General features: G+C 41.4%; 2 protein-coding genes across 7 annotated transcripts; one reads left to right on the top strand and one right to left on the bottom strand.

The window, feature by feature from the left end:
• The first annotated feature begins 60,906 nt into the window (after positions 1-60,906).
• On the top strand, positions 60,907-207,721 carry LOC122562589 (phospholipid-transporting ATPase ABCA1-like). Of its 3 annotated transcripts, XM_087996335.1 has the most exons (51): positions 60,958-61,059; positions 62,012-62,089; positions 82,193-82,314; positions 91,931-92,024; positions 97,631-97,772; positions 99,790-99,908; positions 122,583-122,704; positions 124,857-125,048; positions 127,623-127,712; positions 135,205-135,445; positions 136,786-136,925; positions 138,299-138,415; positions 144,652-144,849; positions 145,741-145,946; positions 146,082-146,258; positions 146,961-147,183; positions 148,523-148,744; positions 149,835-150,039; positions 151,904-152,017; positions 154,340-154,511; positions 155,517-155,648; positions 157,316-157,455; positions 162,669-162,806; positions 164,541-164,761; positions 165,358-165,430; positions 165,929-166,131; positions 167,336-167,384; positions 168,972-169,085; positions 169,923-170,071; positions 171,175-171,299; positions 172,475-172,573; positions 175,604-175,793; positions 177,991-178,085; positions 178,269-178,301; positions 179,905-180,010; positions 181,566-181,640; positions 181,778-181,947; positions 183,797-183,974; positions 186,297-186,412; positions 187,374-187,518; positions 189,704-189,827; positions 191,131-191,260; positions 191,817-191,937; positions 192,047-192,109; positions 193,129-193,235; positions 196,053-196,194; positions 197,879-198,013; positions 200,365-200,468; positions 202,577-202,669; positions 205,963-206,206; positions 206,681-207,721. In XM_087996335.1, exons 3-51 carry the CDS (start codon positions 82,246-82,248, stop codon positions 206,819-206,821), a joined length of 6,798 nt encoding a protein of 2,265 aa, XP_087852461.1. In that variant the 5' UTR covers positions 60,958-61,059; positions 62,012-62,089; positions 82,193-82,245; the 3' UTR covers positions 206,822-207,721. The 3 variants fall into 3 exon arrangements, with proteins under 3 accessions (XP_087852458.1, XP_087852461.1, XP_043571502.2); XM_087996332.1 differs by lacking the exon at positions 62,012-62,089 and having other exon boundaries at positions 60,907-61,059; XM_043715567.2 differs by lacking the exons at positions 60,958-61,059; positions 62,012-62,089; positions 82,193-82,314; positions 91,931-92,024 and having other exon boundaries at positions 97,631-97,732.
• Positions 207,722-221,744: 14,023 nt separating this feature from the next.
• Positions 221,745-243,141, bottom strand: nipsnap3a (nipsnap homolog 3A (C. elegans)). 4 transcript variants are annotated; one of them, XM_043715579.2, is made up of 8 exons: positions 242,847-243,139; positions 242,518-242,616; positions 232,983-233,190; positions 232,080-232,238; positions 228,703-228,852; positions 228,494-228,538; positions 224,726-224,812; positions 221,745-222,004 (listed from the first exon to the last, which is right to left on the bottom strand). In XM_043715579.2, exons 1-8 carry the CDS (start codon positions 242,928-242,930, stop codon positions 221,928-221,930), a joined length of 909 nt encoding a protein of 302 aa, XP_043571514.2. In that variant the 5' UTR covers positions 242,931-243,139; the 3' UTR covers positions 221,745-221,927. The 4 variants fall into 4 exon arrangements, with proteins under 4 accessions (XP_043571514.2, XP_087852448.1, XP_043571523.2 ...); XM_087996322.1 differs by lacking the exon at positions 242,518-242,616 and having other exon boundaries at positions 242,847-243,141; XM_043715588.2 differs by lacking the exon at positions 228,494-228,538 and having other exon boundaries at positions 242,847-243,137.
• Positions 243,142-288,358: the final 45,217 nt, after the last annotated feature.

Genomic DNA, 288,358 nt, shown 5'->3' with positions numbered 1-288,358 from the left:
ATTTGGCCTACTGTACATGTATTGGTTCTTTTAACCATAATTTCCCCATTGATTTGCAAACGTCCCTCATTTAAATATTTATTCAACTCCTTTTCGAAATGGCTTCCACCATCCTCTCAGACCGTGCATTCCCAGTCATAACAACACACTGGGTAAAAACCAGATTTCTCCTCATCCACCTTCTGGTTCTTCTCCCAACTGAAACTTCATAGCTGACCTTGGAGAAACCTCATTATTGGAACTACTCACAGCTGGGAGTGTCAGGATTTCATTGGTCAGTTAAGTGTTTGCTTTTAAGACTTATAAAACTGATAAAGCTTGATCTAAAATTTTCTGTAAATCCTTAGTAGTGAGTAGGAGTTTTAAAAAATGCTTTACTGAGATCTGTCTGTTGATTAATAATTTTTAATATAAAAAAAGGTATTAAGTTATCCTAGAGCAGTGTTTATGACTATGACTCTATGTACATTAAAGTGCAGAGTTGGTGCAGAGATGGGCTTCAGTTGAGTGAGGTGCTCTTCCTGTGAGATGTGGGTGATTAGGGAAAACTTCAAAGTTACTGATAATTATGTCTGCAGGAAATGTGTTTGGTTGTAAATCCTATCAGATCACTTGGATCATTTGGACTGGCAGTTAGAGACAATGAGGAATTTACAGAAACCAGGGGTGTGATGGATGGACATTTCAGGAAGGTTGGAAAAACTGCAGATACAGTCAGGTAGATGGTTTACCACCAGGAAAGATCAGAGAGGAGGGCAGGTAAAGCAGGAATCTCCTGTGGCCATCCTCACCTCAAATAAACATACTGTTTTGGAAAATGTAGGGGATGATGGAGTCTCAGGGGAATGTAGCACTGACAGTCAGGTTTCTGGTATTGAGATTGGCTCCACTGTAATGAAGAGTACGTCAGGTTTCAAGTGATAGGGGTCTTTCTAGTCAGAGTCACAGACAGATGTTCCTGCAGCCTATAACGAAACATCAGAACGGTGTGTTGCCTCCCTGATGCCAGAGTCAAGAGGGTGTAGAATATTCTCAATGGGCAGAGTGACCAGCAGGAGGTCAATGTACATGTTGGTACCAATGAAATAGGAAGAGAAAGCAATGAGGTTCTGAGGAGAGAATGTAGGAAACTAGGTAGGAGGTGAGAAAGTAGGTCCTCAAGGACAGCAATATCTGGATTACTCCCAGTGTCACATGCTAGTGAGAGTAGGAATAGAAAGATACAGCGGATGAATGTGTGGCTGAGGAGCTGATGTAGGGGGCAGGAATTCATAGTTTTGGATCATTGGAATCTCTTCTGAGAAAAAAGTGACTCGTATAAAGATGGTTTGCACCTGAATTGGAAGGGGACCATTATCCAGACAGGGATGTTTGCTAGTCTTTGAACTGGTGAGGGGCAGGGGCTGTTTGGGAGGAGTAGTGGGGTTCTAAAGAGTTAGTGAGAAGAAAGATATCTGCTGCCGGTACAGTTGAGAAGAGGAAGAAGTCAAATAGTCAACGCAGGCAAGAGCAATGCGGGGAACAAGGTAAGATGATAAATTAAACTGTGTTTTCTTCAATGCAAGAGGCCTGACAGGTAAGACAGATGAACTCAGGGCATGTTTGGGAACATAGCTATCATAGTAATTACAGAGGCATGGCTCAGAGATGGACAGGACTGGCAGCTTAATGTTTCAGAGTATAAATGCTATAGGACGGATAGAAAGGGGCTGAGAGAGGGGGGAGTGGCATTTCAGATTATGGATAAAATTACAGTTGTACTTAGGTAGGATATTCCTGGAAGTACATCCAGTGAAGTTATTTGGATGGAACTGAGAAATAAGAAAGAGATGATTACATAATTGGGATTGTACTATAGGTTCCTCAGTAGATTGTGGGAAATTGAGAAGCAAGTTTGTAAGGAGATCTCAGATACCTGTAAGAATGAGAGTGTTGCAATGGTAGGGGATTTTAACTTTCCAAACATGGACTGGGACTATCATAGTGTTAGGGGCTTGGATGCAGAGGAATTAGTTTTCTTATTCAGTATGTGGATGAACCTACTAGAGAAGGAGCAAAACTTGACTTTCTCTTGGGAAATAAGACAGGGCAAGTGACTGAGGTGACAGTGGGGGAGCACTTTGGGACCATTGATCATAGTTCTATTAATTTTAAAACAGTGATGGAAAAGGATAGATCAGATCTAAAAGTTAAAGTTCTAAATTAGAGGAAGGTCAATTTTGACAGTATTTGGCAAAAACTTTCAAAATTTGATTGGGAGAGGCTAAATTCACAGGTAAAGAGATGATTGGAAAGTGGAAGGCATTCAAATGAGATTATGAGGGTTCGGTGGCATAATATTCCTGTTAATGTGAAAACCAAGGCTGCTAGGTGTAGGGAATGCTGGATGACTAGAGAAATTGAGGCTTTGGTCAAGAAAAAGAAGGAGACATATGTTAGGTATAGACAACTGGGATTGAGTGAATCCCTTGGAGTATAAGGGCAGAGGGAGTGTACTTAAGAGGGAAATCAGGAGGGCGAAAAGACGACATGAGATTTCTTGGACAAATATGGTTAAGGAGTCTCCAAAGAGATCCAACAAGTACACTAAGGCCAAAAGAGTAACTAGGGAGAGAATGTGGGCCCCTTAAAGATCAACAAGGGCATCTATATGTACAACCTCAGGGGATGCTAAACAAGTACTTTGCATCAGTATTTACTGTGGGGAAGGATATGGAAGCTGGAGAACTTGGAGAAATAAACAATGATACCTTGAAAAATGTCCATTTTACAGAAGAGGAGGTGCTGGATGTCTTAAAATGCATAAAAGTGGATAAATACACAGGACCTAATCAGGTATATCCAAGAACTTGGTGGGAAGCTAGGGAAGAGATTGCTGGGCCCCTAACTGAGATATTTGTATCATTGATAGCTATGGGTGAGATGCTGGAAGGCTGGAGGGTAGCTAACATGGTGCCATTATTTAAGAAAGGCGATAAGGAAATCCTAGAGAACTATAGACTGGTGAGTCTGACACCAGTAATGGACTAGTTGTTGGAGGGGATTCTGAGGGAATGATTCAGAATAGTTGACATGGCTTTGTGTGTGAGAAATCATGTCTCATTAACTTACTGAGTTTTTTGAAGAGGTGAGAAAGAAGATTAATGAAGGCAGAGTTGTGGACATTATCCATATGGAATAAAAACCAAAAGAATTGGGGATGTTGTAAATCAGAAACAAAAACAGAAATTAGCGGGTTTTGAGGTCTGGCAGCACCTGTGAAGAGAAATCAGATTTAGCATTTTGAATGAAGTGACACTTCCTCAGAACTGGACCCAAAACATTCTGCAGATGCTGCCAGACCGCTGAGCTTTTCCAGCAATTTCTGTTTTGTTGCCAGATGTACATCAGCAAGGCATTCGGCAGGTTCTGTAAAGTAGATTGGTTACCATAGTTAGATCACATGAGTACAGTGAGAGCTAGCCATTTGGATACAAAATTGGCTTGAAGGTAGGAGACAGAGAGTGTTGGTAGAGGGTTGTTTTTCAGACTGGAGGATTGTGACCAATGGTGTGTCACAAGGATCAGTACTGGGTCCACTGCTTTCTTTCATTTATATAAATTATCTGGATGTGAATATAGGAGGTATGGTTAGTAAGTTTGGAGATAACATGAAAATTGGAGGTATAGTGGACAGCGAAGAAGGTTACCTCAGAGTACAATAGGACCTTGATCAGATGGGCTGATAGGCTGAGGAGTAGCAGATGGAGATTGATTTAGGTAAACGTGAAGTATTGCATTTTGAAAAGGCAACTCAGGGCATGACTTATATACATAATGGTAAGGTCATGAGGAGTGTTGCCAAGCCAAGAGACATTGGAGTGCAGGTGCATAGTTCCTTGAAGGTGGAGTCACAGTTAGACAGGATAGTGAAGACTTTTAGTATATTCGCTTTTATTGGTCAGTGCATTGAGTATAGGAGTTGGGATGGGTGTCATGTTGCAGCTGCACAGGAAATTGGTTAGGCCACTTTTGGAATACTGCATTCAATTCTGGTCTCCCTGCTATAGGAAGGATGCTGTGAAACTTGAAAAGGTGCAGAAAAGATTTACAAGGATGTTGCCAGGTTTGGAAGATTTAGGCTTTAGGGTGGCAGTGGCGGGGGGGGAGGGAGGTTGAATACATTAGGGCTGTTTTCCCTGGAGCAGCAAACTCTGAGGGATAACCTTACAGAGATTTATAAAATCTTGAAGGGCACAGATAGGATGAAGTTAAAAATCACACAACACCAGGTTATATACCAACAGGTTTATTTGGAAGCACTACCTTTAGGACTGCTGCTCCTTAATCAGGAAGCTCTGGAACAGGATCTGCAGGCAGTCAATCCATGTATGGTTTAAAAAAATCCTATTTTGGAAATAGAACCAGTCTTACTCAAGATTGGGAAATCTTCCTGCAGATCTTGTTCCACAGCCACCTGATGAAGGCGCAGCATTTCAAAAACTAGTGAAGATGAAACTTAACTTTCGATATTACAAGCAGACAATTACTGGGATTTGAACCCAGGCTCTCCTGTTTACTAGGCAAGCACTTTAACCATATAAGCCATGGCACCACAGCCCAAGCCAATGCTTCCAAATAAACCTGTTGGACTATAACCTGGTGCTATGTGATTTTTTTAACTTTGTCCACTGCAGTCTAACACCAGCTCCTCCATATCACAGATAGAATGAGCAGCCAAGGTCTTTTTTTCAGGCTAGTGGAGTCCAAAACTAGAGGGCATTGTTTTAAGGTGAGAGTGGAAAGATTTTAAAAACAGCTAAGGGACAACTTTTTCACACGGAGGATGGTGCATGAATGGAATGAACTGCCAGAGACTGGTACAATTTGCAACATTTAAAAGGCATCTGGATGGGTAAATGAACAGAAGGGTGAGACGGATATGGGCCAGATCCTGGCAAATGCAACTAGATTAATTTAGGATATTTGATCAGCATGGATGAGATAGACCAAAGGTCTGTTTCCATACTGTACAACCCCATGACTCTATAATTAACTTAAATCTTTGCTTTCTGGTTCTCAGCCCTTTTGATATGGCATACCAAATGCCTCTGTTAAAGAGATCCCCAAGTGATTCAGCTTTTACTTGTTATTTGGATAAGGAGCTTTGAAAGTTGGGGGATACTTCTCTGTTTTACACTTCACCCAAGAAGCATCTGCTGCTTTAAGACATATTGCAACTCTCATCAAGTATGATTTTGAAAAGCACCTGATTCTATCCCAAAATGCGAAACCTACAACCACTGGGTTGTCGAGACTTTTGTTCTCTGTTTCCAATATTTATTATAATTAATAACCATAATGGTTTCAAGGAAATGAAATGCACAATTATGTTCACACTGCTGGGTTTGACAAACATGTAGAGCCTCTAAGGTTTGCTATGATGTAACTGCGACCTCAGTAATCATGTTTCAGTCAATCCAGGAGCTGTTCCAGGCAGTCACTCTTGCTGCTGGCTCAACATGTATATATTCTCAATTCAGACCATTTATGATGTACTCGGAGTTACGCCTGAACATGTATGAAGAACCAAAATATGGCAATATATACACTTAATTTTCTCTTGTCCCAGTTGCTGAAAATGTGGTTGGAGGGTTCCCAGGGATGAACTCAGATTTCTCCAGTTTCCTCATTTCCCCTCTCCCCACCTTGTCTCAGTCAAATCCCTCGAACTCAGCACCGCCTTCCTAACCTGCAATCTTCTTCCTGACCTCTCCGCCCCCACCCCACTCCGGCCTATCACCCTCACCTTGACCTCCCTCCACCTATCGCAATTCCAACGCCCCTCCCCCAATTCCCTCCTCCCTACCTTTTATCTTAACCTGCTGGACACACTTTCCTCATTCCTGAAGAAGGGCTTATGCCCGAAACGTCGATTCTCCTGTTCCCTGGATGCTGCCTGACCTGCTGCGCTTTTCCAGCAACACATTTTCAGCTCTGATCTCCAGCATCTGCAGTCCTCACTTTCTCCTTTTTCTTGTCCCAGTTGCTCAGGGGAGTACGTATGCTCTTAATCTTTACTTTTTGCAGATTCCAGCACAACACTAGCAGTTGACTGACTCCCTGTGTGCTTCCAATCTTTTCAGTTTTTGTTTCTTATAATTGATATTAATCATGAGCTAAAGTGACAGGTTATAAATCAGTTTTGCAGCTGTGGCTATGTTTAAGTGTGGCATCCAAATAGGGTGTCTTTTTTGCCAAAGTAAACATTACTTCCAAATCAGGATACACTTGCCTTTGCTTGCTCATGGTACTGTCAAGACTTAACTGATTGCAGGGCTCACTTATGAGTGGCTATTATTGCAGTAACAAGGTGTGCAACTAAACGCTATGTGATGTTTAAGCATTTTAAACAGATGCTGTTCTGTTTGATAAAGAGCTGTGGTTTCTCACATGACAACAAATGCATCTTTACAGGTTTCCAACAGCAACAACAAAGTTCTATCCTGTTGAGGCATGTGCTGCTACATAACATGTTGGGATCAGTGGTTCCTCGTGAAGAGAGCAGTGCGCACCATTAGCATCAGGCAGCGCACCGATTGTGTTCGACCAGCCCTTACTAGTTACAATCCTCAGGACGTGTCCACTGCAAGATGTGATTCTGCTATTGGAAATCGTTTATTAAATAATCCACACTGTGCTTGGAAATACGGAAGAAAATACAAAGGTTTTTAGTCAGCTTGCAGTGCGAAGCTCGCTGTTCTGAAGAGGAGTGATATCAGATTCAAAACGCTTTTCTCTCTCCAAATGCTTCCAGACTTGCTGAGTTTCTCTAGCATTCTCTCTGTTTGTTTCAGATTTCCAGCATCAGCAGTATTTTGCTTGTATTGGCAGTGTGATGTATTTGTGCAAAGTTAAAAAGACAACCATCACAATCTCTCTCCAATGGCTCACCACAGCAGATTGAGCGAAAATGAGGACTGCAGATGCTGGAGATCAGAGTTGAAAAGTGTGGTGCTGGAAAAGCACGCAGGTCAGGCAGCATCTGAGGAGCAGGAGAGTCGATGTTTCGGGCAAAAGTCCTTCTTCAGGAATGTGGGGGAGGGGGGAAGGGGGCTGAGAGGTAAATAGGAGGGTGGGTTGGGCAAGTTAGCAATTTTACTTCCCGTGATCAACAATGCCCTCCAGTGCATCTCCTCCAATGCCTGCACCTCTGCCCTCGAACCCCACCCCTCCAACTGCCACATGGATACAGACGTCCTGGTCCTCACCTTCCATCCCACTAATCTCTGGATACAGCACATTATCATCCACCATTTCCGCCACCTACCATCAGACGCCATTACCACAGATATATTTTCCTCCCCACCCCGATCTGCATTCTGCAGAGACCATTTCTTACCCTTGTTAGGACCACTTCCCCTAACACGCCACCCACCACTCCCAGCACCTTCCATTGCCATCACAAGAGGTGTAAAATCTGTACCCACACCTCCCCCCTCACCTCCATCCAAGGTCCCAAAGGATATTTCCACATCCAGCAGAGATTTTCCTGCACATTCAAACACTTCATCTACTGTGTCCGTTGCTGTTGATGTGGTCTCCTCTGCACTGGGGAGACAGGACGCCAACTCACAGAACATTTCAGACAACATCTCTGGAACACATGCACCAAGCAATAGCATCACCGTGTGGCCAACCACTTCATCTCCCCCTCCCATTCCACCAAGGACATGCAAGACCTGGGTCACCTCCACCACCAAATCTAATCCACCCAGCAACTGGAAGAAACATGCCTCATCTTCTGCATTGGGACCCTTCAACTGCACAGCATCAATGTCAACTTCACCAGTTTCCTAACCTCCTGACACCCCCACCTTAACCTAGATCCAACCCTCCCACTTAGCACTGCCTGCTTGAACTGACCTACTTGTCCATCTTCCTTCTCACATAACCGCTCCACACACTGCTCTGACCTATCACCATCAGCCTCCACCTCCATCTACATATCACCTACCGAGCTACCTTCTTCTCATTCCAAACCCCCACCCCACCCTCCAATTTATCTCACAGCCCCCTTCCTCCACCTCCAACATTCCTGATTGAAGAGCTTATGCCTGAAATGCCGACTCTGCTGCTCCTTAGAAGCTGCCAGACCAGCTGCACTTTTCCAGCATCGCACTTTTCGAGTCTCCACAGCAGACCAGCGCAGGAGGCCTCCAAGTGGTCTGACCACTGGCTGCCATCACACACCGCACTGGCCTAATGTTACGGCCACACTCTGTACTAGCCTGTCACCATGACACTCTGCACTGAGCTGTTACCGCCATGCTCCGCACTGGCCGGTTACCACCACACTCCGCACTGGTTTGATACCACCACAATCCACACTGGCCTGTTATCACCACACTCCGTACGGGCCTGTTACCACCACGCTCCACACTGGGCTGTTACCACCAGGCTCCAAACTGGCCTGTTCCCACGACGCTCCACACTGGCCTGTTACCACCACTTTCCACATTGGGCTGTTACCACCACGCTACATAGTGGCCTCTTACCACTACACTCCACACTGGCCTGTTCCCACCACGCTCCACACTGGCCTGTTACCACCACTTTCCACATTGGGCTGTTACCACCACGCTACATAGTGGCCTCTTACCACTACACTCCACACTGGCCTGATACCACCAGGCTCCACACTGGCCTGTTACCATCACGCTCCACACTGGCCTGTTCCCACTACGCTGCACACTGGCCTGTTCCCACTACGCTCCACACTGGCCTGTTCCCACCATGCTCCACACTGGCCTGTTACCACCACACTCGGCACTGGCCTGTTACCATCACGCTCCACACTGGCCTGTTCCCTCCACGCTGCACACTGGCCTGTTACCACCACGCTCCACACTGGGCTATTACCACCATGCTCCACATTGGCCTGTTACGATCACGCTCCACACTGGGCTGTTACCACCACTTTCCACATTGGGCTGTTACCACAACGCTTCATAGTGGCCTCTTACCACTACACTCCACGCTGGCTTGTTACCACCACGTTCCATACTGGCCTGTTCCCTCCACACTCCACACTGGCCTGTTACCATCATGCTACATAGTGGCCTGTTCCCACTACGCTCCACACTGGCCTGTTACCACCACATTCCGCACTGGCCTGTTACCACTACGCTCCACACTGGCCTGTTCCCACTACGCTCCACACTGGCCTGTTCCCACTATGCTCCACACTAGTCTGTTCCCACCACGCTCCACACTGGCCTGTTCCCACCATGCTCCGAACCGGCATGTTACGACCACACTCCGCACTGGCCTGTTACCATCACACTCCACACTGGTCTGTTACCATCACCCTCCACACTGGGCTGTTACCACCACGCTCCACACTGAGCTGTTCCCACTACGCTCCTTACTGGCCTGTTCCCACCACTTTCCACATTGGGCTGTTACACCACGCTACATAGTGGCCTCATACACTCCACTCCAAACTGGCCTGTTCCCACGACGCTCCACACTGGCCTGTTACCACCACTTTCCACATTGGGCTGTTACCACCACGCTACATAGTGGCCTCTTACCACTACACTCCACACTGGCCTGATACCACCACGCTCCACACTGGCCTGTTCCCACCAGGCTCCACACTGGCCTGTTACCATCACGCTCCACACTGACCTGTTCCCACTACGCTGCACACTGGCCTGTTCCCACTACGCTCCACACTGGCCTGTTCCCACCATGCTCCACACTGGCCTGTTACCACCACACTCCGCACTGGCCTGTTACCATCACGCTGCACACTGGCCTGTTACCACCACGCTCCACACTGGGCTATTACCACCATGCTCCACATTGGCCTGTTACGATCACGCTCCACACTGGGCTGTTACCACCACTTTCCACATTGGGCTGTTACCACAACGCTTCATAGTGGCCTCTTACCACTACACTCCACGCTGGCTTGTTACCACCACGTTCCATACTGGCCTGTTCCCTCCACACTCCACACTGGCCTGTTACCACCATGCTACATAGTGGCCTGTTCCCACTACGCTCCACACTGGCCTGTTACCACCACATTCCGCACTGGCCTGTTACCACTACGCTCCACACTGGCCTGTTACCACTACGCTCCACACTGGCCTGTTCCCACTATGCTCCACACTAGTCTGTTCCCACCACGCTCCACACTGGCCTGTTCCCACCATGCTCCGAACTGGCATGTTACGACCACACTCCGCACTGGCCTGTTACCATCACACTTCACACTGGTCTGTTACCATCACCCTCCACACTGGGCTGTTACCACCATGCTCCACACTGGCCTGTTCCCACTACGCTCCACACTGAGCTGTTCCCACTACGCTCCTTACTGGCCTGTTCCCACCACTTTCCACATTGGGCTGTTACACCACGCTACATAGTGGCCTCATACACTCCACTCCACACTGGCCTGTTCCCACTACGCTCCACACTGACCTGTTCCCACTACGCTCCTTACTGGCCTGTTCCCACCACTTTCCACATTGGGCTGTTACACCACGCTACATAGTGGCCTCATACACTCCACTCCACACTGGCCTGTTCCCACTACGCTCCACACTGACCTGTTCCCACCACGTTCCACACTGGCCTGTTACCATCACACTCCACACTGGGCTATTACCATCAAGCTCTACACTGACCTGTTACCACCACACTCCACACTGGCCTGTTCCCACTACGCTCCTTACTGGCCTGTTCCCACCACTCTCCATATTGGGCTGTTACTCCACGCTACATAGTGGCCTCTTACACTCCACTCCACACTGGCCTGTTACCACCACGTTCCACACTGGGCTGTTACCACTACGCTCCACACTGGCCTGTTCCGACCACAATCAACACTGGCCTGTTCCCATTACGCTCCGCTCTGGCCTGTTACCACCACACTCCGCACTAGCCTGTTACCACCATGGTACATAGTGGCCTCTTACCACTACACTCCACACTGGCCTGTTATCACCATGTTCCACACTGGCCTGTTACTACCATGCACCACACTGGTCTGTTACTACCATGCTACGCACTGGCCTGTTACCACCACACTCCACACAGGCCTGTTACCATCACGCTCCACACTGGGCTGTTTCCACTACTCTCCACACTGGCCTGTTCCCACCATGCTCCACACTGGCCTGTTCCCACTATGCTCCACACTGGCCTGTTACCATCACGCTCCACACTGGCCTGTTCCCACCACACTCCACACTGGCCTGTTACCACCACGCTCCACACTGGCCTGTTACCACTGTGCTCCACACTGGCCTGTAACCACCACGCTCCACGCTGGCCTATTACCACTACGCTCCACATTGGGTTCTAACCACCATGCTCCACACCGGGCTTATACCACCACGATCCACCCTGGCCAGTTACCACCACGATCCACACTGGCCTGTTACCATTATGTTCCACACTGGCCTGTTACCACCATGCTCTGCACTGGCCTGTAACCACCACACTCCACACTGGCCGATTACCACCACGCTCCACATTGGGTTCTAACCACCATGCTCCACACCGGGCTTGTACCACCACGATCCACCCTGGCCAGTTACCACAACGCTCCACACTGAGCTGTTACCACCCCATTCCGCACTGGCTTGTTACCACCACACTCCACATTAGGCTGTTACCACCATACCCCACACTGGCCTATTACCACCACACACACACTGGCCTTTTTCCACCACGTTCCACCCTGGCCTATTACCACTACGCTCCACACTGGCCTGTCACCACTATGCTCCACACTTGCCTGTTCCCATCATGCTCCACGCTGGGCTGTTACCACCATACTCTGCCCTGGCCTGTTACCACCACACTCCGCACTGGCCTGTTACCACCACACTCCACACTGGCCTGTTCCCACTACGCTCCGCTCTGGCCTGTTCACACCACACTCCACACTGGCCTGTTACCACCACGTTCCACACTGGGCTGTTTCCACTACTCTCTACACTGGCCTGTTCCCACTACGCTCCGCTCTGGCCTGTTACCACCACACTCCGCTCTGGCCTGTTACCACCACGCTCCACACTGGCCTGTTATCACCACGTTCCACACTGGTCTGTTACCACCATGCTCCGCACTGGCCTGTTACCACCACACTCCACACTGGCCTGTTACCATCACGCTACACACTGGCCTGTTCCCACTATGCTCCACATTGGCCTGTTCCCACTTTGCTCCACACTGTCCTGTTCCCATCACGGTCCACAATGGCCTGTTACCACCACGCTCCACACTGGCCTGTTACCACCATACTCTGCACTGGCCTGTAACCACCACGCTCCACACTGGCCTATTACCACTACGCTCCACATTGCGTTCTAACCACCATGCTCCACACCGGGGTTGTACCACCACGATCCACCCTGGCCAGTTACCACAACGCTCCACACTGAGCTGTTACCACCCCATTCCGCACTGGCTTGTTACCACCACACTCCACATTAGGCTGTTACCACCATACTCCACACTGGCCTGTCACCACTATGCTCCACACTTGCCAGTTCCCATCATGCTCCACGCTGGGCTGTTACCACCATACTCTGCCCTGGCCTATTACCACCTCACTCCACACTGGCCTGTTATCACCACACTCCACACTGGCCTATTACCACCACTCCACTCTGGCCTGTTACCACCACGCTACACACTGGCCTGTTACCATCTCGCTCCGCATTGGCCTGTTACCATCACACTTCACACTGGGCTGTTACCATTATGCTCTACACTGACCTGTTCCCACCACTTTCCACACTGGCCTGTTACACCACGCTACATAGTGGTCTCTTACACTCCACTCCACACTGGCCTGTTACCACCACACTCCACACTGGCCTGTTCCCAGTACGCTCCGCTCTGGCCTGTTCACACCACACTCCACACTGGCCTGTTCCCACTACGCTCCGCTCTGGCCTGTTACCACCACACTCCGCTCTGGCCTGTTACCACCACGCTCCACACTGGCCTGTTATCACCACGTTCCACACTGGCCTGTTACTACCATGCACCACACTGGTCTGTTACCACCATGCTCCGCACTGGCCTGTTACCATCACGCTACACACAGGCCTGTTCCCACTATGCTCCACATTGGCCTGTTACCACCATACTCTGCACTGGCCTGTAACCACCACGCTCCACACTGGCCTATTACCACTACGCTCCACATTGCGTTCTAACCACCATGCTCCACACCGGGCTTATACCACCACGATCCACCCTGGCCAGTTACCACCACGCTCCACACTGGTCGGTTACCACTACGCTCCACACTGGCCTGTTACCACCATGCTCTGCACTGGCCTGTAAACACCACGCTTAACACTGGCCTATAACCACCGCGCTCCACATTGGGTTCTAACCACCATGCTCCACACCGGGCTTGTACCACCACGATCCACCCTGCCAGTTACCACTACGCTCCACACTGAGCTGTTACCACCCCATTCCACACTGGCTTGTTACCACCACACTCCACATTAGGCTGTTACCACCACACTCCACATTAGGCTGTTACCATCATACTCCACACTGGCCTGTTACCACCACACACACACTGGCCTGTTTCCACCACGTTCCACCCTGGCCTGTTACCACTACGCTCCACACTGGCCTGTTACCACTATGCTCCACACTGGCCTGTCACCACTACGCTCCACACTGGCCTGTTACCACTACGCTCCACACAGGCCTGTTCCCATCACGCTCCACGCTGGGCTGTTACCACCATGCTCCGCACTGGCCTGTTACCACCACACTCCGAACTGGCCTGTTACCACCACACTCCACACTGGCTTGTTACCACCATTCTCCGCACTGGCCTGTTACAACCACACTCCGTACTGGCCTGTTACCACCACACTCCACACTGGCTTGTTACCACCACGTTCCACATTAGGCTGTTACCACCATATTCCACACTGGCCTGTTACCACCACACACACACTGGCCTGTTTCCACCACGTTCCACCCTGGCCTATTACCACTACGCTCCACACTGGCCTGTCACCACTATGCTCCACACTTGCCTGTTCCCATCACGCTCCACGCTGGGCTGTTACCACCATGCTCCGCACTGGCCTGTTACCACCACACTTCGCACTGGCCTGTTACCACCACACTCCACACCACGCTCGACGCTGGCCTGTTACCACCAAGCTCCACACTGGACTGTTACCACCACGCCACGTACTGAGCTGTTACCACCACACTCCACACTGGCCTGTTACCATCACGCTCCGCACTGGCCTGTTACCATCACGCTCCACACTGGCCTATTACCATCATGCTCCACACTGGGCTGTTACCACCATGCTCCATACTGGCCTATTACCACCTCACTCCACACTGGCCTGTTACCACCACACTCCACACTGGCCTATTACCACCATGCTCCACACTGGCCTGTTACCACCACTCCACACTGGCCTGTTACCACCACTCTACAGACTGGCCTGTTACCATCTCGCTCCGCATTGGCCTGTTACCATCACACTCCACACTGGGCTGTTACCATTATGCTCTACACTGACCTGTTACCACCACACTCCACACTGGCCTGTTCCCACTACGCTCCTTACTGGCCAGTTCCCACCACTTTCCACATTGGGCTGTTACTCCACGCTACATAGTGGCCTCTTACACTCCACTCCACACTGGCCTGTTACCACCACGTTCCACACTGGGCTGTTACCACCACGTTCCACACTGGCCTGTTACCACTACGCTCCACACTGGCCTGTTCTGACCACGCTCAACACTAGCCTGTTCCCACTACGCTCCGCTCTGGCCTGTTACCACCACACTCCGCACTGGCCTGTTACCACCACGTTCCACACTGGCCTGTTACCACCACGCTACATAGTGGCCTCTTACCACTACACTCCACACTGGCCTGTTATCAGCACGTTCCACATTGGCCTGTTACTACCATGCTCCGCACTGGCCTGTTACCATCACGCTCCACACTGGGCTGTTTCCACTACTCTCCACACTGGCCTGTTCCCACCACGCTCCACACTGGCCTGTTCCCACTATGCTCCACATTGGCTTGTTCCCACTTTGCTCCACACTGTCCTGTTCCCATCACGCTCCACAATGGACTGTTCCCACCACACTCCACACTGGCCTGTTACCATCACGCTCCACACTGGCCTGTTCCCACCACATTCCACACTGGCCTGTTACCACTACGCTCCACACTGGCCTGTTACCACCATGCTCTGCACTGGCCTGTAACCACCACGCTCCACACTGGCCTATTACCACTACGCTCCACATTGCGTTCTAACCACCATGCTCCACACCGGGCTTATACCACCACGATCCACCCTGGCCAGTTGCCATCACGCTCCACACTGGCCTGTTACCATTATGCTCCACACGGCCTGTTACCACCATGCTCCGCACTGGCCTGTAACCACCATGCTTAACACTGGCCTATTACCACCACACTCCACATTGGGTTCTAACCACCATGCTCCACACCGGGCTTGTACCACCACGATCCACCCTGGCCAGTTACCACTACGCTCCACACTGAGCTGTTACCACCCCATTCCACACTGGCTTGTTACCACCACACTCCACATTAGGCTGTTACCATCATACTCCACACTGGTCTGTTACCACCACACACACACTGGCCTGTTTCCACCACGTTCCACCCTGGCCTGTTACCACTACGCTCCACACTGGCCTGTCACCACTACGCTCCACACTTGCCTGTTTCCATCACGCTCCACGCTCGGCTGTTACCACCATGCTCCGCACTGGCCTGTTACCACCACACTTCGCACTGGCCTGTTACCACCACACTCCACACCACGCTCGACGCTGGCCTGTTACCACCAAGCTCCACACTGGACTGTTACCACCACGCCACATACTGGGCTGTTACCACCATGCTCCACACTGGGCTGTTACCACCACACTCCACACTGGCCTGTTACCATCACGCTCCGCACTGGCCTGTTACCATCACGCTCCACACTGGGCTGTTACCATCGTGCTCCATACTGGCCTATTACCACCATGCTCCACACTGGCCTGTTACCACCACTCCACACTGGCCTGTTACCACCATGCTACACACTGGCCTGTTACCATCACGCTCTGCATTGGCCTGTTACCATCACACTCCACACTGGGCTGTTACCATTATGCTCTACACTGACCTGTTCCCACCATGCTCCACACTGGCCTGTTACCACTACGCTCCTTACTGACCTGTTCCCATCATGCTCCATACTGGCCTGTTACCACTACACTCCACACTGGCCTATTACCACCATGCTACACAGTGGCCTGTTACTACCATGCACCACATGGTCTGTTACCACCATGCTCCGCACTGGCCTGTTACCACCACACTCCACACTGGCCTGTTACCATCACGCTCCACACTGGCCTGTTACTACCATGCACCACATGGTCTGTTACCACCATGCTCCGCACTGGCCTGTTACCACCACACTCCACACTGGCCTGTTACCATCACGCTCCACACTGGCCTGTTCCCACTATGCTCCACACTGGCCTGTTACCATCACGCTCCACACTGGCCTGTTACCATTATGCTCCACACTGGCCTGTTACCATCATGCTCCCCACAGGCCTGTTCCCACCACACTCCACACTGGCCTGTTACCACTACGCTCCACACTGGCCTGTTACCACCATGCTCTGCACTGGCCTGTAACCACCATGCTCCACACTGGCCTATTACCACTACGCTCCACATTGGGTTCTAACCACCATGCTCCATACCGGGCTTATACCACCACGATCCACCCTGGCCAGTTACCACCACGCTCCACACTCGCCTGTTACCATTATGCTCCACACTGGCCTGTTACTACCATGCTCCGCACTGGCCTGTAACCACCACGCTCCACACTGGCCTATTACCACCACGCTCCACACTGGCCTATTACCACCATGCTCCACACCGGGCTTGTACCACCACAATCCACCCTGGCCAGTTACCACTACGCTCCACACTGAGCTGTTACCACCCCATTCCACACTGGCTTGTTACCACCACACTCCACATTAGGCTGTTACCACCATACTCCACACTGGCTTGTCACCACCACACTCCACATTAGACTGTTACCACCATACTCCACACTGGCCTGTTACCACCACGCTACACACTGGCCTGTTACCACCATGCTCCACACTGAGCTGTTACCACCACACTCCACACTGGCCTGTTACTACCACTCCACACTGGCCTGTTACCACCACACTCCACACTGGCCTATTACCACCATGCTCCACACTGGCCTGTTACCACCACACTCCACACTGGCCTATTACCACCATGCTCCACACTGGCCTGTTACCACCACACTCCACACAGGTCTATTACCACCACGCTATACACTGGCCTGTTACCATCACACTCCACACTGGCCTGTTACCATCATGCTCCACACTGGCCTGTTACTACCACACTCCACACTGGCCTATTACTACCACGCTCCACACTGGCCTGTTACCACCATACACCGCACTGGTCTATTACCACCACGCTACACACTGGCCTGTTCCCACACGCTCCAAACTGGCCTGTTCCCATCACGCTCCACACTGGCCTGTTACCATCATGCTCCTCTCTGAGCTATTATCACCATGCTCCACAGTGACCTTTTACCCTCACGCTCAGCGCTGGCCAGTTAGCACCACACTCCGCACTGGCCTGTTACCACCACACTCCACATTGGCCTGTTACTGCCACACTCCACATTGGCCTGTTACCACCATACTCCACACTGGCCTGTTACTACCATGCTCCACGCTGGCCTTTTAGCCTCACGCTCAGCACTGGCCAGTTAGCACCACGGTCCGCATTGGCCTGTTACCACCACACTCCATACTGGCCTATTACCACCTCACTCCGCACTGGCCTGTTACCATCACGCTCCACACTGGGCTGTTACCACCATGATCCATACTGGCCTATTACCACCTCAGTGCACACTGGCCTGTTACCACCACACTCCACACTGAGCTGTTACCATTATGCTCCACACTGGCCTGTTACCACCACTCCACACTGGCCTGTTATCACCACGCTCCACACTGGCCTGTTCCCATCATGCTCCACACTGGCCTGTTACCACCACACTCCACACTGGCCTATTACCACCATGCTCCACACTAGCCTGTTACCACCACTCCACACTGGCCTGTTACCACCACGCTACACACTGGCCTCTTACTACCGTGCACCACACTGGTCTGTTAACAACCATGCTCCGTACTGGCCTGTTACCAACACGCTCCACACTGGGCTGTTTCCACCACTCTCCACATTGGCCTGTTCCCACCACGCTCCACACTGACCTTTTACCCTCACGCTCAGCGCTGGCCAGTTAGCACCATGCTCCGCACTGGCCTGTTACCACCACACTCCACACCACGCTCGACTATGGCCTGTTACCACCAAGCTCCACACTGGACTGTTACCACCACGCTACGTACTGGGCTGTTACCATCACGCTCCGCATTGGCCTGTTACTATCACACTCCACACTGGGCTGTTACCATTATGCTCTACACTGACCTGTTCCCACCATGCTCCACACTGGCCTGTTACCATCATGTTCTGCACTGGCCTGTTACCATCACGCTCCACACTGGCCTGTTACCATCACGCTCCATACTGGCCTATTACCACCTCACTCCACACTGGCCTGTTACCACCACACTCCACACTGGCCTATTACCACCATGCTCCACATTGGCCTGTTACCACCACTCCACACTGGCCTGTTACCATCATGCTCCGCATTGGCCTGTTACTATCACACTCCACACTGGGCTGTTACCATTATGCACTACACTGACCTGTTCCCACCATGCTCCACACTAGCCTGTTAGCACCACACTCCACACTGGCCTATTACCACCACGCTCCACACTGGCCTGTTACCACCACACTCCACACTGGTCTATTACCACCATGCTACACACTGGCCTGTTCCCACACGCTCCACACTGGCCTGTTTCCATCACGCTCCACACTGGCCTGTTACCATCATGCTCCTCTCTGGGCTATTACCACCATGCTCCACACTGGCCTATTACCACCATGCTCCACACTGACCTTTTACCCTCACGCTCAGAGCTGGCCAGTTAGCTCCACGCTCTGCACTGGCCTGTTACCACCACACTCCACATTGGCCTGTTACTGCCACACTCCACATTGGCCTGTTACCACCATGCTCCACACTGGCCTGTTACTACCATGCTCCATGCTGGCCTTTTAGCCTCACGCTCAGCACTGGCCAGTTAGCACCACGGTCCGCACTGGCCTGTTACCACCACACTCCACACTGGCCTATTACCACCTCACTCCGCACTGGCCTGTTACCACCACACTCCACACTGGGCTATTACTAGCATGCTCCACACTGGCCTGTTACCATCACGTTCCGCACTGGCCTGTTACCATTACGCTCCACACTGGGCAGTTACCACCATGCTCCACTCTGGCCTATTGCCACCTCACTCCACACTGGCCTGTTACCACCACACTCCACACTGGTCTGTTACCACCACTCCACACTGGCCTGTTACCACCACGCTACACACTGGGCTGTTACCATTATGCTCTATACTGACCTGTTCCCACCATGCTCCACACTGGCCTGTTACCATCACGCTCCGCATTGGCCTGTTACCATCACACTCCACACTGGGCTGTTACCATTATGCTCTATACTGACCTGTTCCCACCATGCTCCACACTGGCCTGTTACCACTACGCTCCACACTGGCCTGTTCCCATCATGCTCCACACTGGCCTGTTACCACCACACTCCACACTGGCCTATTACCACCACGCTCCACACTGGCCTGTTACCACCATGCTACATAGTGGCCTCTTACTACTACACTCCACACTGGCCTATTATCACCACGTTCCGCACTGGCCTGTTACTACCATGCACCACACTGGTCTATTACCACCATGCTCCGCACTGGCCTGTTACCACCACACTCCACACTGGCCTGTTACCATCACGCTCCACACTGGGCTGTTTCCACTACTCTCCACACTGGCCTGTTCCCACCACGCTCCACACTGACCTTTTACCCTCATGCTCAGCGCTGGCCAGTTACCACCATGCTCCGCACTGGCCAGTTACGACCGCACTCCGCACTGGCCTGTTACCACCACACTCCACACCACACTCGCGCTGGCCTGTTACCACCACACTCCACACTGGACTGTTACCACCACGCCATGCTTCACACTGAGCTGTTACCACCACACTCCGCACTGGCATGTTAGCATCACGCTCCACACTGGGTTGTTACCACCATGCTCCATATTGGCCTATTACCACCTCACTCCACACTGGCCTGTTACCACCACACTCCACACTGGCCTATTACCACCACGCTCCACACTGGCCTGTTACCACCACACTCCACACTGGCCTATTACCACCACGCTCCACACTGGCCTGTTACCACCACTCCACACTGGCCTGTTACCACCACGCTACACACTGGCCTGTTACCATCACGCTCCGAATTGGCCTGTTACCATCACTCCACACTGGGCTGTTACCATTATGCTCTACACTGACCTGTTCCCACCATGCTCCACACTGACCTGTTACCACTACGCTCCACACTGGCCTGTTCCCATCATGTTCCACACTGGCCTGTTAGCACCACACTCCACACTGGCCTATTACCACCACGCTCCACACTGGCCTGTTACCACCACACTCCACACTGGTCTATTACCACCACGCTACACACTGGCCTGTTCCCACATGCTCCACACTGGCCTGTTCCCATCACGCTCCACACTGGCCTGTTACCATCATGCTCCTCTCTGGGCTATTACCACCATGCTCCACACTGGCCTATTACCACCATGCTCCACACTGACCTTTTACCCTCACGCTCAGCGCTGGCCAGTTAGCACCACACTCCGCACTGGCCTGTTACCACCACACTCCACATTGGCCTGTTACTGCCACACTCCACATTGGCCTGTTACCACCATGCTCCACACTGGCCTGTTACTACCATGCTCCACGCTGGCCTTTTAGCCTCACGCTCAGCACTGGCCAGTTAGCACCACGGTCCACACTGGCCTGTTACCACCACACTCCACACTGGGCTATTACTAGCATGCTCCACACTGGCCTGTTCCCATCATGCTCCACACTGGCCTGTTACCATCACACTCCACACTGGCCTATTATCACCACACTCCACACTGTCCTGTTACCACCTCACTCCACGCTGGTCTATTACCACCACGCTACACACTGGTCTGTTGCCAACATGCTCCACACTGGCCTGTTACCATCATGCTCCACACCGGCCTGTTCCATTCACGCTCCACACTGGCCTGTTACCATCATGCTCCACACTGGCCTGTTCCATTCACGCTCCACACTGGCCTGTTACCACCACTCCACACTGGCCTGTTACCACCACTCCACACTGGCCTGTTACCACCACACTCCACACTTGCCTGTTACCACCACACTCCGCATTTGCCTGCTACCACCACACTCCACACTGACCTGTTCCCATCACACTCCACACTGACCTGTTACCACGACGCTCCACACTGGCCTGTTACCAGCAAGCTCCACTGTTGCCTGTTACCACCATGGTCCACGCTAACCTGTTACCACCAAGCTCCGCACTGGGCCGCTGGTGGCTGGCATCCTTGCTTCACGCGCTGGACTGCGGCCCTTGCTTTGGAGGCTGAGGGAATGGAAGGAGGGAGGAAAGGAGGGAGAGAATAAGAAAACACCAGGAGTTGATTTCCTGGGCTTCTGCTCCCAATTTCTTCTTTGATTGTGTCATCTCAAAATCATGGCATCTCTCCTCATACATTCCTCCACCTGTAACTCCGCCAGTGCTATCACCCTGTACACTCTCTCAGTCCTACTATTCCAGTTGGTTTTGATTTGATTTATTATTGACACATACTGAGATACAGTGAAAAGTACTATTTTGTATCTAATCAGATAAATCATAGCATACATAAATGCATCAGGATAATCAAACAGAATGCAAAATATTGTATTACAGCTACAGAGAAGGTGCAGACAGAAATCAACTCTAATATAGGAGGGATACATTCCTAAGTACGATAACAGCAGGGAGGAAGCTATTCTTAAATCTGTTATGTTTTTTTTTAAAATCTGTATCCCCTGCCCACTGGAAGAGAGTAGGAGAGAGTTTAATCAGGGTGAGAGGGGTTTTTGATGATGATGGCTGATTGTCTGAAGATGTGGGACGTGTAGACAGATCAATGGAAGGAAGGTTGGCTTCATGATGGACTGGGCTGTGTTCACAACTCTCTGTAATTTCTTGCAGTCCTGGGCAGAGCAATTGTCATATCAAACTGTGATGCATCCAGATAGGATGCTTTCTACAGTATAACTCTAAAAAAAAATCATTGTGGACATGTTGAATTTTCTTCGCCTTCTGATGAATTAGAAGCATTAGTGTGCTCTCTTGTGGGTGGCATGGTGGCACAGCGGTTAGCACTGCTGCCTCACAGCGCCAGAGACCCGGGTTCATTTCCTGCCTCAGGCGATTGACTGTGTGGAGTTTGCACATTCTCCCCGTGTCTGCGTGGGTTTCCTCCGGGTGCTCCGGTTTCCTCCCACTGTCCAAAGATGTGCAGGGTCAGGTGAATTGGCCATTCTAAATTGCCCGTAGTGTTAGGTAAGGGGTAGATGTAGGGGTATGGGTGGGTTGCGCTTCGGCGGGGCGGTGTGGACTTGTTGGGCTGAAGGGCCTGTTTCCACACTGTAAGTAATCTAATCTAATCTCTTGACTGTAGTGTTGATGTGGATGGACCAGGATGGATTGTTGGTGATATTTACTCCTATTACGCAATTTCCAGAAACATTGTTCAGTAAAGCTGTCCTTTTCGAGTAAGAGCTTGTTGTTTGGAAGAGTTGTTTGGCCACAGCACATGCTCCTTTAGTATACCAGCTTCCTGCCTGCTTCTGAGCACAAAGGTAGTAGTTCGAACAGATGGTCAGCAATGAGGGACTTGCTCAGTTCTGCACTACAATTAGGTTTTACAAACACCAAGTTTGCGCGTTCAAAAAAATGGATTATGTTAATTTTTACTCCCTTGTCTTACTGACGTTGTAACAGTTTCAACATTTCAAAAAGGAACCTTGTAATTATCTCGAATTCATGGTTGACAACTTGTAAATGCAAGTCTTCCATGAATTGCAGATGACACCAAAATTGATTGTATAATGGACAGTGAAGAAAGTTATTCAAGAGTACAATGGGGTCTTGATCAGTTGGCCCAATGGACTGAGGAGTTAGAGGTGGCATTTAGTTTTGATAAATGCTAAGTGTTGCATTTTCATAGGTAGGACTCACACAATTAATGTTAGGGCAGTGGGGAGTGTTGTTGAACAGAGAGCCGAGGATGCAGGTATTACTTCCTTGAAAGTAGTATCATAGGTAGGCAGGCTGGTGAAGAAGGCTTTTGGCACACTCGCCTTCATCAGTCAGAGTACTGAGTATAGAAGTTAGGACGTCATGTTGCAGTTGTACAGGACATTAGTGAGGCCTTTGGGGTCCTGTTACAGTTCTGGTTGCCCTGCCATGGGAAGGATATTATTAAACTGAAAAAGTGCAGAAAGGATTTACAAAGGATTTTACTGAGGTTGGAAGTTTTGAGTTATAAGGAGAGGCTGGATAGGCTGAGACATTTTTCCCTTGTAGTGAAGGAAGTTGAGGAGTGACACTCTAGAGGTTTATAAAATCTTGAGGGGCTTATGCCTGAAGAAGGGCTTATGCCCGAAACGTCGATTCTCCTGTTCCCTGGATGCTGCCTGACCTGCTGCGCTTTTCCAGCAACACATTTTCAGCTCTGATCTCCAGCATCTGCAGACCTCACTTTCTCCTCAAAATCTTGAGGGGCATGGATAAGGTGCATGGCAAATGTATTTTCCTCATGGTAGGGGAGTTCAAAAAGGGCATAATTTTAAGATGAGAGGGGCAAGATTTAAAAGGCACCCAGAGGATGGTGCATGTATGGAATGAACTGCCAGAGGAAGTGGTAGATGTGGGTTCAATTGCAACATTTAAAATACATTTGGACAGGTAAATGAATTGAAATGGTTTAGAGGGATATGGGCCAAAGAGAGAAATGTTGGACTAGTTTAGTTTGAGAAACCTGGTCAGTGTGGATGAATGGAATTGAACGATCTGTTTCCGTGCTGTTTGATTCTATGACTCTATATGTAATAGGTTGTCAGGATGATAAATATATTGGAGGAGAACTTGCAGGTGGTGGTGTTCCCATGTATCTGCTGCCTTTGCCCTTCTAGATGGGAGTGGCCATTGATTTGGAAGGTACTGCCTAAGGAGCTTTGGTGAATTTTTGCAGTGCAACTTGTAGATAGTACACCATGCTGCCACTGAATGCCAATGGTGGACGGAATGGATTTTTGTAGATGTGGTGCCAATCAAGATGGCTGCTTTATCCTGGATGGTGTCAAGCTTTTTGCGTGTTGTTGGGACTGCACCCATACAGGCAACTAAGGGGGATTTCATCACACTCCTGACTTTTGACTTGTAGATGATGAACAGGCTTTGGGGAATCAAAGGGTGAGTTACTCACCGCAGTATTCCTAGCCTCTGACTTGCTCTTGTAGCTGTTGTGTTTATGTAATGGGTCCAGTTGAGTTTCTGGTCAATGATAACACCAAGGAAGTTGATAGTGGGAGATTCAATGTTGGTATCACCATCGAATGTCAAGAATTAGATTGTCTCTTAATGGATATGGCCATTGCCTGACATTTTGTGTCATGGAAATGTTGTTTGCCACTTGGTCAACCAAGCCTGGATATTGTCCAGATCTTGTTGCATTTAAACATGGACAGCTTCAATGTCTGAGAAGTCCAGAACAATGTTGAACATTGTGCAATCAGCAAACAGCTCCATTTCTCAGCTTTTGATGCAAGGAAAACCATTGATAAAGCAACTAAAGATAGCTAGGCCTTGAACACTACCCTAAGGAACTCCTGTAGAGATGTCCCAGAGCTGAGATGACTGACCTCCAATAATTATCTTCCTGTGTGCTAAATACGACTCCAAATAGCAGAGAGTTTGCCTGCTGAGTCCCATTGATTCCAGTTTTGCTAAGGCTCCTTGATGCCACACTTGGAGAATGCAGCCTTGATGTCAAGGGCTGTCAAGCTTAGCTCACCTACAGAATTCTGCTCTTTTGTCCATGTTTGACCCAAGGCTATAATGAAGACAGGAGCTGAGTGGACCTGGCGGAACCCAAGCTGGGTGTCACTGAGCAGGCCATTGCTGAGCAGGTGCTGCTTCATAGCACTGTTAATGACATCTTCCATCACTTTATTGTTTATCAAGAGTAACCTGATGGGCCAGAAATTAGCTATGTTGGATTTGTCCTGCTTTTTGTGTAGAAAACATACTTGGCAATTTTCCACATGGCAGGTAGATGCCAGTGCTGCAACTGTAGTGGAAGAGTTTAGCTTGGGGAGCAGCAAGTTCTCGAGCACAAGGCTTCACAGCTATTGCCAGAATGTTGTCAGGACCCACAGCATTTTCAGCATCATGTGCCTTCAACCGTTTCTTGATATGATGTGGAATGAATCAAATTGGCTGAAGACTGATATCTGTGATGCTGAGGAGGTTGAAATGAATTATCCACTCGCACTCTGGTTGAAGATTGCTGTTAATGCTTCAGCCTTCTCATTTGCACTATGTTTGGCTCTTCCATCACTGAGGTTGGGGATATTTGTGGAGCCAACTCCCCCAGTGAGTTGTTCAATTATCCATTACCATTCATGACTGGATGTTCCAGGACTGCAGAACTTAGATCTGATCAATTCCTTGTGGGATTGCTTAACCTTATCGATCGCTTGCTGCTTACACTGTTTGGCATGCAAGTAGTCCTCTTTGGTAGCTTCATCATGTTGTCACCTCATTTTAGGGATCCCTGGTATTGCTCCTGACACAGCTTCCTGCTCTCTCCATTGAAGCAGAGTTGGTCCCCTACCTTGATGGCTGAGTGTAGGATGTGCAGGCCCCAAGGTTGCAGATTTTGCTAGAGTACAATTCTGCAGCTTTGGTGACCCACAGTGCCTCATCGATGTCAACTCTTGAAGTCTGTCCCATTTAGCATAGTGATTGTGCCAGACAACACAATGGAAACAGTATTCTCACAATGAAAGCCAGGACTTTGCAGTAGTCACTCTTACTGATACTGTCAAGGACAGATGCATCTGCAGCCAGCAGATTGATAAGGATAAGGTCAAGTATGTTTCTCCCTCTTGTTGGTTCCCTCACTACCTGCTGCAGACTTGTCTAGCAGCTATGTCCTTTAGGATTCAACCAGTTGTGCTGCTGCACTTTTAGTAATGAACATTGAAAGTCCCCACCCATAGTACATTTTTCATCCTTTTCATTCTTCATCACACTCAGTGCTTTCTCTCGAGTTGTTCAACATTAAGGAGTACAGCATGGTGTATAGTAATCAGCAGGATATTTCTTGCCCATGTTTAACCTGAAGCCATGAAACTTCATGGGGTCCAGAGTCAATATTGAGGAATCCCAGGGAAACTCCCTCCCCACTAAATACCACTGTGCCATCACTCATCATTTCTCTCGTGTATGTCCTCCTGGTGGGACAGGACATACCAAGACATGGTGCTGGTGGTATCTGGGACATTGTTTAGAAGATATGTTTGCATGAGTGTGACTGTCATATTTTACTAGTTTGTGAGGTTGTTCTGCCAATTTTGTCACTAGCCTCCAGATGTTAGTAAGGAGGACTTTCGAAGAGTTAACAGGACTGTTTTTGCTGTGGTCTTTTCTGGTGCCTTGGTTGATGCTGGGTGTTCTGTCCAGTTTCATTTCTTTCTTGAGACTTCGTGGTAATTAGAGTCATAAAGTCATAGAGATGTACAGCACAGAAACAGACCCTGTGCTCCAACTCGTCCATGCTGACCAGGTACCCTAACCTAATCTAGTCCCATTTTCCAGCACTTGGCCCATAGCCCTCTATACCTTTCCTATTCATATACCCATCCAGATGCTTTTAAAATGTTGTAATTGTACCAGCCTCCAATACTTCCTCTGGCAGCTCATTCCATGCATACACCCTGTGTGAAAAGGTTGCCCCTTAGATCCCTTTAAAATGTTTCTGCTCTCACCCTAAACATATGCCCTCTAGTTCCCCCACGCTAAAGGGCTGAGAGTGGCAGATGGAGTTAATTTAGATTAATGTGACACAGCCCCCTGCTCTCTCTCCACTGAAGCAGAGTTGGTCCCCCAGCTTGATGGTTGAATATAGGATGCCATTTTTTAGGGCAGCTAAGAGTCAACCACATTTCTGTAGGCCTGGAGTCACATATAAATCAGACAAGGTGAGGATGGTCGATTCCCTCCCCTGATGAGATTTTCTGACAATTGACAATGGTTTCATGGTCACCAGTGGGTTCTTATTTCCATCTTTTTAAAATTGAATTCAAATTCCAACATCTGTTGTGGCAGGTTTCAAATCCAAGTCCCCAGAACATTAACTGATTTTCTTTAATAATAGTCTGGTGATAATACCACTAGGTCATCAAATGCATCTCAATGGGATTGGCCAGCGATCATGTGTTTCATGCATAAATAGGATCTCAGTTGAACAGCAGCCAAAGCAGACCAGTTGGTAATGTGAATGATGTTAATGAAGTGTAAAGTTTTTGTTTGTAACTGAATCAGCGAGATCGTGTTCAGCTTGGCTGAAACACTTTCGCCCTGGTATGTGCTTAAATGAATCCAGAGAACAAAGGAACTGGAGTCACATTTGATCACCGTAAGATTGGGTGAGAGGAAAATTTTCCCGCTCTAGGAGGTGTTTCAGTAACATACTACGTATTTGCATGGATTTTATGTTCACCATGCATCCCATGTTGCAATACTTGAACACGGTCAGTCCAACACAAACTTATTATGTGCAAATTTCTTCTGACTAATTTGGCTCAGAATTCAAATATAGCATTTATTTTAAAAGAAGGAGAAAGCCAGCCATTTAAAATGCAGAGGATGGGACCTCCCTTCTCATTATAGAAAATATATCGGAACCCAGGCGTCATAATGTCAGTATTCTGTATTTAAAACCTTTGTGTAGAATTTACATTTACGGCAATAAAATCTGTAAACTGAAGACTCAAATTGTAAACTGAAATTCTCACTGACCTCACCCAGCATAATTCCTCCATTATACCTTGAAATACTGTTTTGTCTCATCATACACAGTCCCTCATCATGTAATTATAGTCTGATTGATCTGAGCATTCAAATTGATTTTGTCCTGCAATGAGACTGCGCTGATCCCTGGCAACACAATTTCCCAATTGTGCAACTAAACTGTAGTTGACCACATTGACATTGATCCCTCAGGAAATAAGATGCTTTGATTGACCAGAATCAATCACAGTTAAGGTTGAATCTTACATTTTACTGGCTAAGTGCAAGTTACATTGAGTTTTTGGGAGAGATTCTCAGTTTGAAGTTCAGTGAGATTTTTTGCCATTATCTGACCAAATATGGCTCATTAACAACTTAACCCATCCCTATGGCATCCCTCCAGTTGAATCTATCTCTGTCTTACCCCATATGCTACTGCAGAATAACTAGCATAAGGCGTTCAACAAGGTTCCACATGGGAGACTGATTAGCAAGGTTAGATCTCATGGAATACGGGGAGAACTAGCCATTTGGATACAGAACTGGCTCAAAGACAGAGGGTGGTGGTTGTTTTTCAGGCTGGAGGCCTGTGACCAGTGGAGTGCCACAGGAATCGGTGCTGGGTCCTCAACTTTTTGTCATTTACATGAATGATTTTGATGCGAGCATAAGAGGTACAGTTAGTAAGTTTGCAGATGACACCAAAATTGGAGGTGTAGTGAACAGCGAAGAGGGTTACCTCAGATTACAACAGGATCTGGACCAGATGAGCCAATGAGCTGAGAAGTGGCAGATGGAGTTTAATTCAGATAAATAGAGGTGCTGCATTTTGCGAAAACAAATCTTAGCAGGACTTATACACTTAATGGTAAGGTCCTAGGGAGTGTTGCTGAAGAAAGAGACCTTGGAGTGCAGGTTCATAGCTCCTTGAAAGTAGAGTTGCAGGTAGATAGGATAGTGAAGAAAGTGTTTGGTTTGCTTTCTTTTATTGGTCAGAATATTGAGTACAGGAGTTGGGAGGTCGTGTTGCGGCTGTACAGGACATTGGTTAGACCACTGTTGGAATATTGTGTGCAATTCTGGTCTCCTTCCTATTGGAAAGATGTGAAACTTGCAATGTTTCAGAAAAGATTTACAAGGATGTTGCCAGGGTTGGAGGATTTGAGCGACAGGGAGAGGCTGAACTGGCTGGGGCTGTTTTCCTTGGATCGTTGGAGGCAGAGGGGTGACCTTATAGAGGTTTATAAAATTATGAGGGGCATGGATAGGATAAATAGGCAAAGTTTTTTTCCCTGGGGTCGGGGAGTCCAGAACTAGAAGGCATAGAGTCATAGAGATGTACAGCATGGAAACAGACCCTTCAGTCCAACCCGTCCATGCTGACCAGATATCCCAACCCAATCTAGTCCCACCTGCCAGCATCCAGCCCATATCCCTCCAAACCCTTCCTATTCATATACCCATCCAAATGCCTCTTAAATATTGCAATTGTACCAGCCTCCACTACTTCCTCTGGCAGCTCATTCCATACACATAGGACTGGGTTGGACTAGAGGTGGGACTAGATTGAGTTGGGATATCTGGTCGGCATGGACGGGTTGGACTGAAGGGTCTGTTTCCATGCTGAACACCTCTATGACTCTAAGTTGACATACCAACTTTCCTTGTATCTGCGCCATTTTTAAAAGGTCATTTTGTATCCAGGAGAGCATTGACAATCCATTCTTACCCCTCACTGGCAGAGCAGCCACCAAGCCATGCTGCTCATGACACATACTTGACATGGTTAATACTCCCTCGCACATGCAATCTAATACCTTTGTTGCTGTTTAACCACCAGGCTATAGTGTTTACATATCCTTAGCTGTATTGCACCAAAACATTTTCTCTACGTCATCAATACTCTGCCCCAACTCCCTCTGGAGACCCACAGCTTATTATTGTCCAGCAGGAACAACCCGTACAGGCAAACAATCAGACAATTCCAAACATGGTCTTTCATTTACAGCCAGCAAAAGTGAACACAAAGAACACCAACAGATGCTGACATTACCCCCACTATGCAAACCAAATGCTGGCACCATGATTAATTACTATTTTGCATTCCATAATGGTCTGCTGCATTCAACTCTCATCTACTTGAAGCGGGTGTCATCAGGTCCTGTCTGGTTTGTGGTGCCTGATAGAGCTAAGCTCTGTCATGCACAAGGAGAACTTTCTGTTCACCAGTGTCCTTATCCTCTTTGGAAGATTACTCCCATTCCTCTGACTCCTAAGCATCTCTGATAGTGACTTGTTTCTTGTTCCAATCATGCAGAGCGCAGCATGCCAGAAGGATGCAGTGCACTTTGTTTGGACTATACTGGAGAATCCCCCATACTGGTCTAAACAATAGAATCACATCTTCAAAAGCACTACCGTCTACGCCACCACAGCTCTGTTTGCAGCAAGAGGACCAAGTTGGTGAAGGTTTACATTGGAAAATGCCTGCCCCCACTTCCCATTCCAGATCCACCTCAACCATTCCACTTTCCATTACATTCATTAGAGTTCATCATCATATTTGCATTACTTATGATGCATCGATGTTCTACTCATCCTGCAGCTCCGCATTAAAGTTTCACAAGTGATGAGGCACTTTTGATCAGTACTTGCCTCCTTGAATCATTGCTGCATAATTGGGATGGCAATTTATGATTTGCATGCACCAATGTCATGGTGTATTCCACCTTTAACCAACAATCACATTCACACTGCATGAGTTGTAACTGAACGAAGGAATGCTTGCAAATGAAATGTAAATAGAGTTTGCAAAGCTGTGCTTCATGTATTTGCTCCTTCAATATCCAGCAGATGTGGATCCCAATTGGCTTTTGCAAATCAAGATGGCACATACTCCACCCACCCTGAGAGTTGTTCCAACCATCTCTCAATTTCATTACATATCTAAAGAACAGCAAGTGACAGTAGGGAATGTAGATCATGGTGGACACTGTCAGCACATGCTCTGCTTGGTTATTGTGTACCGCCCAAGAACCTCAATGTTCCTTTCACCTCACTCTACCCTGACAACACAATTCTCCCCATTTCCTTAAGGGGAAACTCACTGTATTAAATTATCCCTCCAATTGTCCTCACTGCTCTTGAACCCTGAAATTACATATTACAGGTAATGATGCCCTCCCTGTTTATCTGTACTCCCCTTGGGGGCCACACTGATGATCACTGTCAATGAACCCTCCACCTTTTTTAAAAAGATCATTCATAGGATGTGGACCAGCATTTATTACCCATCCCTAATTGCCCAGAGGGCAGTTAAGTGTCAATCACATTGTTGTGGGTCTGGAGTCACATGCAGGCCAGACCAAGTAGAGAGGGTAGTTTCCTTCATGAAGGGACATTAGTGAACCAAATGAGTTTTTCCTGATAATCAACAATGGTTTCATGGTCATCATTTGACTCCTAATTCTAGATAGCTACTGAATTCAAATTCCACCATCTGCTTTGGCAGGATTCAAATTCTCATCCCAAGAACAATATCAAGGTCTCTGGATTAATAGTCTGGTGATAATACCAGAGCTGAAAATGTGTTGCTGGAGAAGCGCAGCAGGTCAGGCAGCATCCAGGGAACAGGAGAATCGGTGTTTCGGGCATAAGCCCTTCTTCAGGAATGATACCAGCAAGCCATCACCTCCCCTAAAGCCTACCATGCCTTTTGATGCTGTTCTGCAAACCCCTCATAAAGAACTTGAGATCCCTCCCATCACTTTGCCAGAAATGTCTATGCTACCCCAATAGCACCCATCTCACCCAATTCTAGCTGCAACTTACCACTCACTCAACTTAAAAAAACAGTGATTGTCAGGATATCCCAGAATGAACTGGTATTTTGGTTCTGGCAGTATCTTTAAACACTAGTGCGTGTCTGAAGAAGCACTGTCAGTCTGGAGGTGCCCTACGTTGTCCTTGACATTTACTCTAGACATGACACATAGGGGGAGTTTAGAGCTTTGCTTTAAGGGCAGAAACCTGGAGGTTCTGGAGAACTGAGTAGCGCAGAGGGTGGCATGTCCTGTTCTCTAGGACCGGCTGAATGTTGCCAATTGGGTCAGTGCCATCTTTGCCATCTTAACCTAGAAAGAAAGTCAATGACTCTCTCCACTCTTCCAGTATAAGTTCCATCATCTTTCTCTGATATCTAACACTTGCTCTATCTCTACTACTGAATCCATCTCACCAAGGCTTATGGTCTATTGATCTCACTGTTGCCTGCAACATCTTCCCCGTTCACTCTCACTTATCCCAGTATCAACAACACTAACCCTGCATGTCCTCTGCTCTGTCTCTTCAGTCGTTTAGGATAACTCCACGCCTGAACTAAAAGTAGAAGCTGTGTCACCCACTTTCAACTTCCTTATTACCTGTCCTTCTCTCATTCCAGGAGGAAAACAATTTATAATAAGGAAGAAAGTATCAAGACGAGTGCCAGGATGTCTGACATTCAGTTCCCCACCCCTTATATGGAAAATATCCTGTCACTGATCTCCCCAAGCAGCTGACCAACAATGTCCAAGCTGCTGCACTGGTATCAGATGCTTCCCTGATTGTGTCAGGACCCCTTGAGTGAAGGCTCTCTCCTGTGAATTGATTGAGACATTCCATAAGACCATCAGACGAAAAGACATAGGAGTGAAATTCGGCCATTCAGCCCATCGAGTCTGCATCGCCATTCAATCATGGCTGATAAGTTTCTCAATTCCATTTTCCCGATTTCTCCCTGTAATCCTTGATACCCTTGACAATCAAGAACCTATCTATCCCAGTCTTAAATGCATTCAATGATCTGTGGTAGTGAATTCCATACTCTCACCACTTTCTGCCTGAAGAAGTTTCTCCTTCTCTCTGTTCTAAAAGATCTTCCCTTTATTCTAAGGCTGTGCCTTCAGGTCCTTGTCTCTCTTATCAATGGAAACATCGTCCCAAAATCTACTCTGTCCAGGCCATTTGGTATTCTGTAATTTTCAATTAGATCCCCCATTTTCCTTCTAAACTCCATCAAGTATATCCCAGACTCTTTAAACGTTCCTCATATGTTAAGCTTTTCATTCCTGGGACCATTCTTGTGAATCTTCTCTGAACCCGCTCCAGGCCAGTACATCCTTCCTGAGATATAGGGCCCTAAAACGGCACACAGTAGTCCAAATGTGGATTGATCAGAGCCTTACAGAGCCTCAGAATAACATCCCTACTTTTATATTCAAGTCTTCTCAAAGTAAATGCCTTCATTGCATTTACCTTCTTAACTACTGACTTAACCCACAAGTTTACCTTGAGAGAATCCCAAGTCAAGAACTCCCACGTCTCTTTGCACTTCAGACTTCTGAAATTTCTCCCCATTTAGAAAATAGTCCATGCCTCTATTCTTCCTACCAAAGTGCACAACCTCATACTTTCCCATATTGTACTCCATCTGCCACTTCTTTGCCCATTCTCCTAACCTGTCCAAATCCTTCTGCAGCCTCCCCATCTCCTCAATACTATCTGACCCTCTACCTATTTTTGTATCATCTGCAAACTTAGCCAGAATGCCATCAGTTCCTTTATCTAGATCTTTAATGTATAAAGTGAAAAGTTGTGATCCCAACACTGAGCCTTGTGGAACATCACTTGCCACCAGCTGCCTTCTAAGAAGGACCCTTTTATCCCCACTCTCTGCTTTCTGCCAGACAGCCAAGCTTCTATCCATGCCTCTAACACCATAGGCCCTTATTTTCCTCAGTAGACTCCTGTGCGGCACCTTGTCAAAGGCCTTCTTGAAGTCCAGGTTGATAACATCCATTGGCTCTCCTTGGTCTAACCTGCTCATTACTTCCTGAAAGAATTTTAGCAGATTTGTCAGGCATGACCTCCCTTTGATGAAACCATGCTGACTTTACCCTATTTTACCATACACTCCCAATTATTCAGAAACCTTAACCTTCATGATGGATCCAGGATCCTACCCATGATCAAGGTCAGGCTAATCAGCCTGTAAATTTCCATCTTTTGCCTTACTCCCTTCTTAACAGGTGTATTACGTTAGCGATTTTCCAGTCGTCTGGGATCTTCCCTGATTTTAGTGATTCCTAAAAGATCACCACTAACACCTCCACTATCTATTCAGCTATCTCCCTTAGAACTCTGGGGTGTAGTCTAGGTGATTTATCCACTTTTAGGCTACTCAGTTTTTCTAGCACCTTCTCCTTGGTGATGGCTACCATACTTAGCTCTGCCCCCTCTCTTGAATCTTTGGGATATTACTCATGTCTTCCATCGTGAATAATTGTGAAGTAATTATTCAGTTCCTCCATAATTTCCTTGTTCCCCACTACTATCTCTCCAGCGGCATTTTCCAGTGGCCCACTTTTGCCTCTCTTTTGCACTTTATATATCTAAAGAAACTCTTAGTCTCCCTTTATATTAGTGGCTAGCTTATCCTCATATTTAATCTTCCCCCTCCTTACTTTTTTTTGTTGCCCTCTGTTGGTCGTTGTAAGCTTCCCAAACCTTTGGTTTCCCACTGCCCTTTGCCATGTTATATGCATGCAGACAACCATGACAAGCTTCCTGTCTTTCCACTAAACACATGTCAATATCTCAGAACTGTGAGTCTCGTATCTCTGTCTGAACGGCAAGGTGAAAAGGAGCAAGACAAGATAAAACTGGGATGCTTTGAGCATCAAGGCACACTCAGACTGAGTGAGTGGAAGAGAACAAGCAAAGAGTCTTGAGAAGCAGCTAGTTTGCTTCTTGAGGTATGTGCATGCCTCTGAGCACATAATGAGAGTAGATGTTCCACTATGATGTGTAGGAGCATATTGTGTCTGATCGGCGATATGCCATGAGAGTTCCTAAAGGCTGGCAAATGTTGGATGTCAACGTCTCGTGTATGTGTGTATGTGTGTGTGTGTACGTGTGTGTGCCTGTGCCCATAGCGTTATTTTTCATTCACATTTGTGATGTGGGCATCACTGGCCTGGAAGAAATTGCATAAATTGCATTTATTGCCTCTCCTTAGGTTCCCTTGAGAAAGTAGTGGTGCTGAACTGCCTACTTGAACCACTGCTGTCCATGAGCTGTAGGGAGAGCCACAATCTTATTAGGGAAGGAATTCCAGGGAATTCCAGGGAAGGAATGGTAATATATTTCAATTCAGGATGGTGAGTGGCTTACAGGGAAACTTGAAGGTGGTGGTGTATCTGCTACCCTTCTCCTTCTAGATGGAAGTGGTCCTAGGTTTGGAGGGTGGTGTCTAAGGATCTTTGGTGAATTTCTGCAGTGCATTGTGTAGATAATACACACTATTTATCCTGAATGTCAGTGGTGGATGTGCTGCCAATAAAGCGGCTGCTTTGTCCTGGAGGATATCAAAGTTGGACTATTGTTGGAGTTGCACTTATCCAGACAAGTGAAGAGTAATCCATCACACTCCTGGCTTATGTTTTATCAATAATGTACAGGCTTTGGGAGGAAAGTTACTCGCCGCAGTACTCTTAGTCTTGGACCTGCTCTTGTAGCTATTGTGTTTATGTGATGCATCGACTTGAGTTTCTAGTCAATAGTAACCCCAGGATGCTGTTAGTGGGAGATTCAGACATGGCAATACCATTGAATGTCAAGGGGCAGTGGTTAGATTATGTCGTATTGGAGGTGGTTATTGCCTGGCATTTGTGTCGCATAAATGCTGTTTGCCTCTTATCAGCCCAAGTCTGAATATTGTCCAAGCCTTGGGGCATTTGAACATGAACAGCTTCAGTATCTGAGAAGTTGAAAATAGTGTTGAACATTGTGCAATCATCTACAAACTTTCCCATTTCTGACCTTATGGTGGAGGGAAGGTCATTGATGAAGCAGCTGAAGTTGTTTGGTCAAGGGACATAACCCTGAGGAACTCCTGCAGTGATGTCCTAGAGCTGAGGTAATTGGCCTCAACAACAACAACTATCATCCTTTGTGCCAAGTATGGCTCCAGCCAACAGAGAGTTTGGCCCTGATAGGCATTGATTCCAGATTTGCTAGTATACCTTAATGCCTCACTGGCTCATTGCAGTCTTATGTCAAGGGCCGTCACTCTCACAGGATTCCTATAGTGTGGAAACAGTCCATTTGACCCAACAAGTCCACACTGACCTTCCGAAGAGTATCCCACCCAGACCCATTCCTTTTTTTTTACTCTACTTTTTCTATGACTAATGCACCTAACCTACACATCCCTGAACACAATGGGTAATTTAGCTTGGCCAATGCACCTAATCTGCATATCTTTGGACTGTGGGAGGAAACCAGAGCACCCAGAGGAAACCCACGCAGATACAGGGAGAATGTGCAAATTCTAGACAGACAGTCATCCGGGTCCCTGGTGCTGTGATGCAGCAGTGCTAACCACTGAGCCAATGTGCTGCCTGAAACTCACCTCTGGAATTCAACTCAGTTTTCCATGTTTCAATAAAGGTTGTAATGAGGTCAGGAGCTGAATAACCCTTGTGGGACGTGAACAGGGCATCACTGACCAGATTGTTGCTAAGCAGGTGTTGCTGACTGATAGCACAGTAGATGACACCTTCCATTACTTTACTGATGATTGAAAGTAGACTGTAGAGTTGGCAATTGGCCACGTTGGATTTGTCCTGCTTTCTGTGTACAGGACATACCTGGGCTATTTTCCATCTTGTTGGGTGGATGCCAGTACTGAAGCTGCACTGGAGCAGCTTGGCAAAGGGTGTTTGGCACACCAAGCTGCTGGTGCCTGCTGTCCAAAATGGAGGTCTTTTGGAGCGAGCAGTCAGTTAAAATCACCAGATACCTGCTCTGACTTCCATGTAGAGAATTCTTAGAATCTTGATTTTTTTCAGAGTGGGTGGTAGAATGGGAAATTGATTACTACTGCAGTGAGATGTGCAGTTGAGCAAGGTCATTAACAAGCAATAGTATCTCTTAATAGTCAAATCATGCTTGCCTAGTGAGAATCTTACTTTGATGTCTAGACCTTAGTTCAAAGTTGCAGACCAATGTTCCCAATTAGGACAGGCCTTGCTGGACTTGATTGAGTGATTTTTCCTGCCATATCCCACATTGTTTGGACACCAAGAAATATTTGCATAAATAAAGGGCAAGCCAATCTTTACCCACCAATGCTTCTGACATTAATAAACCTATTCTATCCCAAAGGCAGGAGCCAGTTTGATCTAGACAAAAGCATTGTTGTCAAGTGTTTGCCAAATTATTTGCCAGTTACATAGGACTGTAACAGGTTTGATTAGATTGGAAGATTGATGATTAAAATTTCTGGTGCTTCACATTGTTACTCAGGTGGGTTAGCTCTTATTTTGTTTGTGGGATGGCGTGTCTGAAATACAAAACCAGAACCAGTACAAAAAGTTACATTTCTCTGTCATGTGTGCATGTGGTCTGTTTTGTTACGATCTGAGCTCCAAACGTAGGTCATCAGCAGCTAATCTACATGGTGTTTCAACCATGTAAATACAATTTTTGCTGATGTCTTGCATAAGAATAGGGGAAATGTGATTTCTTGCAACTGGGAGCATTGAGGAGGTTTGGAGATGGTTATTAACGTATACTTGGTACATCTGACTGCACTTGTTGTCATTGACTTATACTTACACCTGAAGAATTTATTTTTTGGATACTCATCAATACAGATTTCTGATTTTTAAATGGGCTTTTTCTGCCACGTCAATCACCACAACCTCCCAGTGTCGCCCAAATCCATGCCACAGTTCTAAATAAATGGAAATCATTGGACGATGAATTTCCCCAGGAGTTCTCCAAATCCGTTGCTGTAACTTCAACAGAAAATTTATGGGAACCAACTGGAAATAGGATAGACACCATTTTTCCTTAAACCAACTCTTAATATGGTTAAGGAACTTGTTAATCAACAACACAATGGGTTATCAAATAGATTTAGCAAGCCATAAAATTTCATTTCCTGACCCTTCTTTATTTGTACAATGCTACTTAACCCTGTTGCACTCTTCACAATAGTGTATTATTTATTTGAATGACATTTATGTCAATGTTTTACTTTTTAAACAACTTCAAGCAGCAGGAACATTGCGTAGCCTTTTAAAACTCTAATATTTCATAACATTGGTCAATTTTATATACCAAAAGAAACAATCTAACCCACAATTTAATTCTACCAGTATATTACAGTTGATTGATGCATATGAAGGTGTGACTATGTTTTATAGTTTAATATCTGCCATAGAGGTTGGTCATTTGCTACACAATATGATCAACTGGCTCCAAATCTACACTTGCAGACAGTTTAATGTATGAAAGCATTGAAGGCAATTAGGTTTTAGTTTGAGTGTTCATAACTTATGAATTCCTGATCATTGATGTTGTCAATCTTTTAGTCTGAAAATGAGAGATAAAAATAAGTTATTTTATATTGTACCTTCTTTTACAATATTTGATACCTATTATTTTGTCACACCTTTCCTTTGTTAGAAGACTCACAGGCGGTCTGTTCCCAAATTCCATTGCTCCTCTTCCTGCTGTGAGAAGATACATGACAGATGTTTGCGAAGGATCATTATTTGATTTTCCTATCTCAAATTTGCAAGAAATATCAAAGGACGAATTCTGCAACTGGTGCTTCGAGGGAAGGTCAATGCTTGCACATGGTGCAAGTTGAAAATCTGCTCCTCATTGTGAAATGGCATTACAATCTGAACATTTTCAAACTTCTTTTCTCTCACTAGTCTCTCAAAATGGGGAGGACATTTGCCATCAAGTGCAGGAACCTGCACAGGGGTCTTGCAACAGCAGGGGGGCTGTTTCCTTGCTGGCAACACAGTTCGAGTTGACCAGAACACTCTCCCACTCTTTCTGCCTGCCATAGTCATATCAGCAGTATTTTCATGCTGATAAGCAATTTGTTTGGCCACATCATGAATGCAGTTCATGTGGCCAGCAAATCCTGAAGTATGACTATGAAGCTTCCCTCTCAGATGTTGGGATGCTCTTGGACTGTAACATGAGACCACCCCTGTTTTGAAGTAAATAATCATGCTTTCCTCATAAATTATTTTTTTCATCTTTCCCAATGGAAACTGAGTACATTTTGGTGCAAGATAAATCAAAAACCTTTGAACATATAGGATGACAATTATGATCAAATTCACTTTGGTCAAAGAAGGTAACTAATCCTCAAGTAATGATGCAAAATAAAGAATGCACCATGTTTTCCCATATTAATAGACAAGTTTTCTTGAATTATACAAGAAGACTTCTAGGTTCCTCCTCTGTTTAAAATGTTTGAAAGACTTACTTAATAACCTAGCTGCCAGTGTAATGTTGTATTTTTTTAAAAAAACTCACTCCCAATTTGTGTCCCAGTGCATGTGTTATCTCCGCCTGAAATAACTCCTCAGAGGCCTGTATCCTATCACCAAGGCCACCCTTTATTTACACATGGAAAGTCCTTGTCACTGCTTCAGTTCCCTCAGAGCCAACTCTCAGTGTGTTAGAATGTCTGATACTCTTCTTTTGATCTGTGATCCAGGACTCCCTGATAGGACCAGATTAATAGCCCCAATCAGGGAACTCATATTCTATGAGGTCCACTTGGCTGACCTCATTACAATGGCTACATCGAGGACATAGTCTGGTTCTTTTTCTTGTGGCGCCTTCTGAGGCATTCTAGCACGAGGTTAGGTTCTTCTGACTCTGTGTTGAATACAGGCAGTGTGCAAAGCATAGGAGCTCGTGTCCCATGCCTGGAGCATCTCGGGAGAAATTCACTCTCTTCTTCTGGCGGCAAAGGAGGTGATGCAGTGAAACCTGCAATGTTCAGAGGTCTCTTTAATCCGTGATGGAGAGGGAGAACCCACAGGTTTTGACAGCCTCTCCATCTGTTCTGAGGAGCAGAGCATGTTTTGCTCCTGCACCATTTGCGAGTTTGCATCTATCATATAGTCCACATGCTTGTTCAGAATCATCACTCTTACCCGAACTTTATATGACACTGATCCTGACCTCTTAACCATGCAGGACCATTTCTGTGGTTCTTACACCATACTTGATCTCTTGTAGTAAACTGTCTCTCTCACTTTGCAGAGCCTGGTGTCCGGCACTAGCATTTCCGATGCCATTTCACCCTTTCCCCCCAGCTCTGGGAAGGTCAGATTTAATGTAATATGGAGCCCCATTAGCAGCACTGTTGGAACCATCCATGTAGTCACGTGATAGTCCTATGATCAAATTGGAACCAGGACAGTTTGATATCTAGTGAAGCTGTAAGCTGTTTCTTTAAGCCTGCCTTCAAAGTGTGGACTGCTGTTTCTGTCAGGCCATTGGATGATGGAAGGCATGGAGCTGTCTTTATATGTTGAATACCATTTGACTTTAGGAAATATTCAAATTCCATGCTGCTAATCAATGGCCTGTTATCTGTAACCAACATTTATGGGAGTCTGTGTATTGCACAGATATAAGCAGTTTTTCTATTGTGGTTTCTGAATTAACTCTTTGCATGTCCAATCAGGTCGAGTGGACATCTACAATGACTAAGAGCATTGAGATCATGAAAGGGCCTACATAGCTGATGTGTTACTGAGTTCAGAGTTTACCTGGCCAATCCCACGATTGTGGGAGAGCAGCTGGCAATACGTTTTGTCCTTGTTGGCACTCAGGGCACTGGCCCACTAATGTGGATATGTCTGCATCCAAATCTGGCCACCAAACATAACATCTTGGCAACGTCTTCATTTTGGAGACATTTGGGTGACTCTGGTGGAGTTTAGCTACTATCCGATAATGATCTTTGGTCAGCCCAATCACACTTTCTCCCCATAATAATATGGTGCCTGAAATAACTCCACAGTGGTCGGTATCCTGTCACCAAGTCATCTTTATTTAAATGTGGAAAGTACTTGACACTGATCCAACTCCCTCAGAGTCAGCTCTCACAGTGAACAGAATGTCTGACACTCCTCTTTTTTATTTGTCAGCCAGAGCTCCCTGATTGGACCAGATTAACAGCCCCAATCAGGCTAATCTCACTGCAATCACTACACAGGGTAAGTGTCCCATTCTGCTCTCTGTTACGTTACACATATCTGTGTCCCTGCCCCATCTCCCACCAATGTATATCCTTTGACAAACCCTTTGTTACATGTAATATCTTCCTTCACTCTCCCCATACTCCACACCGCTAACCTCATATGCCCTGCTCATTGCCTCCTCGCTTCCTTGGAACACCTCAACAGTTTTAACTGCACCCCTCCCCCCACTCCATGTACCACCCTAACAGCCATACCACCAAACAGTGTTCCCTCTAAGCTGGTTGGCTGCCCCAAGATTCTTCTGAGGCTCTGCACAGGTTGATGATGGTATTGCGAACAGACTTCAGAGATCTGAATCATTGAAAAAAAAGGAGAGAACATTGCCACCCACTTGTGTCTGACTCACTTTGCCTCTTTACATCATTATATGAAAAGACAGCCCTTAATAGGTCAAAATGTCATACAACAAATGAGGGGTCTGAGATATCTGTGTCCTCACCCCTTCTATGGAAAGGATATTTGCCCTGGTGGGAGAAGACAGGGACTGCTCCTGTGGGGATGTGAAGACATTAGTATTTAAATAGCCATGTCAGTAAAACTTGTCATCGCACTGTAATGGACATGTTAACTAGGCATCTAATACCACTGCTGATCAAGTTACAATGCCTTCTCCCTTTTATGTCTTACAGGTGCACCCATTGCTAAACCTCCTCTTCTTCCACATCTTCAAAAGCTAAGTATCTCTCTCATTCCTTTATCAACTATAATGTTTGTTTCTACATCTCTAATTATACCATATTTTTCTTCTGCTCTTCCTGTTGCCTGTATTTATAAAATTCTTTTACAGTTTAAATTATGTGCCAGGATTTCTTCAAGTATTTTCTTAGCCCTTCTAATATATTTCTTTTTACACAACTCCTGTTATATTTTCCAAGCCTCATATGACTTTTCTTTTCTGTATTGACCTAACATATACTGCTTTCTCATCCACATTTTCATTTCGATTTCACAATGCAGGCAATGAACTCTAAATAATGTTGTATCACCTCCATAACTTGTGGGAAAATTCCTAACTTGGGCTCTAATCAATGTTTCCCATTGTTTAAGCATCATCTTCGCTGCCAGATTATTTTTCCACTTTATCTAGGTTTGTTTCTTTTAATCTAACAATTAAACATTTTATTGTCATGGTTTCTCAGCCAAATTTCTCTTTGTTGTTCCTTCTCCACTTTAGTTCTATTATTTTGATTATAGTTTTCCACTTTCACATGACCATACTTTCACTGCATTTCCTAGAATGAGATCCATTTTCTTGTTGACATACAAGAGTACCAATTTAAATAGTAAGACTAGACACATTGTAGAAATATGTTTCCTTCTTTCGTACTAATTTTAGGTGGATAATAAATGCATTATCTTTACTTCTTTATCCCTGTAAATTCCTTATCTGTGTAATTTCTACTTTGCCTTGAGTATTTATACTCTGCAAACAGCTGAAAGATTTGCCTTTGAATCTTCCAAGATGTGTGAAGAACCGGATGTGAAAACATTCCAGTTTAAGTTTAAACATTCCTACTTTGATATTTAACTTTTTAACTGAGAATGGCTGCCTTTGCCATTGTTAAAGATTCCAACCATGAAACTGTTATCACTATTCATATGCTTTGGTAACAGACAAAGTAATGGATGGACTTGAACATGGTGCATGGTGAGTTCAATACCAGTTAAATTTCATAATCCGTATGTCTGTGAAACAAGCTAATCTTTTATTATGGCATGTGAACTTGGCCATTCAGCTCCTTGAGCTAGATCCATCAATCAATACACTCACAGCTGATCTGATTTCTACATTGCCAACTGTACCTCATAGAGTCATACAGTCATAGAGGTGTACAACATGGAAACAGACACTTCATTCCGAATTCATCCATGTTGACTAGATATCCTAGTCCCATTTGCCAGCATTTGGTCCATATCCTCTAAATCCTTCATATTCATAAACCTATCCAAATGCCTTTTAAATTATGTATTTGTACCAGACTCTATCATTACCTTTGGCACCTCATTCCATATATGCACTGCCCTCTGTGTGAAAAAGTTGCCCCTTAGGTCCATTTTAAGTCTTTCCCCTCTCACCTTCAACCTATGCCCTCAGGTTTTAGACTCCGCTACCTTGGAGAAAAGACCTTGACTATTCACCCTATCCATGCCCTTCATGACTTTATAAACTTCCATAAGGTCACCTCTCAATCTCCAATGCTCCAGGGAAAATAGCCCCAGCCAATTCAGCCTTTCATTATAGTTCAAACCCTCCAATTCTGGCAACATCCTTGTAAATCTTTCCTGATCCTTTTCAAGTTTCACACATCTTTCGAATACCAGGGAGACCAGAATTGAATGCAATATTCCAAAAATGGCCTAACCAATATCCCATTTAGTTGCAATATGGCCTCCCAACTGCTATACTCAATGCAGTGGCCAATAAAAGCAGGCATACCATAAATTTGCTGGCCTGTCTTCCTGCGACTCCACTTTCAAGGAACTATGAATCTGCACTCCAAGGTCTCTTTGTTTGGCAACACTGCTCAGGACTTTATTCTTAAGTATATACATCCTGCTCTGATTTGCTTTTCCAAAATGCAACTCCTCACATTTATCTCAATTAAACTCCATCTGCCACTTCTTCACCTATTGGCCCATTTGATCAAGATCCCGCTGTACTCTGAGGTAACCTTCTTTCCTGTCCACTACATCTCCAATTTTGATATAATCTGCAAACTTACTAACTATGCCTCCTATATTCACACCCAAATCATTTATATAAATGATAAAAAGCTGTGAACCCATTTGAAATCCTTGCAGCACACCGCTTATCACAGGCCTCTCGTCTAAAAAGCCTGTACTCCACCACCATCCTCTGCCCCTACATTCGAGCCAATTTTATATCTAAATGACAGGCACTCCCTGTTTTTCATGTGATCTGACTTTGCTAACAAGTCCACCATCCAGGTCCTTGTCAAACGCTTTACTGATCTGCTTCAGACAACTCGACTGCTCTGCCATCATCAATCCTCTGTGCCACTTCTTCAAAAAAACTCAATCAAGTTAGATTCATAGAGTCATAGAGATGTACAGCATGGAAACAGACCCTTCGGTCCAACCCATCCATGCCGACCAGACATCCCAATCCTATCTAGTCCCACCTGCCAGCACCCGGCCCATTTCCCTCCAAACCCTTCCTATTCATATTCCCATCCAAATGCCTCTTGCATCGGATAACATTTAACTTCAATGTTAGTCAAGAATCAATTGATCACTGTCTTAAAAATATCTAACAACTCTACTTCCATTCTACTGAATGAGTTATATTTTAATTTTAGAAATGAAAATACATAACATATATAATACAAAATGTAGAAACATAATATATCGACAAGTTATGGGTTTGTTGAATTAGGGAGTACAAATAACACTTGTAATTTATTTATGACACTTATATTTCTTATAAAACTACCCCCAGTGGAATGATACTTCAATAACATGGATAGAACTGAAACAGGTGGGAATATTTTCCTTCAGCCGTAAATGAGAAGAGAAGATTTGTTGGGTGTGTTCACAAAGGTAAGGAGTTATTAGAGTGTGCACGTGGAGAAACTATTTCCATTGGCAGAAGGATTGCTAAGCTCAAGCACAGTGATTGAAGGTAACTGGCAAATTTTAACCAGTGGGGAGCTGAGAAGACTTCTTTTGACACAAAGACTTGTTACGATTTGGAATTGAGAGCCATAAAGGTAATGTACAAAAATTAAAATTGCAAATATCCTTGTAAGGGAAAATTTAGCAGAGCTGTAGGGGAAGAGCAGGAGTTAACTGAATAGCTCTGTCAAACTGTAAGCACAAGCCAAATTGACTACTCCTGCGTTGCACAGTTCTATGGATTAAGAATATTATAGGAATAGGACATATTGAGGTAGGAGCACACACTGGATAGGGCATGCTCTGTTGGCACTAATCAGTAAATAGAATTGAAGTGCTCTCAATGTGATGTATGTACAGTCTAGAGAGGCTTGCATATGGGACATTATTCCAATGTATGCAGCACAAGCTAGGCAATGCAAATATAGTAGGATATTGTAACTACAGTAGGATTATTGAAGCATTCTCCCCTAAAACCCCAACCCTGTCATCACCAAAGGAAGACAGCATCACATCTAAGAACATTGACAAATATGTATAAGTCAAGCTGAGAGGAAATCAGCTTCAAGTCCTCAAGTAGCCTATGAGAAGTTGGATTGTCTTTGTGATCTGTACTATCCAAGTGTCTGAATAATGCAATTGCCCCTTGAAGGGTCTCACATCATTCAAAACTGGAGCTTGTGTGCTCAGACACAAAAAAACTGTTTCCGCCTATTCTGCATGTGGTCACAGTCATTTTTCATTGAAGAAGGAAGGCAACACAGGTCACAATTCATGAAGTGAGTCACAGTCTGATCCCTATTGTAGAATATGAACATGCATGTGTTTTGTTTGTAAAAGAGCAGTACAGTTGTATGTATATTCTGCTTGCCATGAAAAACTAGTTGTCTTGGGTAAATAGGAATATATGAGCAAAGCAAACATGAGCACACCTTTCAGCCCTTCAAATCCTCTCCATCTACATTATAGCTGACCTTTTACCTCAATGATATTTTCTCATACTATCTTCATACCTATTGAAATCTATTGACACTGTCTTGAATTCACTCAAAGACTGAACTTCCAGAGCCCTCCTAGATGACAATTCTAAAGTTTCTCACTCATTGGGTGAAAAATCCCTCCATATGTCAGATCCTAAAATGTATCTCATGTTCTGAGAATGTTTGTTGCAGTTGTACTGTCGATCCAGCCAGAGGTATCATCAGTGTTATAGGTTAATGGTTCTGAAAGAGTTAATGTTGCAGACTGCATTAACCTCCAGTCAGTTTGATTATGTCATATGGACTTAGATGGGGTAACACAATATGGCTTAGGGTCTCATAGAATGAAGATCTTGGAGGCTTCCTTGTAACAGTGTCCACCTTAAAATCTGAGTTGTTATTCTTTTCTATTGACATCTTGTTTAAGAGACATTTTCTCATTTAGACTCACTTGAACACAGCAAGCTACCATGAGCAAAGCATGTAGCAGTTGCCATCATAACACATACAAAATAGTGATCAGTGGGTGAAATTGGAGTCCAAATACACTACACCATGCAACAAGGTAACAGCAGTGAGAATTCTAGTGAATGCAGGGGCACTACTGAGCATTTAGCACTTCAACACCTTATGGCTATAAAAGCTACTCATACAGATGGCCAGCAGCTGAATAATAAACCAGCTTAATGGTAGATCAATGCATGCAGAGAAACACAGGGAGAGATCAATAGTGGAAAGCTTTCACAACCAGAGCTGACTTTCTAGTATATGACAGAAATCTAGATATTCCAGTTTCCTTTTGGGAAGTTGTCTGAGGGAAAATACATTGGTCAATGTTATGGATCATCAGGTGTACACCTGTAGTCAGGCTCAGTCAGTAATGAGATGGCCAAAAATCTGATTAATCCTTTTGAAATCTATGATTTCACAAGAGTTTTAGGAGTGGATCACAATCCTATGATCACCAAAAAAAAAACGACTGACAGAAATTAGCAAAATCTGCAAGAAAATACAGATGAGAAGAAAAAGGATGAACAGAACATCAAGTTGAACTCATTAAGTGAACTTTATCTGCGTTTCTCCATGCACCAGCACAGCCAAATGTCCAGGAGTAATGTTGGGTGATGAAAACTTAAACAAAAAAGTTAACTGGGAAGGTGTGGAAGCTGAGGACTGATACGGTCAACAGGAAGTATAAGGAATAATTGAATGAAAGGTTTTGGGGGTCACCTAGACTAGAGGTTAAAGGCAGGAAGTACACGCATACAAATTAGGCAGCAATGAGTGCTGTTCAGCCCTCTAGAACATTCTTCATCATATAATAAGGTCATGGCTGTTCTGATTTTAACCGCAGAACTGCATTCCTGCCTATAACTGATTACCTTTTACCTCTTGTTGAACAAGAAAAGGAGGTGATGGCCTAGTGGTGTTATCGTCAGACTGTTAAATCAGAAACTCACTAATGTTTTGGGGATCTGAGTTCGAATTTGAATTAATTGTTTTTAAAACCTGGAATTAAGAGTCTAACAATGACCATGAATCCATTGCTATTAAAGCTGCTATCCTTACCTGGTCAGACTTACACGTGTCTCCAAACCCACAGCAATGTGGTTGACTCTTAACAGTTCTCTGGGCAAATAGGGATGGGTAATCCCATGAACAAATAAAAAAGGAGTACTTTAAACTCTGCTTAAGATCATTCAAAGACTCTGCATGCACCACTTTTTTGGGAAGAGAGTTCCAAAGGCTCTCAACTCTCCAAGAGATAAAGAAATCACTTCATCTCTTTTTGTTATGGGTGACCCTGATTTTTAAATAGTGCTATCTAGATTCTAGATTTTTGCCTAAGAAGAAACATTCCCTTTATATCTACCCTGTCCAGACCCCTTAGGAAGAAAATTTTCAGATGTTATCGAATGGCAGAGCTAGGTTATGTTTATGAGACACACAGATTTCTGATTGTTAAAAATATGAATGTGTTTTATACCTAGTGGCAGGAGTCCAGAAATAGGGCAGGGTATTCGCTTCAGTTTCTTTCTGACTTATTAATTTAAAATGAGTCACAGGCATAAAAATGTAGACTCCTGTGACAAATTACGTAAAAAAAAACAGTTTTGTTTACATGTGTTGTTGGTGCAGATAACTCTGGAACTAATTTAATGGGAAGTCATAACCATTTCAGGGAGAAAAATGTGACACATGTTAGACAAGGTTCTACCAAGGATTCAATTGTTGAACTACACAGCCAAATATTCTTCTTAAAAATAGAAATGTTGGAACAAGAATAAACATTCAGCATTTTGACAAGCAAATAATAGAAAAGCAGAACTAAACAATTGTTCAAATATATAAAAAGGAAGAGAATGACCAAAATAAACAAAAGGCCCCTTAGAAAATAAGGCTGGGAGATAATAATGGGGAACCAGTTGAAAAAAATACTTTGTACCAGTCTTCACAATAGAAGACACAATTCACAGTCCAAAAACGTGAAATATTCAAGAGGCAAAACAAGGGGAGGAAATAAATACAACAACTATCACTTGAGAAAGAAGTGCTAGGGAAACCAATGGGCTAAAGGCTGAAAAATCCCCTGGGCCTGATTGATTGCAGCCGAGGATATTAAAGGAAGTGGCTATTGAGACAATTGGTTGTAATCTTCCAAGAATCCTTAGATGCAAATATTCATAGAGGATGGAAAACTGCCAATATAACACCTTTATTTATAAATGGAAGAAGCAAAAAGAAAACAGGCAACTATGGAGATAGTGAGGATTGGAGATACTGGAAAGTTAGAGTCGATAAAGTTTGGAGCTGGAAAAAATGCACAGCAGGTCAAGCAGCATCAGAGGACTTGGAAAGCCTACATTTCAGGTTGTCACCCTTCATCAGGACTAAAAGGTGTAACAGCAGAGCATTTTCAGAAACAAAACATAATCAAGCAGAGTAAGCATGGTTTCATGAAGGTAAAATCATGCCTAACAAATTTATTAGAATTCTTTGAGGTGGTAACAAGCAATATTGATAAAGGAAATCCAAAAGGCATTTAATGGTACCATACATTTGGCTACTGAATAAGCTAAAAGCCTGTAGCTTTTAGGTATGCATCAAGGTTCCTTGGACAGCACCTTCCATACCCATGACCAGTACCAATTAAAGAGTAAAGGCATGGGAACACCAACAAGCTTCCCTTCGTGGCATTGACTGGCCTGACTTGGAAATATGTATCACAGTTCCTACCGTGCTACTGCAGCAAAAGCCCAAAACTCCCTCCTTAACAGCATTGTAGACATATCAATATTAAATGGACTGCAGTGAATCACCAGCACCTTCTGAATGCAACTAGTGATACACAATAAATACTGACCCAGCCAACAGAGCCTACATTCCATGAGTGAATAAAAAAATTATAAAATTATCAATATTCTTGGTTTGTGTTAATTTAGCTAACTTTAAGAGGGAGGGCCTATATAACTTGGATTCATGACAGGAATAGGCTTGGGGTTCCGATTCCTGATCACTATTCACTAAACTGTGTGCACTTTAGGTGGGTTCTAGATCAATATCTGATATGCTGCTCTAAATAGTTTGTCAAACACTATTAATAAAATACATTTCATGACATTATTATTAAAATACATTGCCAATCTGATTGAAGTAATGAAAACCATATGCATGTAATGGTGAATGCAGTAGTCAGGTTGGGGGTGGGGGTAGTAAGTTGAAAGTGTGGTGGTGTAGTACGGAGGTTTGAGGAGATGTCTTTCATATTATAAAGCGGAGATGAACATCCCTCTGATAAGTAAAACCAAAACACCCTGAGAGGAACAGCTCGCCTTGTAATCTGATAAAGAATTGTGACAAGGAGTATAACCTATCTCTCACCCCCAAATCTGTCATAAAGGAGCAGTTAAAAGAAATGGAATCCTTTCACTCACTCTACAACTAAGTAACAATTTATTTATCTAACTCCAACATTGAATAAATTAACAGAATACCTAACAGACTGAACAATTACTCCCTAACTACTAGTTATTCCCCGACTGAATTAAATCCTGGATGTAAGTTGGCACACTGAGCTGGAAGGTTCAGCCAGCAAACTTATATCCAGAACCTCAACCTGAGCTACAAATCTTCTCAACACTCGCTGAATTAAATTCTATTGGTATGCTGTTTCAATAACACAGGTCCCACTTGTATAAATCTAGGTAATAAGAAAACAATAAATTAAAACTTAGTCTCTCAAAGTTCACACAGAATGGATCTTCCTGAACTTACTTTATCATCTTCTATCATCTTGCTCTGTCTGAAATGCCTTCTTAGTCGTTTTCTGCTGTCAAGAATATTTTGTAAATGTGTTGTGTACCTTTACAGATAGATGGTGCTTTTTAGAGAGTGTGGAGATGTCTTGTTTGAGCCCGGTATTTCTTTCTCAGATGGCTCGCTCTTCAGATGGCAGTTGGCTCTCCGCAATGTTCAAAACACCCACATCTGTTATATCCTTGATTACCTTTTAATTTCTTTGCAATTAGATTGGTTCAAGGTTGTCAACACCATCAGATTTAAATTTGATCGGTTATCAGTATCTAAGAGCTTGATTTAAATGGTTTGGCTGAGTCCACCTTGTTGCCAGAACAACAAAACAAGACTGCCATTTTGCCTGACAACTGTAAGGCCCTTCGATGTACTTGTTTCAATTTTGGGGTTCTCTGTACAATGCCTGCAAACTTCCACACACAAAGCACAATCTTTTAAAGTAACAACGCAATGCGTTCCCCCATTTTACAATTTTACCATTTTTACACATCAACTTCGTGACAGTGTGCAGAAATAAAGTTGTCCCAAAGTTTGTGTCCTATTGCTTTATTGTGCCTATTACAATCTTGTTAGTCACTTGCATAAATGGTCTTGTGCCTTATGCATTTGGATGACCTTTTGTTATTAAATATCTAACCAATGCATCGAGAAGTAGATTTTAGGGCAATCTGTAAGAAATGCTCATAATATAGACCAAAGTCTTTTTCAGCCTACTCCTGTCCAATTTCTTTGAAGATAGAATCATAGAATCCCTACAGTGCAGAAAGATCTCATTTGGTCCATCGAGTCTGAACTGACCCTCTGAAGAGTATCCTGACCAGACTCAAAAGCCCAACTCCATACTGGTAGCCCCACATGTTTTTTTTTTAACCATAGTTAACCCACCTAACCTGCACATCCCTGGAAACAAAAGGACAATTTATTAGCATGGCCAATCCACCCAAACTGCACATCTTTGAACTGTGAAAGGAAAACGGAGCACCCGAAGGAAACCCACGACGGCATGGGAGAACATGCAAAATTGACACAGAAAGTCACCCAAGGCTGCAATTGAACTAGGTACCTGGCTGTGAGGCAGCAGTGCTAACCACTGAGCCATTGTGCTGCCAACAGGTTGAGAAAATACTTGGTTAAACAAGATGTGAAACAAATGCTTAACTGTTTAGTTTCACAAAAAAAAGTAAACCTCGAGATAATCAAAAATCAAAATCACTTTGTTCAATTAGCAAGACATGTTGATGGACTAATAAGAAATAACGCAATAAAAGCTGTACATAACCTATGACACACATATCTCAGGAAAAGATAAAGCAAAACATTATACTTCCCTACATGATTGCGTTGTGACTCTGGAGAAAACAATAGCTTGGGTTTTGCATTTTTGAGGAAGTAGTGTATCAGGCCAAAAGCCTGTTAGTAGGCAGATTGCCAGAGAAAAGGGATTTCAAATTAGTGGGCAGAATCTCACCAACTTATTTTTTAACCGCAGGTAGTGACTCCGGTGGTCTGTGAGTGGATCCTGCTAATGAGATCTCCCCAGTGTATAAAGATGACACAAACAAGAATTTCATTCATTAGGAATGGCAGTCAAGCAGGAGAGGCAAACAGAGCGGATATAATTGTAGACAATTGGCAATCTCATCAGGCCAAGGGGCACTACCAGTGGGGAAGAACTTAGAGAACTGGCATTTGAAAATGGAGGTACACTAAAAGTAATTGGTATCACAAAGATGTCTATAGCTGCCAGCCCACCATTTTGATAAGGAACCACAGTGTGCGGTGTAGGGTGGCAATAGTTCTATTGCTATTGGTAAGACTCCAGGGATGTGACCAGTCTGCTGGAGCAAGGTGCCTCATCTTTCTCAATCTGCCTTCAATAAGACCACTTGGAGGCTGGAATGTGGTGAATAATTGAGCGATAAGCACCTTTCTGAAACTCTTCCCCTTTCCTTAAAACCACATCCAAGTGGCTGATCAGATTCAATCCAGTAAAAGGGAAGGACTGTATATTTTCAAGTCACATCATGCACTTAGTAAGGTTAGGGGAAATACGTAATTAAACAGAGAGATAGTGAAGCAGCAAGAGATGGCTTGGTCAACAAGGGATATTATAACAATGGAGAGGCCAAGAGGAAAGCTATGTCATGAGAAATGCACCTGCAAGGAGTGGAAATTTTAAATTAAGGACGAAGTTAATTCAGACTAAAAGAGCAACCATGTCAAAGGAGAGCAGGCAAAGAGTTAAAACGTAAATTATGATCACCAAGAATGAATGCTCGTTTGACAGAGGGGTTAAAGTAAGATTGAAGGGAGTTATGTTGACCTGAATCATAAACACATAAAATGAAAATCCAACATAAATAATGATTAAATGGTGAAACAGGGAGGAGAAGTGAACAGACAATTGGAGCAAAGGCAAGCTACCCCCTAAGGCATGAGGTCAACAAGAAAAAAACAAGAAAAGGCTCAGCTTCCCTACATTTAACTGACACAGCAACATGATTACAATCCTGCACAATCAGCATTCCAACAGAATGAATAAGGAATGTGTTTGAATTACTCTTTCACTTAGCCATAAGCAGAAATTGTTCCAGATTTAAAATTGAACACTAAATGTTCAATTAAAAATATGAAAGGGGTGTCGAAGCTTTAATAATATAGGAACTTAAAGGAAAAGTTGGGAACAGGAGTCGTCTTCAACTCCTCAAACCTGTTCACACCCATTCAATGATTTCATGACTGATCTGAACTTTCTTTGCCTATTTTAGTTAATAATATTGCCTAACGAAAATAAGCAATTATTTTTACATAAGGTAAATTCTAAAATAGTTAAATTTGAAGCTGTATAAAGTCTCAACCTAAGATGATGTCACACAATCTCTGGTTGGATAAGAAGTAGTTAAGCACAAAGTCCCGATGCAAAGAAATGTTCGTTGGTAGTCTTTATAATTATGCCTAACCAGGCTATTTTACTTGTGTCAATTGCCGTTGATGAGCAAGATCTTGTTGTAAAGACAAGTGCATTTTCTCTTTAAGACTAAGTGGTTGTTCATCCTCTACAACTGAGAATTAAATAGATCTTTGATTCAGCAGAGATATCATCAGCATCAACATCATCATCGGTGCTCCCTCACAGATGATGATGACTCTCTTCCACTTTCAGGGTGAGTCCATAAGTGGCTGTATAGTCTGATGCTGATTCTGCAGGCTCTGTTACAATTGGAGCAGAAGGTGGTCATGGGAAAGGTCTGTTGGTGGGGGGGGGGGGGGGGGCTGTAACAGTGCGCTCCTGTCGCTTTTATCGCCTGGTTTCAATGTTTTTCCGACAGCAAATCTCAGGGTGCTCAACACCTTCCCTGGTGCTCCTCCTCCATTTTGGACGGTCATGGATCAGTGACTCCCAGGTGTCTGTGGGAATGCCACACTTCACCAGTGAAGCCTTGAGGGTATCACTGAAGCGCTTCCTCTGTTCCTGTGGGGCTCACCTGCCATTCTGAAGCTGGGAGCAGAGCTCCTGCTTGGGGAATCTCATATCGGTCATCAGGATGATGGGCCCATCCCATCGTAGCTGATCAATGCCTCAATGCTGGGGATGTTGGCCTGGTTGGAGACTCTGGTGTTGGTGCATATTTCTTCTCAGTGGATTTGCAGGAACTTGCACAGGCAGCATGGGTGGTTCTGCTCCAGCACCATGAGGTGTCTGCTGTAGATGGTCCATGGCTCAGAGTTAGAGGAGGACGGGAACCACCACAGCTCTGTATACCATGAGCTTGGTGTTGGATCTGGTGACAGTACTCTACCCAAGCCAAAACCCATCAGTGGTTGGTTCCACAGATGTACAACAATTATATTTAAAGGGAGAAAGATTTCCATTCTTCTTTACGTAAAAAAAGTACATTCTGACCTTACCCTTGAAAAATCTAGCCCAAATTTTAAGATAATACCCCTTGTTCTAGACATCTCCAAAAAATGAATTTCAACTGCTTTCTTGTCCAATGGTGAAGACTGTTAATGAATCTTTAGCTGTCTGTGGTTTGTTTTGATTCATCTGTAGAATACTTCTCGTTCCATTGCTTTATGTTTATCATCATGAGGCACTTACCACCATAAATATTTTGTTCATACCATTACTTTCAAAAACTTTGTTTACAGAAGTGTGCTTTAAGAGGATACTGCTTCCAGTGTCCTGTAAGAGAATTCTGTGGTTAGCATGCCTTGGGCTGTTTGTCCCTTCGAGGGTGTTATACTCTTGGTTCTCTAGGGCATTAGTGCCCGAGAGATTGCTTTGTCTTACTAGGCTGCTACTGTTCTGAGTCCCTAACTTCCCAAATCCATCCTTATTGTAGAGTAAAATTTTCTCACTCTCTTCAATAGTGTGAAACTCTTTATTTACACTGGGTCCTACGTGTTATTTGATGCAGCTTGTGCACCATATCCCTTCTGCTCCATTACATGCTTCCCCCTAGATTCTGTTTGTTCTCTTCTGAAGTCAGAGTACCATCATCATTTATATCATCTTCATTGGTGCATGTACATATCATTGTACCTTGGCAAGTTAAGATGCCACAAACGTGCACAAATGATATTGGTCCTGCTTCTTTGACAAAAAGTTATAAATTGAATTCTGAACAAAAGTCATATCAGACTCAAAATGTTAACTGACAGATGCCGCCAGATTTAACAAGTTTCTCTCCGGTTTTCCATTTTTATTTCAAGAGCTATTAAATGCTTGATTTGCGCTGGGAATATAATGACTATGCTTTTCACAAACCACATTAATGTAAATCTCAGTCCAGAGAGAGCTTACTGTGTAATTCAATTAAGATTGCCATCATTACAGAGTGATCAACTTGCTATCCAGAACTAAAATTCAAACTTAAGTGCTGGACAGTATAATACTGGCTCATATGTCAACCAGATCTCATTGAAAGCCAGAATATGCTCTAGGAGCTAAAAGGCATGCTTCTATTCCTATGTATGTAAAAAAAGGTTGAAGATCTGATACATGGTTTTTATAGTTTATTTTCTACTTGTTCGCTCTGCACAAGATAACTTGACCACTTCGACAATTCCGTTAAGATTAACACCAGGCAAAATGAAAAGCACCAAATCTGGTCATGCATCCCAAACAGTCAATGCTGGTGTTTATGCTCCTGAGAGTCTTCTCCTACACTAATTAGGAAGGCAAATGCAAATAAAAGCAGGGATGTACTTCTGAGGTTCTATAAGGCTCAGGTCAGATCAATTCCTGTATGGTTTGGAGTATCGTGCACAGTTTTGGGCCCCATATCTCAGGATAGATGTATCGGCCTTGAAGCACGTTTAGAGGAGATTCACGAGAATGGTCCCAGGAATGAAAGGCTGAACGTATGAGGAACGTTTGAGGAGTCTGGCTCAATACTCAATGGGGTTTAGAAGGATGAGGGGGGATCAAATTGAAATTTACAGAATATTGAATGGAGTGGACAGAGTAGATGTTGTCCAATGGTAGGACAGACTAGGACCCAAGTGCACAACCTCAGAGTAAAGAGAAGACATTTTAGAATGGAGATAAGGGGAAATGTCTTCAGCTAGAGAGTGGTGAATCTATGGAATTCATTGCCACAGAAGGCTGTGGAGACCAAGCCATTGAGTATATTTAAGACTAAGATGGATAGCTTCTTGACTATTAAGGGGATCAAGGGTTATGGGGAGAATGCGGGAGAATAGAAAGTTATCAGCCATGATTGAATGGTGGAGTAGACTCAATGGGCTGAATGGTCTAATTTCTGCTCCTATGTCTTATGGTCTTGTCAGCTGACCATATCAGCACCTAAATTACTTGAAACAGTAACTCTGTTTCTCTTTCCACAATTGCAGCCAGATCTGCTGAGTTTCACCAGTTTATCTCGCTTCCTCTGAAATACGTCTAATGCTTCTATTACACCATCTTATAGAAAGTTCCACATCCATATACTAAACATCCTCTGGGTAATGACATTCACTCCAAATTCCCAATTAGATTTCCTAGTGACTACTTTATAGTTATGGTCCCTTGTTTTGACCTTCAACTACAACTGAAAACATCTCAAGTGGAGGAATAAGAATGTGGTATTCACTGCCTTGGGCAAGCACAACTGTGAATGTCTGCAGCAACTGAAATTTCAACCTAGCTCTGGTAGCTCCATATTTTGCTTTATCTAAATTGAGCATTATCTAACACACCTATAAAAGGGCTATAACAAACCGTTTTAGTTACACAGTACAGTAATTTACACTATTCTCTGTCATAAATATTCTCCCATCCCCGCTTGTTATACCCTTTTATAACAGTTTGTGACTGTCGATGTCAGTGCTGCATCATTTTATACATCATTATCCTATCTACATATGTATTCTCACTTTACTGCAACTAGCACCTGACTTGCCTTAAATCAAGCTCACTGGGCCCAATACCTTTTAAATTTGTACAGAGAAATGTGCGGAAAAGTTTGAAAAAATGTTTTTGTGTTGTAAGTGATGCTGTGACTAAACATTTCTTTCAAGAACCTTAACAGTTACCGCTGGAGTCATGGGAAGGATGGTGAGTATTTATTTTTTCCTTTCAGTTGCTTTTTTTATCCACTTTGAATTTATTTTTCTAACTTTTCTGTTTAAGTTCCACAACACCTCACATGTTCTTTTTCAGCAAGTATGTAACTAGTTAATTCCAAGATGTCCAGCTTATTTTGTTGTTCAACAGATGGTGCACATCCTATTTGACCTCAGCTTGATTTCTAGGCCACTTACTGCTCTCTCACTGGGAACAAGCAACCAGAATTTGTTTGGTAGCTTCACTTTATAACACAAACAGAGAAAATAAAGCATCCACATCAAAGTCATCTACTAGTCTATGGCTCAAGGATGGTGTAGTGTAGTGTCATGACACTGGACTAGTAAGTCAATGTTCAGTGGACATCGTCTTAAATCCCATAATGGCTGGTAGTGAAATTTGAATTCAATAAAATCTGAATCAAAGAGCGGACCTAATTGTTATCATATAGCCACTGGCAATTGTTGCAGAAAACTGCCTGGTTCCCTAAAGTCCTGTAGAGAGGAAATCTGCTACTCTTAATTATTCTGGCCTATATATGACTCCAGAGTCACCAGCAATGTGGTTGATATTAAATACCTTGAAAGCAATTAGAGATGGTAGCCAGTGCACCCTCATCCCATGAACAAATAAAAACACGTTCCTTAATTGAGAACAGTATTTGTTTAAAAGATTGATCATTTTAGTGGTGGCTGGTTGTGTAGAAAGCACAGTGACCTCTCTCTTTGGTCCAGTTTTATTAGTTTTAGACCAAATCTGAAATAGTTAGATATTGAGAAGGTCAAGTTGGATGATGTGCATCAGCTTACACATGAAATCATACTGAAGAACATGTCTTTTAGCCATTTCCACTCATTAAAAGTTGGACAGAAGGAACTGGCCACTTGGTTCAGGCACTCAGTTCTCAAAAACCAGAGACACGGAGTGGAAATATTTAGATTGAAGCTAAGCCCTGTGCAAAGACTTAATAAACAGTGTTGTGCATCTCTGCTCAAACATCATCCATTTTAAAGAACTGCTTTTGCAGATGGCACAAAGATTCAAGGAGGCCATTTTTCAGCTTGACATTTCCTCTAGGCTGGAAAGTCAGACCATACAGTCAGGGAGTGAGCAATGTATGGAAAAAGGGAGCCGAGGGGGACCACTTCTGTGGCCGGAGGATTTCTCGCTCTCTCATGGATACATCGGAATGAGGTTCAGATGGGAGCTTGGGAAGCCTCAGCTCTTATCTGACAACCTCAGGAACAGAAACATTTGCTAGAAGTTTGCTGCATGCTTTGGCATGTTTTTGCATTTATATTTAAATAATGCTGAGAGCTGTGTTCTTCAAGAACATCAGTGAGCAGTATTGAATGCCTGGCAGAAGAACTCAAGGTTGCAAATTGAGAAGATGGCATTCCAACAGCTCAAGGCTGACAAAGGTAAATCTGGAGGGCATGTGGTTGGAACAGAAAACCAAAGAGACCTGATCATGTGCTGACCATGTTGACATGCAGCCATGAGGCTCATCTACGGTCCAAAGTGAATTCGACAGCATCCCCCTCGTTGATGGTACAGTGCTGCTCTTCTTAACGATGACAATGTCATCTGTCAATGAAATAAAAGGATCTTTATATGGTGTTCTAAAGTTATGTTTCTCAGATGTCATGAGATGTCATCACAATCCTACAATTGCTTCATGATATGACTACCATTGTCTAAGCAGGAAAACATACCTGAAACAGACACTTTTAAAATCTGGACTGAGATCAAACAAGCCTGTGTGATGGCCGTTATTCTCATTTCTTTTTAATTGTCCAATCAATCTGTCCAGTGATGCTACCATTAACTATCTACCTTAACTATCTACCATCAAGGCGGCTCGGTGGCACAGTGGTTAGCACTACTGCCTCACAGCGCCAGGGTCCCACGTTCGATTCCAGCCTCGGGTGGGTGACTGTCCATGTGGAGTTTGTACATTCTCCCTGTGTCTGCGTGGGTTTCCTCCGGGTGCTCAGGTTTCCTCCCACAGTCCAAAGATACTCAGGTCAGATGAATTGGCCATGTTAAATTGTCCATAGTGTTAGTCAGAGGGAAATGGGTCTGGGTGGATTACTCTTCGGAGGGTTGGTGTGGACTGGATGGGCTGAAGGGCCTGTTTCCACACTGTAGGAAATTTAATCTAATCAATAGTGGATCAGTTGTAGAGTCATATCATTGTGCCCCCATTCACAGCTGAAATGGAGGCAACTGTGATATCCCAGTGACTGTAATGATTCTGATGGGTGTCCATGAGGGCTTCAGGCTTTAACAGTACTGGAGAGTCAAGTGTATGGGCACCCTCCTTAGTTTGACCTGCTGGAGCCAAATACATCACTGACAGAGGGGAAGTGGAAAGGCAGGGAACCTCTGGAATGCAACAAGATAAGTTCTCAAGTGTGCCAGGCTGGTGCTTCTCCTCCCCGGGGGGTATCAAATGGTACTTTCCTGATCCTTCAAGAGAAAGTGTACCATGAGGGAGGTCTAGATGTCTTGACTATCTCCATCCATGACTCCAACAATGGAATGCAAGTCTGAGTACATATCTACCAATCACTATGTTGTCCATTTGGACTAACCTTTCTATGGAGAACTTGCATGTCAGAGCAATGACAGGAGACAGAACTTGGACCACCTCCTCCATCCTTCACTTTAATCGAGTGAGCATCTTTGGCATAAGTGATTAGTATTCCCTGCCTCTTTCTACAGAGCCAAAATCTTATTTATCGCATAGACGAGGCTGGGATTTTTACTCCAGTAATCCTCTAGGTGACAGAGGTCTCAGTGTTGCATTTTCTTCCAAGTCCAAACCAGGGGAATATTGACAGCCTAGCACCCATTCAGTGTACATACTCCAATTGGTGCAGAGACTTGCACATGATCATACTATGTGACACCCTTCTGCACGGACACTGACACTCACAGACTGAGATCTGTTTGCAGTGAGTAGACGGTGTCACGTCCCCTTGTGCATTACAGGAAACCATTCATCGTCTTCCTGCACTGAATCCAAGTTCTTTTATAAGGCACATGGGTTCTGTCCTGGGGTTCTGATGGTCTTGAGTATCTTCTGCTTCCAATTCCAAGGTAGAACACGTCCTCCCACTTCCTTGGAATGCCAGGAGCAGAACCTGTAGCGAGGCCTTACTAACCCACGGGGTCAGTTTCAGTTTGGTCCACAGACATTTCCAGGGGTTTGGGAACAACCAATTCCAGCTGAAGGTTTTCTCCTGGCTTGGAGTGAATGAATGGCCACCCATATGTCCCTCAGCATAGCGCCTGTTCTTTGACCCAAGAGTGTCCCAGGGTGAGGATGATAAGATCAGCCGTTCTATTTGCACAGAAAAGCCCAGGGGTCCATAATGAAGTGAGAATCAGGTGATAACATGGGGAAACCAGGTCCAACTATCAGTTTCCAAGCCCACCTCGGGACTTGGACTCCACAGTGGGAGATTCTGTTCAATGTGACTGCAGCCCCCTCACCACCTCTCCCCTACCAACACTGCGAAAATGAGTTACCACCCACTTTTTGAACCATACTGGGCTTCAGCCCTTCCTGCAGCAGAGGAGGACAGTATAGTTGGGAAAGAAAACATTTTTTTTTAATTAAGAATGCGCAGCTCCATATGTTTACACAGATCTGTGAATTTGGTGCTTTTTTTTTCTTCGCAACAGTATCGTTTCTTAGCATTTTCTGGATGTTAGACTGTAAACCATGGCACTGGTATTAATCTCTCTCTATCCCTCACTCACTCACTCACTCTCACGCATCCTGAGCCCCAAAGAGTTTTCAGCAAGGGGCCCTTTGCTCTGTTAACTCAGTAGCACACCCCCGTTTTATCTCTCTGCTTCTCCCCGTGCTTCCTGGCGCCGATAGCGACACAAACATATTTCAGCGAGGAGCTGGGGAGAGCGAGGATTGTGTTTGACCGATAGTAACCTCGAGATATCAATCAGCTGTATAAGAGCTACTGGAGGTTAAAAAAAAACCTTCTCATACTTCCAACACACAGAGGGACAACACAGAGAGCACAACCTGGAACATTTTGCATGCTTTCTGCTCTTTCACGAAAACTTGAGTCCTTTCACTGACAACCGACTGTCTTAACAAAAGCAGGTAAGAGAGCAACATTTTAAAAATATATTTACAGTTTGCAGACAAGTTTCCCGTTGGGTTGAAGTGCACGCGGAGCTTTATCTTTTGTGTCTTAACATGTTGTGCAGGGGACATGGACACAATTGTATGTTCCCTTCAGGACTAAAATGCGGATTTTAGTCTCTCTTTTACATTGTGTAGCTCTTTTTTAAAAACACATGGAAATGTCTTTAGAGCGCTGTTTCATTTTCACATATTGATTTTCTCGCCCTCTCGCCTTTCTTTTAATCTTTTCCTTGCGGGATATCTTAGTCGCGGGATACATTTCCTACAGATAGAAAAAAGTGTCTTGTTTTCAATTGGGATGGAATAGACCATTAGGAAGTGAGTGATGGTCCTGAGAACAGGCAACTTATTTACTCCTTTAATATGAAGCGATTCCGGACCGGACTGAGTAGATGTTACTTTCATTGCTATTGTGTGTTCTCTTGTTTCGGAGTTGAAGAGAGGGGCAGTGTAATTACGGGACTAAAACTCAGGCGAAGTGTACGGAAGTGTAAAGTAATGATGGGGCTATATAATAAGAATACAAATATGTTAAACTTATGATCTTTTACGTCCTATGTAGAGAGAATAAAACGGATCCCGCTGAGACTGTAGAAAGTAATTGGACTCATATTAGCCCATTTTATCCAGTGTCCTTTGTCCCCTTTTGTGTTAGTGTATGTGTGCTGCACAAATGTAACAAGGTGTGGGATTAGGGCAGAGGGTTGGAGAGCTGCACTTCAGAGTGTGTGTGTGTCAATCATGGATTTCCATCAGCCCATTCTTTATTGAACAAAATCAATCTGCTGTGATTTAATAATTGAATTCTTTGCGGGTTTTGTCACTTTTTATAGGCCCATCCATGACGAGAAACCAAGTTACTAATTCTTTCTTTATATGGGGTCTTTTCTCTGACTGTCTTGTCAAGGTACATAGAGGGCGACAAAGAGGAGGAGAGGAAAAGTTGCAGTTGCAGGTGACAGTGAAGCAGTGGGAGTACTGAAAGGTAAACCCCCATTGTATTAGGTGCCTTCACACACTTTAGCTTTACATCTTGGGTGTGTATCATTTTGTCATTTAATATGAGAAAATTCCCTTGTGGTAGAGAATTTATCTTTTAAAAAGGACATTGTGAAATCACAAAAAGCTGCAACTTAGAAAAGTTGTATTAAAAACTGACTCCACCATTTGAACTGTAAAAATGGAAATGAAAATTGGACATTCTAAGTACAACCTCGGAAAGTTGTATGATTCTGTTTTAAGAATAATAAAAGCATTTCATTTTTAAATATACATTATAAAAAGAAAGCCTTCATTCGTGTGGTGTATTTCTCAATCTCAGAATGTCACAAAGTGCTTTCAAGTAAATGAATCTTTTGGAATGTAGGAAATTAATTTACAATCCAGATTGTAGTGAGTATTACAATAATTTTTGGCCATGCTCCTCTTTTTAATAATGCCACAAAATCTTATACGTTCTTCCGAGAGAACAGAGGCAGCATCAATTTAGCATCTCATACAAAGTATGGATTAGATGGGTTCCTGAGTAATATATATTAAATTTGTATTTATAAAATACAACAAGTCATACGCTGCCAAGGAGGCTACTGAGTCCTTTGTGTCTGTGCTGGCTGTTTGAAAGAGCTAGCCAATTCTTTCCCAATAGCGCTGCAAATCTTTCCAAGAAATTATCCAACTTTCTTTTGAAAGTTGTGTTGAATCTGCTTTCATGACATTGCAAATTGTAAAACAGAATAGGGGTAGGGTTCAGGATGGAGATGGGGGTAGATATACTGTATGTTAGCACTTAGTCGGCAATAAAAGATTCCATCAGATTAGTAAAGCACATGACTCAGTTTCTGTGAATACCGTATATGGTTTTCACTATAGTTGACGATGTTAAATTGTATACAATGGAAATCCAAGTAAGAGTAAGGGAACCTCAAACCCAATAAGGCTGCTGGTCTTTCTTTTTTATTCATTTACGGGATGAGAGTGTCAGTGGCTACATGGCATTTATTGCCCATCCCTAATTGCCCGCATGACAATTAACAGTCAACCACATCGCTGTGGGTCTGGAATCACATGCAGACCTGACAGGTAAGGATGGCAGTTTGAATCAGATGGGTTTTTCTGACAATTTTCAGGGGTCGTTATTAAACTCTTAATTCCAGATTTTTTTATTGAATTCAAATTCCACTGTCTGCCACGAAGCGATTCGAACTGCTGTCCCCAGAACATGATCTGATCTCTGGATTAACAGTCCAGCGATAATATCACGAGGGCTCTGAGGACCTTTATCCCAGGAGGGGTTTAAAGAAATCAATTAAGGAGGTCCCCTTAACTTGAATATTTAACACCTCACTGAAACATAGATTGCCCCCATGGCTTGGAGGAAGCCTAAAGTAGTGCCAAAAAAGTGAAAACAGCAACAAGTCAGAAGTTGGAAATTAGAGGCACATTAGCTCAACTTCAGTTATTAGAAAGTTCCTTGGGATGGTGACTAGTGATATCCTCTCTGATAATCTGGACAGAATTGGTGTCCAAGACTCATAACCTGTTTCCCAGAAAAGAGTTCATATTGCACCAATTGGATTTAATTTTTTTGACAGGTTTGTCAAAATAGTGGACGAGGCTATCCATTTCATCAAGGTTCTATATCTGGCCTTCTAGAAATATAATTTCACAAGGAAGAGTCTAGTTTCATAGGAAAATAGATTTTTGATTCGATTGGGAATTGGTTGTATTCCAGATAATACAGAGTTATTTGTAATACAACTGGCTCTACATGGAAAACAGTTAATAGTTGAGCCCAACAGGTTTGTTGCTGTTCCCAAGAGTTAAAATGAACAAGCTGAAGATATTGTGGGACATATTGATTGGTGTTAGTTTGAGGCCTTTAGAGGAGGAGAAAGATTTGATCTCGACACAATGGGTAAATTTCATAATTTAACAACAGCACTCATTTATAAAACATTTCAGGATGTTTTAAAGCAACATTATCAAACAAAATTTTATATGAGACACTTAAGGAGTTATATTAGGACATGTAAGCAAAGGGTTGATCCATGGGGGATGTTTTAAGGAATATATTAAGGAGAAGAGTTCCAAAGTGGCAGTTGTCAGCACAGCAGTTAGTGGTTGAACAGTGAAATCAAGCATGTGAATAGGACCAGAATTAGAGGAGAACAATGAATTTAGAATACTTATGGGCTAGAGTAGTACACAGTGATAAATGATACTCATAAATTCGAGGATCATGACACAGATGTGAGTCTTTGCAAAAATCTACTCAGCTCTTCTTTGGATCTTGTCCTATCTGTGTATCAAGTTTCAATTAAATCTGTACATTAATTGCAGATAAACAGCCTACTTTAATTACCCCAACCTCTTTGTATCAAACAGAAAGCCTCATTGTGAGTATGGTGAACCGTTTTTGTCCTCGTGTCAAATATTGAGGCCTTGAAAAACTTTTTGATGGTTCAGTTTTACATTGATACCAATGTTAAAAACCCTTATGTATCACAAGCTTAGAAACCATTTTTAGTGCAAGAGGAAAGGTAGACTTTATTTGAAAGCATTTAAAATGGTGAAGCGACCATGTCTCTGTGGGCAGACAATTTAAATGAGATAGTTTACGGAAAACGAGGAGTCATGCATATAGAGTGCGTAAGCATTCATCTTGGTAAAATGCCAGCAGAGTTTTGTTTACACAGAAGGTTATCGACATTGGGAAGAAGCTATTGGATTGTGCGGCAAATGTGGATTGACTGTAACAGTTTTTTAAAAATTGGATGATTTCCTTATTGTAGCTATTTCCGTTGTGTATAAATGATAATTGGGGTGTTTCTGCTTAGTGGTCACCATGCAATTTTCAGTGCTGATTTTGATTGCCTCAAGGTACAGTTCAGAATTTCCAAGAATAATCCTCCTCCTATGTTGGCCGAGAGTTCTTTTATTTTTTTTCACATCTCCTGAGAGATTACAAGAATGTTAGTTGATGGGACCACTAGAGAGCCATGGTGCATTGTTGTACAGTGAATGCATAAGACTCAATGAATCAGGTAACCTTCTCCTGTCTGCCTTTTGCATTGTCAGGATGCATGTTTCCATACTTAAACTTAAAAAAAAATTCTTTTCACAAGACAATCAACATGCATTTGCAGAATAAGTATACTAGTTTATTAATTAATAATTTTAGCAGTTCATTCATGTCATTAGAAATCTGTGTAATTATTTCCAAGCAACATTTTCTTAACTAAAGTGTATATAATGCCTCATTAAATGAAGTTTAAACCTATTTTAATAACAATGGACAAACTACTTCTATGGTACTGTAGCAGTCTATGATTTTCTTTCTGCTGATGACATAGGCATACTGGAAACCAACAATAAGGTGATTCTGTTATGTCAGTTAAATCAGTGCACTAAAACAATGGAGTGATAATCAACAGGTGAATATAAGGAAATAACATTTTTAACAGGAATACTGACAACTTCAGTCTTCTTTACATCTGACAACACAAAAGCAGGAAGTTTACTTTTTTTAGAATATCATTTCTGCTGTTGGCACATTCACTTTGCAGTCAGTGGATTACTTTATTTGCAATGCAGTTGGTCTTATAGTACCAATCTGTAATCAGCAAGGTCCCTCCATCAGCTAATGGATAAGTAGCTGGTTAATCGGTTTTTGATTAACCTTCGACCTTCTTGAGATGTACTTGGGATGACCAAAGGGAGTCCATAAACAGAGAAGCAGGCATGAAGACTAATCTGAGAAGTCTTTTAAATGTGCCAACCTTAACTATGAGTAGCAGCATGGAACACAATGCAGTCAATTGAGGATAAACCCTTTGAAGTGATTGACATAATCTGAAGGTTACTTTCACTTCTACGTACCATGCTTTACAGGATCTTGGTACTATATCCCATTTGACATGGGACACAGCCAAACACAGCATCCTTCAGTACCATGTTGGAGTATTGGACTTAACTTGTATGATTGGTTTCAGAGGTTGACTTAAACCAATAAACCTGTGCCTCAGAATTGTGAGACTTCACCAGTTGTATACCTGTACAATATAGAGGATATTGATGAATAGCACCAATTTTGAGAATAACATTCAGAACTGGAGTGGAAGAAAAAACTATAGACTTGTGCTTCATTAGGGTCTTGGTTATTTTAGGGAGTTTTAATCCATTGTTGGATTTTATTTGAATCTTTGAATCTGTGTGAATATCAGTGGCAGTGAGGGAAGGGTGTGTGTGTGTGTGGTGACATTTGTATTTAAATTCTGTTCCTTTATGTTTTATTTCTACATTATTGATATGTTAGATCACTTTATATGAATCATGTAAGTCCATTTTAATTTACATGTGATAAATGAACAGCTTTGTCTGCAAGTGATTGTTGCACAATTGAAAGTTGATAGCATAACCAGTTTGCCAAGAAACTTATGCTTGGATCAGGATTTCAGTAAGTTTCATGAACAAGACAGTGCTAGCATGTTTGCTGATCATTATGCTGTAGCCTGTTGCATCATTTGTTCTTCCACTTCCCATAAGACCATCCCCTCTCTATCTTAAATAACATTATGCAAAACAGGATTGTTTGTTTGAAATATATTGGCGACAGACTGGCCAACATTTAGTATTCTGAAGATGACGGATAGAATTTGAGGAACATTTTATGTTTGGATCAAAATTTAAATTCAAGCATTCTCTTTGCACATAGTGTTTGATCTGAGAAAGTAAGTGTCTGATTCATGAAATTATATGCCTATTCAATCATTGGTTGTGTTTTTACTTTTGGATAATGAATCTTAGTAAAACCTAGCATTTATCGATCACCTTGACAAAACAAAGTGTTTTATAGCCAAATTAAGTACTTATTGAATAGCAGTCACTGCCTTAAAGAGAATGTGGCTGTCGAGCTCCCACTAATAGCAATCATAACAGATAACCTGTTTTAGGGATGTTGGTTGTGGGATAACTATTAACCAAGATGGCAGGAACAACTCCTCAGCTCACCTTAAAAATAATGCCATGGAATTGTTTATTGCTGTAATGTCCCATCCAAACATGGCATCTCCAACACTGCAACACTTACTTAGTGTTGTCCTGGAGAATCAGCTTAGATTGCTAAAAAGTCTAGAAGGCTTTGAAAAGCATTAGTCTGAGACACTGCTTCCATACTGTTTCCGAGAAAGAATGGGAATTCATGCTAAGGAAATTGCAGGCTTGTGGTGTATCTCCTATTGTCATTGTAGCAGTGGAAGGCTGCTTAACTGATGTCATTGATGTGCACCTAGAACGGGGTGATGAGAGTGCCCCCCACGGTGACAATAGACACAGCCAATTTTGAGTAAAAGAATGTGGTGCTGGAATAGCATGGCTGGTCAGGCAACATCTGAGGAGCAGGAGAATCGACGTTCCGAGTGTAAGCCTCTTGATGAAGGGCTTATGCTTAGAACGTCGATTCTCCCGCTTCTCGGATGCTGCCTGACCAGCTGTGCTTTTCCAAACCACACTCTCGACTCTGTTCTCCAGCAACTGCAGTCCTCACTTTCTCACAGCCACTTCTGAGACTATTGAGTTAAAGCAGTTGTGTTGAACTTTAATAGGTGTAATACTTATGAAGCATGTTAACATTTTTTTTCATTAATTGAACATGCTGCTCAAACCAGTCAAAGTTCATCATTTTGTTATTTCATATGACAAGTGCTATTATGATGAAAATGATACTGAGCTCCTCTCCATGCCCAGTTAAAATAGATCTTCTCATTTAAACAGTTCAGCTAGAAGTAAGTGCTCTTTGTTTAAATATAGGTGATATTTTATTGGACAAGCAAAAGCATTACTGTAGCGATAGCAACCTCTGCTTTCAATAAAATAACCTTCATCAAGAATTTCCAAGAGCGATACAGGTCACATGTCTTTTTGTGATTGCTCAGTTGTTTAAAATGGCAGAGCCATTCTAACTTATGACAAAGCGGCACTCTTGTGAATGACTGTTTCAATTATTGTTTTGAAGAATAATTTATCAATTATAGTTAATGCTCTTTCGTCTAGTTGTATTCTGTGTGGTGCTAGGAGTTAACCAGAAACCAGTTTAAGTTTTAAAAAAAAACAAAGAATGTGAATGCTGGACATCAGAAATACAAGCAGAAATTGCTGGAACAACTCAGACGGCCTGGCAGCATCTGTGGCCCTCATTCAGAACTTCTGGAGTTGCATCCACACATGCTAGAAGCATTTTATATAGCAATAGAAATTGTGTGTTCATTACACCAAAGTAGTCATGGTCACAGTCAATCATTGCGGTATTCCCATGGAAACATGCTGACCATTTAGAATTTTTCTGGCTGGTCTAAGAATTAAGACTGATAGTTAAGTGTTCTTGCTGCATCTTCATGCCAATGAAGGCCTACTGAATCAACAACCTCTACTCATTCCTTTGTAGAGTGACGTCCCTTTCTTCAAGTTGGTTTCTTGTGTACTTTTGAGTGAAGAACAAAAAGCCTTAAGTCTGTCCTTTTTTTTAGCAATGTTTTAAGGTCAGTGTGAAGAGAACGTGAAGTGCTGCAATCCTCTCATGTTAAAATCAGTGTTGAACCATTAGACCTAATAGCTTGTTTGTAGTATTAGTCTGGAGACAAATTGACACTGAATATTTGATTTCAAAAAAAGAACTGCAGATGCTGAAAATCAGAAAAAAAAATAGAAATTGCTAGAAAAACTCAGGCGATCTGTCAGCATCTGTGGAGAGAAAGCAGAATTAATGTTTTGGTTCCAGTTACCCTTCAGAACGGAATCTTTGAACGCTGTAAAATGGTGCAATTGTGTAAAATCTTGATCTGGGGCCATTTTCCAGACAATGGTCTAAACATGTAGCACTGTTTTCTGAATTACTATAACTTCTGAAACAGTGAAATCAGCTTACTATAGCAAGGCTTTCTTGCTGTCTGCAACCAATCTCTACCTCTCTGCTACCTGTATTTTGGGTTAAATCATTTGGGCGCAAATCATCAACTTATTTATCTATTACCAGAAATACCAAAACATGAAGACTTCTATTTCACTTGACTCACTTAATAATGAGAAACACAAAATCGACTGTAGTAGCAGAATTGTGACTGCAGTGAAAACAGGAGAAAAGGTTCAAAGATTATTAGCCAGTCGCAGAGACAGCATTGGGAAGAAGTAGAATGGATGAGTGGTCTAAAGTGCTGTAATCAGCTTGCAATTTCCTCTGGAGGTATCGGCTAATGTCCCACTTTTGTTCTTTAGGTCATTACATATATAGATCAATTTAATGAGCCATAATTGTGCTAAGCAGTAGAATAGACTTGAGGGGCTTATTCACATGAGATTCAGACAGATGATCCCTGGAATGGTAGACCTAACATACGATGAACAGTTGAGGATCCTGGATTGTATTCATTAGAGTTTAGAAGGTTGAGGGAAGATCGAATAGAAACTTACAAGATAATGCATGGCTTAGAAAGGGTGGACACTGGGAAGTTGTTTCCATTAGGCAGGGAGACTAGGACCCATGGGCACAGCCTTAGAATTAGAGGGGGTCAATTTAGAATGGAAATGAGACATTTCGTCAGCCAGAGAGTGGTGTGTCCGTGGAATTCATTGCCACAGAGTGCAGTGGAGGCTGGGACGTTAAATGTCTTCATGGCAGAGATTGATAAATTCTTGATCTCGCAAGGAATTAAGGGCTACGGGGAGAGTGATGGTAAATGGAGTTGAAATGCTCATCAGCCATGATTAAATGGCGGAGTGGACCCGATGAGCCGAATGGCCTTACTTCCACTCCTATGTCTAATGGTCTTATGATCCGTATGGCTTACTGCTACTCCAATTGAGATTCAGAAAGGGAGATGAAACAATTGATTATAAATACACGAACACCAGAGGAGAAAGGTTAATTGTGCTCCATATATACAGATGTTGTTGAACTTGCGTTATAAAACAAAAATGACACTTTCCAGAACGGGGATCATTGCATTGATTAGGAACATTGGATACTTCCTATCCAACTCTGGAACACACAGGAAATAGGTGATTAATCTTCACCATTCCAACATAACAGCTAAACTAACAAAAGTGAGCCCAACAAGTCCACACCAACCCTTTGAAGAGCAAGCCACCCAGACCATCTCCCTCTGAGTAATGCACCTAACACAATGGCAATTTAGCATGGCCAATCCACCTGATATACATATCTTGGATTGTGGGAGGAAATGGGAGCACCCAGGCAAAACCCACACAGTCACGGAGAGAATGTGCAAACACCAGACAGACAGTCGCCCAAGGCTGGAATCAACCCTGGGTCCCTGGCTCTGTGAGGCTGCAGTGCTAACCACCAAGCCACCGTGCTGTTAGAATCATTATTTTCTTGCTGAGCGTGTTAAAATGATCACATGATCTATTGTCAATGCACGGGCTGCATTGAAGCAAAATAAAAGTGATTCACTTAAAATGATCTGCCAATGCAGTGTCCTCCCCTGACATGTCAGCCTCCTGTGTGTTGCTGAGCCAAAGTACTTTGCCAGTATAACATAGAGCCACAGATAGGTTGGTTATAGCTCTAATGTCTGCACATTTCATCGCCACAGTGTACAGACATAAAACGTCATTCAAAAAGGTGGAAAGTTCAGACTATAATAGCATCATTTTGCTCTCTGATTCAATGTATAACAAATGTGATAGATTTAAATTCATTCTTCATGAAGCCACCATTAATCCTGTCCTGTAAAAAACATGTAAACAGTAATGCATTTCAGTTTCAAATTTTCTGCAAACAGCCAAGAGCAGGACAAATTGAAAGTGCAGACCACCAACCCATTGGCATAAAACTTGAATTGGAAAGGAATGTCTTCCCTCCCTATTTTCTTTCATCAGTATTCTCACGTGGGTTAGTAGTAAGTTCCCATTGTGACTGGCATCTTTCCTATACCTTTGCCCAAATGTCCATTCTTTATGACTGCTTCCTGACGGTGACTTGAACAATGGGATTTCTTTGGGCCACTCTCCTCTGCACTGACACACTGGCACTTTCCAGAAAGGGGATCACTGCATTGCTTCCTAATGTTTGTTAGAAACATTGTTTATTAGAAGTCTACCAGTGCAATCAAAGGACATTTTACAGTCAAGAGTAACTTATGTAGTCATCAGCATACTAACATTGGAAATGCAACAGCCAATTTTCACACAGGAACTTCTGACAAACTGCTATGTTATAATGGTCAGATAGCCTGTATTGTATCTTGTTGTTTGCAGGATAAATACTTGCCATGACACGATGGGATGACGCATCTGGTTTCTTTCTTGTTAGTGGCATGGGCATTCATCCACTTGAACAGACATATTGGAGCCTTTTGATTTAAAAACTAATCCAAAAGATGGTACCTCCAATAGTGCAGCACTGCCTCAGTAATCCACTGGAGTGTCAGTTTTAATTTTTATGCTTAAGTCCCGGAGTAGATGTGCAATCCAGAAATCCTGCAGCGAGATTGCTGCCAAGTGAGACATTGCTGAGACTAATGATTATTAGATCTTTCTTATTTACTCATTATCAGTAAAAAATTGAATTCTAATCAAGTCTGAGAATTGATTTCATTTGAGTCATGCCATGAACTATGCATGCGAGTGGGAACTCTCTGAAATCCAGTTGATCCCTGACACTGGCCCAACTGGGAATTTCACCAGTCCCTTCAAAACCCTGAAACAAATACTGCTCACATGTTGTTACGTTTAGTAGCTGTTAAACGAGGAAAATATTCACGCAAACAAGGTAACTTGAATCAATCATTAGAAGATGAGACCAACAAGTAGATATATCTATTTTAAAACATTCTTTTTGGGTGATCATATGGCAGTCACTGTAGATTTATTCAGTCAGCATCAAAAATGCATTGCATGTTGTAGTGACGACTAGGGACCAGGGACCAGGGACAACTGACCAGCTGTGCTGCCTGACATTCCTATAGACTAGCAATGTTGTTATTAATCCTGAGCTCCATGATTTGCAATGCACATTAAATTGAGTTTGTGTGAAAGACTTATAGAGCAGCAGTGCAGTCCGATTCAGTTTGCAAGGTATGCGTCTGTTCTGTGCTGGAAAATAATGCATTTACTCTGTGATCTATTTTAAGTGACAGGGCTATGTAGATTGGCAATGGAGCTGACAATTTGAGTTCTGTGGACTGGATGATTGGAGAAATCACTTTAGTTATAGTTTATTCTGCTTTGAGCATAACTGATCTTTTTCTCAAATCAAAGTTCACTGCTCGCTTCACGTTATGTTTATTTTGTTTCGGATCGTTATGTAAAGAATGTCCACAGGTTCGTTAGTCTTGTTGGAACATGTTGATTGTGAAACCATCCAGATTCCCTTCTGCTTTCTCCCCTCCTCACAAGTTCACTTTTCCAGTTTCAGTCTTGGGGTCTGTCTGGGCAACAACAGAACGGGGCAGGCTTTTTTTGTTGGAAGTTGGTTGGTGGTACAGGAAGTGGTTTGGCTTTCTTTCACAGAAATTGCTTGTGTGCCAGTATTCAGCCAAGTGAGAGATCAGGATCTGGGCATTAAAATTCAATTGATTTGACATTTTCTTCCCCTCCATCATATGGGTTGAAAGAGGGATCAGTTGAAAGGTCCCATTCCAAGACTTTGCTGCCGAAAACAATCCATTCTTAGCCAAACCCATGTTCTCAAGAGAATAAATAATAAGTAAGGAGTGGTTTCAAAGTGCAAGGGAACCCAGATGACATTAGTAACCACGAGGTGACTGTTCGGTTAAATTAACTTGAGTACTGGGAAATGTTTGGAGCTGATTCTGTTTATTTATCATACTGTCTTTTGACACACACAATATTAGCCACTGAGCTGGGGGTTAATAGAACATCAGGCAAGATTTGAAGTGGTCAGCTTTGCATTCCCGTGCAGTAAAGAGGGAGGGCTGCATTTTCAGAGATGTTGCTGTTAAACCAATACCCCGGCAGTCCTCTCAGGTGAACGGAAAAATTGCCATGTGACTCTACTCAAAGAAGAGCAAAGGAATTTTCCCAGTGTCCAGAATTGTATTATTTGTAACAAAGAAGACATGTTTATTCTAGGTGAATTTCCATAAGGGTGCAATTTTACATGATTCTATAAACAAAGGTATATGGCAGTTTTCAGTACAAATTTCAGCAGTCCACATGTACTTTTTGAAAGTGATAGTATTACACACATGTCACTTTCTACATGGAAAGGCTCCAGTTGTTAGCATAGTGGCCAAGTTGTTGCTTTTCTATCATCTGTGTATTCAGTGTTCCTGGACCGGAAATTTACTGAAAACTTGCAGCAACATTCTTGGAAATTTGTGACATCCACGGTAGGAAAAATTGATCTCCAGTTTGGGAGATTGTTTTCACAATTCGACATAGGCACTTGTTATTGCTAACAAATTGTTATTTATTTTTCTTATTAGACTTCATTGCATATTGTGGCCCTTAAATACACTTTTCTCCCCAATCATTTGGGACAGAGATGAGTGGTTAACTAAACAGTGCTTTGTTTTTATTATTCAATTTAATTTACTCATTCGATTTGATCTACTCATTCCTGATTATATTCCTATCAGTTTCAGGGAGATGAGAATTAAGCGCAGTATGCATAGACACCAGGTTATATTGTTTAATTCCAATCAGAAGATAATATTTCTGCTGCACTGGCAAACACACAGGGAACTTATCAGAGCCACGTGATTGTGCCAGAGTCCAGAGTCTAGGACACATCCGAAGTTAGCATTAAAGTTAAAGATTTCTTTCAGTGTAAACGTAGAGATGACCCATAAAAAAAAGTGTAACTTCAGCGTGTAATGTGGATTTTTACATTCATCCTGTGCTTCCATAGAATGGAAATTGTGCATGTTGCATGATAGTTGATAATTTTAATGATTTAATATCAACTGTTCAAAGCTAAAATGACCATATTATTTAAACTCTAATTTTTGATTACCTTCTAGATCCAGACAGTTTGTTTTTCTAAACTATTGCTGTTTGAACTGGACCGATGTTGCATGTATAGGTCGACAAGAATACCTGAGTGATCTGTTTTGAGTCAATAAATCTGTATTCCAGTAAGAGCTGGGACATTCAGGAGAAAATATGCTGTGCTCTGTGCTCCTGTGTACAGAATTAGCTGATGTCACAATTTCCTCACTTGCAAAATGTCCTGGCACCATTGGGATGACCTATCACCTCCATCCCCACCCCCAATCATCTATTGTACTCTATGCTACTTTCTCCCCACCCCCACACCCTCTCATTTATCTCTCCACTCTGCAGGCACCCTGCCTCTATTCCTGATGAAGGGCTTTTGCCCGAAACGTCGATTTTCTTGCTTCTCAGATGCTGCCTGACCTGCTGTGCTTTTCCAGCACGACTCTAATCTAGACCACTGGGACGTTGTTCATCATGTGTCAAGGCCACATTTTCATGTGCCACCAGTTAACGATGGATATCATACTAACCAATGTAAATATAAATTAGGAGCAGCAGTTCGCCTTTCATCCCCTCAAATCTACTCCACCATTTGATAAAACTAAGTTGATCTGATTATGACCTCTGCTCTACTTCCTGTCTACTCCCTGCACCTGCTGACTATATTGTCAGTCAAGAATTAACACAAAAATATTCAATGACCTGGCCTCCATTGCACTCTTTAGAAGAGATTTCCATAGGTTAATGACTCTTTGAAAGTAGAAAATGCTCTTCATCTTCACCTAATCCCCAATTTTTGAACTTTGTCTCATAGTTCTATTCCCCATTCATGCAATATATTATACAAATGTTGTATAACTGGTATAGTATATAACTATGCAATATATTACATTTGAGTATCATGGTATTGTACTCATGTAAAGCGGTAATGTCTGGGGAAGGTTTGTTCAGGCTACCAGTGTTAAAACTGCATTATTGGACTAGAAGAGTTACCTAGCAACCCTGTTGTCCAAGTGCAGTCAATATGCCACTTGTAACTGGGCAGTGTAGCTACTGAAACAGGCTTGCTGTATCCAACAGCAAGAGCTTTGAATTATCTACATTGTGGTGTTATTGCTGTAGATACTTTTTCCAGCCAAAATAATCACAAAATCTTCAACATTTAACATCTTTCTTTGTGTTTCAATGGCATTGCCATCACTGAATCTCTGACTGTCAACATCCTAGGGGTTACCATTGAGTATAAACTACGTAAATACTGTGACCACAGGAGCAGTAATTCTGTGGTGAGTAACTCATTTTTTTCACAACGCCTATCCATCATCAACAAGGCATAAGTCAGGAATGTGATGGAATACTCCCCTTTGGCTTGGTTGGGTGAAACTCCAACCTACAACACTCGAGACGCTTGACACCATTCAGTACAAAACAACCCACCAGATTGTTGTTTCATCCACCACCTTCAACATTCACTACTGTCTCCATCTACATAGTGGTAGCAATGAGTACTATCTTTAAGGTATACTGCAGTATCCCACAAGGCTCTTCCAACAGCACCTTCTGAACTCACAACCTCTGCGATTAGAAGGATAGAGCAGCAGATGCATGGAAACACCACTACCTCCAAGTTCCTCTCCAAGCCTCTCACCATTCTGAGTTGGAAATATATCACCATTCCTTCAGTGTTGCTGGGTCAAATTCCTGGAATTTCCTTCCTAACAGTACTGTGGATGTATGTACATTACATGGACAACAGTGGTTCAAAAAGGCACTTACCACCAACTTAAGGGCGGTTAGGGATGGGCAAAAATGCTGCCCCCGCTGATGACAGCACATCTCATAAATAAATAACAAAAGAAAATAGTCCGAACATTAGTAAAATTTATTTGCAAAGCATCTGAGTTTCCAAATGATAGTAAAAATGGTTTTGATTTTTTTTAAGTGAACTCTGTACTTTTGTGTATGACGAATCCAAATACAAATCCACGAACTTACATGTTGCGACACTTTCACTTCAACCCCAGTCAACTCTGAAACTATTTCAGCAAAGTCCATTTTGTGTTCAAGGATTTTGATATGGGACTTTATCATGGATAAAAATAAAAGCAAAAATACCACAGCACGTTTTTATCACAAGACATACAATACTGGGGTCTGACTGTTAAAAGATCACCAAGTAGTCCTTTCCATGTGACAGTTTGCTAAAGAGAGCCTTTTCCAGCCCTGCTTTTACACTTTGCATTAATGAACTTGAACTTGATAAGCTCTTTGAACATATGTGGTTCTGCTCATGAACACCTATGATTGCACAGCTGCACAGTTCAGCTAAGAGTGTCCATTTGTTTGAATAAAGCTTAAAAAAAAAGAGTTAACTTTAATAATAAAAATGGCAGGGAGTGAAAGAGAGAGTATAATGAGGCTTTTTAGAAAGATCAGTCATGTTTGAATATATTGAAGTTTTATGTCAAGGGTATTTGAGAATAAATATTGGATGAGAAATAGGCCATTTAGCCTCTCTTGGAGAATTGGGCTAGCATTGGACAAGCAGGCAACATGGATGTGTGGTATTTAGTTAATAAAGTGAGTTTAAGATGATAATGGGGGGAAAGCACAAGGTCTTGTGGAGAAAAGCCCTGCATGAAACTTGATGATTTTCATAGTTATTATGTGGTAAGACTTGGCCCTTGGTTTATATCTTTATGTATAAAAATGGTTCCTGTTTTTCTTCCTGAATCAGCTCATTTAAAAAAAAGAAGTCTTTCATTCCTTCCTCTTTAAACTCCAGATTCTTGTGCGATGTGTCACAGCTGATACACAATGTACCATTAAGAGACATGCTTCTGATATCATAACATAATTTAGTGTTATAAAGACCTCAATCTCCATCTTATTGAGTCTTCTTGCAGCATGAGACACTGAGGAAAGCCTGCTACAGTTTATATCTGAATTGCTTAGCTTTAACATGGACATTTTTGAGCTTCTGCTTCCAAAGATATAGATATCATGTGCTATAACAAAGTCTAGAATTCTTTGGTACCACATTACTCACGTCTCACTCTTATCTTATATGAGTTAAGGTAAGTTTCTATTTATAAAGTATAAATACCCTGCTGAAAGTAAAAAAAAAATACATCTTCAGTAGATTAGGAGGACAGATGGATATGGGTTAGCAACTGTGGCCCTTTGTAAACCAATGAATCCCAGATCCCAAGTATCACATCAAACACACGATATAAAAATGTTCTGATCACTGAAAAGGCTTTCACGTCTCACCACTGGACATCAACAAAATTGATTAAATGAATAATACTAATAAGTGGTTTCCTTAAATGGAGAGAAACAGGAAGCCCAATCTGATTTGAATCTATCTATTGGTCCTCATTTGGTGAAAAAGAATTAACATCAGAAACGTTAACTCAATGATCAAAATACCTCATAATTAATCTGCAACAGTACTTATTGATACCATTTTCCATGTACTGTAAATAACATTTTAAATAATTGCACAAGTGTCAGCAAAAATTGTTGATTTCCAACTGGAATCATTAGAACTGGGTGGGAAAATGTTTTTGCTTCCCAAATTATCCATCTTGTGTTTTGCATAGGAATATTTTTACAGATCATTATTGGCCACCAAATGCAAGTTGGTTGATCCAATTAAAACAGGAATTGATGCATACATCTGCCAAAACTAAAATCTTCCATCACAAACTACATTTAAACAGGTTATAGTAGCAGAGGCTTTGCTGACATGCTCGTGTGTATTTGTGAACTGACTGAGAGCAGCTAGAATGGTTGCTGTGTTTCCAAGCTCATGGAGACAGGAGGACAAATAAAGTGGAACATACTGGGTTAGGATTGACAATGGAAGAGTTAGTTGCTATGGTGCTTTTTAAAAGTGCTTTACAATTATTCAGACTGTGGAGGCCACACTTGAATGACTGTCTGTGTGGAGTTTGCGCATTTTCCCCATATTTGCATGAGTTTCCTTTGGGTGCTCTTGCTTCCTCCCACATTCTAACGATGTGCAGATTAGGTGGATTAGCCATGGGAAATGCAAGGTTACAGGGATGGGGAGAGGGGATGGGTGGGTGAGAGGAAGGTGGGGAAGGGTGGATCTGCGTGAGATGCTCTTCAGAGGGTTGGTGTGGATTCAATGGGCCAAATGGCCTGCTTCCACACTGTAGGGATTCTATGATCAGAAGCATAATAAGAGCATAAGTTTAGAAGCAGGAACAGAGCATTTGATCATTCAAGCTTGCTCTGCCATTCAAAAAAGACCATGGCTGTTCTGATTATGGTTTTAGCACCACTTTCCTGACTTGTTTGTATTTCAAATATGTATCGAACCGAATCTTTGGTAACCCAACATCCATTGCTCTCTAGGGAAGAAAGTTTCACAGAGTAATGACCCTCTAGGAGACAAAGAATCTTGTCATTGAGTCATAGAATCACACAGCATGATTTGGTCCAACTCATCGAGCTACGAAGGCATCCCAATCTGATCTACTCCCATTTACCAGCATTCATGCATCACGTATAGATTCAAACAAACTGAGCAACCACAATGATCACTGCTCTGGCATTCAGTTACAGATATAGCATGGTGTTAGCTTCTTTGCTGAGAATTAAACAAGAGAATTACAGGGCAAATCTGCCAAAAGAACAAAATAAAACAAAGGTGCTTTTCTCTCCAAAGTGAATCTAAATATTAGGTTGCCAAAACAATGGAGGACAATTGTTTTGTATTTAACCAGAAGCTCCTCTGGACAGTCACTGTGCTTTCGGACCTCTCGTGAGGATGATGTTAGCAATCTTTCAAATTACAGGCTGGCTGTGGTTGGCACTGCATACTCATAAGACACTTTATAAAATGGGATTTGATGTGGGTGGTGGAAGATCTGACCATGGAATGAAAACTGTTTGCAACACAATGGACCTGATCTCTGGGACAAAGGGCCTATTTGTGAGTGGGGATCCTGAGTCATTTGGTGCTGTACTGCCATGTCTGGGGCAGATATAATTTGACATTACCTTCCAAATCCTCCATTTCTACCACCCAAAAAGACAAGGGTATAAGGTGCATGGGAAGCCCACAAATTACAAGTTCATCTCCAAGTTACGTATCATCTTGACCTGTCGCTGTTCATTCATTGTTACTAGATCAAAATTGTTGACCTAATGCCTTTTACTACATGGATGTCTCACGATATCATCTTCTTCAGAACAGTTAAGGTTGGGCAACATTGATGATTTATCCCAGTGATTCTTTTCAGAGGTATACCATTGACTGTAAAGGGCTTTAGGACATGAAAAGCACTAAATGCAATCTTTGTTTCTTTAAGAATGATAATAAAATGTTATTTCTTCAAATTAGCAAGTAACACTAGTTTGCTTTTAGAGAAAGTAAGGACTACAGATGCTGGAGATCAGAGTTGAGAGTGTGGTGCTGGAAAAGCACAGCAGGTCAGGCAGCATCCAAGGAACAGAAGAATCGACGTTTCGGGCATAAACCCTTCATCAGGAATGAGCCCTCATTCCTGATGAATGGCTCATGCCTGAAACGTCGATTCTCCTATTCCTAGTTTGCTTTTACATTGACCAGTGCTCAAGGATCGAATAGAGTACATTGCAGTGTGTGTATTAGGATCCATTGATTTCTCTTAACATTTAGGAACAAAGAGTAATAGTTCGTACAGATTGAGAACAGAACCTTCTGTCCACTCCTCCATGCCAATCAGATATCCTAAGATGATCTAGTCCCATTTGCCAACATTTGGCCCTCTAATCCCTTCCTATTCATGTACCCATCCAGATGCCTTTAAATGTTGTAATTACAGCAGTCTCTATTACTTCCTCTGACAGCTCATTCCATACATGCACCACCTTCTATGTGAAAACGTTGCCCCTCAGGTCTGTTTTAAATGTTTTCCCTCTCATCTTAAACCTATGCCCTCTAGTTTTGGACTCTCCAAACCTGGGAAAAAGACCTTGGGTATTCACCCTATCTATGCCCATCATGATTTTATAAACCTCAGGCTCTGACTCTCCAGGGGAGCATAGAACATAGAAAAGTACAGCATAGAACAGGCTCTTCAGCCCATGATGTTGTGCCAAGGATTAATCCTAACCTAAAATAAATAAACTAACCTATGCACCCCTCAATTCAGTGCTGTTCATGTGCTTGTCCAGCAGTTGCTTAAATGACTCTGCTTCCACCACTACCGCTGGCAACGCATTCCATGCATTCACAACTCTCTGCATAAAGAACCTAGCTCTGACGTCTCCTATATACCTTCCTCCTAACACCTTAAAACTATGACCCCTTGTGGAGGTTAGTTCTGCCCTGGGGAAAAGTCTCTGGCTATCAATATTATCCATCATGCCTCTCATTAACTTGTATACATCGATCAGGTCACCGTCTTCCTCCTTCTGTCCAGAGAGAAAAGCCCAAGCTTAGTCAAATCTTCTTTGTAAGACAAGCCTTCTAATCCAGGAAACATCCTGGTAAACCTTCTTTGCACCCTCTCCAAAGCCTCCAGATCTTTCCTGTAACAGGGCGACGAGAACAATATTCCAAGTGTGGTGTCACCAGCGTTATGTAGAGCTGCAGCAAAATCTTGCGGCTCTTAAACTCAATCTCCCTGTTAATGAAAGCCAAATGTTGTGGTTCTGTTCGCTGAGCTGGAAATCTTTGTTGCAAACGTTTCGTCCCCTGTCCAGGTGACATCCTCAGTGCTTGGGAGCCTCCTGTGAAGCGCTTCTGTGGTGTTTCCTCCGGCATTTATAGTGGCCTGTCCCTGCCGCTTCCGGTTGTCAGTTTCAGCTGTCCGCTGTAGTGACCGGTATATTGGGTCCAGGTCGATGTGTTTGTTGATGGAGTTTGTGAATGAGTGCCATGCTTCTAGGAATTCCCTGGCTGTTCTTTGTTTGGCTTGCCCTATAATGGTAGTATTGTCCCAGTCGAATTCATGACGCTTGTCGTCTGCGTGTGTGGCTACTAAGGATAGCTGGTCGTGGCGTTTCATGGCTAGTTGATGTTCATGGATGCGGATCGTTAGCTGTCTTCCTGTTTGTCCTTTATAGTGTTTTGTGCAGTCCTTGCATGGGATTTTGTATACTACATTGGTTTTGCTCATGCTGGGTATCGGGTCCTTCGTTTTGGTGAGTTGTTGTCTGAGAGTGGCTGTTGGTTTGTGTGCTGTTATAAGTCCTAGTGGTCGCAGTAGTCTGGCTGTCAGTTCTGAAATGCTCCTGATGTATGGTAGTGTGGCTAGTCCTTTTGGTTGCGGCGTGTCCTCGTTCCGTTGTCTTTCTCTTAGGCATCTGTTGATGAAATTGCGCGGGTATCCGTTTTTGGCGAATACCTTGTACAGGTGTTCCTCTTCCTCTTTTTGCAGTTCCTCTTTGACATAAACAAAGAACAGCTAGGGAATTCCTAGAAGCATGGCACTCATCCACAAACTCCATCAACAAACACATCGACCTGGACCCAATATACCGGCCACTACAGCAGACAGCTGAAACTGACAACCGGAAGCGGCAGGGACAGGCCACTATAAATGCCAGAGGAAACACCACAGAAGCGCTTCACAGGAGGCTCCCAAGCACTGATGATGTCACCTAGACAGGGAACGAAATGTTTGCAACAAAAATTTCCAGCTCGGCGAACAGAACCACAACAATGAGCACCCGAGCTACAAATCTTCACCCAAACTTTGAATGAAAGCCAAATGCCAAATGCTTTCTTAACAACCCTATCCACTTGGGTGGCAACTTTGAGGGATCTATGCACTTGAACACCAAGATCCCGCTGTTCCTCCACACTGCCAAGAATAGCTCCAGCCTATTCAGCCTTTCCCTATAGCTCAACCTTGCATTCCAGGCAACGTCCTAGTAAATCTTTTCTGAACCTTTTGAAGTTTGACTACATGAATGCAGAATTAATCTGATGAGTCAGTCTAACCCTTACACACATTTTGATCGAAATTGTTACTGTTTATGACTGTTTTATTTTGTAAGGTTGAAAGGAATATTGCTGGACTTGTAAATGTTGGAAGAGAGTCAACCACACTTTGATGTGACCTCCTGTTCTTTTTTTGTTCTTTAGTTCATGACGAGCAGCAGCCTCTCTGCTCGATCAAGTAAAGGTATTCTGAGAATATGGCTAGTTTCTGGACACAGCTGGGATTGCTACTCTGGAAGAATTTTACGTATAGAAGGAGGCAAACAGTAAGTACTTTTTATCTTAAAGCTTTAATTAACACGAGTGGGTTAACAGAATGGAAAGAAAGACCCTTGTAACTATTATTTGTTGCAAACATACATACAAGCAATGATGTATAAGAATAAAAAAAAACCTTCTGGTCGCTTAAACCAATCCCAAACCAATCAGTGTACACCTTGATTCATATACTCCATAGCCCAGGTAGAAACAATGCAATCTCCTGGGTAAGGTAAAAATAAAGCAAAGGATTCTGTGAAATTCCATTGTCGACCCCTTCAGCAGTTGAAACTAGTCCAGAAAATTGAACCAGTCCTGATAATTCTATCCGACACTACCTCTTGGATGAGTTGATCTCTGCCACAGTCAGGCCGAGCACATTCTGAGAAGTAAAGTTATAATGATAAATAGCAAGGTCTGTTTAAATCAATCTGCATTTTATCAGTCTGTCCTCATTTGGTTCATTGCATCGAAATCAAAGAATCACAAAATCGTAGAATGCTTATAATTACAGAAGGATTACTCAATCCACCATCTGCGTACACACTGCGCAGACTACAATTCACACAGGTCATCAATTGACTATTTGCACTGGCTCTGCAGGACTGATCATGGCCCATTCTCTGGACTGTAATGACCCTGACCACACCTTGTGGATGATTGACCATGCTCAAACGCCTGAACCGTGTGTGAATGATGCCCTTGAGAGATTGTATGGGGGTTCCCAGACTGACTTGAATTAACTGAGGTCTACTCCCCTTTGATTTTAAGATGTAGCATTTGGTTGAAGGATATTTACTGTGTTTAAGGTGCAGGCTTGCAATTGCATGCTGTAGGTGTGAGATTGACTTTATGACCGATGATTGCTGATAACCATGAAATGTTGTCTCGCTTTGTGTCTACACCAACAGTAAGGCAAGACAGTGTACTGTGAGTATTTAAGGTGTGGCTGAGGATTGAAAAGGCTTTGAGAGTAGGGATACTTTGAGCTGTGAAGTAGGCACAAAGTGAGCGAGTGAGTGCTAAGAGAGTGAGTGAGCATTCCTGAGATGCAGCCTGGCTGAATGTATGAGATGGATGTCTGTTGCAGGCACAAAGTATCCTGACCACATCTCTACAATGAAAGGTGCTGTCCACTCCCAAAGTACAGCATTCAAATATAGAATGGTACTGTTAGTGGATTTGAAATGTGCTATGATGATGCGGTGAGGCTGGTACATATCCAGTACCAACATCTGAGGATATGGGTGCATGCAGTCTTTGCTCATGGGGTGTGACCGAGAAGTTGGTGTTGGGTGTCCAAGGTGGAGAGCCAAGTGGTGACCTGGAGTGATCAGTTAGCCAATTTGACTTTCATGTAAGGATTGTCACCATGTAGTTCCTTTCCAGCCGGTGGGAGAATGGGATACTCTAAAATAATGAGATGAGATTAAATAATAATCAGGTGAGAATGAATGCTATTGGATGCTAACATGCCTCTCGCCACTCACTAGTAAGAGTCATATCTCACTGTTCAACAATTAGTTAAAAATTGGGTCTTGGAGATATTGAGAAGCTCCTTGCTGGACTTCTCATCAAAGTTCACCAATCTCTTGCCATGACCCATGTCATTCTGGGGTTTGGAAGATTCCCAAAATTTCTGATCCGACGAAAGATCATTAATTTGAGTTTTATCAGTGGTTATGGCCACCTGAGCCAAGGCTTACTGCCTGTGCTGAACTTCTGGAACCCCTTGCATGATAGTCTGTCACTCTGAGGCAATTTGGAACCTGAAAAGGATCATGGGCAAGGTTGGCCTTGGTACATAAAAAGGCAGTGTGTCCAGCACCATTAGATACCTTGGCAGATTTTCCTGATCTTTGACCACCCATTTAACATATCTGACCATTTTAAATGTCACCCCTGAGAAAATGGATTTGAATTTCTTCAAGAATTAAAAGCCACCATTACCAGATCATAGGGCTGCTCTTCCATAAGGGACAGACAACTGGTAGTGGTTTAACTTGAGGGTCACCACACTTCAGGCCAGAGGAGAGGTTGTGAAGGAGAGTCCTTCATGGTAACCTCAGCCAATGCAGGAACCCAACCTACAGTGCTGGCATCACTCACCAGCTGTCTAGCCAGCTGAGCTAACTGACCCTTAGAGGGTTAGTATTAGTGAAAGAAACATTCTTATTCTTATTATTGAAACTATTTCCATTCTTTCTTGCAATACCCCAAAAACAGCTCACTGAGGAGTGCAGTAATGCTTCTTTGTGAAAATCCAGAAAGAGATCACAGACTTTCATGAATGCTGGGTGTGCTGAACTGGGTTTTATTCCTGTTACAATCAGGAATACAAACTATCATCAGCATTCTCTTCAGGTGAGGAATGAAATGACAAAGTCAAGCCAAATCCTTCCACTGTGTGCCAACAATAGGCAGTAACTCTAAACCCCAGTTACCATTCATTACATTCCAATGAATTCCGTCACATTTTTCCTCCTGAAGCCAACACTGTGGGTGAATTATTGATATTGCTAATTTGTCTTGAATATAGTTGGTGAGCAATGATTCTCCTCACTTTATGGTCCGTATGGAGTAAGATTGGGGAATGCAGGTTAGAGTGTGACTAACATGCCCACCCACCCCTACTGAGTTAAATCACCTGGTGGCACGCCAATCAGTTTATTAAGAGCTGACTGGCAAAGCAAAGTTGTCCTATTGCAGTTCTTGAAACTCAAGCATTTGTGCCCTGTCACTGAAATGTCCTTGTTCCCAATTCCCATACTAGATTCAATAGCAGGAATGCTCTCTCAAGCTGCCCTCCCATGAAATGTAAACCAAGCAGCCCCTTCAATATTCAAACAGTAATTTCCATGCAAAGTTCTGACTTTCTGAATTGCAAAACTGAAAGAAAATTGTGACTTGCCTTTGTTATCTGTTTACATTTTTCTTCTTGCTCCTTTGAAGCTATTTGCAGCGTCAAATTGCCTTCCTTCCCACCCTTTCCTGTATCCTCCTCCATGCTTTCCGTTCTTCCGACACACTTTATGGCACTGATTCTGTGAAAATATTAGTTATAGCCTTAACGAAAGCAAAGTGTATCTCATTCCAGACTGTGCTGTGACCAGCAGCCTTTCCCCATGTGATCAACATCTATTTTCCCCAGAAGAGAGAATCCAAAATTAACACCATGCAGGTGGAGCCCATGCCATTAACAACCCTATTCTTTTCTTTTCAGGACAATAACAATTTGATAATTTTAAAACTCCTCATCTTGTTGCTTGGCTATCATCTGAAATCTGTGACCTCTGAGTGCCTACTCTCAGGCCATTGACAGTATTTTTTTAATTATTCTATTAAAACCCTTTGTGATTTTATTAAACCTTCATCCCCTCTGCTGTAAGGAGTATATTATTTTCATTAAGTTAGCCCTACTCCCAATGCCCTACAACAAAAGACAGAAAAACCTAATTGGATTGTGTAATATAATACCTGGGTATGATAACTCTTTGCGTGGGGTATATGCATGTAGTGTTTGCCACTGTGAATTGTGTACATTAAAAGCTCACACAAAGAATTTGATGCACTATAACCAGGTAATCTTAATGCTGGGTGACCCACTGAGATACACTTTCTTTTTGTATAAAGTCCAGGGAACATTATTTTTCTAAATACGAATACAAGTAATTTGTAATGCTGCAAAGTACCTTTTACCTATTATTGAATGCAATTACTGTCTTCCCAGTAAATTAAGTCAATGTTTTAACATAAACATAGAACAGAACAGTACAGGCCCTTCGGCCCTCAACGTTATGCTGAACTTTTATCCTATACTAAGATCAAATTAACCTACAATACCCTTCATTGTACTATCTTCCATATGCCTATTCAAGAGCCGCTTGAATGCCCCTAATGTATCTGACTCTACTACCATTGCTGGCAGTGCATTCCACTCACCCACCACTCTATGTGTAAAGAAACTACCTCTGACATCTCCCCTAAACCTTCCCCTAACCACCTTGTAATGATGCCCCCTCAGGATAGCCACTTCCACCCTGAGAAAAAGTCTCTGGCTATTCACTCTATCTATGACTTCCATCATCTTGTACACCTCTATCAAGGCAGCTCTAATCCTTCTTCGCTCCAATGAGAAAAGCCCGAGCCCCCTCAACCTTACTTCATAAGACGTGCCCTCCAGTCCAGGCAGCATCCTGGTAAATCTCCTCTGCACCCTCTTGAAAGCTTCCACATCCTTCCTATAATGAGGCGAACAGAACTGAACACAATATTCCAAGTGTGGTTCAACCAGGGCTCTGTAGAGCTGCAGCATAATCTCGTGGCTCTTAAAATCAATCCCCCTGCTAATGAAAGCCGACACACCATACATCTTCTTAACAACTCTATCAATTGGGTGGCACCTTTGAAGGATCTACGGACATGGACCTCTGTTGCTCCACACTGAATCCTGCTTTTAACCTTATATTCAGCATTTAATTTCGACCTTCCAAAATGAATCACTTCACACTTTTTCAGGTTGAACTCCATCTGCCACTTCTCAGCCCAGCTCTGCATCCTGTCAATGTCCTGTTGCAACCTACAACAGCCCTCCACACTATCAACCACTCCACCAACCTTTGTGTCATCCGCAAACTTACTAACCCACCCTTCCACTTCCCCATCCAAGTCATTTATAAAAATCACAAAGAGCAGAGGCCCCAGAACCAATCCCTGTGGAACACAACTGGCCACTGAGCACAAGGCTAACTACTTTCCATCTACTACCACCTTCTGTCTTCTATGGGCCAGGCAATTCTGTATCCAGACAGCCAAATTTCCCTGTATCCCATGTCTCCTTACTCTCTGAATGAACCTTATCAAATGCCTTGTTAAAATCCATGTACACCACATCCACTGCTATATCTTCATCAATGTGTGTGTTTTGTCACATCCTCAAAGAATTTGATAAACTCAAAGATTGTGAGGCATGACCTGCCCCTCACAAAGTCATGCTGACTATCTCTAATCAAGCTATGGTTTTCCAAATAATCATAAATACTGTCTCTCAAAATCCTCTCCAATAATTTGCCCACCACAGATGTAAGACTGATTGGCCCATAGTTCCCAAGATTATCCTTATTCCCTTTCTTGAACAAAGGAATAACATTTGCTACCCTTCAATCATCTGGTACTACTCCAGTTGACAATGAGGATGCAAAGATCACCGCCAGTTTGGTACCAGCTTGCCATATTGGTATTCAAACTTCTCACTGTGAAGTTTTTGTCACTTTGTGTTAAGACCCAAAAACTCCAATTCAACTAGGGAACATTTCTATGTGTTTAATGAATATATTGCTTTGGGTAACCCCCTCATAAGAGTCAGAATCAAAGCATTTCTGTGGTTCACCAAATAAGCTTCTGCGTATCTTGCATCAAATCTTAAGTTTTATAACACTGTAAAAGAAGAAAAGATCTTTTATTATTCATGAAAAATCTTGACAATAACCTTTGTCCCAGATTGTACATTGCTGTTGACTGAATCTGGTCAATTTACATTGCCTTCCCCTTTTCCTTTTACAATAAGTCTCCCAAGGAACAAGTCAACTGAAATGGTGCGCTCATACAAATCAGTCCAGAAAGTGTGAAAGTCAGCACTTACTGTTTATAAGGAGTAAACTGGACAGCAACTTCCCAATGTTTGTGGATGCACACTGAAATTGAAAGTTGGAGGGTGCTGTCAAGAGTTGTCTGCTCCTTTGGAAGTCTCACTGTAACAACATTGCATTGAGAGATTTGGCATTCAAATATACTAAGAGTGTGAATTTGCAGTGCTGACATTACAAGTACCTACTAAACATGCCAGAACTATTTATGCCTGGTCCATTTGAATGTAAGTGATTTTTTTAATGATGTGATAAATCATAGCTACTTTCAAACAACCTCTCTGGCAGTGAAAATTTACTTTTAAGCATTTTGAATCAGTTTCTTCAGATTCTTCAGCTGCATTCCCCCTCCCCCGAACTCGCTCCCCCATTCTTCTCTCTGGTTCTCTCCCAGATCCAGATCTCCCCAACCTTCTCTCATCTGCTCCAATCCATTCATCCTCCCCAGTCCCGATTTCTCTTCCCCCTCCCCCACCCATCTAGATCTGTTACCCGCCTCTCAACATAAACCCTGAAATCTGCACAAGTGTGATTTGAAGCAGCACACAACACACATGTTGCAGTGTCAGCAAACATAGCCAATGTGATATTCAAATTTACACTTCGTTTAGTTGTAGCTTGAATCAATGTGGACCCATCAACCTGATTCCTGAAGATGAAATAGCTTTGCCTGTCCTCTTTAAACAGATTTCAGGTCCCCTGATGAATCTGTAATGTTTTTTTCTAACTGTATTTACTGCAAGTCACAGTCAAAAACCCACAGAAGATCTCTGGCTGGGTATAAATGAAATAAATGATGAGTATCATTTGTTCACTGCTAACCACAGAATCAAGGCCATTGCATGCATGGATTGAGCTCCCAGTAACTTTTCTTTCTGGATTATTGTGAAGGGGGTTGATGGCAGACAAAATCCAAGTTACCATGTTGCAACATGCACAATCAGAACTGTTACTAAGATAGGAGCACCTTTAAGGCTGACATCTATGGCCCAACATTAATTTATGCCATCACGCAAACAGGATAAGCAGCAGGTCAAACAACTAGAAATTAAATTAAACCACTGGTAACCCAAGTGACCTTTATGGAGTTCTCACCTTGCATTCAATTCAGAACATAAAGTTAAAAGCGATCTATTTTCCTTGTAGCAGTAAATGCCTCAGACTTGACCAATCAACTGTCAAATGGCCTTTGAGTTACGGTCTGACTGTTTCTGATGAATAGAATATTATATTATAACTTTGGATGTTTTTGTTTGCTACTTTAGGGAAAGAACAAGTTACAGTCCATCAGTTGGAATCAGATTTATGTTTAGAGATGAAATTTCATTCTATGTAGGGAGGAATTCAAAGGAGATTTGAATGTTCAATCAGATTTGCTAAATGTTACAAAAAATACTACTTCACTTAGTGTTTAATAGAATTATGTACAAGACACAGATTGATGTTGGAGAAGAATGCTGGGTCTAATGCATTTAATTTTATAATTGTATATAATTATTTTAAGGGAGCACATCTTTCACTTCAGGCAATGAGTAAGGGCTGGAGTAACATGGCATCACAATGGACAACTGTTCAATATATTGTTGATGCTTCTTGTCTTTGTCACCTAGTGGCTTGTGTTTGTAAAAATAAAACTTCTTAAAGGCAATATCAGTTGAAAAATAGTGCAATCAATATATTTGATTCATGGATCATTATTCTTGATATAATTGTGAGCAGGTGGATTATTACATTGTTATTGCATAACATTTTCCTGTTTTATATCAGAGATGAGGTAATAGCTTGTGGTTTATTAGAATCCTGTTCTGTTCACACCCAATTCATTATTTGATTTTTATTTTCTAAAATGGGGAAGTAGCAGATTTCAAAAATTTTCCTTGTCATTTGCTTTAATTATTCCAAAGACCTGCCATATTACATTTTCATCACATTCAGCAATACAAAGGGATACAATTTATCAAAATCTCATTGAGCCCACTATCCAGTTATCTGAATCCACTGACCCTCTCAGTGTGGCCTATGTACATAATAATACATATTGCATCTTGATATGAATTGATATTTACATCTTGGACTGAACCATCTTTATCTGCTTGATCAATCACCTTCCCAACATGATAAAGTCAGAGGTGGGCATGTTTGCTGATGATTGCGCAATGTTCAGCACCACTTCTGACACTTCAGACGTTGAAGCCTACTGTGTCCAAATGCAAAAGGACCGGACAACATTAGGACATAGTCTGACAAGTGGCAAGTAGCATTCATGCCATACAACTGTAGGCAATGGTGATATTCAACAAGGGAAACTCCAGCCATTATCTAATGACATTCACTGACAATGCCATTTCTGACTACACCATTATCAGCATCCTGGGGTTACCACTGACCAAAAGTTGAACAAGACCTGTCAACATACATACTGTGGCATGGGGGAATTTGGGTATTTTGTGGTGAAAAGGTCACCTTCTATTACTTCAAAGCTTGTCTACTGTTTACAAGATGCAAGCCAGAAATATGATGGAGTACTCCCTGCTTGCCTGGGTTAGTGCAGCCCCAACAATATTCAAGATGCGAGACATCATACAGCTTAAAGTAGCCTGCTTGTTTGGCACGCCATCCAAAGCTTTCAATATTCACTCCTTCCTTCACTGATGCACAGTGGCAGCAGTGTGTACATTTACAAGGTGCACTAGTTGGTATCTTAGTACCTAGGGCTCATAATTACAAGGTTGTCAGCAAGAGAGCTAGGAGTGAGATGAGGAGAAACCTCTATACTCGGAGCGGTGTTAAGATTTGGAATATGTTGCTTGGAAGAGTGGTGGAGGGGGATTCCATGGGAGCTTTTAAAAGAAAGCTGGATATATATGTTTGAAAATGGAGTTTTAGAGGATTAGACCAGACAAGTAGCTTTTTAAGGATCCAGTACAGACACAATGAGCCACTTGGCTTCCTTCTGTACTCTAACATTCTATGAATCTATGCACTGTAATAACTAACCAAGGCTCCTGTGACAGCATCTTCCAAACCCATAACTTCCATTTCTTAGTTCAAGAGCATACTTAGGAGCAGCACTGCCTGTTAGTTCCCCTCCAAGCCACACATCATCCTCGAGTCGGAAATATATCACCATTTCTTTAATGTCACTTGAGTCTGGAACTCCCTCTCCGTTGGCATTATGGGTCTCCCTGCACCACATTGATTGAGGTGGTTCAGGAAGATGGTTCACCAACACCTTCCAAAGGATTATTAGGGATCAGCATTAAATGACCAGTGATGTCCACAATAAATTTAAAAAAACACACAATGTTGGAATTAATGATCCATGCATCATATTAAGAGTGAATGCTATTTTTAGAAGTAAGATCACTGTGTGATATTGAAGCATTCTCAAAATGACTACCTCAAGTGAAGTTCATTTGTAAAAGTGTGATTTATATATTAAACCCGAATTAAAACTCTGCTTTACTTGTGAGACATTATGATTGATGAGTAAGTTAGAAATGCTTTCAACATGGATGATGTATTACTCAATGTCACTCCAAGACAAACTGTGCTGCCCTTTTGATTCTGGTCTGTTTGAGCAGGAGTGAGGCACTAAAATTGGACTCTAAACCCTCAAGTGAAGTGTGAGAGTGACAATCCCTGAGGAAACCAGTTGGAAATGTGTGTGCATGAACATTAGGAGGAAGCATGATTGGAGTCTGTTGTGTTGACATTGCAAGTTCCCAGTTGTTCAAGCTCGCGGAAAGTCTGAGTGCTTGGACAAAATACTTTGTGAACTGTTGCCTCCCTTGAATGATCTGTGAGTAAAGGTTGTTCCCTTCAGAAATTGATATTTGGGAAAATAGCTCCTGTTAGAAAGGAGGGAAAATATGTCAACATTCTTCAAGTAAATGTGTTAAGAAATTATAATGAAAATGCTTCACAAGGGTTTTTGAAGAAACTTCTATGGTTGTAATGTTTGTCTCTTTTTTTTCAGTTTCAGTTGTTGATAGAGGTGGCGTGGCCTCTTTTTCTGTTCTTCATATTGATCTCTGTGCGATTGTCTTACCCTCCATATGAGCAGCATGAGTGTAAGTATTGATCTCACTCTACTGCCTTGGCTGTTTAACCATTTTAAACCTATACTGTATGTGAAGAGCTTGTTTGCTTGTGCTCCAGTCATGCAATTTTCAATATCATTAAATCTTCTACTTTCAAGAAATAGCACAGAAGCCATAATTCCTCTAATGCCACCTAATGGGATTATTATTGAGCAGTTTCTGTCTTGTATTGTTCCCTCTCTGTGAAATCCAATGGTTGTGGACAGACACAATGTTGTTGCTACATGTGCAAAGGGAAATCTCTTTCAGCTTCTGACACGGATAACAATAGAAAAGTAATTTTGAGTTGTAACTACTGGTTTTTGCTAAGTATTACCAAATTATCATTTCACTTTGTAAAGTCTAGTTAAGGCAACCTTCAGTAAATCTCTTTATTCGCTTAGTTTTAAACATTTCAAAAAGAAAACCTTTTTGGTTGGCATATAACGAAAAGGAAAACAAATTTGAAATTATAATTTGATGGTAGCTACTTTCCTGTAAGGAGACAATAGCATAGGTTGTGCATCCTGCTGTTGTCACTGTTCTTCAGGTAGAAATACCTATATGGAGAGGGAGAGGGGTGCCATAGTTGTAATGCCACTGATCTAGTAATTTAGAGGCTATTCTTATAGAGACACTGGTTCAAGTCCCATCATGGCAGATTCACGAAAAGACCTGGAAATTAAAAACTAGCCTAATGATAACAATGTAACCAACATTGGTTTGTAAAACCTTATCTGGCCTACATTTAAGTCATGACCCAAGGCAATGTGGTTGTATCTTAACTCCCTGCCCTGGGCAACTAAGAATTGACAATATGTGCTGGCCTAGCTAATGACGTCCACATCCCGTGAACAAATAAGTAAAAGGGGATGTGGGACACAACATGTGATATCACACTAGGAGGCATGCATCCTAACCCAGCCATTTTGCGGTGTTTGATCTGCTGTGTAAAGTCTAATCCTGCACAGTTTCAATGAACCTTGAATTGGGTCAGAATGAACCTGGCCACCAGATTTCTGGCAGCTTTGATCTCTAATTGTTCCATAAAGGACTGTGCAGGCACTTAACATCTCGTGTAATTATAATTTCATGTGTCGGATTCTGTCCAAATGAACAATTTTCTTCTGAAAATCCTTGTGTGACTGACAATATATCTTATTATTATGTAATTACTGGCTGTAGCTGACCTGATAATTCTCCAGTTTAGTTAAGGTCAGACAGAAGTAATCAAACCCTTAATGGGATTTAAATCTGTTGGTGGGTAAACATAGCTATCCTATTCAAGAAGTAAATAACACCTTCTATCATTTCCCACCTCCTTGTCTTCACCCTCTATCATGGTCATTTTAGCTGAGGTGAATGTTTTGTGATTTCACTATCAATTTACTGTGGTAATATATATTGGATGCTGTAGAGTCCATTTGTTGGAGTAAGAAATAACACAAGGGGAAGAAGATACCAGTGGTAGCAGTCTATAGAATCCCTAATGGGAACTGTTCTATAGGACAGCAAATAAATAGGAGGTAATAAGGGTACATAATTTTTAAAAAACAGTGTATGAATTTTGGGTGATTTTAATGTTCAAGTAGATTGGGAAAGTCAATTTGGCAGAAGTAATCATGAGGAAAAATTCATAAAGTATATTCAGAATAATTTCATGGAGTGACATATTGAGAGCCAATCGGGGATTGGGCTGTTTGGATATGGTTACGTATAATGTGAGGCGTTTTGCAAAATCTATACAAGGCACTAGTCAGACCACAGCTGGTTTACTGTGAACAGTTTTAGCCCCATTATCTCATGAAACAGTGGTATTGGAGGCAGTACAGAGATGGTTCATTAATTTGATCCCAGGTATGGAGGGATTTTCTTATGAGGAGAGGTAATGTAGATTGGGCCTGTAAAGTTTAGAAGAATGAGACAAATCCTTATTGAAATATATGTGATTCGTATGGTGTTCGATAGGGGAGATGCAGACAGGTTGTTTCTCCCTTGAGGGAATGTCTAGGAACACAGGCCATAACCTGAGTAAAGTGTCATCCCCTTTAAGGCAGAGATGTGGAGGAGTATTTTTTCTGTCTCAGAAAGTGGTGAGTCTGTGAAATTCTTTACTGCAGCAGGCTGTTGAGGCTGGGTCACTAAGTGTATTCAAGGCTGAGATAGATAGGTTTTTAATTAGTAAGGAAATCAAGGGCTATGCTGATAAGGGTATCAGATTTATCAGATCAGCCATGATCTCATTGAATGGTGGGGTGGACTTGATGGGCCAAATGGTCTATTTTTGCTCCTACATTTTATGATCATCTTATGATCTTATGTCTTATACGGTACACTTTATTAGTAAATTTTCCTGAGGAGAATTTGCACCACAGGGGAATAATTTCATGCTAAAATGGTGGATTGTTTCCATGGCCTATTCTTTTTGGGGGTTCCAAAGGGTTCTTCTATTGTCCCACTCATCTCTGTAATAATAACTTTAATTCAACTTGGCATCATAATCTTGTCGCCAGCTCATGAGACAAGCATCTCAGGCACCAGCAGTGCCATCAAGTCAAGCTTTGGATTGAACAAGGCTCTTGGTAGTTACGGAGGTAGCCGGGAGCAGGGAGGAAGGATCGGTCCTCGTTGTACAGGATCTAGCTGGTTTACTTGTGGCATTCGCATGGGACTTTGCAATGTACAAACACAAAACTATGTCATTAAATTTAGTTGCTTCACCTTCCTCACTGCCCAGCCTCCAAAACAAAGCTTGCTGATGCAGCATTTAGTTGTGGAGTGCAGTTTTTAGCAACAAACTTTTAGCCCATTTATTAAGCTAAAATCGGCAATGAGGAGTAATCAAGAGTTTTACATTTGGTTACTGTGAGGTAGTGCATCACAATGAACCATTGAACAACCTTGATCTACTTTCATTCTTTTCAGTTGCTTTTCATCTGAGGCCCATACGGAAATCATTGGCTCTTGATGCATATGAGCTTGTTGAAATTTGACAGTGGACCGCACAAGAATAAAATGTGTGTAGTTGTGTGTCATTGTTTGTACACTAATGACTTAGCCAGCATTAAGAATTAATTGTGTCAGGGAACCCAGGAGAGTGCTGTAGCAGGAGAAAAAAATGTTCTTGAGTGGGGTTGCAGACTGCTTCATCTTTGAAGAAGAGTCATTGGACTTGAAATGCTGACTCTGCTTTCTCTCCACAAGAGTTGCTGAGATTTTCCAGCAATTTCTGTTTTTGTTTCAAACCTTCAGCATCTGAAATTCTTTGTTTCATTTTAGCAGAAGCATTGGATCCTGTCTCCGTTCTTCTGCAATTTTCTTTTGTTACCACTTCTTCCGAAAAACCAACTTATTCAACCATGACTCAGTTGGTCACACAGCCTTCAGCTTTGAGTTAGAGAGCTATGGGTTAAACAACTTTTCCAGGGACTTGAACGTGAAGTCTAACTTGGGACTTCATTATAGACAGTATTGACTCTAGGTCACACTGTCACAGGAGCTGTTTTATTTTGGATAAGATGATAAATTGGTGTTCTGGTTGCTCACTCAGTTATATATATAAACAATCCCATGGCATGATTTTGACAGAAGGTTGTAGATTCAGGTTCCATTCCAGGGACTTGAGCATAACATCTAGACTGATGATCCAACATAGCACTAAAGAAATACTGCACCTTCAGAGGTGTCATCTTTTAGATGAAGTGTTAAACTAAACCTCTGCCTGAATCTTATTTGGACATAAAGGATGCAAATGTGCTATTTCAGAGCAAAGCAGATGGATGATTATTGTTGTGTCGTTGGTCAACACTTATTCTTAGACCAAAGCTTCAGATGCTCTGATTATTATCACAGTACTGTTCTTGGCACTGTGATTATTGGTCTGTGTTTTAACATTACAACATTTGTGAAAGTAATCCCCTGAACCAATAAGGAGTAAAACAGTTTGCCCTGTCCCTCACTGCAGATTTATCTGCATTAGTTGGACATGTAGTCCACAAAAAATGAAAGAGTACTGATCAAAATGGAGCACCTAACTGGTTGGTCTGGAAATGAAAAGGGACAAAGATGACAAGACTGCTAAGCTGCATGGATACATGGCCATGCAGTAAATGCAAATGTGGTGCACTAGGAAAATAGCTAGTTCTGTTCAAGGATTATTTAAGAGACATATCAATTAGAAGGAGGCCCTGGCATAGTGGTAATGCCACTGGAAGAACTATCTAGAACTGTAGGAAAGTGTCAATGGGAACGTGGGTTTGAATCCCACCATGCTAAATGGTGAAGTTTTTATTCAACATAAACCTTGGATTTTAAAAATGGCTCAATGTTGACCATGTGACCATGTGACCACTGACAATTTTTTTTTTAAAACATCTGATTCACTAATGTTCTTTAGGGAAGGAAATCTGCCATCCTGTAGGTAACTCCAGAGCCACAGCAATGTGGGTAATCTTTTACTACCTTCCAGGCAATTAGTGATGAGCAATAAATGCTGGCTTGGCTAGCAATGTCCATATCCCATGCACAAATCTTTAGAAATCTTTTATATCGATATATTATTTTTATATAGTCGCAATTGCAGTCTGGTTCTGTACAATAGCATGTGAAGAAAATAAACAAATTTTGGAGTTTGACTCTATTCAACAAACAAACCCAAAGGATTTCTTACGTGTGCAGGACCTTTAACAGGCTGTGTAAAAAATGGGAGCATACAATCAACTGAAGATGAAGGAAACAATGGGACAGACGTGCCAGAATGCTTTGTAAGGTCCTACTTTTTCTAGTCCTATCCTCCACCGGCTTTAGTGTTAAAATTTGTGATCGATCTCATCATAAAGGGGATAGATCAATTCAAGATCAGTTGCTCTGTTAGCTATTTGATTTATTAATAGTTTCTTATTCCATAGTTTTATCTGAATATCTTACATATAATATGTTTGTTTTGTTGTTTTCACTTCCTCTCCCTCACTCAGCTGACACAACATCATGGCATGAAAAGCCTCCTTCTATGTTGGTGTAATGAGTAATCCAAGTTAACATTTTGCAAATCTATAGAAGTAACAGGGAAAGTAATGGGAATGTGAGAGTCATTGGAGGAAGATCAGTGGTATGAAAGCTGGTGATGCCTAATAGATTGTGGTCAGACAAGTAGAATGAGTTGAAATGAGTTGCAACTGCTTTGAAGTTAAACTGGAAATAGTGTCCTGGGAATTTTTGCACAAAAGGATCAATGTCCATTTAGTTCATCTTCTACAATATTATTGTAGCAAAATTCAGCGATTGCAGAATTGTTGACTAATCTCAGCAATTATCTTCTGCCAAATGGTCCATCACAGACCCACACATGAGGATAAAAAAGCCTCCAGTCATGGAGATCTTTGGGAACCTGAGGTCCAAATTTACCTTTGCTTCTTTTGCACTCTACACTTACCATTGAACACCAGGATCATATAGTGGGGTACTGTCTTAGGATGGAATGTAGGCAAAAGCATGCTTGTCCTGTTAATATTAATGGAATCAAATGAATTTACGTTCACATGAATTCTGCTCAAAGTAAATAAGTGACTGCAATTTCTTTTTTCTTTTATCTTCTTCAGGCCACTTCCCAAACAAGGCAATGCCATCTGCTGGGACTCTGCCGTGGATTCAAGGAATTATTTGTAATGCAAACAACCCCTGTTTCCGCTACCCAACACCAGGTGAATCCCCAGGAGTGGTTGGAAATTTTGATAAATCGATGTGAGTCAATGATTGTATTAGTTCATTGAGTTGCTTGTGGTTATAGTGCATAGTATTTAGTGTACCCCATCGAAAGCCAAAGGCCTGAGCATTTAATGTTTTTGTGTAATCAGCAGCTTTTCTTTTTAATAAATATGCATTAAAACTAATACCGCTGCCGAAGACGAATAGCTGCCCTGAAAGAGCTCTTGCAGTAGGTGCACTTCTGTGGCTCGTTGGAAAGCTTGTTTGGCAATACAGGGGGAACTTAGATGAACATGACACTTGATCACAGGCTTAATGATGATATATAATTTTATTGTGTGTTTTGTAAAGGTCACTTGTCATTTTACAGTTAAACTAATCTTATGAAGAATATGGATATTCTAAATTGGATTAGATTAGGAATAGCAACATGTCTCAGTTGAGTAATTGGGCTGCATAACTCAGTATCCCCATAAATCAAGTTACGTTGTCCTGTACAGTTGCCTTCCTAAAGCAGTAACTTAGTTAATTACAAAAAACAGAATTGTGCAAATATGTTTTTGGAAACTGTACATTGTGATATGGAGATTTGAGTAAAAAGTGGAGAATGTGGAATAGGGTGAGAAGGTGAAGGTGGGAGATGTGTTAGAGAAACTAGTGCTATTCTGCTGCTCTAAATATTTTCACTCTTCCCAAAATGTGTTAATTTGGTAGCAGTTTATAGATGCCTGCTATTGTTATGCAATCTCTTTTTGTCACTTGATCAGAGTGTTTCATGGAATTGGTCTGACTTTGGAGCCATTTAGAAATGGTGGATGGGATCTGATTCTACAATATTCAGAAATTACCAAGTATGGCTGCAGAAGAAATGGCTTATTGCAGCCACATAAAGATGCCAAGCAAGCAAAATAAACTAAATAGTTGTCAAAGCAGAAACACTGCTGAACCAATTCAGTTGTCTTGGAGACTTGGAATTCAGCCAAACATTCATAATGAGGACATTTGGGAACAGGTCCAGCAGATAGTTGGTTGGAAATCTGGGTAATAATGTTCATTAGGAGAAAGTGAGGACTGCACATGCTGGAGATCAGAGCTTAAAAATGTGTTGCTGGAAAAGCGTAGCAGGTCAGGCAGCATCAAAGGAACAGGAGCATCAACGTTTCGGGCATAAGCCCTTCTTCAGGAAGGGCTTATGCCTCAAACATCGATTCTCCTGTTCCTTTGATGCAGCCTGACCTGCTGCGCTTTTCCAGCAACTCATTTTTAAGCTCTAATAATGTTCACTATAAGTTACTTTTCTGTGATCACTTTTATCAATGATTGAATGTTTATTTGGATTGGATTAAGAAGTGTGAAATAGCTCGAGCTCTTATTATTGATATTATGATTGTCCTCTGGTAATATTGTTGTAGGTCCAACAATATCTTACAATGAACATTTCTGAATTGTTTTGTTGTTGTTCCCAATATTTTAATACTTGCCATTGTTATTACAAGGCTCATTACTTCTGTACATTATACATACCGAGTAAAAAGGCATGGGGAATGACTTGCAGGAGGTAAGGGGGTGTGCAAAGTTAGGGCTGGAGGGCATAATCATGTTTAATACAACAGAAGTTCTCAGTGATCAAAAGTGAGCTTTCTAACCAGCCCAATCCCCCTGCCATCCCAAGGTTCACTTCTGGGATCAGCAGGCATGATGCAATCCTGTACCTATTAAGTACTATGTGCTGGATCTTCTTATTCAGAGATTGGTTTTAAATGAGACAATGTGGTCAAAATGACTACATTGTGGTTGTGACCTGGACTAGCTCAAAGAGCAGATTTGAATTTAGGGTCCATCAGGTTTCTTTCCGTATGTCTTCTGCTTTCATGTAGAAATATTTGGATGTATGAGGTAAACCAAGTTCTAGTTGGAATGCCTGCCTTGACTTGGTCAAAGTCTGTCAGTGATGTAACCAGTGCCTTCATTGTGGAAAGCAAGCACCACTCCAGCAAATAGACTTTTGTTTTTGTGTCATTCTTTCTGACTCTGTCATTCCCATTTGTTTCAGAATCTCTCGCCTGTTTTATGATGCCAAGAAGATTCTTCTGTACAGCCAAACAGATGGCAACATGGGAGCCTTTCACAACCTGTTTGAAGCACTAAAGAAATTCAGCAATTCTACTTCAGGTATTCCGCTCGATAATTCTTCCTTCCTATTTAATCAGCATTCTACCCCAAGTCATTACCTGTGTTTATCAATATCAATAGCATGTTGTATTTGCATAATGCCTCGTGTTAAAAAGATCCCAAGATGTAGGAACTCCCAAGAATTCAAACAGGCAACATTGGAAAATGAGTCAATTAATGAGATGTCAGGAGAATTGTGCAAAAACATTGTTTTTGTCAAAGAGGAAAAAGTTAGAGAAACAAAGAGGTTAAAGAGAGTTAGGAAGGAGTTCAAGAGTTTATTACTCAAGCAGCTGAATGTAATGGTAAAGTTTGAAAGTTAGAAGGTGCTAAGGTCTTGTAGGGTTATAGGGCCATTTTCAAATGCTTGTGTGTATTTTTGTTTTTAGGTTTATATTTTCTCTCATTTCCCTTTTTTTTACAAACTAGTTCTCTCTAGGCCATGCACAATCCTCTAACTGTGACTACAGAATGATAACCTCCTCATTACCTCGGCCTAGGATGTTCTGTAATCTGTATTCTCTGGTGGGGAGCATCCAGAATTTGAGTTGACCTTCCCCTTTGGCTTTTTACCACCTCTGCCTGGTGAACAACCTGTAGTTTATTTGGTATCTCTCCATTTGAGTCCAATAAAGAGCAATAACCTTCCAGGTGAGGAACCATTGTTGCAAAAGTGTATCCTGTTCTGTAGCATTCAGAATCATTTGGTTGCACTGGTTAAACCTGGATCATTTTGCCTCATTTTTAACATAAGTTAATTTGGGTACTGTTAAAAAGTTTGTCCCAGGTGCCATATTGTGTCGAAAGGATGTGGCTTATTTGGAGTGTGAAAACACTAACACTTTGAAGTTACTATTGCTAACTCTTAGATCTATCATATCAAACAATGGTTAAACCACAGAAAGAGGTCACTCAGCCATTGTGTTCCTGTCAACTCTCTTATCCAGTTGTAACTCACAAGTATGCCATTTATGGAGGTCTCATCACATGATTTCCCAACTCCAAATCATCCATACCCATAGTCCTGTCTTGTCCATCATTATGGACCACTATCTTCCCAAACCAATTGAAAACCTGAAGAGACTTTCTATGACCTGATTGGATAATTGCCAAACAGCCTCATTTTCCTAATTTCCTATATTTTCCAACCAAATTAAGGGTGCACTGATAGTGTCCTTATATTTGAGCCAAATGGTTTGGGTTCAAGTCCCACCTGCCCCAGAATTGTATCATCTCACATCTGAACCGGTTGATTGAAAATATCTAAACATAGTTAATGAAGGAAATTGATCAAAGGAACTGAAAAAAGTATGTTTTTAGAGACTCTAGTGATTAATTTTTTTATCGTCCTTCAGCTGGTGCCATGTCCTAGAAATGAACTTTTTTATTTTTTGGAGACTGCAGATCAATCCTTGAACATTGGCAACACTGCATGATGTCCCCACCTATGGAAATGAGAAAAGGAAAGGGAGGTCTCTTCCAAATGCAAGAATGTAAAAATTAGGAGCAGGAACAAGCCTTTCTGTCCCTCGTGTCTTCATGGTTGATCTGGCTGTGGCCTTAACTCCACTTTCTTCCTTGTTCCTCCCACCCTCAAGTCTTAACCCTCTAGATTCTCATCCTACATTATAGGGAGGAAAGATAAGAAAATCTATTATCAGCTATGAACTGAAAGCCAGACTGCGTGTAATGTGAAGCTTTAGGAAATGCTGCAATCAGATGAGCATGGGTGCAGTCAGATTTTGTACTGTTTGTCACATCAAAGAATTATTGTCTTGTGTTCAGCGCCACTAAACAGTTAATCTTTCATTCCCTTGCTGTATTGCTTCTAGAACTTAAAACAACAAAGTGACACAGTTATAAAGTTTTAATTTCCTTCAGGGAACTTTGGGCAGTTGGGGAGACTCTTGCTGGATTTTGGCAGTTGCAGTGCAGTCCGATGGCTGGGATTAAGGGGTAAGGTCAATAAAGAATAGTGAGGATGACAACCAGTGGTCATCATGGGAATGAAGGAATGAGGTTATTTGGTTTTGTTGTTTATTTATGCAAATACCAAATGAACTTCATCAATTGTACAAGATGAAGAGTACAGGAAGATGAAGAGGGCAACACAGTGGCTTAGAGGTTAGCTCTGCTGCCTCACAGTGCCAGTGACCTGGGTTTGATTCCAGCCTTGAATGACTGTCTGTGTGGAATGGGTGAATTCTCTTTGTGTCTGTTTTCCTCCCACAGTCCAAAGATGTGCATGTTAAGTGGGTTGGCAATGCTAAATTGCCCATAGTGTCTAGGAATATGCAGACTAGGTGGATTAGCCATGGGAAATGTAGGGTAACAGGGATGGGGTGGGTCTGGGTGAGATGATCTTCAGAGGGTCAGGATGGACTTAATGGGTTGAATGACCTGCTTCCATACTGTAGGGATTCTGGAATTGTATGCTTTTATGAATGCTGTATGATAATCCTCTAGTTCACCATCACAGAATGTAAGGTGGGACTGAGATCTATTCCTAATATGTGCTAATGTTATTGATCTCTCCTAGCTTCAGGGACATCATAACTAGTTTCAACATTGTGTGCTTGCAAAACAAGATAACTTTTATTTAAGCATTATAGGTTGAGGTGTCGCCATTGGCCTAAATAATCTGGTAGAGTTTTTATTTGAAATAATGCTATAGAATTCTTCAGGATTGCCAAAGAATTGATTGGGTGTAGGCTTATCAGCTGCTAAGCTGGAATATTTACTGCCAGTTTTATGTCCATGTACATAGGTATATATTATCGGTTTGCAGCTATGGTTTCCTTTAGAAAGTGGTACAAGCAAATGGAAGTAAAATCAGCAATACTCTGCCTATAATGTCAGGTACTAGGTGACAATCTGATACATTGTGAATTCCCACCTTTGCTTAAATTTTTCTCTTGATGAAGACTTGGGGTAGGTTTTAATTGTTCAGCAATAAACTGCCCTTTACTGCTGAGCAAAATGGCAGGTTTGGGTATCACACAGAAATTGCAGCTTTCGTGATTTCATTCTCCATTACAATTAATAGAGAGTGATTGACCAATCATTGGCGGAAGTTAAGAACACCACGTAGGACCTACATGGTTCCCAAACCAAACTGATAGCCTTACTTATCTCTACCCATTGACCTTGTCCTTAAACCCTTTGCTGATTTGAGAGAGAATGGTTGGAAGTACACAGTGGCGTGATCTTCATATACATCCAACCCCTTCTGTTTCGTAACATTCAGTGTCAAATAAAGTACAGGATCCATGCGTTCAGTGGAGTTCATGCCAAAGTACTGTTGATCCAACTCAGATTTGAGGAGCTAGCCTCCAGCAAAATGCTGTGTTGCGAGTTCTGTTATCTTGAGTTTATGATTTCACGACAGTAAACATCCCAGTACAAAATAAATGCTGGCCAGGCAGCGATGCCCATGTCCCATGAGTTAATTTTAAAAAATCACTTTTGTGCCAAAAATAACTCACTGGGCTACACTCTACTGTGCTGTTCACAAACAAAGCGAGTGCAGCAGATTTTATTTCTGATGCTATGTCAGGAGCACAATGGATGAGTTTTAATAAAGGGCTCTGTTCTCACTGATGTCCAGTGGTAGGGCCTGACCTGCACTGGACCCTTGCAGCACAATTGCCAATCAAAGTCTAATGTCATCAGTTACACCCCGTTTTGCATACTGGTTGGAGTTTGAAAGTCATCCGGCAAGTGAACGCATTTACTTTGAGGTCAGGTGGAAAGCTTGAATGTTCCTCTGAACCCCACAAGGATAGGTTTGGCTTTTTCATGCCTTTGGTTCAACACTTGTAAGAGTATATTTTTATATCTCACATCTATGCAGAAATTACATTAGTTTCTATGTGTGTGACAAATTTTATTTAGAATGCTTTAAAATGTCTACTTCAGCTTTGGCTCTAGTAACTTCTGTGGTGTCTGTTTATGTTGCTTAGAGTCCACTGCTTATCTCTTGAATTTTCAACTTCAGTTTATTTGTGCAAAAGTAAGCTTTGAGAACTTTCCCCACTAAGTCAATATTTTTAAAACATTGTTGCTACAACGTACTGGAGATTTTGCAGCATCATGTCAAAGGAGCTGAAAAGACTTTATTATTTTTGAAGTGAGGTGCTATATAAATGAATGTTGCCTTAGTCTCAGCAGCATAGTAGTTATTTTAGTCTGCAGTGTACTTGATCATTTTTTTGCCTGTGCTTCTTACTCTGTGTCACTTGATTACAGTGACAGAAAAGTTCAAATTCTATTTTCATTGCATAAGGTTGCAGGAATCTTGCCACGGTTTTGAACTGAATTCTAATTATCAATTAACCTCTTTGCTGACTGCAAGTGAACAAGAATCTAACTTTTTTTTTACCATTTTTGTAAATGTATACTTCTGAACAAACACCTTTTTAGAAACGGTTCTTTATGGGAAAGCTTTAACCTATGTCAATGTGCCTCAGTTCAATCCAGCCCCACATACCCTGTAACCTTTCTAAAATAGGACACCTTCAACAAGCACAACCATTTCATGTTTCTACTCTTACTATAGGTTAGTTTATCCTCTCGTTGGTTCTGACATGCTGAATGAGGGTATCAATAAATTAAATGAGAATATAGCTTTGCCTTGCTATAAATATAAAATATTTGTAATCTTTTTGCATGGAACTTGGTGCATAATTTTTAATAGCTGAAAGATTTCAACTGAGTTCATGTTGACAGTGATATCGAAACCAGATTTTTTTTTTCATTTTTAATTCTCTGGCCAGTGAGACTAGCACTTATTGCCCATCCTGAGCTGCTATTGAAACGTTGTTGGGGAGTTCTAACGCTTTCTGCTCCTAAATGAGCCTTTCTTATTCAAGATAAGAGATAATCAATCACATTCTTGAAGTATTTCAAAAAATCTCAAGAAATCTTATCTCGTGAGTTTTCTGAAAGAGTAGAAATTGAAGGATCCACAGCATAGCCCAGGAACTACCCCAGATCCTCCATTGACCTGTAGGAACATCTTTGGAGGATTGACCCATTAACAAAGGGAGGTAATGTGGAACTGTATAAAAAATAGGTTGGATCACAGCTAGAGTATTGTGTGAAATTCTGAAATCCACATTATAGGAGGCACTGGAGAGGGTGCAGAGGAGACTTATCAGGATGTTGCCTGGCTTGTTTCTGTAATGAAGAGAGATTGGATCATTGGGGTTGTTTTCGTTAGAGCAGAGGGGATTGAGAGAGGACATGACCATCAGCTTGTGATTACCTGGCTGATTATTTTATAAACATTGCAGACAGCAATTTGCTATATTGCAAATTGGTGTTTGGAGCATAGATGAATGATAATTGGAAAATATGTTTTGGAATTAATAGTTGTGGTGCTGAGATTCTTTGGCATATCAGATATTAGATACTGAGTATCATCCTCTATTCTCATGCCCAACTCTCTCTCATATCCATGTTGGGATAAGGAAATCCAAATCAAGAGAAATTAGTGAAAGCATTTAGCAGATGATGCAGCTTCTGTGTATTCAGATGCAGAACAATATTTCAGGTTGGTGACCTCTCCTTAGAGTTGGAAGATGCTAATGAATAACAGTGTTGAAATGAACTGATGTTCTGGAGTAAAAAGTCAGATTTAAGGAGAAAACAAAGGAGATATGTGGGAGAAAAGAAGTGAATAAATGACAAACAAGATGGTGTGGTAATTGTGCAAGTAAAAAAAGCAAAAGATGTTTATTGGATGGTGTCTATTGGTGGGCGACACTAGCATGGAAGATAGGACAGCTGACTCCAATTATCTTCCATGGGCAGAGACATGTATAAAGGAGATTGATGAACAATGGTCACAAAGCAGCGATAGCCATTCCCCCTCGGCATAGCCTGCAGGCGTTAGATTAGTTCCCCTTTCAGTGGTGCTGGAAGAGCACAGCAATTCAGGCAGCATCTGAAGACAGGCAAAATCGACGTTTCGGGCAAAGAAGGGCTTTTGCCCGAAACGTCGATTTTGCCTGTCTTCGGATGCTGCCTGAATTGCTGTGCTCTTCCAGCACCACTGATCCAGAATCTGGTTTCCAGCATCTGCAGTCATTGTTTTTACCTAGTTCCCCTTTCACCCTCATTGGATTGTTGTTGGTGAAGTACCCACCCAGGATTAAATGTTACTCTTTTTAATCTGTTTGTAGTCAGTGAACACAGTTTTTAAACTGTGAATCATCAAGCAATATTGGGGGCTGCGCAGCAAGTTACAATATACTGAACAAGGGGAAATGAGTTACAGGAGGTGCACCTAATTCAATGATCCAGTTAGCATCAAAACAGATTTGAGTTTTACAATGTTGAGTTGAAACTTTTAGTTTACTCTCATCTGTATTTTTTAGTTGCGATATCAATGGCTGATGTAGTGACAGTGTGTTGCAGTTCACTCTTGGAGTCTGAGTTGCACTTTCTACATGTATGTTGTAGTCTGGAGTTCTGGGTACAGATGATAGAGGCTCCAATGTTCTTTCATCACATCACTGACCAGGAATCTCTCCTGTTCTCACTGCGTGACATTGACTGGTATTGGGAGGATTTGGTGGTTGATAATCAACCTGTTTGGCTGTATAATGAACACAAATTCCTTAGCTGTAAACTCTTGAGTGGGACTTTTAACCCAGAGCTTCTGGTTCAGAGACATAAACACTATCCACTGCACCATGAGATGTCTATATTTAATGTTTATAGCCATGTATTAACGCCGTACTTAATAGACTTATTGAAGAGTGATGCTTCTTTGCCACAATGCAGTCTCCAGTATATCAGGCTGTAAATGATAATGAACTCGCGCCATATGCTTCATTATGAAGGCTCTGTAATCACTGTTAATAAGTTACCAAAATTTATAGACTTTCAACAAATATCTAGGAAAGTTAACAGTGGAGTACTATGGCGTCTTTTTGATTAATAGTGTTCATTGTCAATTGTCTTGCAACATGGGGGTTAATTTTAGTTCCAGGGCCTTCATCCTGATTTTAAGCAGAGTTGTGATTTGAAAACCTGGAGGTGGCTATCACAGGTCCCTGGAGGGGGTTTCTGAGGAGGTGGTCAAATCAAAGGCAGCCTCCAGAGGCTCATGTAATGAGGAGCCATGGGCTGGCTCTGCAATCAGGAAGACCAGTTTAGGTGTCTGAGGTTCAGCCTGACCAGCAGCTCCATTGCTCTGAAAAATAGTCAGACTCGAAACGTTTACCTTGTTGCTCTCTGCACATGCTGCCAGACATCTGCTGAGTTTCTCCAGCATATTTACTCCATCAGAAATGGTGGCCACAGCAACAGTAGGTGGGGAAATGCAAGGGCGCCTCAAGATGCAGGCGTCTGAAATCTTATAAATGATGTAAAGGATATTAAATGGACACAGTTGCTGAGCCCCCATAGTGGGAGGGGGATCCCTTCCACAGACAATTCTGTGCCCAAAGCTATGACTGTCACAGCCCAGAGGATTCACCACTTTGCCAGGGGGCAGCCATCATTTCACCCACTGACTCCAACCCATGGCCGACGTCCTTTTGATGACATGTGACACCTATCATGAATTATGACTTTAATTAACCTACTTGGCTACCCCCCATTAGCAGGCTTCCTAAAAGAAAATGCTTATAGGTAGGTCCATGCAACAGACTGTCATGCCAACCAGATGCTGGCTACAAACCTACACTCTCCATGCATGAAAATTGTGCTCATGGAGTAATCTGAGTTGGCAGGGCAGAGACTCAAACATGTATTTCTTGTCACACCTAAAGAGTATCACACACTGAATATTATGTTGGTGTGTTTTGATTATTTGTTCTGGAATTATAATAGTGGACATCATATAATTGAAAATATCTCGCAAGTGCCAACTGTTCGTTAGATCAGGAGAAATATTGCTTGCCCTGAGCTTCCTGAAGAAGGGCTTATGCCCGAAACGTCGATTCTCCTGTTCCCTGGATGCTGCCTGACCTGCTGCGCTTTTCCAGCAACACATTTCCAGCTCTGATCTCCAGCATCTGCAGACCTCACTTTCTCCTGCCCTGAGGATCGGTTCCTTTTCAGAGTGTGCAGATTGACCCTGTAAATCTGAATCTTAATTATAAAGAATTGTGCATTAGTTTCAAATTTGAAAGGCTGCAATTTGAATTCTGTATTATTTGAGTTCTGTTGGAGGCACTAGCAGGTGAAACTAAGACAAGAAGGTATCGCCTCAAAATTAGGGGGAGCAGATTTAAGACTGAATTGAGGAGGAACTTCTTCTCCCAAAAGGTTGTGAATCTGTGGAATTCCCTGCCCAATGAGACTTCCTCACTGAATGTTTTTAAAGTTAAGGTAGATAATTTTTTGAACAGTAATGGAATTAAGAGTTATAGTGAGAGGGCGAGTATGTGGAACTGAGGCCACTAAAAGTTCAGCCATGATCTTACTGAAAGGCAGAGCGAGATTGAAGGGGCAGATGGCTTCCTCCTGGTTGTTATGTTCTTATGACTTTTAATTGTCCTTTAAGCAATTAGATTAGGCAATAAATACTGGCCTGACCAGTGATGTCCACATCCTGTGAATGATTTTTTAAAAAATTTTGAGGGGTGGTGGCAGGGGCTTTTTGGGTTTGGGTAGGCAGCAACAACTCATCCAAAAGATAATATCTCCAATAAGACAAGTACTGGGGGATGCTGGAGATCTGAAATAAAAACAAAAAGAGCCGAAGAAACTCAGCAAACTTAGCAGCACCCTGGGGAGTGAGATACAGAGTTAATGTTTCAAGTGTAATGGCTTTTTAAAATTCTTAGCACTTATTTTCACTTGAGACAATATTGCATTCCCTTAGTATTGGACTGCACTGGTTAGATAATCCACTCCTTCTAAGTGCAGCCCAAAGGACCCCTTCTGGCATGTCTCTGTCCTTAATTTGGAAAGACCTTGGTGACTGGGAGGGAAGGAAGAAGAAAAAAAACAAAACAAAATCTGTTCTATTGAAAAATCCAAAGTGTTGAGCAGAAATTGCTGTGTTTCAGGAGAATTGGAACAGTTACAAATTACATGTCAGCAAGTGTATTTTCTGAATGCTTGGAGATCACAACAACGAGAGTTGGAACATTCTGGAATGATATTCTACACTGCTACATGCAAACATTTCCCAAGCATTCCTGAGACTTTGTTGCAAATACAATTCATTATTCCTGACTAAATTGAATCTATTTATAATGAAAAAATAACTTTTGATGTCTCTTTGTCTCGTGCACTCTATCAGCTCTGTGTTCTGTTATAAATAACCATATGAGTCTACAAACAAGAGTAGGCTACTCAGCCCTTCATGGCCTGCTTCTCCATTCAGTAAGATTCTGGCTGATCATTTTTAAGATGAACTATACATTCCCACATACCACTGAAAATCTTGCACTCCCTTTGATCATTTACAAGTCTTCAATGAACTACAGCCTGAACACTGGCACTGTGACAGTATTGATTCACATAGGAATTTTGACTGCAATTTTTCTATTGTGTGGACTGAAAGAAAGTAACTTTAAATATAAAACCTTGAAAACTCTGCTAAGATTCAACTTTATTTTGCTGCAAGTTACCCTCCATTTCTGACTCTTCAACAAACACAGCCTCAACACAGGCACAACACAAACTTACACAGAATGTTCTGCGCTTTCCCGAAGATAGCTTCCAGGGATTATCAAGAGTGTTGTATCTCAAAAATGAAATTGCCAGGTCCCATTTATTTGAAGAGGACTGGATCATAAAAAGGAGGAACTGGCAAGATTCCAACTAGAGTGTTGAATTCAGCTTATAGACAATAAATGTTCATGTTTTATTTACATTAGTTCTAATGTTTTAAAGTATTGGATCTTATGATCCAATAAGAACATATGTTTGAATACGTTCTTATTGGATCGTTAAGTTGCCCCAAAGCTGTGTTGTACCTCAAGACAGGATCATTGACTTTGGAGGGTGTCTGTGCAGATTCATCAAAATGATACTGGCCTTAGACAAGGTTTGCTGGGGAGTGACCTGGTCAGTGTTAAAAAGATTCTATGGGTCGGATGCATAAACCTATTTTTTTCTGTTGGGAGAATCAAAATTGTTGCAATATAGTATTAGAGTAAGTGCTTGACTATATTGGAGGGAAATCAAGAAGACTTATCACACAGGGTCGTGGAAATCTAGTTCCCTGCCACAAATGTCTGGGTGCTGGAAGCGTTGGAGCTTTTAAGACATGGGGTGATTGTTTTTGTTGAGTAATGCTGTAGCAAAAGGTATGGACCTAAATTGGGTCAGTGAAGTTGAGCCACACATCAGTCATGAAATGATTGAAAGACAGAGTAAACTTGGAGAACCAAATTACCTCTTCCTATGTCTAAAACACATGAAAAGCCATTCATTTCTCACATTAAGTAGACGTTTCTCAAAATCAGTGTGGCTCATCATTGGCAAAAGACATATTTACTGAGTTAGTGATCAGGTTTCAAATAGGAAAGTTTAAGATTTCATTGCAAGCAAAAAATGCCCTTACATGGATCAAAATTACCTTTCTTCTGGAAATGGGAAGGTAAACATTGTCACGATGGCACAGTGATTAGCACTGCTGCCTCACATCGCCAGGGTCCCAGGTTCGATTCCAGCCTCGGGAGACTGTCTGTGTGAAATTTGCACATTCTCTTTGTGTCAGTGTGGGTTTCCTCCGGGTGCTCCAGTTTCCTCTCACAGTCCAAAGATGTGCAGGTCAAGGTGAATTGGCCATGTTAAATTGCCCATAGTGTTAGGTATGTTAGTCAGAAGGAAATGGGTCTGGGTGGGTTATTCTCTGGAGGATCGGTGTGGACTGGTTGGGCTGAAGAGTCTGTTTCCACACTGTAGGGAATCTAATCTAATTAGCACAGTTCTAGCATGTAGGTAAACCCTGGACTTGGACCAACCAGTAACAACATGCTTTGGAGATATTTGGAGGTGCCAGCAACACCTTACCTAAATATGACTGTGTCTCATTTAAAAAGTGTCAACACTGCCGGACGAAGTGGTAGAGGCTAGTACAATTGCAACATTTAAAAGGCATCTGGATAGGTATATGAATAGGAAGGGTTTGGAGGGATATGGGCCGTCTACTGGCAAGTAGGACTAGAATAGGTTGGGATATCTGGTCGGCATGAATGAGTTAGACTAAAGGGTCTGTTTCTGTGCTGTACATCTCTATGACTTGTGTAAGGTTTATAGTTGTTTCCCAGATTACCACTCTTAGTTGTGTTTGTCCCCTTAGCCAGTATGTTGCCTTGTTTGAGGTGGTTTGCTGTTACTAATCTTCCTTTGTCTTTGCTTTTTTGGGGACTTTCTAGTATTTAGAGGTGGAGGATAGACCAGAATAGAGTATTTACAGAAGGCACACTGTTAGAGATAAAAATGATGTTTATTACATGATAGCAATAAGTACAACTGCATTTGATCAGAAATAATTGCAAGGAACTTAGGGAGCTGTACAGATACACTGTTCCTTCTGAAAGCTATTGTTGAACCCCTAGTCTCCATCCACAAACTCTGAGTAACATTATTAGGATGGGTGGTGCCAAAGTAACATGGATGTTAACCACTTCAGAATCATTGCTTTATAAAACATGTTGCAGTTCTTTAATATTTTAGCTTGAAAAATAAACTGTAAAGCCACTTTTAAGCATGGCCTCTGTGCCCCATACTAGAGATCTGACACCATAATTCTGGTCAACACTCCAGTGCAATATCGAGAGAGTATCACACTGTCGGAAGTGCTGTACTTTTTATAAGATGTTAAAGCATGAGCCCATTAACTTTCAATATCTCACAGCAGAAGAGAAAAGGAGTTCTCCTGCTAGTATGGCCAATAGTTTTGGTTAGTCAGCATTAGAACAGGTATGAAAATGTGTTGCTGGAAAAGTGCAGCAGGTCAGGCAGCATCCAAGGAGCAGGAGAATTGACGTTTTGGGCATGAGCCCTTCCTCAGGAGCCTTCCTGAAGAAGGGCTCATGCCCGAAACGTTGATTCTCCTGCTCCTTGGATGCTGCTTACCTGCTGCGCTTTTCCAGCAACACATTTTCAGCTCTGATCTCCAGCATCTGCAGTCCTCACTTTCTCCTATTAGAAGAGGTAATCTGATCATTATTGTCTTACTATGTGTTGGAACTTGTTGTGTGCAAATTGCATATCAAAATTCCTACAACAGTGACAACATTTCAAAAGTACAGGGTGACCCCCCCCCCCCCCCCCCCCCCCGGTAACTGCAGAATCATTTTCCGTGGTTTCAGTTACCTTTGGTTTCCCACGGCCTAAACATATTGTAGGGAACCTTCTGGAACCAGAGACCAGGAGGCTGCTGGGAAGGTATGTTTCCCCTTTAAGTGAATGGGTTCGCTCCTTTCCATGGTTTTGGGCTTCTGTGTATCCCCTATGGGTATGGGGGTGGGGGGGGGGGGGGGGGGTGGTGGGGAACTACTGTACCTTAATGCCTTAAGTGTGCCTATATTCATTTTGTGACAATCTAGATAGAGAAAGGTGAACTAACACAACTGTTGGCTGTTGTGAGGAAGATGAAAGTGAGGAGGCCAAAATCTGCAACAGTTCTTGTGCCTGTTGCAGGAGAGCATTCCTCTCAATAGCTGGTCTGCTCAGAAGTTTCTTTGATTATTTTATTTGATTTATTGTTGTCACATGTACCTTAGTACAGTGAAAAGTTTTGTTTTGCATGCAGGACAAGCAGATCATAGCATACAAAGATCACAGCATGATTAAACAGAGCGAGGAATACAAAGTTATGGCTGCAAAGAAGATGCACAAAAAGCAAGGCCAACATTAGAGATTAGAAATTTGAGAGGTCCATTCAGGAGCCTAATAACAGCAGGCAAGAAGCTGTTCTTGAACCTGTTGGCACATGTGCTTCTGCTCCTGATCCATCCAAGCTGGGAAATTTCCAGCAAATAGCAACATGTGATCCAATGCAAATAATTTTTAATATTGTGCAGGAGTCACCATTTTCAGTTTGTTTGCAGTGCATTCCTGGAGATTTCTTTCAACACATTTTGAAGTAAATTATCATTGCGACTTTATGCTTAGCTGCATATGCCTCAAATACATGCCCTGTAAATGCCCAAAATATTCCCACCAATTTGAAACAATCTTTGACTACAAACCATTAAACTGGAAGAACCTGGAGTTAACTTTAGCATATTCAATAGTGGGGTCAGTGAAAAAGACAGGAAAATAGATAGAAATTAGATCATTCTTCTTTTCAGCTGCAGTGCATATGTTTTTGGTTTAAAAAGTAAAATGCATAAAGTAATAGGAAATTTGCCAATTGTAATTTTGCTGGGCTTTGAAGTAACTTTTCACACTTTTTTGACGTGGCTAAAGAGTGTTAAAAACTTGCATTACATCAGGCCTTTAGTTTAATAAAAATAATAAATAAAACTTTAATAAAAATAAAACTTTGGCCTCCTATGTCATTCACCTCAATTTCTTTGCATTATACTGGAGGATAACAGGATGATCTCTGGTTTACTGACTGAGATTCTGCCTGGAGCTATATTACTCTGAAAAATCAGAACAGCAACAGCAAGTTCTGTTTTTTGAAAAATAGAAACAGCAGTGCATAGAGAATGTACAATGCAGTTACGTTGTATCTTCATAATAGTACTGTTTCCTTGCTAGTTCCTACACTGCACTGGATTTTGTGGAAGGGTGACCATATTCCCAAATACACAAACTTTTAAATGCCTCACCCTTAGCAATAATGGGGCTCTTAAACAGACTGAGGGACAGACTTGGGCCTCAATGGGTAGGAAGTCCCACCCCTGAAAGCTGATGGTCAGTCTTAATGGCCAGCAATTCTTGCAATCCCAGCAGTGCCTGCAGTCAGTATGTGAGTGGGGACTCAAATGATATGCATGAAGCCCAGTTATGGTAATCAGAGACAATCAGAGACTTTTAGGGGAGGAGAGGGTCAATCACTAAAGGGAGGATGGGAGATGGGAGGAAGATGAGTATATTGAAGGCCACGCGGCATGTAACAAAGATGATATGGTGTTGCCCCCAGTGCACACACAGGGCATGCATTAATTAATATGCCTCCCCATTTTTCTCTCTCTATCCCAAACAAAAGCAGAAATTCCTGGGGAAAACTCAGCAGGTCTAGCAGCATTTGTGGAGAGGAATCAGAGTTAATGGACTCTGGTCCAGTGACCCATTTTCTCTCTCTATCACTCTCTCTCTTACACATTTCCACCCACAATCCATCACTGTCAAAAAGCTAGCCTTCACTTCTGGCCCACTTGCCATTGCCTGATTGATGTTTTGTGTGGTGGAGGTAGATTAAGATCCTTAATTATGCTTAAGTGGGCATTTCAGGGCTTCAGTTGGTTGGGTGGCTAAATGATTGACTTCTCAATATCTGCATCATGGTTGGGGCTGGATGAGAGGAAAGTGGGCTGAGCAACCGCCACTCTCTTTCCCCCATTGCTCCCTTGCCCCTCTCCACAGAAGACCAAAAACATGCCTAGCGGAGGGCCATAAAATCCAGCTTATGAAATGAGTTGTGGGTTGGGGGATATTGATCAGGGAGATAGTGGCACAGTGATAATGTCAGAATCCAGAAACACAGGCTAATGCTCAGGGGACATGGGTTTGAATCTCATCACATCAGCTGGTAGAACTTAAATTGAATTAGTTAAAGCTAGTCTCAGTGATGATGACTGTGAAATGATCATTGTTATAAAATCCAATCTGGTTCAATAATGTCTGTTAGAGAAGGAAATATGTTGTCCTTACCTGGCTCCGACCTAATTGTGACTCCAGACCCACATCCTTGTGGATGACTCTTAAATGCATTCTTAAAGGGCCCAGTGAGCCACTCCTTTGACAGGAAATGAGGACTGGATAAGCACTGATCTTGCCAGTAATGCTTGCATCATGTCAAATAATAATTTGCTTGCTTATGTTTGGAATCATATAACATATAGAAGAAAGTGAGGACTGAAGAAGGGCTTATGCCCGAAACGTCGATTCTCCTGCTCCTCGGATGCTGCCTGGCCTGCTGTGTTTTTCCAGCACCACATTTTTCAAATCATATAGCATATAGCCAAACATCCCCTCAGGAAAAGTTGTAGTGGCTTAACTCTTCATGGTTTGTGCAATGATTCAGCTCCATAGATCAAATGACCTTTTCAAGTTCTACACTTTACTCTGTAATCCATAGATATCCATTTTCAAGTTGTCTACAAGATAATATACTCCATAGTATTTGGAAATGGTTCAAAGTCAGAATGGTTACACTTACACGTTATACAGTATTTCTGAACGAAATGCCAGCAAGAATTCCCTGATGGCTTCTTCAGATCTGAATTCCTAGAAAATCAACCTGGAGAATCCAGAATACTGTACTGTGTTTATTAATGATGCCGTTTATCCCATCCCCCAGCAAGTGAGGATAAACACTGTACCCTTTACTGGTTCCATTTCACTCAAACATAGTCAAAATTTTATCTTTTGGAATACAGTTGTTGCACACAGTTGTGTAATCAGTTTGTCCATATTTTTAGGGCTGAGTTCACAGAGGTTGAGGACTACAGTAAAGGTTACTGATTGTACTTGCGTAACATATGCTTGCTGTGTTTGTCATCAATGAGCTCGTGATGTCAGCTGACTCTTGTGTTCAGCACAAAAAAGATGCTTGCTTTATCATTGTTTTGCTAGAATAAGGGAAACTTACCACACAGACATTGAGAGTCATAGAAATGTACAGCATGGAAATAGACCCTTCTGTCGAATTCGTCCATGTCAACCAGTCATCCTAACATGTTCTAGTCCCATTTGCTAGCACTTGGCCCATATCCCTCTAAACCCTTCCATCTAGATGCCTTTTAAATGCTGTAATTGTACCAGCCTTCACCACTTCCTCTGACAGCTCATTCCATATTTAGTCCATTTTTCCTGATCTGTTGACATGGTAAACAGCAGTACAGTTGCAAGGACAATCATTTGTAAGCAGCATAACATTGACTGTTCAGAATATTCTTCCTGGGAATATATTTTCATTGACAGCACGGTTGTGTTTCGATCCGAATCCCCATTTGTATTTTTGCTTGCCTCTTTAAGTTCCTCACATTCAAGTACCTTTCAAAATTCTTTGTGGAATACTGCAAAGAAAGAGATGTGCTATTCAAACATTTTGGCTGAGGCTAGTCAGGAGACAGAATCTCAAGAATACCAAATCTCAAAGTGAATAACAATTTACACTTCCAGTGTTAACTCCTATGCAATTTTGCATTCTTGTCTGTCCTGAAGAGTGCAAGATGAAAAGTTTTTCCTCTATATAGTAATAATGAAGTTCTGTATTGAATATTTAAAAATGTTCCAGCTATGTCAGTAAAGTTCAATGCCCTATCTGTCTATGCTATGAATCAGCAAATGTTAAAACACTCAGTGATTACTAAAGGAAGGTTTAGCAGGATGTCACAAATCTCAAGACTCTATCTCTCCTTGACCACCAAAATAGATGTAAACTAGCTGTCTGTTCATCTGATTTAAGTTTTGGGAGGCTGCTAACAGAGTGGCTAGCATTCTGAGACATGTTGATGTGGTAAACTGCAATTGAGTTGCAAGGATAATCATTTGTAAGCAATGTACTATTGACTTCAAACTGTTCTTCCTGGGAATGTATTTTCTCTGTTTGTGACACTAGAAAGATAGCAGACTTAGCAGAGGCAGTTATGCAAAGGTTAGAACAAACAGTCCTACCACAAATTCAACCCAAACTCTGGGTCAGATATGTCGATGACACGTTTGTAATCATTAAAAACGCGGAAATAAAAAAAACACACCAGATCATCAACGCCACACTCACAGGAATCCGATTCACGAGAGAAGAAAAGGATAGCCAACTCCCATTCCTAGACGTGATGGTACAGAGAACACCGAACGGAGAATTCACTACAAGGGTATACAGGAAAGCCACACACACAGACCAAGTCCTAAACTATGACAGTAACCACCCCAACACACACAAATGAAGCTGCATCAGGACACTATTCAAAAGGGCCACAACACACTACAGTACACCAGAACTGCAAAAAGAAGAAGAGGAACACCTATACAAGGTATTCGCCAAAAACGGATACCCGCGCAACTTCATCAACAGATGCCTAAGAGAAAGACAACAGAACGAGGACAGCCGCAACCCAAAGGACTAGCCACACTACCATACATCAGGAGCATTTCAGAACTGACAGCCAGACTACTGCGACCCCTAGGACTCATAACGGCACACAAACCAACAGCCACACTCAAACAACTCACCAGAACGAAGGACCCGATACCCAACATGAGCAAAACTAATGTAGTGTACGAAATACCATGCAAGGACTGCACAAAACACTATATAGGACAAACAGGAAGACAGCTAACAATCTGCATACATGAACATCAACTAGCCACGAAACGACATGACCGGCTATCCTTAGTAGCCACACACGCAGACAACAAGCAACATGAATTCGACTGGGACAACACTACTATCATAGGGCAAGCCAGACAGAGAACAGCCAGGGAATTCCTAGAAGCATGGCATTCATCCACAAACTCCATCAACAAACACATCGACCTGGACCCAATATACCAAGCACTACAGCAGACAGCTGAAACTGACAACCGGAAGCGGCAGGGACAGACCACTATAAACACCGGAGGAAACATCAAAGAAGCGCTTTGCAGGAGGCTCCCAAGCACTGATGATGTCGCCTAGCCAGGGGACGAAACGTTTGCAACAAAAACTTCAAACTCGGCGACCAGAACCACAACAACTAGAAAGATGTAAGATATTATTGTTTCTCTGATGACTTGAACAAACTGGAGAAAATTATATTCCAAGTCTTTATTATCATGTGACAATATAACTTGGGTGTATTTTTCAGTGGAAGTGATCTGGCACAGAATTTCCACTCATAGGACTGATATAAATGCATTTTGGTAAGGCAAATCAGGGCAGGAATTTTACATTTAATGGTAGGTTACTGGGGAATGTTGCGAAACAAAGAGATCCTGGAGTGCAGGTTCATCGTTCTTTGAAGGTAGAGTGGCAGGTAGATAGGATAGTGAAGAAACTGGTATGCTTTATCGGTCAGAACATTGAGTGTATGAGTTGGGAGGTCATGTTGCGGCTGTACAGGACATTGGTTAGGTCACTTTTGGAATACTACATGCAATTCTGGTCTCCTTGATACAGGAAAGATGTTGTTAAACTTGAAAGACTGCAGAAAAGATTACTAGAATGTTGATAGGGATGGAGGTTTGAACTAGCAAGAGGCTGGGACTGTTTTCCCTGGAGCGTTAGATGTTGAGGGGTCACCCCATAGAAGTTTATAAAATCATGAGGGGCCTGGATAGGGCGAATAACTAAGGCCTTTTTCCCAGGTAGGGGAGTCCAAAACAATACGGCATAGGTTTAAGGTGAGAGGGAAAAGATTTAAATGGGACCTAAGGGGCAACTTTTCCACACAAAGGGCATATGGAATGAATTGTCAGAGGAAGTGGTGGTGGCTGGTACAATTATAACATTTAAAAGCATCTGGATACATGAACAGGAAGGGTTTAAGAGGGACATAGGCAAAATGCTGGCAAATGGGTCTAAATTAATTTAGGATATTTGGTCAGCATGATCAAATTGGACTGAAGCAACTGTCTCCTTGCTGTATAACTCAATGAATCAGAAAATTAGATGAGGGAGTCATGTACTTTTCAATCACAAGTGCTATCAAGATGCAAATGGGACAGAGGGAGGGAATAAAAGGGTAGATTGGATTGAAAGGAGGAGCATTAATAAACAAGAGGAATGATGTGCAAAGCAAAGGAAGTGAAAATGCGCTAAATATAGAAACAAAAGATAGGCAAAGAGATGATGTAAATGGTTAGAGCAGTGAGGGAGTGAAGTGTGAAAAATGTGATAAAACCCGTGATTCAGGAATGTGGAGGAAAGGGAACTGGACCTCAGATAGAGAAATAACATGTCAGTTAGTCCAGTTAGTTGGTTTATGATTTTTTTTATTTCAAAAATATACTTTATTCATAAAATTTTAATATCTATACAATTGGTGATGCCATACATACGTATACATTCCATTTCTTTGCATACAGAGATTGGAATTAATCATTTGTATGTACAAGTCTGTACATTGACCATCCAGGTATTGTGCTGAGGCGTCAGCGATGCATAGTAACATCATTAGTGCAGGTTCAATTCCCACACCACCTAAGGTCATCATGACAGGTCCTGCCTTCTCACTCTCACCTGAGGCATGGTGATCCTTGATCAAAGTCACCAAAGGCTGCCTTTCTCTCATAAGAGCGCAGGCTTCTGGGACTATGGCAAATTTTGTAATGGAGTCTCGCAAGGGCAGAAACAATGGACATTTTTCGCTGTTTGTGAAGCGCAAAGAATATGAAAACTTGTTGTAAACAGATGAGGCAACAGCTTTCAAATTTCTGGTGGTCATAAGCATGGCTTCTAGCTTGTATGTTGATCCCTGAAGGAAGCTTTAATGCTGGTTTTGACATGCAAACTGTTATTGTTTCAACGATTTTCTGCCTGGGTTCAGATAACAAAAGAACAGTCCAGTTGCCTGGCAGAAAATTGAAGAGACTCCGATAGCAGCACAAGCTCCCTCGAAGCAAAGAACAAAGCTGACGTGTAATCCCACAGCAGCAAATGTAGGCTGGAGAGCAATGACCGATAGTAACCTCCTTCCTCCTTCGTGCAGCCTGGCGGAATGAGCAGTGTTGCTTTTTTTTTCAAATCAGCTGAACCGCCAGACGTATGAGTGTTGCCAAACTGTGCACTTAGCAACAACACAAAAGAAGTGCTGACTGGCTGAAGAAGCCATGTTTTAGTCATATCCTGTACGGTGCTATTTTTCTTTTTTTTGATAAATTCTTCGGAACTGTAAGGCCTGTATATGGATATAAAACACGGTTTTTTTATATATATTAAGCTTCAATTTCCTTCATGAGTGCCTCGCTTCTCAGATCTGAAGTTCTCTCCTTATACTCCAATCGACCAGTCTTTCTCCCCTCAGTGTCAAAATCTCCCTCATGACAATCTAACGACGTGCCTTGGAACTTGTTGAACTGCATGAAGGGGCTATGCAAATACACACAGTTGTTATTACTAACCTTAAAAGGCGCGACACCCTTTCAATTTGCCAGGAGCAGATGAGGGAGTTGTTAGGTTACATGATTTGGTGTGTGCACGCCAGCTGCCAAATGGCTGGGAGTTAGGATGTTGTTCTCCTGTGTTGTATCATGTCTAATATCCTCCATCCAGCACTCTGCCAGGCAAAACACGGTGTGACGATTTTGTTCTAATACATCTACCTGGATTATAAAGCATGCAAGAAATTGACAATAGACAACCAGCTAGCCAGACTATGTATTTTAGAATTAGAATTTATTGTCATATGTATCTTAACAATAAAATACAATGAAAAGTGTTCTAAGTCGCCCTAACATGGAGCATTTAATATATTGTTCGTGAAACCCTTCCTCCACCCACTGATAGTTTGAGTATTTTAAAGCGATGCATTCAAAAGACGGCAGAGTTTTATTTTAAAAAGGCGAAAAAAAATCCCCCGGGGGCAATTTTCTATCCTCTCCTTTGTTTCTGATCCAGTTTCGGAAGTTTGAGACCTTTTTCAAAGGCAGGAGTATGCAGTGTTCTTGATAAAAGCACCACGAACCCTCAAGTGTGTACATGTACAGGCTTTGAGGTTACTATCGGTCAGTCACAAGTCAAGACAAGTTACTGGAATGCCGCGGACGCGTGTCTCCTCTGAATATTAACTTGATTCTGATTCAGCCCAGATTCGGACTTAGACAGCGTGTGAACTATATTAACCCTGCAAAATTATTCAATACATGTGCACTTGCCTCACTGGTTGGCATTTCTGTCACGTTTATTTTATGTATCGTTCTTCATTTAGTAGAAATCGAGCTGCATAGAGTACAATTGAGGAATGTGTTTTTTAAGCTTTTGTTTAATTTTTCAACAATTACTGTAACTAAAGACTAAGGTGCTAACGTTTATTGGAGAGCATTGAGGGAGGGAAGCAGTGAACAGCTGCACAGTATTTTGCTTGCGTTTGCAAACCCTCTCTACCCGAATGTAGCAGAGGAGTACTACACTAGGGGAGAGATTCCTCCATTCCCCTCCAAACCTCTTTCCTCCCTTCACCATTGTGATGGCCTGAGTGCAGAAGCCATTTTAAAATTTTTAACTTGAGAAAAATTGAGAGAAAGCACTCTTAATTTGAAGTGCAATAGTTCTCCAACTTTCTTGTTTCAAAGGTATTCATTTGGTCCTCCAGCATCACAAGCTTGCTCACCATCCTTAAATGAGGGCTCTTGTGGTGCAGTGAAAATATCCCTACCTCTGGACTAGGAGTTCTGGGTTGAAGGGCCACCAGAAGAATTTAATAACATCTCTGAACAGGTTGGGTTAGAAAGCTTGTGTTCATGCCCCACTTGCAATGGAGGTGTGTGATAACATGTACTACCCCTCATTGGGCCGCAAGCTCTCCCTGTGAACATTGGCTGCCCTCTCGTGAAATCAGAATGAAGGTGACTGTCCATTTGGGCTTCTGATCCTGAAGCTGGACTCACTAGATTCTCATACAGTATGGAAATAGGCCCTTCAGCCCAACAAGTCCACACTGACCCTCCAAAGAGTAACCCAACCATACCCATTCCCCATATTTACCCCTGACTAATGCACCTAACACTATGGGCAATTTAGCATGGCTAATTCACCTGACCTGCACATTTTTGCATTGTGGGAGGAAATCAGAGCATCCAGAGGAAACCAACACAGACACAGGGAGAATGTGCAAGCCCCACACAGTCACCCAAGGTGGGAATTGAACCTGGGTCCCTGAGGCAGCAGTGCTAACCATTGAGCCACCATGCCATCCCCAAGTTGGGAATTGAATGCTGAAATCACAATGAAAATCCAACCCTAAATTACAAGCAAACTTGCGATTTATACTAATGATTTAGATTAGCGTAAACAACTTATGGAATCATAGAACATTGAGAGATCATTTGAGCAATCATGCCACTACTGCCTCCCAGAAACAACTATGAATTAATTCCGCACCCCTGCATTTGAGCCATGGTTATGCAATTTTTTAGAAAGTCCATATCCAATCCCTATTAAATCCACTGTTTCTATGTTTTCAGATACCTTTTTATTCTCTATTAATTTAAAAAAACACAGCTCATCTTTTTGAGATTTTTGATTTTGTTCTGAGGTTTGATCAGGGCAAGAGTAGGACTTTCTACTGCTTAGATCTTGCCATGGGATCTTGTTTTTAATATCATCCTGAACAGGTAGCTTAGTTCAAATATCTGTCCTGAAGAATGATGCAACTCAAATGCCATGCTCCCCCAGGATTGCATTTAAATGACTGACTTAAAACACACAGCCTTCAGACACAAAAAGCAAATTTCTCCTCATTGAGACAAGCTGAACCACTCAGCAAACAATTCGCTGTTGACAGTAGATATGTTTTTTTTGATGGACTAACACATATTGTTTCTAATTTCTGGTCCAGTTGAAGTTAGTTGGTTGCTCACGACATCATCTCTTGTATGCAGATCTTAGGCTCCGGGATTTCTTGGTTGAGAATGAGACGCTGTCGGAATTTCTGTATCAAGATATGTCATTTGACCATGATGCAGTGGAGCAGATCCTAGATGCTCACGTAAATTTTGGAAAGGTAAGGAAGTAGACACCAGTGTGGAGTAATAATCCAGTCACAGGTACTTAACCTTCCATAATTTGGAAAGCATACATTTGTTTGCACTTGCTGCGGTTTTTTTCCCCCTGTTATCGATTTCCAATGTTCTCACCTAGAATGGAAATTGCCAATGTAAACTTGTCCTTCAATATTTGCAGCCTCCAGAAAGTGGAGATACAATGGTGAAATTATACTGGGAAGAGTTTATACATCGGTGCAAGCAGAAGAATTTATTAAACAAGCATCTATATTTACAGGAACAGATTGGAAGGGATAGCAACTAATTTATTCAGGTGTATCATGGACACAAAATATAATGCTTTCATCAGTAGGCCAACTTGCATCATGATTGTGCAGTGCCAACTGCATAGATGCCATTCCATAGGTATCATTGTACACATACTGCAAGCATTAAGCCATTTGAATATGTTACTTTGAGATTTAACATGTTGCCGCTGTACAAGACATTGATGAGGCCACTTTAGGAATATTGTGTGCAGTCTGGTCTCCTTTCTATTGGAAGGATGTTAAATAGGCTGGAGCTGTTTTCTCTGGAGCCTTGGAGGCTGAGGGATGACCTTGTAGAAGTTTATAAAATCATGACGGGCATGGATAGGATAAATAGACAAAGTATTTTCCTAAACTGTGAGTGTCAAAGACGAGGCAAACATTCATTACACAAACTGAAGTTCCTTTAATATATGATATTAAGCTGCCTTCTTTAATGGGCGGAGTCCAGGAAAATACACCTGTAATGGTGTTTGAGGTAGGAAATTGTACTTCATCATACTGAAGTGGTAGTGCTTTAGTTACAAATTAGGATCATGTGTGGTCTGGAGAGGATCTTTCAGGTGCTGTTCCTGTACATCTGCTGTCTTAGGCAGAAGACGTTGTGAGGTTGGGAGATGCTTTTGAACATGTGTGAACATAAACAGGTTCTGAACTCTCTTACGCACCCTTAATAGAACACAAGAGAAAGATTTTACATTTACACAGTGCTTTTCACAACTTCAGTCCATTGTGAAATACTTGGCAGTTGATTAAGTACTTTTTAAAGTGTAATTTGTATGAAATCAGGTTCCAAATCAGTAAATGTTTCAGTTTTTACTGTTGGGTTGGTTGAAGGAGAAATGATGGCCATGATATGCCCATTGTTGTTTGCATAAACTGCTCCAGAATCTTTTGTGAGCAGAAAAATAAGAAGATCATTCAACATTTCACCTGACAAGCTCTCTTCCAGTCTACACTGAAGCATCAGCATGTTTTCAACACCAAATACTGAACAGAAAAGTATATTGTCAGTCTTGGGCAATTGCCTGAAATATTTGTCATTCGATATGTTAGATTTATTTTGTTCTATATTCCCATATCTATCAAAATACTATGGACATTTAAAGTGTACTCCAATGAAATAGCCAGGAATCACGTCCTTGCTTGGACTAATTATAAGCTTATCTACAGTGGCCTTTTTATTTCTGAAAGTTATGTTTTGAAGAGTAATTTTAAGGCTGTAATCTAATTTTCAAGATTACAGTAGCAGTTATAGAATTTGAAACCAGTGTTCTGGATTTATGGTGTCATTTCAGCCTGCTTGATGAGGTTATAATAACCTAGTAACTAACACAGATGTATAATTTATGTAATTATTACATTTTAAAATTTGACCTAGTGAAATTTGCTTCAAGTAGTTGCTATTGGACTTTACAAATTATGCTAAGGCTAAATTGTGGGTGGAAATTGTGGGTGGGTAGTAAAATGCATTTCAATTTGATAGAACATTCTATTTGGCTGTTCATTTAGTCATTAAAAATTTAGAAGATGACTTTTTAAATTATGTTTGGACATTAAGTGATGTGGTCTAAGGACTGGTGAGTGAATTTGAGGGACAAATCATCTCTGACTTGATTGAATATAGGAATAGGCTGAACTTCTGTTCTTCCATTCCTAGTAATGCAATTTTATTTCACTTATTGTTAAATCTATTTTGGATTCTTTTAATCTTGCTTATCTGACTTTATTGCATAAAACACTTATTACTGTACTGTACTGTAAAAGCATAAATAACAGGTGGTTGATACTTTCTGTGCAGCTCCAACACAGCAGTTACTCCTTTATGTGTCATTGATTTCAGGTCATTACAGAGGGGCAAGGATTACAGCTGAAGGACCTTTGTGATGGCCCAAAACTGAAGGACTTTATTATCATTGGAGATCACTCCACAGCCACTTACACCCAATCTCTTATTTGTACCTTATCTGAGGCAGAACTGAAAAAAGTCGAACTAACATTCTTTTTGAACCTGGATATTTTAAAGTTAATACAAGTAAGTTAAGTCATTTGAATACATTCATATCAATGTGTGGGAAACACAAATTGGATATTATATTGTTAGGAACAATAAAGCTTAGCATTCCCTCGTCATTACGGGACAGAAGGAGGCCATTTGACCTATCAAATCCATGTCAGTTTCCTCTGAGGAATCAAATCAGACCCCGTAGCTTTATCTTTTTAATTGTCTTTGCTTCCAGCACCTTCCGAGGCAGAGAGTTTCAGGCTATTATCACCGACTGAGTAAAAATTGTCTTCCTCACACTCTCCTTACATCTCTTCCACAAACCTTAAGTCTGAGTCCCTTAGTCCTTGTACCATAAGCTCCAAGGAGAATAATCCCAGCTTTTCCAACCTTGTTATTAAACCCTCATCTCCAGAGCCATTCTGGTGAATCTGGTGAACTACCCTGTGAAGCATGCTTATGTCCTTGCATTGTGTTCAGATCTGGGCAAAATACAGTCACTGTGGGCTAATCAGAGCAGTCATCCGGCCATAAAAACCTTATGCTAATTTTCATCTGCCTATGTCATATATCCAGCACTTTCCTCTGGTTGCTGAGATAGGTCAAAGAGTGTGGAGTTCTGCAACACTAAAGCCTCAGGCTATTGCACTTCCCAGAATTTAATAAAAATAGTAAAACTTGTATGTGACATGCGCTGGTCTGACTCATAATGCATATTTCAAAGAGAGTTCCAGTACATTCTGTACATTCATTTCCACATATTACTGGTTTTTCCCTCTTGGTTAAAACTTATTTGTGGAGTGGGGGGTAATCCTTGACAGACCCTACCTATAAAAGCTGAGAAGGTTATTTGCTCCATAAAGGCCTCAAGGTTCAGTCAGATTGACCAAGCAACCTGGGCATTAGAAATTTCATGGCTACCCCTTAAGATGAATGGAACAGTAAAAGAACTGCCACCTACCTCAGGTAGTTTTTTAAAAGAAAAATAAATCAATGCATCTCAGCTATGGCTCAATTGGTAAAAGTCTTATCTTTTAACTGCAAAGACTGTGGGTTCAATTTCCATTCTAGAGCCTAAATGCAAGATCAAGACAGATGATCCAGTGGAGAACTGTGGATTTGCAATGCAATCCTTTGGATGAAATGTTAATCAAGGTCCCTTCTATCTATGGCAGTACTTTGCAGATAGTTCTTTCTGGGTAATATTTATTCCTCTACCTAATCTGATGTGCTGTTGAAGGAGAAGGGCTTTCCATTTATTTGTTTTCTTTACAATCCATTCTGATATTCCATAAATGGGAGCTTCTGTGTTCTGAATTTATTTTGAACTTTGAAACAGTTATCCTAATAGGGATATGTAGTGTCTAGTGGTGGAAGAGGAATAACATAAAATGTCTGCTAAGCCTATATTGCTATATAATTCATGGGGCAGCACGGTGGCTCAGTGGTTAGCACCGCTGCCTCACAGTGCCAGGGACCTGGGTTTGATTCCTACCTCAGGTGACTGTCTGTGTGGAGCTTGTGCATTCTCCCCATGTCTACGTGGGTTTCCTCCCACAATCCAAAGATGTGCAGGCCAGGTGAATTGGCCATGCTAAATTGCTCATAGTGTTAGATGCATTGGTAAATGTAGGTTAAGGGAATGGGTCTGGGTGGGTTACTCTTCAGAGATTCGGTGTGGACTTGTTGGACTGAAGGGCTGTTTCCATACTGTAGGGAATCTAATAATAAGAGTGATGATTAACTTCTATTTTTACTGCCGAATGCTCTCAGACAGCTCAGAATTAATAGCAAATATTACTTCAGAATCAAAACACTGCAGATGCTTGATATCTGGAAGAAAATGAAACAGAAAACTGCCGAAAATTCTCAGCAAGTCTGGCAGCATCTGTGAAGAGAGATAATATTTTAGGTCAATGGTCTTTTGTGTAGTACTGTTTGACTTGTATGTTTTTTAGGTTTTTTTTGTTTCTTAAATACCATGTAACCAAAGCACCAGATTTCAATAATTTTTTCAGAAGTATATACATGTATAAATATATACACGTAAAATTCATGACTATTTCCCCCAGCTACAGCACTTAATAGTCAAATGCTGAAATAATGTTTGGGTTGCAAAAGACACAACATTGCATGTGGTAGTTCATCATATACTGTACATCACCTGTTCCATCTTGTTTCCTGTGAATTATTACGCAGTGTCATTTGATACTCTTTTCAAAAGTTGTGAATAGAATTATTCCAATTTTAAAGGAATTGTGTTGCAAGTAATACATCATCAGTCTTGTGTTCTTTTCACAACTGAAGCTCATTTAAATTTCAGACTATTCCTAATGTAAAAACAGATTAACATTGCTTATTATTAAAATGTCAAGCAGAGCATTTTGAAGCAAACTCAGCATGTGGGGAATCCACAAGATTGTGCATATTGTGTTTTTACACCCCCCTGACATTTCTATCTTCTGCTGTCAGTATAGTGCGAAACTAGCTCATGTTTAACCAGTATCACATCTAATCCTTCCGGTTTAAATGTTAAATGTAAACCTTGAAATGTTTTAATGTCTGTGTGCATCTGTATTAACTCTGCCTCTCTCTGTTTTACAGAAAGGATTGATCACTAATCCTAAAGAAGCATTGAATGTAACTGAAGCCTTGGATGAAGTTCTGCAAAATCTCATGATTCTAGCCAAAGAGGTGTGATAGCCTTTCAAAGTTAAATTATAAATACAATACTGGATCATGTTAGGAAGGCTTGATGCTTGTTTCCATGGGTCTATATTTTATTCAGCATGTTTCTTTTGCAAATGGGCCTCTTTCTCAAAAGTGACAGCTTGTGGGAGGACAAATGTTTTGGCTTGATAACTTCAAGACACCAATGTCCAATTCTCAATGCTGTTGCTCTTTTGGTTGAACCCTTTAAGCAATTAATGCTAGTGCAGACATTGCTGAGGAGCAGAATCTTTTTCTGGATTTCCTTTGAAGCTTTAGCATCAAGGACTCCAAGGGTGCAGTCAGTTACTGACAGATGTAGACTAAAGCATTCTGTTATGCCACCCCACAACACACTTTGACCCATCTCAGAACAGCATTTGACTTTTTATTTCCTCAACACCAAGTCTGCCTCAGTAAGCACTCCAGTTCAAGACTGATATTAGCTGCTGTGTATTGTGGACTCACTGCCCATTCCAAACTGCATTGATATTGCTCAGTCTCACTCCAAGACTGTCCTTTACTATAGCTGAAAATGTGTTGCTGGAAAAGCGCAGCAGGTCAGGCAGCATCCAGGGAACAGGAGAATCGACGTTTCGGAAGAAGGGCTTATGCCCGAAACGTCGATTCTCCTGTTTCCTGGATGCTGCCTGACCTGCTGCGCTTTTCCAGCAACACATTTTCAGCTCTGATCTCCAGCATCTGCAGACCTCACTTTGTCCTTTACTATAGAGAGAGTTTATTTTTATTCCATTAATAACATCAACGGTTGAGGATTGACAAAGGAAGGGATGTCAGCTGTGATTCAGTCAGTTTAAGTCCCACGCGTGACTTGAACACAAAAAATGTTAGCTTAGACTCAAGTCCACTACCTGAGGGAGGACTGCACTGCCAGAGATCACTGTGTTAAACCAAACCATGTCTGTTCGCTCAGTAAATATAAAGGTTCCTCTGAAGCTATGTTGAAAAGATTTATCTCTCATGAGCTGGCTAATATTTGTCAGTCAATCAATGTCACAAAAGCTGAGGACCTGGTTGTTGTCATTGTTATTGTGTCATACTTCAAAAGTATTAATTGATAAAAGTCAGTTTGGGATATCCTAAGGTCAATAAAGGTGTTGGAGAAAGGCAGTTGTGCAACATGTACTGCATGTCAAGAATGTAATATAGTTTGTATTCAGCGTCTTCTGAAAGTTTCCCTGATAATGTTGCTGATTGCTACAAGTATTGGAACACCAAATTACAATGCAAGTTTTACCACATTTAGAAAAATTGATTCCTCTGGAATGAATTGTATTGAGGGAAAAAATTATTTTGAACTTCACAGCACAGAGGGAGACCATTCAGCCTATCAGATCAATGTTTCTCACAGTCTTTTGAACACCCTACTTAATTTGATGTTATCAATTTCTTCCTTGCTTATACTTATCTAACTTCACTTTAAATGTCTCTATGTTACTTGCCTTAAGCACTCCACATGGTAGCAAGGGCTGTAGACTAATCACTCCTGTATTCCAGCCTGTATTGTTTTGGGAAACACCTGTTAAACTCATCAATTAACCATTACCAGTTTCATATTCTAATTGATTCACCTTGTCTCTTCTTCGGAATCTATGGTCATCAACACCCTCAATTAAGACCTCGAAAACAGATTATCCAGTCATTGTCATACTGCTATTTTTGGGAGCTTGCTATATGATGCATTGACTGCTGCATTTCTTACATGACACTTCAGAAGTACTTCATTAGCTGTACAGTACTCTTGGACTTTCTAAAGTGGTGAAGATGCACTATATGAATATTAATAAACTCTAGTTGAGATACAGTTCTTCCCATGGCTTCACATGTTTCTTTAACAATGGACATTCAAAGACTATTTAAATGTTAGAGTCATTGCAGTCAGATCCAATCTTGTCCCCACCCTACTCTCCCATCCATGGCATCCAGCAGAAATTAGTGAATCATGTATTGATAGATGGAAACTTGGATGATTTATATCATCCATCCCTTCTCCTTCACAGGTCAGAATCAAACCTGTGGAACATCCTACTCTGTAGAGATCAGTTAGATCTACATAAATCTAGAGGCCCACTGCAATTTTGTTTTCAAAATGAACTTTCACAAACTCAAAACAAAACAACCCATTGGCACCTGCAAGGTCAGCTTGATTAAAGCTTGCTTGTAAATCTGTGCTGAAAATAATGATTATCTGTAAAAAGGAAAAATGCAAAGAGATGTGATAAAACAAATAATGTCAGACATGTTGCTTTACTGCAGACTAAATATGCAAACTGCTCAACATGTGTGATTGAGGCTAAGTCGCTGTGAGATGGCAGGTGTTCATTTACAACTTGCTGAGTTGGTCGTTTGTCAAGCAAGCTACAATTTCATCAAATGTACAACAGAGAAACAAGCCATTGAGCCCAGCTGGTCTACACCAGCATTTAGGCACACATGAGCCTCCTTCCCTCTTAGTGTATTCTTTCCTTTTCTCTCTCATGTGTTTATCTGGCTATCCCTTAAATACCCCTATGCAAGTGCAACTCAAACCTTTTCTTTCTGTGACTGCATTGTGAGGCTTGTAAATGTTTGTGACTCCTCTGTCAGACCTGTGTGAGTAGGGGATTGGGGGTGAGTTGGAGGCAGAAGCGGGGTGGAAAGACCTGTGAAAGTGGGGGTGAGAGATCAGAGCAGTACCACAGCGATTGATGCAATTGAGCTTCCAGTTTCCAAATTTCAGCTCACAACTCCAGCTGAAGTCCTGACCCCATTTTGAGAAGCATTGCTTTATGCAGTTACCATCCTTATAGTAGTGAGATTAACATTCTCACCACTCTCTGGGCTATGAAGTTACTCCTGACTTCCCTACTGGATTTAGCAGTGACTAACTTGTGTATGGCACACAATGTTCAGCCTTGCCCTCAATAAGTGGAAACATCTTTGCTATGTCTATCCTTCAAACGTTTTCACGCCCTCAAAGACTGTTTATATCCCTTCTCCTACTATCTTGTGTTTTGTTTACTCCTTTTCATCTACTTTGGCACACTGTCCGCTAAATCTGACACGATACAGAGCATTAATTCAGTCACATCTGCAGCTATTCTGTGTGATCCTCTCTTTCATGTGAATAGTGACCATTATACAAGGAACTCCCTTCGCTTGGATACAAGACCTCTAAATGTACAAATGAATTGTGTAGGAGTCTTTTGTCAAATGAACTGTAGTAACCCCAGTCTTCGTGAGAGACTGATGATCCACCCGAGGTTAGTTGTGGTTTCATGTTTCACAGCATGGGCCAACATCCTCTTTTCTGGTTTGAGGCAAAATAACTCATTAAGAACATACAGAGTAAACTGCTTGCAGAACCATGTTCTCAGCAATTGCAGCAGAATTGTGATATGTGTTTTAAGAAATATATTTTTATGTGCCGTGCTTAAGTCGCGGAGTACAGAAATAAGCTCACATTATAAGCAGGCTGGAGCGTCAAGTTACTTTTCCTGTTGGAGCACTTAGGCTTGCCTGCTTTTGTCTGTCAAGATATAATTGAAACCATGTGACACTGAACTTGCTGATGTGGCCAGGTCATCCAAGTACCCACTGCTTGAAGGAACTTGAGTTTTGCTTGGGCTGCGGCTAGATAGACCAGATAACTACAGTTTGCATTTTCAGAAGCAGCAGTTGGTCAAAGCAGAGGATGTTGGAGCTTCTCCCTAATGATCCATCTGTCGTCAGTTCTAATGAAAGGTTATCAACCCCAGGTGTTAACTCTGTTCCTCTCTCCGCATTTGCAACCTGTTACCTGATCAACGTTTTCCAGCATTTACTGCATTTTTAGTTCGTTTGGGTCAACAGAATGCAATTATTTTCCTTTTGCTGAACTTAGTTAATAAGTCATGAGGACAATTAAATCCTATCTACAAATAGCTGTCAGCTTTTAAAATAGCTTGAGATTCAGATATTTGCTTGGTTATACAAGAGTACGTTGCAGTTAGAGAACCCACTGTAATGGTACTTTAATGTGAGTAGGATTTAATGGATGGTTAGATGATTGTGAATTGTTCAGGCTTCAGAACATCCTGATTTCAGGAATGGTAAACATTGTTGCCATAATAAAAGATGGTGGGAGACCAAAGGAGGACTGTTTTAAAATGTAAGGAAAGCCTTTTCACTGTTTGCATGTTTCTCAGTCACTGATGGAATACTTACTGTCATTTCCTCAGCTATAAGTAAAATAAAATTTTGGATGAATGACAGTATGCAGCTACATCATCTACTTTTTAAAAGATTTGTTGACAGGATGTGGGCGTTGCTGGTTGGGCCAGCATTTGCTGCTAGCCCTAATTATCCTCAAGAATGTAGGCTTGAGCTACTTTCTTGAATTACTGCAATCCTTGGAGTGTAGGGACAGTGGTGCTTGGAAGGGAATTTTAATACTTTTAATAGTGAAGGAACAGCGATCTCGTTCTAGATCGGGATGATGTTTAGTTTGGAGGGGAACCTGTAGGTAGTGTTGTTCCCTTGGATCTGCTACTCTTGTCCTTCTGGATAGCAGAGCTCACAGGTTTGGAAGGTGATCATACTGCAGATTTTGAGAGCTCTCTGAAATATTCCACTCTGGACAATCCCTATTTGTGACCTCCTGTCACTGGTGTGTTCCACAGGCACTGGTCAGGCAGTCCGTGGCTGAGGTTGTCGGTTTGCTCACTGAGCTGGTGGATTTGTTTTTGGACGTTTCTGTCCCATCCCAGGACAGAACCCAATGCCTCACCGGAGGCTCACTGATGGTGTTGCCCAGCACGGTGACAAAACGCCTGAAAATACACCTGCCAGCTGAGCGAGCAAACCAACAACCTGAGCTTCAAATCCTCTCCAAGTCCATGGCTAATTGCCAAGTGTACAGTGGGGTATACAAAATATTAAGGCCCTGAGGCAGGATGTTTCTCATTCTCCTGATACCACTTGGTCTCCTGTTTCCATCATGTCAATTCATTCATCATTTTATTTAGGATTGTGTCTGAAAGAGACTGCGGGACTCTTAGCTATTTGTAACTATTACCTTCTCTTGCACATTGTCTGCAAACTATTTACATGACGAGGCTTTACATGAATTTTCTAGATTGAACCATCCCCCAGAATTTCGAGCAATCACATGATCTTGCATCACTGATATGGATTATCATGTTTATAAATTTAACATTAACTAGCCACATCAAATCTTTTTTCAAGTTACTGATTCTATTCAACACACTACTTGCATTGTCCTACAGTTCGTCAGCTAACTTGACTGCGTTCTACCCAACACTTCATAAATATTGAGGTTGGTGTGTTAGAGTGAGGGATACTCTGCCTCTGTTTTCATACTGTAATACCTCAAGTCCACTCCATGTTGTAGAATTTCTACCATACCTTGCTGTACTGAGCAATTTCAGAGAGGAAACTTATTTGATGCCTCATATAATCAGAATTCTCTGAAATGTTAACATTCTGTGTTAATGTTGGTTAAGCATTCCAACAAATCTTTCATTCATGAAAACCGCATTGCAATGGCTTTTCTGATTCCAGCACAAATGATTTTATGCACACCAGACACCCAATGATTGTCAGAATGTATTAAAATTACAAGATAATAAGAGTAATTCAAAAGTGAAACATTTTTCAGATTTTTCATTTCAGACATTCTCGAGGATTTATGTATAGAAGCAGGAAAACCTTGTTGCAATTGTACGAGGCCCTGATGACAGTTACACCAGGGGTATTGTGTATAGTTTTGGTCTCCTTTCTGAAGAAAGGCGTTTTACATGTGGAAGGAGGGCAACAAAGATTTACCAGACTGACTTATGAAGAAAGAATGGATCAGTTAGGACTATAATCAGTGGAGGTTTGGAATAAGGGGGTCGGGGGGGGGGGTTAATATGAAACATCTAAAATTCTAACAGCACTAGACAGGGTAAATACAGGAAGTTTTTCTTGATGACCTGGGAGTCCAGAACCAGGGTGCCACAGTCTAAGGATACAGGCTAATTCATTTAGAACTGAGATGAGTAGAAATCTTTTCATCCAGAGAGTGGTGAGCCCATGGAATTGTCTGCTGTAGAAAGCAGTTGAGGCCAAAGCATTTGATTGTTTTCAAGGAGGAGTTAGATATAGTTCTTCGGGCTAAAGGGATCAACGCGAATAGGGAGAAAATGGGAACAAGGTATTGAGTTGGATGATCAACCGATACCATTTTGAATGGCAGATCAGGCCCGAGTGGCCTACTTCTCCTATTTTCTATGTTTTAATGTACATCAGGAATAGGTATGCTTGTGTCACAAGCGATCTCTCCACTAAGCTATGCAGTCAGCTGAAAGGTGTTGACATAATTCAGTGAGAAATAACCTGTATGTGAGGTTATACAAAAGAAAATTAAAGGAACTGGACACTGAAAACAAACAGGCCAAGTGCAACAACTAGATTTTAAGCGAATATTAAAAGGGAACATTAACCATTAACATGTCAATTCCAGAAACTCATAATTACAATTTTTATCTTCCTCTTCGAACCTTACAGTGCTGCTTCTATCAGTCTCTGTAAACTATTCTAACTGCAGCATTTTAGACTTTTAGAATCCAGTACGGCCACACACAAGCATATCTTAAAGGAGCCACATGTGTATGCAGCTTTTGGGGCCTGTGCATTAAATGGTCCTGGGATGTTGCTTGGCCATGTACTCATGTCGCTCATAAGGCAAGTCTGGTATCTTCCCTGTCTTACCGCCTTTTCAAGAGCTCCCTAAAAAGCCAGCTCCTTGACTAGGCTTTGTGCCAGAGTCATGTTTGGCAGTGCCTGACTTGGCTGCTGTTACATAGTGTCCCTGTAACATGTAGCCAAAAGTTATTAATCTCCACATTAACTGGTTTTTAACTTGAGCATGGTCAGACAGTGTTAGCTGTGGGACAGTATTCTTGCCTCTGATTTGGAAGGTTCTAAGTACAAAGTGGCTGGCTCTCGAGTGACAAGCTGCTTTGTTGGAAGTGCCAAAGTCCCATCTCCAATCTCAGGTCAGTACAAAAGCTCCCATGGCAGCATGTGTAGATGTACAGATAAGTTATTCCTGATGTCTCAGCCAATAATTATCCCACAGTTGCCATCAGAAAAACTGGTCAACTGGCCAGTGAAATGTAGTGCAAAGTAGCTGTTGTATTGCCCACATTACAGCAGTGATTGCATTTGGAAAAAAATGTACCTCATTAGCTGTAAAGATGTGCAGTGGTCATGAACAGAACTATATAAGTGCAAGTCATTTTTGCAAATTTGTCATGAATTTTCATTGTCTAATTCTGTATTGATTTCTCTCATGAGATTAGGTTTTCGGTGATCTAAAATACCCCTATCTATAGTTGATAAGACAACTCTGTTCTCCTGTAACCTGGTTCTAGAGAAGTACTAGGATAGTGAAACATGTTGTTTTATTGTCTCCTCTTCCCTGTTTGTGCAGCTAATGGAAGTGAAGAGTTGGACTGACATGCGAAGAGAGATGATGTTACTGACCAATGAGAATACGACAGGGTCACCCCAAGAGGTGTACCAAGCCGTGACAAGAATTGTGTGTGGCCATCCCGAAGGTGGTGGATTAAAGATCAAGTCCCTGAATTGGTATGAGGACAACAACTACAAGTATCTTTTGGGTAGAAATGGCACGGACGATGATGATGCCGCACACTATGACAACTCAACAAGTGAGTATGCACACTTGACTGTTACCATCCAAGTTAAAAATGAAAGGTTAATCTCCTGAATGCTGCTGAGAACAATCCAGAAAAGAAACTGTGGAGACACTTGGGAAAAAGAAGTGCGCTTATTTCACTTTTGCTTTCAACACTTTTATTTGCTTTTTTTCCTGAAAACTTTGGAGATGGGAAAAAAAAGACTCCGTTTGACTGGATGGAATGGTTGAAAATAAGAGGTCATGAGATGAGGCCCCCAGGAATGTCTCCAATCAGAGTTGGTAACAATAGTTAGAAAGGGTTGGAAGAGATTGTTTTTTCAGCTGTACATATTTGTCTTTGTAGTATGTTTGTGTGCAGTGAACAATTCAGCACTGGGTAGTGGGCAGTACTTATTTGTTTCCATTTCTCCTTTAACACAAAACCACTGAATAAGTTGCAGAGAATGTCACTCACTCTACAAGTAGACTACAATTTTTAACCATGGAGCACTTTGACATGATACAAATCTAAAGGCAGACCCTGTCCTCCATTTCCTGCTAAATGTCAGACCTCTGTTTCCTGCCAAACCTCTGTCAGAGGGAAGCAGATTAATGATGGAATTTGTGTTTTTGCAGTGTCCAGATATCAGACTTTTGTTATCTTTTGTTGTATTTAAGGCGTCAAGACAGCTGTGTTGTATAGTCGTTCACAAATGTGTTGGCACATCTGTAAATACGTGCATAATTTTCATGGGATGTTGAATATGAGTGTCCTGGAGACCCATTGTCAATTTGCAGATTGATTGCTCTTAAAAATTAATGCTTTCATTGACCAAGCAAAACCACAACTTCTAGAGGGGCAAGTGAGTGATGCTTTGATTGCAGCTATTCTGTACAATCAAGAATCATTTACGTAATAAGACTTTGCATGGGTTCAGTCCCATAGCCACAATGACTGACAGCTGAGCTGTAGTAATCAGATGAGATAATAAACTGAGGCCCCCGCTGCTCAGCTACCTCAGATGGACCTTAGATATCTGCCACTGTTTCCAAGAGGAACAGGGAAGTTCTCCTTGGTGCATTAGCCAAAGGTTATCCCCCAACTGACAAATTATAAACGGCGATGATCTACTTACTATCACAATGCTGTTTCTGGGGTGAAGGGGTTGGGGGGGAGCTTCCTGACTGAGATCTTTTCTAAATTACAGAAATACTTGACTTTAAAGCATTTAAGATCACACAGGACACAAAGTTTATTTGAGAAGTCTTTCATCATTTCTTTTCTATTTTGCTCACAAACCTTCAGGGAGGAAATAATTCACTGGAATAGTTTGAGGATCTTTTAATTTAAAATACTATTCTTCTTTCAAGCGCCATACTGCAATGACCTGATGAGGAACTTGGAATCCAATCCCATCTCTAAAATGATCTGGAGGGTAATGAAACCATTGCTGGTTGGTAAAGTGCTGTACACTCCTGATACCCCTGTGACTCGAAGAATTGTTCAGGAGGTAAGTAGGCCAAGATAATCTGGAATGCCCTTTTCCCATTCTACACCTTTGTGTTTTCTGATTTCTTCCTTTGAATTGTATAACCTCTTGCAAACAGAAGGTTTGCTCCCTGATTTCATTTTAGCTCCCTGATAAAATACAAACTCAGTTTTTCCAGGTAACTGTGAGAGACTGATCATGCAGGGACTTGGAATTATTTCCCCAGCTGGGATGAAAAGGAAGCTCAGCTATCACTTTGACATGATCCATCTTGTTCTCAACAGTCTTACTCATCCTGCATCATTCCTTACTGTGGCAATTTGTCATTTCAACATAATTGTTCTCTTTGATTTCAATCTTAGGATCTAGGCAACTTCCTGAAATACATTGACATATTAGGAGTGTAGGAATGGAATCTCATTTAGGGGTGACAGCTGTGACGATAGAGTTCAGGTATAGATCAGTCATGGTCTAATTAGAAACAGGTCAGAATGGAGGGGCTGAATGGCATATTCTGTTCCCATGTTATTAATCTGGAAGGGAAGCCCAAAAATCATTAGTTACATTCACTGCCTTCAACTCTGAGGCGTCCAGTCACTGGTGTGTGAACTCATGATCTAGGTTATAACCATTATATCTATCACTATTACCATTAGGTGAACATCAGCTTAGTTGGCTGGATTGCTGATTTGTAATGCAGGATGAGAGCAATACAGTATTCATAAGATTCAATTCCCATACTGACCATTAAGAGACATAGAGTCAGACAGCACAGAAACAGACCCTTCGGTCCAACCAGTCAGTGCCAACCATAATCCTAAACTAAACTAGTTTTACCTGCTTTCATTTGGCCCATATCCTTCCAAACATTTCTTATTCATGTACTGATCCAAATGTCTTTTAAATTTTTTAACTGTACCCTCATCCACCATTTCTTCTGTAAGTTCATTCCACACACTAACTACTCTGTGTAAAAAGAAAGTCCCTCATGTCTTTTATAAATATTTCTCATGTCATCTTAAAAATTTTGCACCCCCCCCACTCCCCCCACTCCCAAACTGCTTTGTTCTAGTGAATAGATCTCACTTCTTGCCTGAGGTGTGGTAACCCTCAGGTTAAACCACCACCCATCATGTCTCTCGGTAGTGAGAGTGCAGTCCTATGGTCCTGTGGAACTGTAGTGACTATAACTTTATATGTCTTTTTTTCAATGTATGTTGTTCTCTTCTTGTAGATTTTTCCGTTAAAGTCCTGCAGTTTGTATTCATACCTCTGGCTCTGTTTTCAGGACAATTATTGTAGTTTTATATATATATATTTTTAAAAATCAATCAACCTGATCTCTTCCTATTCTGCCTGCTGCAGTTGTATCTCAATTGTTTTGTTTATTTCAGGTTAATGAGACCTTTCAAGAGCTGAGTGTCTTCAAAGAGATTGGAGAGATGTGGAAAGAGATTGGACCAAAGATCTGGGTGTTTATGGAAAGAAGTCAGGCAATGGATTTGATTCGAGTAAGTACATTGGTGGTTTGGTTAAACCTTAATTTCCAACCAGTTGTCATTATATTGCACATTGTTGATTAATTTTGCAATGAACTGACAAAATCAGTCTGTGCCACAACAATGTAGCGCCACTAGTCTAATTACTCACCCCTCTTTAATGTTGAGTGTAAACAGAATTGGCTATGTTTCTGTTGACAGTCTTTCTCCACTCCATTGTTGGGGTTTTCCCTCTTTCCTCTTCAGGGACAAGTACCTGATGGAATCCAACTCTGCCCGCACTCTGCAGCCATCCTCACTCTTCTATCATGAAGATTCTTTGATTTGCAATTTGTACTTTTCACAGAAAAATTAGTTCCTGTGACTGAAGCTAGGAGGGAAATGTCTACAATCTATTTCTTATAGACAAGAAAAAACAAGTAAATAGCAAGGTTATCTATCAGACAGTATGAGACTACAATAGGTCTGTGAAGCTTGTCTTTATAATTCCTAAATGAATCAGTGTTTTGCTATTAACATTAATGATTAGAAGTATGAAACAAATAAATGTGTTAGTTTTCTGATACTGCAGTCAGTAGTACAAAAGTACACATTCACTCAGCACTCGGTGGTGGCAATATTAGGCAATCAGTGAACACGTTGGAACTTTGGTTTTATTATCTAATGGCTGCCAGCTGGATAAGGTTCTACTCATTCAACATTTGGAACCCAGAAAACATGATGCAATGCTCCTCGTTCAGAAATTGAACATTCAGTACATGTTTAATTTTAACAATTTGTACAATTTCCTCAATTGCAAAATGAAAGTGTTCTTGACTGCCATGAACTGAGAGATATAGCTGATCGCGCAGGAAGTTATCCTGTGAACTTGATGTCTCACTTGCAAGTCGATTTATTATTATTTCATTATTAACCAACACAACCAGTGGACCATTTTCTCATTGAGGTCTTCATTACGAAGCACATGTAAAATATGAACAGAATACTGAATCAGAAATGGATAACTTTTCAATCATGAAGCCAATCATTCAGTGGTGGATTATCTGTCAGGAAACCCCCCCATGACAGAAGGGGCGGGGCGGGGGGGATGTGGAAGGAGGCAATTGGCGGATTTACATTGCTCCAATCTACATAGAAAGCAATAATTTTTAAAATGAGAGAAGGATTTCCCAATGACAGAAAAATATAGCAGGCCAAAATTTCATATCGTTGGGAATTTTACTGTAAGCAACACACTAAAATTACTACTGACAGTTTATATTAATAAATTAATATATAAGATATGGAAAAAGTACTTCACCATTAATAATCACACAAAACCCAAAACACTTGATGGTGCAATTTACTATGCACTATGCTCCCAGCAGGTATGTAATCTTGAAGCTCAAGTTCCAAAGGCCTTGCAACTTTTCAGCAGGCTCCCTTCTCCCTGCCACAGCTTCTTTTTTTCCAGTGCCCTTTGAAAACTGTTCCTCTTATTCTTCTAAATCTACACAAACTGGCCTCCAGCATCAAGGTACCCTCTAACGGTTCCTTTTTCATTAAACAGAGTCATACAGCACGGAAACAGACCCTTCAGTCCAACCAGTCCATGCCGAATATAATCCCAAACTAAACCAGTCCCAGCTGCCTGCTCCTGGCCCATATACCTCCAAATCATTCCTATTCATGTACTTACCAAATGTCTTTTAAACATTGTACCCACATCCACCATTTCCTCAGGAGCCACACACTTTGTGTAAAACAATTTGCCCCTCATGTCTTTTTTAAATCTCTCCTTTCACCTTAACAATGTGCCCCCTACTCTTGAAATTCCCTGACCTAGGGAAAAGACAGCTACCATTAACTCTATCTATACTCTTCATTACTTTATAAACTTCTGTCAGGCCACCTCTCAACCTCCTGTGCTCCACTAGTCTCTCATTGAACAGAGAACTAGTTCTCACCAGCATTCCTGGTTGGCAGCTAACACAAAGTACAGTCTTTTTCACCACTTCTCACAGCAGTAATGTTTCTGTTTTCCTCTCTGCTTCTGTGTCTGGAAAATTAGCTGCATCAAGATGTACAACCTGTCACTTAATTTTCTTTAGAATTCAGTAACAGGTCAAAGGAGCCTGTCTCCAGGCAGAATTTACGAGATCACCACCCCCTTTGCCGAGTACTCAATTAAAATTAGGGGAGGCAATTCAAATCCAGGGGTTTTATATTGTCTTCCATTCATAATACCATAGAATTTAGAAGGTTACAGAACAGTTTGGTCATCATGTTGGTACCTCTCTTTGCTAGAGCAATCCAAATCTGACCCCATTACCTCACTGTCACCTTATAATCTTGTATTGGCTTCGGCTTCAAATAAATGGGAGGTTCAACCCACATTGCACATTTATATTCCTGCATCTCACCTATGACCACTCTCCCTGCTCATTCCCCAAAAAGCAGCAAATGTAAACCATCTCAATGTACATTAATACATACTCATTTTTGGATAAAATTATTTTCATGAGCTAATAATTATGGCTCACTTTAATTATCTGCATTAATTTCTTTTTCACAGATTAAGTTCCATTTGCAGCCCTTTCTGACTCCTCTCACCAGAAAGGATTTGGGACTCTTAGTTTTACTCGGAGACAGACAGAATGAGTGTGATCAAATTGAGACAAATGCGAAATCTAGCTTTCTACTGGGAAAAAAAAATACATTTCTTAGTGACATTCACCTGAATTTGTACTGCCATTTCGTTACTCAAAATTATAGTTAAGTTAATAGGTGCATTAATTGTGAGCTGTCTGCAAAGAACATGGGATGGCATTTACCAATTGTTTTATTGGTGGGGAATGTTTACTTTTTTTTTGTACTTGGTGCTTTAGTTATCCTTGAATGACTTTGCATGAATAGCATTACCCTCTGGTGGGAGATGCAGGTATAATGTAATGCGATAAATTCCTTGCTCAGGTTGTCGTGTTCCTGAAATTGTTTCCATTGAAACAATGTTGAGTAAATCAAATTTTCACATTTCAACCAACATTACAGTTAGAACCAATAAGATCTGTAGGATTTTTCATGTCAAAAGAAGGATATTAAAAGCTTATACTCTGTAAGTTTAAAAGTGGGACATTGATAAATTATCAAGTATTGAAAACAAGATAACTTAAGTGTAAAATAAAGAACAAAAATGCTAATCCTGTTTTATGTACTTGAATCCTGCTTGTTGCGTCTCTTGCTGTCTGAACCTCCCATTGGCTAGACCACTCATGCCCCATTTTTCCTGGATGCTGTTGACCCTCTTGCTGTCTAACACCTCAGCTCCTGATACCACCTCACTCCCACCACCACTGGCTAACCCTCCCACTAGCCATGACCTTCTATCCAATTCATGCTGTGAGGGAGGGTTCTGAACATGAGGGCGAGAACTAGGAAGCAACTTATGGAATGAGGGCTGCTTTGAGTTCGAGGGTTGTGGAGGTAACCTGAAAACAGGAGGGTTAGTAAATTGGGGGAGTGGGAGCATCGGAGACCAGGAGGAGGGGTCATCCAGAGGAAGGATCAATGAGCTGCGAGTTGGGGTGTAGGTTTGGGTTAGAAAGTGAGAGAGACCATTCTGAAATGGCACTGATTAGGTCAAGGAAACCAACATGGTATCTGCCATGGAACAGTGTTAAAGTGAATGAATATTGACCCTGTTTTAAGTTGACATGATTTAAAATAGTGCAAATTAAAGTGAAGGCTTATTGAAAATTAAATAGCTCTTTAATCTGTCAAATAAAACCTAACCATGGTCAATATTTCCTACGTAGCTGGTTGACTCTTCTAATTGGCTAATGTGTGTATCTGTTCAAATTGTATTTGGTGAAATCCTTGCTATTTTTAGAAAGAATTCAACCTCAAGCCTGTTCAACATTCAATTAATTTATGTCAGATACATCACTTGCATTTCTTCATCTTGGTTCTGAACCCTTGAGGTAGATTTTTTCTAGCCTCAAGTTAAAGTAGATTCATGAGAGGATAAGGACAGCATCCTTTCTCATTTAATATGACCATGGTTGATTGAACACTTAAATGCTGTTTACCACACTGTTTCCTTAATCCTTTATGCAATCGGTAATCAGAAATTTATCTGTCTGTACTCTAACGACACACAAAGAATGAACTTCCCCAACCCTGTGAGTTAGAGAATTCTGGAGATTCACAACACCCCGAGTAAAAGAATTTCTCCTCATTTTGCTCCTAAATGGCATCCCACTTATTTTAAAATTGTGTGTCCGCTTCTAGACTCTCCAATCGGGGAAACATCTTACCAGCATCTGCCCTGCCTATTCTTTTAAATATTTTGTAGGTTTCATTGAGATCATGTCTTATTCTTCAAAATTCTGGAGAATACTGGAGCCGAATTTGCTCCATCTCATTTTATTGCACAATTCTGCTATTCTGGGAACAATTCTGGTGATTGTTCTTTGCACTCTCTCTGTGGCATTAATATCTTTCCTGAGCTAAGGAGATGCAAACTGTGCACAATACTTCAGATGTGATCTAACCAAGCCCCTATGGAATTGAAACAAGACTTCATTACTCCTATTCTCAAATTCTCTTATGGTAAAGGCTACCATTCTGTTAACCTTCCTAATAGTTTCTTATGCCTGCATGTTAGCCTTAAGTGATTTAAAGACAAGGACACTGAGATTCCTTTGTACATATCATTTCCTAACCTCTCACTGAGGGTTTTAAGGAGGACACAGTACTAAGATTTTGAATTGCTCTGACTAGGAAGATCTCAAGTTTGATCATTCGGTTGGTCGATCTCCTCTATGTTTGTGGGAATGGGCAATGCAGTCCACATTATATTGGAATCATAGAAGCCCTACAATGTAAAAGCAGGCCATTTGGCCCAACAAATCCACACCGACCCTCCGAATAGCATTCCACCCAGACCCATTCCCCTACCCTGCCTCCGTAAGCCTGCATTTCCCATGGTTAATCCACCTAGCCCGTATGTCCCTGGACATTATGGGTAATTTAGTATGACCAATCCATCCAACCTACACATAGAATCATATTGATATATAGTACGGAAACAGACCATATGGTCCAAATCATCATGCCAACCAGATATCCTAACCTCATCTAATCCTATACGCCAGCATTTGGCCCATATTCCTCTCAATGCTTCCTATTCATATACTCATGCAGATGTCTTTTAAATGTTGTAATTGTACCAGCTTCCACCACTTCCTCTGGCAGCTCATTCCATACACGCACCACACTCTACATGGATAGGTTGCTCTTTCCCCTCTCACCTTAAACCTCTAGTTTTGGACTTTCCCCACTCCAGGGAGAAGATCTTGTCTATTTACCCTATCCATGCTCCTCATGATTTCATAAAACTCTACAAGATCTCCCCTCAGCCTCCAACACTCCAGGGAAAATAGCCCAGACTATTCAGCCTTTCCCTGTAGCTTGAACCTCCAGCCCTGGCAATATCATTGTAAATCTTTTATGAACTCCTTCAAGTTTCACAACATCCTCCCTATGGCAGGGAGACCAAAATTGAACACAGTATTCCAAAAGCAGCCTATGCAATGTCTTGCACAGCAACAACATGACCTCCCAACTCATGTACTCAATGCACTGACCAATAAAGGCAAGCATACCAAACGCATTCTTCACTATCCTATCTACCTGTGACTCCACTTTCACAGAACTATGAATCTGCACTCCAAAGTCTTTTTGTTCAGCAACACTCCCTAGGACCTTACCGTGAAGTGTATAAGTAATGCCCTGAATTTGCCTTTCCAGCAATGCAGCATCTCATGTTTAACTAAATTAAACTCCATCTGCCAATCCTTTGGACTGTGGGAGGAAACCGGAACAACCAGAGGAAACCCATGCAGACACGGCGAGAATGTGCAAACTCCACACAGACAGTCACCCGAGGCTGAAATTGAACATGGGCCCCTGGTGCAGTGAGGCAGCAATGCTAACCAGTGAGCCACCGTGTTCTGAAGATAATCAGAGAAAAGTATCCAGAATGTGCTGTAAAATAGATTTGTTCAGACCATTGGACCAGCATGCGATTGTTCCTGCAGTACAGCAGCACTTCATGAGATGAGTATGAAGAATAGATTGCACCACCCCTAGGCCATTAATGCACCATAAACTTGATGTCACCACAGGATGGCAGCATAGATATATATTCTGGCTGTTGACTATTGTGATGATATTAATTGTTTGTCTACAATTTCTAATCTCTGCAGAGCCTACTAAAGAAGCATGTTACAGCAAAGTACATTGATTCAAAGCTAGACGGAACCTCTTGGTCAGCCGCTGACCTCTCCAAGTTTCTTGCCAAATACCCAGAAGAGGTTCAACATCCAAACGGGTCCACGTACACCTGGAGAGAGGTTTACAATGAGACCGAACAGGCAATTCACAAAATATCACTCGCTATGGAGGTCAGTATTAAATAACTTCACTGTGATCACACAAGTCATTTGTCCTATTTGTTAGAAGCTTGCCTTACAGCACATAGCAATAGGTTAGTATTGTCAGTTTTGTGGGTCACTAATCTGTCTCCCTGGCAAGAGGTAGGGGTTTGCTTGGCAATCAACCTTTAAGTGCCTTCAAGGTTCATTCCTTGAGGCTTTCCTCACTGGAGTACCTTTCTTGAGGAAAGCGAAAAGCTCAACAGTGAATCAAAAGAGCCGTTTAAGATTCCAAAATCTTAAGGGGACCCATGTAAGAGGATCCAAATTAAGTGCATTTATTGTAAGATAATCTCAAAAATAAGCCCCTGGAGAATTCTGGAGCGGCTTCTCTTCCCAACTTGAATGCAGAACTCGTCACCAGGTCAGCATTTCAGAGGAAATCAGGTATGTACACGAGGGAGAAAAGAGTAGAAGATTATGCTGACAGGTTTAGAGGGGGAAAGGTGTGAGGAAGCTAATGTGGAAATCACCTGACTAGAAAGGCTGGGCTGATTGGTCTTTTCTGTACTATTTAATTCTAGGTGCACATCTAAGAATGGGCAATCAAATTTTCAAATGTCTGGGTTCTAACCAATATTTTTAGTAGGTCTATACAAAGTTTAAGATGATTATAAAAGATTATAACAGAACCAACAGGGATAGTATAAGGGACACAATTGATGACTTCAGAAAAGAATCATGTGGGCATTTGTCATCAAGGTTGCTATACAGAGAGGCGACAGGGACTCAATGGGCTGAATGACCACTTTGTGCGCTGTGATGACTCTGTGACTCTTATGATTAGTGGCATCATCTTGGCTGACCATGCTGGACGATATTATTATGCATTATTGATTGTAACTTTTTTTTTAATCCAAGTGCGTAAAGTGGGATAAATTAGAGGCTGTGTCCACTGAGGAGAAACTGATAAACAAATCAATGGAGCTGCTGGATGAAAGGAAGTTCTGGGCGGGAATTGTCTTCCTGGACTTTGATTCAAACAGTACAAAACCAACAGAGCACATCAAGTACAAAATTCGGATGGATATAGACAACGTGGAGAGAACAAACAAGATCATGGACGGGTAATAGAAATAGCAAGATATTAAAACCTGCAGTTGTTTAGGCATAGCAGAGTGTGTATCAATGACTGTGCTCATTGCTTTATCAAAAGCTATGCTCAGAGTTACACATTGCTCTATTTTGGGCTATTCCAAAAGGTATTGGGATCCTGGACCTCGTGCTGACCCATTTGAAGACCTCCGTTATATTTGGGGTGGCTTCTCGTACCTCCAGGATATAATAGAGCATGCAATCATCCGCACCGTGACCGGGAGGAAGGAGAAAACTGGCGTGTACATTCAGCAAATGCCATACCCCTGCTACGTGGATGATCTGTAAGTTTAAAGACCTCAACCTACGCAGATACTTTTATTTTCATCCAGATCTCCTATCATAGCCACTGCCGTTGCTGAAGGAGGGATGAGGCAACCTAATCTGATACTCCACTTAAGATCATCTGTGCTCCCATATTCTGTCTTGCAGCAAGTTCCCATCCTCTATCAGCCCTGTGCTCACTGACCTACACTGGCTTCTGGTTAAGCAATGCCTTGATTTTAAAATTCTAATCCTTATTTCAGCAACTTGACCTCCTCTACCCCAACTATGATCCACGATACTCACATTCTCCCACTTAAGGTCTCTCTGTATCTCAAATTTTGGTCTCTCCAGTATGAAAAGTTGTGCCTCAGAAGTCCTAAGGCTCTAAGGTCTAGAATTGCTTCTTTCTACCACATCTTGCTTCTTTAGGTAATTTGTTACACTCTTTGACTTGGACCAAGTTTTTGATTCTGTTTTACCCAATCGAACCCTGTTAGTAAAACATATGTATATGTTGGAGGCAATGAAAAAAACTCACAACTCTAGATGTGTGCACATTAAGCCCGTAAAGTATACAAACCTCTGAACCTGAGGCTCACATGAATAGTTTGAAGTTTTCGTTGCTTTCATCTGATTTAGCAGACCAAAATGAAATGTTGTGTCCATGGTTGAAGAGTCAAAACAAACAAATAAACAAATGATATCTTTCTGTTCCTAAGATTTCTTCGCGTTCTGAGCCAGTCACTACCTCTCTTCACCACTCTGGCCTGGATCTACTCTGTCGCTGTGATAATTAAAGGGATAGTATATGAGAAAGAAGCACGCCTTAAGGAGACCATGAGGATTATGGGTCTGAATAGTGGCACACTGTGGTTCAGCTGGTTCATCAGCAGTTTAATCCCTCTACTCATCAGTGCTGCCTTGCTGGTGGTAATTCTAAAGGTAAGTGACTCTCTTCTGAATTGTCATTAAAGTGGCCCTTTGTCACCTACAACTATACTTTCCCCACTCTAAAGGTTTCTGCAATTCCACTAGTGTCAGTAAACATTTGCAAGACATTGATAATAATAATGGGAATTAATGTCCCTGATGCTCTGTCTGTTCTGTTGTCATGATCTTAGCAATATTCGCATTTAGCCTGTAAAGGTGCATTTTTCCAATTGATGCTGAAGAGATAGTTGATGGATTGGAAGTGTTCCTAAGGCATTACTGAAAATTATTTGGGGAAAGAAAAAAACTCAGATTGTCTTTGTCTAATCCAAGTACGTGGCAAATTCTTCAACAATTTTTTGTAACTGCACACAGGATCTAGGTGGGAAGCAATTTTATAGGAAGGCACAAAATAATTGAAAATGTAAGAACATAAGAAATAGGAACAAGACAGCTCATCAACTGTGATGTATCATTCAATAAGATTATAGCTGATCTGATTGTGGCTTTAACTCTACCCCTGTCTGTTCCTCATCCAATGTGAACTTTAACTCCATCAGTGAAAATAAATGCAAAATATTTATGACCTCAGAATGCTCTGAAGTGCTTTACAGCCATTACCCTAGCCCTAAACCTGCTCCTAACTGCCAATTAAATTCTTTTGAGCAGTGCCCATAGTGAAACTTTGGAAATGTGGTAGCCATTTTGCATACAGGAGAGGTCAGTTAAGAAATTTGATAATGGCCAGATAATCTGTTTTTTTTTTATGTTGGTTGAAGGAAAAAAAATGGCGTGGACATCTTCTGTACTTCTTTGAAATAATGTTAGAAAGCTTTTGCATCCAGTATAAAATCTCTCATGGGCTCTGGCACCTCTGGAAGTGCAGCACCTCCTTGACACTGCACTGAAGTCTCAGATGAGGTTTTGTGTTCTCGCCTTTAGATTTGGAAAAGGCTTCACTTTCAGACTCAGGCGAGAGCACTGTCACAAGGGTGCTACCAAAAAGACCCAGTTGATTCTGTATTTTAATGTAAAGATGACTCCGCTGATGTTTGCTTCAGTGATTTATTACATTTGTCTCATATCTCTTCCACCTATGTTTCTGTCAGATCCTAACTTAAAATCATACAAGTTTGCAGTTTAAGCAAATGTATGTGTCTTTTAAACCTGCAATCAGTTTGAGCTGGGGCCAGCCTTCATTACATGTGAGATAATGTAGACTTTACTTCAGTATTATATGGAACTTAGTTTCACCACAGCCAAAGTTCTAATTTAGATTTGTTGGATTAATGCTTCTCTAAACTTGGTTTAATTTGAATTTGATGATGGTTTCTCTCCCTTGTCCTTTCAGGAAGGAAACATATTGCCTTACAGCAACCCCATTGCTGTCTTCACATTCCTTGCGGTTTTTGGTGTGGTCACCATCTTGCAATGCTTTTTGATCAGCACCATGTTTTCAAAGGCTAACCTAGCAGCAGCCTGTGGAGGGATTATCTACTTTACCCTGTACCTTCCTTATGTCCTCTGTATGGCTTGGCAGGAGTATACGACCTACTCAATCAAAATCATTGCCGTAAGTAGAACACTCAGCACTTTAACTGCATAACTTGGTTATGAAGTCTTTTGTTTCTTGAGTCCCTGGGTAATAATTTTCCAACTTGCTCACTCCAATTCCTGCATCAATTCCCTCATTAATTGGGAAAAGCAAGGGCCAAGTGCAGAGTAATGTTCCACAACTTTGCACCAACTACTACAGTTGAGTTTGGGGCAGTGCCCATTGTTAAATTCTGCATCCCCATGCTACCTTTGTCCAAAATAGTGCAGTTAGCCTAATTGAAAAATAGACTGTGCAGATATGATAAATTATTATGAGCCCATTGTTTTTAATGATATGCAGCCTGTTACTTCATGAGAGGACATCCATGAAATCTTATTTTTCCTTTCATGTGAATCTATCTTTCTTGAGCATATTAACACAAAGCTAATTTTCTTTATTACTTGGCTCCTCAATATAATGTCACCAATCCATGACCATATTGCACACTATGCACAGCTGCAATACCTTATATCTTTTCTTTGCTCAGCCCAAACAATTTTTATTATTCATAAAACAATATATAAAGGACTATGCTGAACTAAACATGAAAAGGACTTGATGGTATATTATATCTTTCTGATTTTAAAATGTCCCACGATGCTTCACAGCCAATGAAATAGATTTTGAAGCACAGTTGTTTCTGCACTGTAGGAAATGTGCCTACCTGGTTTGCTCATGGCAAATGCCAACAGACAGCACTGAGATGCTGTCTAGACAATCTGTCTCTTGTTAATATTGATTGAAGGATAAACATTGACAATAAGATATTTTAAGTTCTTCTGAGAGGGTAAATAGGATTTCTGATAATGTGGCACTTCCACAGCACATGACTATGTTGAAATGCTGGTTTCAAGCTATGTGCTCAAGTTGCTGCAATGTGCTTGAATACGTGACCTTCACATTGTATTTTTGAGCTTCTCCTGGGGATTGTAATTGTATTTAGGGGACATGCGATTCAGATTAACGCAGGAAATCCTGAAATTTCCATGGCAAAACATGCTAGATAGTAATTGTTGACTTCCCTTGGTAGTCCTTCTCAGTTCCATCATCTTCTTGTACTCCACAGAGCCTGCTCTCCCCAGTCGCCTTTGGCTTTGGTTTTGACTACTTTGCTCAATTCGAAGAGCAGGGAATTGGGGTCCAGTGGCATAACCTCTTCTCGAGTCCATCGAAAGGCGATGAGTACAACATCACCACATCCATCATCCTCATGATCATTGACACATTCCTGTACGGAGTTCTAACTTGGTACATTGAGGCAGTTTTCCCAGGTAGGGATAAGTTGCTTTAGGATGAATAACCTATGAAACAATGAGGTGAAGTGCTTTCTAATCTCCAAATAATTTTGTTACCTTAGTTGTTCAAAGAAGTGTACATGTTCCCAGATCATTTTACAGTACAAGAATATGGAGTGATTAATGGCACAACTACATCACCTGATTAATTGGAGGTTGGGAGGGCTTCCAGAAGGATTCAAAACTAAGAATTTAATATACAGCGAGCAGCATCTGTTTTAAACAAGTTTATTTAGAGTCACCATGTACTACAGCAAGCTCAACTTGCATCTTCCGAATAAAGCAGGGTTATTTTTTCATCAAAGAATAGTGATAGCTACAAACTATCTGCATAAAATCAATTTCACTCACTTGATTAGTGCCTGTGTCCAGATGTTATTGACTGGAGAATTAACCATCATTAGATTCTGGACAAGACTTGTCCCAACACTATATGCAGTTTTCAAAATAATAGAGCTGTTTACTGATTGAGATGTGGCAGCAAAGCTGTAATGTTACCGAACCAGCAATGCAGAGATTTGAGCTAATGACCTACAGATTTGCCTATGCTAAGAAAATTTGCTGTCTTCACCTTGTCTGCCTTATATGTGACCCTTCACTACCCTCTGAAATAACTCAAATTGTTGAGTTATATAAAGAAGACATCTCTGTATCAATTGATTGATTGCTATTGATTCAATGACCTTTCACGCTTCTCTTCCATCTTTCATTCCAACAATGTGCAAATTCAAAATTGTTCCTATTAATTTTCTGACAGAGACAAATGGAATGCACCTTTGCTCCAGTCCCGCAACTCACTGGTCACAGTATAAATTAAAAGTACTTTTCCCAGTTGCCAAGATGACTAATTAATTGATGCAATAATTAGTTAACAACCACAGTCTGCGGAGTTACTTTGTCGAGTTTAGCTTTTTGAAAACAAACCGTTTTGCCGAATGATTATTCTTGAAGAAAAGATAATAGAGGATAGAATATTTCCAAAGTCTGTCTCTCTGATGTTTTAGCACATGTGAGCAAGTCACTATCCGGAAGCAAAGCCAGTAGTTAGTACAGATAGACAACCCTTTATCCGAAATCCTGAAATCCAAAAAGCTCCAAGATCCGAAGGTTTCTTTGTGAAGTTTTTTTTCTCATTAACAAAGGATGTTTAGTATGCAAACAGTTAACCCAACTCACACTCACTCGATGCGTGTCACTCAGATGTGGTGTGGGGGAGGGGCGTGGCCCAGCACTGGCAGGCCTCCATTCTGTTTCAGGGTCTGTTTACTCACAGTGAGTCTGCTCTTCGGTAAGATTTTAAAAATTTCACCATCAAACTGTCACTTATTCTGAAATTTGAAAAATTCTGAATTCCGAAAAGCAGCTGGTCCCGAGCATTTTGATTAAAGGTTTGTGCATTTGTATTGGCCATGTGAAGCTTTAAGAAGCCTTATTAAAAAAAAATCAATGTCCACAGTGAATTTATCAATGACCACTTCCAAAGAAACTACTCCAGCTGTGTCTGCAAAACTTAAATATATTATTCATCAATCCTTAAAATGCAGGTCCTTCCAGAACTATTAAAGATACAACAGCTTCATAATATGAACGCTCTGTAAAGTGCAGATAAACTTTTACTAAGAATTGTGTTTCTGTAGAGAGGTCAGAAAGTTATACTTTGTGAAGGCAAAAGTTCCTTCCAAGTACAAAATAACTATCTAATATGGTAAGCATTTCACTTAAGAATGCCATTTGAATTTTAACTAGTCTACAATAGGAATCAACAAAGTTGAATTTTCAGTGGCAGAGTAGTGTGAGCATTAACTTAATTGTAATTCTCTGTGTACTATTTGTTATATAGGACAATATGGCATTCCCAAGCCATGGTATTTTCCTTTTACCAAATCCTATTGGTGTGGAGATACAATTCAGAACATTAAGCAGACTCCATCTGCTAAGAATACAAATTCACAAAGTAAGTGCGGAACCCTTTCCTTTGAAAAGAAAGATGCGTCTGTGAGATTTTTTCTGAACTTATTTTTTTAATATTTCATTTGGAGAACTTACTTTGATCATTGATAAAGTAAATGATGTGCCTGAGAATACATTAAGAGATGTTTTAGGAATGTTGAAGTCTGATGCTACTTACTCGAGCTTAGGTATTGTGATGGCATTGACCATACTCTCATCCGAGTTTCAGACAATCCCGGGTCCCTGTCAACATCACCTGGAAATGTAAGAACAAAAATCTAGTAAAGTGTATGATCATTTTATTTCCATGCTGTTCATTTCTTGAAGAATTTTCTACCAATTTCTCCATGAATCCCAAGGGTTGCCGGCATGCTCCAGAACTGGTGTTAATGAATATTCAGTACATTCATGTACGAATTCCCTCTATCTGCCATTTTAGTCATTTTATTTGAGTAGGTTGGTGTCTCTATTATGATAATGGTGAAGGAATGTTAACACGTGTGTTGAGGCACTGATCCATTGATAGCAGCCGCAATCATTTTATTTGCTTTAGTACAAGGCAACTCTGTCCAAAGGGGTTAAAGAGCACAAGTTACTATCAAATACTAGGTGCTTCTTGGTATAACAAACATACATAGTTCAATAGATGTTTGCTTCTGTTTTTCTTTCCTGTGCACTATATGCCCAAACACATGTGCAGACATTGAAATAAGAAAACTGGGATAATTGTCGATGGATCCTTCAAAATTGAATATTCTGCTCAGTGACACCAACTTGTTAAGTTGAATAAAAGTTGGAGAACGCCCGATAGGTTAGCTGGCATGTTGGATTTTCCTACCAGGGGACAGGAAGCAGGAGGCGAGATAGTTTCTAGCGGCTAAGCTTGTCCCCTCAGAGAAACATTCATTTGTTGGGATTTTCATTTGGTACACTCTTCAAAATGTGGTGGAGGTGTGAACCCTCAAGACCGAAACTGTTTAGATAAACACTTGAAATGCTATAGCAAAGTTACAGGCCACGTGATGAAAGTGGGATCACAACATCTGGATGTTTGACATCTGGCCCAAATACAGTGGGCTGAAGGGATTCTTTCTGTGTGTAATATCTCAATGACTCTCAGCACAAGGACATGTTCAGTGCCCAATTACCCCTCTCACCCTGATTGTACTCTCTTCCACCCCCTTCAGTCAGGCAGAAGATACAGACGTTTAAAAACATGTACCAACAGATTAAAGAACAGCTTCTTCCTTGCTGTTATCAGGTTTTGACCGAACCCCTCATATATTAAAGTTGATCTTTCTCTGTAGCTGTAATACTATATTCTGCATTCTGTTCTATTACGCTGATGTACTTATGTATGGTGCGATTTGATTACAAAGCATTCAAAACAATACTTCTTGCTGTATCTCAGTACATGACAATAATCTAATCAAGTCAATTAAAATCTGTGCACAAGCTATAGGCAGCACAGTGGTTAGCACTGCTGCCTCTCAGTGCTAGAGACCCAGGTTCAAACCCACCCTCTAGCGACAGTGTGTGGACTTTACACGTTCTCCCCATGAATGCGTGGGTTTCCTCCAGGTGCTCAGGTTTCCTCCCACAGTTCAAAGATGTGCACGTTAGGTGGATTGGTGATGCTAAATTTCCCATAGTGTCCACAGACATGTAGGTTAGGTGAATTAGCCATGGGGAATGCAGAGTTTCAACGATAGGGTAGTGGGATGGTTCTGAGTGGGATACTCTTCAGAGGGTCAGTTGCACTCAGTGGGCTGAATGGCTGCTTCCACAGTGTGGGGATTCTATGATACTAGGAGCAAAAGACTACAATGAAGAGTATGTAAGTGAGAGGAGACTTTGATCAAGGCAGCCTCTGGGATTCAGCAGCTCACCACTGTAATGGGTAGAATGAGGTGGGAGCATTGATGGGGTGGTGCATAGCAATCAGCTCATTCTATGTGGTGTACTGACTTATACCCAGATAAGGAAGGAGAACCTTCACCTTCCTGCAATACCGGCGACTAGCCTTTCACCAAGCTCCTGCCTGCAGCTATCTAAACTGGTTCCTATCTGTGCAGGAAGCTAGAAGGCCTGGTTTTCTGCCCCTTACCACTTCCATATTTAGCCCAATGAATGCTGAAAACTGGCTCAGTCTCTCAGTTCAGGGCCATTTTATAAGAACTCTGCAGAAGCTGCCTGACATGCTGAGTGTTTACTCAGATTTCCAAAGTATCTTTCTTTGTCTGTTCGGTATTAAGCTGGATAAATTTCAGGGCAACGAAAAGGGGCTTTACATGATCCATGACTTCCTTTTCTCTCTCATTCTCAGTCTGTGTGGAAGAGGAGCCGAGTCACCTCAGACTTGGTGTCTCCATTCAAAACCTGGTCAAGATTTACCGTAATGGCAAGAAGCTGGCAGTGGATGGACTCAGTCTCAGCTTTTACGAAGGGCAGATCACATCTTTCCTAGGACATAATGGAGCTGGCAAAACCACTACTATGTAAGAATTCTGTGCAAAGAACTGAAACAAGCCAGATGCTTTATGTCCGGAACTGGATTAAAAGTAGTTCTTGGGTTCACTGTGATTAAAGGTTTGCATTTGTAAACAGTGCCATAACATGTCACAATATCATCTTAAAGGTTTGGATTTTGACTTTGTGTTATTTAATATATGAAGAAGGAGTTATATAGGCTTGACTTTGTTGGTGAGTACATTGAGTATAGGAGTTGGGAGGTCATGTTGCAGCTGTTAAGGACATTGGTTAGGCCACTTTTGGAATACTGCGTACTGTAGGAAACGTGAAAGGGTTCAAAGAAGACTTACAAGGATGTTGCCAGGTTGGAAGGTTTGAGCTATAGGTAGAGGCATCAGAGGCCGAGGGGTGACCTGATAGATGTTTATAAAATCATGAGGGGCAGGGATAGGGTGAATAGTCAAAGTCTTTTCCCCAGGGTAGGGGAGTCCAAAACTACAGGCTGTAGATTTGAGGTGTGTGTGTTGGAGGTGGGGGGTAAATTTAAAATGGACCAAAAGGGAAACTTTTTCACATAGAGAGTGGTGTGTGTATGAAATGTACTGGTGGTGTAGGCTGGTACAATTTGCCATTCGAAAAGTATCTTGAGGAGTACATGAATAGGAAGGGTTTTGATGGAGATGTGCCAAAATGCTGACAAATGGGACTAGATTACTTAGAATATCTGGTCGGCATGGATGAGTTGGACTGAAGAGTTTGTTTCCATGCTGTACGGCTCTATGATTCTATGACTGTATGAGGGATAGCAAGTAGGCAACCCATTATCAATTACTCACAACTTTTCTTGTTGCTTGAAATCCTCATTTTGGAAATATCTCTGTAATGAGTATGAAATCGAAAAGTAAACATAAGTACATGGGGAAATAAACTGGTTCCTATGCCCATCATTGGGTTATTTTGTGAAGAATGACTCTTTGTGGCAAACTGTGATTTTATATAAATTGCACTATAATCACCAACTTGCATTGCAGGTCAATATTGACAGGATTGTTTCCACCAACATCTGGAACAGCTTACATTCTGGGAAAAGATATCTGTTCTGACCTCGATTCCATTCGGCAAAGCCTGGGTGTGTGCCCACAGCACAATGTCCTTTTTGATTTGTAAGTGCAATTATGAAGTTCTGTCAATTGGCCTGATCAGTTTGTTCCTTAATAGAATGTTCCCTTCCTCAACATATAATGTATATGAATACTATCAAAGTGCAGATTCTCAAAAGTAATTTATCACTGAATACATCTGAGAGCTTGAGCTGATTTTTCTCTTTATAATTGTACCTAATATCATAGTTTGGATGCCCCCAAAGCAATATGCTGCAGAGATTTTTCTACAAAGTATTGCTGGTGGAAACCAGAGGCTATTAAGGGAGGTGTTAGTGTGTAATATCCGGTAAGAATGAGAGAATATTGGCCAGCTTTATGATAAATCCCCAAAATAATATATCATGTGCATATAATGACTCATGTAAGTCACGCGACTACAATACACAATGTGTAATAATTTTCACAAATCGCTGAATTGTTAGAACAACAAGAAAGCGAATAATCAGCATAAAACCACATGGATCCTGAGGCTTTCAGAATTACTTCTTAGCCTGTTATGATCCCAATAGGATAGCAATAGAGTATAATCTGTCATCTTAGCTAATGGTTTTCTGGCGACAGTTCAGTGACTCATGCTTATTTAGACTTATGTGTGGCTTCCTCAGTCTTTACATAATTATCTAAAACTGGTATGTCTGATGGAATGAAATCATGACTGCTTCACTGGAGGATGGTGGTACTATGAAACAGAGGGCATGTGAGCTTTCAATAGAGTTGTGAACAAATGTTGTGGGGGGAAGTCGTGCCAGAACAAATTGAATCCAACCTCCACAGGGCAATTTATCATAATTTCCACCCCATCCAGGAGTACTCCCAGATCCTCAGATAGTCAGATATTTATAAAATCTTCAGCCATTTCATCTGCACCATTTGTGACTGGCCTGCTTTGATATTTTTTTCTCAGGCCTTATTTTCTTGCTTCAAGCACAGGAACCATTCGAGTTCATACTCAACATTGGTGCACCAGTTGTTATTTTGGCTGTAACAGCAACACAGTTAGTAATAGGGAGGCCTGTACTCAACACTCAAGGAGCTCGGATCCAGTGTACCTGGTGCTTGTAATGAGGCAAAAGTGAGGACTGCAGATGCTGGAAATCAAGAGTCTAGATTAGAGTGGTGCTGGAAAAGCACAGCACATCAGACAGCATCCGAGGAGCAGGAAAATCAACATTTTGGGGCAAAAGCCCTTCATCAGGAATCGCTTGTAATGAGGGCCGACCGGTCTTGCAAACTGAAAACCAGATAACAGGAAAACAACTATATCAAAATACTGCACTTTACAACTTTGTTTCCTTGTTAACTCCCTTTGTTAACTCTTATGACTTCCTACTAGCTGGTCTGTAGCTGATGATCTCAAGTAAGAAGGTGGAAAGCCATAATGTTTTCTTGTAGAATTTGTGCTAAACTGCTGGCTGCTGTGATATTGGTGGAACTTTATTAATATATTTGTTTATTTTTGCTGCCCCTTGGATTAGAGAGTTAGTGTGGCTTTAGATTTTCAACTTGAGCTCATTTATGCATCACAAGGTTTTAGAGAGCTAAACCCCATAATGACTTCAAAATGTGATCTCTGGCTCTCCAACAGTGGCTGGTCCTGTTCATTGACATGTATCGAAGTAGACATTCAGAAATACTCATTGTAACAAAGACTGTTCTGGATTTCTAAGGCTTACTGTAGAGGAACATGTTTGGTTTTATGCACGACTAAAAGGATTGTCAAGGAGTGAGGTGAAGACAGAGGTGGAGCAGATGGTCTTGGATGTGGGGCTGCCCAACAAACGTAAAGAAACAACCAACAAGCTTTCAGGTGAGTTATTCTTCTTTACTGGATAAGGTCATCGAACAATTCCAGTGTAGTTATTTAACTGACTACTTAGTAACTATTTGGCTTGTCTCATTTTTGTAAAAAGAAAGCATTCTATATTGTCTTTTTCAAGATGTGACTTAAAACCAAATTCTTGCTTATCTGTCCTAATATCTCCTAATGTAGCACAGTCTCAAATTTTGCTGAGAGTCACACTGGCATTTTTACAACACTAAAGGTGCCATATGAAATAGAGTTTTTGATACTACTGTTAATGTTACCCTTCATTAGTTTGAACTCCCTACGTCTGCTTTCACTACTTATTTTCTAGTAGTATTCTTGATAAAGAAATTCAGCTACTTCTTTTTCAGGCTAAAGAGCCTGAATCTCTCCAGTCTGTCCTCACAGCCCTGAATCCTGACACTTTGGTTTAGTCTCAGCGCCCTGTTTTGCACTGTTTCCAGTGCCTCAAGCTGTCTCTTGTTTCTCAGTAACCAGAACTGGACACAGTACTCAAGGTACGCTTTAACCAGAGCATTATATGGATTGGCCACTAGTGTTATAACTGTGTAGTCCAGCATTCTGTTGGCTTTGTCTGCTGTCCCTCTGCAATGCCAGGGATTAATGTGTCCATTAAATCTTTTAACATTCCACCCGGTGTCAACACCACTCATGAAGCATACGTGCTACATATTTGTTCCATGGTGTTGTATTTTACACTTACCTGCTTTCAGTTACATATTATTTAATTTATCCGGTAGTTCCTACACTACTTTGATAAATTGCACCATCCTTCCTGGTTTGATAATATTTTTAAGTGCAACCAATTTGCACCAAGTTTCAGATTCTGAACCATGAATGTAATTACAAACACTAGTGGTCCCCACACTAAAGCCAGGGACAGCCAATATGTCCTTTTGCCCCTCTTAAACAGTAGCCTTTTTAATCATGTTTTTGTCTGATGCTATATTTTACTTTGGCTGCAGCTCTTTTCTCTGGGAAGGAAGGAGATTGGTAGGGCAAATGTAAGTTGGTATTACCATTTGTTGGGGAATCTAGAACCAGGATCCAGAAAGATTGGATTGCCCATAAATACAGTTGTGAATTTAGGAGAACTCTCTTTGTCACAAGAGTGGTGCCAAAGTGGAAATTGCTACAATGTGCAATAGGTAAGGGGAAAATGAAAGATACATTTAGAAAGCTGGATAATGACATTAGGAAAAAGGCTTTAGAAGGATAAATTATGAAGTAGGATGAAGAAGTTTCAGATGGAGCAGAAATGGAGAGGATGGTAGATATGTTAATTGATTAGTTATCCAGTGATCTGGACTAATAATCTGCAGGAGGCATGAGTTCAAATCACAGTAGCTGGAGGAACTAACTACAAATTAATTTAATATAAGGTTAGTATTGGGATGATGACCATAAGACTACTGGATTATTACAAAACGTATTTACTCATTCCTTCAGGAAAGGAAATCTGCCAGCATTGATCTGCTTGGCTTATATGTGATTAGAGACCACAGGCACGTATTGGTAAATTCTTAACTGCCCTCTGAAATGGGTCATTCTGATGTCAAGAGGGCAGCTCACCTTTTTGAGAGAAATTAGGAATGGACAAAAAGGCTCAATTTTTGCCACAGTTGCACATGCACTGTAAATTAATGAATAAAAGAACATTGGTATGGACTAGTTAGTCTGTAAAATCTTTATTGTGCTGTAGATTTTGTTGAGTATTAGTTGTCTATTATGGGATATTTTATCAGATGTTTTCTGGAAATCTTGCATATATAATGTAGGGCTTACCACAATGTAAATAAGAAGACCCTCAAACAATTGAAGGACATTAGTCATGCAGTATATATCTTCATTTAAACCTGTGTAGACAGCTATTTACCATGGCATTATATATTGTTACATATTACAACTGCATGTAAGCAGTTGCTGAAGGGTTCTCTGTGAGCAAATCTTCCTTTGGTTATCCTTGCTGATGGATGGTATTCAAAATGCCAATCGCTGTATTTTCTTTCAGTCATCAGGCAGCAGTTTTATATTTGCGTTGACTTTTTTTTAAACACATTCATGATGAGAAGATATACCAGTACTACAACATTTTATATCTCCACAGTGGCTCTGCAGGGGATCTGGAGTTCAGTTGAGAGTTCCAGTGCATAGCCTGCACTATCTCCGCCTCAGAATGCTAGCCAGAACTATGTGCTAACTCAATTCCAGCTGTCAGTTTTATTGCGTATGTGGAATCTGCAGCCATGAGATTATACTGTTATTAGTTGCTGAATTACTCACAGTGCTGACTGCTAGTACCCTCCGCTAGGGTTACTAAAGTTCAGTAGCAAAATGGAAAAAAAAGCAGGCCAGCTTTCATCTTTTTTTTATCATTTTCTTCTTGGTCAAAGAGCTTTGTTTACGTTTGGGACCAGATTGTGGCATGTGGTTTATATTGTGCAATTTTGGCCCTTCTAACACATTACATTTTATTTATTTTGAAATCTTTTGTCTCTAGCAGTCAATTTTCTCCTTCTTCTGAAAGCATTGGTACCTCAATAAGGTAGAATTGAGTGGCTTTAGTTAAGGGAAATGAAAGCTCAATGGCAATAAGAGTGGCCTGGATATCTGGAGATTTGAATTCACAACCCATCAAAGCAGCTGGGGATTTGATTTTGGTTAATTAAGTAAATCTGGATTCAAAAGGCTCATAGTGTTAAATATGACCATGAAACAACCAGATTATTGTAAAATCTCATTTGCCCTTTAGGGAACAAGACTGGCCGTCTTTCCCTGGTCTTGTCTGCAACTTACTCCAAATTCAACAGCAATGGGACTGATTCTTAACTTGTATTTGAAATGACCTAGTGAGCTACTAGCTGTATTCACTAAGGATGCTCAGCCCCATTTTTCAAGGACAAATAGGATGACAATAAACAATGGCTTTTCAAGTGATAGTATCCTAGCAATGTGTCATAGAGTCGTAGAGTCAGAGAGAATTACAGCACGGAAACAGACCCTTTGGTCCAACTTGTCCATGCCGACCAGATATCCTAATCTAAGAGTAACCAAGGGCATCTTCTGTAGTTGAATCATTTAAAAGCCAGATGAAGTAGGAAAACAGAAACCAATCCTTTTACTTAGAATTAGAATCCCTACAGTGTGGAAACAGGCCATTCGACCCTACAAGTCCAAACCGATCGTCTGAAGAGTAACCCACTCAGACCTATTCCCCCAACCCTATATTTTCCCCTGACTAATAACCTACACTATGGGCAATTTAGTATGGCCAATCCACCTAACCTGCACATCTTTGGATTGTGGGAGGAAGCCAGAGCACCCAGAGGAGACCCACACAGACACGAGGAGAATGTGCAAACTCCACACAGACAGTCGCCCGAGGCTGGAATCAAACCCAGGTCCCTGGCGTTGTGAGGAAGCAGTGCTAACCACTCAGCCACCATGCCGCCCATTAATGCATAATTTATCTGCAGAATATAATGTTACCTATATTTAGCTTCTCCTTAACCTACTCCATGATTCTCAGAGGTTTCTCTTTTTATGTGCTTCAGACATTCAGTCTATCAATACCCTTCATCTGTATATCCCTAACCTTAACAGGACTATTAACACACCATTACCATCTGTTCCTATTCCCAAGGTCTGTTCTTCCTGTTTGAGCTTCTGCATTGACTGTCAGTGGGCTATTTAGGAGGCAGGAGCAGAATAATCCTCTCCTGCCATCCACGTAATGTAGGAGTGACCTTGATTGCAAACAGCAACAGGAGTCTTGAAGAATTTATTTTTTAAAAAAACACCTTCCCTAATCAAGGAGATTAAAAGTCATGTGCATTGCCATCTTGGTTTAGGTTGTAGAAATAACAGAACCGTCATTAAACCTGGGATCTTCTTGGTACTTATTGCACAAAGATGTTACAGCACAGTCATAGTATTTATATCTCACACAAGCCCCTTCCTAATATCAGTTTACCATATTAACATAACACTTTCTTTCTCGCTCATATATATCCACCTTCCCTTCAAACACATTTACTCTGTTTGCTTCAATTCCTCCTGTGCTTCCTCATACCACATTCCCACCCTTCTGAGTGGCAATCATATACTTATGACCTGAAATTTTGGACTCTTCACAAGTGGAAGTATTAAGTTATTAACTATTTTGTGGTCATTGATTTTCAGCTAGTTTACTAAGTAGACCAAAAGGGAATCTGGGAAGGTGAGGGGAGTTATGTATGATGTTCTGAGGTAGGTTTAAAGAATGAATCAATTTTGCATTGGTGCCAGCCATTGTCAACAGTTTTAAATGTTCTGACCTGGTATAATGAACTTAGTGTTAATTGTCTTTATTTAAATCTGAACAGACCATTTTCAGCTTTACAAGATAGAAGTTCAAAGTTTAATCTTTGTGGCATGATGATTTTGCCAATACTAATTGTAGTCTCCCTGAATTCCTCAGTCAGGATGCATGCATAAGAGTTAATTGTCTGAAAATTGCTTACTTTCAAGCATGTCCCGCTGTCCTGGTAGATGAAGGAAGAATATGGAATTGCTTCAGTTTCTGTGCCTTTATATAATGCTCCAGTTCTCCACATGTGACCCCCTCTTTCATGTAAACATTTGTGAAAGAGGCAAGACTAACTCCGTAACATGCCTCAACCAAAACCCCATCAGTGCCCCCTCAGTAATCCCCCAGTGCCCTCATCCTTTGGTGAAGCCAGGACTTAATTCCTGTCAAACCATAGCTCAGGAGTATATGAAAGGTCAATTCCTCGATGAAAGGTTACTTCCTCTGTGACTATTGATTTCAGAGTTTGTCATTGGGAATAGAATTTAAAGTTTCCCATTTTGGAATGTTTCTTTGGTTATGATAACTGCACATATTAAATTGATGTGGTCAAACGCTCCCCCCCCACAACTTAGTAACTGAGACAGGTATGCCATCTGTTATGCATAAATCAAACTGTCTGTGATGCACATTATCCTGCAATGGAATTTTTGATGAAATTAGGAGCACAAACCTCTGCCTTTAATCCTGACTCATGAAGCCAAACAAGGACTGAGTTACTCAACTACTTTTCTTTATTTGTTAAATCTTGGGGGTTTATGACAGTGCTATAGTTTTCAGAATTATTGCTTATCTGTTACTTACCTTTAAACGGAAATTAATATTTTAACTTTGTTTGACTTAAAAGGCGGAATGCAACGAAAACTTTCAGTAGCCCTTGCATTTGTTGGTGGCTCGAAAGTTGTCATCTTGGATGAACCAACTGCTGGAGTTGACCCTTATTCCCGCCGAGGGATATGGGATCTGCTGCTGAAATATCGGCAAGGTAAGATAACAGCATGGCCTGAAATATCATGATGGTGCCTTCATGAACCATTTGTCATGCTCTCAGTGCCTCATTTTTTATAGCAAGAACACAAAAAATAGAACCAGAGGTGAAGAATGTTGGGTGCATGATGTTAATGTCACTAAAGACATGGATTTGAATTCCACCATGGCAGTTGGTGAATTCAAAACAAAACTCTGTAATCAAAAATAAGCTAGCGTATGGTCAACCCATGAACCATGAAACCACCATCAATTGTCATTAAAAAAAAGTCAGGTTCACTAATGCCACTTAAAGGAGGAAATCTGCCACCCATACCTGGTCTGGCCTATGTGTAACTCCAGACATTTAACTGACCTCTGGCCAATTAGGGATGGGCAATAACTGCTGACCTATCCCATGAAGGTATATAAAAGTTTTTTTTTCAAAGTCTCAACAAGCTTTTGAGTGAAGCAATTTCTCCTCATCTGAGTCCTAAATGATTAGCCTGATACTGTGGTTTTGTGTTTTAGCAGTAACAGTCAGTTGGTAACTACCATATCAAATTCCTTCCAAATCCTGCATGTTTCGTTGAAATCACCTCGTTCTTCTAAGCTGCAGAGAAAATAGGCTCAGCTTGTTTAGCCTCTCATTTTAGGACAAACCCACTCATTCCAAGACCAATCTTTGCTAATGTAAATATGTTCTTCTTTAGATTGTGAAGGTGTTGCTAAATCCCTGTGCTTTATTACTGGATAAAACAGAACTTTTGGAAGCAATATCCAGTGGGCCAAGTGCTATTGTGTGGGACTAAATAAACTGAAAATCAGATTCCATGAAAATTTGGCATGCCCCTCAAATATCATGCCTAGTGAGTGCTGTCATCTTTTAGGTCAAATGATAAACCAAGGCCCAGCTGCTTTCTCAGCTTGTCATAAAAGTTCCCATGTCACTATTTCAAAGAGCAGAAATGGTATTTTCACCGGTGCCCTGGACAATATTTATACCTCAATCAGCATTACTTGATGTGCAGGTTTTCTAGCCTTTGTTACATTGCTTTCTGTGGGAGCTTGCTGAGCACGTATTGGTGACATATTTCTTACATTGTGACAGAATTCATGGAGACTTCATTGCTGTAATGGCTTTGCAACATCTGCAAATCATGAAAGGACCTGTGTAATTACAAGCCTTTCTTTAGAAAGCTCCTGCTGCATAATGTCCGAGTTCTGAATTAACCTAATCCTCCTGCTTGAGTTCCGTTAATCTTCCTTGTGAAAAGTCAATAGGATTGGGCTGATAGGTTAAACGTTTGGCAATATTGAAGTAAGCATTTTAGTCCTCATGGTGTAAGAAAGCCTCAAAATGATTAAAACGGTGTTGAAAGCAGAACCCACAGTAACATTTCAAACAAAGGATTTGCCAGAATATTGTACAAAACCACTTAATATACGAGGTCTGCAAGCCAAGTACTAAGCACGTGCTTGTACACTTCACCTGAATGTGGTTCAAATCAAATTTAAATGCATTTATTTGCTAACAGTGACTGTCATAGCAAATAATGTGTAGTTATCTTGTGGGAATATTGCACCCCTTTTAAGGGACATATTCAATGCACTGTTGCTGAGTAAGGATCCAGAGTTGATTCCAGCCATTACTTAACAATGTCTTTTCAATCTGTGGATTTATACCAAGTGATTCCTGGAGAACGATGTTATATTCTGGTGGGGAAAAATGTAAATCCATTTTCCTTCCCAGGTCGGACCATTATCCTCTCTACACATCATATGGATGAGGCAGATATGCTGGGAGACCGGATTGCCATTATTTCTAATGGCAAGCTATGCTGTTGTGGATCATCATTGTACCTAAAGAACCAGTTAGGAACAGGCTACTACCTCACTCTGGTCAAGAAAGATTTAGAGCCATCTCTCAGCTCCTGTAGAAACAGCAGCAGCACCATGTCCTACTTAAAAAAGGTAAACATTAATTACATAGGATATAGGACACAGAAACAGGCCATTCGGTCCAGCCAGTCTATGCCAATATTGATGTTTTACTCCTCCTTCCTCATCTAACTCTATCAGTATAACAGTCTCAATCCTTTTCCCTCTTAAAATGCTCAACCTTTTCCTTAAGTGCATCTATAGTATTCACTTCAGGCAATCCTGCCATAGCAATTTCTCCATTCTCAGCACTCTCTGGGTGAAGATCTTATTTCTAAATTTATTATTGGATTTTTGGTGACTACCTGATATTAATAACTAGTAGCTTTGTTCTGTCCTACATGTGGAAATATTTTCTCCATCACGACTTAAGCTTTTTGTAATTTTTAAAGATCACGAGTAGGGTAGCCACTCAGCCTTCTCTTTCCAAGGGAAATAAGACCCACAGAAACATGTCCTCTCCTAATATGTACCCCTGCCTTCCTGGTATTATTCTTGTAAGCATTTTTGCACCCTCTCCCGGGCCTCTTTATCTTTGCGATAACATGGTGAATGTGCAGCAATTGATTGCTGCTGTCTTTGAGTTACATCATTGGACTAATGAGTAGTTACTCTGGTCTCATTTACAGGACGACAGTGTTTCTCAAAGCAGCTCTGATGCTGGGCTTGGCAGTGATCAAGAAAGTGATACCATCACTATAGGTAAGCAAAACCTAACAAAGACCAAGTATACCACCTTGGGATGAGCAGCTCAAATCCATCAGAGTCGAATTGGCACAGGGCTATGCCTGAAGTTATTTATTAGCCACATTATTTCTTCATTTTGTTTGTGGAGAAGATGCTTGACACAGGCCAGACATTTCTTCACTGGGAGAGAGAGACAGACAGACAGACAGATTGAGGAACAGGTCCCTGAGACCTTCTCAATCAGCCAAGTTTATAGAATGTAAGTGGAGTGGGGCAAATAATTAGCTTGCCTAATATCTCTGTTAGGTGTGGTTGCTCCTCCTTCTGGTTACATAACACCACTTATGGTGCCAGCAGCCTCCTGACTCATTACCTTTAACCAAAGGATACATTCCTTTGATGGATTTTTAAAACAATGTTAATGGCAGTGTGAACAACATTGTTCAGGACTGTTGCATCAGTACAATCAAATAGCTCATTAATGTGTTCTTGCTTTTACTCTCCATTTTACAGATGTTTCAGCCATTTCCAATCTCATCTTGAAACACATTCCAAAGGCTCGCTTGGTTGAAGATATTGGCCATGAACTGACATATGTGCTGCCTTATGAGGCTGCTAAAGATGGGGCTTTTGTGGAACTTTTCCATGAGATTGATGACAGACTCTCTGACCTTGGAATTTCCAGTTATGGAATTTCCGACACTACTCTGGAAGAAGTAAGACATTGGGGTTTCATATTTTGCTTCTCTGCAAACACCAGCTCTTCAGTGAACACTGGTGTAGTCAGCATTTGGTTCTAGTTGTGACTTTTGTCAATGCGCTGAAAATGGTGTGGGTAGGGTGTCCTTTGATAGGCCATTGGTTAAATTTGGTTTGGAATTTGGAGCTATGCAGAACACTTGATCACATCTGATCCCAAATTAGGTGTTGAGTTAAATGATTTCAGCCTGGGTGGTTGTAGTTTGTGCTTCAAGGAAACATCAGGACTATCAGCCGCGGTTTCCACTCCAGATAGTCATCCTGTGGCCATCGGTTGCATGTTTGCTTGAAGACTGGACTCCGTCATGATGACCACTGTCCTGATAATATTCGTTGACACATGAGGATCAATCGCTTGGTGAGGAAGCAGAAAATCAATAATGCCTGAAATTAGAGCTCCAGTTTGAGTTCTGAGGAGATATGCAGAGGATGTTCAAGGGTTCTTATTTTTCCCAAGAAAGAATATAGAACTAAATCACTATCCTTGAACAATACCACTTCATTTGAAAATGCCTTTCATGAGATTTAGAATATTCTGAATTCACATCACAGAATCCAGAATATCCACACAGGAATACAGTAGACCAGAAAACCTTGTCCCTGAATCAATCCAGCATGATTAATCTTTAGCACATGATAAATAAATGGAATACTTTTTGCAGACCCATGAGATATACCATGTAATTCAGCTGCAGTGGAGATCGTTGCTCATCCTGTCTGCCAGTGGGTCTCTGATGCATTATAACATTGCTATTATAAGGGAGAAGAGAAGCTATTTGAACATTGCAACACGTAAAGCACTGGAAGATTTAAACTGGAAATTATAGGATTAGTCTCAAAGTGGTGCATTATTGCCAATGACACAATTATGTATTGCTTATCTGAATACCACACCCTTTCTTCTCACCTGCAATGAACACTAATTCCAACTGCAAACATACTGCACTATGAAAGTCAGTGCTGCTGCAGAGGGAAAACTTTCCCAACTCTAGCATGCCACTAGAACTAAACAGTGTCTTGAGTGTTTTTACTAAACCTGTACAGATTCTGAGTTGCTACATAAATTTTGATATCATTATCTTTATTATCATCCTTATAGTTTTTTCTAATAAATTGAGAACCAGCACAAACCTTTCACTTTTTTGCCATTTTTGTTTTCAGATTTTCCTTAAGGTTGCTGAGGATAACGGAGTGGATACGGAAACGTCAGGTAACCTGATCTGGACTCTGCATTTTGTAATCTGATGTGCAAAGTTTCAACTTCCAGAATTGTACATCATGCGTTTTTATTCCTGTAAATATCAGTGCACCTCATTTTCTGAGGTTAGGTGTTACTCATTCATTCATATGTTCTGCCTGAAGGCAAACCCTTAACTGGCTCATTTTTTGCTGATGCTGCATCCTAAGCAGATTCCTTGCCGGATTTGCATCAGTGATACTTTGCCAGTGCCTTCCACTGTCCAGAGCAGCTCCTAAATCTACCTCAGTCAGAACGAGAATCAAATGCATGCTCTTGATGTTATTCTGAATCAAACATGAACCACCAGTGGTTAGCACTGCTGCCTCACAGCGCCTGAGACCCGGGTTCAATTCCCGACTCAGGCGACTGACTGTGTGGAGTTTGCACATTCTCCCCGTGTCTGCGTGGGTTTCCTCCGGGTGCTCCGGTTTCCTCCCACAGTCCAAAGATGTGCAGGTCAGGTGAATTGGCCATGCTAAATTGCCCATAGTGTTAGGTGAAGGGGTAAATGTAGGGGAATGGGTGGGTTGCGCTTCGGCGGGTCGGTGTGGACTTGTTGGGCCGAAGGGCCTGTTTCCACACTGTAATGTAATCTAATCTAATCTAATCTAATCACCCAGTCAACTGAACGAACCAACCTTTTAACACTAAGTGTAAGGTGTGTAAAAGTTTTGCCATGCATAGTGCTTAATCAAGGCAAAACACTTTATTAACATTTGGAAAGGCAATTCTGATGACAAATAAGTATTGGGTGCATTACAGCAGAGTCATCTCCTTGAAGTTTACTGCCTCTAATTTCACAAGTGTCCATCCAATACCTGCCTTTATTCTCCAAATCGAAGTCATGGAATCTCACAACATGGAAGCAGCTATTCTGTCCATGTCTGCTTGTTCTTTGATAATCAACTATTAAAAACCTATGGAGTACTGGTCTGCACCTCAAATTGGTGGTATTTTTACTTTATTAGGTTAGAATATATGGCACAATTAAGTAAAATGCAATAATGAAAGATACCTCTTGCCAGTTTGCACTTCTTGTCAGTTTGCTACTCTTGCTGAATGATACTTTCAAATTTAAAGACATTTGGAATGCTCATCAGTACTTGGAAATGCTGTCCTTTTTTTGTCTTGCCTCAGAAAAGGCACCACATTCCAAAACAGATCAGTTTTCCCCAACATTATTCCCATTTAAAAATCACACAGTGCCAGGTTATAGTCCAACAGGTTTATTTGGAAGCACTGGCTTTCGGAGCGCTGCTCCTTCATCAGGTGGTTGCTGAAAGCTAGTGCTTCCAAATAAACGTATTGGACTAGAACCTGGTGTTGTGTGATTTTTAATATTGTACACCCCAGTCCAACACTGGCATCTCCAAATCATTATTCCCAGTGACACTGAGAATAAATGTTCATCTTAGTGTGCACTTCTGTTAAATCCTCAAATGAGTTCTAAACAAGAAAGTAAACATTTGTGAACCACCCAGCCATATTTAACAGCACAATGAATTACTTCCTGATGATTTAAAGTTGATCTAAGTGGTAAATCTGATCTCACTTTAGATGGCATGATTCCAGCTTGCCGAAACCGGAGATCGAGATTTGTGGACAGACAGAGTTGCTTGAGACCGTTCACTGATGATGCTGCTGACGTTAATGACTCGGATGGTGATCCAGGTAAGTAAGGAGGTGGAAAACGATGCGTGTTGATGTCTGTAAATCTGCAGGTGGCACATTATATACATACATACAAAATCGGGTTAGAAGCAGCCAGTTAGTCCTTTAGCCTGTTCCATCATTCAGTAAGATCACAGATGATTTGATTATGGCCTCAACTTCAATTTCTTGTCTACTTCCAATAACAATTGATTCACATTATTATTTAGATCCTTACACAATGAAGTGCTGCCTTTGCCCTAATATCCTGTGCCAAATTTGAGTGTAGAGCACTAGAACTGAGGGAAATTACAGTGTTGAGATGTCCCAGTAGTCCCATGACCAGGGAGCAGATTGGTTCCATTGGGCATGCAGATAGGAACGGCAAAAGTAAATTGGAATTCTAACAGCACCAGTATTATTTAAGGGGCATTTATAATTTAAATCCAGTCATGTAGAAAGGAACACAAATGCAAAATACTTAAGGTGCTAGAAGTCTGAAATAAGAGCAGCAAAACAAGCTGGAAAACTGAAAACAGGCAGCATCTACGGAGAGAAACAGAGTTAACAGTTCAGGCTGATCAATTTCCATTGGAAGTTCCTCTTCATAAATTGACTGCTACATCTCACCTCACTGGTTGTAAAGCGCTTTAATACAGTCAGAGACTGTGAAAAGCACCATGCAAATGCAAGTGATTATTTATCAAATATGCTTGCGTACCCTTCATTCTATTAATGTGCTATGGAACCATTGAGTTACTTGGTGAATAACAAGCCCCATAATTGAATGAATTTATTTTTATTACACTGTGCAGGTAAAGGTATAATATAAGTAAAAAATGGTTGTCTTGTTTGCAGAGGCCCGTGAAACGGACTTCCTGAGTGGAATGGATGGGAAAGGTTCTTACTCAGTAAGAGGCTGGAACCTTTTTAGGCAGCAGTTTGTGGCATTGTTCTGGAAGAGGTTAATTTATGCAAAACGCAGCCGGAAAGGAATCTTTGCTCAGGTGAGCCTTCAATTGTCAGAGGAACTGATGGCAGAACAAATATGGTAGGCCACACTGCATTACTGTGAACAGTGGGATCAGAGCATTTATTGGGTCTGGGTATGACTAAAGGAACTGGGTAATCTTGTCATATGTAAGAATGACGAGTCTAAAAATGAGTTGATGTCACTGGATACAAAATGGGCGATTGAAATTACATTCCTTTATAAGTCTTAGAAACATTTCTGAGTAAATCCCTCTTTAGTTGCTAAGGGTCAACATAGGCCAGCAGAAATAACTGCACAGAGGCTGATTTCCTGTCACCAAGTCACCCTCTATTTACATGTGCAAAATACACTGGCTGTGGCCAACCATGTCAGAGTCAGTCTCTGAACTGAGGAGACTCTGAATCCCCTGTTACATCTGTCAGCCAGAGCTCCCTGATTGGCCTGGGTTAACAACCCAATCAAGGGTCTCACAGTCAATAAGATTCACCTCGTTCCAATCACTACACCAGCCATGTTACTTTTGTTGACTTCTGCCTCAGCTCAAAGCTCAGAATTTTCACATTGATCACCTTTCTGGCTTCTTTGAATAGAATTAAGAAATTAGGGTGACTTTGATGCTGTTATTCAATTGAACTGGATTGAGATTGACCAATTGCAGATGCTCCATTCATTGGCCTGTTAAATTCTATGAGCATTTCCACATTTAGAATGCAGTTTATAGGGTGCATAAGGCCAGGGCAAAGGCATAGTTTGAGTGAGAATCTGACTAACCTTGGCTGCACTCTCATCCTCTGTCCAAGGCCATTTTTAATTTCAGGCATTTACCACCCACCAGGTCAAAATCATTTAACACTCCTAGGAATATTATACACTCCTTTAATTCTGTATTCTTGACGAGATGCCATTCACTTCTGCACAGCGAGCAGTTCTGCTTTCATTGAGACTTTATTTAAAATGGAAAATCTCTTTTTGTCTCATTGTAAATGGAAATGGAATCTTAATTACAACCTACAGCATTAAGATAGTTTCCATTCAATACAGTTTGGTAATGCATATTCATGCAACCTGGTGTTTGTACAAGTGTGAAGGAATTCTCCCTGCTTTGCTGTCTTACAGATCGTACTACCTGCTGTGTTTGTGTGTATTGCACTGGTGTTCAGTCTGATTGTGCCTCCATTTGGTAAATATCCCAGCTTAGAACTGCACCCCTGGATGTACGATGAACAGTATACTTTCATTAGGTACGTCTTCTATTATGCGCTGTTTGCAACTCATTACAGTAGAACAAGGCAATCATTATAGGGAGGGCAAGAGGACCTCTTGCCAGGATCACTTCCACTCAATTTAGAAAATAATTGATGGCTGTGTTTAGAATGGACAATGATTCATCAAGCAAAATACCATTTGCGAAGCAATGAATGCAGTTACATTTTCCTTTGTGGTTCCAACACTGTTTACTCATGGATGCTTGTTCCACAATACTGCTCAAAAACACTTAAATCCATGCGGTAATCATTTATCTTCAGTCAGACATCTGCCCAGTCTTGGACTATTTGTATTGCCTAATCACATTGAACTTTGTGAACTTGTGCCTTGGCAAGAGAAGATCAGGTTGATAAGATGTCAGTCTAGTAGAGGGGAAAGTTTAATTGGGTAGGCAGGTGGACTATACGGGCCCCAATCTCTCCACCTCTTATCCAACATTTATTGGAGGTTTGGGATATTTTAATTCCTGAGATTCATTTACATTCAGCCATCCAGCTGGAAATCCTTAGGTGGCAGAGTTCAGACATAGCCTGTGAGGTTTAGGAAAGTACTTGTGCTCCTCATTGCCTTGCAAAGTTCATTTTAAATCTTAGTTCTTTTAGTTCTTCTGCTTGTTGCTTGGTGGGTCTCACTGCACAGGGTGCCTGTGCAAGGTGAGCTGATCAATCAGCAGTTAAAATACCATTATAAAGATAATTAAAGCACCTTAAATTAGCATGTATTATAAGTCAGGTGCCTCGGCTACAGAAGAAGGACAAAAATGCCCAGTGAAACATGACAATGACAGTAAAGTTCCAGGAAAGTGTTGGTTTTGTTACTGGTTCTAGGAGGACACACAAGATGCTTCACCAGTGCCATGGATATGAACTGTCTCTCCTGCTAATTAGACGTGGACTGAATTAGTACAGTCACCAAGTCAACAATATAGACATAGTACTTACTGGCACTGAATCACTGTAAGCACTATTGGTACTGATCCATACATATTTAAAACTGATGTCCTATCAAATGAATGAAGAGGGTTGACAGAAGGGTCTCGAGAAAGGGCATGACAAGCATATAAAAAGAGTAAGGTAGAATTTGATACTTTGTTGACTGCTGCTACAACTTGATTTGAGGTTATTAATTTTTTTGTATAACCTCTTCACAGTAATGATGCTCCCGGAAATGAGCACACAGAAAAACTGCTCAACTCTCTTGTTAATAAGCCAGGGTTCGGCAATCGGTGTATGAAAGGAAGTCCCATTCTGTGAGTACACTGCATATCTTATTTAACGTATCCTGAACACACACAATGGACATCATATGGTGGGAGTATCTGTACTGGATACTATTTATTGATAAATCATTGCAGATATGCTTTTGACTCTGATACTGAAGGTCCTGAGCTGTGGTCATTTTCAGTAAATCTCATTACTACCAGAACATTCCTTGAAACCGACTTATGAAAATTCCTTACATTCTGTTAAGTTTGCAATGGATTAGAACATCATAGATGTAACATTTCTTTCAATTAACAAAGGAAACAAGAAACAGGAGACTATAGACCAGTTTGTTTAGCATATGTTAGTTCTGCTATATCGTGTGTTTCTTCAATGCGAGTTGGCTTTAACGCGATGGAAGAATTTAGACCATTATTTGTGGAATACGAACTTTCCTTACCTGTAATGGCTATAATGTGATTCTGCCCCCATTGTTTAAATGGCACGGCTATTGCATGCTTTTCTTATAATGCGCGATCGCATGAGAACGGAACTATCACGTTACATCAGAACTGACTATATGTCAATGTTCTCTCTAAGCTACGTGTGTATGCAGGGCTGTGAGTTTCCTCTGATGTGCTAGCACATTAATCTCTGTTTGCTGATTTCAGTGCCATGCACTTTGGAAGCCTACGCACCAACAAAAAACAATGAAAGTATTGGTCAAGGGGACATTGCTAGCTTCCATTTTTCAGGATGCAGGCACAGAACCTTTCAAAATTCTTAATAACACCAGGTAGAGCCAACATGATTTTGGGAAAGGTAAACTGTATTGGAAAAATTTGTTAGAGTACTTTGAGGATGAGACAATCAGGGTAGACACAGTGGAACCAGTAGTTGTGCAACTGAATTCCTAAAAGGCTTTGGAAATGGTGCCACATAAAAGGTTATTGCACAAGATGCCACTCATGGTATTGGGTGATATAGTACAATGGATGGATGATTGGCTAGTTGCCAGGTAACAGTCGGGATTAATAGGCCATTTTCAAGGTGACAAAATGTAACAAGTGCTGTGTTACAGGGATCTGTGCTGGGTTTTAAACTATTTATGATCTACGTCAAATATCTTGGATACAGGAATTAACTGTACTGCAGCCAAATTTTCTGCTGATAAAATGATAGATAGGAAATTAAGTTGTTAAGAAGATACAAAGAGTGTGCAAAGAAATAGGAGGTAGGTTGAGTGAGGAGGCAAAAGCTAGCAGATGGAGTATAATGTGGGAAAATGTGAGGTTGTCCATTCTTTGACAATAGAAAAGTAGAATATTATTTAAATGGAGAGAAATTGCAGAATGCTGAAGTATTGAAAGACCCCGGTGTTTTTGCACAGGAATCACAACCTACAGCAAGTAATTAGGAAGGCAAATGTAATATTAACATTTATTGCAATGGATTTGGAGCAAAAAAGTGGGGAAATCTTGCTATTATTTTACAGGACATTATTACATTTGTATCCAGAGTATTGTGTATAGTTTGCATTAGAAATAGCTCAGAAAGTAGTTCACTAAGCTTATTCCTGGGATGAAACAATTGTTTTATGAGGAAAGCCTGAGCAGATTAAGCCTATACTTTTAGAAGAATGCGAGGTCAGCATATTTAAACATACAAGATTCTGAGGTAACTTGACAGGGTAATTACTGGGAGGAGATTTATCTCAGAGTCTAGAACTTGAGCGCAGTTTTGTGAAAATAAAAGTTCTCCTGTTTTAAATAGAAATTAGGGGGCATTCCTTCTCTTAGAGAGTTGTACGATGAAGAGAGTCATCTAGACTCAAAACGTTAATTTGCTCTCTCACCATGGATGCTGCCCTACCTGCTGTGACCTCCAGCGTTTGTTGTTTTTGAGGGAGTCAGAGGGGTCCTGAAGGATAGGCAGGGAAGTGGGGTTAAGCGCAGAATCAGATCAGCAACGATCTTGTTGAATGATGGGACAGTTCAATGGGCAATTGACCTACTCTGCTCCTATTTCTTATGATCTTATGATCCTATGATTAGAAAGAATTTGCACAAACAGAAAAATTTCCATCAGCTCATTTGGAACCAGTGTCCGGAAATCTGCCAAGGACAGGAGCATCTTGCTTTAATATCAGTATTGGATTCCGGACATTGCTGAACATAAATAATGTTATCAGGAAGCCTCATACGAGTGACCCTGAGACTTGTAACAGGAATTGATTGTGCAATTCTTCTCATCTGTCTGCCTATATAAACAATCGCATTCTAATTGCCAGAATTCCTGTTGTGTGCCATTGTGTTGTATTTCCCAGAGTGATTCAATCAACTGTCTGTGTATAAATCATTTCCCACAAAACTTACAAATAAAATCCTAGTTCTCTCCCAAACTGAGAAGAACAATTTCAAATGATTCTATCATTTCACAGCAGCTGTCATGTAGATCACTGTACACAAAACTGGGATATAATACAAAGGCAACTCATTCCCTGATGGTTGCCCCAACTTCATTGAGGCCTGCCCAAGTGTGTCAGCCTGAGCCAAGTAGTCAGAACTGGTGCATATGTTTCCTCATAAGTCGACCATTTCATCCCTGGAGTCAGTTTAGTGAACTACTCTCTGAAAACCCAATGTAAACTGTGACTGCCCTGAAATTTCTTTGGGAGAATAAACCTATCAGGGGGTTCTTTTCTTTTGGGCTTTCATTGTATCATTGCCTTCAGTTGGATAGATTATAAGCTCTTTCTCTTTTAACCTCTCCAACACTCTCTCTCCATCTTCTCCTTCAAGACATTACTTTAAACATATATCTTCAACAAAGCTTTTCAATATCTCTTATCTCATTGTGTGTTTTGGAGTCAAATTATGTTCGGTAATGTGTCTTGGGACATTTTTGCTACATTGATGTTGCAGTGTCACAGAGCAAGTGGGTATTATGTCACAGTTTCTCATAATAAAGTCATTGATGTCAAAACAGTGCAAACAGATTGGCTTAAATAGAGAGATATGTTTGAAGAATGGGAAATGAAGATGAATAGTTGTGTCTTGTGTTTGTGCTCATTTTAGTGATAATCCCTGTAAGCCTGCAGCTGCAGAGTGGATCACTCCTTCTGTTTCGGATTCTATAATGGATGTCTTTCTCAATGGGAATTGGACAATGGATAATCCTTCACCAACCTGTCGGTGTAGTGATAATACTATAAAGAAGATGCTTCCTGACTGTCCTGCAGCTGCTGGTGGACTTCCACCTCCTCAGGTCTGAGAATGAGACATTTTATTTACAAATTGTAATGAATGAATGCATGACAGTTACTTTTAGAACAATTGTAATTGAAACCCAGGGATTAAGTTGATGACCAGAAAACCTCTCAGCTTCATTTAAATATATTTAATGAAGTGTCAACAAAGGAAGAGTCCTTAATAATCAGCTAATTTTTACCTATTGTATATTATTTTGATATCACTAGTTCAGGCAAGACTGTCTGAACTTGTATAGTTAAACAATTTAGAGTAACATAGTGATTTTCAATAAGGTCAGCCAGGTGGACCTCATAGAATAGGAGATCGCTGATTGGTCCAAACAGGGAGACCTGGTTGAATGATAAGAACAAGTGTCAGAGGTTTTGTTCACTCTGAGAGCTGGCTCTGAGGGAGCTGAATCAGTGCAAAGGACTCTACATATATAAATAAAGGGTGTCATGGTGACAGGATACCAGTTTCTGTGGAGTTATTTCAAGTGACATTAATGAAAAGGAAAACAGCATTTTAATGAGAAATGTCTGTCACTACAAAACACACAATCTTGCTGTTTCACATGTGCTGATTAAGGAATCTGAAATATTTTGCATCAATTGTGCCATGTTACGATTCATTGACCTTAAGAGGTGTATTTTGTCCTGGTTTGTCTTATAAAGAAAGATTGAGACAGAGGTGTCAGTAAAGTCAATAAAGTAAACAGCTGGGAGACCTTGGGTTTTTATTTAAAGTTAAAACAATAGAAGAAGCCTGAATGGGTGGGGTCAAGCTCCCACAGAAACAGAATTTTTAGTTTTAGCTTTCTATAGTTGCTGGGGTCTTGAAGCTGTATGTGGAAGCTCTTAATCCTCTCTCTGTTACAGCTAAAAGCTGGGGCTCTCCTGCTGCTAGAATTACATGTGAGATCATCTGTTTGACTGAATTTGCATTTGCCAAGCGTGTGTTTATGGATACCATACTGGAACAGTTAATTAGTAGTAGTTTATATAAATATATACATATATATAATTTTGTTAAGCAGTTCAATAGAGCTATAGTTGGATCAATTATTTTATTTTTATGTTGTCCGTATTTTAATTGTAGTGTAAAAATAAAATATGTTTTGCTTATAATCGAGTAGTTTGACCAGTCAAATTGCATCTGGAGTGCAACGCCTTACACTTAAGTTAGGATCTAAGCTATCTTCTTGATATATTTTGAGAGGGTTTGGTCTGGTCCATAACAGCCAAAACATCTGATGCACTGATGTGCTCATGCAAACGTCATACCTGTGATTTATACCAATGTGAATATTCACCTATATGTTGTTTTTACGTAATTCCAGTCGACAAGGATGGATAAAAATTACAGTACTGTTAGTAATGCTGTCTATTGAATGAAATGTTAACCTGAGGCCGGATTGCTATCCCAGATTAACGTAAAATATCTCATGGCACTATTTCAAAGAAGAACAATGGAATTATCCCATAGTGATGTGGACAATATTTCTCCCTAAATCAATATCTCTCACATCAAGGAAACAGATTATCTGGTCCTTACTACATTACTGTTTGTAGGGGCTTGCTGTGCATAAAGCCATTCCATGCACATCAGTGACTATATTTTTTTAAAAGATTTTAGTCGCTGTGAAACATCTCCACTGGTTGAGAAAGGTGCTATATAAATGCTAGACTTTGTTTTCGTACATTTTTGATTTTCATTCATTCTTGGGATATGGGCATCACTTACAAGACAAGCATTTGTTGCCCATTCCTGATTGTCCTTGAATATACTGGCTTGATAGACCATTTCAAAGAGCCATTCAGTGTCATCCTCATTGTAATGGCTCTGAAGAGACATCTAGGCAGGGTCAAGTAAGGACAGAGATTTCCTTCTTTGAAGGACAACTGTGAACCATATGAGGCTTTTGAGACAACCGACAATGGTCTGATGGTCACCATTACTGAAACATTCTAATTCCAATTCCGCCAGCTTTACGTTGCATGGTGGGATTTGAGTTCATGTCTATAGTACGTAAATCCTAGGACTCTGGATGTTTATTTCATTAACATTACCACTACACCACCATCTTAACAAATGGTTTTAATGTTGGCATCGAGGCTTTGGTTATATTTAAAATAAAATGCAACAATCTAAAAAGGAAAGGTATAGAGTCTGCATTTTTGGAAAGATAACTAATTTTTCTTCCTCCTTTATAGATTAAACTGAACTCCACAGACATCCTCCAGAACCTGTCCGGCAGAAATGTGTCCGATTACCTTGTGAAAACCTATGCTCAAATCATTGGGAGAAGGTAATCTGAAAATCATTCAAGATTGGATTATTGTCACTTGCATAATATAATTGGAAAGAGTTACACAAGATAAAGCATAAAGAAAACGGAACTGGGTTTCCAGTCGGGAGCATTACTCATTTAATTTATGTTTGACTTCATCTGTCAAATGTTTCAGCTCTGTTTTTTGGTTTATTTCAACAGTTTAAAGAACAAAATGTGGGTGAATGAATTCAGGTACGTTAATAAGTTGTTAACATTGTTCTGCTTCTCGACTGGTAGTCTTTTCAAAATTTACAGAATAATCTTTAGATTAGATTACTTAGTGTGGAATCAGGCCCTTCGGCCCAACAAGTCCACACCGACCTGCCGAAGCGCAACCCCCCCATTCCCCTACACCTAACACTACAGGTAATTTAGCATGGCCAATTCACCTGACCTGCAGATCTTTGGACTGTGGGAGGAAACCGGAGCACACGGAGGAAACCCACGCAGACACAGGGAGAATGTGCAAACTCCACACAGTCAGTCGCCTGAGTCGGGAATTGAACCCGGGTCTCTGGCGCTGTGAGGCAGCAGTGCTAACCACTGTGCCACCGTGCCGCCCATCAATTGACCATCAATGGCAGGACTGTGCACAACTATATTAGGCAGGATGACTCGATATCATCGTGCTCAGGGGGGCTCAGAGAGTAAAGTGTGGAGACAACCAGTTAAATAAATGGGTTTGGTGGTAAAGTTGATATTGAGGGCAATGAAGAAGGGACGATGAAGGGAGAGAGTGGTGTTGGGGGAGTAGAGTGGTCACCTAGACTGAAAAGCTCAGTCTGTGATTCACCCTGTAACAATCACAACTGCTGTTTCCATCCATCATGATCCAAATAACAAGTGTGCAATGGAGATGAAAAGACTGCCACCACACCCAGGATGGATGAGGTCAGTGTTTCATTCTGTGAGGGAGGAGGGTCCACTTCTTTTTGTGAGTTAAAACCAATCAAAGAGCAATAGTATTGTACAGATGCTCACACTGTGCAGATGAAAGGCAGCTGTGATTACAAAATACTGAATGTGAATCTTACACACTGATCTACTGTGTGTCCTAGCTTTAATTTTGTAGGATTAAATCAATTTATACTTTTACCATCCCACATGGTTGGTTCATAATTAAACTAACATGAATGTGTTCTTGTGTGCCTTGACTTTAATCCTCATAAAACCAGGCTGCGCAAAAAGCCATCAGACAGGATGTCCGTGAAAGTACTTAAGTATTATAATTCTCAATTCAGTGCAAGAACAGTTATATCAAAATGTGCAGATCTGATGCATCACTCCTGTAAAATGTTTTATGAAATACTTCAGATAAAAAAGCAATAATTTAGATTTGAGTAGTTGAAATTCAGAAATAATGAAAGCCTCAGTCAATAAAATTAAAATAAATGGTGCTAACAGAGGATTGGGTGAAACTACTCTGCGCTACCATCAGAATTACCTGGGTACAAGGTTATTGGGAAAGTTTGTTTTTGATCCTTTCATGGGATGTGGACAGCATTGGTAAGGTCAGGAATTGTTCTCCATTTCCAACTGCTGTTGAATGTTTAAGGCGGTAATTAAAAGTCACCAGCTGATGTGGTGAGATTTGAGCCCAGGTCCCCAGAGTTTCAGGACTTTTAATCCAGTGAGATTACCACTATATTAATGTCTCCCCAGAGTGTCAGCTAATGACACTTCAAAATCATAGTGTGCCATGTAGCATGGTGATCCTATAGCCTTTTATAACAAAATCATTTCTGTAATTACAAGAAAAGAACCAGTCAGTGATTTTTTTTTTCTTGTTCTCTAGGTATGGAGGATTTTCACTTGGGGGAGAAAGCTCTCCGTTGCTTCCACCACAGGAAGAAGTCACTCAAGCCATACTCCATTTAAAAAAGGCACTTGCATTGACACAGGTCAGCACTGGAAGTTTGAGTTTTGTGATATAGTTTTGTACAGTTTGGATAAAAATAAACAGCAAATCAAAAGTGTTTGATCAGCATAATCCAGTTTTACAAACATTAATGTAATTCTGAGGTAAATTTTACCTGGTTTTTAGTCCTTTGAAACATACATCTAGGCTACCTTAGTTCCTGGAAAGTCCTTTAGAAAATCGAAAGGATATCAGATACTATCTGAGTTTCTCCCCACCCCAGCTCAAAGTCACTGTAGCCTCATCTCTCTCTCTGCCTCTTTCCACGCTACAGACTCTTGGTTAGGAACAGAGAGGAGAGCTGAAGTGTGTGGCATCCCTATTACTGTTGTACAGTTCACCTCAATTGCACAAACTACGTGGGCCAAATGCAACACTTCTATTCATTCTTGGGCTGTAGGCATCATTGGCAAGACCAATTGTCGTTGCCCAACCCTCATTTCCCTGAGATGTGATGCAAAGGATAGCTTACTTGGCCATTTCAGCAGACTTTAAAATGTGTTGCTAGAAAAGAGCAGCAGGTCAGGCAGCATCAAAGGAGAAGGAGAATCGACGTTTCAGGCATGCCCGAAACGTCGATTCTCCTTCTCCTTTGATGCTGCCTGACCTACTGCGCTTTTCCAGCAACACATTTTTAAGCTCTGATCTCCAGCATCTGCAGTCCTCACTTTCTCCTAGTTCATTTCAGCAGACTGTCATTTGAAAAAGTTCAAGAAGGCTCAACACTCCCATCTCAAGACATCAAAGGATGGTCAAAATTTCAACTTTATGATTGATGCACCAATTCTGAATTAAATTAAAAATAACTGCTTGGCTTACTTTGTTTGACATCAAAATATCACTGCCCCTTGACATGTTTCCTGCAAGAGCATTTTTCTAACTGACAACCTCTACTACCCAGTAGGAGAAAAGCTACAGATGGAACACCACTACCTGCAACTTTCCCTCCAAGTTGCAAATCATGTTCACTTCGAACTACATCACCATTCTTTTACTATCACTGTATTGAATTCCTGGAACTCTGTTGTTTAGTATATCACAGGATTGTCGTGGTTTAAGAAAATGACTCACCATCATTCAAGTGTAATTAAGGATGGGCATTAAATCAAGCACTGTTAGTGACACCAATGTGCTATTAACAAGTGAAATCAAGAAAAGATATATGGCAAATGCATAGTACAACACCACTAAATTTATACAATTGGGGAATTAAAAAGATGTGATTGTGTCAATGCTACCTCCTGTGGCTAAACTGTTATTACCAGAAGTGATAAAAATAAAAAGGGAAGGTTATTGGATGATAAACCTTATCAAATACTTAGTTATAGAAACAGGAGTATTTTCAGAACCAGATGCTGATCAGCTTTTGCATCTGGGATCCTTAATGCCATTCAAATCTCTATTGTAAATAGTTTTGCTCAGAGCTGCTGTTACTGATATGGTTACATGACGTTTGCATTGTCTCTAATGTGTCACTCTGGATATGAGCAGCCATTTACGTCTGTCTCCCACTGATAAGCAAACTTTTCATCTTCCAGGGTAGTGCTTCTGATCGCTTTATGAGCCGGCTCTTGAAATTTATGTCAGGATTAGACACGAAAGATAATGTAAAGGTAAGTCTTAAACTTTTAGGACTCTGAGTTTCGAGCATTGTAAAATCCAAAGTAAAGGGTCCACTTATATTGCATTTATAGCAAATCCATGTCATTAATGGTAATGTTTCACACTGACACTTGGTTTTGTAATTTAGATTTGGTTTAACAACAAAGGTTGGCATGCCATCGGAGCCTTCCTGAATGTCATGAACAATGCTATTCTCCGTACTCGGTTAGGGGAAGGTGAAGATCCCAGTGCATACGGAATCACCGCCATCAATCATCCCCTCAATCTGACCAAAGAGCAGATCTCTGAGGTGGCTCTGTAAGTATCAACTTCGTGTGTCCCTCACCGTAAATTATTTTATGATACATTACAACCTACAAATAAAAAATTGCAATGATTTCTTTCACTTTTTCTTGAGCAACAATTAATTTTAAGATGTGCTATTCATTTGCTTTCAATAAAAACTCCATGTGATTTCCAATGATGTGCATTTGTTTTTGTCCATTGTGGGCATTGTCAGACAGCAACACTCAATTCCCATCCCCGCTGCCTCCTTGAACCATTGCAGTTACATGATGATGGTTGGTCCACACTGCTGCTCAGCAGGAAGATTTTGACCCTTTCTAAATTGATGGTTGGTTCGAACCATGGGACCTTGCGGGTTGATGGAGCTGGATTGCAACTACTGAAATGCAGTTCAAGCAAGATCTTAGAGCTGGCAATGAGAGGAAATATTGCTGACAATTTCAAGTGCCAGACCCATTCCCAGTTCAGTGGCAAAACAATAATAAGCGATCCTGCTGGGCCGTCCAACTCCCTCTCTGCAGATTCTGCTCAAACTGGTCTATTTTCCTGCTGGCTGCAACACAGTGAAATGAATCCCAGTTGAATCTGTAGAATCTGTGATCCAACAGTGGGGTAAAATGAGATGTCTGCCCATGCCATCTGCATTCAATAGAATTTGTGCAGATACCCTTGGGAACCCAGTCTGCATGGGTTTCTGTCTGCTTTGTGAGGATAGAATTTACTGAAAGATGGAAATCAAATCCAAAACAAAATGATAGACTTGAAGCCACGAGAATAATAAAGCAGTGTCATTGTTTGCAAGGACTCACGGATAGTGAGTTTTGTGTTTGAAAGTTGTTAAAATCTTTGATTAAATATTTGTCGAAGTTGTCATGGCTGGGGGACATAATGTGTCCCACAGTGCTGACCTTTAATTGTATATTACACTGGCTATTTATCAAGATGAGGTGTGCCTTTCAAATTAGGCAGGAACGTTTGCTGACATTCCTAATTAAGTAGTGGAATCTCAATACCACAGAGTATGAACAGTTACAGAGTTAAGCGTTAAAATGGAGCAGAGGAACCACTCTTTCCACTCATCAGTTGTGAGGTACCAAGAACTGCATTATAACTGTGAGCAGAGTTTTACAGGCTGTTGCTGGCAAGTTTGCAGCATAAAGCCCACCAGTTTAACCTTTCCAATCCTAATACATGGTGACTTAAGAGCTGATTTTTCTCTGGTTGCAGTTTGGAGGCTGGTGAGCTGGGATTGGGGATGAAGGTGAGGCCATGTACTGTTGATGTGCTCAGGCCTCAGGAACAAAAGGGGAGGCTGTGGCAATTTAGACACTGGCACCCTCTCCTTATGGAGGTCTCCCACAAGAACTGCGCTCTCCAGATTTCCACTCCAATTCCCCTTGCCTTTCAAATGTGACCACCTGCTTACCAAGCTCCTAACCTCACCAAACTCCCCAGCACCCTTCCACGGGCTTGGGACCTCACACTTGCTGCCTCTGGCTGTCAGACACCCAGATTTATTTTTTTTGCCTTGAATCCTTCACGTTTAGAATCTAGTCCAGTCTACAGTCCTGACTGTGGTCACAATTCCCTTTGCTGGGACAACAGAGCCACTAGTCAATCAGGTTAGTGAGCAATGCTGAGGTAGGCGAAAATCCCACCTCCAGCTTGTTATGGTAGGCACGGCTGCAGGTCTGTCCACATCAGGCATGTTTCCTGCCCCTCTTTTCGATGGTTGGGACAGGATGTCCAGCCATCCAGACCAACCCTGCTGTCCCACTCCAACAGACTCAGGCAATGCTCTCTACTCCTTGAACAGAACCATTTGATCATCTGATTTGACCATTCTGGTTGTGTATTACAGGATGACCACTTCCGTGGATGTTCTCGTTTCTATCTGTGTGATCTTTGCCATGTCCTTCGTGCCGGCAAGTTTTGTTGTTTTCCTGATTCAGGAGCGGGTCACCAAAGCCAAGCATATGCAGTTCATCAGCGGAGTGAAACCAGCCATCTACTGGCTAGCTAACTATGTGTGGGACATGGTGAGTAGGGAGCGTCCTCATAAAACACTTTTAAATATTTCTGACCAAAAAATGTAGTGCAGCTGCAATCGGGCATATACTTGAAAAGAGAAACCTTGCAGGAGCAGAGGGGCCACTCTTTCTGCTCATCAGATACTATGAGTTACATTATTACAATGGGTTAGTTCCGGCATGATTGGCTGAGTGGTCTGATTTTGCACTGTATGATTCTGTGAGGATACAGTGCCGGTGAACGTCTTGTGCCCACATTATAATTGTCGCTTCCCTGGGAGATGATGGCCTAGTGGTATATCACTAGACAGTTACTCCAGAGACCTAGGTAATGTTCTGATGAAGAGTCACCAGACTCAAAACATTAACTGCTTTCTGCCCACATGCTGTCAGACCTGCTAGGTTTCATCAGCAATTTCTGTTTTCATAATGTTCTGGGGATCTGTGTTTGAATTTTGCCATGTCAGATGGCAGAATTCCAATTTAATTTTTGGAAAAATCTGGAATTAAGAGTTTAATGATGGACAGGAAAACATTGCTGATTGTCAGAAAAAACACATCTGGTGTACTAATGGGTTTTGAGGGAAGGAAAGCTGCCATCCTTATTGATCTGGCATACGTGTGACTCCAAACCCTCAGTAACGTAGTTGATTCACGTTTGCCTTCTGGGAACTTAGGGATGGGCAATAAATGCAGGCCCAGTCGGCGCAGTCCTCATCCCATGAATGAATAGACACAAAGAAGTTAATGTTCTGTAGAAATATAGTCATACAGGCTGTCATAGTTGCACAATATGGAAACAGACCCTTTGGTCCAATTCTTGTCGACCAGATATCCTAAATTAATCTAGTCCCATTTGCCAGTATTTGGCTTATATTGTTCTAAATCTTTCCTATCCATGTACCCATCCAGATGCCTTTTAAATATTGTAATTGTACCAGTCTCCAGCACTTGCTGTGGCAGCTTGTTTCGTACAGGCATCTCAATGAATAAAATTATTCTCATTCGTATTATGGATATGAATAGTTAATCCACTAATTGAAATATTGTGGTACTCAGGTAGCATATATTATCTATCCTGATGAATGAACTATGATTTATTTTCCCATGCTTGGTGAAAGCAGCTTAAACATTTCAGAAGTAAGGGAAAGCCACCAACCAAACCTTTGTCTTGCAACCCCTCTAGTTCAAGTGCCAATTGCCCTCAGGTTAACACTGTCTTTTGCATTTTGCTTCATGCCTCTGCAGTGCTTACTGCTGTGCTGACACATTTCTACAGCACACTGGTGTCCTCTAGTGTTGGGAATCAAGTAACGTCGAATCACAATCTACAGACTACTATGTTAGATCAGGAACTAAGACAACACACTTGTGAATATTTTCCACTTTTGAAGTTTTCAGCAAGTGCTGACCATGTTATTTTGGAAAAAGTTTATATTTTGATTAGCAGAGTAAATATACAGTTTAGCACATGTACTGGTGAAAGGAATTCTTTCTCCTAAATTTGAAGCATTTTGAGGTTCTTGGGAGCTATTATTCTTCATTTCTGGATTCATTTCTGGCTTTCAGAGCATTTTCAGTTGGACATTTATAAAGAAGCTGAGGTGATTCTGAGCTGAGTGTCACAGACTCTGCATCCTTCAACAATATCTGAGATAAATTAGATTTGACTGTGCCATGGCTCAGAGGTGTAATTGAGATTGTTGATCTTGGGCCTACTTGTTGTCATCTTCTCAAGAGGAGATTGATTCAGTACAGGAATGTTACTCCAACAAGTCCCCAGCCCAAAGTTTCAGATGATTTCTTGTAGTGTTTTTATATGGCAGTAGACACCTCCTGCAGAGATGTCCTGGCACTAAGATGATTAGCCTTTACCAAGCACAACTAGCCTCATTCCTGATGAAGGGCTCCTGCCCGAAATGTCGATTTTCTGTTCCTCGAATGCTGCCTGACCTGCTTAGCTTTTCCTGCACCACTCTAATCTTGACTCTGATCTCTAGCATCTGCAGTCCTCACTTTTGCCTAGCTTCCTTTGTGCCAAGTATGAATCCAGCCAACTCAGAGCTTTCCCCGATTTTCAACTTTAATTTTGCAGAGGATTTTTGATGACATAGTCAAATACTGTCCCATAATAGGACGGTCACACTCATGTTCCCTTGTGAATTTAGCTCTTTAGTCCATGTTTAGACCAAGGCTATAATGAAGTTAGGAGACCAGTGGTCTGACGAAATCCAAACCGCTGTGTGTCACTTGACAGTACTGTTGCTGACTTCTTCCATTACTTTGCTGATAGTTGAGAGTAGACCTCAATTTTATTTTGTTTCCTTACAGTGCAACTATGTGGTTCCTGCCACTCTGGTCATTATTATATTTATCTGTTTCCAACAAAAATCATATGTGTCTTCCTCGAATCTGCCCGTGCTGGCTCTGCTTCTCTTCCTCTATGGGTAAGTCCATACTTTGTTTGTTATTGTGCTTGTCTGTAGTGCTTTTCTATTGGCAGGATGGAACAAAATGGCTGTAAAGCTTCAAAGTGACACTTCTCTTTATTGGTCAATCTCAGTGGTTGATCTGTTTGGAGAAGGACATTGAGCTTATACTCCATTAGCACCAGGATCCAGCAGGTCCAATAGATTCCATTGGTGCTACTGTTTCTCTGGGAGTTATGTCTGAACTGAGTATGGAAAAACACCTCTGAGCAAAGCACCACAGCCAGATCATTAATGTATATATAAAACTATCCCCAAGGAACACCGCTTTGCTTCATCTCATCACCATTTTTGTGACAGCTGCTGTGTAGGGATTTCACAGCTCCATTTCAGCCCTTTGCTGACAAACTCTATTCTCTGCATGCTATCTCTTGGATTTCAAATTCGGTAATAGGAACAATGACAACATAGGACATGTAATCAGGGGAAATCATAAATATTTATAAATTTAAAAAGTTGCTGCTTCTTCAATGTTTCATCAGCCATCGAGGTTATGTCTAACTTTCAGACAGCAGTAAGTAGTTCCCAGTGCTATTTGATGGAAATGAACACAAATACAGCACCACTCAGGTTCTCAGCTTGAATCATAGCATAGAATTTATTGCAATGCGGCCAAATGGGGGAACCACCTTGTCCACAGTAAAACCCAGAAACAGAATTAAAAGAAATAAATGTTGGTCTGGAAACCAAAGAACTCACTGCTCTTCTTCTAATTATACTGTGAGATCTTTTGCATACACTTGAACAAGGATGACTGCAATCATGTGCTTTCCTCAACATATCCTAGGTTTTGTGTTTGAGTCTTTGGATAGAGGATTGAACCCACCACCTGAGGAATTAGTAAAGCCAAGATGATATGGTTCACTTTATTGATCATGTAACTACTGTGCTTGTAACTAAAGCCTCTTTCTCCTTCCAGATGGTCCATCACACCTTTGATGTACCCAGCATCATTTGTGTTCAGGATCCCCAGCACTGCCTATGTGATACTAACCAGCGTTAATTTGTTCATTGGTATTAATGGCAGTGTGGCAACTTTCGTATTGGAGCTGTTTAGCAACAATGTAAGTTCATAAAATCGAGCTGTGAATCAATTACAAAATGGGACCTTGCCAAGATGCTGCCTGAATGCTTACCCTTAAGAAGAGAGTTGCTTGAGATGATCAGAGAAAATATAAGCATTGACAGTCATGTGCAATTTAACGATTGAAAAAACTGATGTCAGATTTGGCTAAGTACAATTAGATAAATTGCCATTTGAGAATTTGTGGATGTAATGTCAATTCTATCCTGAATGAGAAATGGCATGAACAAGTGTTGCATGTATCGAGGGTAATATAATACATTAGCACTTTATAGGTGTGATAATGTATTATTACTGAGGTCTGTTGCATGTGTATTGAGAAGACTACATGACATAGGAGTAGAAGTAGGCCAATTGGTCTATTGAGCCTGCTACACCTTTCATTTTGATCAAAATAATATGATCATCATTAAGGGTAGGGCATTGTAAGACTAGGGGGCATACTTCTAAGGTGAGAGGACAAAGATTTAAAAAGGATATGAGGGCCAACGTTTTGAACACAGTATGATTCATGTGCGGAATGAATTTTGAGAGGAAGTGGTGGGGTTAGGTACAGCTACAACATTTAAAAGGCATTTAGGTAAGAACATGAATAAGAAATGTTTGGAGGAATATGGACCAACCGCAGATAGGTGGGACTAGGTTATTTTGGGATTATGGTTGGCATGGACTGGTTGGGCCAAAGGGTCTATTTCCTTGCTGTACTCTATGACTTCACTTTCCTGCCTTGTTCTCTGACTGATTAAAAATATCTATCTCAGCCTTGAACATGTTTAACAATCCAGCCCATGCAGCCCTGTGTGGAAAAATATCCACAGATCCAATACCCTCTGAGACAATCTTATTTCCTTAAAAGAAATAGGGTAGAAATTCATAAGATAATTCTCTGTTCAAAATCTGTGGAGCTTGTAGTTGGTTTAACAGATTATTGAGGGAGCAATATTGAAATTAGTCTGTTGCGGTTTGTGGCAGTGGTTGTGAAGACTGCAGGAGGGAGTAGTCAAGGTCAGAGGTGGCCATTATGAACTTCATAATATCATAGGATGTAGAAGTAGAAGTAAGCCATTCAGCCCATTATGTCTCCTCTGCCAAAAAGTGCTGCAGTTCCAATTCACCTGTAGGTGTCTTCCACTCAGCTGTCTTAAATTTAACAAATGTAATAACAACCGGGACAAAACAAACTCGGGATCACTGGATTCAAAGTCCAGAGTGATAACCGTTATGCTGTTGAACTTTCTAACTTTTCACCTCCAAGAGCAGCAGTTATGGATAGAACCATACAGATGGCAGTCTAAAGCTTGTATTTGAGCCTGGTATTTTTCATTGAACAAAAACTAGTCCATGGTCATACACACATTGGATACAAGCAAGTGCTGTTTGATTCTGTTGCTGTTCAATCTGAAAGTTACAAGTGTCACTCTTTCAATTCCAGTAATTTCCTAACAATTCAAGATCATTGCTTTGAATCTGATTGACTGAAACATTGCTTTGCGTTTAAGGAGATCTGATAAGTGTATGATGGTTTTGTCTGTCTGTAGGAAAAAGTCCTTCAGTTGAAATTTCTGAGACACTGGCTTTGAGGAAGTACAGTGTCGATTTATTACAATGATACTTAGAGTCCAGAGGTTATACTCTGAGGGATTAAACAATCTGGTATTGTATTTCCTGTGATTTCAAATATTAAGGAGTGACTTAGTCAAAGGTTTAGTATATTACAAAGAACTGACAAGGAGATAGAAAATCAGTTTCTGTGAAGTGGGACATTTATGATTAGAGATCACAGTCAAAAAATAGTCAGAGGTTTTCAGGAGTGAAATTAGGAAACATATCTACATAGAACAAGTGACACAAGTTTGGAACTACTTGCACAAATCAAAGTTGATATGACATAATTTTAGATTTAAATTTGAGATAGATGGACTTTTATTACCTAAAGGTTTTAAAGGATATGGGAGGAATAAATACACAGTTAGATCACAGATCAGCCATGACCTTACTGAAAGACAAAATACTCTTAAAGAGCAGGCTGACCTCTTTCTGTTCCCATGTTGCTATGTTCTGGCACAGCAAACTAATGTGGCAATGATAATTACTGACACTGAAATCAAACTTTTGTTCAGCATTTCTTCAAATCTGTAAACCAGTTCTTTCTTGTTTTATTGCAGAAACTGAATAGCATTAACGAAGTCCTGAAATCTGTGTTCCTCATCTTTCCCCACTTCTGTTTGGGCCGTGGGTTGATTGACATGGTGAAAAATCAGGCCATGGCAGATGCCTTAGAACGATTTGGTGTGTAATAATTATTGGCTTGTCTTCTGAATTCCAAGTCCATTTCATTTTGAGAAAATCTTTGCGTTGTTGTCTTTGCACTAATGTACCCATTTTCGGTTTTGGTCTAGTATTGAAGACCAGATTGTTTATGTTACAGAATGCAACATTCATCTAAAGTGATGTGAACTAGAGTAAATGGTACCCAATTAACCTTATTGCAGTAGGAAATGTTGTAAACTTGATATATAATTTGGCTCTAATTCGTGGATCATAAGTTGTGAGTTTAAGATCTGTCAAGCCCAGCTGTTTAGTTTTGGGTAGGATTTGTGCGTGTACGACCTAAACCAAAGCAGAAAGCAAAACATCTGCACTTTGGTCATACCATCAATGACTCTGACAAGCTTTCACCCAAACCTCAACAGGGAGTATTCTTTTGAGATCTGTAGTGACTGAAATTCAGAATAACTTTTTGTTTTGAACTGCTGAGAACTGATGAGATGTACTAAGAGTTTGAAGAGATTTAGCTTTTCGCTGCACTCGGTAAATTGGCATTACATTGGTGTCACGAAGAGAAAAAAGGGCAATGTCTTATTACACTGGATTTCCACCATTCTTTGCATGTTGCTGAGGCTTCCCAATTCACATCAGATCCAAGGTTCCCTGTATTTGTAGAGTGAGAATGTACACTTCTAGCAAGCACAATCCAAGAATTCCCATTAAAATGAAGTAGTTGTAGTGAGGGGGTGTCGCCCTACCTTCTTTCCTTATTTTTCTCTGATTTGTGTTGGATGGCCCACTGAACCAGGAGAGGCTTTTGCCTTAGTATGATTTGCTTCCACTGTCGTGTTTATTTGTTTAGTGCTTGATTGTGGGCGGCACGGTGGCACAGTGGTTAGCACTGCTGCCTCACAGCGCCTGAGACCCGGGTTCAATTCCCGCCTCAGGCGACTGACTGTGTGGAGTTTGCACGTTCTCCCCGTGTCTGTGTGGGTTTCCTCCGGGTGCTCCGGTTTCCTCCCACAGTCCAAAGATGTGCAGGTCAGGTGAATTGGCCATGCTAAATTGCCCGTAGTGTTAGGTAAGGGGTAAATGCAGGGGCATGGGTGGGTTGCGCTTCGGCGGGTCGGTGTGGACTTGTTGGGCCGAAGGGCCTGTTTCCACGCTGTAATGTAATGTAATGTAATTATGTGCATCTGTTCGTTGTGTTCGACTGATTAAGAGAGGGTGTGGCCTAAGTAAACTAAGCTACAGAAAGTGAAAGTATGCATTGTCATGGTTTTGGAGTGCACTTCATGGGGTCTCTCTCTCTCTCTTCCTGTAGGCGAGAATCGTTTTGTCTCCCCGCTTTCCTGGGATCTAGTAGGAAGGAACCTGTTTGCTATGGCTGTGGAAGGAGTGGTTTTCTTTTTCATCACTGTTCTGATTCAGTACAGATTCTTTATAAAACCAAGGTAAAGATATTGAATGTAATAGCGTTCATCAAAGAAAGGTGGGAAGAGGCATGTATAAAGCATAAACACCAACATTGGGTCAAATAATTTGTGTCTGTGCTGTAAAGTTCAGTGTAATTCTTCATATGTTACAAAGACACAGCACAGTATTGCCTCTTTCAGAGCTGCTCAATAAGCTATTACATTAAAGTAGGAATAGTTACTTTTATTGTTAATTAACTTTTTGGATCTGAGTTACCCTAATGTTGTAGCATATTAATCTCTGAATTCATGTAGTGCCTTATTATACAATACCTTGCACCTGGTAAATTAATGTTCAAGTGTGGACTGTTTTGTCGGAAAATAGAAACCATTCAACACCAGAATATCTAAAAGCATTTGTTCTACGTTTAGAGACTTTTTCGATGCACAAATGTGAGCAGCCAAAAGTAACAGGACATGAAGAACATTTTTTTCAATATTCCTATTCAATTAAAAAAATGACTGACATACTTTGTTGAGCATGGTATTAATGCACACACGAGAAGGTTAATGTATACTTATGTCCTCTGTTCAGGCCCACATCTGTAAAACTTCCAGTTCTAACTGATGAAGACGAGGATGTGGCCAAGGAAAGGCAGAGGGTCCTGAGTGGTGGATGTCAAAATGACATCCTGGAACTGAAAAGTCTGACAAAGGTGAGTTCTAAAAAGTAATTTTGATGAGTGAAGTAACACTGCGCTAACTCCCTATTGCTGCTTTTGTGTGATGTGTTGTGCCACATTAATATACATGCTTCTGTTACAGATTTACAGGATGAAAAGGAACCCTGCAGTGGACAGACTCTGTGTTGGAATTCCACCAGGAGAGGTAAGGAGGATTTAAAGATGCTATTTATAGAATCATACAACACAACATCACAAGGAAAGTCATTTGAACTTTCACCTTACTTTTTCCTCAAGTACAAGTTGTATTGTCATTTTGAAAGTTCGTTCAGAACCTGTTATATCCACCTTTCAGGTAGCATGTTTCCGATCTTAATAACCTAATAGAGCCCATTACTAGAGCCAATTAAAGTATTAATACATACAGTCCAGTGTGCAAGAGTATTGAGCAGAGTAACCCCCATAAAATTAATGAAAACTTTCAATGTAGGATACTCTCCAATTAAGATTCACTGTTTCATAAAGAATCAGGAACATCAACATGCCAACTTTATATCGTAAACTAACACAAGAAACAGAAGTGGCTTTTGAGTGGTAATATTTTTATTCTGACACAATTTGTAACAGATGACAATTATCAGAGTTTTATCTTACTGACAGAGGGACCTTCTATGGAAAACGTCCCCATTATAAGTTGGGAAGTGTCCTGATGTACATTTACATATGAACTCCAGGAATACTTTCACAGAGAAAATGATAGATCCAAACATTATAAACAGACTTAATTTTAAAGAAGATTTGAAGTTATTTGACTTTCTCCAGCCTCACAATGTCCCAAAGCACTTTACGGCCAGTGAAAAATCTTTGCAATAGTCACTGTTGTGATGTAGAAATATAGTGGCCAAATTGTACAAAAGTCCTCATCTATGCCAATATGAAGATGAACAGATCATTCACTTTGGTGCCTTTGGTTTGAGGGATAGTTTTATAAACATATTTGCCAGAATATTTAAGGCATTGTCCTTTATTTTTCTCTTTGAAAGAGACAAGAAGTTAACTAAGCAATCATCTGCAAATTTTGAAATGTTCTGTTAAAAGACTGACATATATGAGGAGTCAGGAATTGTGATTGAGCTATTTAATGGGTGCCCTTTTCGTCCAATCTTTAGTCATTTTTTTTTGAAGTGAAGAAAGTATAAAATTCTGATGTTTCTCCCTTTGCAGTGTTTTGGGCTGCTTGGGGTGAATGGTGCTGGGAAAACAACCACCTTCAAAATGTTGACCGGAGATAGTTATGTGACAGGAGGAGAAGCTTTCCTTAATGGCTACAGGTAAGACATTGAGTGGTTCATCATTTCTATATGTGGTCAAATATTTTCAGCTTTATTTTCATTTGGATAGAATCGGAGAAAATAGGAGCAGGAGTAGGCCATTCAGCCTTTTGAGCCTGTTCTATCATTCCTCATGATCCTGGCTGATCATCCAACTCAACAGCCTGTTCCCACTTCTCCCTCATACCTTTTTGATCCCTTTAGCCCCAAGTGCTTTTCAAACTTATTCTTGAAATCGTACAATGTTTTGGCCTCGCCTGCTTGCTGTGATAGTAAATTCCACAGGCTCACCCTCTGGGTGAAGAATTTTCTCCTCATCTCAATCCTAAACTCATTTTGTCAGACTGTGATCTCCTGTCATCAGGAATATTCTCCCTGTATCTGTCCTGTCTAGTCCTGTTCGAATATATTAGGTAAAAACAGGGTAAAAACAATGACTGCAGATTCTGGAAACCAGATTCTGGATTAGAGTGGTGCTGGAAAAGCACAGCAGTTCAGACAGCATCCAAGGAGCAGGAAAATCAACGTTTTGGGCAAATCAGGAATACATGCAGAGTGCATGAAGGGTGGAGAGATAAATAAGAGGAAGGTGGGGTGGGGAGAAAGTAGCATAGAGTACAGTAGTTGAATGGGGGTCGGGATGAAGGTGATAGGTCGGGGAGGAGTGTGGGGGACGGTAGCAAAGAGTACAATGGGTGGATGGGGGTGGGGATGAATGTATTAGGTTTCTATGAGATACTCCCTCACTCTTCTAAACTCCAGTGAATATAATCCTAACAGATTCAACCTCTCCTCATTTGTCAATCCTGCCATCCCAGGAATCAATCTCATAAACATTTGTTTTGCTCCATCAACAACTGAAAAAGGATGTTTTGTGAAAGAGACTAAAATTGCATTTAGTATTCCAGGTGTGGTCTCACCAAGGCTGTGTATAATTGCAGCAAGGCATCCCTGCTCCTGTACTCAAATCCTTTTGCTATGAAGGACAACATAGTATTTGCCTTCTGGACTACCTGCTGCACCTTCAGTGACCAGTGTATGAGGACACCAAAGTCTCATTGCACATTCTCCTCTCTCAATTTATAGCCATTCAGATAATAAAACGCCTTCCTGTTTTAGTGGATAACCTCACATTTGTCTACATTATACTACATCTGCCATGCATTTGCTCACTCACTCATCTTGTCCAAATCACACAGAAACATCTCTGCATCCTCCTCACAGTTCACTCTCCCACCCAACATTTACATCTGCAAATATGGAGATATTACATTTAGCTCCCTCGTGTAAATCATTAGTAAATAATGAATAGCTGGGGTCCAGCATTAATCCTTGTGATACCCCCACAGGGTGTCTGCCTGCCATTTGGAAAAATACCATTTATTTTTTCTGTTCCTTGTCTACCAACCAGTTTTCTATTCATTAAAAGTGCACAATTCACAATCTCATATGTTTTAACTTTGCACAATAACCTCATGTGGGACATTGTCTAAAGCCTTTGAAGCTCCAAATAAACCACATCCACTAATTCCCTCAATCAAATTTATGAATTATATCCTTGAAGAATTCCAATAGATTTATTAAGCATGGTTTCCCTTTTGTTAAACTATGTTGATTCTGTTCAATCCTGCCACTGTTTTCCAAGTGTTCAGCGATTAAACTTTAAAAATGGATTCTAGCATTTTTATTGCTCTGATTTCAGGTTGACAGGCCTATAATTCCTAAAGTTTTTTCTCTGCCTTCCTTTTTAAATAGAGGCCTTACATTAGCTATTCTCTAATCTGTAGAAACTGTTCCAGAGTCTAAAGAATCTTGGAAGATGACCCCCCATGTATCCAGTATCTCTTTATTAAGTACTCTGGGATGTAGATTATCAGGCCCTGGGGATTTATTGGCTTTCAATCCCATCAATTTTCCCAATACCATTTCCTTATTAATACTGACTTCCTTCAGTTCCTTCCTCACGCTAAACCCTGTGTTCCCAACATTTCTGGAATGTGACAACTAATTCAGAACTAAGCATGAACGGGAAAGTATAGGAAGAGGTCACTGATGCAACAGTTGCTAAGAAAGAAACTTATCACTTCAGTTTTTTAGTTGATCATTTGACACTAACTTAAATAGCAAAAATGAAAATGGAAAAAAATGTTCTCACATATCCTGTACGCTCTGTTTTGCATACCTGCAGCATATCTTGATGGATGTAGATAGATCTTCTTTTACTTATAGTTCCTGATTAAATTTATTTGAAATGTTCAGTCATGCAGCAGGTCTCTGGAAAGATATTTCAAGCTGAAACTCTGTGTCAAACTAAGGAAATAACTTTGCCTCAAGTGAGACTTTATAGCAATGCATTTCCAATTATAATAGAAGCATTAATTTACCATTGGACAAGAAATATGGATGGATTGTAATTAAACTACTTACATAGCACACCTCAAATTATGCATATAGCAGCAGCATATGCATAAAACGAGATCAGCCAAGACTTGAACACAATTGAGATGACAACATCAGTGTCAGTGATACCTCAAGGTCCTTAATAGATCCCCCATGGTTCTAAACTGTTCTGAAGTTGCTGAAGAAGATTATCCTCTCAATATTTCCCTACAAGCCAGATTTGATATTTGGAAGATTGACTTTATAAGAGATTAGAAATTAATTCTCTTGTTTTGGGAATCTGCAACCATTGAATTGTTCTGTTTTATCTTACATTTTCCAATTTAAGAAAAATCCAGAGTGAATCCAGATTTGTGGCTGAAAGTTCAAAGATGCTTCACTAAATTAAAATGTGTTGGTTTGTTCTTCCTCTTGCAGTATTTTATCTAACATGCAAGAAGTCCACCAGAACATGGGTTACTGTCCTCAGTTTGATGCCATCAATGAGCTTCTCACTGGCCGGGAACATCTAGAGCTATATGGACTCCTGCGTGGAATTCCTGAGAAAGAGATTTGCAAGGTAAAATGGATAGCATAAAAGGCACAAACAGTCTTCATTGCAATAAATGTCATTTGGGTATTCAAGGTGTAAGAAAAGTCGGCTGAGTCAACCCTATTACAAAATGTTTTTACAGTGTGGAAACAAGTCATGGTACAGACTTGTATTTATGTTCTACACAAGCCTCCTCTTTATCTCATCTAATCAGCATATCTTCTCTTTCTTTTTTCCTCATGAAGCCATCTAGATTTCCCCTAAAGTAATCCTGGCTGGTTGCCTCAACTACTCCACAGAGTAGTGGTTTTCATGTTCTAACCACATTCTGAACTCCACACATCCACATTTCTCAGTTGGATAGCAAATAGAAAGAAACAGCAAAACTTAATTTAAATTGGAGATACAGTCTAACAGTAGAGCTGCTCAGCCTATTTGTGATCAACTACCTGTACCCAGATCAATGCTTCGAAGTGAAGGGACTGTCTGCATGACCTGTACTTCTTACTTTGTTATGACATGGCCTCATTCCAGTTTTCAAATCTCTACATGGCCATTCTAGCTAGAAAGCTCAGAACTCCACACTGGTTCAATTGTGGCCTTTTGAGTATTCATCATTTCACCACCCAAACCTGTGGCGGTATTTTCAACTGTTGCTGGTCATAAGCTTAGAAATTTGTCACTTAAACTGTACTAACTTTATATTTCTCTTTCTTCCTTTAACATGCAGCAACCCCTTTGACCAAGTTTTTGGTTATCTGTCCCAGTTTCATAATAAGTGGCACAATGTCTAATCGTGGTTCATAATACTCTGTAAACCACCTTGGGCCATTTTGTTATGTTAAGGGAATATATTTCTACATGGCTTTGTATCAAATATTGCTTGGTTACACTCACATATACCATCTTAGGGTGTTTTATGATATTAAAGGTATATAAAGGCAAGTTGTTCAATTTGGCATGTACACAGGCTACATAAGATAACAGAGAGCATTTATACAGTGCCTTTAATGTTGAAAAATAACCAAAGATGCTTCACAGATGTGTAGTCAAAGAGTTGATACCAGTTCAGAGTAGGAGATATTGGGAGGGATGAATATATTTTTTAAAGAGAGCTGCCTTTAGCACAGAAATGCAATAGAAGTAATTCCAGAACATGTGGTCTAAATAGCTGAATGTGATGAATCTAGAGGTGAGTCAAAGGACTGACCAGAGGTCACAGTCAGATGAAAAGTGAGTGGGAGTGGACCGGGTTTTGGGGCTAGTGGATATCACAGAGATAAGGAATGAAGAAGAGATTTTACATTTCAGGCCATAAGGTGTGTGGGAGCCAGTGTTGGTCAACAAGGACAGGGTTGATAGATCAATGGGATATAGGATAGGAAGGCAGAGAACTAGATTAATTGATGTTTATTGAGTTCAGAGGTTGAGGGGCCAGCCAGCAAACCTTGGAAAAATTAAGGCTGGGGTAATAAAGTCTAGGATTTCAGCAGCAGACAGACTGAGTTTAGGTAGAGTTTGGCAGTGTCAGGGAGGCAGAAGCAGCAGTCTTTGAGAATGATGTGTGGTTGGAACTCAAGAGGGTGAAAATAGACAGAGATTGCAAATAGTGATAGTTAGCAATTTAAGCAAATTGTGCTCTGGGACTGTTTGCACTTTTCTTATGGTATCACTTCTATTTGTGACCATTGACAGTATTCCTTTCCATTAGGTTGCTGAATGGGGAATCCGAAAGCTGGGAATTATTCGATATGCAGACAAAAGGGCTGGCAACTACAGCGGTGGCAACAAGCGCAAACTCTCAACCGCTATGGCTCTGCTTGGGGGTCCTCCTGTATTATTTCTGGTGAGTGTTTAACATGCTGTGCATATACTCTGGCAAATTCTTGCACTGAATTTGGATCAAATGAGTGAAAGAAGAACATGGCAGGAAAAAAACCACACTGTGCTTCACTGGGAATAAAAGAAGGTGAGATAGAATCACTGGGCCTCTTGTGCGATCAATTAAATCATTCCATCAAAGTGGCCTATTAGACTGAATGGTCTCTGAGCTGTCATTCTGTCATAAGCAGCTGCAAAATTGTACTCACACACAATGCATAACCTCATGGCCCAGCATATCCCGCACTCTACCATTACATCAAGCTAGGGGATCAACGCTGGTTCAATGAAGGGTGCAGGAGAACAGTCCAGGGGCAGCACCAGCATACCTTAACCTGACGAGGCTACAACACAGAACTACTTGCATGCCATACAGCATAGCAGCAAGTAATAGAGTTAATGATTGCACAACCAAGGGATTTTGTCTAAGCACTTGGAAAAATTACCTAAGGGGCAACTTTTTCATGCAGAGGATGGTGCTTGTATGGGATGAGCTGCGAGAGGAAAAATGGTGGAGGCTGGTACAATACAGCATTTAAAAGGCATCTGGATGGGTATATGAATAGGAAGGGTTTTGAGGGATATGGGCCGGGTGCTGGCAAATAGGACTAGATTCGGTTAGGATATCTGGTCGGCATGGCCAATTTGGACCAAAGAGTCTGTTTCCGTGCTGTACATCTCTATGACTCTATAACTCTGCAGTCCTGCCGCAATCTAATGTGAATGATGGTGGACATTAAACAACTCACAGGAGGAGGAAGCTCTACAAATAGCCCCATTATCAGTGAAGGGGAAGCTCAACAGATCAGTACAAAAGATAAAAAGGCTGACGCATTTGCAACAATCTTCAGCCAGAAGCGCTGAGTGGATGATCCACTTGTTGAAACTGAACTTGACTAACCATATAAATACAGTAATTACTAGAGCAGGTTAGAGGCTAGGAATTCTGCAGTAGGTTACTCAGCTCTCAACTCCACAAAGTTCCCGTCCCATCATTTACAAGGCACAAGTCAGGAGTGTTATGGAATACTCCATACTTGTGTGCAGCTCCAACAACAATCAGGACGCTTATCATCATCCAGATGATGGCACACCATCCGCATTCCACTCACTCCAACCCAGACGCTCAGCAGCAGCAATGTGTACCATCTACAAGACACAAAGGCTCCCTAGATAACACCTCCTAAACCCACGACTACAAATATCTAGAAGGCCAAGGACAGCAGATAGATAGAAACATCCATATCTGCAAGTTGCTCATCATTCTAGCTTGAAAATACATTGCTTTCCTTCAGTGTTGCTGGGTCAAAATCCTGGAATTCTCTCTCCATCAGAAGCGTGGATCTAACTACATCACATGGATTGCAGTAGTTCAAGAAGATATCTCACCATCATCTTCTCAAGGGTAATTAGAGATGGGCAATAAATGCTGGCCCAATGAGCATTCCTCTTAAGACTGAAGAGGTCATAACAGGCTCAAAATGTTAACCCTGTTTTAACTCCACAAATGCTGCCAGACCTGCTGAGTTTTCCAGCATTTTCTGGTTTTTATTGTCTACCATCCTTACACTAGTCAAAAGTGAGGACTGTAGATGTTGGAAACCAGAGTTTAGATCAGAGTGGTGCTGGAAAAGCGCAGCAGGTCAGGGAACATCCGAGGAGCAGAAAAATCGATGTTTCAGGCAAAAGCCCTTCCATTCCTGATGAAGGACTTTTGCCCAAAACGTCGATTTTCCTGCTCATCGGATGCTGCCTGACCTGCTGCGCTTTTCCAGCACCACTCTGATCTAAACTGGGGTTTCCAACATCTGCAGTCCTCACTTTTGACTAGTGTAAGGATGGTAGACAATAAAAACCAGAAAATGCTGGAAAACTCAGCAGGTCTGGCAGCATTTGTGGAGTTAAAACAGGGTTAACATTTTGAGCCTGTTATGACATCTTCAGTCTTAAGAGGAATGCTCATTGGGCCTTATACTGCCTATGGGTTACTCTGTCTTCAGACACAGAGCAATATGGATAACTCTAACCAAGCTTTTAAATTGTCTAAGTAGCCACATAGTTCTTAGAGATTGGCAATACGTACTGCTCTACAGTGGCATCAACATTCTGTGAATTATTTATTAAACAAATCCTTTGTCCCCCAAATGTCACATGCATTTGATCTCCTGAAATCACCGTCTTACATATTTTAAGTATTTGTAGCCATAAATGAATTATTATTTTCCAAAAATCCTCAGTCCCTTTAGAATTAAGATAACAAATGCTTTGATCACTGTTTTAAATAGCATGCCTCTTTTTTCCTCAAACTGTTTTCAGGATGAACCCACAACAGGGATGGACCCAAAAGCTCGGAGATTTCTGTGGAACACAATTCTTAGTATTGTGAAAGAAGGGAGATCAGTGGTCTTGACGTCACACAGGTAAGTGAATGGAAAACTCCAGAGGTTTTGCATAGCCTATGAATTTGTTAGTAGAAATGTTTGGCTTATGTCCTGAATACACTGATGTGCAAACCTATTCTTGCAATGGGCACTTTGGCATCAATCCACGGCTGTCCATGGTATCCTCATGGCCAAATTCCAGGAGATAGACAGGAATGAATTATGGATACACAGTAAAACTGCACATTGAGAGAGGATGCTAGACGGTGAAGGTGGCAGTGACTATGACATTTTGTTTCGATCTCACTGCCTTTTCAATAACTAAAGGTGGCACTGTCTGGTTGGATTGTACTTGAAGCAATATACATATATATTCATGTTAACATGAAACAATTAAGGATTTGCAATCACAGCCCCGTACAAATAAAGACATGAATCTTCCAAGGCAGCGATGCATTAATAAAATTATTTTGTACTTGCCAACTTCTCTACTCAGAGCTGAGAGCACTGAGACTTTTAGAACTTTAGTGATCTTGTTCAGATACTTCCTAGAGGTTTATCATCAATACTGGCACAAGCAGCAGAAATATTATAATGCAGAAAGAATCAAATTTATTGCTTGGTAAAGCAGAGACTAGAGTTTTAATCATGGAAATAGGAACTATTCAGGACTATGAAGAAATTATGCTTGAATGAGATATGACTAGCTGCTTGAACTGCCCAAAATAATCTGCTTAGTAGAGTGCATTGTAATTGGCAGACATGGTAATGGCTAATGGTTAGTACCATTTGTATCTTCTCTTATTTACATCCCAGAAAAGGTCATTTGGCTCAACTGGTCTCTGCTGGTTTTATACTCCACGGGGTCTCTACCCATGTTAATTCATTTAAATTATCAGCATATCCTTCAATTCCATTCTCCCTCATGCTTATCAATCTTTCTTTCGAATGCATCAACACAGGCTCAGTGAAGCCATGTCAGTAATTGGAATTCTAGTTATTTCCTATTATTGTAGTATTAATTTTAGTAAAAATACTGATGAAACAATAACATAGATAGAACCACTGTCAGACACTAACTATTCAGATTGAAACACTGCATTTGAATTATGATAATGAAGTAGTATTGATTCAGAGCAAACACTATAAAGCACTTCTGATTGATTTTATAAATCAGCATTTTACTTTCTAACGTGTAATTCTTCAACAGTGTTGAATTGTTTTTCCGGGGGATGGATGGAGGAAGGCTACTTAATAACAAAGGGACTCAATAAACAGCTGGAATGGATGCTGTTTCCCCATTAGTTTGTGGATTCCTTTGAGATCCATGTTAGGTGTGCTGAGTGGGTTTGATTTAATTGGAAGTAAGCTGATCAGAAACATTAGCAAAGAATATGTTGACCCCTTGTCTTTTTACAAATTGCTCTGCAAAATATAGCTTTCAAGAATATAAAGAAATGGGAGTCTGGTGAGCTCATTTGGCCAGATGAGTAGCATATGGATCAGAGAGCAACATGACAGGATCGATCCTGTTGCTGTTGAGGTAATCTCTGGGCCTGCCTCCTTATCCTACCAACATTAAAAATAATGTCACTGATGTGGTTTGGCAAATAATTGCTGAGATGATGATACAGTATTTCTATGTTAATATATTTGTGTGTGAATACAATACATAAAAGATGTATACACAAATGTAGAGATATTCTCTGTAAGCATTCATAATTTTAATCTGTCCATTGTTGGGAGCTGTGCCTTCTTTACCTGTCTTCCTTCTTTTGAGATGCTCCTTAAAACCTTGCCAACCTTAAACCAAGTTTTTAATAGTCTGCCCAAATTTTTCCTTGTACTGGTCAATGTCATTTTTTTCTCCACAGCACTCCTTTATTGAGATGTCTTGCTCTGTTAATTTGTTTTTAAATACAAATACAGGTTTCTTTATATCCAGATACTGTCCAACTGAGTTAAGTCTCCAGCTGACAGATGGAAACTTTCAGCAGGCATCAGATTTAGTGTCAATTTGCGTCATTCATGAATTCACTTCAGGACTTGCATTTCAAAACAATGATTATGATGATGGCCTGGTACAAAATTTTAGATTTGCATTGAGTGAGAAAAACTTGTGACCTTTAGTGTTTATTCCCTTACAGCATGGAAGAGTGTGAGGCTTTGTGTACTCGAATGGCCATAATGGTGAATGGCAAATTTCGATGTCTTGGCAGTGTGCAGCATCTCAAAAACAGGTAAGAGTACACAGGAGAAGCTAATACCTATTAGCCCTAAAGCTGTCTGTGTGTCAGGGATGGAACCCATTTTTGTGCTGATGCTTACCCAAGGTATCATTTGCTTCTCAGTTGGTAAAGGTGGCTTGTCAGAGTAGGGGAAAGCTGAAAATACTGTCAATATTCATCAGGTTAGTCAGCACCCTTTGGAGAGGTAAACAGACTTATAGGTCTGAGACTTTTCATCATCTTGCTTGCATGAGAAAATAAATTTAACTTAATAGTTCTAAACATTGGAACTAGAGGTTGTGAAGTTTGTGATCCCCATTTTATTTGAAGGTAGGGGAACAGTGGGTCTTGTAAAATAAAATGGTTGACCTGCCAACTCTCTTCCCATCTGTTCCCAATCTGTCTGTCATATTATGGCTGGTGGGCATTGTGTCTGCAGCTTTAGGGTAAAAAGATGGGTTGGGGTTCCCTGTGTTCATTAAGGGCAATATCTGTCTCCAAAGATCACACCTTGATTTTACCCCTGCACCACTTGCCTGCTGTGCTCTGCCAGTCTGGCCTGACCAAAATCCCACACTTGCCTAAAGTCTGGGATCCATTGTTTTATTCTGGATTCTGCGTAGTTTCAGCAATGGCCACTATTTGATTCTGGCACTGCTGAAACAAGAATCAATCAGATTGGTAGGCATTTCGCTCTCCAGGGTGGGACTTCCTCCAACATACAGGCTAAAGTCCAAAATCTGATCCAATAAAGACAGACCATCATCCACGGGCAGCCAGGTTTCTGGCCATTAATGTGTCTAGTCAGGGTAGGGATGGTGTGGGCATACTTTTATCCAATGTAAATTTCATCCTCTGGATTGTTGGGAACATCAAGGAATTAAATTTAGCAATCACCTTAACAACAACAGCTAACGGAAATGTTTGCAGTTATACTCAATACCACTGGTTACATTTCCAAGTCTCCCAATAAGGAACATTTCCATGGCGATGTCTTAAGATGATAACAGACAGCAAAGTTGCTCAGTGGTTAGCACTACTGCCTCACAACGCCAGGGACCTGAGTTCGATTCCAGCCTCGGGCGACTGGCTGTGGAGTTTGCACATTCTCCCCGTTTCTGTGTGGGTTTCCTCCAGGTGCTCCAGTTTCCTCCCACAGTCCAAAGATGTGCAGGCTAGGTGAATTGGCCATGCTAACTTGCCCATAGTATTCAGGGATGTGTAAGTTAGGTCCATTTGTCATGAGAAATGTTGAATAATAGGGTAGGGAAAAGGGTTTGGGTGGGATACTCCTCGCAGGGTTGGTGTGGACCTATTTCCACACTGTAGGGATTCTATAGAACATAGAACATTACAGCGCAGTACAGGCCCTTCAACCCTCGATGTTGCGCCGCCCTGTCATACTAATCTGAAGCCCATCCCACCTACACTATTCCATGTACGCCCATAAGCCTGTCCAATGACGATTTAAATGCACTTAAACTTGGCGAATCTACTACCATTGCAGGCAAAGCATTCCATACCCTTACTACTCTCTGAGTAAAGAAACTACCTCTGACATCTGTCTTATACCTATCTTTCCTCACTCTAAAGTTGTGTCCCCTCATGTTTGCCGTCTCCATACTTGGAAAAAGGCTCTCCCTGTCCACCCTATCTAACCCTCTGATTATCTTATATGTCTCTATTAAGTCACCTCTCAACCACCTTCTCTCTAACGAGAACAGCCTCAAGGCCCTCAGCCTTTCCTCGTAAGACATTCCTTCCATACCAGGCAACATCCTAGTAAATCTCCTCTGCACCCTTTCCAAAGCTTCCACACCCTTCTTATAATGCGGTGACCAGAACTGTACACAATACTCCAAGTGTGGCCGTACCAGAGCTTTGTACAGCTGCATCATAACCTCCTAGTTCCGGAACTCAATCCCTCTATTAATAAAGGCCAAAACACTGTATGCCTTCTTAACAACTCTGTCAATCTGGGTGGCAACTTTCAGGGATCTGTGTACATGGACACCAAGATCTCTCTGCTCATCTGCACTCCCAAGAATCTTACCATTAGCCCAGTACTTTGCATTCCAATTACTCCGTCCAAAGTGTATCACCTCACACTTGTCCACATTAAACTCCATTTGCCACCTCTCAGCCCAGCTCTGCATCCTATCTATGTCCCTCTGCAACCTACTACATTCTTCGTCACTATCCACAACTCCACCGACCTTAGTGTCGTCCGCAAATTTACTAACCCACCCGTCTAAACCCTCATCCAGGTCATTTATAAAAATGACGAACAGCAGTGGACCAAACACTGACCCTTGCAGTACGCCGCTAGTAACTGGACACCAAGATGAACATGTTCCATCAACTACAACCCTCTGTTTTCTTTCAGCAGGAGAAAGAGAAGTATCTTGTAGTGTGAAATGCCATTGCCTCTATATATAAAAATATTTTACTTGGAACATGATTTATTCATCATGGTGAAATGGACAGTCCCACAAACTGGACTCAGCAAGTAACCCCAAAAGATGTATTATTAACATTATTACATGAGGTATCCAAGATGGTAGCAGAGTGGGGCTCCTGAGCCAGAGTTCCTCCACTCCATCCATTTCTTTTGTTTTCCTCTCTTCAGTTTTTAATTACCTCCCATTCTCGGATAGCATCCGTGGCGGCATGTTGAGCCAGCACGGACTCGATGGGAAGTCCAGTGGGCACTTTGTACACTTCTCACTGTATTCATGTATCCCTATACTTGAGTACATGTGATAATAAAATCTTATTCTAAGTCTAATTCTAATAAGGATTTTCCATCTAAGAAAATGCGAGTATTCCTGCATGTGGTTGAGGTGTTGCAAAATTCATGAAAAAAAGTACCATCATGCAATGGCATTTCACACTGCAAAACAGTTTTATTTCTCCTGTTATCGTAGAATCCCTACAATGTGGAACTGGTCCTTCGGCCTAACAAGTAGCATGGTAGCAATGGGATGTTGGAACTGCAAGATTAAAATGTAAAATCTGTGCCAGATACAGCAAGGCTAAGTAGTAAAGATCTCTCTCTTCCCTGCCCAAACAATGGGCCTTACCTTAGATCGCAATAGCATTCCAGGTTCTTAAGGCTAGGCTCTGAGCTAGGGCACTACCTCATGATATTGTTTTAATGAGAGTCATCATTTGTGCATAGGCTTCAGACAGAAGCGTTCACAAAAGTCAGTGTTCAAAGGGTAAATTATAACAGACAGATGTACAAATTGAACCGATGTGCTCCACGGTAATCAATTCATTAACGTCAATTTTTATTTTGGCAGATTTGGAGATGGCTACACGATAATTGTGAGGATAGTTGGTCCAAACCCAGATCTGAGTCCTGTGGAGCAGTTCTTCAAGCGGGCTTTTCCTGGCAGCATTCTCAAGGAGAAGCACCGCAATATGCTGCAGTACCAGCTGCCATCCTATCAATCCTCCTTATCGAGGATCTTTAGTATTCTCTCCAGCAACAAGGAGAAACTTCAAATTGAGGACTACTCTGTTTCACAAACCACACTAGACCAAGTAAGTGACACGTTCATTGAACATTAAAGCAATTCTTGCATAACATCACTGATGTATATTGGTGGCCAGGGATTAAAATTATATTTAAAATTCTCACCCTTGCTTTCATTTCGCCCAGCTTCTCTCCTCCCTATTCTGTATCCACCCCTAGCCTCAAACTCCTTGAGATATCTCTGCTCCCTTCGACTATCTCCAATTTAATCATGCCACCATTAGTGGCTATGTTATTGCTGTCTAGGTGCTAAACTCTAGAAATCCTTCTTAAGACTCTTGCCCACCTTAAAACCAACCTCATTGTTCAAGAGTATGTTCATCTACTGTAAAAACTCCTTGCATGTCTTGATATCATACTTTGTTTTAGTATTCTCTTGTAAAGCACCTTGCTGGATATTTTCATTACATTGAAGGCACTCTGTAAATGCAGGTCCTTGTTGCTTCTGTGATCCCTAGCATTCATTATATATTTGTTTGCAGGTTTTTGTAAATTTTGCCAAGGACCAAAGTGACGATGACCTCTCGAAAGACATGTCTATTCAAAGAAATGAAACTGTCTTAGATGTTGCACTCCTGAATACATTTTTACATGACAACAGTGTGAAGGAAAGCTGTGTGTGAGCTGACAAACTGAATTTCAGACTGAAAAGGAGGTTTGCTTTGTTCAGAATGGAAACTTCTCGAGGAGAAGGAAGAGAAAAACTGGACACCTAACTCATGCCATTCAATGCAATCCAATGCAACAATTCCACTATCATATGACAAAATGGTGCCTCTGTTAGTTGTTGATGAGTACTCGAGGTTAAATGTAAAACTTGAATATAGTTGGTATTACAACATGACTTTGTGAAACTCTAGGGCTGTATTCAATACCATAAGTTATCACGGAATATCAGCAATGTGACAATCTTGCAGTTATTGATTAGTCGTGGCCAGTAATTGAGTAAGTAAATCAATAACTGACACATATATGTGTGTCAACACACTGTCCCGACTCACGTTGTGATTGAAATATACCACAGTTTGGAGTTTTCAGAATATGTAACCAGAGTCTGGGCAGATTACATTTAATAATCCGTGTGTGAGAGACTTGGTAATTTTTGAAATAAAAATTAATAAAGTAACATATTTATTTACTGATTGCCGGTGTAACCAGCTAAAAAAAAGTGTTTACATAAGTATTGTATCCCAACTTATAAAGTGAATATCTACATCGGCGCGAGAGTTTTCTAATAGTCATGTTTAAAGCTCTATTTTGGCCGTTTCATTCCAAGCACTTTATACAGATGGTTCTGGAACTTTTTTTTTTAAACTGTAATATCAATTAATCATTATTAAAGTGAATGAAAATAATTGGCAAAGCTTGATGACTAAAGGCTTGACGTATAAATTAGTAATTTTTCTTACAGAAATGTTGCAATACCAAAAAAAAGTTTGTGAGAAAGTATTATTGTGTAAATGCATTTATATATTGTTTTGAGTTTCTCATGTGTTAAGTTAGGAAATAAAATTTTGATAACATTGAAGCGTTACGTTGTGTCATTAACCCCATTTCAGACAGAGCACACCAATCTACCTTCTAGCTTAGTTCCTCACTGTCCAGAAAGAGACCCAGTTTCTTTTGAACTTGTTGACAAAGTTGCTTTCAAGAGTTGTCTAGTAATTTATTCTTCTCAGAGGAACCAGTTTTTAAAAAAACATGCTTCAGTTGTTTAGAAACTTGGGTCAAATCTCAACTAAACAGTGTTAGGGTGTTGCAACTCTGGAAGGATATATTGGCCTTGGAGAGGCTGGATATGACGAATTGAGAACTAGAGGGCACTGATTCAAGATGTGTAGTGAAATAAAAATAAAGATGGTACAAAGAAAATACTTTTTTGTTTTCACATGGTAAGTGGCATTATCCAAACCATGGTGGACAGGGCTTTAATCGTAACTTTCAAATGGAAATTGACTGACTAATTATCTGGAGATTAAAAAGAGCTTGCAGGATAATGGGGAAAAGGCAAAAGATTGGAATAAGCCACGTTTCACTTGTAGAGAGCTGGCACAGATATGGTGAGCCTGTTGGCATGCTTCTGTGCTGTAACCATGGATTATTAAGCCATTCAACCGTTTAGCTCTGCCATTCAATATGATCATGCCAATCCTTTATATAAATACCATTCTCTTGTTCTCTCCCCATACCCCTTGATGCTTTTCAAAATCTAATAATGTATCGATCTCTTTCTTCAATATGTTATGTAACCTGGCATCCACAGATTCACTAGCCTTTGAGGAAGAAATATTTCCTTCTTTCAGTCCTAAATGGCCTACCTTATATCCTGAGACTGTGACCCTTGGTTCCAGACTCTCCAACCAGGGAAGACATCCTACCATCAGCTAGTCTGTCCAGCTCTTCTAAAATGTTATATATTTCAATCAGATTCCCACTCAATCCTTTAAACCTTAGTGAATACAGGCCCAATCAAACCAGTCTCTCCTCATACAACAGTTCTGACATCAGGTATCAGCCTTGTGAACTTTTTAAGTTTATTTAAGCTGTTTCCATGATCCACAACATCACAGGTACATGGCATTGTATCTTGTTTGGAGAATAGAGCCTTAGTTATAAGAATTAAACAAATATTTTTCTGCACCTACCGGAAGCTATTTGCATTGACTGAGAGAATGCCCTTTGGTCCTAGACACACTCACAAGGGGAAACAATGCTTCCACATTTACCCTGTCAAGTCTCCTAACAATCTTTACGTTTCAATAAGGTTGCCTCTCATTCTTCTAAACTCCAGTGATTACAGGCCCAACCGACTCAACCTTTCTTCCTAAGACAGTTCCTCCATACCTGCAATCAGCATAGTGAATATTTTCTGAACTGCCTTTAACGTTAGTATGTTTTTCCTCAGGTAAGGAGCTCAGAACTGTTTGCAATATTCTACCTGTGATTTCTCTAGTGCATTGTATACTTGTAGCAAAACATCCATATTTTTGACTCTATTCCCTTCAAAATAAAGGCCAATTTTTTTTTGCCTTTGTTATTTTCTATTGAACTTTTATGCTCGCTTTTTGTGATGTATGCACAAGTACTCCCAAATTCCTGTGTGCTGTAATTTTCTGCAAGGGGAGGCAATGGTCTGGTGATATTGTTGTTGAACTGTTAATCCAGAGACCCAGGTAATGTTCTGGAGTCCCAGTTCGAACTCTACCATGGTAGATGATGGAATTTGAAATCAACAAAAATCTGGAATTAAGAGTCTAATAATGACCATGAAACCATCGATTGCCAGAAAAACCCATCTGGTTCACTAACATCCTTCAGGGAAGGAAACTGCACCTTTACTTAGCCTGGAATACACATGACTCAGACTCAACATTGTAGTTTACTCTTAACTGCCCTCTGGGCACTTAGAGATGGGTAATAAATGCTGACCCAGCCAGTGACACCCTCATCCAGTGAATGAATAAAACAAACTTCCTCCATTTAAAGAATAGAGGAGCTGAATATTATTTATGTCAAAGTACATTATAACAGATTTTTCTACATCATATTTTATCTGCCCACTCACTTAAGCTGTCTGTATCCCTCTGCAGACTCTGTAATCTTCATCACTTGCCTTCTCACCTATTTTTGTGTCATCCTCAAACTTGGTTCTATACACTTTTCTCATCCAAGTCATTAATATACAGTAATTCATTGATCCATATGGCACTACACTTCTTACAGGTTACCGCCCTAACAATGCCCACCTTATCCCAACTTTCTCTCTTCTGTGAGTGAGCCAATCCTTTATCAATACTATCTCAACATTAAAGGTTCTTATCTTAAGATGTGGTAACTTATCAAAAGCCTTCTGAAAGTCCAAATGTATTGCACCCACTTCTCTTTTACCTATCCTGCTTGTTATCTCCTCAAACAATTTTACATTTGCCAGACATGATTACCCCTTTGTGAAGCCATGCTGAGTCTGCTCGATCATAATATTAATTTCTGCTATTACACCCTTTAGAACTGTCTCAAAACTTTTTCCAATAACAAAAAAGTTAAGCAACTAACCCGTATTTATTTGTTTTACTTTGTCTCCTATTTTAATAAGGCAAGCATTACTTTAGTGGTTTTTCAATCCCCTGGAACTTTTCCAGAACCAGAGGATTCTTAAATTACTAACAGTGCATCCATGATCTCTGTAGCTATTTCTCTTTAAATATCCTTGGAATGCATCCCATCAGGTCCAGGGGATTTATGGGTATTTGGCCCTATTATTTTCCTGAGCGCTTTTTCTCTAGTAATAATTATTGTATTTACTTCCTCTCTTCCTTTGCCTCTTGGCTATTTACTAATATTGGAATGCTATTAGATTACTTTCAAAAAACGTATTCAACCCCTCTGCTGTTTTCCGGTTCCCCATAATTATTTCCCTAGCCTTGTTCTCAACGGGGCCTATGTTAGTTTTAAATATATAAAAAGGAAGAGAGAAGCTAAAGAAGCTCTTGTTGTCTTTCTTGATATAACTTGCAGGTTTATCCTCAAAAGGATATCTTCTCCCTCTTGATTGTTTTTTGGTCATCTATTGTTGGTATTTAGAAGTTTCCCAATCCTCTGATTTACCACTAATGTTTGCCATATCATGTGTTTCTTTTCAATTTGATTCTATCAGTCTCTTCCCTGTCTTATCCCTTTCCTAGAATCCTTCCTTCTCATTGGGATATATTTTGAAGGAGTTATGAACTATTTTCTTAATCATCTGCCATTTATTCTTAAATGTATTTGTTGTTAAAACTCCTCTCCCATCCACTCTACCTGGCTCTGCCCTTATTTCTTAATTATAGTTACTTAAGCTTAGCACATTTGTTTCTGATCAAAGTCTTCCTCTCAAACTGAATGCTGTATTTTACCATGCTTTAATTACTAACTTCCTGCAGCTTCCTCATATACAACCCCAGCCAGGCCATCACTCTCATATTTGATTTAATTGATAAATTAATTACTCCAGACTCTCTGCTCTTTGCATATTAATGATATTTTGCTTCCATAAAATGAAAGTGCACAAGTATCGGTATTATCGTTAAGTAGCTACTTTCCAAAGGAGGAAAAGGAAACATTGGATATTTAAACACAAGACTTAAAATCTTACATTTATTTTAAAGATTAGAAACATTTGCCAATCCTACTCACCAATAATCAACTTTCCCTGCACTCAGGTCCTGTGATTTGTGGCATTACTCTGTTGCTAGTCCACTGCAGGACTCTTAATCCCTGCTTTTATCCTCTTGCCCTCACTGCTGGCTCTGGAAACTTCTTGCAGTAAATCCTTGAACACGCTCCTTTGTCCCCCTCTGCAATGAATTGTCATTTTGCTCTGAACTTCCAGCAGTATACTCACTCAGCCTTTGTCTCACTTCAATAAAGTCTCCTGCACACAGACTGTGGTGAGAAAATTCCCTTTCTTAAATGGATCTGCTCAGAGACATAGCTGTAGTGATCAACACCTCACACAGACAAAAGGAATTCAGGTGTTGAATTCTAACTACCACAATCAAAGGAGCTACTTGCTTTGATTCTTCTCAGAACTTCTGAAGAAAAATCACTGGATTAAAAATGTTAATCTCTCCCCAGATATTCAGACCTGAATTTGTCCAGCAATTTGTTTTTGCTTCAGATCTCTAGCATCTGCAGCTACATTTTAGATTAGATTCCCTACAGTGTGAAAACAGGCCCTTCGGCCCAACTAGTCCACACCAATCCCCCAAAAAGTAACTCACCCAGACTCATTCCCCCTAACTAATGCACCTAACTCTACGGGCAATTTAGCATAACCAATTCACCTAACCTGCCCATCTTTGGAGTGTGGGAGGAAACCGGAGCACCCGGAGGAAACCTATTTGTTATATTTTAACTACTTCCTTTAATTAGACCATTTATGTTACTTGAAGATTGTTTTCTGAATCTGACTTTATCCTTTTCAAAATCAGTTTTAGAGATATACCAGTTGAATTCTCACTTTGAACCAAATTTCATACGATATACTCACTCAGCCTTTGTGTCACAAATGGAAGTTTCGTGCACAGTGACCATGCTTCTTAGTGTAGGGCAAGGAGTCAAATTTGGGAAAATGAGGTGAAGTTGAAAGTTGAGGACAAAGAGAAAGATATTAATACAGAAATGATAAATAGCCCATAACAGGAAGACAGAGAGAGAGAGAGAGAGAGAGAATGAACCTAAGAGTCAGCAAACAGGAAAGACTAGAATTTAGAAAAAGAGTTCAAGGATAAAACTGCAGGCTCTGTGTCTGAATACATGTAGCATTCAAAAAAAAAGAAACTGATGAACTGAGATGACAAAGAAAGATCAATAAACATAAACTGGTCGCCAATTCAGAGACATGTTTGGAGGATAACATGATTGGGATCTGAATCTTGAAGGATATAGGCCGTTTAGGAATGTGAATGGATTGTGCTAGTTGATGACGGTATTCCCACAGCAGAGAAGGAGAACCTAAGTTCAGGAAACTGAGGTGTGGAAACAATTCTACAGAAATGAAAAATTAGAGAGATATACTTGCGGGACTGTGGTGTATATATCCCCCAACAGTAACATACAGGTGGAATATGAAACAGGAAATAGTGAATGCTCATCACAAAGGTGTGAAGATAATCAAAGGAGATTTTAATTTACATTTCAACCACAGAAGTCAGACGTGCAAATGTTGCCTAGGTGAGGAGTTCCCAGAATGTTTTCAGGATAGTTTTTATGAACTGCACATTCTTGAACCGACCAGAGAGAAGGCTACCAAGGTAACAATGACCATAATATAACTGAGTTTTACACTCAGTTAGAGGGAGAGAGGAGCTGTTCCAAAAGCTTTTTTTAGATTGGGGGGGGGGGTTTGAAAACAAAGCTGGCAAAAGTGAAATAACAGAATAGATCAAAAGAGATGCAGCAATGGACATTTAAGGGGACATTTCAGAATACATTTCAACAAGGAAGAAAAATTCCAAGGGATGGGTCCACCCTTTGTGGTTAATTAAAAATGTTTAAGGCAAGTATTAGACTGAAAAAAAATGATTTAACTGTGTAAAGACAGGTGGCAGGTCAGAAGATCTGATGGAACAGAAGCGTAATACAGAATGATTAAAAAATTGAGATGGATGGAGAGTATGAAAGAACACTAGCCAGAAATATAAAGGCAGATAGTAAGATTTCCTCTAACTATTGAAAGAGTTTTCTGGGGAAAAAAAGAATGGGGATCAGAGAAGCAATAATGGAAAATAAGAAAAAGGCACATGCATTAGAGGTCTTTCAGATCAATCTGTATTGTAAAGGATACAATTAATATTAAATAAATGACCAATGAGATAGTTGATGCATTGGCTTTTATTTTCCAGATTGTCCTTGATTTAGGGATAGTCCTATTAGATTGGAAGATTACAAATATAACTTGTTTATTCAAAAAAGAGAAAGGTACATCATGTTTGACCAAGTTATTGGATTCATTGAGGAGGTGACATATGCTCTGGATAAAGGGGAACCGGTAAATGTGCTATATTTCATATTTCCATAAGGTATTTGATAAGGTGCTATATCAAAGACTTCTGCAGAAAATCAAAGCTTATGGTGTAGGAGGTAGCATTTTGGCATGGATAGTAGATTAATTGACTGATAGGAAGCAAAGAGTAGGTATAGATTTGTCTTTTTTAGGTTGGGTAGATGTAGTAACTACAGGTACATACCATTGGGATTAGCGCTGGGACATCACCATTTACAATTTACATAAATGACTAAGATCAAAGAACAGTTGCCAAATTTGTGACTAACAATGATAAAAAAAGAATGCAAGTTGTAATACTGGTAGCTAAGGTTAGTGGGTAACGACGTAGCAAACAGAGCAGAATGTACGAAGATGTGAATTTGCCCGTTTTGACAGGACGAATGAAAAAGAAGAATATTATCTAAATGCTGAGAATGCAGAGCTATCAGATGCAGAGGGATCTGGATATCCTTGCATTTCAATCATATGTTAGCATGCAGGTACCACAAATAATTACTAATTACGTAAACTAATGGAATGTTATCACATCACAAGGAGTATTGAAACAAAAGTAGGGAAGTTGTGCTTCCGTTGTTCAGGCAATGGTGTGACCACATTTGGGGTACAGTACTGGTCACCTTAATTAGGGAAGGATGTAAGTGTGTTGGAGTTTTACTAGACTAATGTCGAGAGTGGATGGCTGGTTATCTTATGAGGGATGATTGTACAGGCTAGGTTTGCATTTGCTGGAGTTTAAAAGATTAAGAGGTGATTTAGAATCTTAGATGCTCTACATGTGCAGATAGAGGCCATTCAGCCTATCACGTCTGCACCAACCCATCAAAGAGCATCCCACCACCACCCTCACCATATACCATGGCTAAACCATCTGGCCTGCACCTCCCTGGTCACTATGGGGCAAGCCAATCCACAGAACCTGTACATCTTTGGGCTGTGGGACGAAACTGGAGCACTCAGCAGAAACCTACACAGATGCAGGGAGAATGTGTGAATTCTATACAGTCACCCAAGGCTAGAATCAAACCTGATTTGATTGAAAATATATAATACTGAGAAGTATTGGCAAAATAGGTGTAGAGAGGATGTTTCCACTTCGGAAGAATCTAGACCTAAGGATCCCTGTTGGAAATAGGCATTCGTGCATTTAGATTAGATTACTTACAGTGTGGAAACAGGCCCTTCGGCCCAAATAGAGATTTAGAATGCTCTTCCTGAAAAGGTGGTAGGAGCTGAGGCCCTGAATACTTTTAGAGACCAAGGTAGACAGATATTTGTTACGTGCTGGAAAATGTGTTGCTGGAAAACCGGAGGAGGTCAGGCAGCATCCAAGCTGCCAAAACTTGAATGCTGCCTGACCTGCTGCGCTTTTCCAGCAACACATTCTTCAGCTCTGATCCTCCAGCATCTGCAGTCCTCACTTTCTCCCAGATACTTGTTACGTGATGGGATAAAATATATCAGGGAAAGGTGGGAATCTGATTTGAAATCACAATCTCATCAGCCGTGATCTTATTGATTGGTCTACTCCCGATCCCGGTTTCTGGTATTTTGTGTAACTAGGGATGGGCAATAAATACTGGCCCAGCAATGATGCTCACATCCCTTGAATGATTTAAAAAGAAATGTTGCATTTTCTAATACTAAAACCTTTCCCTCTTGGGGAAAAAAAGCAGGTGGATTCAAAATCATTAGAACAGAGACAGCAAATTTATATATTGATTGTTGGCATTTGACTTCTCTCAATGATTTACAGTATTGTTTTAAAGGTCAAAGCAGGATCACAGCCAATTCTGAGTTCATTCTGCTCATTTGCTAATATTTCACCAAGTTTAATCCTTTGGTGAAGGCTAACAACCAGCATTCAGCGTTCAAGCAGCTGACCTCCGGAAACCAAATATAACTGTAACTTCTGACTCTGCTTAATGCTGGCCTTTCATTCCTTCTCAACAATCCTTCTTCGCCCTGACCCGTTAGAGAACTGTTAGTGGGCGTTTCTGTCCTGCCCCACAACCTGGGATTCTTTTTCTTTCTTTGACCCAAGTTCAGATCGAATATCAGAGAACTTGAGGCTCTCCAATCTGTCTCACCTCCACACTGAGCTAATTGGTCTTGGTTTGATTAGACCTGAATATAGCAGGACTGAAGCACAAAAAATACAGACCCTCTCCAGGATAGTACCAAGGAATGGGAGATTTGGAGGTGTCATTTTAGAAATAGGACGTTAAACCCAGACACTAACTTCCCTCTCCACTGAGCAGAAAGAATTGCATTCAAAGAAGAATAGGGAAAGTGTCTTTATCCTGGCTAATGTTTATTCCTCAAGTAACTTTTCAGACTGAATTAAATGCTCAACCTCTCAGGTGGCCACCATGTTGCCTATTAATACAGCACAGATTTTACAAGTGTGCTTGCAATGTTGTGATAGCCAGTAGCGAAGCATTCTTCTGAATTCACATATTTATTCAATTGGCCTTTACGGGTTTCTCAGGAGTTCTGAACACAATCTAATGTCCTAAATTATCGCTCACATCTTCAAAGCACTACATGGCCTCACCTCTCCAGAACACTGACATGTTCCATCCATGTAAGTTACCAAGACTTCCAAATCTGCACTTCTGTAGATTGTCATCACTACAACAGTTGGCTAACACTGCTGCCTTAGAGTGTCAGGGGCGCAGGTTCGATTCCAGCCTTGGGTGACAGTGTAGAGTTCACACATTCTCCCTGTGTCTGGAGAGACCCTAAACTCTGGAATTCCCTCTCTTAACGTACTCATAATATCTTATCTATGTCTCAAATTGTGTCTGATTATGCTCCTGGTAAGTACTAAGAGATATTTAACCAAATTAAAGGCACAATATAAAAGCAAGTTGTTGATAATATCAGGATTAAGGGAAACAATGATTTTGGTTGATTGCATCTGATGCTAAGCGTTTATCAACATGATTGCTCATGAATACACACATATTAGCAGGACTTATACACTTAATGGTAAGATCCTAGGGAGTGTTGCTGAACAAAGAGACCTTGGAGTGCAGGTTCATTGCTCCTTGAAAATGGAGTCGCAGGTCGATAGGATAGTGAAGAAGGGGTTTCGTATGCTTTCCTTTATTGGTCAGAGTATTGAGTACAGGAGTTAGAAGGTCATGTTGCGGCTGTACAGGACTTTGGTTAGGCCACTGTTGGAATACTGCGTGCAATTCTGGTCTCCTTCCTATCGGAGAGATGTTGTGAAACTTGAAAAGGTTCAGAAAAGATTTACAAGGATGTTGCCAGGGTTGGAGGATTTGAGCTTTAGGGAGAGGTTGAATAGGCTAGGGCTGTTTTCTCTGGAGCATTGGAGGCTGAGGGGTGACCTTATTGAGGTTTATAAAATCATGAGGGGCATGGACAAGGTAAATAGACAAGATCTTTTCCCTGGAGCGGTGGAGTCCAGAACTAAAGTGCATAGGTTTAGGGTGAGAGGGGAAAGATATAAAAGAGACCTAAGGTGCAACTTTTTCACGCAAAGATATAAAAGAGACCTAAGATGCAACTTTTTCACGCAAATGGTGGTACATATCTGGAATGAGCTGCCAGAGAAAGTGGTGGAGGCTGGTACAATTGCAACTTTTAAAAGGCATCTGGATGGGAAGGGTTTGGAGGGATATGGGCCGGGTGCTGGAAAGTGGGGCTAGATTAGGTTGGGATATCTTGTCGGCATGGGCAAGTTGGACCGAATGGTCTGTTTCCATGCTAAACATCTCTATGACTCTATTTGTTCAATTGTAATCACGCTAAAACCCCCTCACTCTCAATTGATCATTTCTTCAGTTACAATCAAACCTCTTCCCTGACAACTACACCTACATTGTTCTTCTCCGTCATGATATCAGATGTAAGGTATCATTTAAAACTTCACCCTACGTCTTCCGACTCTGCTCACAATTTGTCAGTTAGCTCCCGATTGGGACCACGCTTTTCCTGGTTGTCCTTTTGTCCCCAGCAAACTTTAAAAATTCCTTTGGACTTTTTTTTACTTACCCACCAAAGATTTCTCATGCACTCTTCATATTGTCTTTTTACTTTTTAAAAAAAAACACCCTTCCTGTAATTTCCATAAAACCTTTAAGGCTTCTGAAGCTCTCAGGATCTACCTCAAACTTCCTTTTACTTCCATCTCCGATCTTGTACATGCCATGATATTCACAGAGTTTTTGGTCTCACACTTCACCTTTACAGTAACTTGTTGGCCTTACACTTCCACTATTTATTTATTGAAAGAAGCATACTGCTCTCAGGTTTCCTACAGTGTGGAAGAACATTCAGCCCATCGAGTCCAACTTATCCCTGCATTTCCCATGGCTAATCCATTCAGCCTGCACTTCCCTACACATTCCGGGACAATTTATCAAGGCTCATCCACCTCACCTGCACATCTTTGGACTGTGGGAGGAAACCGGGGAACTGAATGGAAACCCACGTAGACACAGGGAGAACATGCAAACTTCTCACACACACACACACACACCTGAGGCTGGAATGAAACCTGACTCCCTAGCACTGTGAGGCAGCAGTGCTAATCATTGAGTCACCATGCCCCTCCATATTTCATTTCATTGTCTAATGACAAATTAGATCTGTTAAAGTACATTTTTGAGAACATTAAAAGATAACCAGAACAAATTTCCCAAATCACAGCCACAATTTTTGTGCATTATTTCAGAATCTGAAAAAACCTTAATGAAGTAATTAACATGCCACTCACAGGCTTGAAATGTAAATGTAACTAATATGAAGTTATGGATAGACAATAATAGAATACATGGGAATGATAAAGGCATTAACAGTGATGCAATATTTGCCTCAGTTCTGAAGGTATCAATGAAATATTATCCAGGTACCATTTGACCTAAACAGTGGAGTTGACCCAATCATTAGTTCTTCTGAAAAAAAACAGGTTAATCTATCAGAACATAATTTGGAATGATTTTCCTTTCGGCAGGAAAGAGAATTTTTATTTATAACATGAACTGCAATTAAAATTGGGGAACATCCCTTCCGACATAATTATATCTATCAAGATGTGAGACGGTAGTATCTGGACTGGAATTGGTCATATGTGGTCCCAGTATTCTTCAGTTTTGTCTGCCCACAAGATAATAAATAGATTTTCCTTTTAGAAACTTTGCCTGGCCTGATCCTGCCAACAACCCTCACAAATACTGAAGCCAAAATAGGAGCTAGAAGATCAACTTTCATCAGCTGCTGTCAATAGGATTACAAGCCCAAGCCTATTGGGCTGTTATTGAAAATAATCTGTTTCGACATGAGATTGAGACTGCAGGGCTCAGCAAAAAAAAAAATCTGATGCTAATGGTCGCTATAGACAATATTAATTAACCATCTTCAATAACTCAGGCAGGTATCAAGGTGAATTTTACTGGTAAAACTTATTAATATCCTTAATCTTCACAGGTCACATTAAAGAGAAAATTTACTGTTTAGTTTTGTACTGCTTCATGCTTATCTGGAGTACTTTGTACAGTATCGTTCTCCTTATGTTAAGGTCAAATGTAAATGCATCAGAATCAGTTCAGAGAAAAATGGAGAGCCTAAGTCTAGGAGATGAGACAAAAAATTAGAGCCAGGAATTAGTTGAAGAAACATTTCTTATATATAAAGTTGTAGGACATTATTGCAATCAATCTTCTAACATTCAATAGGATCATTTATTCAGACAGATCATCAAGAACCCCTGTCACTGAGAATATGGGCCTCTGGGAGGTAGGACAAAATGGATAAAGGAGCTGCACAAAATAGCTTCCGTATTGCTAAATTAGATTGAAAGTAACATTTAATTCTAAATTGCAGATCGAGACTAAATGGTTCGCCGTACCTACGTGACTACCTGCAGCTCGTCTCTAAAGCTATATAAATAACTAACCACTAAAACCACCAGCATGTAGTAGAAAATGGATGAGAAAATACTAAACCACATTTTGCAAGCTGTGAATCTTTGTAAAGGTGACATAAACCATTATGACTTAATCAATATCATTAGTTCAAGCAACTACCCATGAAGTGATATCATGTATTGATTGGTTGTTACTATGAGGAAGTGAGGACTGCAGATGCTGGAGATCAGAGCTGAAAAATGTGTTGCTGGAAAAGCGCAGCAGGTCAGGCAGCATCCAAGGAGCAGGAGAATCAACGTTTCGGGCATAAGCACTTCTTCAGGTTGTTACTTTGCGAACATGCTCCATGATGATGAATAATGTTTATAAACGTTACACAAACTCTGTTGGATTATTTTGACTGCCAAGAAGTTTTCCAAGAATCTGCCAACCCAGCACTGTAACACACAATAAACGATTGTTTGGATGTTAGACAGAGTTGTTTATAGGTGCGTTTATTGACCGATGGTGGAACCGAGAGACCCACAGATCATCGTCACTATTTATGAAGCAACATAAAAGAGGCTGGTACAATTACAACAATTAAAAGGCATCTGGATGGGAATATGAATAGGAAGGATTTGGAGGGATATGGGGCAGGTGCTGGCAAATAAGACTGGATTAATTTCAGATCTCTGTTTGGCATGGGCAATTTCAACCAAAGGGTCTGTTTGCGTGCAGTATATCTCAATGAGTCTATGTTGTGCAATACTAGGCTTCAACATGTGCTATTGTTATTCATACAGCCATTTTCAAATTAATTGTTACTATTGTTTGTTTAAATGATTTTTACTGACAGTTAATCTATTAGTTAGCCACAGTGAAACGTCCTCTGCCAGATAATCTTTCAGTTATAGCAGCGAGTATAGAGCATAACTCTTGCACAGGGTATATTTTAATGAAATGTACTATTTGTAATTAAATACACATTAGATGGAAAATACAAATCTGCAGCAGAATAGTTTACATTATCACAGAAGAAAAGAATCTGGTAGCACGACAATGAGTTTCTGAGCCACGAACATGTTCAAAGAATGTTCAAAGTGCAAAACGTGCTCTAAAATTAAATTAATACATAGTCAGAAAAACCTCATGTGCACCCTACAATCTGACAGTGGTCATCTATAATCTTGTTCTTCGAGAAACTTCCCAACTCAGTTCCTTTTCTTCTGAAGTTGAAATTTCCTTGCGTTATCAAAATACTTCATACTTTTAAACAAAACATTGATAGAGCTGTGCATGCTGGGAATCAGCAACAAAAATAAAATTTGCTGAAAAAGCTCAGCAAGTCTGGCAACCTCTGTGGAGGTTGCCAGACCGGCTAAGCTTTTCCAGCAATTTCTATTTTTGTCTATATTTCTTACTTTTCTCTACTTTCATGAAAAGTCTGAATAATTGCCAAGTAAACTAATACGTAAAATTACAAGCTGTCTTTTTTCAGTTTTCTCGTATTTAGACCATTCATCTCATCACCACCTGTTTCAGCAGCATAGATACAGGAGACTGTTTAGTCCCTTAAGCACATTTCAATGACATTATCGCTGATCTGTGAGCTATGTTAATCAAAGTTTGCCAATTCTGGAGCTTACAGAAATTACTTTAGAAGAAAAATAAGTTTATTCAGATAGATTATCTGCCACTATTTATGAAGTAATCTTAAGCCTTAAAGAGAACAATTTTCAAAACATTTTATGTTGTACAATTTACTTACGGAAGGGTGCGAAGTAACACAATGCTAGGTGGTGACCAGGAGTGAGTGATTAGGTGATTTATTCATCAATCAGGCCTGGAAACACCAATGTTTTAAACACTGACTCATTGCACACAAAATGTGTGTTAAAAAAACTACTATCCACTTATTACATTGTGCTGGAGGAATAACTTTCTTCGGTGACCACGCTGCGATTTTGGACAGGAGCCTGGAAACACTCAAATGTCACTACCACCTCAAACACACTGACTGACTGTATACTGCTGTATTAAGTAATTAAACTCATGAGAAATGGAAACAGAGGATAAAAGTATACAAATGTTGCAATAAATTCAAACATTTAACATCAGACAACAGATTTAAAGTTATATGTTTTATTCCAAGCAGTTCAGCCATTAAAGAGTACAAAATAAAACTAGCTCTGGCCAGTGACCACTATCACAACCCAACACGGCTTGATTTCAAAGGGATTACTTGTATCACAGGTGCCATTCAAAGGAAAGAAAGCACAACCATCAGTGTTTCAGTCTGTGGAATCATTTCAGAGGTGAAAATGAAGTTGGAAGTAGAAGCTTGTTAGTCTGTGACACCAGGTATGAGGCACTATCCCTCACTGTAAAGCAAAAACAAAACAAAAGTGCAATAGCATTCTGTATCATTTCAAAATTATCACTGAATGTTACAACACTGGTCCAATATGATGTGCATAGTCTGTCAAGCAGATACCATTAAAATGCATGCACTGAAACAATTATTAAATCAGGAGATAGCAAAAAAAAGTTTTACACATTTCTAAATGCACCTACTTTTCTGGCTTTCACTACTAATTTAGAGAGACAATTGTACCTCTGATTCAAGAGGCCTGCCAGTTCCAGAAGTATGTAAAATAGTGGCAACTGTATCTATATGAGGTGTAACAAAGATATTTGCAGTCCACATGGCAAGAAGTGTTTGCACCAGGAATCCAAACATTTAAGGAATTCTGTATAGAAACTTAGTATTAAGAGCTCACAAGACACATATTACACAGAATTTAATAACAAAGTGTTTACTCCAAACTGGCCTTCACACAGGCACAGTTGGAACTGATGATGTCAGCTGGATGAAACAGGCTTCAGGGTGTGGCTGCATGTGAAGTGCTGATGTTACCACATACTGGGCACAAAGATGTCAGTGGTAGCACATGTGCACTGAGCCCCACCTTTATTTCACACTAACTAGCATTTAAAAGCCACAACCAATTCCCACACAGCATGCTGAGGTGTTGTTCTTCAAACTTATCTTGAGCTTCACTGGGGCAGTGCAACAGGGCAAGGACAAAAATGTTGGTGCTAGTGCTGAGGGGTAAATTAGAATGACAGGCCTGGGCGGGGGGAAACAGGTGGTGGCGAGGTTCTGCAAAGTGTGTTCCCAGTCTGCAACTGAGTCTCCCCAGTGTAGACTTCACCCCATTGTGCTCAGAAAATACAACAGACTAGATTGAAAGGAGGATATATAAAGTGCTGGTTCACCTGGTAAGAGGATTTGGGGTTGAAAACAGTGGGCGCAAGCGGAAAGCCCAAATTTCTTATGTAGCTGATCTGATAATGCAGCCTTCCACCACAATGCTTTGGAGAATCCATCGTTTCTTCCCTCAAGTCTCTCTCACTCTGTACAACATCCACCATACCAACAGAATTTGTGCATTTTACACCATCTTGTTTAAGATGAGAGTCTCTTTTTATTAGAATATCCAGTGGTTTTCCTCGACCACCCCAGACTACATAGGCTGTATAGATCCATACCAGGGAAGAGGACAATCACTCATTGATGCTCAGTTTGGATTCGGCCAGGGCCACCCAGATGACAGAGTTTGGTTCAAACAGGGTCAAAAGAGGTGAATTCCAGAAGGGAGATTAGTGACACTGCTCTTGATATCATTTGACAGAGTGAGACATCAAGGAAAGATAGCAAAGCTGGAGTCAATACGAATCAGGGGGAAACTCCCCACTGGTTGGAATCATACCACACAAAGGAGTTATGGTTGTTGAAAGTCAGTCATCTCGACTCCAGAATATCATCGGAGTTCATCAGGATAGTTTTTGTGGTTCAACCACCTTCAACTGCTTCATCAATGGCTTTCCTTCATTGGGCCAGAAGTGGGGATGTTCACTGTTAACTGTGAAACATTTAGCAAAAATCACAACTTCTCAACCCTTGAGGGAGTCCACATCCAAAGATATGAACAAGATATGGACTTGATCTGACAAGTGGCGAGTGACATTCACACCATACTAGATGGCTTTAGCGATCTCCTAGAAGAGTCTCCTCTATCAACCTCCTGGTGGTTACCACTGACCAGAAACTGAGTGGACTAGCAATATAAATTAAGCAGCTACAAGGGCAGGTCAGAGGCGATTAATCCGACAGCAAATAACTCACTTCCTGACTATGAAAGCATATCCGGGAGAAAGTGAGGACTGCCGATGCTGGAGATCAGAGTCGAGAGTGTGGTACTGGAAAAGCACAGCAGGTCAGGCTGCATCCAAGGATTCGGAAAATTGATGTTTCGGGCATAAGCCCTTCATCAGGGCTTATGATTCTTGATGAAGGGCTTCTGCCCGAAACGTCAATTTGCCAACTCCTTAGATACTGCCTGACCTGCTGCGCTTTTCCAGTACCACACTCTCGATTCTCAAAGCCTATCCACCACCTACAACGCCCAGTTCCAAGTTAGGAGTGTGATGGAACACTCCCCGCTTTCCTGGATGGGTGTAGCTCCAACACCACTCAAGAAGCCTGAAACCAATTAGCCCAAAGCAGCTCAATTTATTGGAAACAGATGGACAAACATCCACTCCATCCACCACTGATGCTTAGTAACTGCAATATCTACTATGATAAGATGCACTAGGGAAATTCACCAAGGCTCCTTAGAATGTATCTTCTAAACCCATGACCAATTCCCTCCTGAAGAAATATGGGAGTACCGACATCTGCAAGCTCACTTCCAATACACTCACCATCGTGACTTGGAAATATATTGCTGTTCCTTTAGTCTTGCTGGGTCCAAATCCTGGAACTCCATCCTAAACATCACTATGGGTGTATGTACATCAAATGCACTGGAGTGGATCATGAATGCAACTCACCACTTTCACAGGGCAATTAGAGGATGGGCAATAAATGCTAGCCCAGCCAGCAACATGAACACCCCATGCATTAATTTTAAAAACATCAAAACTACCAGAAGCATTCCACACCATGAGAAGCCACCACATAAAAGCACAACTTTAAAGCCATGCAATTCAAACAACCAGCAATCTATTCCTATATTCTCACAAGACGACCTTACCTGCTGCCACCACTCTGACATCTTCATGCGCTCTGCGTCTTCCAGATGCTCGTTGATCCCCATCCTCATGCCACCAAAGGGAATGGACTGTGAACGAACAGCGGAAAATTAGAGCAATTGCTGACTGGGAGGGTGAAGAAGTACTAGCACTGAAGAGGAGGTGATGTTGGGTTCTGAAGGATTATGGGAAGTGCTCAAATGTTTATTCAATAGAAGCTATTGTATGAGCTGTATCCTTTTTACTGTTGTCTTTAAAAGCAGGGATTTACCAGAATGGCTGCATAACTTCACAGTCAGGAATGCAACAGCTACCAGGAATTCTGTTTTAGTGGCTGATTCAGATGGCTGAAGGGGCAGACATCAGAAGCCAAGGAATTTTTTTTTTACAAATGAAGCTGTGTGGCTCTCAGCTGAGCAGGTTTGAGTCGGAAACAAGGTACAGAGACACAGTGAGAAAGACATTGAATTACGTGCTGTTGTTCTCCTCAGCAAAAGCTGCTTGATCTCTGCAGTAGGAAAGCTCAATTTAAACTTGAAGCAAACCAGTTACCTTTCCTGCAGCCATTACTATAAATTGTGACCTTTGAATTGATAAATCAGAGACAATTTACAAGTGAACCATCCACTCTGTGCCTCTTATAAACTAGTAGAGGCATTCAGAGAAAGACAACTGAACACCAAGGGTCTAGCTAGTTGAAGATGATCATCTCAACATCAGAATCAGAAAGCAGAAACCACTGAACCGAGTTCACACCTTTTTCCAATTCCACCAGTAATCTATTTTCTGTACTTGTTTATCTGCATTGGCGTAACTCGGAGCTTATGAGGAGATTAGAGTTTTAGCTTGCAGTGTTATACACCAATAGCTTATTGCTTCATTAGTTGTAATAAATAATAATTCTTATTCAGTGCAGAATTGTTGCCTGTGCTGTCAATCAACCTGGGTATGAAAGTCAGGTAAATTGGAGTACGGTTCAGAGTGGCCTTTGTAAAATCTAACGTTTGGTATGACTCAGGGAACACCAGGACTCTACTTACAGTGCACTACACCAGTGAGTCATAACATTATTAATCAAATCTGTCTTTCGATTGCACAAAATCTGGTGGCACTCAAGTTCCTTTGCCATCAAATGTAAGGAGTAGTCTAAAGCAAAATCAACATTTTCTAATCAGCTTCTTCAGGTAGCGCTCATTGACAGAACACACAATGCTTCCTAAACATGGCTACTTCTGTGCTCATTGTGATGCACATCTTGTTTGGATACTGGTGTGCCTGCATGGAACTGGGCCCAGAGTCTGGTCAGACAATCAGAACTGTTTCAATGCACAAAGGACGCCATTCAGCCCAGTGTGCGTGTACAAGCTCTGAGCATTCTTAGTGCCCACCTCCTGCCGCAGTCCTGCGCATTAGTTAAAATTGACCAATCATCTAATATCCTTCTGAATGTCTTGATTGAACCTACTTCCACCACACTTCCACTCAGTGTGCACACCAAACCCAACCCACCTGCTATGTGTATAAAGTTTTCTGACTTCACATTTGCTTCTTTTGCAAAAGACTTTAAAATGGCACCGTCTGGTTCTCAATCCTTTTAGAAGCAGGAACAGTTCATCCCCACCTTCTCTGTCCAGATCCTCAAGAGTTTGTGAACTTGCAACAAATTTCCTTTCTAGGAAAAGATTGTCAACTTCTCTAATACATCTTCATAACTGAAATTTCTCATTATCCTGTTCTGCACTTTCAGTGATATAAACAATTACACACAATACTCCAGGTGAGGCCTAACCAGTCTCCTATACAAGTTCATCATAACCCTTCTGTTCTTGTACTTTATGCTCTTTTGATGACACCTAAAATACTGTATGTTTTGTTAACAGCTCCCTCTACCTGGCCTAACAGATTTAATGACTTGTGCACATTTACTCCCAGATCTTTTGCTCCTGCACATTCTTTAGAATAGTTCCTGATATTTTATATATCTTTCGCTCTCTCCCTATTTTCTTGGTATCGAAAAACAAGTGTCACCTCAGAGGTTTCCCCACACTGAACTTCATGTGCCACTTATCCACCCATTCTGAATGACTCTAAGACATGAAAGAATACAAGGTTCTCTCTAGTTTACAATTCTCCCAAATCTTGTAAAATCAGCACACATTAAAATATTCCCCTGTACATCACAATCTAGATCATTCTTATAGATAACGAAAAGCAAGGATACAACACTGGTCCCAAAATATTCCATTGCAAACCTTCTTCCAGTCTGAAAAATTAACCATTACTCTGCCAATTTTGTGCTCAGTTCACCTAGCTCACTTATTTTCCAATGTTCCTTTTGTTGGACTGAACACAATCCTCTATGAAATTGCCCTGGACTCTGTCTGGGAATGCTCGTCTCTCATTGCCCCTTACACTAGCAATATCTTATTGGCATACAGGTTATTGAAGTCCCCCACTATAATTACTCTGTCATGCAGATTTGCTCCTCTATCTCCTTCCTACTAGCTGAAGAATTTATATCAAACCAAGCAATGTAACTGCACCCTTTTTATTCTTCAGCTGCATGAAGTTTGTCCTTGAACCCTTTGAATCATGCTCTTTCTCCAGTACTGCAATGATCTTCTTCACCAAAAATGACAATCCCCTCCTTTTCTTCCTATCCTGTTTTATCAGAACATATTGTAATCAGGAATATTTAACATTCTGACTTGGTTTCCCGCGAGTCAGACGTCCCATATCACCACATCATAACCCCAAATAACAATGTGTCGAAAAAACACCCCATGCATGCAATGTGATCCCAATTTAAATGTCATTACTTTCTCCCTTACTCAGACTCTATTAGTTTACTATTCTCTGTTCTAGTACTCTCTATCTCTCCAAATATTTTGCGCACCCGGATATTACATTTGAATATGGTCTTGTGCTACCCGCACCCCTGCTGAATTACTTTAACCCCTTCTGAATAGCACTAGAAAATCACCCACAAGGAACTCAGTCCTGGCTCTATTCTGATGTTCAAACAGGAAAGAGAGGCCCCAGGATCCTTGAAGCTGCTCGTTTTGTGTTACTTTAACACCATGGGCAATTAGCTCTAGTACAGGTAGACATTCCTTTACCCGAAATCTGAAAAGCTCCAAAATCTGAAATGTTTTTTTGAAGTTTCTTTCTCGTTAACGAGGTTGTTCGGCATGTAAACAATTAACTCCACACCCACTTGACCCACGTCACTCAGACGTGACATGGCGGCGTGGCCCAGCACTGGCAGGCATCAATTCTGTCTCAGTGCTCGTAGTAATCAAGGGTAGGTCTGCTGTTCAGTTTTTTTTTCCTTATTTTACTATGAACATGTCATTTAAGCCTTTATCCGAAAAATTCCAAAATCCCGAAAGATAGATGGCCCCGAGGGATAAAGATTTGTTTAACTGCAGTATGTTAAATCCAGTGCCTTTCTACCTCAATAGAAGTTATTTTATAAACATTAAAATTCCACTGGTGGCAAAGCCTCTAAGCACCCGCTCTAAAGATCTCAGCACTTCTCTTCGCCCACTCATAAAAGTCTGCTCAAAAACCTCTCTTCTCGTGCATCTTTCTTCTAAATCCCTTTCCCTCTCTAAACCATGTTTAGTCAATGTTTTGCTGCACCAAAGGGATGATTGAAATTGCCGTTGAACAACTTCACAGCCTGAACTTGCTCTCCGAGTATTAAAAGTGCAGCACAATGTTAAACATTGAGCAATTTTGTACTCACAGTCATCTCATTGCCTTACCCGTGCAAGTCAGGTCTGACTGATGAATCTTGGTTTCTGTGAAATCTCAAATTGAAAATATTGAGTATTACAGAAAGTACAAATGACAGAAATGATGGATCTAATTTTTGGGAATACACATGAGAATATGGAATAAATCACTCTCAAATGAATAATTATGCAGGATTACTCCACTGTGAATAGTCTTCAGCTTAAAACACAGGTCTTACCTTTGTTGAGGTGGCCAAATTCACTGTGGAATACCCCAATTAGTGTGCAATAACCCACATTGTTGTGCGCGCTGACTGCTTTCTGGAAGGCTTTCCCCCATACAACAGGCCCACCTGGTATCATCTGGTAACTGACCAACTCATATACACCTATTTGGAGTTAGATACATTGAAAGAGAAAGGGAAACACTGAATAATTGCAAACAATGTATTACAGAGAATTTTACAGTACAGAGACAAAACACCAGAACAATGTGCTCCTTTCTACAGATAACTATGTAAAACATGCACCAAAGGGGTCCATGGTTTTGTATCCAGACAATTAAGTATCTAATCAAGATAATGCTGAACTTTTACAAGATGCTATTTAAGATAAAGTTGGAATATTTCTGGAGATTTCCACAATATGCACATTGACCCATGGATTCCTTTCTAGAATTCAAAATCCAAGCAAACCAGAATGATGTACACCAAATAGAAGTGTCAAGAGTTCATTTCATCAAATAAAATCTCATCTATCGAAACACAGTTGTATTATATAGATGTTAGTAAGAGAGTTTGATAGCTGGGATTCCATACCAGACAAGAGCCACACAGTGAACATCTCCAATAAGACAGAATCTAATTATCGCTTGATGTTCAATGACATTGCCACCACTGAATCCCTCCCTTATCAATAACTTGGGGGTGATCATTGACCAGTAACTTAACTCGACCAGATATTTACATACTGTGACTGAACCAGCAAGTCCAAGGCATGGAATTCTGTGGCCAGAGTTTAACCCCCAAATGCCTGCCCACCACCTACAACACTCAAGTCAATTCTGTGATGGAATATTTTCCACTTGCCTCAATGAGCGCAGTTCAATCAACACTTGCAGCTCGATGTCATCCAGCACAAAGCAGCCTATTTGACTGGCACCCTATTCAGTATTCATACCCTTCACCAATGTGGCAGCAATATGCGCTATCCAAGGTATGCACTAGAATAACTCATCAAGGCTCCTCCGATAGCATCTTCCAAAACAATGACTACTATCTACAAGGACAAGGGCAGCAGATACATGGGAAAGTCACCACTGGCAAAACACGCCCCCCACTCCCAAGAGGGAAATCAGCAGGGCAAAACGGGGACATGAGATAGTTTTGGCAAATAGGGTTGAGGAAAATCTAAAAGGGATTTTATGAATACATTGGAGGACAAAAGGGTAACTAGGGAGGGATTAGGATCAACAAGGCAGCACAGGTGCGGAACTGCAGGAGATGGCAAAGATGTTAACGGAGTATTTTGTATCAGTGTTTACTGTGGAGAAGGACATGGAAGATACAGAATGGGGGGGGAATAGATGGTGACATCTTGAAAAGTGTCCATATTACAGAGGCGGTGATGCTGGATTTCTTAAACGCATAGAAGATGTAAAAATCCCCAGGACCTGATCAGGTGTACCCCAGAGCTCTGTGGTAAGCTAGGGAAGTGATTGTTGGGCCCCTTACTGAGATATTTGTATCATTGATAGTCACAGGTGAGGTGCCGGAAGCTACCACTATTTAAGCAAGGTGGTAAGGAAAAGTCAGGGAACTACAGACCGATGAGCCTGATATCAGTAGTGGGCAAGTTATTGGAGGGAATCTTGCGGGATAGGATTTACATGCATTTGGAAAAGCAAGGTCTGATTAAGGATAGTCAACATGGCTTTCTGCACAGGAAGTCGTGACTATTGAACTTGATTGAGTTTTTTGAAGAAGTAACAAAGAGGATTGATATGGACAGAGTGTTGGATGTGATCAATGTGGACTTCAGTAAGGCATTCAACAAAGGTTCCTCATGGTGGACTGGTTAGCAAGGTTAGATCACATGGAATACAAGGAGAACTAACCATTTGCCTACAGAGGACAGAGGGTGGTGATGGAAGGTTGCTTTTCAGACAGGAGGCCAATGGTGTGCCAGAAGGATCAGTGCTGGGTCCACTGCTTTTCGTCATTTATATAAATGATTTGGATGTGAACATAGGAGGTATAGTTAGTAAGTTTATAGATGACACCAAAATTGGAGGTGTAGTGGACAGAGAAGAAAGTTACCTCAGATTACAATGAGATCTTGATCAATGGTCAGTGGGCAGAGGAATGGCAGATGGAGTTTAATTTAGATGAACGTGAGATGCTGTATTTTGGAAAGGCAAATCAGTGCAGGACTTATACACTTAATGATTATGTCCTGGGAGTGTTGCTGAACAAAAAGACCGTGGAGTGCAGGTTCATTGCTCCTTGAAAGTGGAGTATCAGGTAGATAGGATAGTGAAGAAGCAGGGGGGTAGAAAGAGTCCATAACTGAAGGGCAGCATCTCTTTCACACAGAGAGTGATGTGTATATGGAATGAGCTGCCAAAGGAAGTGGTGGAGGCTGGTACAATTACAACACTTAAAGGCATCTGGATGGGTATATGAATAGAATGGGTTTGAGGGGGTTATGGGCCAAGTGCTGGCAAATGGGACTAGATTAGGTTAGGGATGGCATGAACAAATTGGACCGAAGGGTCTGTTTCCATGCTGTACATCTGTGACTCTCCTCATCTTGTTCCTGGCTTCCATTCTGAACTTGCATAGAAAACCTGGGCAGCATCTAGTGGTAGAGATTGGTTGCTGCAAGGAGTTGTTGCCTGCACTGATCAACCTTTTGCACTAGATGGTGATTTACTGAATCAAAGAGCATTGCACTGACATTGTATTTGCATTTCTTTCATATTTAGTGATGTATTTCATTTTGCAAATTATTTAAACTGGGAATGCACAGTGCCACAAATGTCTGGTATACTATTTCAACCTATGCCTTGCATTTTTTTCTGAACGGGATATGTCCAAATAAATCCAAATCTGATTTTAGCATTTAATCCTGTGGGAGCCTATGAATATTTTAGCTGTTTCATTTAAGGTTATGATTTTCAGGATTACAACCACAACTTCTAGTAAAGGGCTGCTGTATTACATTTGGATAACAATGGTACTTGTAATTCCTGGAAATCTCATTAAACCAATAAACATATAATACACAGAATATATTGCATGGTTTGTCTAGAAAATCAGTGCTTACAGCACCTTAAATCCATTCAACCTGGTTAGCACAAAATAAAATTGATCACTATGTCAATTTGGGACTCAAAACCGCAAGTTAGACATTTCATGTCACTACACTTCCAACCTTTACACACCGGTAACTGACTACACAAACACACAGCCTTAATTGCTCAATGCCTCATTGACTGTTGACATTTTACAAAAAAAGGCTTGAGACCCAAGGGGTCTGGTTGAACCGGTTAAATTGTTGGGTGTCAATCTTCAGCCTTGAATGTGAAACAGCACAGATGGGTGAACATGCTTGCCTTTTTTCGGTGCTTCGCCCAACTCCGCCCAGGGCACCATGTAGACAATCTCATTGGTTTGATTAAGCAGCATCGGCAGCATTTTTGAGATATAATTTTGTTGCCAGTCTTTATTGGTTGCCAGGGCTTCTCGTACTGCTGACCGTTCCTTGTAACTGCCTAAGGAAAAGATGATCTGAAATAGTCCATCATTCGTATGTGCTAATAGTACAAGCTTTAGACACTGCAAGTGGAGGGACCTGTACAATGAATATTACAAATAATCACATTAAATATGACAACCATAAATGGTCGAAACAAACTGCAACATTTACACACAAGCTCATCCTCACAGCTCCTAGTTTGCAGCTCCACATAAATGGTGGTATAGCTCCTAAAAATATCACTTATGACTCTGGAAAAAGGCATTGCAGTGTATTTCCAAACTACTTACTAAATGATTTTGAAGGTAAGAACAAGATCAAGCCACTCAGCCCCTCAAGCCAGTTGCACCAATTCTGTTTCAGCGTTAGCCAGTGGGTAGCACACTGGCCACTGAATAACAGGGCTCTGGAGGTGAAGTCCTATACCAGGGATTCAGCACAAAAACAAGACTGACACTGGAGGGAAGGCACCAAGGTAGCACTGTAGTTCACAGTCCAGCAGAGCTGCTTTTCAGACAAGGTGTTAAAAGTCCCTCTGACATGCCCATGGAGAAGACAAGCAAGTCAGAGTTCCCTATTACCACCCTTCAGGATAAGAAGTCAGCAGAGTGGAAGGCTGGGAAACACACGCATGCCTATTTCCTTCAGTGCTCCGATACAATATACATTCTGCCATTGATCCCTTATGGCAATTTCTCCTTCCGAGTAAAGATTAAAACAGACTATTTGAATAAAAATCTCTTTGGTATTCTTTTCTTACCATATTTCCAAATATGAAAGACTTCATTCAGACACCCAATTTCCACAGACCAGTACCCGACTAGTTCAGAATGGGCTGTACGTAGGTGGATAAAATCACTTGTAAGCTTCATAAAGTCAGCCACCTTCCCAGGTTGTATGATGTAATTGCGGAATTCATAAAAAGTGCCATTGAGCTGATTGCCTCCTGTGGAAGTGCCTATAGATCTCTGGAAGTGAGAGAATGGAATATTGACATTTGCATGGAAATATCCCGTTTTATTTTCAACAACAGACCTTCATGTCACATCAGCTTCGTGTCCATTAACACTGAAGATGGTGGTACAGTGGTAATGTCACCAGATTAATTCTCCAGAGACCCAGACAAACCATGACAGCTGGTGGAAATAAACTCAATAAATCAAATCTGGAATTGCTTGTGAAACCATCATCAATTGTCACAAAAACTCATCCAGTTCACTAATGCCCAGTAGAGCAGGAAATGTGCCTTTCATCTATATGAAGCAACACTCATGGTGAACTCTGTAATACAAATACAGCCGACTTACATCATGATATCTCTAATACACCCACACTCCACTGTAGTGCTCTGAAGGGGTGTCTAGTTAATTCAGCTTCACAATACCCAACTTCCTCTATTTAAAAAAGCTTGACACCAAGATAAAGCAGCACACTTGATTGGCACTACATCTACAAACATCCATTCCCTCCACCACTAATGCTCAGTAGCAGCAATGTGTACTATCTACACGATGCACTGTAGAATTTCACCCAAGATCCACAGAGAGCACCTTCCAATCCCTCGACCACTTCTACTTAGAAGAACAAGGACAGCAGATACATGGGAACACCACCACCCTTCAAGTCAGACACCATCCTGACTTGGAAATATATTGCTGTCCCTTCGCCATTGCTGGGTCAAAATCCTGGAATTCTCTTCCTAATGACATTGTGGGTCTATGTACAGCACAAGGTCTGCAGCAGTTCAAACAGGCAGCTCACCACCACTTTCTCAAGGGCAACTAAGGACAGGGAATAAATACTGGCCAGCCAGTGAAGTCCACATTCCATGAGTTAATTAAAAAAAAACTTTATATCACTTGTGTGCAGCTTCACAGAAGTTATATTTTATTCTTAACAGCTTATACAAGCAGATGTTACTCACATGTATTGAAGGTGATTACATTTTTTTTTGTTTCCCCTTAAAAAAAGCAGAAACCAACAACAGCAATAACACACTGACTGTGGCCCAGCCAGCACAGAGTCAGTCCCTAAACTGAAGAGATTGTACATCTCGTGTTTTTTTTTCTAAACCCCCACACCACCGCAGTCAGGCAGTAGTGCTTATATTTACCCCAGCACCCATGTTGTGCGTGTGCAGGTGTGAGACACAGTGAAAAACAACAGGTGTACAAATCTTTATTCAATTCCCACCACCAGGAAGAAAGGAAACACCCAAGTGGCCAGTGACAAGCAGTGCCCTTCACACCAAAGGGCAATGCTGTGTGATCAAACAGTGAAGGGGAGGGCAGGGATTAAATCAAAATAGAGTTGGAGGGCAAAATAATGCACTCCACACCCTGCAGTGCCCACCTCTCCCTGAAAGTCTTGAGTGTTGGTGGACACCGCATGCTCCTTCTCCAGGGACACCTGGGCTCTGATATACCCGCGGAAGAGGTACAGGCAGTCGGCCATAACGACCCCCTCCACGGCCCAATTTCATATTTATTTGTCAATCAAATCAGTTTACACTACTGATTTAATGTGCATCTTATCAAAAAGGCAATGGCAGTGAAACACTAAAGTTTGAGATTCAATCTGAACAATTAACAACGACTATTCAATCACAGCCCTGATATTTGTTATGGACCAGACTAAATCCCATTCAAATATATGAAGGACATCACCTGGACCCTAACTTTTATCTTATTTAAAGGCAAGTATAAGGTGCTGTGTTCCAGATGTACTTCAATTGGTCTCACCACTTGGCTTTAAGCAAAATAAACTTTACTCTTACACCCAGTTAAAATACAAACAAAACAAAATACAAACAAACTTTAATTCTATTGGAAAACTTGACAGAAGAATAGATTATTTAAAAACTAAACAGCTACTGCTCCAATATAGTAACAAACAATAAACACACCTTTGGCAAAGGCAAGTTTAGTAAAATAGATTCTCTCATATTATGTTTCTCCAATCTAGGAGAAAAGAACACCAAGAGAAACTTCTGCCAGAGAGAAAGGACTCAAGCTTTTGGCTGTAGCCGAGAGATGTACGGCAGCTTCTACAACCAACTTCAAAACCCCAACAGGCTGAAAGCTAAACTAAAATCCTGGTTCTGTGGGAATCTGACTCCACCCATTCATAGAAATCAGAATACCTACAGTGTGGAAATAGGCCCTTCGGTCCAACAAGTTCACACCGACCCCCCGAAGAGTAACTCACCCAGACCCATTCCCGTATCCTACATTTTACCTCTGACTAATGCATCTAACCTACATATCCCAGAATAATATGGGCAACTTATTATAGCCAATTTACCTAACCCGCATATCTTTGGATTGCGTGAGGAATCCCATGCAGACACAGGGAGAATGTGCAACTCCACACAGTTGCCTGAGGATAGAATCAAACCTGGGTCCCTGGCTAACTTCATAAATAAAAACCAAGGCCTCACAAGCTACTTTGTAAGCTTATTTTATTGGCATCAAAGAGACAACTTGGCACCTGTGGCTTAAAACCTGGCTTCAAAGAAAAAGGCAGAACAAAATATCCCTCTTAAAACCATACTACCTTCACACATTCAAGTTGTTTAGAAATACTACTTCATCTCCATCTCAATTTCAATACATCTAAACATAAAATTGTATTTTTATTACTATTCCTCGGATGCTGCCTGAACTGCTGTGCTTTTCCAGCACCACTCTAATCTAGACTCTGGTTTCCAGCATCTGCAGTCATTGTTTTTACCTAGTGTATTTTTATTAGAAAGGAATCTTAAGACCTTTCACTGGCATTGCTGGCTTAGCATTCAGATTGCAAGTTTTGATCAATTTCCTAATTGATCCAAGGTATTATGCTTCTAACACCCTTGCGTTATATTAAACGGAAGCATGTGGCAGTCTGACAGGTTGAGCCGATTGAACACATGAATCTTCAAAAATATGCTCCATTTCTAAAACTGCTGCTGTTCCTGTGGTCAAGATGCACAGTGCTGTAACAGGGAATTCTAGGATTTCACCTTAGTGTCAGTGAAGGAATGCTGATGTATTTCCTAGTCCGGGTGGTGTGTGGCTTGATGGGAACTTGCACATAGTGATGGTCCCATGCATCTACTATACTTGTCCTTTTAGATGCTAAGGCGTGACAGGTACTAAAAGCACTGTCCAAGGTTGCGTCGCTGCACTGCGCCTTGTAAATGGTACACATTATAGACATGATACATCAGTGCAGAGGGAGAAAATGTTGAGGATGATAGTTGGGGCGTTAATCAAGCAACCTTTCTCCTAGATGGAGGTGAGCTTCAAGTGTTGAAGCTGGACCCATCCAAATAAGTGTAAAGTATTCCATCACACTTCTGGCTTGTGTTTTCTATATAGAGGAAATGGTTTGGAGAGTCAAAGGGCACCTCAATAACCTAGTCTTTGACCAGCACTTGTAACCATAGTGTTTCTATGGTTAGACCATATTTCTGGTCAATGGTAACGCCACAATGTTGATAGTGGGGAATTTAGTGATTGTACACATAATGCTATTGTATGTCAAGCGGTTGAACCTGGGTCTTTGTCTGGAAATTTGAAAAGGTAGTTGAAACTTTATTGCTGGAACAGCACAGCAGGTCAGGCAGCATCCAGGGAACAGGAGATTCGACGTTTCGGGCACAGGCCCTTCTTCATTCCTGTGCCTGTGCCCGAAACGTCGAATCTCCTGTTCCCTGGATGCTGCCTGACCTGCTGTGCTGTTCCAGCAATAAAGTTTTAACTTTGATCTCCAGCATCTTGCAGACCTCACTTTCTCCTCGAAAATTTGAAAAGGTAATCAGGCAAAGGGATAGCTATCAAAGTATTCTATTATCATGTAAATGGTAAATGGGTTGGGCTGATCAGGGGCCAAAAAGATCAACAGACAGAAACAGAAGGCATGGCTATGGTGCTAAATTATTATTTAGGGAGGGAGATAATGCCGAAATGTTATGAGATAAGTAGAAGTTGAGAATCTTAACAAGCTAAAGAATTGATTAAAAAAAAAAGTGCTGTTAGAATGGCTGGCTGTACTTAAAATTGATTAAGCCATGAAAATCAGAAAAGATGCATCTGTGGTGATAAACAGGGAAACCCTAAGAGTCACTGAGAGAACTGTAAATTAATTAAGAGATTTGCTAAAACATCAAATAGCTTTTAATTAATTTAGTTGCGTTTTTCCAATAAATTAGGGGATAGCCAACAAAGGCAATGTGGTTGTTAGTGATTTTGGGCTTCCAAAAGATTTTTAATCAAAGAGCCACAAGCAGGTCTGGAGAACTAAACTAATTGGAATAAAACCCAAAGTAAGAGCATGGATTTAACCACATTTGTAGATTCGAGGGGTTTCTGGTGAGCAAAGACTGAATATTAACAGTTCCTTCCACAAAACATGATTTGTTGTCATTTTTGGGTCCTTGAATAAATTCGTTATTGTTTTGCATTACTGGAACAACCACATGTCCTTCTTTCTTTGATGAGATGTGAGTGTTGCTGATAAGGTAAGAATTTGCTCCCTATCCTCCACTGCTAAAATGTAGAAGGTTAACAAAGGCAATAAGGTTGATACAGAACAAGCCCAGAGAAAGGAAGATGGCCAGCGACTAAAAAAAAGCAAATAAGATGCCGACGAGCATGTGAAATGACAAGAGAAACCTTGGGGGGGAAAAGAAAAGTCATTAACCATATCAGAGTGATTTGAACTTGTGAAAGGGCTGAAGTCAAGAGTGAAAGTGAAAGGTTACCAGACACAAAACTGCTTCAAGATTAGCAGAATAACTCCACAAGGAACGGGTCACTGTTATTCATGAAGCTATGTAGTGCCGATGACATATTACTGATGTAGGTCCCCAACAAAACTGTGACAATGTGCATTTGCAGAATTGTATTTGCAGATACATTCTATTGTGCACTTTTTGAGTAAAATCTGCAGGCAGTCAATCCATGTAACATTTTATAAATTCCTACTTTGGAAACAGAACCAGTCTGATTCAAGATTGGGATACAGACAGACTCTAACATCACACCTTTAATACATCGTCTGAGCTGAGATGTTTTTTTTAAATAAAACCTTAAGTTAACTTGAGAAAAGTAGTTCTGGGATTTACATATTAATGAGCCAAAATCTGCTACCCATTCTAAAAGATGAAAGACTTAACAGCGATCTAGGTTTGTTCAATATCACGTTTCAGTTATATGACACTGTGATCTTTTGCTATAAGTTCTGTGTCTTATGATCCTGCTCCACAGCTACCTGATGAAGGTACAGCACTCCAAGAGCTAGTACTTCCAAATAAACTTGTTGGACTATAACCTGGGGTTGTGTGATTTTTAACTTTGCGACAAATTAAGACATTATGAAAGTTTTTGATAGCCTTTGGAAGAAATCCATTTATTGAAAAAGTGAAATTCGACAGATGTGCTGAAAGATGAGGACGAGAGTGTATGTTTGTTCATAAATTATTTACCTTGATCAGCTGAAAGTTAGAAGTATGGATCCCTAAAAGAAATTAATTTGGGATCACCATGTAGTCAGAACCTTTGATATCGTTAAAGAATTCACTAACATTTCACCAAAGTCCACGCAACTGGCCAAATAAGAGGAACTGAGGAAATAAGATGACTGTATTCAAGGCCATGTGGGAAATGACAGATTGCCAGTTTATGGGTCACTGAAGTGTAAGCACATCTAATTAGTGGTTGGGAAAGCGCAAAGAGTGTTGTTTGTGCAAATTCCAGACCAGGAGTGCTTGGTCAGAACTTGACAGGTTATTAAAGGACTGAGGAAGTCTAAGCTCTCAGTTGTGCAAGTGGTGAAGAGAAAAGGCTTTGCAGCTCACAGGTCCAAAACTGAAAATAACTAGTTTACTCAAACAACAGATTTGATAGGGAAAGATAATTTCTCTGGACTTTGATTAATTGTAAAGTGATGGTGTTGGAAAACAGATGGGAATTTTGTTCTGTCAGCAGTTGAAATCTTTTAAACTGTGTTCTATGGAATTATTTATTTTATTTTTCCCTTGTATAATAATCTCCTATTTTATTGTTAAATATGCGCTTGCGTATCAATGAAAGGCCACATTAACAAAATGAGCACATTCAAGCCAGATATCATTTTGCAATCGGACATGTCCAGCAGTAACATCAGTTTGCATGATAACAATTGTCATGAAAGAAAGCTACTACAAATGCTGCTTCCTTTGCTAGGAGGAGGAGTAGAGCCAAGTTTGGAAAAAAATTATAGAGATCAAGTGAAAACTTGGAAAACAGAGTTGAGAACAAAATCGGAGAGATTGAAATCACTGCAGCACTTATTTCTGTCAGCTAAAGGCTTATGTTTGGGAGGGGAACTGGGATAAAGTGCCTCCAACCAGGAGGCAGGAAGAGGTCAATAAAGTGTTAGAGATTCAGGGAAGTAAAGGGTTAATTGCAATTATCTAAATGAGAATAGCGTTGTACTAGATCACATGATAGGACCCTGGACAAAGAAGCTTCAATGTTAAGCACAGTGCTGATGTCATGTTATAAAATACAGGCTAAAACAGTTTATTTTAAATAAATGGACCAAAACACCGCAGGTTGGCCAGATCTCCTTAATATAATAAAGCAAAAGACAGCCAAGCAGAAATTAACATATTCCCCAAGGAAATGAAAATAATAGACCCACTGAAGAAATGTGAAATGGCATTCACATCGTATTTGGATTCATAACAGTTAGAAAATTTTCGATGTTGGGAGATGGAACCGACATTTAAACTTGTACTTCACGGAGTTGCGTTTGGCAGGCAGGAATGAAACTAAGGTTACAGTAGTGAACATGGGCTGGGCATTCTCTCTGTCTCAGGAAGGAAAAGCAACCAGAAAAAAATTGTGATAGGAAAAAAAAAATCAGGATACAAAAAAACCTCAAAAATAATTGCAATTTTCACTACTGCCAATGGTACGAGAAACCAACTTACCAACTTTTTCCACATTATACTCCATCTGCCAGACCTTTGCTTACTCACTCAACCTATCCACGGAAATCTGCTCCTTCAACACATCCTCTTCACAACATGCTTTCTCACTTATCTTTGTGTTACCTGCAAATTTAGCTACATGTCTTCAGAACCAGTAGAAGGTAAAGTTACCAAATGCCTCGCACCCAGCAGTCTCTATTGATCCTGAGCAAGGGCACAGCCTCACCCAAGGACAATGCAATGATTAAAGATTATATACACCTTCAAGATGTACTGCAGTAACTCACCAAGTTCCTCCAACAGCACCTTCTAAACCTGTGACCGCAGGTTATCAAAATTGGATATCTATGTAAATGGACAAGGGCTGAGGGAGTTAGAAAGCCCCAAAGGGATCAGTTCCATGTTTAACTTATCTTTCAAGGCATACAGGGGAGTCAAGGGTTAAACATTCCACAACCAAAGAGACTCACTGCAGTATCATTTGCATGTCTGTCCTCTTACTGAATAGACACAACCTCTCAGTAGGGAGGAAGCTGACTGGATCTTAGAGAAGGAATGCACTGGACCCGTCTCTGTGGATTCCTTTGCAGCCTCAGGCAAAGGTGTTTGTCCTCCTCAGACAAGACTGACAGCCTTGGCCACAACCCTTTAAAGTGCTTCCTGCTCCCATTATCTTGCTTTCCTTCCGTATTAGGATAGGTATGTGAATCCCCCATTGAGAACAGGCAAAACCCTTCTGTTTTAATTTCTTCCCATCAACACATGATCACGAAGAACACGATAATCAGTCCCTGTAATCCATTCACTCGTTATCACAGGACACCAACATTCACCAGGCCTTGTAAAATTATAATTGCTCATCTTAAACAATGTAATGCAATCAACCATGTGACTTATAGACCTTTTGTTTTATTCCTATAAAAAAAACTGCCTTTGTGTGTACATCTGAGATTCGTGGAGAAGTGTCACCACAAGTAGATGCACAACAACTTTTGGGGACATTGAGAATCTCTCACCAGTTGTCCGAGAATAAAGCATCTACCATTGTACAGAAACTGGTGTCTGCCAGATTTGTGGAACAACATATACATCAACAGAGCAACATTGTCGCTGGGTCAATGTTTAGTCCGTAGTGTTAGGTGCATTAGTCAGGGGTGAATGTAGGGGAATGGATCTGGGTGGGTTGCTCTTCGGAGGGTCAGTGTGGAATTGTTGGGCCAAAGGGCCTGTTCCCATACTGTAGGGAATCTAATCTAATCTAAACATTGATTGAGTGTCCCTACACCCAGAGGTCTACAGCAGTTCAAGAAGACAATTTGCTACCACCTTTTCCAGAGCATCAGATGCTGGTTTAGTGAGCAGCACCTAGCTTCAATGGAACAAATAAAAAAGAACAGAATCTCCCTGAATTAAATAGCTGGTAGTACACTTCAGAGAACAATTAAGAGTCAAACACATTGTGTGAATCCAGACCCAGATAAAGAAGAGAGATTTCCCTGCCTAAATTACAGCAAGTGATAGTATTTATGGCCATCATTACTGAGAGTTTGTTGGCACATTCTATTGATCAAATATAATGTCCATCAGCCGCCATGGTGGGATTTGAACCTACACTGCCAGATGATTAGCCTGGGTTCTGGATTAGTCCAGTGTCATAACTACTGCACCACCACCTTCTCGTTCACTGGTTATCAAGTACTTCTGGTAACATCAGTACTCCTGGATCAGGAGGCCCAGTTCAGTACCACCAGTCCCAGAGGTATGTAATAAAATTTCTGAACAAGTTGATTAGAAAAAAAATAGGCAAAATAAAAGTAAGAAATCTTACAAGTTTTAAACAAAATCAGAATTTGCTGGAAAAACTCAGGTCTGGCAGCATCTGTGGAGAGAAAGCATTTTGACGATTCTTCTTCTGAAGGGTCACCAGACCCAAAACATGAACTCTCTCTCCATAAATGCTGCCAGACCAGCTGAGTTTTCCCAGCAATTTCTAATTTTGATTCGGATTTCAGGCATCTGCAGTTTTTTAAAAATTATTTCGTTTAATTATACAGATATTTACTTTAATTTGCTCAATTGTTATACTTCCTCAATTCAAATTACCACTTTCCTTTAAAGCTGACGCACTGAACTTTCCAGGTCCAAAACTTTAAATTATTTCAATATCTTGGTCATATTAAAAATCATCAAAAATATCTGATATCTTATTTTAACAGATACCATCTGCAACTGAACTGCCAGTTTGCCTTATAAGCTTTGATCAACTGATCTCACTCACTGGTCCTGACGGTTGAGTCTTTTATGTGCAAGGTATTCTTCCAACACTCTCCCTTACCAAGGGCTTACATTCCAGTGGGGCTGGTCCGGTTCCACTGCTCCAGCACCATTGCTGACGTGCTTCACTGCATGCCACTTGGAGTAACTTTTCCCGAGCCTACAAATAATTCTCAACGTCAATTTCACAAATCAACAAGCCCATTTTTAAAGAAAGCCGTTGGGTCTGTCTCGGAAAAGCATGCCAATATTACACAAAATTCCGAAAACACAAGTCGAAATTAGTCGCAAAATATTCTTTTAAGTAAGGTTAAGTCTCGAAGTCAAAAGATTTCAAAATAACCAGGACTCGACCCCTTCCCCTTGTTTCAGCTGTTCCGTTTTTCTTACCTGCTGTCCTAGGTTACTAGGGTAGGAGAGAGATTTTGGAGCTGCCGCATAGATTCTGCTCAGTATATTCCTTAGATTGTACATGACAGTGGTACACGGACAACAGGAGCTGGAACGTTACGACAATATGTTGGAACGTTGCAACAATGGGTTCGAACGTCAAGACAATATTTTGGAACGTTGCAACAATGGGTTCGAACGTCAAGACAATTCGGTGGAACTCGGCGACTTCCAGTGTACGTTCCAAGCAAACAGCCAGGCACTGACCAGGTCAAAACACAGTTCATGTAGCCCACCCCAACCTCGTACGGTAGCCGCACGAGTTCAGGATACCAAATGCACATCATTGCACCCTCTTGTGGATTACAGTTCCTTTACATGTTACAGTCGGACGTGCACTTTTTGTTTGTGAGCGTGAGTTTCGTAGTGCGGGGGAATTTAACGCTAGAAAAAAGAATGAAATTCCTGAGAAGATTTGCATTTAGTTTTATCATTTCTCTGCAGTGTCTCTAGAAGTGAAATATTAAATAATACAACTGGTGCTGTGGAAATCCAAATGCACAGATTGTTGCAAACACTTAACAGAGCACAAAAATTGTCGAGGAGAAATACAGTTAGTATTCCTACTTGTTGTGAGATAAACATCTTTTATTCATCTCCCCCCTCCCCCACCGACCATGTCTGGGGCACCAAATGCTCTGCCCGAATTTTCCACTGGCCAGACAGTTGTTATTCTAGTATAGATGGGAGGGGAGGTGGGAACCTCACAAAACTCCATTGTGGCACACTCAAAGGGAATATTTGGGAACTTGAAGATTCCATTGAGCAATTCCACATCCAATCTCCTTTTTCCCTAACTGCAGCTGATTGCCTTTACCTGCTATTGGGCATGCAACGTCCTAGCCCTGTTCTATATCTGACCCTTCAACTACAAACCTCCACCCTGTACCACCACTGGTCATGCTTCCCCTTCCCATGCTTTGCACCAAACACTGCTTCATCCTGCCACTGGGCATGCTACTTCCTTCCTTCCATACCTGACAACCCTTCACCCATCTGGCATCCAACCCACTGCCACCTTCACCCCTGTCCATCCAGAACCTTAACACCCACCTCCCTCAGGACTCTTCGCTCTACTTACTCTACTAACTTGCACCCTACTTTTCTAGCACCTTAAGGTCACACTTTTTACTTTATATATGATGGTACAGTGGCTCAATGGTTAGCACTGCTGCCTCACAGCACCAGGCCCCGGGTTTGATTCCAGCCTCGGGTGACTGTGGAGTTTGCACATTCTCCCCGTGTCTGCGTAGGTTTCCTCCCACACTCCAAAGATGTGTATTTTAGGTAAAATGACCATTCTAAATTGCCCATAGTGTTCAGGGATGTGTAGGTTAGGTGCATTAGTTAGAGGTAAATGTAAACTAATAGGTTAGGGGAATGGGTCTGGGTGGATTACTCTTCAGAGGGTCAGTGTGGACTTGTTGGGCCAAATGGCCTCTTTCCACACTGTAGGGATTCTGAGTACTTACCATTTGATGACAGCTGTCAGTGGTTGTCTGGATCTTTAAATTGCAGAATACAGCAACTGACTGCTGTGAAACAATCCATGGTTTGCCATCTCCTGACAGCTGTGTTCTACGAGAGAACTATCAAAATGGAAGTACAGTTCTGCATCTCTGAAGGACCCTGATTGGAATTCCCTGACCGAGATTCAAAGCCATGTTGTTTCATTAAAAAGAAGGAACAGAGTAGCAATTTGCTTGAGATTGCTGCTCCTTGGCAAATCTTGCCCTCTCTTCCTTTCAGGTTAAACAGTGATGAAACTGAACAAACCTTTCAGCCAATTAAAGATGGCAGTGATGTCAGGGTTGGAAGTGTTCAGGCTCCATGCATCTACATTCCTGCTTACCTGGCCGATCACATGCTTCTTTGTTTTTTTATTTTTTCTGTTTTCTTTTGTCATTTCTTCATTTCTCTTTTGTATCAAAGTTCACCTTTGTTTCTCAGGCTGTGGTGGAGAAAGGCGGTTACAAGGACCTGTTGTGGCAGCAGCAGCGGGGAGGATCTGGATGTCCATTCCTCATGGTCTTAGCGGTGGTTTTTCCAATGGCTTCATTTGTTGTTGGGTCTGGTCCATTTCCCCTGGGGCTGAGGCTATAGTGGTGGTGGCATGGTGGTTCTGGTTTGTTCCCTGTGGCTGTGGCAGCAATGTGGCATTGCAACTGAAGATGGCTTGAGCAATGGCTTCAGTATTGGTGACTTGGTAGGTCCGGTCTGTTCCTTCTAACTATGGCAGCGATGCAGTGGCTTTGGTGTCAGCTTTGGAGGTAGCGACTGGAGGGTCCGGTCTAGAAATCCTTGCTCTGACGGCTTTAGAAGGTTTCAGCTGTGGTGTCTCATAGGCACTCTATAAACCCAAATTGCCTTGGAGGGAACAAAAGGTGAACTTTATCCTAACTTTTTCTCAATTATTTCTTTCTATAACTTGTGTAATTAAAATGACACTGAATTATGGCAACTTATACACATCTCATTGTATTTTCATAAATACAAGTGACAACAAATTGTGAGCCTATGCTATTCTATTTCTATTCAATTTCTTTTATTCAATGCTCATCAAGTGACAACTTTATCTGCAGAATAACATTTCAGTCTGCAAGCTTGACCCTGAATTTCCAGAGAGCTGTCATTTTAATTGTTTGTCCTACTCCCATTCTGACCTCTCCATCCTCAGCCTGCGACACTGTGCAAATGAAATTTGATGCTCAACCTCACCCACAATGGCAATGGGATGTTTGCACAATGTTCAGCATCATTTGTGACTCCTCAGATACTGAATTTAGACCAGGTCTAAATCTAGCAAGATTTGGACAATATCCAGGTTTGGGCTGATAAGTGGCAAAAACTATTTGTGTCACATAAATACAAGGCGATGACCATCTTCAGCAAAAAACAGAATCTTATCATCACCCCTTTACATTCATTGGAATTACTATTACTGAATTAACTCACTAGTGTGCTTCCAATTAAACCTGTTGGACTATAACCTGGTGTTGTGTGATTTTTAACTTTGAACACCCCAGTCCAACACCGGCATCTCCGAATCATATCATCCTGAATGGTGTCCTTGACCAGAAACTGATTTGAACTAGCCATGTTAATATTGTGGTCAGAAGCAAGTAATTGTATTAACTCAATTCTGGCCTTTTCAAAGCTGGTCTTTCATTAACAAGGCACAAGTCAGGAGTGTGATGAAATACTCACTTGCTTGCATAAGCACAGTTCCAACAACACTCAAGAAATTTGACACCATCCTGGACAAAGCAGCCCACTTGATTGGCAGCACATCCAGAATCCACTCCCGGAACCACTAATGCTCAGTGAAAACAATATGTACTAGCTTTAGAGACACTGAAGAAATTCACCAACTCTCATTCAACAGCATCTTCCAAACTGACAACCACCATCATCTAAAAGGGCAATGTCAGTTTATCCATAAGAACACCATCACATACAAGTCAATTGCGTTAGGGATTCTGTAGTCAGAGGTACAGACAGACGTTTCTGTGGCCAGCAGAGAAAAAGCAGAATGGTGTGTTGTTTGGGGTTCCCTGGTACGCAAACACCAAGTGTCACTACGTACTGAGGTTCTACCTGTCCCCGGTGTTGCGAAGGGTGGGCCTGGCCTCGCTGCCGCGGAACGCTCCGAGTAGTTGGACCGTTCCGTATCACCTGTCCTTCGTGGAGAAGTTTATGAAGAAAAACACCTTTGACCACAAGTCCATCAGGAAGTGGTCAGCACGTAATGTCCTTGAGACCCTTCGGGAAAAGGAGAGGGCGGATCCTATCGAGCGGTTCCCTGAGCAGACTGTCAAAGCCATTTGGCAGAATGCCTCATCGCCAGAACTTTCCAACAAGCACCAAGACATGGTTTGGCTGGTGGTGAGAAGGGCTCTGCCTGTGAGACCCTTTATGCACGCCCGGACTCTCAGCCACACCGCACGCTGCCCTCGAAGCGGCTGCGGGGGGGACGAGACTGTCACACACCTCCTTCTGGAATGTGCCTATGCAGAGGAAGTCTGGAGAGGAATGCAGTGGTGTTTGTCGAGGTTTGTCCCGAGCAGCGCCGTGACGCGGGACTCCGTGCTCTACGGCCTGTTCCACGGGACGCACACCGAGACGAACATCAACTGTGCCTGAAGGATCATCAACTTGGTGAAGGACGCTCTCTGGGTGGTCCGAAACCTGCTGATCTTCTAGCTGAAGGAGTTGACCCCAACTGAGTGCTGCAGACTGGCACATTCCAAGGTCCAGGACTACGTGTTGAGGGACGCGCTGAAGCTTGGGGCAGCTGCCGCCAAGGCGCGGTGGGAAAAGACCACTGTGTAAAGTCTGCCTTCCTAACGAAGAACAGGGGGCCCATGCAGTCATTTGGGCTCTGCTGACGCCTCAGCTAATTATATGGGCATATGATTGAAAAATGTACAGACCGGTATACAAATGATAAATTCTGATCTCTGTATGTACATGTTCACATATGTATGGCATGACCAACTGTACAGACCATCAAATTATTTTATGAATAAAGTATATTTTTGAAATAAAAGAAAAGTTGTTTCCCTGGTGCCAGGATCAAGGATGTCTCAAAGAAGGTGCAGAGAGGGTTCTCACTGGGGAGAGGGGCCAGCAGGAGTCATTGTCCACATTGAAACCAACGACATTGTAAGGGAAAAGGTTGAGACTCTGAAGGGAGATTGCAGAGAGTTAGGCAGAAATTTAAAAAGGAGGTCCTCAAGGGTAGTAATATCTGGATTACTCCCAGTGCTACGAGATAGTGAGGGCAGGAATAGGAGGATAGAGCAGATGAATGCATGGCTGAGGAGCTGGTGTATGGGAGAAGGATTCGCATTTTTGGATCATTGGAATTTCCTTTGGGGTAGAAGTGACCTGTACAAGAAGGTCGGATTGCACCTAAATTGGAAGGGGACTAATATAGGGGCAGGGAAATTTGCTAGAACTGCTTGGGAGGATTTAAACTAGTAAGGTGGGGGGGGTGGGACCCAGGGAGATAGTGAGGAAAGAGATCAATCTGAGAGGGGTACAGCTGAGAACAGAAGTGAGTCAAACAGTCAGGGCAGGCAGGGACAAGGTAGGACTAATAAATTAAACTGCATTTATTTCAATGCAAGGGGCCTAATAGGGATGGCAGATGAACTCAGGGCATGGTTAGGAACATGGGACTGGGATATCATAGCAATTATGGAAACATGGCTCAGGGATGGGCAGGACTGGCAGCTTAATGTTCCAGGATACAAATGCTACAGGAAGGATAGAAAGGGAGGCAAAAGAGGAGGGATAGCGTTACAGCTGTGCTGAGGGAGGATATTCCCGGAAATACATCCAGGCAAGTTATTTGGGTGGAACTGAGAAATAAGAAAGGGATGATCACCTTATTGGGATTGTATTATAGACCCCTAATAGTCAGAGGGAAATTGAGAAACAAACTTGTAAGGAGATCTCAGCTATCTGTAAGAATAACAGGGTGGTTATGGTAGGGGATTTTAACTTTCCAAACATATACTGGGACTGCCATAGTGTTAAAGGTTTAGATGGAGAGGAATTTCTTAAGTATGTACAAGACAATTTTCTGATTCAGTATGTGGATGTACCTACTAGAGAAGGTGCAAAACTTGACCTATTCTTGGGAAATAAGGCAGGGCAGATGACTGAGGTGTCAGTGGGGGAGCACTTTGGGGCCAGCGACCATAATTCTATTTGTTTTAAAATAGTGATGGAAAAGGAGAGGCCAGATCTAAAAGTTGAAGTTCTAACTTGGTGAAAGGCTAATTTTGACGGTATTAGGCAAGAACTTTTGAAAGCTGATTGGAGGCAGATGTTCGCAGGTAAAGGGACGGCTGGAAAGTGGGAAGCCTTCAGAAATGAGGTAACAAGAATCCAGAGAAAGTATATTCCTGTCAGGGTGAAAGGGAAGGCTAGTAGATATAGGGAATGCTGGGTGACTAAAGAAATTGAGGATTTGGTTAAAAAAACGAAGGAAGCATATGTCAGGTACAGACAGGATAGATCGAGTGAATCCTTAGAAGAGTATAAAGAAAGTAGGAGTATACTTAAGCGGGAAATCAGGAGGGCAAAATGGGGACATGAGATAGCTTTGGCAAATAGAATTAAGGAGAATCCAAAGGGTTTTTACAAATATATTAAGGACAAATGGGTAACGACGGAGAGAATAGGGCCCCTCAAAGATCAGCAAGGCGGTCTTTGTGTGGAACCACAGAAAATGGGGGAGATACTAAATGAATATTTTACATCAGTATTTACTGTGGAAAAGGATATGGAAGATATAGACTGTAGGGAAATAGATAGTGACATCTTGCAAAATGGCCAGATTTCAGAGGAGGAAGTGCTGGATGTCTTGAAGCGGTTAAAAGTGGATAAATCCCCAGGACCTGATCAGGTGTACCCGAGAACTCTGTGGGAAGCTAGAGAAGTGATTGCTGGGCCTCTTGCTCAGATATTTGTATCATTGATAGTCACAGGTGAGGTGCCGAAAGACTGGAGGTTGGCAAGCGTGGTGCCACTGTTGAAGAAGGGCAGTAAAGCCAAGCCAGGGAACTATAGACCAGTGAGCCTGACCTCGGTGGTGGGCATGTTGTTGGAGGGAATCCTGAGGGACAGGATGTACATGTATTTGGAAAGGCAAGGACTGATTCAGGATAGTCAACATGGCTTTGTGTGTGGGAAATCATGTCTCACAAACTTGATTGAGTTGTTTGAAGATGTAACAAAGAAGATTGATGAGGGCAGAGCAGTAGATGTGATCTATATGGACTTCAGTAAGGCGTTCAACAAGGTTCCCCATGGGAGACTGATTAGCAAGGTTAGATCTCATGGAATACAGGGAGAACTAGCCATTTGGATACAGAACTGACTCAAAGGTAGAAGACAGAGGGTGGTGGTGGAGGGTTGCTTTTCAGACTGGAGGCCTGTCACCAGTGGAGTGCTACAAGGATCGATGCTGGGCCCTGTACTTTTTGTCATTTATTTAAATGATTTGGATGCGAGCATAAGAGCACAGTTAGTAAGTTTGCAGATGACACCAAAATTGGAGGTGTAGTGGTCAGCAAAGAGGGCTACCTCAGATTACAACAGGATCTGGACCAGATGGGCCAATGGGCTGAGACACGGCAGATGGAGTTTAATTCAGATAAATGCGAGGTGCTGCATTTTGGGAAAGCAAATCTTAGCAGAACTTATACACTTAATGGTAAGGTCCTAGGGAGTGTTGCTGAACAAAGAGACCTTGGAGTGCAGGTTCATAGCTCCTTGAAAGTGGAGTCGCAGGTAGATAGGATAGGGAAGAAGGCATTTAGAATGCTTTCCTTTATTGGTCAGAGTATTGAGTACAGGAGTTGGGAGGTCATGTTGTGGTTGTATAGGACATTGGTTAAGCCACTGTCGGAATATTGCGTGCAATTCTGGTCTCCTTCCTATCGGAAAGATGTTGTGAAACTTGAAAGGGCTCAGAAAAGAGTTACAAGGATGTTGCCAGGATTGGAGGATCTGAGCTACAGGGAGAGGCTGAACAGGCTGGAGCTGTTTTCCCTGGAGCATCGGAGGCTAAGGGGTGACCTTATAGAGGTTTACAAAATTATGAGGGGCATGGATAGGACAAATAGACAAAGTCTTTTCCCTGGGGTCAGGGAGTTCAGAACTAGAGGGCATAGGTTTAGGTTGAGAGGGGAAAGATATAAAAGAGACCTAAGGGGCAACATTTTCACACAGAGGGTGGTACGTGTATGGAATGAGCTGCCAGAGGAAGTGGTGGAGGCTGGTACAATTGCAACATTTAAGAGGCATTTGGATGGGTATATGAATAGGAAGGGTTTGAAGGGATATGGGCCGGGTATTTCATGTGGGACTAGATTGGGTTGGGATATCTGGTCAGCATGGACGGGTTGGGGACTGAAGGGTCTGTTTCCATGCTGTACATCTCTATGACTCTATGACTCTATAAGAGGTGAAGCTCCTCAGTGACGATGAATGAACTGACTCCCATTCTTTACTTGCCTGATCCCTCATTTGGTCACAACAAAGTTGATTTAAAGATTGATAATATACCTTCCTCTGTGCAAACCTTTGCACCCAGAAACAAATGAGCTTATACTTTAAATTGAGCCAATTTAAAAAGTTTTCTTGAGGTAGCAAAGAGTCTGTTTATTAATTCCTAAACATGAGAAGAATTATTAACACAACACACATACTCATGGATAAGAATTAAGAAGTGAGTTCAAAACAAAAATGTTCAAAAAAACTTCAGAAGTAAGAATCAGTCTTTGAATTGTTAGCAATGTTGAACATTGTAGCCGCTATAGAGGAAATTACCAGTAGTGTTGATGTTGATATTTGAACAGTTGATGTCAAGATTCTTATTTTTGCAGGTTGCTTGGGACTCTTTTTTTCCTGATTCAAATTGACCAGGACTGAATTTCAGAGTAAGAGAGAGTCCTTTTGTTATCTTGTTTTTGTCACTTACTGGGTAGCTGATTTCCAGCTTTATAATGAATGAATCCCTTTATTTGCAATGATCAGGGGATGGTTATTTTACTGTGATTTTTACAGCATGTGGAACATTCAAACCCAAGCTAATACACATGGATGTTTAGTCCTCTCATTCCACTAGTGCACTCCAGTAGAGGTGAAGCTGATATTTTAATGCTTGTCCTGGTATATTCCTCAAATGAAAACACAAAAAATATATCTTCACTTTGAGACATAATCACAGGGGTGACGTGCAGTTTCGCACGATATTATCAGCTCCATATTAACTTTGAATTTACTAGAGATCACAACTTAAGTCTGTTTTAACTTGATTCATGCTGCTTTGAAGGGCTATTGTTTGATGTTCTCTTTGCATTTTTAAGCATGACATTCTATGGATCTCTTTCTCTCCCATCAGCCTTCAACTTATCACACATTTATTTTGTCTCTGTATCAGTCCTCTTTAAAAAAGCAATGATTTGAACTTTTATGTTAAAACATTCCATGGTTCTTTGTGCTCTGGTCTGTGGTCATGACACAATTCACTTACATCCTGGCTGATACTCTACCTCATCTACATTTTTTCCTCATTATTCTCTTATCCTTTGATTCTCTTGGTATTCAATCATCTATTGATCTTTATTTTGAATATACTCAAGCACTGACCATCCAGAGCTCTCTGTCATAGAGAAATTCAAAGGTTAACAATCTTTAATTATCATTTGCAAGTGAATATTGCAATTTATATTTTCAATGGAATGTGTTACAAAAATAACACAAAATTGCCCAGCAGCAAAGTCAGTTTGACCTCAAGAATGTATTCCATTCTGCTTATTATGTGAAAGAGGAAAACATGCGTCTGCAGTTCCTTCCATCTGGTTAGTTTTGAACCAACATAATGCCTCACAGGATGGGGCATTACAGCCTCCCAGCACCAGGGCCCCAGGTTCGATTCCAGCCTTGGGTGACTGTCTGTGTGGAATTTGCACATTCTCCCCGTGCCTGTGTGGGTTTCCTCCGGGTGCTCTGGTTTCCTCCCACAGTCCAAAGATGTGCAAGTCAGGTGAATTGGCCATTCTAAATTGCCCATAGCATTACGTGCATTAGTCAGAGGGAAATAGGTCTGGGTGGGTTGCTCTTCGGAGGGTCGGTGTGGACTTGTTGGGCCGAAGGGCCTGTTTCCACACTGTAGGGAAGCTAATCTAATCTGATCTAATTTAATAATGTGCGTATGTCAAAGTTAAGAATTTGTAATAGTTAGAAATACCTCTATATTTTTGGTTATGAAAATTAGAAAATGGAATAGGTTTGTCCTTACCATGTTGAGGATGGATTTATGTTATTTGTAGAATCATAGAGTCATAGAATCATATAGCATGGAAACGGACCGTTTAGTCTAACCAGTCCATACCAAGCATAATCCCAAACTAAATTAATCCCATCTACCTGCACTTTCCTCATATCCCTCTAAACATTTCTTATTCCTGTACTTATGTAAATGTCTTTTAGATATTGTAACTGTACCCACATCCACCACTTTCTTTGGATGTTCATTCCACACACACACACCACCCACTGTGTGAAAACTTTACCCCTCATGTCTTTTTAAAATCTTACTCCTCTCACCTTAAAAATATGCTCCCTTGTATTGAAATCCCCCACCCTATGGAAAAGACACCTGCCATTCACTTTTGCTATACCACTCATGATTTTGTAAACCTCAATAAGGTCACCCCTCAACCTCCTATGCTCCAGTGAAAAGAGTTCCATCCTCTCCTTACAACTCAAACCTTCCATTCCCAGCAACATCCAGGTAAATCTTTTCTGAACCCTCTCCAGCTTAATAATATCCTTCCTATAAATAAAAAGTCATGGAGAAATGTGCTGTTTGTTGGAAAAAACAAATAATTTTGGGAAAGAACACAAACCAGTGCTGTTAAATGGAGATAAGATATTGCTTTTATTGCCTTAGTGACAAGACAAACAAACCTGACAAGAAATTCCAGCATCTGTTCTGCCATCACCTAGCAACATTCTCTGGACATTTGGCTCCTGTTTTCTTGGAGATGTGAGAACTGTTGGCAGTTAAAAAAGAGCTGGTAAGAAGGAAAACATCTCCCTATCTTCTATAGGAAAAAAATAACCCTTAAAAGAAAATCAACTGAAAAAATATCTCAACATAATATTTCCTGGAATTCATAAAATGTTCCAGAAATAGCTATCTACAGTCTTCATAAAATCTGCAAGCGGAACTGTTAACTCTATCCAAAGACCTGGGACTAACTGATTTTCTGTCAAACTCAGGATCTTTCATCACTCTGTAGGTGACAGCAACTTGATCTCATCAACAAGAAACCAAGAGAAACCGTGAGAAGGCAACACGTTCTATCTTTCAGTTGGGTCCCTTGCCCTATGCAAATATTTGTTTTTCCCTTTTTTTTCATTCATAATACATCTGCAAAGCCATCTCTTGTCCTGTCTGGGTGTTCAGATTAATGGAATGTAATTTAACTCTACATGGTAATTTGGGTGATAAACAGTTTTACAATTTGTTTTTGAATAAATATTTTTTTATTTTCATTAAGAAATCTAGTGGAAATCTGTTTTGTTCTAGATGTGAGTAATAAAGAAACAAATTGATTATATTGGTGATAATGTGACACTTTTAGCCTGGCTAATGAAGTGAAGAGGTTTTATTACTAGTGCAGCCCTCCCACTAGAGCCATATCAGAATAGATGATTAAGATAGACTAACTTTGGATCTTCTCTTGAACAAATTACTCTACAGTCCTCACTTTCTCCTAACTTTAGATCTTCTCTTGAGTAAATTAATCACAGATCCCCTAGTGTGGAAACAAGACATTCGGTGCAACAAGTCCACACCAACTCTTCAAACAGCAACCCACCCTTACTCGGCCCACTACCCCATAACTTTGTGTTTCCCATGACCACTCAACCTAACCAGGCACATCTTTGGGCTGTGGGAGGAAACCGGAGCATCCGGAGGGAAACCCGCATAGACAAGGGGAGAATGTGGAAACTCCACCCTGACAGTTGCCTGATAATGGAACTGAACCCAGGTCTCAGGTGCTGTGAAGCAGCAGTGCTAACCACTGAGCCACTGTCAGATGGCAAAGCATTTTTAATCCAAAGGGTGAATGGGAACTAGAAGGTGCTGAGAATAAACAAAACAACTTCCATCCTCCTCCTATCCAGTTCAGACTTGAATATAATCCAAGGATGGTTGTTTTGAGTGTTTTGAGTGGGACTGACTTCATGAATAAACAGACCCTTACAATGTTATGCTCTATCTGACCTGAGGTCTTTGACAGTTATTGGACTGATAAAAACAAATGAAGTGCAGGTCGGGTATTCGTTACCCATGCGTTTGAAAACAGAAAAGACTTAAAAGCCTAAGGTCTTTTTGAAAGAGGACCTTAATAGATCTGTAGACATGCTGAGTTCAGGCCATTATGGGGAAAAAAAAACTTCAGTTGGTCTAAACTGACCAATGAGGTGAAAGTGGGTAGTGCAGATGCTGGAGATTAGAGTCAGAAAGGCTTTTGCCCGAAACAGGGATTTTTCTGCTCCTCGGATGCTGCCTGACCTGCTGTACTTTTCCAGTACCACTCTAATTTCAAACTGACCAACAGACCTAAAAGCTCATTATTTTTTCAAAAATAAAACAAACTCAGCATGTCTACATCCTGTTCAGGCCCTTTGAAACAAAAATTTGCATTAAGACTTATTCAGGTTCAGCGATTTGTTTTTCCAAAGGGCCCAAAAGTATATGAACACACCCAAATTGGTTATAATGGGCCCAAGAACTGGAAACATCTTTTATTTAAAAACCCATTTGTCCTCAGGTTTTTGAATAAAGGATTCCTGAGTTTTGCTCCAATTTCCAGTCCATGGGTGTTAGGCCTTCAGTCCAAGGGGCAGAAAATTAATTCTAAAAGATTACTTTTAAAGTATTAATACCTGGAAAATATTAACCATACTCAAATTTCCACTTTCATCTTTATCTAAACCATGTGATAAATTTGGGTCATATTTGGACCATAGGGATATAAATAGATCGTCTTAATTAGCTCTTCCAGCCTGTTTCAGTATTCAATTAGATTATGGTTATATGTGAGCTAATTTCATATACCCATCGTTTACACATATTCTTAAATGCCTTTGGATAACAATAATCTATCATTTACAAATTTCAAAACTGCAATTAATTGAACCTCAATGATCACTTGTGTAAAGAGTTCTAACATTCTACTAAAATTTGCATGTTAAGGCCCTTCCTAAGTTAATTCCAGAAAGATCTAACTTTTAGACTGTGACCAATCCTAGTCCCCAGCTAATGCAAATAGTTTCAACCTACCTGTTCCCTTTTATAGCTTGTATTCGCCAATCATATTACCTCTTACCTTATAAAGTTCAGGAAATAAAATCCCAGCTTGTACAATTTGTCATAGTAATGTAAGCTTTTGAGTAGCTATAATTTAAAATCTAATTAAGATGTAAATCCCATTCTAATGAGCATTTTGTGTAACACTGTCATTCATTGGGGGGCCACGGTGGCTCAGTGGTTAGCACTACTACCTCACAGCGCCAGGGACCTGGGTTCAATTCCTGCCTCAGACAACTGGCTGTGTGGAATTTGCACATTCTCCCCATGTCTGCTGCGTGGGTTTCTTCCGGGTGCTCCAGTTTCCTCCCACAGCCCAAAGATGTGCGGGTTAGGTGAATTGGCCATGCTAAAATGCCTGTAGTGTTAGGTGGATTAGTTAGGGGGGGTGGATTTCTCTTCGGAGGGTCAGTGTGGACTTGTTGGGTCGAAGGGCCTGTTTCCACACTGTAGTTAATCTAATCTAATACACCATTATTATTTATACAGATGTTTGTAATTGACCTGTTGCTACTGTACATGAGTTGGGCAAGATTCTATTAACAGAATAGATTTGAACTACATGAATTGCTTTTGTATTTTAAAAAAATGAAATAGAAAATATGAATCTGCAGCACAGAAGTTTACTTTGTAGCAGGGAAAATATCTAACATGACATCACTGCACTGACTTTCCTCAGGAATATAATGGAGTGTGAACTAAAACACAATCATTATTTCACAGCAAGTAAGGTATCATGAGCACTCTACAATTAAAAATGTCCAATCGTATTCTTATTCTCCTGACACAGTTTGTCTAAACAATTACCCTTCTGTGGAAATTTGGGTTTTCCTGATCAAATTCATGGCAAAGAAGCTAGCATTACCAACTTTGTTAGGCAAAAGTGAGGACTGCAGATGCTGGAGATCGGAGTCAAGATTAGAGTGGTGCTTGAAAAGCACAGCAGTTCAGGCAGCATCCGAAGTACAGGAAAATTGATGGTTCGGGCAAAAGCCCTTCATCAGAAAATGTCGATTTTCCTGCTCCTCGGATGCTGCCTAACCTGCTGTGCTTTTCCAGCACTACTCTAATCTTTACCAACTTTGCTGTCTGTTTACCACTGTATGATACATTTGATACCATTACCCCTCCCATGAGTTTATGTTCCCCAAATAAATAAACAGTTCAATAACTGGTGAAGGTATATTGAGCAGGTCTCACTGAAGTTTGTCAAATTGGCAATTTACACGATTACTATTTGTGTTAGACTGAACCTCTGTACTGTGAATCACATTTTAATTTTATTTTGCTTGTCAATTTTCACTCCTGAAGGTATTTGATACTTGCTAATTTATAATGCTGTAATATTCTCATACAAGAGAATGCAATTATGCAATTATGATGCAATTAGGCAAGATTTAGGATGCCTAGGGTGGAGAAGGAAATTGCAGGGGATGCGCACAATTGAAATGTGGAGCTTATTCAAGGAACAGCTACTGTGTGTCCTTGATAAATATATAGCTGTCAGGCAGGGAGGAAGCGGTCGAATGAGGGAGCCTTGGTTTACTAAAGAAGGCAAATCTCTTGTCAAGAGGAAGAAGAAGGTTTATGTTAGGCTGAGACGTGAAGGCTCAGTTAGGGTGCTTGAGAGTTACAAGTTAGCCAGGAAAGACCTAAAGAGAGAGCTAAGAAGAGCCAGGAGGGGACATGAGAAGTCATTGGCAGATATGATCAAGGAAAACCCTAAAGCTTTCTACAGGTATATCAGGAATAAAAGAGTGACTGGACAAAGATTAGGGCCAATCAAGGAGAGCAGTGGGAAGTTGTGCATGGAATCCGAGGAGATGGGGAAGCGCTAAATGAATATGTTCCATCAGTACTCGCACTGGAAAAAGACAATGTTGTCAATGAGAATACTGAGATAAAGACTACTAAACTAGACAGGATTGAGGTTCACAAGGAGGAGGTGTTAGCTATTCTGGAAAGTGTGAAAATAGATAAGTCCCCTGGGCTGAATGGGATTTATCCTAGGATTCTCTGGGAAGCCAGGGAGGAGATTGGAGAACTTTTGGCATTGATGTTTATGTCATCATTGTCTACAGGAATAGTACCAGAAGACTGGAGGATAGCAAATGTTGTCCCCTTGTTCAAAAAGGGGAGTAGAGACAATCCTGCTAATTATAGACCAGTGAGTCTTACTTCAATTGTGGGGGTAGTGTTGGAAAAGGTTATAACAGATAGAATTTATAATCGTCTAGAAAGGAATAAGTTGATTAGAGAGCTCTTTGAGATGGTGACCAAACTGGTTATTGCACAAAATACAGAGGCAGTGGATTGAGGGTGATTTAGCAGTTTGGATCAGAAATTGGCGAGCTGAAAGTGGTTGTTGGGAAATGTTCATCCTGGATTTCAATTACTAGTGGTATACGCAAGGAATTGTTTTGGGGCCACTTCTGTTTGTCATTTTTATAAATGAACTAGATGAGGACGTAGATGAATGGAATCGTAAATTTGCAGATGACACTAAGGTTGGTGGAGTAGTGGATAGTACAAAGGATGTTGCAAGTTACAGATGGACATAGACAAGCTACAGAGCTGGGCTGAGAGGTGACAAATGGAGTTTAATGTGGAAAAGTGTGAGGTGTTTCGCTTTGGAAGGAACAACAGGACGAAAGAGTATTGGGCTAATGGTGAAATTCTTGGTTGTGTAGATGAGCAGAAAGACCTTGGTGTCCATGCAGCTAAATCCATAAAAGTTGCCAACCAGGTTGATAGGATCGATAAGAAGACTATATAATGTGTTAGCTTTTATTGGTAGAGGAATTGAGTTTCAGAGCCATGAGGTCATGCTGTAGCTATTGCGTACAGTTCTGGTCACCGCATTATAGGAAGGATGTGGAAGCTTTTGAAAGGGTTCAGACGAGACTTACTAGGATGTTGCCTGGTATGGAGGGAAGGTCTTATGAGGAAAGGCTGAGGGACTTGAGGCTGTTTTCATTAGAGAGAAAAAGGTTGAGAGGTGACATAATTGAGACATATAAGATAATCAGAAGGTTAGATAGGGTGGACAGTGAGAACATGTTTCCTCAGATGAAGATGGCTAGCATGAGGGGACGTAGCGTTAAACTAAGGGGTGATAGATATAGGACAGATGTCAGAGGTAGTTTCTTTACTTAGAGAGTAGTATGGGTGTGGAACGCATTGCCTGCAACAGTAGTAGACTCACCAACTTTAAGGGCATTTACATGGTCATTGGATAGACATATGGATGAAAATGGAACAGTGTAGGATAGATAGACTTCAGATTGGTTCTACAGTTCAGCACAACATTGAGGGTTGAAGGGCCTGTACTACGCTGTAATGTTCTATGTTCTATGTTCTGAGACTTTTGTTAGATATCCATTAGATTTCCTTGCCCACCCTCAGCTAGTAAACATTATAGAGGTTTTAGAAAAGGGGCAGTGAAGGATTGTGTGAATTTTATTTGATCATGGAATGTGGACTTTGTTGACAAAGCCAACATTAATTGACCATTCCTAATTTCCCTTAAGAAGGTTGCAGTGAGCCAACTTCTTGAACCACCACAGTCCATGCATTGTGATTATATGTGCACGAATATTAAAAAAAGACTGACAGAAGCCTAAATGTCCCATCAAGCCCATGCACCATCTAATATAATCATGGTTGTTCTTTAGCTTCAACTGAACTTTCAACTTTGATTCCTTGAGAGCCCAAAAATCTGTTGACCCCAACATTAAATCTTGTGTCTCTCAGTCAGTCTCATTGCATCTTGAACAGATATCCATGCGATATTACCATTGTAGTAGAGTGTATGACCCAAGGACATAAAGGTTGTACTCTCCATCTCATTAGGTATCATTTGAAACTTGATGTACCATTGAAAGCATGCTGCCTTTTGTAACCTCATAATGTTAGCCCAGACATGCATGAGTCTGTGAATGTAATGTTTGCATATAATTGTCAACTGCAAAAAATATCTGTTGGATTCTTCAATATCAGATTATTCATGCTTAATTTCTTTTGTTAAAAGAATCAGATAAGCATTGCCACATCAGAAAAATCCTAGCAAGCTGGAGCAAATCCCATATCCTGATGGAGACTCTCCAACCCTTTGGGGCAGATAATTCCAAAGATTCACAACCTTTCCAGTGAACAAAATTTCCCCTCATCTCAGTCTAAAATAATTGGCCCTGATCCTGAGACTGTTCTAATTTCCCCGAGCAGTACAAACAATCTCTCAGCATATACTCCGAGAAGTCCCTTCAGAATCCTATATGTCTTAATGAGATTGCTTTCTAATAAATTATGGAGAATATAAGCACAACATTTTCAGACTCTTACTACAGGGTAAATCCCTCCAGTCAGGAAATAATGTAGTGATTCTCTGCTCTATTACATTCAACTCCAGTGTATCTTTTGTTAACTTTGAAACCAAAATTGCACACTGCACTCCAGATGTGATCTCATCAAAGCTCTGTTCAACTCTAGCAAGACTTCTTTATTCTAAACCCCTTTTAATATGGTCCATTATGTCAATTTCCTTCCTAAATTCTTACAGTTCACTTGCTAACTTTCTCACACAGATTGCCACTCTGCTCCATCTTTATCATAAAAGGAAAGAGCTCTGCATTTTGAACAAATCAGGGTTCCTTCAGCATTGCAAAATTACGCTTACATTTTGATTGTTCTCTTGTAGTGCAGGACTGTCAGAGGAAGGCAAAACATATTCCATTTTTACAGCATTCAGCTGCCTTTGTCTGAATGTGGAAGAATCACAGATAGCCACTTTGATAGCTGCAGTCAAATGGTAAATACATAGGTAAGGTTGAGGTTAGTATGCTGGGAGGGTGGATGGCCACATGGGAAGGGGATAGGGTACAATGTACATATTGTGTCAGATGGATAGGATGCCAGGTAAGTAGGGTGCCAGCTGTTAAGGAGTTAGGATAAAGATTTGGTAGAATGCCAAGTGGGTAAGATGTCAGGTGTGTAGGATTCTAAGTGGTTAAGGAATATGTTGCCAGGAATTGGAGTGCCAGACATAGGGTGTCAAAGATGAGGATAGATTGCCAATGGGTAGGATATCAGGTGGGTAGCATGCCAGGGTGCAAGGTGGAAAGAGATCCAATTAAATGATACAATGCAGGGGATGACTGAAATGAGGGTCCAGTATGCAGGGAGGGGGCAAGGCAGGTCAGGACTAGAGTGAGAGAAAGATAGTTGGGTCCTGAGGGACAGAAGCAGTTTGGTCCAGTTTGGAGAAAGGCTGGGTGGGCTGTGTCCCAGGGGAGGCAGATTGGTTGCAGATTGGCAGAAGAAGAAGGTTCATGGAAGGATGTGAAGAGGGTGAAGGGTGGTTGACTTCTGGCAAGTTAGGTCTGTAATGAGGGCAAGAGGATATTGGATCCCAAACAAAGGAAAGGGGAGCTGCTCTGGCACAGGGGAGGTGGAGAGAGGCAGGGGTTATTTATCCCAGGAAGGAGAGAAGGAAGTTTTCGGTTAGGGCCTAGGGTGTACGTTACCTGGAGGATGTGTAATTGGTGTACGAGCTAAGTATGGGGTCAGCTGAATAGTTACTTAGCAGTTATACTATTAAAAAGTCAAACTTATCCTGAGTAACTATTCACTTAATTCCATTGGAGTCCACCAACGTCTCGAATTTCAATGGAGAATGTCAGAAGGTTCCAGACATAGAGGAATTACCCAGTGGAATCTTCAATTTCCTGAGCAGTACCTTTGGAGTCTACTACAATGGGGATTCCACAGGGTCCCTAGGAACACCATCCATCTACAGGGGATTAACAACTGTGTGGTTGTGGTTAGCCCTGTGTCTCCATGGGAGCAAGTTTGGGGGCTAAGGCTAAAATGGTCAGGGAGTCATACAGCCACCAGTCTGGGATCTGGGTACTTATCATCCAAGGGTGTGTGGTTAGGTTACTCAAGAGCTTGAATCATGGTCAGTCACTGGGTCCATCCATAGGGCTAAGGATTTCGGGATGGGAAGGTGGGACCGCATGGGAAGGAGACTCAGCAGTTTATTCTTCGGAGCTGCTGACTCCAAGTTGGAAGGGTTGTGAAGGGGGTAACTGTATCTACAAGGATAGAATCAAAGATAATTATAGCTGCGAAAGGGATATGCAGGAGGTTGGGTTTGTTGATATTCCTGTTGAAGGGCTTTTGCCCGAAACATCAATTTTTCTGCTCCTTGGATGCTGCCTGACCTGCTGTGCTTTTCCAGCACCACTCTGATCTAAACTCTAGTTTCCAGCATCTGCAGTCCTCACTTTTGCCTGGGTTTGTTGATATTCACGAGCACCCTGGCATCAAAAGGGATCAGTGATGTGGACACATCATACGGCAGGGGCTGTGGGGACAGGGACAGGGGAAGGTGAATAGGGGCAGGTTCATGCAGATGGGTTGGGGAGATGTGAAGCCTACAGGGTTTAGGGGAAGGGCTCCCAGAAAGTGGACCTCTATGTGTGGGGGGCACACTGACATGTTGGTGCAGAGGCTGCAAACTACTGACTGAGGAGCACTCACTGTCAGATATAATCATGATGGAAATCATAAACGTGCAATGGAGATGAAAGTGAATGTGCCCACACCCACAGTGGGTGGGGTAAGTGAGTCTATATAGGAGAAAGAGGACCTATCAAAGTCAAAGCATTTAAAGGGAAAAGACATTGCATATAGACTTATGCACTGTGCTGACCTACTGGCTCCTTAGACCCTGGCCATCTCAATGACACCCCGGTTTATATTGTACTTCCCTGCCATAGACTAGCCATTTGGATACAGAACTGGCTCAAAGGTAGAAGATGGAGGGTGGTAGTGGAGGGTTGTTTTTCAGACTGGAGGCCTGTGACTAGTGAAGTGCCACAAGGATCGGCGCTGGGTCCTCTACTTTTTGTCATTTACATAAATTATTTGGATGCGAACATAAGAGGTACAGTTAGTAAGTTTGCAGATGACACCAAAATTCGAGGTGTTGTGGACAGCGAAGAGGGTTACCTCAGATTTCAACAGGATCTAGACCAGATGGGCCAATGGGCTGAGACATGGCAGATGGAGTTTAATTCCGATAAATGCAAGGTGCTGCATTTTGGGAAAGCAAATCTTAGCAGGACTTATACACTTAATGGTAAGGTCCTAGGGAGTGTTGCTGAACAAAGAGACCTTGGAGTGCAGGTTCATAGCTCCTTGAAAATGGAGTCGCAGGTAGATAGGATAGTGAAGACGGCATTTGGTATGCATTCCTTTATTGGTCAGAGTATTGAGTATAGAAGTTGGGAGGTCATGTTGCGGCTGTACAGGACATTGATTAGGCCACTGTTGAAATATTGCGTGCAATTCTGGTCTCCTTCCTATCGGAAAGATGTTGTGAAACTTGAAAGGGTTCAGAAAAAATTTATAAGGATGTTGCCAGGGTTGGAGGATTTGAGCTATAGGGAGAGGCTGAACAGGTTGGGGCTGTTTACCTTGGAGTATTGGAGGCTGAGGGGTGACCTTGTAGAGGTTTACAAAATTATGAGGGTCATGGATAGCGTAAATAGGCAAAGTCTTTTCGCTGCCCCCAGAACTAGAGGGCATAGGTTTAGGGTGAGAGGGGAAAGATATAAAAGTGACCTAAGGGTCAACTTTTTCACACAGAGGGTGGTACGAGTATGGAATGAGCTGCCAGACGAAGTGGTGGAGGCTGGTACAATTGTAACATTTAAGAGGCATTTGGATGGATATATGAATAGGAAGGGTTTGGAGGGATATAGGCTGGGTGCTGGCAGGTGGGACTAGATTGGGTTGGGATATCTGGTTGGCATGGACGGGTTGGACCAAAGGGTCTGTTTCCATGCTGTACATCTTTATGATTCTATGACATCGCTGACCAATACATTCACACCGAATCTTCTGGATGCAAAAGCCACAAAATACTTGGGATGTTGTAACAGGGATCCACATCTGACAGCAGCATCCATTGCCTCTGTAAATACTTTTTAAATCCATCTATTCAGAGATATTATGACACATCTCTGGAGTAGGTGGGACTTGAATCTAGGCCTCCTGGCTTAGAGTCATACAGTCATACAGTATGGAAACAGACCCTTTGGTCCAACTAGTCTACACCAGTTATGTTCCCAAATTAAACTCGTCCCACTTGCCTACATTTGACCCGCATCATTCCAAATCTTTCCTGTTAATGTAATTATCCAAATATCTTTTAAACATTGTAACTGCACCTGCACTTCCTCTGACATGTTATTCCACACGTTAACCACTCTCTGTGTAAAAAGGTTGCCTCTCATGTCCTTTTTAAACTATTCTCTTCTCACCTTCAAAATATGCCCCCTAGTTTTGAACTCCACAGTCTTAGAGAAAAGACCTTTGTTATTCATCTTATCTATGGCCTTCATGATTTTGTAAATCTCTATAAGATCACCCCTAAACCTTCTATGCTCTAGTCAAAGAAGTCCCAGCCTATCCACTCTCTTTTTATAACTCAATTCCTCCATTCCTGGTAGGAACATTACTACTGTGCCATTCTATTGCCCACTAGATGCCTTGTTCCTTTTGATTACAAATAATGCAGTAATGTCTCACATGGCAACCATTCACAGAAAATTGTTTATATTTATGAAATTACATCTCATGCCATTATAATAACATTTTATCATTGAACCTACACAGAAAGAGATGATCAACCAGATGAAGGTGAAATTTGTATCAAAAAAAGCAAAGTGACTTAAAGTGTATTGTCGCCTATGCCACAAAACTGGCCACAAAAATATTTCTTCTGCCTCTCCCTCCTACTGAGTCTTCGTGTATGTCCTGCTTCTGCAGTGATAGGTTAAGGGTTACGGTTAGGTGGTGGATTGAGCCTGCTTGGCTCAGGAGGTTTGATCAGGTGACATTGGTATCTGGATGGCTAGATGTTCCAAGTATCTTCTTATTGGATGCAAGATGACTCTCCTCAGTGTGAACTTCCAAGAGTCAGAGGGAGGTGGGCACGGTGGATCTGGAAGATCTGGCCACCTTTGCAGCGTCCTGAATGGAGAGTTCTGATGGGGCTGCATGTGTTTCCTCCTCTGGCTAGGTGACTTCTGGCACCACCCTGTTTTCTTATGAGGAAGGGGCTTCTGGCATGCCCACCAGGTTCTCCCACCTCCCTGTTGCCATGCCATGCACTTCCAGAGGTCTGGGACATTTCATCTCAGCCAATTGCAGAGTTATCACAATGAGGTACTCACCAGGTTGTGCTCCCATAAACATCCTGGTGCATACCACTCTTTCAAAGATGGCATAGCTGCAAGGGATCTGTTCTGTGAGTGGATATCCTTTCAGTGATGAATGGTTCTGGAAATGACGCCTGATAAGATAGGACATGATGGACACCCTGGAATGAAACTGGTAGTTAATGAAGCGAGTTTGATGAGATACAGTGGGAAAGCTTGCTAGGCAGTCGAAATCCCTCCAAGAAATTTGGACATAACCAAAAAAAGATGATTCAGCCCACTTTGTTGAGATCTACTGAGGGAGTGCTGTATTGTTGGGGCACACTGACTGTTTAGATGAGATATTAAAGGCCTGTGAGCCAACAAATGTACCCTAGTGTCTGACAAATTATCCCTTCCTCAAACAATTGCAGCAAAAAAAAACAGATTACCATCTCACTTGTTGTTAGTGGGATATTTCTCCTGTGAGAAAATTGGTTATACATTTTATTGCAGAAGAACAGCAATGAAAATATAAAGGTGATTCAAAGGCAAGTACTTTGAGAGGTTTGAAAATAACTTTAACATAAGTGCGTGTTTTTCTATCACATTATGTTTCCTGTGTCACACAACTCAGGAATAGATTTGTGGTTTGCTTCCCCAATGAATACTATTTGGATCGCTCATCAGATAACGGCAGTCTATTCTGAATTGAGATGTTTTTACTCAACCTATAAATAACTTAGATCTCATTCCAGTAGTTTTATCAAAATCCCTTGATTTATACTGAAGTTCCATCTACGCTTCTCTTGTAACCTATTCATCTCTCAGACTCTTGTGCATGGCAAAACCAATATCATTGCTACATCATGATATACATCATAATCATTAACCCATTATCCTACAAAAACAATTTACTGTTCGCAAACTATTTGCAGGTTTATTGTCTCTACTCAAATCAAACAATTCACTGGCAGTCAGAATGGCTCCTTTGCAAATGTTTTGTTCATATAAGGAGTAGCAATTTTAAAAAAAAACAACAGCCTGTAGCCATAAAAGCTATTTAAGCTCTGCCAAAAGCCATTCTGAACAGCTCCCTTCTCAGACAAATAAATTCTGATTGACTCCAGAGGCTGTTTAATGAACAACAATTAGACTTTATATTGTTATTTAGGCTACACGAACTTTGTCAGTCTGCTCTGACTGGTGTAGGAAAACCTAATCCACTGACCAAATAGCCTGCACTTGCCATTAACCTATCAACTTGCAATAATAACTGATTGACTTGCTTAACCTGTTACCTGAATACACTGCTGTCTGAGCAACATGACTGTCTTGAGGTTCATAAACAGCTCTTTGTACGGTTTGAATTAGGGTATCTTAACTCCTTCTTCTTTGTTCTATAATCCTTGAACCTTTCCTAGTAAACACTATCATCCTAAGCTTTGAATTTGCAATGGGTTACTTGTGGAAGAAGGACCAGTCTTCACTATTCTTCCTGCAAAAAGATGCTTCCTCCCATTACATCAAAATGTAACATTCTGGCGTTAATGCCACCAGAGGAAAAAATGGCACTATAACTGCCTTGAATCATTCTTTAACTCCTTTAAATATAATCATCTCCTCCACTTAGATACTCCTCAAACCCAACTCTCACCAAGCCAACCCAACCACCCTGTGAAGCTTGATTTTTGTTTGACAATATTATCCAGTGAAATGTCTTCTAATGCCTTAGCATATTAAAGGTGGTATACATACAAGGTGGTGCTGTTAGACACAGACCCACATTGGTCTGATTACAAATAGAAAATAGTTTTAAAATGTTGGATATTTCTGAGCTGTAGTCTGAATCTGACAAGTATATTCCCATCTTCAAATGCCCCAGAACAGATTACATTGAAACTTTTAAAATTAATCCCATGTTTACATCACAACTATTAGACTTCAATGTGTTGCAAAAGGATTTGGCTTGATATTCAAGGAGATTAAAATTATACATTACACATGATATACTCTTGCCATGTTCCACCTGATCAATGAGGACCTGGGAAGAGGTTTGGGAAGGAGGATGTATTGTATTTAAACATGCCCCTGTAAACTTTATGATGAACTCCTTTAATCCGATCAAACATTTTTGAAACTGTCTGCACTAGTTCCAAGTTTGTCTCACCTTTACAGACATGTAAGTTTTCTAGTCAACTATTTCCAAGTAAATTATTTACTGACTGTATCTCATTTTCTGTGATAAATTGCACAACAACTGTGATAAGTTTCCTGACCCTTCAGAATACACTTCTTTAGTCCCCTGTTATTTTCTTAAATTTTATCCCTTATTACTTCTGCCCCAAGAGGAGCACTGTGTATCATGAGACATAATTGGTATCTTCACAATAGTTCAAGATTGAGTGTCAAGAGATTATTCAATAGACTATTGAATATTCAGTTCTTGTTATCTAAGTTCCACCTTCTTCATTTGCTTCAAGTAAGGGTAATTGAATTAGGATTAACAAATTATATAAATGAGTCATGATGATTGTTTTCTTTCCTTATTCCCTAGATTCTTCAACACCGCAAAATATTCCACCCAAAACGCAGTTGAATGTTGCTAACTCAGTTCAAACCACAGTATGGTTAGGAGTATTCCATTATCTTAGCTACTAATATTTGTCTTTTTATAATGTTAATAAAGTTATGTTTAGTTTTATTAAACATCTTATCAGAATATTTTATCACTAAAAATAAAAATACTCACTGTAATTACACCTGTCACAACTTCTGAGCTTCTCTGTTGTGCTTCATTCCAGATACATGTAGAGAAAGCACAATCCAGAGTACATGCTTGACAGGAGTTTTATTTGGTGCAATAAAATGTCTGCTCTCACATTTAAAAGAACTGCTCGAGAGTTAAGTTTCTCTTTCTCAGTCACCACAGCCAGGCTTAACCAATCAGTCACAGTGTAGAGAAGAGTCAAGACAAACTCCTTGTGAAATAACAGGCAATTGAACGTTATAATCCAATGCACTTTGTAGCTGCTGTAGGGTTGCAATCAGTTGTTTCCCGATCTTTACGTGGTTTGAATGACTCCCAGATCACTGGTTCCAGCACACAGGACTTATTTATGGGAATGTGAAATGAAGAGGGAGTCAACAGCTGTTTAAGGACAAAAGAATCACTGCATTTTTAAGGTACAAAAGGTAATGACAGTACACAAAAATAATTAGTGCCATAAACTTATAAAATAAACACAATTAATATGCAGGAGATACTTGTCAGATTCAGACAACAACTCAGAAATATCCAACATTTTAAAACTATTTTCTATTTGTAATCAGTCCAATATGGGTCTGTGTCTAACAGCACCAACTTGTATGTATACCACCTTTAATATGCTGAGGCGTTAGAAGACATTTCACTGGATAATATCGTCAAACAAAAATCAAGCTTCTCAGGGTGGTTGGGGATGTACAAACACACTACTAGATTTACCATAACACTCACAGCTCATGAAATAATATTAACTACATTACCATAACCAGAACACTATCCTAATGACACTTAGAAAACAGTAGTATTTAATTTCAGACTCTTAAACAGAATTCCTACCTGTAGGGTCCCAATGTACTGTCACTACCATCCATCTTCCCCCCACCTCCACCGCCATCTTCTGTTCCCTGCTAGCTAGGTTAGACCTTTGGGTCTTGGGATTTATGTTCACCACTCAGAATGTGGTTTTGACAATGAGCCTGGCTCTTCTGGCTTGCCATACCCTGAGCCTGGGTGAAGACTTTGGACTGTAGAGGCTCTTCAGTTTGGGTTGAGTCCACTGATGCAGTAAGGTGTGTATTGGACCAATTAGGTAATTACCTGGTTCTCTTTATTTTCTGCTGGTCTGGCGAGCCCAGTTTTCACATCAAGTTGTGTCTGAGGACTTGTGGTATTGGGTGAAGGTGAGGACTGCAGATACTGGAGATCAGAGTCAAGATTAGAGTAGTGCTGGAAAAGCACAGCAGGTCAGGCAGCATCCAAGCATCAAGAAAATCAATGTTTCGGGCAGGAACCGTTCATCAGGAACAGCATCATTCCTGATGAAGGGCTCCTGCCCGAAATGTCGATTTTCTTGTTCCACGGATGCTGCCTGACCTGCTGTGCTTTTCCAGCACCACTCTAATTTGACTTGTGGTATTGATTAAGTTGGTTGTTGCTTCAAGTTGCCCATATTTATTACTGGTGGTCATAGTTGGTTGTTAAGGTTCTTGGCCGCCGGTGTTCCTGGTTCAGAAAAGTCCGTGTTGGGAAGCTCTTGTTTTGACTTCTCACTGGTTGGCCCCCCATCTTGGATGTCATTTGTGGTGATGAGGCCGTTGGTTCGGCTTCCCTGTTCTCGGTTTGGCCTCTGTGGTTCTTGGTTCCGAAGCTGCTCATGAGGGAAGCATGTAGGGCTTCAGAAGCTTGTTGTTGATAAAGGGTCTGTTCAGGTGAGATGGGGCTGGCTGTTATAGTCTCCCCTTCTCAGTGTCAGATCTGTAGTTTTTGTTTGCTCTTGATGTTCTATGTGAAGTTAATTGGCTTTCCAATTAAAGTATGTGTGAATGTGTTTTGATTGAGATTGAATGTGTGGGCGGCACGGTGGCACAGTGGTTAGCACTGCTGTTTCACAGCGCCAGAGACCCGGGTTCAATTCCCGCCTCAGGCGACCGACTGTGTGGAGTTTGCACATTCTCCCCGTGTCTGCGTGGGTTTCCTCCGGGTGCTCCGGTTTCCTCCCACACTCCAAAAATGTGCAGGTTAGGTGAATTGGCCATGCTAAATTGCCTGTAGTGTTAGGTGCAGGGGTAAATGTAGGGGAATTGGTCTGGGTGGGTGCGCTTCGGCGGGTCGGTGTGGACTTGTTGGGCCGAAGGGCCTGTTTCCACACTGTAAGTAATCTAATCTAATCTCTGTAGGCCCCATATTGTCTGTGCTGTGTACCCTGGGGTGTAAAATCTATCTCGGGCTAGGGTCTGTTGGTTTTGGTCAATTGTTCTTTTATAGACTCATAGAGTCATAGAGAGGTACAGCACGAAAACAGACTTTCAGTCCAACTCGTCCATGCTGACCAGACATCCTAAATTAATCTAGTCGCATTTGCCAGCACTTGGCCTATATCTCTCTAAACCCATCCTATTTATACACCCATCCAGATGCCTTTTAAATGTTGAGATTGTACCAGCCACCACCACTTCCTCTGGCAGCTCATTCCATATTTGCATCACTTTTTCCATGAAAAGGTTGCCCATTCATCCCTTTTAATTCTTTACCCTCTCACTCTAAACCTAAGCCCTCTAGTTCTGGACTCCCCCACCTCAGGGAAAATACCTTATCTATTTACCCTATCCATGCCCCTCATGATTTTATTAACCTCTATAAGGTCACCCCCTGGCACTTCCAAAACAGCTCCAGCCTATTCAGCCCCTCCCTATAGCTCAAACCCTCTAACCCTGGCAACATCCTTGTTAATCCTTTCTGAACGCTTTCAAGTTTCACAACATATTTCCTATAGCAAGGACACCAAAACTGTGCACAATAATTCAAAAGTGGCCTAACCAATGTCCTGTACAGCTGCAATATGACCTCTCAACTCCCATAGTCAATGCTCTGACCAATGAAGGAAAGCATACCAAACACCTTCTTCACTATCTTATTTACTTGCAACTCTACTTTCAAGGAACTTTGAACCTGCATGCCAAGGTGTCTTTGTTCAGCAACACTCCCTTGGAGCTTATCATGCAGTATATAAGTCCTGCCCTGATTTGCCTTTCCAAAATGCAGCACCTCACATTATCTAAATTAAACTCCATCTGCCACTCCTCAGCCCTTTGGCACATCTGATCACGATCCCGTTGTACTCTTAGGTAACCTTCTTCAGTGTCCAAAACACCTCCAATTTTGGTGTCATTTGCAAACTCACTAACTATACCTCTTATGTTCAAATCCCAATCATTTATATAAATGACGAAAAGCAATAGACCCAGCACCGATCCTTGTGGCACACCTCCAGCTTGAAAAGCAATCTTCCACCATTACCCTCTGTCTTCTATCTTTGAGCCAGTTCTGTATCCAAATGGCTAGTTCTCCCTGTGTTCCATGTGATCTAACCTTGCTAACGAGTCTACCATGAGGAACCTTGTTGAATACCTTACTGAAATTCATATCGATCACATCCACTGCTCGGCCCCCATCAATCCTCTATTACTTCTCCAAAAACCCAATCAGGTTAGTGAGACATAATTTCCCATGCACAAAGCCATGTTGACTATCCCGATTCAATCCTTACCTTTCCAAATAAATGTAAATCCTATCTCTCAGGATATAGATAAGGTGTAAATTGGAATTCCAGGCTGAACAATAGTCCCAGACAATAACCTCTGGGTAAGTGAATTTCATTTTATACATTAATGTAGTGGTGACAGTGGCAGAGTGACACCAGCCTTCCTACCTCTCAGAGTACCAAACCCATTCCCTGGTCCCCTGGGGGTGGCAGGACACCTATCTAATGAAATGTCTCACTTACCAATGAGGCTTACCTGCCAACAGTGAAACCTTGTCCATCTGGCTATCCTTTCCTGTAGACCCGGGACACAAATACAGCCTCAACCTTCAGCTGTACTCACGCTGGATCCCATATTAATAAATTCTCACATTATAACACTATAGACACACCTCTAACCTAACCTTAGATTTTAGTCAAAAGCTATTTGCACGATGCCAGACAAAAGAACACAGCCAACCCATAAGTTTCCACAGTGTTTATCTGGGAAACATTAGAGGGAGTAACACATGGAATAGAGCAAACGAGGGAGGACATTCTTTTTTTTATATAGATATTTTTATTAGAAATTTAACATTTTTAGAAATTTAACATTTCATTCATCTTAATAAGGGCTATTCAGCTCTACCATGAAATTGGAAGAGCCTCCCGTCTCTGAAGATCCCATTTAATATTGTTGAGCAGGTGAGCAAAATTAGTCCAAAATAACCAATCAAACATGGGGGTAATAAAGATACCTATGTATTGAAAACCTGTCCATGACCACTCAAAGGGGAACCAAGGGCCGCCATCAACCACTGGCACTTCCTTGAGGTCCCCCAAAGGCATAGCCTCTGATTTTGCAAAGTGGATCTTATATCCTGAAAAAGCCCCAAATGAATTAGTACATTGTATCAGATGGGGTACGGAGGTCATCAGGTCTGATAAAACAGAAGGACGTCATCCATTATTAGTGTAATCCTGTGTACCCTTGATCCCACTTCCGGAGCGGTTACATGGATGTTCTGAGGAATGGCCTCTGCCAGTGGCTCTATCACCAATATAAACAAGAAGTGAGTCGGGGCAGCCTTGACGACAACTCCTGCTAATCGTAAAGCTCCTAGACTTCACCCCGTTGGTGATGACCACGGCCAAAGGTGGTGATATAACATCTCCACCCACCTTACAAAGACCCCACCCGACCCAAACCGTTCCAAGACATAAAAGAGATATGGCCATTCCACTCGGTCAAACGCTTTCTCTGCATCTAAGGAAATCACCAAGCCCTGGATCGATTGTTGCTGACATGCTTGGATCATATTCAGTAACCTTCTAATATTATTAGAGGAGCTACTGCCCCTTATAAAACTTGTGTGCTCCTCTTTGACAATATAGGGCAACACCTTTTCCAATCTCAGCGGCAAAATCTTCGACAGAATCTTAAAATCTGAATTTAATAGAGAGATGGGTCTGTTTGAGGCACAATTCTCAGGAACCTTCCCCTTCTTAAGAATGAGGGAAATATTAGCTTCTTTCAAAGATGGTAGTAGGCATTCATGCATATAGGAGTGATTTCCAGCATCGGCCCTGACAAAATCTCTATAAACTCCTTAAAAAACTCACTGGGACACCATCAGGGCCAGACACTTTCCCACTCTGAAGTTGACTAGCTGCCTCCTGTATTTCCTGAGCTGACAAGGGGGCATTAAGGAAAGAAGCCCGTTCCAGGGTTACCCCAAGGAGGTCCAGGCTCTTAAAAAAGACTTCCATCTTGGCCCTCCTATCCTCACTACCTTCAGACTGATACAATTCAGAGTAAAAACTCCAAAAAGCCTCATTAATCCTTTTGGCATCATATGTAAGGATCCCAGCTTTGTCTCTAACTGCAGTGAGGATTGAGAAGCACGCTTTTTCCTAGTCAGATACACTAAATACTTCCCTGGCCTATCCCCATACTCGAACAGTTTTTGTCTCACAAAAGCAAGTTTTTTTTGCGGTTTGCATAAGTATTGAATTCAGAGCAGTCCGAAGGGCCATAATCCGCTGTAGCTTGGTCACCGAAGGACTTGCAAAATATGCCGCCTTAGTGGCTTTCAGCCGTGTTTCAAGTAGACACTGCTGTTCCCCATTTTGTCATTCCTGGCTAACTGAATAGGAAATAGCTAATCCTCTAGCAAAGGCCTTAGCGGTCTCTCATAGCATAGATGGATTACTAGCTATGCCTGAGTTGATAGTCAAGAACTCCTGAAATTCCCTCAAGAAGTATTCCATAAATTTGGAATCCTTAAGGAGAAAAGGATCCAGATGTCAGTGTTGCAAACCTAAACCCTTACTCTTGGCCTTAATCTCCAAATATACTGCCGCATGATCAGAGATAGCTGTGCTCCTAATTTTGCAACACATAATCGAATCTAGAAGGGTCAAGGGAACCAAAAAATGTTGTGTGACATTTATGTGGTTTGAAGAAAAGGACAAGTCCTTGCCGGTAGGGTAAAGACATCTCCAAATGTTCACCAGCCCCCAACTCCTCACATAAGCCAGCCACCTGCTTGGCCTGCGAAGAAATAGTTGGGGGCCCACTAGGCATCCTTTCCACTGTTGGATACAAAAGGAAATCAAAATCCCCCTAGAATAATGTGCTGTGTTCCAAAGGCACTCAACTTAGAAAAAGTACTATTCAAAAGTTTAAGGGGATGCGCCGGAGGACAGCAGACATTTGAAATGCCATATTCCTCCCCATGTATCAGGGCCTTAACTATCATAAACCATTCATGCTCATCTTTCACCTGTTCTAATAATGTGAACAGAAGATTTTTCTGGATAAGTACAGCCACTCCCCTACTTTTACTAGTAAAGGATGAAAAGAATACTCAATTGTAACCCCCTTGTTGTAACTTCAGGTGTTCCTATTGTTAAGATGGGTTTCCTGCAACTGGGTGATATCAACCCTTTTCCTCTTAAGGCTAGAAAGCACTTATTTCCTTTTTAACAGATGAATGACTTCCCTTGATGTTCCAGGTGCACCATGTAACAAGACACTTAGCCATATCCCCTTTTAGAGACCCTTGAACCTCTGGGAGGGAGAACCCTGTTGGTAATGCACTGAGCACAAGTAAATGGAAACTCATGGAGTCACAGAATGGTGTATACAAAAACTACTCTCTCAGAACTACAAACAACCATTGCTACCAAAAAACTACAAAGAAAAACAACTATAAAACCTGGAATGGGAGATTCTCTTCCCTGCCCACAGGGGACACTCATCCTACCCATGCCCTCCTGTACAAATCCTTCAAGCCTGGACTGTGCCCCAGCCTTAGGCAAAAAAAAGTAAATAAACAAGGAGATAATCCTTAAGTCAACAAAAGAAGACAAAGTCAGGATAAGCACTTGACCCAGCACCGGCTCCATGTCACCCCTACTTGTGAATAAAAGAGAAAAGAAACAAAAAAAAGAGAAACACCAAAGGGCATCTACAAAATTTCCCATGATAAAATCCAGTTATAAAAAATATAATAGGAACAACATATTCCAAAATGTTTGTGTATTTTTTAAATTATTAGGGAAAGAGAAAAAAAGGGAAAAGTGAAAACACAGGGAAAGAAGGAAAAGAGGACAAATATTAACAGTATTCTTCAGACCAATCAATCTATTTTAAAGTGTCAACAAAGTTCTTGGCTTTATCTGCTGAATCAAACATATAAACTGCATCCTCATGGCTGAAACAGACCTCCGCGGGTACTTCATACAGTACTGGATGCCCAAGATCCTCAACCTCTTTTTAATTTTATCGAAGGGCTTCCTCTTTCGAATTACAGCAGCTGAGAAACGCTGGAAAAACATGATTTTTAATTCCTTGTGCAGCAGTGCCTGTGGATCTTTCCCTAGTAATCTGGAGGCTTCGATCACATTTTGCTTGTCCCTGTATGTGAATAAGTGCACTAGGACCAGGCGGGGGCACTCCACTGGGCCAGACCTGCGCATTGGCCCTTTCGACCTGCAGCCGTCCGGATTCAACTTGAATGCTCAGGAACTGAGGCAGCCAGTTTTCAAAGAAGCTGACTGGCTGCCCACCTTCTTCACCCTCCAAGAGCCCGACAATCCGCAGATTTGTCCTCCGACTTTGATTTTCAAGGCCGCCGACCTGGTCTCGTAAGGTCCGCACCTCCTGCTCCAGTACCTGGATCTGTCTGGACGAGGTTTCGATTGTCACTTCCGAGGCCGTGGTTCACCCTCATCTCCTCCATCTGCTCCCCAAGAGCCTGGAGCTCTCCTTCATGCTTCTGCAGCATGGAAACGATGGTTTGGACCTGGGAATAGATCTCCTCACCTTCGTGGTAAGTCTTGCCACTGCTGCCGCCAATTCCTGTGAGTGCATCAGGTCCCCCCGAGGGTTTGGGAGAGGCAGCTACTCTGGCCTTTGGTGTGCCCGGTGCTGCAGGGGAGTGTAATCTCTGTTGCTGTTTGCTCGCTCCTTTACCTTTTGGCATCTTTCACTCTCCAAATTGTCAGTGAATGTGTGTTCTTCCAGTTTTTAAATTAACAATTCCTCCATATAAGTTGGCCAGGGATGGTAAAAGACACCAATGTGATATGGCTGTCAGGCAGAGCTGTCCACTGCAGTTCTAGTGAATCGCAGCCACCTTGCCAAGTCACTGTTGTGATTTTAACCTCACACAAGATCCCTTATTCATTGTGGCTTGGGTATGGTGTGGAGTGGTTCGCTTTAGTCTGATATATGTTTTTGAACTATCATTCCATACCTTTTCAATATGTGAAATTTCAGATTGCGCCAGCAGATGTCATCCTGTGAACATTAGCTCAGAAATGAAGACTTAGCCTGTAAACACATTCAGCAATATTGCATTTGAAAGGAAAAGTAAGTCCCTAAATGATGCATTTTTTCATTGTAAACAGATAAACCATACTGTTCAAGGTAAACATGCCCTGAAAGCAGTTGGTAAAATTGTCATTGTGTCAGAAGCATAAGAATTAATTAGGCAGGTGAAGTGGAAATCTTGTAGGCACAAAAAATTACCAAAATTATGATGGAAATGCTTAACAAGTGATCATTCACCTGCTTGTCAACTATTTCCCTATGTCAGGAAATATGCCACTGAGAACTCAGCAACATATGTAGAGTAAAACATCTCAATGATGCCAGAAATGTTAGTGCTGTGAATCACTACGGGACTAAATTTCCTATGAATCTTTTATTAAACCTACTATTTAACACAGTCAATGCTAGGTAGCCTCATGCTGGTAATGCCTTTGGTTCCTGTTGTCTAGTCAAGAACCAGATACTTTCTATGATTTTCAAGGGGATTCAACAAATAAATACTCTTTGATAACAGCCATCACATCTTGATCACTGCATGCCTGAAATTGCTTTCTCAACTTACTTACTGTGATCATAAAAATATATGATGGATTACTTATGACTAGGATAAAGAATAATGGATTTCAAACTTTTTACTTCATTGCATTAATGCAAATCTGGAATAATTATGAAGATTAGGATTAATTGATGGCACGGTGGCTCAGTGGTTAGCACTATTGCCTCATAGCAGCAGGAACCCGTGTTCAATTCCAGCCTTGGGCAGCCATCTGTGTGGAGTTTGCACATTCTCCCCATGTCTGAGTGGGTTTGCTCTGGTTTCCCCCCACATTCCAAAGATGTGTAGATGAGGTGAATTGGCCATGTTAAATTGCCCATACTGTTCAGGGATATGTAGGTTAGGTGCATTAGTCAGCGGTGATAACAGGGTGGGGAATATGTGTGGGTGGGTTACTCTTCAGACGGTCTGTGTGGACTTGTTGGGCCGAAGGATCTGACATTGATCTCGCTGAGAATTTATTGTCCATGATGGTGATGGTGAGCTGCCTTCTTGAACTGCTGCACTCCGTGTGCTGTAGGTAGGACCCCCAGTGCCATTAGGGACGGAATTACAGGATTCTGTCCGAAAGCGACAGTGAAGGCAAGGCAATATATTTCCAAGGCAGAGTGGTGAGTGGCTTGGTTGGGAGGAAAACCGCGCAGGATAAAGAATAATGGATTGTCCTCCTGGATAGTAATAGTTGTAGGTTTGGAAGATGCTGTCTAAGGACTTTTGCTGAATTTCTATGGCACGGTGGTTAGCACTGCTGCCTCACAGCGCCAGGGTGCCAGGTTCGATTCCAGCCTTGGACAACTGTCTGTGTGGAGTTTGCACATTCGCCCCGTGTCTGCATGGGTTTCCTCCGGGTGCTCCAGTTTCCTCTCATAGTCCAAAGATGTTCAGGTCAGGTGAATTGGCTATGTTAAATTGTCCATAGTGTTTAGGTGCATTAGTCAGAGGGAAATGGGTCTGGGTAGGTTACTCTTCAGAGGGTCAGTGTGGACTGGTTGGGCCCAAGGGCCTGTTTCCACACTGTAGGGAATCTAGTCTAATCTAATCATTAAGAGAGGAAGGGAATACTTGCTACAATGTCCACTTAAATGTGCAAGGGCAGCAGATGCATTAGAGCACCCACCCCTCCAAGTTCCCTTCAAATCGCAAACTATTGTGATTTGGAACTATATCACTGTTTCTTCACCATTACTGAGTCAAGTCCTGGACCCTCCTTCCAAATAGCATTGTTAGTGTCCCAACACTCCCTAAGGCTTCCAACAGTTTCAAGTGGCATCTAACCACCACTTCCTCCAGGGGCAGTTAGAGATGAATAATTAATGCTGGCCTTGTCTGTGTTGCCCACATCCAGTGAAAGAAGCGTTGTAAAAATTCCATTGATTTAAGAAACATATTTTACGTCTGTAGCTGAATTGCAATCTTTCTTGCTGCAGAGGGAGACAGTAGCCTTAGAAAGTGCAAGATTCACTAGTCTAATTTTTTTGCAATTCATTCACAGAATGTGGATGTTGCTTGTTAGGCCAGCATTTAATGCCCCTCCCTAATTTCCCAGAGGGCAGTTAAAAGTCAACCAGACTGCTGTGGGTCTGGTGTCATGTACAGGAGACAGAGACTGAGTACGGATGGCAGAATTCTTTCCCTAAAGGAAATGATTTAGTGTCCCAGATGGGTTTTTAAACAAGCCTTGACAGTGGTTGCATAGTTGCCATTGGGCCAATTCTTCATCAAGTTTAAATTTCACTTTTGGCCATAAGTATGAATTCTAATATTCCCAGAACATTGATCTAGGGTTCTGGATTGCTAGTCCAGTGACATTACTATCATGTAGCCACTTCCTCTTTTCTCTGGACCCTCTTCTCAACAGCCAACCATTCAGTAAACCACAAACAGTCAGTTTCCAGAGGTGCCAGAAATGCCACTGATCAATATCTCTGTTGATATCTGTCAATTTCACATCCTAAATGCAGCAGGACCTGCAACAAGGATACAGATGATCAGTAGGCTTAAGCTCATTGCTCAGTTTTCAGAGTTACATCTATCATCCATCCATCATTGATATATAATGTTGGGAAAAAATGGAAACTTCATAGAATATTATCTTTTGAGTAATATAAAAAAAAATTTGGTTGCACATTGTAGTCTCAAGAACATATTTCAGAATTACCTGTTTGTAATCTGTCAGTCTACATCCAGCATTTAACTTGGAACAATCCAGGCTCCAGATCGTCTTCTCACATGTTCATCTTTTTTTCAGTCTGTGAATAAAATGCACCACAAGCAAAAAGAAAAGCCACACAATGTTTTAAATTACAGAATATATTTTTTGAAAATAAAAAAAAAAACATCGTAATCTGCATTCACTAAAGTACTGGATAATTACTGAAAACAGTATAAGAAAGGCAATGGGGACAAAAAAAGAGAATGAAGTTGGCTTGGAGTAAAGCAAGAAAATAGGTTGCTATAAAGTTGGCAAATGCTTCAATTCAAATTTCAAAAGCCAAGCTACCGAACGTTTTGTATGCGTTGAAATATCCATGGCAGTGACACCTTGAGTGCGAGTGCCTGGACATTCAAATTGGTAACCTCTGACGGTCATTGTCACTGACATTCTGAGGTCAGTGGCACAACCGTCTTGTGTATCAAATATGGATCACATTGTTTCAAAGCCCAGTTTGCTATCTGATGTGAATGTAAGAGATCTCATTGCACTCTTTGAAGAAATGCATGAGAGTCATTCTTTGTATCCATTTGTGTTATTTAATAATGTAATCCTTCTATTTCGAGTCAATCTCAGACTTTTATCGCGGGTGGATTGGTCATTTTTAGTTTGAGGACAGAATTTAATGTTAATTAAACAATGGGTCTTGTCCATTGGCTGGAGAATCAGCAGGAGTCCCACGTCACCTCTGTTACAGAAGACCTGCTTGAGCTAAGCGTCCAAAAGTAATTTAATCAGTCAGCAACAGGCCACTCCTAAGACACAGGACTCCGGGGTCAGAAATCCTGGCCCGAGGGACCTACCAGTCAGTCAAAGACTAACAATATCTTGGCCTGGCAGTGCCACTAAGAGTAGTGCTTGCTGCCAGTAATGCACCTAGAGTCATAAAGTCATAAAGATGTACAGCATGGAAACAGACCCTTTGGTCCAACTTGGCCATGCCAAACAGATATCCTAAGTTAATCTCGACCCATTTGCCAGCACTTGGCCCATATCCCTTTAAACCCTTCTTATTCATATACCCATCCAGATTACTTTTCAATGTTGTAATTGTACCAGCCACCACCACTTCCTCTGGCAGCTCATTCCATGCACCGCCCTCTGAGTGAATAAGTTGCCCCTTAGGTTCCCTTAAATCTTTCCCCTGTCAGCCTAAACCTACGCCCTCTGGTTCTGGACTCCCCTAAGCCTGGGAAAAGAGCTTGTCTATTTACCCTATCCACGTCCTCATGATTTTATAAACATCTATAAGGTCACCCCTCAGCCTCTGGCGCTCCTGGGAAAACAGCCCCAGCCTATTCAGCCTCCCCCCTTGGCTCAAATCCTCCAACTCTGGCAACATCCTTGTAAATCTCTTCTGAAACTACTGGACACCGAGGATCAACAAGTGACTCAGGTATCACATGAATGAGAGTGACTGGGGGATGCACAGAGGAGGTTGCTAATTAAGGGAGAAAACAGTTGGAAGAGTGAACAGTGGAATAGTTCTGAGAATGATGCTCAATTTCCAGAAACAAGTATAAAATAAATGAACAAAATAATTGTTCACTAAAGTACTTGTTTCAGCATTTGTGTCAGAAATTTGTCAACGAGCCTTCAGCCTCCAGAATTGCCATCAGAGGAGTATTAAGATTTAGAGTGGGGAAATGTTTCAGTTTCCTAATCTCCAAAATCTTTCAAAGCATTTCTACAATTGGCTGGCAGTGCAGCACACATTGCATTAATCCAGAGATGGGAGGCAAAATAAAGTTAGTTGGATGATACATGGGATATTACCTAAATTCGTATGAAATTTGGACCCGTCAACTAACAGATGGACTTAGTGATGCAAAGTAACTGCTTCATGCTTGGATGCATCAATTGGACCAATCATCCAATCAAACGCGGTGCCTGCTCTTCTTTCTTAGAAGAAGAACAAAGGCTGTTTGATGCACACCCAATGGGCCAGTGAGCCAAGTGATGCTTTGATGAATATTTCTAGATGATTAGGGAAGTCAATCAATGTTAGATCAAAGCAGAAAATTCCCGAGTTGCTGCACAGACCAGCTGTTTGAGCCCATTAGCAATTGAGAAAAAGAATTTGACCAGAGAAGACTTTTTAATTGCTCCCTGGGCAATTCTCACACAGCTCTCATAGCTGTTCATGAAGAGCATATGAATAACACTGAATTGTTTTGTTTATATGATTAATGCAAATAAAAGCACTGCAAAACTTGTCAAACTGCATATTAATTAAAAATCAATGTCTTTCTAAATTTAATATTGATGACAATTTAATCAATTAACTAATGGGAATGGACCTGAAAAAGATAGTCTCTTGAGTTACTTTAGTCGACAAATTAAATGTTCCTACCATTTTAATATTTATAGATCTCACAGACAGGTGTTCTGTACACAGAATACACGCTTACAGTCCAACCTTTGTTTGGAAGAGGAGTTTTAATTTCAATGCTCATATGACATAGATATACAAGATAAGTTATTTTTAAAAATTGTTGGAAGTCTACAAAGGTTTCAACTTTGTCCTTGCCTTCTGTCTCAATGCTGACACTGAGGAGCTAGTGTATGTATGTTGATAAACTTAGGTTATCTCTTTAACCCCACTATTGATTTATCCTCTGCTTCTATTGTATCAGGCTGTTTGGCCTTCAGTCTAACTTCTCCTTCATTACCACTGCCAAAACACATGCTTTCTATCACCTCAGCGAGAAAAGCAGTAGACACTTGGAAACACCAGTACCTTAAACTCACCCATCACCACCCCAACCACTTCCATATCAGATGTCATTCTGACTTGAAAAATATGTTGCTATTCCCTAATCAAAGTTCAGTCGCATTCCTGATACGCCACACGTAATAGTACTGGGGGAGTAGCTTCAGCACAGGGACTCAGCAGTGATTCAAAAAGACAACTCACCATCACCTTCCCCAAGGCCAAATAATGATTGATAGTAAAAGTTGACCTTGCCAAAAACATTCATGTGCCATTTTTGAAGAAAATTATTGACACTATCATTAATATTCTCTCTGTACTTCACACTCTTATCACTGACTTTATCAATATTCCTGGTCACCAGGACCACAATAATCCAATTTCTGCCATCCCTAAAATTCTCCCTTTCTTCCTCTATATTAGGCAGCACCTCAGGATGGATAATGTCTTCCTTCCAATCCAGTTCTGAGATGGCTTTTAAGCCCAATGTATAATCTGAAGTCTCTGTCACATTGGATGGTGGTATTTGAAGGCTTGGTTAGCTAAGTTATATACAAGTATATGCATTCCCTTTACTGCCTCAGCTTTATCTCTGCACAATTCTAGCAAAATCTTCCAATGCCTTTGGTGCCTTCCCAGATGAATCTTCTCCATGAAAGTGGATCACTTGAGAAGAAATTTCATCAATCAGTGGAGATGTTCAACCTGCTCAAGTAGACAGTTGCCCCATAAGTCTGATGCAAGCATATAACAACATGTAGGAACAAACTACTGCAGATCTTAGAGTCTGTACTGAAAACAAGAAATGTTGGAGAGCTCAGCAGGTCAGACAGCATCCACGGAGAGAGTAAGCTAACATTTCGAGTCTAGATGACTCATGTTTCATCCCAATGGAAATGCTATTCGTTGATCAGCACCTAATTAGCAGGAGGTGAATTGTGTTCTGAGAGGACTCTGTTGTTAAACTGCCTTCCTTGATGTAAGATTTGGAGGTTCTTGCACTGGCAGCACTGGTGGTGCTTTTCTTCTAATTGGTCCTGAACTGAATTACATTGCCATTATTCTCTGCATCAATTAAACTACCTATTTCCACTTTTAAATGTCACCCAACTCCCATTGCTTCAGCCCTATTACTTCAAAATACTCTATCTCAGAAATACAGCATCACAGAATTGTTACAACATGAAAATAGGCCATTCAGCCTATCGTGTATGCACTGGTTCTATTCATCGTGCCAATCTGCCTTTTTCCCATATCTCTGCATACTATTTCATCCTTGTGAATGCCTCAAATGGATCTACCTCCACCATGTTTCCTGATGATACATTCCATTGTAACTGCTTGAACTGATCTTGTAGTTGCACAAACTGCAATTTCTCCAAAGTTCAACTGCACATATTAAATCCCTTACCAAAATTCTTCCCTGTACTTACTGAGCTGCATTGACTCTCAATTGCCCAGTGTATCAAACATAATACTTCTGACCCTATCTTTGAATTCCTATATGATTGCCCCTTTGATTTTTGACATAATTCCATTCAATCGCTTCAGTCTTTTGCAGAATTTTACGTATCCTCTTTGCACTGTGACACCATATCAACCTCAAGATGACCCTGGGGATGGTGTTGCTAGGGGGAATACAGCTGGATGGAGGCACCTGACCACCCCCACTGTGATAATGGGGGTGGCTGAGGGTGATCGCCCAAAGGCGAACTCGGGCTTAGTGATAGGCAATGAGGATGACAGAGTTCATCTCCAGCAAGGTATTAGATTCCTTAATGTCCCCAACTGAGTTGCCCCTTATTCTCAGAAACTCTGAGACTTTCTTTCCAAAAGTCTTGGTCATTATGATAGAGTCCAGCTGGCTCTGGGCCATTGGAAAGATCTTGACTTAGGTCTTCTGGTCCATCGAGACAACTTGCTGCACACCCAGATTGGCCCAGAATGATCGATGACTGGTTCAGGAAGTTCATGGGCGACTCATGAGGAGTGGCCGCTCTTGCACTGAGTGTTTTAAAAATTTGAGACGGTTGCACAGTGCTGCCAATATGAAGACAATCATAACCTGCCTCAACACCAACGGCAGCAGGAAGTGACAACATGGATTTCAGAATGTCTTGGCCCTCTGGAATAGGAGTATATGGTATGCTACCTGCAGGAAACCCACACCATCCCAGGAGATGAAGCTACCTCGCTCTGGGTCTATGTCCTGGCACTTTAACAACCTGCTGCCAGAGGATGAGCAGTTCCGGGATCCCAATACTGGGCAAGGCTCACATCTGCATTTTTTGTCAGTGGTATGTGAGGGGATCAACAAAGAGGCGGAAATCCAGGATTGAGGAGTTGGAAACGGAGCTGCCTTGACCTGGATTTCTGCCTCACTCTACCCAATGCGGACCTGACCTAGAGGGACTGGAGGTTGGGTGGAGTGTATATTAAGAAAAGGTTGTGCTCCAAACCTCCAGTTCATCAGCTCCCAGGGCGCATACTTGAGGTTGCAGATTCAGCTCCTCGAAGATCTGGACTGTGGCTCACCCTTCTTTTTTTTACAGGAAAAGAAAAGGTGTGGGAAGCATCAGCTGCTCCTTGTGCTGCTGGCTGATAACAGGTCTCTTGTCTTGAATCCGCAGAGTATCGGGGCCAGGTTAAAGCTATTTCCCAGTTCTGTTCTCTCTGCATCTGTCCAACAAGGGTGCTTGCAGAGTTCTGAGGTCAGGTGGATTGGCTATGCTAAATTGCCCATATTGTTAGGTGCATCATTCAGCGGAAAATGGGACTGGGTGGGTTACTCTTCGGAGGGTCGGTGTGGACTTGTTGGGCCGAAGAGCCTATTTCCACACTGTAGGGAATCTAATCTAATCTAATTTAATCTAATCTAATCTGCCACATGTCAGCCCGGGGGATGCTGGGATGTCCAACCTTCCCATCACCTTAGAAGAACTGATTCACAGTCATCAGGCTCATAGGCTGACCATAGAGTTCTTCAGGGCATTCTGGGTCATCCGGTGAAAGGGTACGATTATGAGCAGATCCTAGAGGAATGTTTTAAGGTCAGAAAGCTACCCCTTTCTTGGTTGTCATCGTCCTGCTGTTGAAGAAAGGGGGTCTTCGTTTCCCTAAGAACTGTTGTCTGGTTTCCCTCCTAAGCTCTGTAGGGTAAAGATTTGTGATCAGTAATTTGTTGATTTTTAGGTGGCTAGATCACCCCCAGATCCCTGGTTCTGACACTGGGTTTATTTAGGGAATATGAAATGAAGAAGGCAGTAGACAGGTGTTTCAGAGCAAAAGAATCTCTGCATTTATTAAATACGAAAAGGTCAGTATAACACAAGAAATAAAGACAAATCCAATAAAACAGTAAAATTAAAACAATTATGCAGATAATCAAAATAAAACATAAGCTAAACACTATTAGAGACAAAAAAATGCAGATACTGGAATCCAAGGTAGACAGGCAGGAGGCTGGAAGAACACAGCAAGCCAGGCAGCATCAGGAAATGGAGAAGTCAACGTTTCCAGGGTGTAACCCTTCTTCAGGACTCAGTTCCGAGATGGTGACGTCTCCACCTCCTGATGCTGCCTGGCTTGCTATGTTCTTCCAGCCTCCTGCTTGCCAACAATAAGCACTATTAAAAGCTAAACAGCAGTTTTAATCACGGACACTTTCATCTGGCTTCCACTCACCATCCCCTCCCTGATAGCTAGGTTAGAAACTTTGGGATCTCGGGAGTTTAAGCTCACCACTGGGGGTAAACATTATTTTGAAGTGCAGTTGGCCATTCCTGCTTGCCATACCCAGTGCCTCGATGAAGATTTCAGATGATGGAGGCCTTCAATCTGGGTTGCGTCCACTGTTGTGGTAGGGCACATTTTGGATTTATCGGGTGAGTACTTGATTTTCCTTATTTTGTGGTGAGTGTTGTGAGCTGATTTTCATTTCAGGACATGTCTTGAGGCCTTGCCGTGTCAATTGGGTCAGTGGTTTTCAGACGTTATCGGTTCTCAGGTTGTAGTCAGTTTGCCCTTGGTTCCCGTTTACGGAACAGGCCTGGGTCGGCAGATTTCGGGATTGCTGTTGAGACCCCTCTTCTGTTATAGCTGTGTACATTGTTCTCGGGGAAAATCACCTTGAGATCCTTCTCCTGCTGGTAGGTGTAGGGCCTAGCTCTCTTAGGTGAGATCAGGGCCTACAATTTTACTGATTGTGGGCCTGTTATATTTGCGTTAAATCTGCGTTTACCATTGTATTACTGGTGTTCCCTTTGAAGTCAGTTGGCTTCCTGATAGTTAAGAGTGTGTGTGAATGTATTTTAATTGAGGTTGAATGCCCAGTATCTCTCTGAATGAACACTGATTGAAGTTGAAGGTCTTGGTACCTGTATAGGCTCCATTATGTCTGGGTTAGGGTAGGCCGAAGGGTAAAAGTTAGTTTGAGTCTCGAGTGTTCGGTTTAGTTAATTGTTCTTTTAGAGTCAAGGTGTGAATTGGTTTTTCAGGCAGATAAATGGTTCCAGGCAGTTATCTCTGTATCTGTGTACTTTTCTCAGAGCATAGACCAGCTGCCTTTTTACTTTTAAAAGTTCTTGAAAAGTCCAGGGTTTTGGTCCAGTATTTTAAATGATAGAGGTTTTTGATCAATCCTAGAGCATGGATTACAAAATTTCACCAGGGCTTTGTTATCCTGCCTGGGATCCACGATGGACCACATGATCCGTCCTGACCAGTTGCATATGGTTCCAGGCATATACACGAAAACATCCATCTGATCTGGGACCTGATCTATCTTTCCCAGAGGACTGATCTATTGAGCGCCGTCCTGTCTCTTGATCAGGGGAAGGAGTTTGACAGAGTCGATCATGAGCTATCTATCTAGGACTCTGTGTGCATTCACGTTTGGGACACAGTTTATCTCCCAGATTGGATGTTTGCACATTGCCACGGAGTATCTGATTAAAGTTAACAGGATCCTGACTGCGCCCCTTCACTTTAGAAAAGGAGTAGTCAGGGCTGTCCCTTGTCCGGTCAGCTGTATTTCCTGTGTGTGGAGCCTTCCTGTGCCTCTTGTGGGGGAGGTTGTTGAGGCTGGTTCTGTGCAGCGTGGGCATGGGCGTGATTCTTTTGGCTTATGCCGACAGCGTGCTCCTCACATTCACTGACCCGGCTGACATGGGGAGGATGCGCGAGTGCCAAGCAGTATACTAATGGGATCTAATGTAAGGTGCAACTAGGCCGAATGTTCCGGACTTCTGGTTGGTCTGTGGCATGTGAATTCTCTGCCAGAGGAGTTATGAGAGTTCACCTAGAGTGCCACCCATCTCCTCTATCCGTGGGTCTACCTTAACCCTGCTGAGGAATCCTGGCTGGTGAACTGGCAGGAGCTGAAGGCCAAAGTCTTGGCTGGCCTAAGCTGCTGGACAGGATTGTTCCAAGTGCTGTCTCACAGGAGCCGAGCACTGGTCATAAACCAACTGGTGATCTCCATGCTGTGGTACTGGCTGGTCCCTTTGACCCCTCCCCCTCATTTGTTTCAAAATCCCAGAGAAGGTTGGTTCACTTCTTCTAGGACAAAAAGACACACTGGGTCGTGGCACATGTTTGGAGTCTCCCCATTGAGGAGGACAATCAGTCGTGATGTGCGTCCATACCCAGATGGTGACTTTCCACGTTCAGACTTTGCGGTGCTACCTTTCTGATGAGCCTCCTCCCAGATGGTGCATCCTGGTGATGTATTTTTTCCACCAGGTGCATAGCCTCAATTATGATGCAGCTGCTAAATATTGACCTTGGATTTCTGCAAGTCAACCTCAGGATGTTGTCTCACTTTTACCAGGACCTGATCAATGTCTGGAACATTGTTGACTTGTGCTGGACATTGCCGCTTTCAGGAGTTGTGGTTATCATCAGAGAGCCGTTGCTCAGGAATCCACACCTCCACCATTGCAGGTTTAAGTGGCTGGTGGAGAAGAAGTCTGTGGCCGCGGGGGTGACCAGGGTCAGGGACGTGCTGGGTGGTGAAGGTCTAGGCTGGATGCTGCTGCAGGAATTGGCAAGCGGTAGATGACCGGCTCACTGCGATGCCATCAGCTGCTTGAGAATGGCAGTGCTCAAACGTGATGCTATGTACCAGTTGGAGCATACTCAGGTGTGCAGTGGAATCCCACCAGCATGCATCCCTGCTCAGCAGAATTTCACATTGGCCCCAGGATCCCATACCTCCTTGGGATCCCCTATCTCACAAACTTTGCTGACTCCTTAGTATGTGTTGTGTGTCTTTCAGGGAGGCACAACAACAGTTCCTATATCGACTGCTGCTGCACACCGTCCACCTGAACTCTTCCGTTCATCGCTCTTGGGTAGTGGGGATCTCCTGTGGAGGACTCTTTATACAAGAGTCCTCCCTCTTTCAGTCAGGGACTCAGTGTAGAAGGTATTGCATGCCGCAGTCCTGTATAACTGCAGATTATGGTGGTTCATGGACTCCCAGCCCAACTGTTGATTTTGCGGTGCTGTAGAGTTCATGGGCCATATATATATATATATATATATATATAGGTTGTGGGCATCTGCACTCCCTTTTTAGTTATTTGTAAAACCTTCTGTAATGTTTTTGATTGCACTTGAGCCCCACGCTCCTGAGCTTTGAGTACCGGGTGTGGAGGACTGTGGGCAGATCGGTGGACTAACCCATGGATCTGCTCCAGGACCTGCCCTGCCTGGCCATAAAGAGGTCC

Source organism: Chiloscyllium plagiosum, unplaced genomic scaffold (genome assembly GCF_037043375.1).
Source record: "Chiloscyllium plagiosum isolate Xiang-an unplaced genomic scaffold, Cpla_swu_hap1 HiC_scaffold_2, whole genome shotgun sequence".
In the NCBI taxonomy this organism is placed as follows: Eukaryota; Metazoa; Chordata; class Chondrichthyes; order Orectolobiformes; family Hemiscylliidae; genus Chiloscyllium; species Chiloscyllium plagiosum.
Note: the sequence above shows the minus strand (reverse complement) of the source record. Positions and strands in the feature narration are given on the sequence as shown.

Bases quoted from the DNA above. Each gene is read 5' to 3' on its own strand.
- nipsnap3a (XM_043715579.2), bottom strand. From the start codon at position 242,930: ATGTACAATCTAAGGAATATACTGAGCAGAATCTATGCGGCAGCTCCA. The intron at 228,853-232,079 runs GCAAGCATGTTC...AACTCCAAATAG, and splicing joins GGGCGAAGCACCGAAAAAAG to GTGTATATGAGTTGGTCAGT. The intron at 222,005-224,725 runs GTAAGGTCGTCT...TTTGCTTTACAG, and splicing joins TGTCAGAGTGGTGGCAGCAG to TGAGGGATAGTGCCTCATAC.
- LOC122562589 (XM_087996332.1), top strand. From the start codon at position 82,246: ATGGCTAGTTTCTGGACACAGCTGGGATTGCTACTCTGGAAGAATTTT. The intron at 145,947-146,081 runs GTAATAGAAATA...CTATTCCAAAAG, and splicing joins ACAAACAAGATCATGGACGG to GTATTGGGATCCTGGACCTC. The intron at 186,413-187,373 runs GTAAGTCCATAC...TTCTCCTTCCAG, and splicing joins CTGCTTCTCTTCCTCTATGG to ATGGTCCATCACACCTTTGA.